We start from the raw sequence: 284279 nt of genomic DNA, 5'->3' as shown, positions 1-284279 counted from the left end.
TGCCATTCCCCAGCCTCACACCCTCTCCTCGCCCCTGCCCCCTTCACAGTCCTCTCTTTCGGGCCTAGCAGCTTAGCTGCAGACAATGCTGAGGCAATTAACAGAGCCCTTTGAGGACTTGTCACTAGAAAGCTCTTTAACTCGGCCACCTGAGATGGGGCCCCAGGCATGTGACGGGGGGGGGGGGGGGGGGGGGGGCAGCTGCGTGGGTGGGGAGCAGAGGCGAAGCAGAGAAACAGGGTCGGGAGGCCTACATTGCAGGGACAAATAGATGATATGGACACAGCAGCGGTCATTGTTTTCACTGTTTGTGGGTTGTCTCTTGCTAGAATTTGGCTGTGCGGATTTGCTGCAGAACCGAGAGCCGAGAGGCAAGATATTAACCAAACCTGCTGACTACATGGACTGTCACACAAAAAATGCCTCTTTAGGATGTAGGCCCCTTAGAGAGGGGACACTGTGTGTGTTAAGGGTGGAGTGGAGTGGGAGGTAGCATGTCCTTAAATCTTCCTACCCCCACACTGTGCTTCTTTTGGGGCTCGGGAGCTGGCAGGGAAGGAGCTACACAGGGACGGAGAGGATGAGGAGAGAAGAGGAACCTGGGTCTCCAGGCCTGTCTCTGCTGTCTCTGCCTTCATGGCGTCTCACACAACAATCATTGTCTGTAGCCAGGGCAGGCAGGGGCAGCAGAGGCCCGGATGCTGATGTGGATCCTGGCTCCAGCTGTGTATAATGTGTGTTTGTGCGCTGGTGGGGCTGGCCCTCCTGGCCCTGGAGGGCCCTTCCTAATATAAGACTGGCAGTTGTCTCTCAAAATTCCTGTAGGTTTTGAACCAGCCCAGGCTTCGGGCCTTCCAGTTCCTCTGACCACCACTAGAGGGCAGCAGCCAACACAGCCAGGCCCAGAGAATGTCAGCTGTCCATACACGCACCCTCCAGCCTTTAAAAAAATTTTTTTTAATTGATTTTTCTTTTGCAGAGAGGAAGAGAGAATTAGAAACATCGATGAAAGAGAAACACAAATCAGCTACCTCCTGCATGCCCCTTACTGGGGATGTGTCCTTGATCGGAATTGAACCTGGGACCCTTGAGTCTGCAGGCCAATGCTTTATCTACTGGGCCAAATCGGTTAGGGCCCATGCAGCCTTTTCATCCCCATATCTCTGACCTTCCCTGCCCCTGGGGATGCACTGGCCCCAGCCACGAAGGCCACTGGGACCACAGAACCAACTAACTTGACTGTCTGTCCCAGGCCTTGGGAGCAATGAAGGTGTACGTGTGTGTGAGTGTGAGAATGTGAGTTAGTGAAGATGCTGGAGAGGACCAAAGGTGAGGGGAGGTGGCCAAAGACAGAACATGGAGGCATGCTCATAAGCTCTTACAAGTATAAAGGTAGAGGGAGAAGGAGAGCCAGGTACCAAGCTGTCTGTAGGGAGATAAAGCAGGACCCAGCGCACTGGTCAAATGGCTTGGAGGCAGAATTACCCAGACAGCAAAGGCAAGTAGCTTTAAGAGACCAGAGGAAACCACATGGCTCACTAGGGGTTTATGTGGAAGATACATCATATAGGCATGATTGATTATTAACTATTTCCAGCCCCTTGTCCCTCCCTGGAGGGTGGGGGTTGCGGTTGAAAGTTCCAAGCTTCTAGTCATGGCTTGGTCTTTCCCATGACCAGATCCCATCTGAAGCTATCCAGGAGCCCACTGATAGTCCTTCGTTAGAATAAAAGATGCTCCTATCACCCAGGAAATTCCAAGGGTTTTAGGAGTGCTGCATGAGACACTGCTATCACTTCCACCAGTGAGGAAATCACAAGCGTTTTGGGAGTTCTGTGTCAGAAACTAGGGGGCAGAGACCAAATATCCTATCTATTAAAAGAGTAATATTGCCGAAATCGGTTTGGCTCAGTGGATAGAGCATCGGCCTGCGGACTGAAAGGTCCCAGGTTGGATTCCGGTCAAGGGCATGTACCTTCGTTGCGGGCACATCCGCAGTAGGGGGTGTGCAAGAGGTAGCTGATCAATGATTCTCTCTCATCGATGTTTCTAACTCTCTATCCCTCTCTCTTCCTCTCTGTAAAAAATCAATAAAATATATTTTAGTAAATAAATAAATTAATTAATTAAATAAGCGTAATATGCAAATTGACCATCACTCTAACACACAAGATGGCTGTCCTCATGTGGTCAAAGATGGCTGCCCCCATATGGACGCAAGATGGCCAGCAGGGGAGGGCTGTTGGGAGGGACCAGGCTAGCAAAGGAGGGCAGTTGGGGGTGAACAAGCCTGCAGGGGAGAACAATTAGAGCTTGTCTCTCAAAATTCCTATAGGTTTTTAGATGAAGCGCTATGGTCTTGATGGATATTAATTCGATGGTGTAGATCATTTTGTGGATGGGGTAGCTGGGGCCAAGGAAGGTTTAGGATGATGCTCTAACCAACTGAGCCACCCAGCCAGGGTTTACCTTATGTATTTTTTTTTATCATGGTAAATGATAAATGAAGTGTACCATTTTAAGTGTACAGTTTGGTGGCATTAAATACATTCACACTTGTGGCACCATCGTCTCCAGAACTTTTCATCTTCCCATTAAACACTAACTCCTCGTAGCCCTCTCCCCCGCCCCAGCCACCATTTTACTTTCTGTCTCTGTGAATTTGTTCACTCTAGATACCTCAAGGGAGTGGAATCATGCAATATCTGTCCTCTCGTGTCTGGTTTATTTCGCCTAGCATAATGTCTTCAAGGTTCGTCCATGTTGTATCAGGTGTCATAATCGCAGGTCTTTTTAAGGCTGAGTAATATCTCATAGTATTTACTCACCACAGTTTGCTTATCCATTCATCTGTTGACGGACATGTGCGTTGTTTCCACCCTTTGACTAATGTGAATAACGCTGTTATGAACATGGGTGTACAAATACCTCGTTGAATCCCTGCTTTCAATACTTGTTGGTATACCTAGGAGGGGAGTTGCTGTAATTCTATGTTTAATTTTTTAAAGGTTATGTACTTATTTTTATGCATGGAAAATACTATTCGGAGACGAGAAGCATGCCATATACGTACTGTTTTTGCATGCCTGTCTCGGCCACTAGAGGGGGGACTTCTTGACAAAGGCTGCCCGGGCTCCTCGGGCCGCTTCAGTAACTCGCAGAGTTAATGTAGTTAATGTCGTAAATGCATTCAGCGCCTAGTGGGCGCCTGGCATAGCCTGCACTGGGCAAGTTGTAGGAGATACAGAGGTGCAGACTGTACCCCAAAGGAACTCAGCCAGAGAGAGATTTAGGCTCAAGGATGACGGACCAAAGGCGCCCTGACTCCTGCCTGAACGGCTTTCCAAATTTATGCCGGGACCGGTTTGGCTCAATGGATAGAGCGTCGGCTTGGGGACTGAAGGGTCCTGGGTTCGATTCCGGTCAAGGGCATGTACCTTGGTTGCGGGCAGATCCCCAGTTGGGGGTGTGCAAGAGGCAGCTGATCGATGACTCTCTCTCATCGATGTTTCTCACTCTCTATCTCTCTCCCTTCCTCTCTGTACAAAATCAATAAAATATATTTAAAAAAAAAAACAAAAAAAAACAAATTTATAACCTGAGCCAAGGTAAACCTATCCACGAAACGATCTACGTTATCGAATCAATATCCATCAAGACCACAGCGCCTTAAAAAAAAAAAAAAAAAAAAAAAAAAAAAAAAAAAAAAAAAAAAAGAAAGAAAGAAAGAAAGAAAGAAAGAAAGAAAGAAAAGAACAGCATCTCGCCCAGCACAGCGCCTGGGGAAAAAGGCATTCAACAGTGCTGCCCCCGTTAATCTGCGGGGCAAGAAAAAGCCTGGAGAAAACCTGCCTGGAGGCTTCTGGACCGGTGTTGCTGGGCTGGCGGGTGGGGGGAGAGGTGAGGTCAGGGGGCCCTCCCCTGCCCTGCACCCCTCTCCAGGCTGGCGCGGGAGTGCACCGGGAGGGGCCGAAAGTGGGCCTTCCGAGCCCGTCTACCGGCGCCGCATCCCCGCCGCTCGGGACCGTCCCGCTTGCCCGGGGGTTGCATCACCGTCCTCGGTGCAGGCCCGGGAGCCTGGCGACCCGCCGGCGTGCACCGCGCGGGGCAGCTGCAGTTGGCCCTCCGGCCCGGCGGGCGGCGCTGCTCCAGACCCGGCCGGGGCGGCGCTCGGGCCCGGCTCCTCTCGGCGGCGGCGGCGCACGGCGGTCCTGCCGTCCGCGGGGCGGGGACGCGGTAGCGGTGGCGGCGGCTGCCTGTAGTCCGAGCCCGAGCGCGCAGGCCCCTCCCGGCGGTCGGGGGCCGGGCGGGGCGGGGGCGCCATGTGGTTCATGTACGTGCTGAGCTGGCTGTCGCTCTTCATCCAGGTGTCCTTCATCACGCTGGCCGTCGGTGAGAGCGTGAGAGCGCGCGACCCCAGCCCGCGGGGCCCCCTCCGTCCCTCCCTCCTTCCCCGGCGGCGGCGCTCGCGGGGGCCGCCCCGCTGGGGCGCCGGAGCTCCCGGAGACCCCCGCCTGGTGCTCCCGGGCCTCGCGCCCCTCCTCCGGCCCCGCCTGGCCCTGCCCCTCCCGCTGACCCCGGCCGCCCGCCGACTGCGGGTCCTCCCCGGTGTCACCGCCGCCCGCCCGCGGCGCCGGGAGTGGCTCTCAGCGCCCCGCGGCGCCCCGCCTGCCGCCGCCGCGCCCACCCGCCCTTTCGCCTGCGGGCTCGGCCTTCGAACTTTTTACTCTTTTTAACTTTGACCCGCTAACCCCCTTCTGGCTGGTTCCTACTGTGGATCTCAGCAGAGATCTCACCTCCTCCGGGAAGCCCGCCGTGGGATTTGATGCCCCTCCGTTCCCTACAATAGCACTTGTCACCCTGGAATCCTCGGATTCCCCTCCTCCCCCTGACCCCCACGCTCACCTCTAGCTGGGTCCGAAAGGGACATTGTCTTTGCTGCATTCGCAGCACTCAGCCGCCCAGCACCTGGCCCATATGAAGTGCCCGGCAGATATTGACTGAATGAGCGGAGGAAATGCCTCTGTATGGGGTCAGAGGTTAGCAGAGTGCCGAAGCATCTGATACAAGTTTTTTCCACTTTTGCGAAGTCTCTGCTTCGTTGCCCTGATGAAGAAGTTTTACTTCTTCAGACTTTGCAGGGCAGCGCATGGGTTGTTGGGTTTGTTCCTGGACTTCTGGAGTCCATGCGGGGTCACGGGGACCCAGCTGCAGGGAAAGGGGTGACGGTGATGGCGGGAGTGACCCTGGCTAATGTTCTCTCCGCTTGATCCTCTTCTTGTCCACCCTCCCTACCCTCCTAAGCGGCCGGACTCTATTACCTGGCGGAACTGATAGAAGAGTACACAGTGGCCACCAGCAGGATCATAAAATACATGATCTGGGTAAGTGGCCTCTTCCCCCAGGTTCACCCACTAGCTTCACCCTCACCTATCGCCCTGCCTCAAAAAGAAGAAGGGGGGACAGTGGGGCATGGATGATGAGACTTGATCCCTGCTGTTTCCTGAGGCTGCCACCCCTGTATCTTGCCCTGTTTTTTTTGGGCGGGGGGGGGGGGGGGGGGGGGGGGGGCGCGGCGGTCCTGCTCTCCTGGGCCCAGGTCTTTGCCTCCTTACCCAAGTCGCATTGCTTCACTGCAGACCCCATTCTCTGTCTCTGAAGGTGGCAGCTGAGTGCTCATTCTCTGTGGACAGGACCGTGGCTTTGCCTTGGCTCGGCTCTCTTCCACTGTCCCTAGCCCCTCGCTCTGCTCACAGCATTCAGAACGGAGAGGACCCTTAAGGACAGTTTTGAATACTTGCTCATTGCCCTCTTTCTCGTTGGATCGAGGGATTAGTCCTAAGAGGGAGATACCTTCCCTGGCCCGGGCCCTGCCCTCCCCAGGTCTCACGGAAAGTTTCTCTTTCTGAAGGCACAAAGCCTTGATGTCAAAGACGCAGGAGTGACTGCTGGTGGATAGAATCCTGTCAGCTGCAGGAACTCGGGGGGGTGGGGCGGGGCGGGGGGAGCACATGTGGACGGGAGCCCAGTGCCTCTCAGGTGTCAGCAGCCACTTCCACTCTGAGCCTGGCCTGAGGTGGGGAGTTAGTGGCTCTGGGTTCAGAGGTCCCCCTCATGGACGTAGGTACAGGAATTTGACTTCCATTTAACCAACTGTCCTTTGGTGAGCACTGGCAGCTAAGTGCTTCAGAACAGCGTTTTCATACTGCACGTATGATTCATTATTGGGTTGTGTGACCAGTTCATTTGGTCATAATTTAGCCTAAAAGGTGGACTAGAAAAGACTAGAATTGAACTTTGAACTTGGATCGTGTGTGTGTGTGTGTGTGTGTTTGGGGGTCAGTGTAAACGTTTTCTTACTGTGGGTTGCCGTCGAACACTTTGAGAATGGCATTGAAAGATGCTTACCTTTTAAAGATGCCACCTGAGAGGCGAGGTGGGGAGATCAGACCTGTGACTGAAATGAGGTGAGACTGAAGCATGAACCTAGCGTTGCCCCAAGCGGGCCGGGGGCTAATGAGTCCAGGAAGACTGCCTGGAGGAGGCTCCCTGCACTGTGTGCCTCTGGTTGTTTCAGTTCTCCACGGCTGTGCTGATTGGCCTCTACGTCTTTGAGCGCTTCCCCACCTGCATGATTGGCGTGGGCCTCTTCACCAACCTCGTCTACTTTGGCCTCCTCCAGACCTTCCCCTTCATCATGCTGACCTCGCCCAACTTCATCCTGTCGTGCGGTGAGAGGGGGCAGAGTTGAGGAGGCAACTGAGGTAGTTGGCTGTGCCCAGCCAGCTCATGGCACTGAAGGGGTTCTAGAGAGCAGAGGCAGAGCGCGAAGTCCTCCACACGTGTGGGAAGCCTAGAGCCCACCTGACTCCAGAGACTAGAATTTGGCGGGAGTGGGGGCGGGGGTGCTCAGACAGGGATGGCTTTTGCAGGGAGGTAAGTCTGAAGAAGGCTTGGGAAGAGAGAAAAGTGGGCTTGCTGAGTACTTGGAGCCCCTAAGAAACTACTTGTTCAGGGAAAGTTCAGCAGGTGGGCAGCTCCCCATCCGGTCCGCTGGCCCAGCATTAGGACTGTAGTTTCATGGGGCTGGGGGCGCCCTGCCGACGGCCTTGGGGTTGATGCATGTGTTGGGAGGACCCTGGCCTTCCGGCCTTTTCTTGCCTTTGCCCTGACCCTAGAGCACATGTGTCAAACACAAGGCCCGCGGGCCAAATCCGTCCCGCCAGGCCTTGCAATGTGGCCCGCACCGCGCTGTCATCACTGCACTCCGCTGCGTTTCCATCACAATGACAGTTTATGACTGTTCAGTAAACCATTCGGCCCGCGATTTAGGCTGGATTTTAGATTTTGGCCCCTTCTCTGATTGAGTTCGACACCCCTACCCTAGAGAGTCATTTCCCCTCTCTGGGCCTTAGCCTCTCTTTCTGTCAAAAGCTGATGTGTGGACTCAGTTGGCATAAGCAGATACTTAGAGCTATTTGTAGGTATTCACAGAAAAGCTCTGGGAAGTTTTTGGTTACCAGCATTGCCCTTTCTCCCAGTAATCATTATGGGTCATCCTAGCCTTCGGTCAGGACATCAGGTGGAATTGGGGATTTTATAGAACTACTTTTCTGTTTCTGTGGGAGAACCTGGGGAGAATATTATCCACAAGGAGGGCAGTGTGAAAGCTAGACCTGGTTCCTTCTCCGCGTGCCTTTGGTATGATTTTGCCGAAGGCTTTTGGGTGGGGAACTCTTCCCTGGAGACCAGGCCCTTTTGCGTCCTCCACCACAACCCTCCACTCCTGCCCTGCGGAGCAGGCCGCCCTTCAGGCGCCTTAGTTTTCCTGAAAGGTTTTGTGGGCATAAGGCACCATCCTGCCTCTCAGCATCTCCTAGCGCTCCAGTGCTTAGGCAGGGTGGTGGCGCAGTGTCTGCCTTGGAAGGGAGAGGCAAGGGAGGAGAGGAGATGTGCCTGTTGGCTGAGAGGTGTCTGTGACAGGTGCGCATGGGGGTGCTTTGTTCTGATGCCTGCCCTTTGCCAGGCTGGGGTCAGGCCAGGGTGCCTGTCTTGAGCAGCCTGTCTCCAGGATCTGCTCTTTCTCTCCATCCCCCAATAAATTCGGCTGCACACTAAGGAGATTTGTGGGGCCCAGAACATAGGAGTTTAGACCAGTGGGCCTCACCTTGGGGCAGGTTAAGGAAAGACCCTGTCCACCAGAATGTTGAGGAACCCTCAGACTGCACCCCCAACGTGTCTAGCAAACTGTGCCCTTTTATTCTTGAGGAGTGCTCTTCATTTGAGGCGTCCTGTCTGCTGCCGAGTTTGGAGTGGATCTCCTGGGAGGATGTGACCTCACACCCGTGCCTTCCTCCTCCCGCTGCCCACAGGAGAGCCCTGGAGGACTCACCGAAAGCCGGCTTAATGGTCCTGGGGCTTTGGAGGATGCGGCCCCGACGTCTCTTTTTCATAACATCCCCAGGGCTTCCCCTGCCTCCTGATTTTACTCAGATGCCCTCTGCAGGGGGCGGGTGGGGGCCAACTCGCCCATTTTAACAAACGGAGAGCTGAGTCTGTGAGTCGGGTGTAAAGTTAGGACTAAAGCTCAGGGCTCCCAGCTCCCAGAGCCTTTTGAAAGTGAAAAGTCCGGCTTCTATGCTATTCCCCGCAGACTAACAGACTCTCCATTCCCTCAACAGGACTAGTGGTGGTGAATCATTACCTAGCATTTCAGTTTTTTGCGGAGGAATATTATCCTTTCTCAGAGGTAAGAAGCGTTTAGTACATCACACTCTCAACAGGGCCAGAAGGATAAAGGGGACTTGCGTGATTTGCTTAGTGAACCGAGCTATGATTTGAAACTGAGCCTATTGAGGGATAACTCTTTGTTTAAAACTTAGTGTAGATGGTTTTAGAAAGCGGTGTGGAGGAGGAACAGGGACCCCTTCGGCTGAGATGGGGAGACACGGCTGTCCCCTAGTGAGTCCTCTGGGTCTCCCAGGCTCCCCGCCTAACGCCCGGAGGCCAGGAAAGGAGGGTGGAGGGGCCTCGTGTGATGCAGGTTTCACAGGTCCGGTGGGCTGCAGCCCCAAACCCTGGTTCCCCCCAGTGCCTGCCCAGGCCTTCTGCCCTCCGGCTTTTCCATGCCCTCCCGCTGCCGTCCGGACCCCTGGGGGAGAACAGAGCGCTTCTTTGGGGCATGGGGGTCAGAGAAGTTCCCATCCCAGCGACCAGTGATTGGGGATTGTGGCTGCATGAGTCCTCCTCAGCCCGCACCTCTCCCCACTGACCTACCTCCATGTGAGAGGATGCCCTCTCTCTGCTTCCCAGGCCCTGGCCCCCTGCAGAGACCAGGTGTGGGGGCTTCTGTGCAGCCTTGACCACCTCTCTCAGATACAGCACCTCCGGGGGCGCCCTCTTCTCAGTGTCTCTCGTTGCTAGGTCCTGGCCTATTTCACTTTCTGTCTGTGGATAATCCCGTTTGCGTTCTTCGTGTCCCTGTCGGCCGGGGAGAACGTCCTGCCCTCCACCGTGCAGCCAGGAGGTGAGCAGGCTGTGTGCGGGGTCTCGGTGGGAGGCCAGCAAGGCCCCAGGCGGCTGGGGGAGCCGGAGCCCAGCCCTGGGACCGAGACGCTCGGTTTCCGGTGGGGAGGGCTGTGCTCCCTTCCAGACACACACACTCACCCCCCTGCCCGTGTCTCCGCAGATGACGTGGTCTCCAATTACTTCACCAAAGGCAAGCGGGGCAAACGCTTAGGGATCCTGGTTGTCTTCTCCTTCATCAAAGAGGCCATTCTGCCCAGTCGTCAGAAGATGTACTGACGCCCCCGGGGAGGGGATGTTGGGGCGAGATCAGGAGAGCCGGGCCCCCGGGCCTCTCTGTGAGCCTGGAAGGTTCCATCCCCCAGCCCTGGCCTGACTTCCTGCAAGTCTCCCCAGAGCCTCCATCCCCGCCTTCCTCAGGACGCTCAGCTGGGCTCAGACCTGATGCTGCTAGAGGCGGTGACCTCAGAGGCACCAGGGCAGGGGCGGAGCCTGCGTGGCGGAGGCCACGGCCCACCTGCCTGTGTACAAGCTGAGCTCCGTGGCCCGCCCACCCTTCCACGCTGGGTCAGGAGGCGCTGGCTCCGTCGAGGTGGGCAGGGCAGGGGCCTTGAGGCTGGAGAGCAGGCAGGGATAGGGTCTTTGGGCAGATGGATGGCCCATGGGGCCGGGCCATGGCTTGGCAATTCCCAGGAAATAGTTTCTGCTGTTGAACTGTGATTCCTGTCCAAGTCTGATACAGTTTGAATAAAGATTCTAGGTGGTACTGTTGCCTTAATCCCCTGAAGGTTCTTCATCTTCCTTTCTTCCTGTTGACCTTCTGCCCCGGCCTGGACGGGCTGTTCCGAGGCAGGGGTTCCTGTTCTGGGACTGGCCTTGCTTTCCGAAGGGACTGTTCTTTGTCCCTAAGTGGGAAGGGGCAGAAGGAAGAGCTGAGCCTGGTCAGGGGGTGGGGAGTGGCAGGTGGATGCAGCCTTTCTTATGCTCCCCCACCACCGTCTTTTCTTCTATCTCTTCTTTCCCTAAGGCTCCATGACTGTCAAGTGGGGCGGGGGGTGTGCAGAGAGCGAGCGAGCAGTTTGGGACTGGGTTAGATTTTCAGAGCAACATCTACAATGCCCTATTTATAAGTCTTCCCCTGGAGAAAAGGAGTGGTTTCTGGCAGAATTCTATGTCAGGCTCAAGGAGAAACAAAACTCGACTGCCAGCAGTCCGGGCCACAGCCTGTTTTTTCAGAAATAGGCCTAGTGGAGGAAGCCGTGCGTCGCTGAGAGCACACGGGCCTGGCCCTCTTGTCTGTGTGCTCGGCCCCTGCGGAGATGGCTCAGGCTTCTGAGAAGGCAGGCGAGGTCCCAGGCACAGACCAGCATCTGTTAACCTTGCACTCCAACTACAGTGCCTTGCAGACCCTTGGCAGTACATCCCGGAATGAAGTCCCCACGAGAGCCGTTCCTGGCCATGTCTTATACCTCACAGCCAGGGTAGCAGGTGCAGCGATGGGCTGCACACGTAGTATCTCTAAGTCCCTGTGCTGCACATCTTTCCTCCACATCCCGCCTCAGGTCCCACTGTAGCCCTTCACTTCCTTGGCTCTTGCGTCTCCTGTTCTCTCTCAACAATACCAGCCTTCCCCCTGCCCTGGAAGGAGCAGCAAGCACAGCCGGGTCTTCTCTCAGTGGGAATTGGATCGCCAGGCCCCTTCATCCTATGCAGACCGGGGGGGCCAAGGTAGACACGGCGCCAACATCATACTCACTGCTGGGCCACAGCTGGCCCTGCTCACCCTCACTGTCCTCTTTGTTCCTCACCCTGAGGACATGGCTCCGCCTCCTCCATTCGCTCCACACTCCGTGCTCTTGCGGGGTTGCCAGTGGTCTCCTTGTGCAAATCCATTGAGCCCTTCTCACCCCTCACTGGGTCTCTGCAGCATCCGACAGGGCTGACCACCCCCAGCTCCTTGAGCCGCACTTCTCTGGCCGTTTCTCCTCCTACCTCTGTGGCTTCTTCCGGTGTCCTATGCAGGCTTCTCCACTCGCCCCTGCAGTGGGGTTTCTCAGGGTCCTGTCCTGGGCTCCCAGGAGGAGCCCGTCCACGCTCATGGCTTTGCCTCTTTGCCAAGGAAGTGAGAGTTGACTTCCAGCCCCAGCACCCCTCCTGGGCTTCTGAACCGGTTCTGCCGCCTTTGGGTGCACACGCTCCTCTCGCAGCCCAGGGGGCACCTGCCGTCCTCTGCGAACCTGCCTCTTTTGGGTACCTGCTGTCGCCCCAGGATCACTCAGGAGCCAAAACAGAAACCTGCTTTTTATCCCCGCTTTCTCCTTTGGCCCCCCGCATCCAATCTCTGAAAACTGTCAAATTTGCCTCCTTAATATCTCTTGATTAGAGCCACTCCCATTGTCATCAACTTTCACCTGGGTTATTGTGACAGCCGCCTCCTGCTTCTCCGTCCCACAGCTAGAGTTGTCTTTCTAAAATGCATAGTAGATCAAGTCACTTCCTGGCCTGCAGCCTCCCATGGCTCCCCTCTGCCTTCAGGACAAAATCCAGACCCTCGGCATGGCTGTGAAACACGCGGTATCCTGCTTCCCACTCGCCTCTCTGGCCCCATCGCTTGCCATCTTGCACTCTGGGTCCTGGCCTCCTGTATCCAGAGATGCCACTTTGATTCCCCTTCCCTTCACCAGGGCGTCTTTGTTAGTTCTCAACCTAAGATTTAATGTCGTCCAAGGAGCTTTTAAAGTCCCCTCCCCCGGCCCACTCCAGCACACCACACACATCACTGTGGGCATACTTGCCCATGTACTTGGTCTATCTCCTTACTAGACTGTAAGCTCCTTGAGGGCAGGGACTGTCGTTCAGTTTTTGTATCAACAGCGCCTTGCTTGGTGCCTGGCACATAGAAAGCACTCAATAAATGTTTGTTTAATGAATGATTTGTGGTGATGTGTACAGCGGATAGCAGGGGGTGCAGGCTAGCTTCCTGGAGGAAGTACAAGTGTGTCCATATGTCCATAGTCTCAAACTAAAGCCATGGGTCCTTCTTCCCCCACACATGCCCCTATGCCCCCCTGCCCTGCGGACACCACAGTGGCAGGGAAGCCATGGGCAGGGTGACAGTTAGCCATCTTCCACCGCCTTCTGGCTCTGGAGGTGAAGTGTGAGGCCTGGGTCCGTAGCAGAAGGACTTAGTCTGAAGAGGAGGCAGGTTTCCCAGTGGTTCCTCTGCCTGTCCCCGGTGCGCTGTTTGGAGGGAGGGAGGTGCAAAGCGGACACCAGAATGTTCCTTTCACAATGCCGGCACTTAGGATACAGACTGACCCCCACTCTGAGCTCTGGGCTGCTGCCCTAATTTGAATCTCTTGGGTGGGTCCCCAAGGATCTGGGCTTTTGTTGGGGGGGTAGTGGGAAGCCCGTGGGTCTCTTTGCCTTGTTCCCTGTCCGCAACATAAATGACCACACCTCAGCCCTCACTAGGCTGCCTCAGCTCGAGAGGCTACCAAAATAAGTTTATGGGGGGAAGGGGGTGTTTAGGGGCAGGGCAGAATGGGGAGCCCTTGGTGGGCTTGCACTGTTGCCACGAAGGTGTCATCAAACGTTTCACGTAAGCTCATGGCCAGAGTGTCGGTCCAGAAGGTGTTGTCGCCCATGTGCCGCTTCCGGTCCAGGTCCCTGATGCTGACCGAGTGGAAGCCCTGGGGCACCTTCATCCTGCACGGCCGCGCCTGCGGGTACAGCTCCCGGACTATCACCTCCAGGGGCAGCTGGGGCACGGGGGCCACCTGCTTGCCAGCCACCGTGCGCAGCTGCGCTCCACCTTGCCCGTCAGACCTGATCTTGACGAACCTGCGGAAGTCGTGCTCGTGGCTGGGGTCTGGATGCACACCCATGCGGATGACCTGCGGGGAGCCGAGCTGGGCGGTGGGGGATCTGGCCGGGTTGTTGCTAATGTTCCACGGCTTGTGCTGCCTCACTATGGGCTGCTTATAGAGGGGCCTGGGTGTCAGCAGGGGCCGCAGGTTGGGCTGTGGTATCTGCTGCAGGTGTTCTGGGGAGAGGTGGAAGCGTCTGGGCAGCTTGGGGATCTTGGAGACGGGGAGGGCCCAGGCACGGGCGTGGGGCTCTTGCTTGATGTTGTGGGTCAGAGGTTGGTCTCGAGGCAGTAGCTTGCGATGGAACCACTTCTTGAAATCAGCTTGACTCAGGATCCGTTGTTCTCTCTGCAATGTCAGAGGCATAAGATAGCGGAGGAGGGCTGCTCCCTCTATGCTTCTGTGGAAGGAGAGCCTGTGGCGATAGCCCTTGGATCCTCGGGTGTGATTGGTCAGACAACGTCCTACCTTAGTCTGATGGGAGCCCTGAGTCTGATGGGAGAATCCCCTGCCTCATGGGAGCCCTTGTTCTGACGGAGAGACAACTATTGCCCCAAGGGAGCCCCTGGGCTGAGGGGCTCCAACCTGACGGAGACCCAGCCTCCACCCTCAGGGAGGTCTTCAGCTGGAGGGGGAAGACGTGGTCTCTGCCCTACAGAAAACCTTGCATCTCGAGGGAGGATCCCATATTGGTAATGATGACACATCGTGCCCTAAGAGTCTCTGGTTTGATGGGAGAGAAAGGTTTATGAGAAGTGTAAGCTGCATCCTTGACCCTGGGTGGAGAAAGCAGAGAGGTTGGGAAGGCCTGGAGCTGGGTGGCGCCAATCTGAGCAGGCTTCTTGGAAGGACTTGGCTGGCCTTGAGCAGTCCTGTAGGGGGACACAGCTGGCTCTCCAGGCTGGGTCGGAATCACTTGGTCTGGCCATCTGTTTGTGCTTCCACTACAGTTGACCTTCAGCTCATCACAGAACTGTCCCCTACCTGCCCCCTGTCTCCTAGTTCACTTCCCAGGCTGTTGCTAAGCTCTCAGGTGGTTTGGAGATTGACCCAGCACTGGAGGTAGGTTCTGCGTAGGCTGAGCCTCTCATGATAATTCCATCAGCCTTGCCCCAGAGCTAGGTCAGTCAGCACATGGCTTTCCTTTAGCTTGAGGGATTGGAACGAGAGTGGACATAGGATCCAACTGAGGTCAGTAAGAGATAGGGGAGATCTGCAAGGGCCTGTGGGAAAGTTTAGAGCCACAGGAACAGATGCGCTTTGCCTATTCTGGACACAGGCGACTGTGAGGACTGAGAGGAGGGAGGGCTGAGAAAACGAGAGAAGTGTGGCCAGAACAGAGCTGGAGCCCTAGATTTGCCAGCTCCCAAGCCCTCCCCACTCTGGATCCAATTAGGGTTCCCAGCGTCTTTCTGGGTTTTTTTGGCTCTTGCATCCTATGTAATTATACCTGCTTACAATCCCTTAGTGACTCCCCTCTTCCTCAGCCATTGACCTGGGCCCCTGCCAAATCTCTAGCTTGTCACATCGAACCCCTGACTGTACTGAATTTGTACTTCTTGGCATACACACTTCTATGTGCCTCCCGCAACACAGGGCTGTCTGTTCCTTCAGCCTGGTCAGCCCTTCCCTCCTTCCTCATATGGCCAACTGCTACCCATCGTTAAAGACTCCTCTTAAGTATTATCCTTCTGGCACCTCCTGAGCCCCTTCTCCTCTGTGGGAATACAGCCCATCTCCTCCACTAAACTCTAAGCTCCTTGAGGGAGAAGACCACCTCTCATTGGTCTGTGGAGCCTCAGAGTCTAACAGGTGCCTCGCAGAGAGTATGCTGGAAGGTTGTTTATTTTTAATCTTCAACCCAGGATATTTTTTCCATTGATTTTGAGAGAGAGTGGAAGGGAGGGAGGAGGGGGAGAGAGAGACAGAGAGAGAGAGACATCTATTGATTGCCTTCCACATGGGCCCCTACTGGGTCTGGAGAGCCTGCAACCGAGGTATATGCCCTTGACTGGGAAGCGAACCGAGATCCTTCAGTCTGCAGGCCAATGCTCTAACCACTGAGGAACCAGTCAGGGCAAGATGGGTCTTTTTAACCAGTGCACTTCCCAATAAGGCAAGGACCTGGGTCTCATTAGATATTCTCCTCCTCACCAGAAGGGGGCACTGCACTAGGGAACAGGGCTTCATAAATGCTAATTTAAGCTGCTTTAGCTTTCTAACACAAGACAAGACTTTTGACCTAAAGAAGTGGCTTCTCAGGGTAGAATTTTAGGCAGAGGACGGGGGAAGGAGGCTATCTGGATGGGACTGCTTCTCGTCACTAACGGCACAGGCGGATCCTGCCTCTGCTCACATGCCTAGGCAGCCCTGCCTTACTTGATACTCAGTCTGGTAGTCCTGCTCCATGAGGGCCAGCTGGCCTTTGAGCCTCTTCAGCTTCCCCATCTCACAGGCAAAGTCCTTCTTGTCCCGTTTCCACATGGCATCCTTCAGGAACCTGGTGCCAAGGTGAGGAGGTGTCATCCTCAGTGACTGGCTGCTGCTGAGGGCCAGGGATGGGGGGAGGGAGGGGATAGGAGGGGCTGCCAGAGATGAGATGAGCAACATGCTGCACCCCCACTGACCAAGGCCCCTCTGGCTAACTACTTCCTGTGAGGTGAGAGGCAAGTGTCCGAGGGACCGATCACTATCCTCCTGAAGAGGAGCCAGGGGCAGGAAGGCAGTGCTAAACCACAGGGATGGGAAAGCCCCTGGAAATGATATCCTGGGAAGGGGCCAACTCCTAAGACTTCTCCCCCAGCCCCTGGCTTCCCAGACCCTCAGGGGCGGGGAGAGGGAAGGGGTGGCAGGCGGGGGGGGGGGGGGGGGGGGCGGTTCTCACTCACCGGGCACAGACGCGGTGGTTCCATATTTTGCAGTAGTCGATGGGCTTGCAGCCTATGGCGTCGCAGGCGTGGACATCGGCGCCGTTCTTCACCAGGACCTTCACACAGCTCAGCAGGCCCTCCTGCGCGGCCAGGTGCAGCGGCGTGGAGCCATTGCGTGTCTTACTGCGGGGGCCCGCCCAGGGGTGGAGGGCGGTCAGGAAGGACAAAGAGCATCTACCCGTCATGTTGGCGGGCAAACCGGCTTCCAGGCCTGCTCTGCCACCAGCCCACTGGGTGACCCTGGCATGTCCCTTCTCTGCCCTCAGCTGGAGGAGGAGGATTTGGACTTAGTTGCGGGGGTGTGGACAGGGCAGAACTGCTGGGAGGAGAGCTGGGTCTGCTGGACCTCAGAGACCCCTGACCTCGTCCTCGGAAATCAACCAGCCCTCCTGCCTCTTTCCACAAGCCTATGCACCCAGGGCCCTGCCTCCTCCTCCTCCTCTGACCTTGCCGCGCTCTTTCCTAGCACGGGGCCTTTGCACACGATGTTCACTCTGCCTGGGACACTTCCCTCTGGCTCTTTGCATGGCTGGCTCACCATCTTCCGGTGGGAATTTAAAGGTCACCACTTTAGAGGCGACGGCCCCTTCCAAAGAGCCTCTCCTGCCCCTTTCACTTCCCTCCCCACCCCCTGTTTGTTCTCTTCATACTCGGTCATTTTCTTCATTCATGCTGTGCCCCTTTACTGTCTGCTCCTGCCCTGGAGGCTGTCAGCTTCAGGAGGGCAGGGAGCATTCGGGGCGCTCCCTGCGGTGTCCCTCGCCTCCGGCATGGTACTCAGCACGGAGTCCGTGCTGTGGGAGCGAACAGTCTCCTGTCTGCCACCCATGCACTTCCCATGCATTTTCTCAAGTACCACAGAGTGACAGGCACTGGCATCCTCCCAGATTTCAGCTGAAGACACGGAGGCAGTAAATAGCTCCCAAACGTAAACACACGTGGATCTCTTAAAGCTTCCAAAGCCCGGGCCACGCCCCAAACTAATTAAGTTACAACCTGGAGATGGCACGCAGGCACTGGGCTTTGTGAAGCTGCCCACGTGACCCCAATGTCCTGGAGAGCACTGAGGTTTAGGGTGGAGTGATTTGCTTGGGGTCTCGATGTTTGCTAGCAGGTGGCAAAGCCGGGAGGTGAACTAGGTCTGACCTCTCCCGGAGCCGCCCAATTTTCTAACTGGTTCACCCTGTGGGCTTCACATGGGACCCGATTCTTGTCCCTCCGCAGCCCCTCTGCCTGTCCCGCATGGATCTGCCCGGCCTCCAAGCGGGCGTAGGCTGGACTCACCTGTTGAGGGATGCCCCGTGCTCAAGCAGATAGTGAATGCACGGGAGGACCACGTTCTTGTTTTCCTTGTGGATGACGAGGTGTAGTGGTGTCTGGCCATTTCTGGTGCGCAGGTCCACGGGAAACTCGTACTCCTCTACCAAGACCTGCAGGCACTCTAGCTGGCCTTTTTGGGCTGCAAAGTGGATGGCAGTGAAACCCTGTGGCGGCCAGAGGAGGGCAGGAGGGGGCTGAGCAGGATGGGGGTCCCAGGGTCCCAAACCGAACCAAGATAGCAGTTCCTTGGGTTTCCCCTACCCCGCTTCCCTCTGACCCCTCCCTTCCCCTCCTCCCCTGCCCAGGAGTCACTCACACCCCTTTCCCACACGAGTATGTGTGCTCACTCTTCCTGGTTGCCCCCAAATGGCCCTCCCACCGTGGGGAGGTGAAGTAGGACGAGCTAGCCAGAAAAGGACACCCGTGGGTGCCCTCTGCCCGGTGAGCACTGTGTGAGGAGCTCCCGGTGGAGGGGAGGATCCTTACCTTGTGATCGGAGACGATTCCCTTAAGGTCCTGATTCAGAGAGAACCGCAGCCATTCCAGGTTGCCCAAGGCGGCCGCGAACCACTCGCAATAGCTGCCATCCGGCCTCTCCTTTCTGAACGCAGAGCTGCTCCTGGAGACACTCCCCGCCGGCTTTACGGAGGCGCGTGGGGTGGGCGGGGGCTGCGCGCTCCTGCTCTCCCAGCCCCCGCCCACGGAGTAGCACCGCGGAGGCTCCTCGCTCCTGCGGGCGAGCGGAGACGCGAACTCGTGCTGCGGGCGGGACGGGGGCGGGGCCGAGCCCGGGCGCCCGGGAGGGCCCTGGCCTGGGCCCAACTCGGCACCCCCGCTGTCCGCGCCCCCTCGTCCTGGAAACTGGGCATTTAACGCACCCACCGAAGACCAAGAGACCATAGCCTCTGTTTCTGATTGTAACACGAATGAGTGCGGATTGAGAAAAAAAAAAAAGTAAAAATACAGAAAAAGACAAGGAAGAATGCAGAACCACAATCCCACCACTCGCAGAAATCGCGGTCTGTTATGGTACGTTAGGTCACTTAGTGTTACATTATGAGCTAACGTCGACCGACACTCCCCTTAACAAACTCACGTTGTGACGTGACCGTGGCCGTGGCTCAATGTCGGGAGGGATGCGCTGTCCTTTCCCACGCTCCGCAGGGAGCAGCATGGCTCCTCTCTGGCTGCTTTCCTCCCATTGATTCCTGGAAGTCGAGCTACTGGGCGACAGGGAGTGAACATTTTATTAGCTATTGATGTGTTTCCAAACTGCCCCTAGCAAGGTGTTACACATCAGTGGGGTGGCAAGTTACTTTGGGCAAGTTACGTGACTACTGTATCTCAGTTTCTGCATCAGCAAAAGGGGGTAATGGAACCCAATTCACAAGGAGGGAAGAAATGCAGCAATCAGAGTAGGCTGGCTGAGCAATTTGCTTATTTTAAAAATATATTTTATTGATTTTTTTACAGAGAGGAAGAGAGAGGGATAGAGAGTTAGAAACATCGATGAATGAGAATCATCGATCAGCTGCCTCTTGCACACCCCCTACTGAGGATGTGCCCGCAACCAAGGCACATGCCCTTGACCGGAATTGAACCCGAGACCTTTCAGTCCACAGGCCAACGCTCTATCCACTGAGCCAAGCCTGTTTCGACAGCAATTTATTATTATTAAAAGGAACTATTCCAACCAGCATGGATATCATGATTTTAAATAAATGTTCACTAATTTGTTAGTGGCAACAGTGTTCTAATTTGACTCTTGGTTTGCCAGCAAGGGATAAACAATTGATTATCAGTGTTTTTCTCTTCTGGGACTTAATGCACCTCTTTTATTTCTTGGAGGGACTTAATGTATCTTTTATTGACTTATAAAACTTATTAACATAGTAACTCTTTATATATTTTGTTGTCATCAGTATTTTTCCTCAGTTTGCCTTTTAACTTTTTACAATATGCAGTAGTCAATCAGTGTTGTTACAAACAATCTATATTCTCACCCCATTCTCAATTAAAAACGGGCCAAGGACCTGAATAGACATTTCTCTAAAGAAGATATATATGTGGCCAATAAGCATACGAAAAGAAGCTCAAAGTTGATCAGAAGGGAAATAAAAATAAAAACCACAGTGAGCCATGTCACACCCACCAGGATGGCTATCATGCAAAGCACAGATAATAAGTGTTGTGCAGGGTGTGGAGAAATTGGAACCCTGGTTCACTACTGGTGGGAATGTAAAATGGGGTAGCTATTTCAGAGGTGCATGTGCAATCTGACAGCCCCTCAAAACATTACACATGAAGTCCCCATCAGACACCCAGTCATTTTGGACACCCAAGTGGGGCACCAAGAGAAATGAAGGCAAATGTCCACACAAAGACTTGTCCATGAGTGTTCATAGCAGCATTATTTATTATAGTCAGAAGTGGAAACAATCACATGTCTATAAACTGATATATGGATAAACAAAAGGCAGTATATCCGTGCTATGGAATATTATTTGGCAATAAAAAGAAATGAAGTACTGAAACATGCAACAACATGGATGAACCTTGAAAATATTATGTTAAGTGAAAGAAGCCAGTCACAAAAGACCACTTATTGTGTGATCCCACTTAAATATATTAATAATTATACTGATTTCAGAGAGGAAGAGAGGAGAGAGAGAAACATCAGTGATGAGAGACAATCATTGATCTGCTGCCTCCTGCATGCCCCACACCGAGGATCAAGCGCACAATCTGGGCATGTGCTCTGACTAGAAATCGTACTGTGACCTGCTGGATCATAGGTCAACACTGAACCGCTGAGCAACACTGGCCCGACTGTATGATCCCATTTATATGAAGTGTTCAGAAGAGGCAAAGCCTAGGGCTTGGAAAGGGGCAGAACAGGGGTTTAAGGGGTTGGCTGGTAGTACAGGATTTCTTTTTGAAGCAATGGAAATGTTCTAAAATTGATTGTGGGGGTGGTTGCACAACTCTGTGAATATACTAGAAGTTGTTGCATTGTACAGTTAAAAAACTGGTAAATAGTAGAGTATGTAAGTTAAATCTCAACAAAACTGTTATTAAGTGAAAACAACCCTATGCCTTGTGGATACCCAAAAGCTTTCCCTACATGGCTGTTGTCATGGGAATGGGACTTTCATCCCCAGGGTCTTGTTCACATCAGATCCAAGAATTCTGGCTGGCCCCACACCACAAGGACCCTTCATGGAACTCGGCCCTTTTCTGAAGTTCTACCCCTCCCATCCTCCTTGCCTCTTAGAAGTGTTCATAGCTTCCTTGTCAATGGGGTGGAGGAGTCAGGAGGGATGGTGTCATAGAAGGGCAGGCAGCTTTCAAAGCAACATCCAGTATCCTGGATGCGCTTCACCCATTTTTTAAAGTATATTTTATTGATATTTTTTTTTTACAGAGAGGAAGGGGGAGGGATAGAGAGTTAGAAACATCAATGAGAGAGAAACATTGATCAGCTGTCTGCTGCACACCTCCCACTGGGGATGTGCCTGCAACTATGGTACATGCCCTTGACTGGAATCAAACCTGGGACCTTTCAGTCCATAGGCAGACACTCTGTCTACTGAGCCAAACTGGTTAGGGCTCTTTTCATTTCTAATTGGGGCCTTCTCCTCAGCCTTTCACACCCCTCCCCATGTCACTCAGGCTCTCTCCAGCCGCTCCCCATCCCCTCCTGTCACCGATTTCTTCCTTAGCATCTCTCAGACAGAGCTGGTTAGAGTCACACAAACCTTTTGTGGCCACCCTCCACCCAAGGAATACATAAAGATATCTCTTACAAAGAGAAATATCTTCCAAAGGGAAATTCTGTCGTGGGCTGTAAAAGACACTCATTGTGGCTAGGGTTTCCTGTTTGTTTTTAAAGTGGAGAGGATAACTTAACAAAACTCCTGTAGCTTGAACCATTATCAATGCTTTGCCAATCTTGTTCTCACATAAGACAAAACTCTTCGTCTCAATTACTTTTCATTAGGGGCTTTTAAAATACAAATACATACAAATGCTCCTATCAGAACAAAACATAGAATCCAGGCTTGACAATCCAGTTCTTTCCCAGCACTAGGAAGCCAGGTGGCGCGGTTGGCTCAGGTGTATGGAACCTTGAGGAGGGGAGGGGGAGGGGGGCGGGGCGGAGGAGGAGGCGGAGGGCAGGTGTCCCGGGAGGGAGCGGAGGGCGGGGCTAGAAGGCGGTGTCGGACGCGGCGTCCTGGGGCGCCCCCTCGCGGGAGTAGAACTCCTCGATCACGCTCTGCGGGATGCGCTTCAGCATCTCCTTGGGGAAGATGCGCAGCAGCTTCCAGCCCAGGTCCAGCGACTCGAACACCGAGCGGTTCTCATAGGGGCCTAGAGACCGAGCACCACGAGTGTCAGGGTGTGAGTGTGTGTGAGTGTGTGTGTGAGTGTGTGTGTGTGTGTGTGTGTGTGTGTGTGTGTGTGTGTGTCGGGGTCAGGGGGTGACCGCCCCACGCGCCGCCTCACCCTGGTTGATGAAATTCTTCTCGAACTTCTGCAGGAACTCCAGGAAGAGCAGGTCCTCGGGCGTGAGCGCCTCCTCCCCCACCACCGCCTTCATGGCCTGCACGTCCTTGCCGATGGCGTAGCAGGCGTACTGGGGAGGGGGGCGCGGGCGGCGGTCAGCGGGCTCAGCGCCCAACCCTGGGTCCTCCGGGTGGCCGGGCTGGGGGGCCGCTTTCGGGGAGGGGTGTTGCCAGGAGAAAAGCTCGGGGTCTTTCTAGATCGGCCTCAGACCCTCAGCATCTGAGGCCAGCCCCGCCTCCTCCTCCCCAACCTCCCAACCTCCCCAAACTCCCCGGGGTCCGCTGCTTCCTACCAGCTGGTTGGAGACGTCACCATGGTCCTTTCTTGTCATGCCCTCCCCAATGGCGGACTTCATCAGCCGCGACAGGGAAGGGAGCACGTTGATGGGCGGGTAGATCTGGGGGAGCAGAAGGTGTGGCAGAAGGCAAGGTCCAGACTATCCCCTCCTTCCCACTCTGCTGCTCCCCCACCACCCATGGTGGTCTGGGTCCCCCTCCATCCTACAGAGAAGCGGGTTACACGCCCGCCCCCATCTCTCAGACTCCAGGGCTGGGTGTGTAGGTGTCTGCATGAGCAGGGGGAGCTGACAGGATAACCGTGAGAAAAGCCTCACCATTTCAAAAAGTGTGATGGTTGGACGAGACCAGGTTGAAGCTTACGTTAGTAGCTACCCAGAAAGAACCTGCCCAGCCGAAACCGGTTTGGCTCAATGGATAGAGCATCGGACTGCCGACTGAAAGGTCCCAGGTTCGATTCCGGGGCATGTACATTGGTTGCGGGTACATCCCCAGTGGGGGGCGTGCCGGAGGCAGCTGATCGATGATTCTCTCTCATCAATGTTTCTAACTCTCTATCCCTCTCCCTTCCTCTCTGTAAAAAATCAATAAAATGTATTTAAGAAAAGAAAAGAAAGAACCTGCCCAGCAAAGAGGAAAAAGTCATGGGGGTTGCCTTGACCACATATTCTAACCCAGTGGTCGGCAAACTGAGGCTCACGAACCACATGCGGCTCTGGAGCTGCGGGGTGCCGCTTTGTTGATAATGAGTTTGCCAACCCCTGTTCTAACCCATCGGCACATTATTTACCATCTACCGGTGCCGGTTACCCATTGTTTTCTGTTCGGAAAAGGAAGAGAGATGGTATTTCTTTAATATCTGCTGTCTGCCAGGTACTTAGTTTTACAATGTATTTTATCTTCCAAAGTGCAACCGTGTGATAAGTATAGTGATTCCCGTGTTAGAGGAGAGGAACCGAGGATCAGCGGGATGGAGTGTTTTCTCAGGTTCCCAGGGCCAGGTCACCTGGATTCTACCCAGACCTGCCCTCTGTGCCTGAGCCAGGTCTTGGGGGGGGGGGGGGGGGCGCCCTCCTGTATGGGGCTAGCCATGCGGGCTCCTCCTAATCCACGGAGACCTGAGGCCCAGAGGGGGCGGAGAGAGCAGGAGGCTGGTGGCAGGGGACAGTACCTGTCTGTTATGGAGCTGTCTGTCCACATAGATCTGCCCCTCGGTGATGAAGCCCGTCAGGTCTGGGATCGGGTGGGTGATATCTACGAGGAAATTCACCGGCCTCAGTGGAGATGGGGACCAAGTCTCCACCCCCTCAGGGCCATCTGAGTCCTTTAAGGAATAGACGGTATGTGTGTGTGTGTGTGTGTGTGTGTGTGTGTGCAAGGAGAGGACAGTGTCTACCCTATGGAGGAACAGAACTCCTGCACATCTGGGCAAGGAAGCTCGGGCCCTTTAAGCGGAGGTGGGGAGGGAGGGCAGGGGCCTGCGGAGGGCAGTGGGCAGGGAGGAGGCTCACCGTCGTTGGGCATGGTGAGGATGGGGATCTGAGTGATGGACCCGCCCCGGCCGGACACACGGCCCGCCCGCTCATAGATGGTGGCCAGGTCTGTGTACATGTACCCGGGGAAGCCACGGCGCCCGGGCACCTCCTCTCTGGCAGCGGAGACCTGCAACACCCACGGGCACGGGGGGAAGGGCGGGGAGGCTGAGACAGGGAAAGGCGGACGGAGGCTCGGTGACTATGGGAAATGGATGGGGTGAGGGTGGGGCAGGCCTGGGTGGGCGAGCCCCGGGGTGCAGGGGCTGGGATGGACCTGACGCCCCTCACCAGCCACCTCACCTCCCGCAAGGCCTCGGCGTAGGAGCTCATGTCCGTGAGGATGACCAGCACGTGCTTCTCACACTGGTAGGCGAGGAACTCCGCGGCCGTCAGAGCCAGGCGAGGGGTGATGATCCTCTCGATGCTGCAGACGCGGTCAGGGTTAGAGTGGCTGTGCTCTGAGCGGCTCCAGCACCGACTGGGAAGGGGCTGGGGAGCTGGGGCTGTGCAGAGCAGCAGGGGCGTGGGCATGACCAGTCCCTCCCAGCCCCCAGGGCTGTGGCTCCAGGGAGCGGGCACTCCACCAGGACCCCCACTCTTGGCCCATGGCCCACGGTGGGAAAGGAACAGAGGCTGGGGCAGGCGGGGTGCTGGGTGAGAGTGGGGCAGGGAGGCCTCTTCCCCTGGGGCACCCGCCCGGGGTCAGCAGGAGCCCTGTCCCTGCTGTCCTCGAGGCCCTTCCCTCACTGGCCCCCCATGTTCCCGAGCACTCAGTGTGACTGCTGAGCCCTGGCCACCCCTTCCCACCCAGCAGTCCTGAGTCCCCGGGGCGGGAGGGCAGGCTGGTGGCTGTGGGTCCCTCCTTTGGTGATGCCATTCCGGCCTCCAGAAGTCTGTCCCGTGGTTTTGGGAGAACTCTCAATACCCAGGACGGTTTATTAGAATTATGGTGTTTTTTTTTTCCATCCACTTGACCCCCCTCCCCTTTAAACTCACATGTTCTAAACTTTAAAATAGCAGGGGTTTTTTTTGTTTTGTTTTTTTTTAAACAAATGGTTTAGAGCTGTGGTCGGCAAACTGCGGCTCGCGAGCCACATGCGGCTCTTTGGCCCCGTGAGTGTGGCTCTTCCACAAAATGCCACGGCCTGGGCGAGTCTATTTTGAAGAAGCGGCGTTAGAAGAAGTTTACGTTTAAAAAATTCGACTCTCAAAAGAAATTTCAATCGTCATGCTGTTGATATTTGGCTCTGTGGACTCATGAGTTTGCCGAGCACTGGTGTAGGGAAACATCTCGTCAGTGGTGCCGTATGGGAAGGATGAGGAGCCCTGACGTGGGTGGGGCCGTGGTTGGCCGCAGGCGGTGGGAGGAGCAGAGGGGCTGCGGGCCCCAGGCAGGGTGGTGGTCCAGCTCCCTCTGCCTCTTCCAGAGCGATTCCTACCCCTGACCAGCCTCAGTTTCCCCCTCTGCACAGCAAGGGCCTGTTCTCCCAGCCCCGGCCCCTGGCTGTAGCTCTGGGAAACCCCGGAGCCCCTGGACCCTGGGTCCTGGAAGGGGACGAGGCCTGCTGCCTCAGGGGAGGACTCACGTGGGGTCGTTGGCCAAGTTCAGGAAGAGGCAGACGTTCCCCATGCTCCCGTTCTGCTCGAAGTCGGACTTGAAGAACCTGGCCGTCTCCATGTTCACCTGGACACACAACAGGGAGGGCTGGGGCGGGCCCTGCGGCCTGAGGGAGGGCCAGGCCCCTCCCATCTCTTCTCGGAGAAGCCTGGGGACTGACTGTCTAACCGTCACAGGGGTGGCCCTGGGGCTGGGAGGGCAGAGCTGGATCGCTGCCCAGTCCTGGGCAGGGTCTCCTCAGACCCCAGACTTCTCCAGGGTGAGCTCTGCTCAGTGCCATCCCGCCTTCTGGGCCACCTGCTTCCCTTGAATTTCCCGTCCACCCCCCCCCCCCCCCACCTCCAGGCCTTTGCATCTGCCTCCCCAAGCTGTCCTGTCTCCCCACATACCCCTGTGGACTCACCTTATAGCCGCCATGGCCTTTGGGGTGCCCTGAGGGACACATGGCCCTCGTCCCCGAGCCCACCGCACCCCTCCAGTGAGCGGGAGGGTCTTGCCTCTCCCACCTGCAGGCCCACCTGGGGAGCTGGGGCTGTGCAGAGCAGCAGGGGCGTGGGCATGACCAGTCCCTCCCAGCCCCCAGGGCTGTGGCTCCAGGGAGTGGGCACTCCACCAGGACCCCCACTCTTGCCTCTCCCACCTGCAGGCCCAGACGCTGGCAGCTTCTCTCCGAGAAGGAGTGTGGCGCCCCCCCCCCCCCCCCCCCGGGCAGATCGGGCCATGCCGGGGCCCAGGGAGACAAGGCTGCCCGCCCACAGCTTCCAGAGCTCGCCACCTGCCCGCCCTCTCACCCCCATGGCTGCAAAGACGATGGCAAAGTTGTCGTCGTGGTAATCCATCACGGCCTTGGATTTCTTCACCAGCCCGGCCTGGCGGCAGATCTGGGCGGCGATCTGGGGGAGTGAGGAGGGGAGGCGGGGGGTTAGGAGGAAGGACAGCAGGGCCCTCCGCTCAGAGGCCATTGGGGAGGGAGGACGGGGCAGTCCCTAGTCTGCCCCCTGCCAGGACGTCAGGGGGAGGGACCCGCAGAGATGAAAGGGCTACCCAGGCCCTCCAGCTCCGCCCCTGGGAGACACTGCCTGGTCTGCAGCTGCTAAGGGGCTGAGGGTGGCCGTCAAGAGGAGCAGGCGGAGTGACAGTGCCAGAGAGCAAGGCCCGCAGCCTGGGTGTGGGGCAGCTGGGCCTTCAGAACTCCTGTGCCTCCCCCAGAAGTCCCCACCCGCCTGCTGGGGGGTACCTGGGCACAGAATTGCCCGGACAGAGGGGTGAGCAACTAGCAGCCACACAGACCAGACGTGTGTGTGAGGTGGAGGACAGGGGTGCTGTGCCCTCTGGCCTCTCAGAGGGTTTGAGGGTGAGCTGGGGCACAGCCGGGAGTGGGGGGGGGGGCAGGGGAGGAGCATCTGGCACCCTGTCACCCCCGCTGCCACTCTTGGTGGCAGAGGCGGGGCAGGAACCTGCTCAGGGGGCTCCGGGAGGGCCGTGGGGCTGGCAGGAGACGGGTTCACTCGGTGCTCGGAGGAAAGCCCGTGACAAGCCCAGTGGGCAGAGCTGACAGCTGAGCGGGGCTGTCGCCACAGGGCTGGCTACCCAGGGGCTCTCTCCTGAGCCGGTGACACCCCACTCACTGGGGCAGAGGTTTGCAGACCTGCTTGGGGACGATGAGGAGCCCTGCAGACCTGGGTTGCCAGAGGACCGTCCCAGTCTGTACGCTGAGGACCCCCGCTCAGCGCACCCTCCCGCTCACCTGCGATCGCTCGCCTCTGCCCTGTCCCTTGTCCTTGGAAGTGCCTGGGGGCTCCCACATGCCCTACCTCGTTGTGGGGGAGCCCGGCTGCGGAGAAGATGGGGATCTTCTGGCCGCGGGCAATGCTGTTCATGACGTCGATGGGCGAGATGCCCGTCTGAATCATCTCCTCCGGGTAGATGCGGTCGTAGGGGTTGATGGGCTGGCCTGGGAGACGGCAGCCAGGGACCTGTGCTTAAGGGTCCAAGTCCCCCCTTGCGCTCCCCAACCCTCCTCCACCTCCAGAGCAGCCCTGTGGACAGCATTCTCTGCCTGATGGGAATGGGCTCTCGGGCACCACCTCCTAGTGGAGCTACTGAGCCGTGAAATGTGGTTTTGTTTTCATTTTATTGAGTTTGTTAAGTAGCCCCATGTCCAGTGCCCCCTCGGACAGTGCTGCCTGGGACACTGGAAGCCACCAGGGGGCGGGAGCTCGGCTGAGGGCCCCGTGGCCAGGGCCAGGGCCTCCTCCAGACTGACAGGTGCCGTGCAGGGTTCGGAGGACCTGCGGGTGGGCTCAGAGGCCTCCTGTTTGAGGGGATTTGTGTTCTGTGCTCTGCCTCCCACGAGCCAGCCAAGAGGCCTGCTATCATATGCTCAGTGAATTGATGGGGAAGGGTCAGAGGACTCAGGTCAGCCTCCCTGTGAGAGGGGGAGAGCCTGGGAGGGGCCGAGTCTGCCTGTGCAGGCTGCCCAGCCAGCTCTCCGGGGGGGACAGGGAGCTGGAAGGCAGGAGCGTGGTGGTCTGGGGGCACCTGTGGAACCCTGCACAGTGATGATGGCATCCTACGGATGGATGTGGAGTGCTGATGGCAGCACTTCCGGGTGAGAGCCCTGGGGGGCCCGAGGGCCTTTGCTGCTCTCCTGTCACTCACAATTGGCCTTGAGTCTGATCCACCCCAGAGGTGAGCCCTGGCCTGTGTTTGGTGCAGAACCTCCAAGGACAAGGAGGTGGTGACTGGGCTTGGGGAAGGGGGTTGAGGGCTGGATCCCAAAAGCCTATAGGCTCTCCAGTCACTCACCATTGATGTCGAGGAAGTCCTCCGCCATGACCATCGGCCCCCTGTCGATGGGTTTGCCGGAGCCATTGAACACGCGGCCTGGGCGGGGACGGGGGGATTGGAGAATGTCAGGGCCAGCCCTGGGTCTCTCACTGCTGCCCACCTCCCACACCACCACCTCCTCCCACCTGCCCCCCTCATGCCAAATGCTCTGTCTCCTCCCTGCTCAATCCTCGGTGACCCCCAGAGAGCTGGCTATGGTGACTGTCTCCTTAGGAGTCTTCCTTTCTTCCCTGGAAACCTTCATAGGCAAGGCCTTGGCCCAGAACAACCCCTCTCATGGGGTGATTTGGGGGGGGGGGGGCCTGGGAAGAGGAGGGGACCAGGTAGAGCAGATCTTGGGAGAAAACTTGGGGATGTGCAGTCCATTCAGGCTGACCCCATATAGACAGCTGCCAGCTGTGCCTCTAGTCTACTGAGGCTGCCTTCCTCATCCACGGAACACCTGCTGCAGTCAGGCCCCGAGCTGGGGGCGAGGGTCACAGAGCGAAGAAGACGTGACCTGACCTCAGAGAGTTCACAGGTGAGACAGACATGTACACAGGCGTGACAATGTGTGTGCTCAATGCTTGGTAGAGATGTCGGATGGCAGGACAGACGAACATACCCACCCTGTCCCACCCCCACCCCTACCCCCACCCCTTCCCCCATCCCCACCCCTCACCCAGCATGTCCTCTGACACCGGAGACCGGAGGATGTCCCCCGTGAACTCGCAGGTGGTCTTCTGAGCATCAATGCCAGAGGTCCCTTCAAACACCTATGGGACAAGAGGCCAGCGACTCCAATGAGGGGCTTGCACGAGAGAAGGGGCCTCCATTCTCCCATGTGTGCCCAGCGCTGAGCAAGGCACTCTCCGGAAAATGGGACACTTCCTGCCTAGAGCTTGTCAGATAATGTGGGAACTTTGTGGGTGTATTCACTTATTCAGCCAGCCAGCGTCTCATCGACACCACCTACCTGAACAATGGCCTTGCTCCCAGACACTTCAAGCACCTGCCCGCTCCTCTGAGTCCCGTCTGGGAGGGTGAAGTTGACGATCTCCGCATACTGGGCGAACTGGCAGGAAGGGAGAGCAGCCCAAAGCAACACTAAGACCAGAGGTGCAGTTCCTGTCCCCTCCCCAGCCCTCCTTGGTCCAGTCCCGAGCTTCTGTCCCCCCTCTTGTGCTCAGACACTGTTGGAAACACACTTGAGGGGCCGGAAGTGGCAAGGTTGAATTCTTTCCCGCAGGCAGGATACCTGAATGGGTAGAAGCACCAGCTTTAGAGTTGGAAGACTGGAGTTAGAATTGAAGCTCTGATGCTTAGAGGCTGTGCGTCTTGGGAAGTTATATAATCTCTCTGAGCCTTACTTTTGTCACCTTTAAGATGGGGATAATAATAATAATAATAATAATAGCTCCTTCACAGGGCTGCTATGGGGAAGAGATAACATATGTAAAGCCATTAATTGATGTACACTCAGCACCTCATAACAGCTCAATACAATTTAGTAGCCATGATGGCTGTTTAGGTCTGTGGGATAGTCCAGTTTCGGCTGGAGACTAACAGAACACACTGCACACTCCAGAAGCCAGGTTCCCATCTTACCCATGTCTAGAGGAAGCTGCGAGCTGGGTCAGGGAAGCTGGGCTGGGCCCTGCCACACTGACACTGGTCCTCAGCTCTCATCAGCACCGAGAGAGCTCAATCCCGTACCTACACTTTCCTCCCAACGGAAATGCTGGAGAGAATCATCCATAGCATTGTCTAGGCTCCCTCAACTGGCTTCCCCGATTGCTGACTTCCTTCAGGGAGTAAGTTATAACCTTAAGCCACTAAAAATAAGTGGTAAAAAGACAACACCCTCCATACAAACATTCTAATATTCTGGAAAATCAAAGTACTTTTCTAAATACTCCTTGGACATTAGAGGAAAGAAAACAAATGACAGGTGAAATAGAAAAGACTAAAAAGCATCACTTCGGGTCATGACCCATAGGACACATCAAGCTGCACCATGCTTTCTGATCATAACCAGAGGAGGACAGAAATCAGGAACAAGACGGACACACGTCATACTCTGGGGGAACTTAAAGGCATTCTAAATATAGAAGAATTAGAAAACATTCAGTACTGAACAATAATGAAAAACTACATATCAACATATATGTGATGCATGTAAAGCTTTATGCTTATATTTAAAAAGATAAAAGGTTGAGGAAACTAAAAAGAAAAAAGAACAGCGTTAAAACTCCAAGAATGTAGAAGAAATAATAAAAGGGCAGAAATCATTAAAAGAGAAAAACATATAATAGAGAAGGTCAACAAAGCCAATTGGTCCTTTGAAAGCCCAATGAAATAGATCTCTGGCAACATTGACTTAAAAAAAAAAAGTAGGTATAAATAAATAATTCTTGGAACAAAAAAGTCAAAAGAAGCTATACTAATTAATAATACTGAAAAGGTAACAAAAGGGATTATGAACAACTTTATGCAATATATTTCAGAACTTAGATGAAGTGAATAAGGTCTTAACAAAATACAACTCAAATCAAAACCAATTAAAAACAAAATGGAAAGTCAGAATATTCCTATAACCATTAAAATATTAAATAGTTCAAAATTTTTCCACGAAGTAAACACCATCCCAGGTCATTTTACCAGAGAGTTCTAAGAACTAAGGAACAAATAGTTTGAAACTCATTCAAGCTTTTCAAAAGACTGGAAGAAAGATATGATCTTTAATTCATTTTATGAGGCAAGCACAACCTTGTTGCTAAAATAAGAATTGTGGGGAAATTATAGGCAATCTTACTCCTGAACATAGAGACCAAAATCCTAAACAAACCTTTAGCAAACAATGTTCAGCAATGTGTGTGTGTGTGTGTGTGTGTGTATCTATATATATACAAGTTACAAGTAAATCAAATAATAAAAAAATTTAAAAGCAAATACGAAAACAAACACAAGTAAAATAATAAACACCAAGTTGGGATTATTCTAGGAATTCAAAATTAGTCTAATTTTATAAAGTCTATTCATGCAATTTCTTTATTAGTGGATAAAAAGGTTTTAAAAACTAATGGTCATCTCAAACAATTTTTAAAAAGTTTTTAAAAAAACAACCAAACCCTCAAAACTATCCATGATTAAAAACGAAAGACAAGAACAGAGGTTGGGAGGTCAGATATATGGTGATGAAAGGAAACTAGGCTTTGGGTGGTGAGCACACAATGCAACAACTAAGGATGCATCACAGAGCTGTACACCTGACATATAATGTGTTAACCAATGTTGCCCCCAATGAATTTAATTTTTTAAAATGTAAGAACAGAACTACTCTATAAAAAAAAGAATAAAAAGGAAATTCCTTAACCCCTAAAAATATCCCCCAAATTGAAAATATTATCCTCAATGGTATAATATATAAACATCCCTTTTAAAATTAGGAGCAAGACAACAATGCCTGCTGTCATCATCTGTTCAGTGTGCACGGGAGGAACTAGACAAAGTAATAAGATGAACAGAAAATAAAGATTAGAAGGAAACAAAATGGCAAAGTGAAAGCTCCCCAAATCCTAAACCAATAAAGAGCATAGCCCTCCAAACGCGGTAGACCAATTTCTTCTATAGATGCAGAAATGGTAAATTGTTACTCAGTAAATTAATCCGTGTATCAAATAAATTACAAGTAGGGTTTATTCCAAGAATGTAAGCCTAAGTCAATCAACCTTAGGGAATTTGCCAACAATTGACAACATAATAATAATGATAATAGGGAGTTTGCCAACCTAAGTGAGAAGAAAAACTCCAGAGGCTTAGTTAAATAGAAATTTAAAAGGTGTTTGACAAAGTTCGGCAGCTGTTTCTAATACAATTTTATGTAAAACAGGAGCGGGAGGCAACTCTTTGAACACTAGACTGTTTACCAAACCAACATCAACATCCCGGTAAACGGTGAAATGCTAAACATCTTCATTTCCAGTAAAATCAGTAACACAGTGATACAGAGCCACATGTATCACTGTTGTTACTTAATTTTGTGGGATTTTTTTGGGGGGGGGCGGGGGGAAACTCCAAACAACCAAACCAAACCAAACAAAAAGAAAAAGAAAAAAAGTATGCCAAAACCATAAATGGAAAATGTTCTTTTTCTCTTTTTTTTCTTAAAAAAAGTCAAAGTCTCTCTGGAAATGTTCCAGATTGCAGGAGACTAAACAAACATAATAACATAATGATCAACATTATGGAGATCATTATGTCATAATTTCCTTTACATGCACATGATATTATAGAGCTAGAAAAACCCAGGCTGTAGTCAAAACAAAAACAAAACGACAAACCCCCGAATTAATAAGAGAATTTGGCTGAATACAAAATAAACATATAAAAATCACATTTTCTTCCTTTTCTAGCAACAAGCAGAAGAGGAAATGAAAAAAAAAAAAAAGCATTCCATCCACAATAGGGCCAAAACTCATAAAATACAGGAAATAAATTTAACAAGAAAGATAGGAGAACAATAATAAAATTTTATAGGACATAAAACAAGCCCTGAGAAAATGGAGAACAACATTGTTTTTCAAGACAGAATGATTTACCATCATAAAAATATAAATCCTTTCAAGAGTATTCCCAAATTAAATGCATTCCCAAAAGCTTCTTGTTTCTCCTGGAATTTAAAATGACCTTAAAATTCATATAAAGACGTCTGAGAATATCCAAAAACAGTTATAGAAAAGATCAGGGGTAGAGGACTTGCCTTAGGGGTGAGTGTTGTGTGAGCAGACAAATGGATAAGTGGGACAAACTAGAGAATCCGGAGACAGAAGCCAGGTTTTAGGGACTAAACAGTATGTTAGTTCACCAGGGGGAAATACTTTATTGAACCAATGGTGCTAACATAACCAGGTATCTACAGTACTTAGAAAACGCCCACATTAGAAACACAAATACATACCAGGCATGTAAAATTTTTATACATAAAGCTAAGACAAACAAGCAAAAGTCCTGGAAGAGCTTTTCTTCTTCCCTTTCTTTCTGAATAAATCCAGTTAAAAGCAGGATGAGAGAGATGGCTTTAAGACAAGACAATGAAAAACTGGAAATATTAACATTTTTCCTTTCCATTTGGTAAAGATGCCATACACAGGAAGCAAAGAGTTACCCCGGACTCAAGCCACACCGCTCACAGAGTGAAATCTAAGCAGATAAAAAGATGCTCGTCTCCCCTCGTCCTCCGGGAAAGCCACAGAAAAGCAAGCCAGGACTCATTTCCATCTACTTGACAGACAAGATTAAACCAGAGAACACAACGAGGGCGGGCAAGGGTGCTGAGAAGGGAGTCCTCTCTTACAGAATTGGTAGGGATGTGAGTTACCTGAATCTTGCTGGGATAAACCCCAAACTGTCAATGTCTATTTAAAAATAAATATATACATTGAGCCAGCAATTCATTTCAGGGCATCTCTCCTAGAGCAGCCATACATACACCCGTATAAAGAGGGTATATATTGTTGTACTATCTGGAATAGCAAAACCCGGAAACACATTGACTGTCTGTGAATAAGTCACAGGACATCCACACTGTCCCTGCTATGCTGCTAGAAAAAAGAATGAGTAAAATGTGCATCCATATGAGGAAATATGCCTACTGTGCCTCTAGGTATATGAAATTAAATGCATTCCCAAAAGATTCTTGTTTCTCCTGGAATTTAAAATGATCACCAATATAAACTGCTGACATGCCTATCTTTGCCAATATAGAGCAGGATGTTTATGTGGGTTATTTCAATAGGTTGGGGGCAGATAGTTGAAGTTTGTGTGTCTTTTCTTTGTTTCACTAAATCCAAGGAGCATTTAAAAAATTTTTTTTAAATGAAATAAAAAATGTGGAACATGTTCAAATGGTTCACCATCATTACTATCATAGCATCCCCTGCTCTTCACAAATCAGTGACCTTAATGGCCAGGCGGGGCGGAGGGCTTCATTTGCCAACCGGGTGTGAGCAGCTCTAGGTCCACTCCCCCAGGGCAACCCCTGCTGGGGTTGAACCCGAGGCAGGAGGGTAGGCAGCACTGACAGTCACCGAGGGAAGCTCTGGCTTGGGTCCCTCCTCGACCTGCGAAGAAGATGCCTGGACGGCGACCTGATTCTCCTCAAAACCACCCCCAGACCCTTTGGAGTGGGGGTTTTGGGGAGGAGGCTTGGCCCACGAGGAATGCTCAGAGGTCCGCGGGGCGGCTAACTCCCAGCCGTCTTTGCCTTCTCAGCCACAAGAGGGAGCCCGAGAGCAAGGGCTGTGAGGCCTGGGACGCAGGTGAAATGAGTCCTGGTTCTATTCCCTCTGCGGCTGTCTGAACCTGCCGCGGGCCTCTTGGCGGAGCTGAAGGTGGACCGCTCACCCCCGGAGGGAAATTGCTGGACGGAGCATAGGCCGGAGCGGGCCCAAAGGAAATCAGACAATGGGCCCAATAGAAATCAGGCAGCAGGGTGATTCAAAACAAAACAAAACAAAACAAAACAAAACAAACAACATCCTTTTAATGTGGGTTTGTGCGGGCGAGCCGAGGGTGGGAGGAAAGGAGAGTGAAGACGGGGTGGCCCAGTGTGTGTCCCTGAAAAATGAAATCAGAGAAAAGGAACTTTAAAGGGCAGAGAGACCATAGTCACACAGTAGGAAGAACTGTCAGAACGTCACACCGAGGAATGGGACTGCAGCCTGGGATCCTTCAGGAGGTGAATGCCGGGCTCGGGGAGTTCCTGTGTAGATACCCATTTGTAGGGCGTGGTGGGCACAGCCACTGAGTTCGGAGCAGAATTCCATGGAGGAGCAATGAGCTTTTAACGGGAGGAGCGCGTTTCCCAGCCACCCGCTGAGCAAGCCTGATTCCCTCAACTCTCACTGTCCTTACTAAGAGCATTGCCGGGAGTGGGGACAGTACAGGACAGCCCATCTCCTCTGCTGGGGATTCAACCGGGTTCTCAGCCAGCCTCTCAAGCACAGGGCAGCTGCTGTACACACTCGGAGGGTCAGGAAAAGACTGGCAGGAGCGGGCACCTCGGAAAATCAGATGAAACTGTGGGAAACTACCCAGAAAATTCACAGGGACATGAATGCATACCTTCACACGTTTGCATGCAAGTTCAAGGCCCTAATTCCCTGGGCATAGAACCTCTGGTCTACACAAAATTCTTCCCCCAGTATTTTTCTGAGGTTGGAAGCAGGAAGTTAATTGCCTGTGTGATTCGATGCGGACAGGAGGTGGCGCTGTCGAGGAGGAATTGTCGCATTTTGCCCAAGCAACTCCAGAAACAGGGAAAGGGGGTGCATAAAGTGAGACAGTGATGTAGGGGTGCATAAAGGTGCCTTCTGAACTCATAAAACAAAAACTACCGATTCCTCTCCTTCCCCTCGCAAGCCCGGGGTCCATCACTCAGCTATCCTTTCTTTAAGAGTTCCAGATGTAGGCGATCAAAATAGAACCAGAGGTCTGGGGAGCTGATTCCAGTTTCCTAGTCCGGCCCATTTCACATTGAGAAAACGGGTGTCTGCCTAGGTACTGACTCTTCATATGGCAGCGGGTCCTGCAGACGGACAGGTAGGGTAGGGAGTGGGGTGGAGGTGGGCGGAGGCAGGAGATGGCACCAATGCTGAGGCAGGCATATGAGCACATCTGCCCTCCAGCAAGAGCTATTGCTGGCTGTTCTCAAAGAGATCAATAATTATACATTTACCCGATGGATCCTCACAGCAGCACTATGGCCACGTGATAGATGAGGAAACTGGGACTTGCAATCCTAGTTCTGTCAATTGGGAGTGGAGCCCAATATTCTGTATTTTTTTTCTTTTTAAAAAAATATATTTTATTGGTCTTTTACAGAGAGGAAGAGAAAGGGATAGAGAGTTAGAAACATTGATGAGAGAGAACCATCGATCAGCTGCCTCCTGAACACCCCCCACTGGGAATGTGCCCGCAACCAAGGTACATGCCCTTGACTGGAATTGAACCTTGAACCTTTCAGTTTGCAGACCGACGCTCTATCCACTGAGCCAAACTGGTTTCGGCCCAATATTTTGTATTTCTAACAAGTTTCCAGTTGGTACGGATGCTACTAATCTAGAATTAACAGGTGACTAGCAGTGGGGTGAGATGGAGCTGGGATTAAAAGTCACTGTGTCAGACTGCTTGGCCCCAGTGCTCACATACTTAACTGCTCCACACACTGCCTCCCAGGGCATCCTCAACATGACTGGGTCAAACAGTAATGTCCACTGATGTGGGATCTGTTTTCCAGAAATGAGTGGGTCTGATTTATTTAGTATAGTTGGCTCAGGTTTTTTGGGGAATACTTTTATTGATTTCAGAGAGGGAGAGAGAGAGAGATTTCCTACTGGGGATCAAGCCCACAACCTGGGCATGTGTCCTTGACTGGAATCAAACCTGGGACCCTTCAGCCTGCAGTCTGACACTCCGTCCACTGAGTTAAACCAGATAGGGCTGGCTCAGGTTTTGACAGGTCCATATTTAGTCATGCTAATACTTATTTATTCATTCATCTCACCCACTTATTCACCCTCCCTTTGAACACACTAGGTCCCTTTGAACACGATGGGTGTTCCACAAAAGTGCAGTGAGGGGCCCTGGAGCTCAGGGTTGGTAAAGCGCCATCCATGCCCAATAGGAGGGCACCGTGGGGGGGAGTGGACAGGGAGGTAACATGTTGCTGGCTGGTGACCAGATGCCCCAATAGGCGGGATGCTGACAATGAGGTGGTGCACAAAGCTGAGGGAGTTCCATGTGGCCATTCTGACTATGAGGAAAGAGGCTCAATGGCCTAGACTCCCCAGCTCATTGGTGATAGAAGCAGGTCCTCCAATGCCTCCACCCCCCAGAAAGACAGGAAGGGGAAACCTGGAGAGCTGGGGAAGAAGATGTGGGCGTGAGTGACAGGGGGTAGCTAGGGGCAGGGCAATTTAGAAGAAATTCTGCAAATCCTGCCCAGGGGTCAGGGGCTCCTGGGGTTTGGCCTCGGTGCCTGCGAACAGGCGGAAGTCTTACCTTGACCTGGTCCAGCACCACCAGGGGCCCATTGACACTGCACACGGTCCTGTAGGCTGGGGGAGGAGTGGGGGAGGATGTCACATCTCAACACACACACACACACTCACACACTCACACACACACACTCACACACTCACATACACACTCACACACACACACTCACATACACACACACACTCACATACACACTCACACACACACACACTAACATACACACACACTCACACACACACACACTGACACACTCACATACACACACACACACTCACACACACACACTCACACACTCACACACTCACACACACACACTCACACACTCACACACACACACTCACACACTCACACACACACACTCACATACACACTCACACACACACACACTCACACACACACTCACACACACACTCACACACACACTCACACACTCACACACACACACTCACACACACACACACTCACACACTCACACACACACACTCACACACTCACATACACACTCACACACACACACACTCACACACACTCACATACACACTCACACACTCACACACACACTCACACACTCACATACACACTCACACACACACACACACTCACACACACACACACTCACACACACACACACTCACACACACACACTCACACACACACTCACACACACACACACTCACACACACACACACACACACACTCACACACACACACTCACACACACACACACACACACAGGCGTCTTTGGCCTTCCCCCCCCTCCCTGGCCTGGGCCATCAGGGTCATTAGCTGTGACAGAGCCAGCCACCATTGCTGTAAGGGTCATGCCCCTGCCTGCAGGGCTCCGCCGCCTCGGACACCTGCAGGAGGCTGGGGGAGGGCCGGGGCCAGGGCAGAGGCCCCTAGGAGTCCTCCCCTCCCCAGCCACACAGAGGCCTTTCTCACCCCCTCTGTCCTCTCTGACCCTCAGTGTTTTCCCAAAGCTCCCAGCCCCCAGCCGTGGCCATGGCCCTCCCCTGCCCTCGCCAGGACCACACTTCTCTGTCACCCCACGCTGACTGAATACTGTGGGGAGGGGTGCGGGCACCAGTGAGAGAAACCAGCCCGCACCCCTGCTCTGCCACAAGGCCCTGCCAGGGAGGCGGGCTCCCAGGTCCCCCAGGGGCCCGAGGGGGAAGAGAGAAAGCGACAAGGAAGGAGGAAGCAGCCCAGCAGTGGCGGCAGTGAGTCACAAAGGGGGAAATGAGCTGCACTTGCAGAGAGCGATTGGGTTACACTTCACAAACACTTCCTCGCTGCTGCCCTGCCGGGGCCCCAGGAGCAGCAGCCAGGCCGGGCAGCAGGAAGCCTGCTTTGGCTCCTGGAGGGGCTGGCTGAGGGGCCCTGGGGCCCTCGCTCACTCAGACCCCTGGGTACCGAGACCTTCGCTGGCGTCCTTATAAAGCCCGAGACAGCCAGGATGCAGGAGGTTGGCAGGCAGGATGGGCAGGGTGTGTGAGGTCGCTGGGTCACTCACAGGCTGGAAGGACAGCCCCAGGGCTAGTGGTCCACACACCCTTTTATTTATTTATTTATTTATTAATTAAAATATATATTTTATTGATTTTTTTACAGAGAGGAAGGAAGAGGGATAGAGAGAAAACATCGACGAGAGAGAAACATCGATCAGCTGCATCCTGCATGCCGCCCACTGGGGATGTGCCCGCAGCAACCAAGGTACATGCCCTTGACTGGAATTGAACCCAGGACCCTTCAGTCCGAGGCCGACGCTCTATCCACTGAGCCACACCGGTTAGGGCCACACATCCTTTTAGCAGACGGAACACGGGGCCCCTGTCACTCAGCTCGCAGGTGGCAGAGGGGGGGGGGGAGTTGCCATCCTTCTTCTCAGACACATTGCCTTATGCTTGTAGGCCAGCCTGGCACCAAGGGTGGGAAGCCAAAGGGCCCCCGCTCACGCCCCCTGGTGGTCAGACTCCTTACTTTTGTTGGATATGAGTTACTTTCACTGAGACTCCACTGGGTGAGGGTGTTTTTGCCCAGATAACTGCGAGGTTTTCCTGGGTTTAGACAACTAGGAAGCTTAAGGACAGGAGGAGGGCGCCACAGGTGAGTCCCTCTTGGGCTTGGGCCTGGTGCAGAGTGGCACTGAGGCAGGGTGCTGACCCAGAGGAGCGGGGCGGGGCGCCTCCTCCATCGGCCTTCCTGAGACGCGGTAGCCTCTCCTCCAGCTGCCGGCGCACCCCCTACCTCTCCATTGTCCGAGCTGACACTTCGGGTTGCACTTCGGGCTGCAGGCTGGCGGAGCCCCGCCCTGACCCTGTCTCCCCACCGCCATCCCCGTCAAAGGCTCAGCAGGGGCTCCGGCAGCCTGCTAATGAGGGCAGCCCAGCCTCACACCTGCAGAGGCAGGAGGGGGCGGAGGCGGGCGCCCAGGCGTGAGGCCGGGGTGGGGGCAAGCCCGGGGCAGCAGGTCCCTCACCTCCTCCCTGATCCTGCTGGAGGGATTAGGGGCGGGGGGCAGGGGCTGGAAGCCCAGGGTTCTTAGAATCAGCCCTGGACCCTGCCGGGTGGAACTCTCGGTACAACCTCTCTGACCTTGCAGTTGAGGAAACTGAGGCAGCCAGCGGCGTGGCACTCAAGCCCCTGGGCGGCCTGACCTGGTTCCGCCCCTCCAGCCAGGCCACCAGCCTGGCCATCATCACTTTTTATTTTATTTTTTTTAATATATTTTATTGATTTTTTTTTTTTTTTTTTTTACAGAGAGGAAGAGAGAGGGATAGAGAGTTGGAAACATCGATGAGAGAGCAACATCGATCAGCTGCCTCTTGCACACACACACACACACACACCCCACCGGGATGTGCCCGCAACCAAGGTGCATGCCCTTGACTGGAATTGAATCCGGACCCTTCAGTCCGCAGGCCGACGCTCTATCCACTGAGCCACACCGGTTTCGGCAAAGCCATCATCACTTTTGCTCATGCTGTGCCCCCACCCCTCACCTATCAGCCTAGCAACCTGTGCCCCACACCACCAGGTAAAGCTCCCTGCCACCTCCTCCCCTGGAGAACAGCTCTAGCCTTGGGGGTGGCAAAGGGATCCCTTCTCACCTGGAGTGGACATTGTTGGGGTCCACTCCTCACCCCAACGCCACCCCCCCCCCTTCTTTCTGGCTCATTCCCTCTCCCCCAGCCACTGACGCGCCTCAGGCCACCTCCTCCTCTGGGATCCTCCTGGATTCACCCCCCCCCCCCTTTGGCCCCGGGAGCCCTGGGGCTGGGAGCCAGCTGCCCTCCTCTTGTGCTCCGGTCTCCACACCAAGTTCTCCTGGGAGAGCTTACAGGCCCGGGGAGAAGGCCAGACTTGGAGGAGGAGTCCGGCCCAGCTCAGGAGGGCAGCAGCTCTGGGGTCGGTGCCTGTTCGTGCCCCTCCCCGCAGGGAGAACCCCTCAGGCCCTGAGGAGGAAAGCAGGGAACTGGTGAAGCTGCAGGTGCAGGGCACATAGGGAACCCTGCCTGCCTGGGGGTGGGGGCTGGCCCAGGATGTGCCCTGTGAGGACACTGGTGGTGGCCTTGGCCATCGCAATGACATCTCTCCCGGCACTGACCCTGGCCTCTGGGTCGGCTGTTGTGTGTGAACACCCTTGTCCGAGTGGGGTCCACACAGAGCAGCACATTTGCAAACCTGGGGCTGGGGAGGCGGGGAGGGGGGAGGTTGCTGTCACCCCTGGATTCCAACCTGGGTCAGACTTGACCCAGGGCTTGTTGACTATAAACAAGGGAGGGATCTGACTAGAGGTGGAGGTGGGGGCGGGGGTGCAGCCTGCAGGGTTCCTGGGCGGGTACATTCCAGGGAGACGGAAAGCAAAGCATGTCGGTCCAGACTCCAGAGCCCACCGCCCACTCAGGACCCCAGTGTCCCCGCAGCCCTCCCATTCCCACAGGGAGGAGGGATGACGGGAGAAGGGACTGCACCAGGCTGAGCGGACTCCTCTCAGGTCTCCGGGCCTGGGCTCTGGACCCAAGTGGGGCCCAGTCACTGCATCTTTCTGGGCCTTGAGGACCCCTCTGCCATGGAGGAGGATTGGGGCCTCCATCCTCTCTGCACCCACGCCGGGCAGAGCTGGCAGGGCATCTGGACAACCTCACACCACTCCTCTCACTTGCTCCTCAGCGGGATGTGCACCACCCTCAGGGCCTGCTGGGGCCTAAGGAGGTGCCTCACACCCCCGGGACTCCTCTCGGGCCTTGGGGCTCAGCTCCCAAACACAGATCAGGCTCTTAGCAGCCTCTCGCCACTCCTCCCCCATCAGGTGTAACTGTAGAGGAGGGAGGGGCGGCTGCGCTAGACCAGCTACTCCCAAACACACCCTCCTCGCGGCCTCTGGCTCTGCTCAGCTGGTGCTGGCCAGGCCGGTTTCCTCCAGTGGGCAGTGGGCCGGGCTGCTGAGAATTCTAGACTAAGCCGGGCGGGGAGAGTGACCTTGGACTAGGAGAGATGGCGGGAGCAAAGGGCTCCCTTTGGTCCTCAGGGCCTCGCCAGAGGACCAAAGCTCGGGCCACCTCTGCAGGGCAGGCCTGAGCTCGGGCCACCTCTGCAGGGCAGGCCCTCTGCAGCCTGCAAAGATGCCCTCTGGCCCTCACACCTGTGCCAGGCGCTCCCCCTCCCCCGCTGCGCGCACACACACATGTGGGCAGCCCCTGATCACGCCTCCCGTGTCCTCCCCGTGAGCATGCACGCTGGAGCGTCTACACTCCCACATACACACCCTCACCCTGAGTGTACAAGTTGCACACACAGCATCTCCCTTACCCACTCTGTCCACAATGACATAGATACCCACATTGCTTCACTCTGATCACACACACACACACACACTCAGGCTGTCACACACCTTCACACATATCCTTACACGAGTGAAGATGGGAACACGCAGGCATGTGCCTTGCCTGGTTATGCACACAGACAGCACCCCAGCACGCACACATGGCACACACCCATTGATGTGACACACACAGTGTCACATAGGTCCCATCCAGAGGATGCACACCAGCTCTGCATTGTTATACATCCCCCCAACCCCCAAGTTCACTCGGCCACACGTTTCCTCATGCTGGGCCTTAATATATATCCTAAACACACACATTCACACACACACACACACACACACACACACACTCTCAGGGGCAGTTGGTGCTGTCTCTGGACTTGGGGTTCCCATGCAGGTCCATAGTGAGGACAGGGAGCTTCCTGCACAGACTCCCCCGCCCTCTCCTCTGGAGCAACCTGGGCTTGGACCCCCCTCCCTCCACCTGCAGAGGTGGCTCCTGTGCAGGCAGCTCATGGGATCACTCCACCGGACTGAAAGCCCCTGGGTCACCCGCCCTCTGGTTCTCCTCTCCCTGAGGCTAAAAAGCAGCCCCTGAGCACCAACAGCCCCCCCACGCCCACCCACTGGGGGCCGTACTCACTGACACGGGGGTGAGTGATGTAGTTTCGAGTGACCGCCTGCACGTGCTGGTGAGCTGCGCCCAGGTCGCCACCACTGCTGGGGAGCCCCCCGGGCCTCCTGTCCACCTCCGTGGCCATGGCGGGTGTGGGGCTGGAGCAGAGTGTCCGAGCTGCTGACGCAGGTCCAGCACTCCAGACCCAGCCAGAGCTGGAGAGAGCCGACTAGCCCGTCCTCTGTGGCTACCCCTCCCCTCTCTCCTCCCCCTGGTCAACTGTAAACAGGGAAACTCGGTTTCCTGGAGCAATTCCAGGTCTGGGAGGTGCCCTAAGCCACCTGAAGGAGGATGGGGGAGGGGGGCACAGGGGTCTGGCTGGCCTCTCTCCCCTCTTGTGGTTTCTCCACCCCAACCTGAAGCCCATGTGAACTCATTTCTCTCCCCCCCATCCCCCCTCCAGCTTGGAACTTCAGGTGCTCTTACAGCCCACACCCCTCACCACCTCTCTTCCCCTCAATCTTCGCCTCACCGTTCCCGCCAGCAACCCGCTGTCACGCTGCACCCCTTTCCCTGACCATACTGGGTACCGCTTCCCCTGCGCAACTTCACTACCATCCTTTTCTGAACACCGAGGGAGGGTCATTCCTGGATCAGCTCCAGTACCGCCTCCTACAGAAAGCCTCCCCTGGATCCTCCAGCACACCCGTCACCACACGTCTGGTCTCTTTCCTGTGTCAGGGGACCAAAGTTCTGCCACCCCAAAGCTGCCTTTGCGATTTTGGGGATTGATGTTAAACTGGTTATTAAGAAACAAAAGACTCAGAAAGCACCTTTGCCCCTCTCCCCGTTCCTGCCTTCGAGATCAGAAGGGAAACCAGCTTCAGGAATGACCCTCAGCACCACCACCTGAGCATCACTTACTGAGGCCCCAGAGGAGCCTGCTGATGAGACCTCACCCCCTCACCAGGCCCCTTGGTTTCTGGGTTGCCCAGCCCAAATCTACCTCCGGGTGCTCCGCTCTTCCCCCATTACCTGCAGATCACCGGTTTTTACTTTTAAAGTCTAATACTCCACTGCCCCCTTTTCTCCTTTGTCCAAAATGACACATATATCCAGTATTGCCACGCTGTCTTTGGAAGAGTCATATTTTTATGAATTCTAGGTGTGCACATATTAAAATTCCGTTTTCTCCTGTTCATCTCTGGCCATGCGGTTACTAGCCCAGCTAGAAGAACTCAGAAGGTGGGAGAAAACCTGTTATTATTATTTGTTTTTAGCCCCCACACCCCTTGGAAAAGTTCTCTTTGGCTGCCGTCCCTGGTCTGGGAACCCCAGAGTTGAGCGTGTCTCCCCTCCATCAGACTTGGGTTCCTTATGCCTTTGTATCTCCTACTCTTGACAGCTCCCTGAGAACCAAAACGGGCCTCTCTCCGTCTGCTCACAGAACCTGCCTCACTTCTGATGTTCCACTGCGCAGCTGGCCTCGCCTGCAGCAAGTACAAACGGAGGAGCGTATTCTGGGCGGGGAGGCTGAGCGAATTGTGCTTCCCCCCGGGTCAGTGTGGTGCCACACAAGTCTGCTGGGCAAGGGCAGGGTGGACACTGGCTGGTGGCTGGACCTGCTCAACCCCAGCTCCTCCCCAGTCACCCATAGGTCTCATTCCAGACTGAGGATTCCCCTCCCAGCACCCCATTCTGGGTGACTCAGGGCAGCCAGTTTGAAACCAAATACCGGTATGTGTTTTCCAGAGCAGACTGGAGCAGACTGTTTCTCCCTACAGAGTCCCAGTCTTACCCCCGCAGCTCCCAGGCCTAAGGACCCAGGTTAGGGTCCCTCTCTCGCCAATTCCCATTCTTTCCCAGAACTCTCTTAGGCTGCGGCAGGGATGGGGTGACCAGGTAGGGCTAGCAGGGGCGCTTTTGGTGGTGCCAGACAATTCCTATTGCTGATGTCAGTGGTGGCCCATGAATCGTACATGAGGGATGCAATGACGTGGTACGGTGCATGCATGGTACCCACCTCCATTTTCTGGGTTTGGTGGTTACCATAGTTACGGAAGGACCGGAAGGATGATGCAACAACCATTGAGAGAAACTGAGTGAAGGGTACGAGGAGTTTTTTTTATACTATCTTTGCAACTTCCTCTACATCTACAATTATTACAAAATAAAGTTAAATGAAAGTATTTAAAAACACTCATATTGCTGTGTCTGTCATGGGTGAGCCTTCCAAAGCAGGTGGGGTTCTTTGGTACCCTCTCTCAGACTCTCTGGATCCACCCTTTTAAAGGAGTTAGCATCTCCTCCCTCAGGTATTTTTATGTTTGAAAGAGGAGTTTGCAAAGGGCAGTGCTGAACCCGGAAAAGTGTGGATGCCTGGGAGTTCCCGGAGTGGGGGTCTCCCTGGGAGTGGGTGCCAGGCAGCCGGATCCCCCATGACCGCGGACAGGGCCCCAGTTTCTGCCCCTCCCGTGAGAGATTCCCCCCCCCCCACCTCCACCTTAGCCAAGAGAGGGATGAAGGGGGTGGCGGGCAGGTGCTGGGGGACTCTGTTTCCCTTTGTCACGGTTTTCCTTTTATTTCAGTGAGAGCACACACGCTGGCCGCACTCACACACAGGCTTCGTGGCCGGCTGTCCGGTCCGGGTCCAGAGTCTCTGGCGGGGAAGGAGGAGGGCGGGCGGGGCAGGAGGTGCGGCTGCCCACCAGCCCTGGCCCGGGAGGCGGTGGTGCGGGACTCGGGGACACAGTGTCACCGGGGTGGGGGGCTTAGGCGCTGGCTTTCCTGGCGCCGCGGGGGCTGCCGCCTCCCCGCTCCGGCCGGCTGTGGGGCGGGCTGTGGGGCCGGCTGTGGGGCGGGCTGTAGGGCCGGCCGTGGGGCGGGCTGTAGGGCTCGAAGGCCGAGGAGCCCAGGTCGCAGCGGGCGGGCAGGTCCAGGATGGGGGCGGCGGCGAAGCAGAGCGCGGGCGGGAGCGGCGCCCCGGAGGCCGGGCCCGGCGCGGGGAGGCGCGGGGAGCAGTTCCTGGGGGCTCCGGAGGCGGCGCCCCGGGGGCCGGCCAGGCCCAGCAGGCAGGGCGGCAGCGCCAGGAGGCCAGGGGCGCGGGGCGCGGCCAGCAGGCGGCCCCGCTCCAGCAGCCGCAGGACGCTGGAGGTGGCGAAGGCTTCGGAGGACGCCCGCTGCTCCAGGTCTCTGCTCTGGTCCTTCTTCTGTTTGGTGCGGCGGTTCTGGAACCAGACCTTCACCTTGTGGGGTGGGTGCCAGGAAGGGGGAGGGGTCAGGCAAGGCGGGGGGTGGGGGGGAGGTGGGAGAAAAGGAGAAGGGTGCAGGGGTATGGGAATGGGGAGGGGGGGGCAGCAGGGGTGGAGTGAGAGGGAAAGAAGAGCATTCAGGGTGTCATTAAGGTCTTCCCCCAACCAGCCTGCTCTGGGTGAATGGATAAGGGCCCCCGGCCCCCAAATCATCGGTCCCCCTTCCCTGCTCAGCTGACTGAGGCCTAGGATGGAGGAATGGGTTGGCAGATGGAGGGTGGAGTTTAGAGGCAAAAATGAAGTTTCCCTTCTTGGTCCAACATAACTTTCACTCTTAGCCAAGGTCATGGTTTCCGCTATTGATGTGCTAGTATTTCCCTACTTGAGATCCAGGCCATTATCCTACTGCCTGTTATACTCCACATGCAGATTCCTGGCTGGTGTGGTTCAGTGAATTGGGTGTCGTCCTGTGCACCTGAAGGGTTGCCGGTTCGATTCCCAGTCAGGGCATATGCCCAGGCTGCAGGCTCCATCCCTGGTAGAGGGCGTGTGCAGGAGGCAGCCGATCCGTTCTTCACTCTCACATTGATGTTTCTTTCTCTCTCTCCCTCTCACTTCCTCTCTGTAAAAATCAAATTTAAAAAAAAAATCTTTTTAGCCCTAACCAGTTTGGCTCAGGGGATAGAGCGTCAGCCTGCAGACTGAAGGGTCCCAGATTCGATTCAGGTCAAGGGGATGTATCTTGTTTGCAGGCACATCTCCAGAAGGGGGTGTGCAGGAGGCAGTTAATTGATGTTTCTCTCTCATCAATGTTTCTCTCTATCCCTCTCCCTTCATCTCTGGAAAAAAAATCAATAAAATATATTTAAAAATTTAAAAAATATTTTTATTGATTTCAGAGAGGAAGGAAGAGGGAGCAATTTCAATGATTGGTCTGCTGCCACCTGTATGCCCACGAATGGGGATTGAGCCTGCAACCCAGGCCCTGACTGGTAATCGAACCATGACCTCCTGGTTCTTAGGTCTATGCTCTACCCCTGAGCTACACCAAAGAGGCAATAAATATCTTTAAAAAAATAAAAATAAACTGCACATGTACAGACCCAGCTCAGACCCACTCCCCCACACAGGGACCTCTCCCCACCTTCCCCAGCTCAGGCCCTCCCCTCTCTCTCACCCCTCTCGCCTGGACTGTGGCAGCATCTCTCCAGCAGGGCCTCCAGCTCTGGCCAGCCAGGAGAGCTAGCTGGGGAGCCTAACGCACTCCTGACCTCAGACCGATCCACCTGAATGGGGGTGGCTGGGACCTGAAACCCTGTGATCCCCAGGTAGGAGAACCGCCATTTAAGGATCTACTGCCTCACAGCCAAGCCTCGGCACTTGCAGGTCTGGGAGCAAGACACTGGAAGGCGCTGGCTCATGGCTTGCCAAGGCTCTGACCTGCACGTGTGTGGGCCCCCAGCCCGCTCTCATTCTGCAAACAGCTCCCGATGGCCACTCATGGGCCGAGGCTTCTGAATATTGACTGTGCGGTCTGCCCCGGGGAAGACTGATGTGGGCAGAGCCCAGGCAGGGGCCAGGGGCCAGAAGTGGGGTTGGCAGGGAATTCTGGAATCTTGGACACCTGAGGTGTGGTCTAGAAGGTGGGCACAGAGTCCTGGTGGTGGGCAGACCCCTTGGCCTTGCAGAATCCTCACCCCAGGGAGGGGCATGGCCAGAGGAGAGCCAAAGTGGGCCCTCTAAGAGGTGGGGCTAGGGCAGGGGCTGGCTGCTCAGTCTACAGACGGTCCCACCTCTCTGGTGTGGGCACCTCTCTGGCGTGGGCTCTGACATGGCCTCTGAAGTGAGCTTCTAACCCAACCTGACCACCTCCTGTCTGAACCCATCACAGCCCCCTCTGGCCTTATAACCTATAAAGGCTGGGCTTCTCAACACGACACCAAGTGGACTGGATTGAGTTTCGAAAACCAAAAGTGACCAGAGAGTTACAGGGTCTACTTGGGACTGCTTGCTTTATTCGTTCACTCACACATTCATTCAGCCAGTACGTGTTGAGTGCCTGCTATGTGCCAGGCACTGTTTCAGGCTAGGGAACTGGCAGCGAACAAAGCAGAGCGAATCCTGCTGTGGGGACAGGGCGGTGTAGAGGGGAGACTGAAGCTAGACAACAAATGAAAACATGATGTTCAGGTGGCAATAGTGCTTTGAACAGCATCTCTCAAATTCCTGGAAGGGAAGAATTACTCTTTAAAATTTTCTATTATAGTTTGGCTCAGTGGATAAAGCATCAGCCTGCGGACTGAAGGGTCCCGGGTTTGATTCCGGTCAAGGGCGTATGCCTGGGTTTCAGGCTTGATCCCCATTGGGAGGCAGCCAGGTAATGATTCTCTCTCATCATAGGTGTTTCTATCTCTCTTTCCCTCTCCCTTCCTCTCTGAAATCAATAAAGATATACTTTTAAATAAATAAATAAAATTTTCTAATTTGTCTTGGACCAATTCTTTTGTAAAATACAATTATAGTGAATTACTAGAACAGTTGCATATAATATCCAAATGCTCTCCATGCCTGGTCAGATGACAGTGCAAGGCTGGCAGCAGCCCCAGGACCACACTTTGGGGGGCACTACTTTGGAGACAGGTGGCAGGATGAGGGGGGAAGACACAGGGGAGGTGACATTTTTTGTTTGTTTTGTTAATTTTCACCTGAGGATATTTTTCCATTGATTTTTAGAGAGAGTGGAAGAGAATAGGAGAGACAGAGAGAGAAAGGTCAGTGTGAGAGAGATATATTGATTGGTTGCCTCTGCCCTGACCAGAGCTGGGGATCCAGGCTGCAACCGAAGTATGTGCCTTTGGCCGGAATCGAACCCAGGACCCTTTAGTTCACAGTCAATACTCTGTCCACTGAGCCAAACTGGCTAGGGTGGGAGATGATTTTTATTAATGGATTGGCAAATACAGCTTCTCCGAAGAGGTGACATTTGAAGGAGATATCAGTAAGGAAAGGCAGGGGAGATATGACCATGGCTGGCGAAGGAAGTGAGTGGAAAGACGAAAACCCTTTTATCTTTGTCAATCCCAAAGTCAGTTGTTCCATGAAGCAGTCCCACCAGATGCTTGGGGCCTGGGACTCTGTATGTTGAGCATACTCCCCCACCCATCTTAGCTTCTCTGCCTGGCCAGTACCTACTGTCTTAGGACTCAAGCCAGGCACCACGCCAAGCACCTGGAGCCTCGGTTTCTCATCTTTAAAATGCGGACAAAAACACCTGGGCTGTTGCAGGGATCAAATAAGGAACTCGAAGCAGAGGGCTTGGCCTCATTAATATTTCCCACTGATTTTTAGAGAGAGTGGAAGGGATGGAGAGAGAGAAACACCGGTTTGAGAGAGACACACAGATTGGTTGCCTCCCACACACATTGGACCCAGCCCGGGGATGAAACCTGCAATTGACTTTGGTTTGACTGGAATCAAACTTGAGATCCTCTAGTCCTCCAGCTGACACTCTATCCACTGAACCAGACCAGCGAGGGCAGCGGCGTATATTATTTTAAGCTCTGCGGGGTGATTCTAATGCTGCACACAGTGGAGGTGGGTGCTGAAGCTGCGAAGGTGGGAGTGAAAAGACCTGCCTGCCTGCTTCCCACCATCAATCCCGCGGTCCCTAAGCGCTTTTCATAAGGCTCAGGAACAAGGGACAAACTGAGTGAGGGCCTCTGAACTAGCCCTCCCCCTCTCCCGCCTCCAGGAAGCCTCCAATTTCACCTCTTCCCAGGATTAAATCCCAAGTTACTAGTTCTTTAGGGCTCAGTTCAGCTGCACTCTCCCAGGGGCACAGGTGCCATTCTGAAGCGCAGTGCACTTCCGGGGGCATTGCCCTCCCCTTGTCTCCCAGGCCTGCTGTGGTCTCCCTGGGGCTGCCACCTTGCTTCCTCTCTCTCTGTAACTCAGGGAATGCTTGGTAGCTTCACCCTTGACCTTATGGGACTTCGCTGTGACCAGGGCTGCACATCAGGGGCGGGGTGTGGTTTCCACTTGGCTGCCAAGACTGGGGACACAATTTCTGGAAAGTCATCCATCACCTTCTTCAGGCTCATGCATGGTCCGTGTTAAATTCCAAGACTCATTGTGTGGGATGCCTGGGTCCAGGGCATGTGGGAAGTGACATTAATATTTAAGAGACTCTTCCTGTGACTGTGGGCACGTACTTCATCTGAGATGAATGGCACCTGTGCATCTGAGTGGCCCTGGTTTCTGTAACCTGCACCAGGAAGATACCACCTGTTCTGCTCTTCTGGAGAAGCTGTCTGGGGCAGAGGCTGTGGGCACAGGGCTGAGGACAATTGCTGGAGGGCCAGGGCCACTCTTATCCAAGCTGGGTGGTGATCATGTCAGTATTGGGACTTGGCAGTGTGTCAGCCTGGTCCCTTGTCCTGAAAAATCCACCGGGATAGCCGAGCGAGGGGAATCCTGGAGCCAGCACCTCGCCTCCCTTTCCTCCATGGCAACATCTTCTTTTGTTTCCTGCCCTGACCCTGGTACTCTGGCCATTCATTCATACAACACATAAACAGCAAGCATCTCATATATGCCTGAAAGGCCAGAATCAATAAAACTCTATCTTTACCCACTTGGGTCTCAGACACCAGCAGTGGGAGAGACGGACAGGGCGGCAATGACGTGGTATTTTGGTAGAGCAGCGAATGATATGGTGAAGAAGACCCGGAGGTCAGGCAGACTGGATTCAATTCTGGTTCTTCCCTTAATCAGTGGGATGACATGGGACAAGTTACCTAACCTCTCTGTGCCTTGGTATCCCCACTGGCACATTCTTGTCCTTGGGAAATGCATATGGTTGGTACACACACAAGTACCACACACACACACACTTTACAGGTCAAGCCATGTGGGAAAGGTCTCTTGGGAGAAAGTGAAGATGCCTTAAGGAACGCTTTGACTTTCAAAGTCAGAAATGCAGTGTGTACGGGGGCAGGGCAGGGGAAGGATGAGGACTGAGAGGAGCTACTGCCCTGGACATCTGAAATGTTCTGGGAGGGCAAAGTTTCAAGGTAGGGTTTGGGGGCAAAATTAGGTGAAGCAGAGGATAATTAGGGCAAAGAGGAGGGACAGGTATTGGGGGTGACTCTGTGCCTAGACTTCCGGGTTTAAGGGTGTCCCCGGAGGTCCCACAGGAACATTGGCTGGGCCCATTCACTGAAGCTCCCTCTGTGATCACAGCCTGGCTTTCAGTTCCAGCTGGAGGGAGGGCCCAGCTGGAGGGAGGGCCCAGCTGGAGGGAGGGCCCAGCGAGAGGGAGGGCCCAGCTGGAAGCAATGAGGGCCTTCTGCTGGGTTGTTTGAGACTCTACAGAGGCCTCTGGAGGAAAACCAGCCCAGGTGGAGAGGACTGACCAATGTCTGCTGAACATCAGCCCAGGGCCAGCCCGCCCCATCCTCCCTGCCTTTTCCTCATCTCTCTCTGCCCCTCTCAGGGTTTGCCCCAGGAGGACAGGGAAGCCCAGGAGCAGCTTACTGCCCATAGGAGGGTGACTGGACAGCATTCTGTTAGGGTAACTGGAGGAGCTGGAGGAATTCCTGTGAGGGAGGGGGTGCAATCCAGACTTAACCACAGCACCCGGGGAGCCCAGAGCAGGACAGCAGCCAGCAGCACAGGGAGAGGCCTCACCCACCCTCCGCAGCCTTCCTCAGAAAGCGCACCCCTCCAGCCCACAGGCTTCCCACTCCTCTCCCTCCTCTCTTCTCTCTATAAATTCCGCTTTGGCCTTGTTTGCAATACATCTGTGGACTGATCTCCCTGGTGTATGAGATTTCACTACGCGAGCCGTAGCTAAATGGAGGATCTCCGAGTCCCTCTCCGACACGCTCCCAGTTTACAGGCGGCATGAAGACGCCACGCAGCTTCTCCCGACCCAGCTCTGGGACTTACTGGTTGTATGACTCCGGGTATAAGCTTTCCTTATCTGCAAAACGGGATAATACTGCCTGGCTGGCGTGGCTCAGTGGCTGAGTGTCGACCTATGAACCAGGAGGTCAGGATTCCTAGTCAGGGCACATGCCCAGGTTGTGGGCTCGATCCCCAGTGGGAAGTGTGCAGGAGGCAGCCAATCAATGATTCTCTCTCATCACTGATGTTTCTATTTCTCTCTTCCTCTCCCTTCCTCTCTGAAATAAATAAAAATATGTTTAAAAAAATAAAAAAGGATAATACTGGTAGCTTTATCAAAGGGTTGTGAAAGGGATTCGTGAACTAACATATCCAGAACTGTAACCACACAGAAACCTTATTTTCTTTAATTTGGTCTTTTATTTTGATGTTTTTCCTTTGCCTCAAACTCGCCTCACCTAGCGCCCTCACTCCCCCTCCTCCCTCTGCCTTGCTTAATCATTAAGCCCTCAGCACAGTGAGGTCTGGTCAGCATCCAGGAACAAGGTCCTGGGTCTATCGACTCCTGAGTCAGAGTTTTCAAACTAAACAAACAATCTTGGCCTCAGTTGTGCTTTAGCTCAGGACCCAGGAAAGTGGAAAGATCCACATAACAAATCCTTGTGACATTGGACAGAACAACTCCAAGGCTGCCATGAGGACCAGACGCAATGATCAATTACCCCTACCTAGCACCAGCTATCAGTGGAGACACCACCCTAACTCTGTTGTCATCATGACAACTGTATTTCCCACCCCCAGAAGCCATCAGAGAGCCAGGCCTTGGAACACAAGCTACCTGTGACTTTGGGCATGACCCCTCTCCTTAACCAACCCTTATTTTCTACGCTGAAAAAACAAACAAAGAAGCCATAAAAAAACACAACCCTACCTCACCACCATCAACCAAAGACCCATATCCAAGCACTTAGAACAGGGCTTTGACACAAGGAAGTACTAAGTATGATTAGTATTGTTGTTGCTGTCACGACATGGCTCTATCACCAGCTTGAAATGCCCCCATCCTCACAGGATAGGGGCTCAGTCTACAAAAGCCTTGCCTTTGGATTGAGCTCATTATTATTGAAATGCTATTCTTTGGTGAAGGGGGTATTCAGACCCCTCTCTCTAACACAAGAATCTGAGCCACACTGGGATGAAGGGAAGGTGACAGAGGGTAGGAAAAGGCCCCGAATGGGGAATTGAGGTCCCAACTGTGTAAAATCTTCTCTCTCTTCAAACCCAACTCTTCACCATTCCTTTCTGTGAGCTTCTCTCACTTGCCAACATCCCCCCTAAGCCATTCCCTGCATTAAGAGTGTCCCTCCCCCCAGGTTTCTCCCCATTCCATCCAAATTGCCTGATGTATCCTGAAGGTCCCCCCCCCCCCCCCCCCCCCCCCCTTGGCCTATGCCAGTTCTCTCTTGTCAGCACTGAAATTATTTTCTCTGGTTTACCTGTAACTTTATTTTTTTAAAAAAATATTTTCATAGATTTTTTTTACAGAGAGGAAGGGAGAGAGATAGAAACATCAATTAGAGAGAGTCATGGATCAGCTGCCTCTTGCACACCCCCTACTGGGGATATGCCCGCAACCAAGGGTCTAGTAATAATTAATGTCGTTTTTAAACATTCGTTTAAAATCTTGCTTGGCGTTGACTTGTATTGACATAACCTTCAAACACGTGGTATCTACAGAACGTGTGAAGTGCAATTAACAAGTTTTGCTTGAAAAAGTTTGTGTTTGGTTTGGTTTTTGTTGCAAAACTAGGGCTAAGAAGATGGCGGATGAAGAGCATATTCGGCACTGCATGCTTTACAAGTTCCAATTAGGAAGAAAAGTAAGTGAGGCTGCAAAAAACATCTGTAATGCTCTTGGTCAAGATGCAGTTAGCGCCAGAAAATGCCAGCGTTGGTTTGAGAAATTTCGCGAGGGAAATTTTTCGTTAGATGACAAGAGTGGTCGAGGCCGTGTGTCCAATTTTGATCAAGAAGCTCTTCAAGCTCTTTTGGTGCAAAATCCTCAAATTACCCAACAAGAGCTTGCGACAACTTTAAATTGTTCACAAAAAACAATTTCCAATCAATTGCGTGCACTTGGCAAAGTCCAAAAGTTTGGAAAATGGGTTCCTCATGAGTTGACCGACAACAACCGTAATCAAAGAGTCACAATTTGCAGTTCGCTCCTCTCTCGTCAAAACCGTTTGCCATTTTTAGAGCAAATTGTTACCGGAGATGAAGAATGGGTGCTGTATGTTAATTTGAAAAGGCGGCCTCAATGGTTGGACAAAAATGAGGCTCCGCAGCCCACGCCAAAACCTGACTTGCATGCGAAAAAAGTGATGTTGTGTGTTTGGTGGAATTTTAAAGGAATTCTTCATTATGAACTTTTACCATCTAACCAAACCATTACAAGTGCAGTGTATAGTGCCCAATTGGAAAGGTTAGCCCAAGTTTTAAGAGAAAAAGAACCCGCGCTGATTAATCGGAAGGGCATAATTCTTCACCACGATAACGCACGACCGCATACTGCAAGAATCACTGCTGAAAAACTGTGCCAGTTGGAATGGGAAGTTCTCCCTCAACCTGCATATTCTCCTGATATTGCCCCTTCCGATTACCATTTGTTTCGTTCTTTGCAAAACTTTCTTCTTGGAAAAAAATTTAATAATGAAGAATGCCTCAAAAATGCATTGACCGAATTTTTTGCATCAAAATCACAAGAATTTTACAACAGAGGGATTAAAATGCTTCCTGAGTGTTGGGCACAAGTAGTAGAAAACAATGGCAACTATATTGTTGATTAAATTTTGTTGTATTGTTTAAATAAATTCGATTTAAAAAAGTATTAGAAAACGACATTAATTATTACTAGACCTAACACATGCCCCTGACTGGAATCGAACCTGGGACCCTTTGGTCCACAGGCAGACGCTCTATCCACTGAGCCAAACTGGTTTTGGCTACCTGTAACTTTAATGCATGTCTGAACTCCAAAAGTTGGCTCTCACACTGGAGGAGTTCCCAGGCTGCCAGGGCAGGGGTGCAGTGGCCCCGATACCTTCTTACCTGGGTCTCCGAGAGGTTCAGCTGGCAGGCCAGCTCAGTGCGCTCCCGGCCCACCACGTACTGGCAGCGCTGGAATTCCATCTCCAGGCGGTACAGCTGCTCGGCTGTGAAGGATGTGCGGGTCCGCTTGGGCCGGTCCAGGTCCAGGCCTTTGGGTAGGACGATTTCCCGGATGGCCCCTTTGGCATCTGCAGGAACAGTGCAAGGAGACAGGTTAGTTCACTAGTTAATGAGTTAGGCCACTAACAAGCATCTTAATGACAGGGGAACTCCTCGGGTTGAGCCTGACTCCCTGGCCTCTGACAGTGGCTTACCCTCTCTGGACCCAACTTCCTTAGTCACCCAAGGCAGTACGTTGTATCTAATGTTTTCATTTATTTTAGAGAGAGAAGAAGAGAGGGAGAAGTAAACATCAATGAGAGAGAAACATCGATCAACTGCCTCCTGCATGCCCCCTACTGGAGAATAAGCCCACAAGCTGGGCATGTGCCCTGACCAGGAATCGAACTGACAATCAGGTGTACTTTCATAGCATGGACAGAAAGAACACTCTGACTCAGGCAGGATTCTGTTCCATCACACAGAGTGAGGAACAAATGGAAAGAGAGAGCAAGTCTTCGAGTGCAGAGGAGAAGATGGGTCAGCATTGGGTCTGATCAATCAAGTAAGGCTGCTGACGGGGGTGTCCAGGGCCAGGTCCTGGGCCCTGTGTGTGTGCACATGGGTGAGCACTCCGCACAGACGCTCCTGGGGTCCATCAGGGGCAGCTGCTGTGACATAGAGGGCAGCCTGGGGAGCTGGGGTCCCCAGGAGGAGCCCAAGGACCCCTGCTTCTACACCAAGCTGTGGTGCCTTGCAGACAGAGGCTGCTGCCACTCCCCGGGTACCTAGTTCTGAGTAGCAGGTCCACCCTCCCAGGCCTTTCATGTGCGGGTCTCCAATATTCTGGAGCCTGCTTAGGAGAGGCTGAGAACCCTGTAGCCACCCTCACCAGATGGTCCCCCTTAAAGAGCTCAGTAACTGCAAAAATGTCTTCCACAAAGGTCAAAAACTTTTTTTTTTGGGGGGGGTTGTATATATATATACATCATGTTTAACTAAAGGGACAAAGCTGATCTATGTCTGAACCATACACATGGATGGCTTGAAATCCAGTCGTGCACTGCTGGTGGGAATGCAGACTGGTGCAACCACTGTGGAGAACAGTATGGAGCTTCCTCAAATACTGAAAATGGAACTCCCATTTGACTCAGTAATCCCACTCCTAGGAATATATCCTAAGAAACTAGAAACACCAATCAAAAAGGATATATGCACCCCTATGTTCATAGCAGCACAATCTACAATAGCTAGGATTTGGAAACAGCTTAGTTGCCAGTCAGCAGATGATTGGATTAAAAAACTATGATACATCTACACAATGGAATACTATGCTGCCATAAAAAAGAAGGAATTCTTATCATCTGCAGTAACCTGGATGGAATTGGAGAACATCATGCTGAGTGAAATAAGCCAGTCAATGAAAGAAAAACACCACATGATCTCACTCATTTATGGATAATAAGGAACATTAAAAACTGATGAACAAAAAGATAAATATAGTTATTAGAAAGTTTTATGTTGAACATCAGAGTATGGAATATGCAGCATTGTATTCTGTAGAATTTACCAAACTACTCCCAACACATAATGTTGATAACAATAAAGCTAAGCTAATAGAAACTTACCATTTCCTGGGAAGGTTAATGTCAAAGGGAAAACTGACCATCCAGGCAGCTCAATCAAGCTCAGGCAGCCCTTGCCCGGGTCAAGACACCCTGCACAGCTGCAGGAGCACCGCCCTCTGTGTGTATGTGTGGGGTGGGGGGGGTGGCGTCCCTGCTTATGTTTTGGTCACCATATCAGCTGACACGATGCTTGCTCTGAACCAGGCTCTGCTTTAAGCACTTTAACCCTTCCAATATCTCAGTGAAGTTGGAACAAGTTTTATCCCCGCTTTACAGACGGGCAAATAAACAAATTTTAAGTAACTGACCCAAGGTCACGCTGACATTGTTCAGTAAGTTCTAGAAATACCCTTATTTCACTTTATGAGTACCCTCTTTTAGCAAGCCTTGATGATTCAATCCACAGGTCATATGAAGAGGACTGTGGTCACGGGGAAACATGGAACCTTCTGGATGAGATCATGGTTGCCCTGGAAGACACAGGAAAGGACCCGCATCGGGATGTGTGGCTGGCAGGAGGCTCCCTTTAGAACCGCTGCTCTAGAGGCCGGGCCCGAGGCCTCCCCCCCCCCCCCCCCACTCCCACGCCCCCTCCTCACCATAGGGTTTGTGAGACTGGCTCCTCCTGGCTCCTGCCAGGGCCAGCTTTTCCCTCCAGGACGTGCCTTAGCCCCCTGGGTTCTGACTCACAAATCCTATCGTGGAGCTCAGAGGCTCTCTAGCGCCTTTGGGCTCACAGTCAGCCCTCAGGGAGAAGGCGAGTGTGGGTGGGGAGACAGTCACTGCTGCAGAGGTCGCCCTCCTCCCACCACTGGCAGGACTTGCTCAGGGGTGCTGGGCAGAGCATGACGGAAAAAATCATAGATTCATGTGCTCCAAGGGATATATAAAGATGTCTGCTGCAGCATGGTTCAAAATATTAAAAATTTGAAAGCATCCTCAATCTTCCCCACAAGGCACATGATTAAACAAATTATGGTAATTTGTAATATAAAATGCCATGCAATTAAAAAGAATAAGGCAATGTCTATATTAACTGATATGAAGTGAAAGGAAGTTATTGAATACTTATAGTACTCTACTATTTATTTACAACTATCTATATTCAACCATTCAACATATATTTCATAAGCACCTACTATGAACCAAATACTATTATAGGGTCGGGGTATATAAAAATGAGCAGAATACACAAGGTCCATGTTCCCATAGGCCTTGTACTGGGGAGAAAGACATAATAAAATTTTAAAACTAATATGTAAGGTAATGATAAATGCTGGGAAGACAATAAAACAAGATAGAATGATATTACTGACCCTCTCCAAATATTCAAAACTCAATCACCATAGTGCATATGTATGTTTGTGCGTGTACATATGAAGATGTGTGTGTATGTGTGTGTGTTTGCTATTTTAGCGAGGATGGTCAGAGAAAGCCATTCATTACAGTCAAGTTAGTGGGTAAATCATGAATGCTGCTCACCAGTGCTTCCAACTCCTTCCTGGCACATGATAGGGCTGCACTGATTTTCTGAAATGACATATGACCATATGACTTGTTTTAGCCTGGAGAAAAGGACGCGGGTACTTTAAAAGCTGGCTGGTCACCTGCCACATCCCCTCCCCTTACTGTGATGGCCCTTGAAGCAGGGGCCAACATGGAGCTCCATCAGCCTGGGTTTCTGGGCACCAAGATGAGCCCTTGTTCACTTGTGATGGCCTCATCTTAGGAGAGAGAAATACAATTGTATTTTGTTAAACATCTGAGACTTTGGGTCGTCTCTACAGCAAAATCTCTCCCATCCTTAGTGACACAGCCTCCTTCCCAGAATCATTCCTTCTCTGGGTAGTTTGAGGGTAGCACCAGGAAGTAGGAAAAGCTTTAATTCCAGAGCCTCTTTGCAGGTAGGTGCTTGTTAGGGTGACATGCACGAGTCTAAATGGAATGAGTCCTGCGTTTTGCTGCCCTTCAGCTTCTTAAAGAGAGTTGGGCCCTAGGGTACCCAGGAGGACGATTATGTCTAAGGAGCTTTTGCTCTGGGAGAGGTGATGACCCTTGCCTGATGACCCCAGTTAGCTAATGCTCCTGACCTCCAGGACCAAATAATACGCCCTTCTAGAACTCTCTGAGCGATCACCGCAAAGCCCTACCTGACTTCATCTCCTATCACCCACAAAGGTCCTTTGCTTGACAATCTGTTAATGTGATGATTTTTAAAGCATGACAAGGTCCTTCCAGATTTAATTTGCAAATATAATGTAATTACTATAAAAATCCCTTATGAAAAACTCATTCTCAAGTTTACTGGAAAATTTGAAAATGAAAGAATAGTTAAGAAAAAGTGTTCAAGAATGAGGAGAAAATACTTGCTTGTCACAAAGCAAAATAGACAACAAATCTAGAGCTACTAAAATGGTATGATGCTGGCACAGGAGTTGTGAGCCAAATCAATGCATAAATGAGGATTAGGCTTATTATAAATTTCAAATTAATTGGAGGCAAGACAGAACTATTAAAGATGTGGCTTTTGGCTCAGTGAATAGTGTGATGGCCTGCAGACTGAAGGGTCCCAGGTTCGATTCCAGTCAAGGGCATGTACTTTGGTTGTGGGCATATCCCCAGGGTGTGCATGAGGCAGCTGATCGATGTTTCTAACTCTCTAACCCCTCTCCCTTCCTCTCTGTAAAAAAATCAATAAAATATATATTTTTTAAAAAAGATGTGGCTTTTGGACAATTAGCTGATTATCTGGAATAAAGTAATGGTATCACACTACGTACAAAAATAAACACAAGATGGCTTAACAATTTAAATGGAAAATATAAAGCTCTAAAGATTGAAAAACACCTTAAAATAATTTTTCAGAAGGAAAGCCAGTGACAGTTCTGAGTGCCTAGAAATAAAGGCTTCTGCAGGGTGAGAGGCAGTTAAAAAACAAATGATAGCTTGGGATAAAATATTAATAATGCATGCATAACAGAGTCTTAATGTCTAAAACACACACAGTCTCTATAGACAAACGAGTCAAGCCAAACAGCCCAGTCGGAAACTGAGCAAATTACATGGTGGGTTATTTAGAGAAGAGAAATGCAAGCAGCTAATACATATAAAACATACTCAAGCTCAGAAGGAACTGGAGAAAATGAAAGCTAAAACAGCAATGAGATACAATTTTTTTTCAGATGCCATACCAGGCTGAGAAAATGGTGCTGGCAAAGGTGAGGGAAAATATTGTTTCTTTCAAGCTCTGTTATTAAGAATACAATTTAACACAATATGAGGGGTTTTTTTTGGAGGGCAACTTCACAATGCCTAACCCAACTGAAAAATGCATACATTCCTTTTCCTAGAAATTTTATAGAGGTTTTTACCCCCAGGGAAATATTAGTATAAAGATAAATCCACTGTTTGTAGCATAGTGAGAGAGAGAGAGAGAGAGAGAGAGAGAGAGAGAAAGGAAAAAACTAGATGTTTATCAGTTGGAATATGTGGATAAAGTCACAGTATAATCATGCCTTTGCTATTATGTAGACATTAACAAGAAATATTAACAAGACATTAACCTCTCCATGTTGACCCAGCTACAAAGCATGTATAAACCATTTTTTACAAAGAACAAAAAAGTAAAACTAATAATTGTGTCTGTGTGTTTTGTGTGTGTATGTGTGTGTGCAGCCACACATGCAAGCACGCTTTTACCTACACAGGGTTAAGTCTGGTAGGACAAAACCTCTCTCTTCCATTTGTTTTGGAGAGTGGAAACCAGTCAGAGGGTTAAGATTTATCCCTTCTTACTTTGTGTACTTCTTTATTATTAGGTTTGTTGCAAAGACTAACAAAAAAATTAAACAAAAATTCTAAGATATAGATACATAATATTATATGAAATATCTAATATGTTTATTTTTGGTTGGAGAATCCTTTCTAATTGAGAATTAAAATGTAGAAGCCCAAAAAGAAATGACTACTAGATGTGATTACAGTTTAAATTTTAATTCAGAAAAAAACTCATGGCAGTTTTAAAGAAGATAAAAAATTCATAGCAAAGATTACAACTATAAGAAAACAATGAGCAAACCAATACAGAAATGGCAAGGTTCATGAATTTAAAAATTCACAGAATAGGAAATAAAAATGAAAAGTAAGTATATTAAAATTACTTAACCTAATTTAAATTACTAATTTAACTTTTAAATTACTAATTTAACTTCATGCTAATAAAAATAAGATTTTTTTTTCACATGAAAAGATTTTACTCTAAAAACTTGAGTATATCCTGGGATGGGAAGATGTGGAGAAATGGCACATTTATACACAATTGCTGGGAATATAAATTAGCACATTTTTGGCATTTGGAAATATCTATCACATTTTTAAGCATCTATACTTGGATTTCAAAATTTCACTTCTAGGAATTTATCCTGTAATTATATTCATATCAGATAAATTTGAAATTATACTTATTGAAAACATTTTATTTTGAGAAAGTTTATTTTGAGAAAGTTTAAACATAATTAGAGAGAACAGTATAATGAGCCCTGATGTACATTTCCTCTGATGTCAACAACTATAAACTCAGAAACAATCCTATTTCTTTTATAGCCCATAATTTTAAGCAAATCCCAGACATGTCATCTAAATAATTTTTCTACATATCTCTTAAAAATAAGATTCCTTTAAAAATAAAAAAAACACAATACTATTTCCACAACCCCAAAATTAACAATTCCTTAATAGAAATGGCCCACAGATCTTCACATTTTTCAGACTGTTTCATAAATGAGACTTTTAACAACCTTCTGTTCAAATAGGGATACGATGTTCACTGAACCATTGTTTGGAATAGTGAAAGAGTAGGACCAACCTAAATACACATCAACAGGGAACTGTTTAAATAAATTATATCTGCATAATAAAATACTGCCCAGGTATTTTAGAAAATGAGACAATTCTATATGGAAAGATTTTTACAAATGTTTATTAAATTAAAAAAAAGCACTTTGCAAAAAAGAAATCCCACTTTTGTAACATATATTTTCATATATTTTTTCAGTTACTCTGGAAAATTGGGAGGTTACATTTTGGAAGTGGAATGTATTATATGGGGATAATAAAGAATTTTCAACTTACATGATAGAGCAAAGCAACATGGATTGATTTTGTAATTAGAAAGTTACTTTAAACTTCAGGAAACAAAAGACATCAGAAACAAAATTAAAAGACAGATTATAAACTAAAAAAACAAACAAAACTGAAACATACATTGAAAGCAATGAGCTACAATCCATAACACAGAGTTTCTGCAAATCATTAAAGACAGGGATATCTGAAATTAAAACTGGTCAAAGGAAATGAATTAATAAATAATGGCAGAAGAAATACAAGTGGCAATAAACATGAAAAGAAAATAAAGAAACAATTAATAATCAAATAAATAAAAATTAAAATGCCAGCAAGGCACTACTTATTACCTATAATATTGATAAAGGTTATATATATATATATATCTTCAATGTGGGGAGAGGGCAAAGGTAGGGTTATAAATTGCTAAGCATTTTTTCTTGAAGAACAATTTGACAATAGCTATCAAGATATAAAGGGTAAACTGAGGTGGTCAGATTTGGAGATACAAACACTATTTGTGGGGGGTACCATCTGTGGGGGTACCATTATCTTCCAACAGAACTTCTCTGACAGATACACCTATACAGGTAGAAATTACCACAAAAGAAATTTATTTATTGCAGCAGAGTATATAATAGCAACAGATAAGAAAAAAGATACATGTCTATCAACATGGTATGGGTTCCATAACATACATTATGGTCTAGCCAATCTATGTAAATGCAATACTATACATATGTAAAAAAAAAAAAGAGTAATAACTTATTTACATCCCAAGATATACTGGTAAGTGAAAATAGTAAGGTGCAGAAAAATATAGAGATGTTACTATATGAGTAAAAAAATAAAAGCAAGGGAAAAGATTATAGCAGTGACAAGCATGATCATCACAATTATTTGAAAGGACGTATTAGAACAAAAGGACACATTAGACCACCTTCCAGCCAAGTGAGAACCTGATGAGGATGGGGCTGGGAAGATTCTTCACTGTGTGCTTAAACCAACAACTTTTGGTCACATGGATCACTATTTTAAAATGAAAGGAAACACGTTTTTATTTAAAAACAAACCAAACCCCGAATATTTCAAGCAGTAATTCCACTGCTAGAAATTACTCCCTGGCAATAGTCAAAGTGGGCAAAATATCCACAGTGTTTATATTTGGGGAAAACAACGGGAACATCCATCCACCGGAGGCTGGGAGAATTTCGCTTTCCCGGCCCAAGGAAGCACGTGGAAGGGTTGAGCCTGAAAAGGGAACCCCTGCGGGTCAAATTCTTTAGGAAGGTAAACTGCGAAAACAGATTCCACTTTCGCTAATGTTTGTGTATGAAAATGGGGAAATCGCCTGGAGGAGCACCCCTAAAACTGGAACAGGGGAGATGCTATATCTAAGGAGCCTTCTCCCGCCTTTGAAATCCTCTCTGGGTCTGTGAAGTGTCCCTGCCTCCAAGGTTGGGTCCTCTGTCCTCCCTCCGCCCTGACTCCCGACTCCTCAGCTCCCGGTGGACGCAGGGGCAGCGGCAGCAGTAAAATTCAGAACACACCCTGGCCTTCACTACCCGGTAGTTTCAAGTTCCCGCGAAGGATTAGTGTGGACTCGGTGGGGGGGTTCACGCAGGTTTACTTGGTTTCTGCTCTCACTGCGCTGGCGGCTTTGCGGGTGGAGCCGCACACTAAGCAGCCAGAGAGCCTCCGTGAGGCTGGCTACGGACAGACAATGCCCTTCCTGGGACTGCGCTCCCGACCTTCCCCTCCAGCCCCTGGGCCAGGGCGGCCTCTCCGGCCCTGGTCCCAGTAAAAGAACCACATTCGAGGCTTTTCAGGTTTTGTGTTCTATAGTCCCCAAAATGGAGGATTGCAGGAAATTCCAAAAATATGGCGTTATCACCTTTATATTTTAACAATCATTCTGTGTTCTGGCATCATCATTTCATATTAGGAACGAACGACACTTTAAATATATATTTTATTGATTTTTTTATAGAGAGAAAGGGAGGATAGCGAGTTAGAAACATTGATGAGAGACAAGCATCAATTAGCTGCCTGCTGTACACCTCCCACTGGGGATGTGCCCGCAACCAAGGTACGTGCCCTTGACAGGAATTGAACCTGGGACCTTTCAGTCCGCAGGTCTACGCTCTATCTGCTGAGCCAAACCGGTTAGGGCTAGGAGCAACCTATTTTGATATAAAAAAATAAGGAGGTCATCTTAGAACAGATGTTCCTCTGGGGGAGGCCTTCTCTTTAGTGAAATATAAGATGCTGCTGGCAATGCCTCCTTTCATTCCTTAGACAAATATTTACTGAGCGCCTACTGTGTGCTAGGCTCACGTCTGAGCTATTTCATGGGGACTCCACAAGGCCCTGCTTGCAAATCAGTCTCTGGATTGGTAAGCCACCGCAGGCTGGTCCAGCACAGAGTGTGTACTGGCTAATGTTTGTGGAATGAATCCAGAGCCAGCTATCAAGCAAAGGGGAGAGCGTTGGAGAGGTGATTGGAGGGTCCCTCCCCATCCTCACCCTCCCTCCCACGCTTTCAGCCCTGGCTGTTCTGGGTCCCACTGCCCCTGGGCTTAGTAAGCCAGAGGGGTCCTGAGGCCACCACGTCTTTCAGCAGTGTCCTAGGGTACCCTGGTTCCCCCACTCCCTCCAACCTCTTTCTCAAATGTGGGGGAAGGCAGTCAAGCGCAGAGACCACCCAGGAACCCAGGGATTCCTGGGCAGGACCACCAAGCCGCAGTGTCCTCTCTCAGAGCTTCTCAAACCGAGGTCAGAACTCTCTGACTGCCGCTGTTCCAACATTCTCGCCTGCCCCTGCCCCACGGCGGCCTCTCAGACATGGCTGGAAACTTTTGTGGGAACTTGAGGGTCTGTTGAATCAAGTGATGAAGGCTTAGATCTGGATGTGTTGAGTTAGTATAGGGCTGGGGTGTTGATCTGTGAGTGCCTTGGGTGGGGCCTGGATGAGGCTGGTTGACCTATTTGGAAATGTCTTTTGTGTGAAGTGTATCTTTGGGCATGTGGAGGTATTATTGATATGAGAAAATGCTAAGTAACTGATTTACTATCTGAAAAGGGATTTACTATCAGGGAAAGGGAGGGAGGAAGAGACTGAACATAAACTGTGCACCTATAAATGAGGACAATGGGGGATGGGGAGGGGGCGGAGGGTGGGGTGGGAACCTGGTGGAGGGGGGAAGAAATGAGGAACCTTTGTAACAATATGAACAATAAAGATTGATTAAAAAAAAAAAAAAGAACTCTCTGAGACACACTGCCGTGCCCTGCAGGCTTCCCCAAGCCAGCCTTCATTTTACATCAGGCGAACAGGACATTGAAGGAAAATTCACACCCTTCCCATGCCCCCACCTACTGAAAACACAAGTCAGGGAATTTGGCAGACAGAGTGGGGAGCAGGGTGCTAAGGCCCCAGGCCCCAGGAAAGGGCAATTGGAGAAAGGACATGGAGCCACTCAGACCCTCAGACACCTGCTCTCCCTACAGGTGAGGAGCAGAGGGTGAACATTCACATTTGCTTGTCAGCTGAGGCCCAGGGACACATGTGGCCTGGGTCCCTTCCAGTCCCAAGTGCTCACTGTCTCAACTGTGGAAAGACTCAGGCTTCCCCGCCAGCCAGGTCACTGGTAAGCTCCAATCCTGTAGGGGTTTGTGTGTGGGTATGTGTGTGTGTGTGTGTGTGTGTGTGTGTGTGTGAGAGAGAGAGAGAGAGAATGAAAATGTTCTGTTTACACAGACAATACATTTGGTTGCTGATCTGCTTATGCGTGTGTGTGTGTGTGTGTGTGTGTGTGTGTCAGGAGGGGAGGGGTTACAACAGCATGTATATAAAGGGGGAAAATAAAGACCAAAATGACAGAGCCCGGCATAGTTCCTCCATGAAAATGTGAGCCCTTCTGCCAAAAACAAAGCAAAAGGAAAAACATAACCAACAAAACAAAGTAATCCCAGGAAAATAAAAAAGAAATCTAACTCTCAAAATCCCCAAAATAAAAATAAAAACCCAAAGTGTAGTCTCTGCACGAACCATTTAAACATTTCAGCCGCTGCCCGGGGCGCTGGTCCGGGCTCCTCTCCTCTATAGACAGACTCAGGCCTTGAGGCTGTGGTCCTGCGACCCGCCTAGGACAGAAGCTCCTCCACTGGCGATTGGTACCACGGTGCCTGCCTTCCGGTTCTCAAAACGCCCGCCGGGTGTGCCCTTATTGGGACTGCTTCCACCCTTGTGAGCCCCCTAGGTACAGTGGCTGTTGTGAGTCCAAGCACAAAGTGAGGGGACGCTGGGCAAGCTTAGCACAGATTTGGCTGCGGAGGGAGTCTGTTCCCGCAGGTCACAGGCGTCCTCAGCAGTGTCTGTAGCATCCAAGGTCCTGCCGTTTTTTTGCCATTCTGCTGTCTCTCAATGTTCCATTGTGTGTGTGTTTCTGGAGCTCGGATCCAGCCCTGTCCCCGGAGTCTCAGTGGGGCCGGGCCCCATTAAATTCAACGCCCCCTCCCCCCACATTCACATCCACAGAGGGAGCTGCCCAGGCGCAGCCTGGCCTTCCTGCGCCTCCAGTCCCCAGCCAGAGCTGAGCGCTTCCATCTGGCTCCCCAGGAGAGCAGTTGGGCTAGTGGGTGGCAGTGTTGGGGGTGCGGTGGCTGGCAGACACTCACTCAGTCCAGGGGTCCAGCAGTTTTCCTGTCCTCCTCCTCCCAGGTGCCGAGCCAGGCGGGGAGCACCTCAGGTCTCGGCAGAGGGAGCGCTCTTAGGGTGGCCTCTGAGTCCCACCCCATGGGGCCAAGGCCGCAGCACAAAGCTGGGGGGGGGGTGCAGCCGGCAGAAATGGTTTTGGGGACTTAAGGGGTCGCTTGGGTGAATAGAGACGGACACCGGCATTGTTTCGGTGACGCTGGCACTTGGCCATTCCAGGCTCTATCCGGCGGGGATTGATCTGGGAATCGCGTGGGCGCGTCTGATGCCAGCCTAGATTGTGAGGTTGCAGGGAGTTTGGGTGAGACCTTGCTCCACTCCTTGTGAGTTGCGGGGATCCCGGGTCCACCGAAAAGGCCTTTGCACCGCGGCTGCCCTTGGCGATTAAGGCCACGCAGGAGGCGGTCGTTCCTCCTTGCTGTCTCCAGCCCAGGGTTGACACGCCCTTAGCAAATATGAAACAAAAGATCCCCATCCCTATCCCTCACCAGACAGGGGGGCCGTTCACGCAGAGGTGTGGGGGGCTGTAAGATCCCCGGGGAAGCCTAGCTGTGTCCGCAGTGGGTGTGCACACGCCCGTTATCCCAGCAGCCTTGTTTGTCCCTTCTGAGGCACACAGCGGCCTCCATTTTGAGGCGGGAAAGCAGGAAGATCCCTCTCCCAGTTCCCTGACCCGCTTTCCCCTGAGGCAGCCAGAAGCTGGAGTGATTGGCTGAGCGAGGGTCCCTGGAGGGGTTGGGGTGAGGGCTGCAAGTGTGGTCTGCAAGGAGTCCGGATCCTCTTTACATCAGCCCGTTCTAGACCCCTTGGCTGCTCACCTCCAAACACCGTTGCGCCTGGGCACAAAGGAGACGCTGCCCCCAACAGAGGGTGCTTTGGGGGGAGCCTCTAAGGAAGGAACCCCATTCCCAGAAGCAGTTTGTGGGTCATCTCCCAGCTTCCCATGTTTCATTCAGTGGAACGTTTCTGCAGATTCTGCTGCGTGCTTGCAGTTTTATGGGCATCACTCCGACCCTTAGCACAGCCCTTCCAGGAAAGAGCTATGAGTTTCTTTGTACACCTGAGGAAACTGAGGCATGAAGGGGCAAAGAGACTGGTTCAAGTTCAAAAGGCGGTAAGGCTAGTATTACAAACCAACTTCTCTTAATTCCAGCACCCTCTCCTACTCCCCTGTGTCATGGGACGGCCCCCAAAGATTTGCTACTTTGAGATGGGGACTTTCAGGGGAGCAAGTGCAGAGTGGAGAAGAGGGAGAAAGAAGGGAAAGCCAAGAGCAAATGGGATCTTTCCCAGAATTCGCAGCCACCGGCATCCTGAAGGCTATGATGGCAAATGCCTCCATCTACCTTTTTTATTTTTGATTTTTGTTTCCTCCAGAGATAGTTAGGAGGTGTCCTCAGAGGTCAAGGGCAAAATGTACCCTCTGCTTAGAGCATACGGAGGGACATTCCTCTTGGGGCTAAGACACTGCTGACTTCCCGCACTAATGCTGAGCCTTTTACTTGTCAGAGCCTCTGCTCAGGAGCCCAGGAGGGCCTGGAGTGACGCAGGTGACCCTGGCTGGGAGGGATTAGTGGTAGGTGACCTCCGGAGTATCTCAGGCCTATAATAACCTCCCTGTCACCACACGGGAAAGGACAGAGGGATTTATGAGGGCCCTGTGTACCTTTTATTTCTTTTAGGCGTGTAAACACACATTCAACGGCATATTTCCATTCTATTGTGCAAATGTAATGGCATCCCTGTATGTGCATGCAGGCATTTATAAAAGTACACCTCCTGCCCATGCTCACAAGCTCATCTCTGCCTGGATGTGGGTTATTCCTGGCTTGGGTGTCTTGCACCCCACAGAAGTCACAATGATCCAGGCAGAAGGAAATGCCCACCCGTAGATGGGGTGTGAGGTGGTGAGTGTCACAGGCGCTTGAGGGCCTTAATAGGAGAGTATGGGTTTAGCAGACCGATTTCTCCGATTCTGTAAATCCTGCAGATTTATTTAATGGAACTCCAAGCTGGGGCCCTAAGGCCTTGCACCCAGGACAGCCCCCAGTCTGTGGAATGACATCCATCTCATCTAATCCCCGGTGTCCAGTAGGCCCATACACCTGCTGGAATTCCTGCTGGATGGAAACTCCACCCATGCCCTGTCCTGTAACTCCCGCCCGCCCCTAGAAAGGCACTGGGTACCCCATCTTTAAGTGATCACACCTGAAACCAGGAGTGTTTCCCAAGATCAGGATCCTTTCACACTGGACTGTCTTCATACTCTACTCTAGCCCTGCCCCCCATTCCCAGAGCCACGCAAACCCAGCAGCTATGTGTGTGTGTTGTGTATGTGTGTGTGTGTGTGGGGGGGTCGACTAGGCCCAGGTGTCCCAGTCTGTGTGTGGATAACACAGTTCAGATCAGATAAAACCAGGATCCTGGCCCTGGAGCGACCTCTAGCTAGAAACAGGTTCGTTCCCCTTCCCGGGGTGGGATGGTGTGCGCAGGAAAGAAGGGTCTGGACAAAGGCAGCTGAGAAGGAAGCCAGGGGAACCGTTACCCACAAATGGCCTCTTCTGGGCTCTGGGTTTTGGGCCCCGGGGGTTCGGAGATGCTGGGGAAAACAGAACTCAGGCTCGGATGGAGCCTGGAAACGGACTAAGAGCAAGACGCCAGAATTCCCTTTCTCCCCTCGTCTCTCTGGGCGAGGCCCGGATCCGGCGAAAGCTGGGCCTAGAGTTTCGCTTGAGGCGGGCTCGGCGGGTCAGAAGGCAGGGAGAAGGCGAGGGAGAGCTGGGTGCCCGGGTGCAGTCCAGGGGCGCTTTCAGGAAGAGTGCCGAGAAGGCAAGGCGAGCTCGGCGGGGAGAAATGGCCCGAAAGAAGAGAGGAGAGAGAAGGGCGAGGGAGAAAGGGACAGATCGGGCGGAGAAGGCCTCACCCACAGCGGCTGGGCCCGGGCGCCCTGAGGAAGTGGGGACCAAGAAAACATAGCACAGGATAGCATAGGCGGGCAGGCGCTGGTAGGGCCTCTCCTGAGAGCGACTGGAGCGGTCTGCGAAGCTGGGAGCGGGGAACAAGGCTGGGCGATAGGCCGGGCAGCTCCCCAGCCTCCGAGCAGAGCCCGGGCCTATCCCCGCCCCGCGGATCTGGGCTCTGATCGCCCCCAGCCCTGACCCCGCTGAGCTGGGACGCTGCTCTCTGCACCTGCACCTGCAGCGAGGAGTGCGGGGCGGAGTCCCGGCCTCCACCTCTCTCTGTCATCACATAGCCGCTTTGTCCCTTGCACTCCTATCCATGTCCAGCGCACCAGACACTCAGAATAACATTGACTGACTGACTGACTGACTGACTGTATGGATTGGGAGGTGGGGCCGGCGGGAGGATCGGAGACCCCAGTCGAGGTAGGGTGGGGTCCAGGGGCCCAGGGCCGCGAGCTGTCCCCTTACCTCGCACCAGGATGCGGCGGCAGTGGTCTGTCTCCCCGACCCCGGGCTGCCCGTCGCAGTCGGCGCCGCTCTCTCTGGACCCCGCGGGGCTGGAGGTCCTGGCGATGCTCTCCGGGCTGCGGCCGCTCCGGGCCTCTGCTCCGCCGCGGTCCGCGCTGCGCTCGCCGCGGGGATCCCGGCGCGCGGGGCCCCGGTTGCGCTCCGCGCCCCCATCGCCCATGCCGGCCGCCGCCGCCGCCGCCGCCGCCGCCACCGCTCAGCGGAGCTGGGCTGGCCCTGCCCGGGCTCCCGGCCCCCGCGGGCCCCGCCCCGACCCCGCCTCCTCCCTGGCCCCGCCCCCGAGCCCCGCCCCTTTCCCCTGATTGGGCCCCGCCCCGCCCCCGCCGAGTCCCCGTCCCCTTTCCCTGATTGGGGCCCTGGCGGGTCCCTGGCTCCCCAGGCTCGCAGAGGAGCAGCGCGAGCGGGCGGGGGAGCCCGGGCGCTGGGGGCCCATTCCTCCACCCCCGTCTATCCTACTCCAGGCCCCAGAAGGGGGCTGGGGCGGCCTCAGAGGACTAAGGAAAGACCCACATCTTCTGGATTCATCACCTCCCTCCCCCAACCGCCAGCCTCCGTCCCTTCTCACTCCCCCCTCCCCAGGGATGCACTTTGGATCAACGACCAAAATGCTCCGGGAGGCGACTCCGAGGAGACTTAGCGGAAAATTGGAGGTTGGCCGGATCGGGCGCTTGGCGGGCTAGGGTGAGGGTTATGGAGGGGCGGGGGGCTCAGGCTGAGGTTTCCCGCTCCATCCCTGCCCCCAGATTCAAACCTCCAGCTACACTCTGGAACTCAGAGGGAAGGGCGCTCCCGAGAGAGAAGGCTGAGGATGTAGTGAAGGAGCCAGAGAGCGTGAGGCCAGGGGACCGACGGCACGACCCACACTCGCCAGGGGAAAGGAAACGAACGTGCAGACACAAAACCGGGTCCAGGAGCTGAGCCGAGGGGGCTGAATGAGGCCACGACTGGGGTAGTAAACGCCAGTTCTCCTGCGGCTCTGAGGCATCCACACCGGGGACTGGACCCCCAGAGAGGGATAGAACGTGGGTATTCCGTGTGTCACCCCCTATTCGTTGACACTCCCTCCTCGACCCCAGTCCTCCGTCCCAGGTCTGGGCTGGGCTGGGTTGGGGAGGGGCAAGGGCCACGAGGCCCGCGGCTGGAGGCCGGCCTGGCAGCCGTGGGTGTCCCTGGGCGTTGCTGGCCGTCTGAGGCCTCCAGGCCCCCAGCACTTTCTGAGGAGTCGGTGCTCCCTGAGTTTCGCTTCTTGGACAGAGCCAAGAGAGGCCAGGTCGGGATTTCCCTTCCTTTGACTTGGAAGGGGCTTAGAAGAAAGGTGGAGAGAGTCCAGCAAAGATGTGCGTATGCAGGGGGATCTATGGCTTTCCCCCCTAAAAAGCTGTAATAGCAGACGCTTTTTGGTGTTAGGGTGGGCGATGCTTCCGGAGAGTCTGATTGACATGGGGCAGTGGATGTGTGGCTGCATGTGTTGCTGGTGCACCTTCCATGACTCTGATGAGCCCGAGAGCAGGTATATGAGCGTGAGAGCGTTAGTGCCTTGGTGTTTGCCCAGTGTGCCTGTGAACAGCCGAGTGTATGTGTCCAATCTCAACTGTCTCCAGCCTGAGGTAGGTGGGAGAACACCAATCATTTAACTGAGTAACTGCCTCAGTGCTGGGTTTGGGACTGGGGAAAGGGGACAGTCAGGAGGTAGGGGAGGAGGCCAGCTGCTCTGTATTAACAGAAAGGAAGGAAGACAGGTGGAAGGAAGGAAGGAAGGAAGGAAGGAAGGAAGGAAGGAAGGAAGGAAGGAAGGAAAGAAGGAAGGACGGAAAGAAGGAAAGAAGGAAAGAAGGAAGGAAGGAAACTTGCCTACAAGGTAATTTGGGAGTGGGAGGGGAGCAGCAATATTTTGCCCAGGGTTCGGGGTCATGGTGTGTGTTCTGGGTGGGGTGGCGGGAGGCACTGAAGGGCCTGGGAGAAAACAGGTTCATAGTTACAGGAGGGCTCTTAATCCCTCCTGGGGAGGATGAGCCCTGCACAGGGTCCCATGGAGCCTGGCCCCTTAACGAGCAACTAAATTCCTCAGCGACCCCCACCTGAGCCAGTGCCCCCTCCCTCGGGCCCACACCAGGCACCTGATCTAGCCTGTCATCTTCACTCGCACTTCAGTCATTCTCTTCTCTGGCTCTTTCAAGTTTATTTGTTATCCAAGCATTGTCTAGAATAGAAACATTCGAAGCAGAAAATAGGCCCTTGAACCTTCGCAGCCCCCAAGCCTGTTCCTCTTACCACAAGCGAGGCCCGGGGGTTTCTGTTCAAAGAAAAAAGAACCCTGCGGGGTCTTGTTTTCACACATTAAAATTGTCATTTTACGAATGGTGTCATTCTGTGTGGCAAGTCAGGTCTCCGTCCTGGTGTCCTCTTCTGAGGTCTATGGCTGGGCTTTCCGGTACATGTGCTCACTGTGAGCTGCCTGGCCAGTGAGGAGAGATGAGTGGCCTCCCTGAAGAGCTGGGGGAGGTGGGGTGTCTTCCGTTCACTGGCTAGAGAGGAGCCAGCCTGGGAGGAGGAGGCAGGAGCTAGGCCACCCTGGCAGTGCATTCCAGGAGGTGGTCTGGGTTTGGAGAGCCTGGATAGGCTGCTACCCTCTCAACTCAGCCAGAGCCTGGTTTGGGGAGGAGATATACCCAACCCCTCTCCCTGTGCTCCCCCCGCCCCCAACACACACACCATTTTCAGTCTCCCTACAGAGATGCCTTGAGTTCCTCACTGGATCCCTGTGCACTGTCACGGACGTAGGGATCCATTTCCTAGGCCAGGGGCTATGAAATCCAGGACTCCTGCTGGCTGCCTACTCCCACACAGCCCAGGGAGAATGTGAAAAAAGAAGAAAAAAAGGGGGGGGGGGAAAGAGGCTGGAAGAAAGGGGACAACTGGAACTCCCAAGTGTCAATAGGGGCTGGCTGGCAGCCCCCTACCTGAGGGTTTCCCTTCCTTCCTGTCCTCTCCCTGGTCTCTCAGCCTCCACCGCTTGTTCTCCTTTCTCAGCCTGTGCACCTCCCAGCACATTCCCAGAGCCAGAGGCTCAGAGGTCTGAGTTCCTCTGCCCTATCTCACCCTCTTGTTTGACAATAAGGCAGGGAACCCAGTTGACTGGGCTGGGGTGGCAGGAGCAGGAGATGGGGGATCCCGCCAGTCCTCCTAGCTGGCACTTACCCTTTCTGGTGTCCAATTGTCTCCAGTTTGACTCGTGCTCTCTGGGCCAGGCAACTCCCACCTTGACTCTGGCCTTAGACTAGAAGACTCAAAGGAGGAGGCAAGGGAGTTCTCAGCACCTGCTACATGTTAGATCACTCATGGAACTTAGAAAAACTTACTATTGCTCAGCGGCAGACAAATGGCTTCAGATCTGGTTCCCAGTAGGCCCCCTGTATTTAAAAGGCTTCCAGGAAACCACTAAATTGGGCCAAGCATATGGAAAGCAGGCATTGCAGGGTGAAAGGCAGGAGCAAGTGTCAGAAGTGGTCAGTAAGTGGTGATGTAAGGAATGAGAAATAGTAGTTTTAGCCAGGACTTTGGAGGTAGGATGGGGGAGGGGGAAGCCAGCAGTGGTGGGAACTGGAAGGTGGAGAGGGGGTCAATTTGGGGATGGGAGGGTCAGAGAAGGTAAATAGGCCTGGCAAGGACCCAACTAGACCCAACCCCCAGGTGTTTCACCAGATCTGGCAGTCCTCAACACACAGGATTCAGGATTCTCCTGGGGAAAGACACCTAGGGGTGGGACCAGACCAGAGGTCAAGTCAACAGCCAGCTCAGCTTGGGAATGGGTGTCCCCAGGTTCCAAGACAGAGCTGAAACTCCCAATTTGGTGATCTTCTCTTCCCATCTGCTTTCCTCCAGATTCTCCCCAAGGCTTTCTGGATGTCCTACTCCTCTTCCCAGGCAGTTCCTTGTGAATCTTCCTTCCTCAGATGCTTTTGCCACCTCATCCTTCTCCTCCGCCTCCTTTCCTGGCCACCCCTTCCCTGCGCTCTCTCCCCCTCCTGGCCCTTAGGCAGTCTCCCTCCATCCCCTCTCCCCAGCTTCTCTCTCCTCTTTTTCCTGGTTCATATCCCACATCCCTCTTCTCACAGCTCTCTCCCTACGGAGGAGTGCCCTCTTTTACTTGTCTATCTTCACCCTCCTTTACTTGTCTTTCTTTGGAAATTACCACCCAATCCAGATGTGCTATTTAAACCGAGGAATGGATGCTGCAGATGCAACAGAACTATCTAAAAAACCTCCTTTTTTAGAAAAATCCATTCACTCCTACCACGTTCTGATGTTATGTATATCATTGCCTAAACGGATTTATTTTCTAGCAAGGGCTGTGTGGGTAACTGCCTGAGGCTGTGCTGCACTCAGACTGTCATGAAATAGCCCCGGCCAGCTGAGAAAGTTAGGAGGTTACCCAGATACAAGGGTGGGGAGAGCCTGGAGGAATCCTCCTGTCCCTGAAAAGGGACTTCTGAAACGGAAGGGCGAGACGCTGTGAGGCAGCGGTGGTGGGTGACTGTCAGCCTAGGAGGTGATGCTGGTAAATCTAGATCCTCGCTTAGGAAGCCTATCCCCTCACCTCACCCGATGTCGCCAGAAATCTGTATCTACTGGGAAGGATTCTCCAGGAGCGGATGCATGCATGGCTGGAATATTTCTCACCCAACAACTATTTATTGACCTACTACTGTATGCCAGGCACAGTGCAGGCACCGGGGAGGGGAGGGGACAGTTGTGAACCAAATAGACCTAAATCAGTGGTAGAGTCTAAATCTCAGGAGCAGGTAGCTTTCCCTCAGACAATGACACCCGATGTGGGGTCCAGGCTGGGGACTCTGAGGTGGGTGTCTCAGGGCCACTCCACCTTGAGGCTCACAGGTGCCAGTTGGTGACTAAATGGCTGGAAAACCACCGCTCAAAATAACTCCCCTAAAAACAGTGCTTTTGGTCCTGGCCAGGTAGCTGGGTTGGCCAGAACCTGGTGCGGACACACCAAGGTTGCAGGTCTCATCCTGGGCAGGGCACATACAGACATCAACCAGCGAGTGCATGAATCAGTGGAACGACACATCAACGTCTTTCTCTCTCCCTCTTTCTCTCTAAAATCTATCAACACTTAAAAATTAAGAGCAGTGCTTTTGCACAGCCTCAGCGGCCCTGTAATAAAAAAAGGGCCAAGAAGGGGAACCACCCGCTGAAACTGGTTTGGCTCAGTGGATAGAGCCTCGTTCTGTGGACTGAAAAGTCCCAGGTTCAATTCAGGTTCCTGTCAAAGACATGTACCTTGGTTGCAGGCACATCCTCAGTGGAGAGTGTGCAGGAGGCAGCTGGTTGATGTTTCTTTCTCATCGATGTTTCTAGCTCTCTATCCCTCTCCCTTCCCCTCTGTAAAAAAAAAAAAAATCAAAAAAAGTCAATAAAATATATATTTTTTTAAGAAGAAGGGGAACCACAGTACCTCATGTTGTTAGCTGACAAAACAAAACTATAAACAAAAACCCTAAACAAATATGCAGACCCATGCTGTGTGTGTGTGTGTGTGTGTGTGTGTGATTTAGTTTGTAAGTGCCTATGGTGTGCACTAATTTCATTTACTTTAAAAACTATTTTAATTTTTTTAAAGGAAAACGTTTATCTGGGCGGGGGGTGGGGGGAATGCTAAACAAGGAGTACAGAATGAGGTGTCTGCCCAGACCCTCAGTCCCATCCTCAGGCGCCTGGGTTCTTGCCCCTTCCCACATACATTTCACCTCCCCACCCGCCTTAAAGGTAGGAGTGAAGTCGCTGCCTCTGTTCTCTGTTCTCAGCCCGACCTTCTTTTGCCTTCACCAGTGCCTTGGTCTTTGGCTTTCCCCTTCCTCGCCCTCATTGCACTGCCCGCTGCCACAGGCGTCGACAGCTCAGTATGTTACCCGAGATTTTGCTTGTTGTCAGGGAAAGCAAGAAAGGAACGAATGTTTGCAACTTGAGCTGTTCGTTTGGGTCGGAGGGCGCGGGAGGCCGTGTGAGCGAGGGGGGGGGTGTGGCGGGCGGCCCCGGCCTGGGCACCGGCTAGCCTGGCGCTCGGAGGCCGCAGTCTGTCAGGCAGGGCGGGCGGGCGGAGCGCGGCGGCAGCGGGGTCAGCGGGAATTAGCGGCCGGGCTGCGGCCAGGGATCCCTCTGGGCGAGTTGGAGACGGATTATCAGGTTCAAAAGCAGGTCAGGGGGGTCTAAACCCAGAGGCCACGTCCGCGGGCGAGGTCAAGGTCCTGGGGGAGGTGGGCTCGGAGCTGGGCTCGGAAGCCGTGGCGGGGGGGGGGGGGGGGGGTTGGGGGGCGGGGTGCTTGTGGTCGCAGAGAGGCTGCACCCGAACCCCCAGCTCCCGGCGCCGGGAGGGGCCTGGCAGGCCCCGCAGCGAAGGCCGGCCCGGCGGCGGACCGGGACGCAGCATCTGGGCCGGGCCGCGGGGAGAGGAGCCCTGAGGCCGGTCCCAGACAATTTCGATGAATGAAGAGCAGACGTGTCTGCGCTCCGGCACCCGCACCCGTATCTGCAGAACGGGGTTTACCTACTTTTCTTTGAGATTTTAATCCCGTTTCCTTTTCTTCAATAAACATTTTGATTTATTTCTGGCAAGGTAGAACATTTCTTAGGCAAATACATAGTTCAACAAACGGCACCGAGCCGAGCGAGGCATCTCTGGCCCAGAGCCCGTCTCTCTCCCTCCCCACGGCCTTCCCTCCCCGGCGGAACAGGAACAACCGCGGGGTCACCCCCCTGCACCCTCTGAGCCCCGTGTGTGTGTGTGTGTGTGTGTGTGTGTGTGTGTGTGTGTGTGTGTGTGTGTGTGTGTGTAGGAGGAGAGCGAGAGGGGCCTCTCAGCGACCCAGCGCTTCCCCGAAAGCAGGGAGTTGGGGGTGCCTGAGCCCTGACTTGATTTTTTTAGGGAGAATGTGTCGCCTGCTACTTGAACCATCTCTCTTAGCCCCGTCCCCTCCACTTCCCATACTCCTGGAGAGCAAACCTGGGCGGACTGCGAAGTGCGAGGCGGGAGCCCCACTCGGAAATCCTGCCCTCGGAGGGTGGCCCCAGCCCCCCAATACACAGAGGGGCCCCCGGAGAGGCGCTGGGAGCGCTCAGCGGCCCCGGGTGGAGGTGCCCGCCCTGGTCGCCCAGGGCCCCCACCTCCGCCCTTCCCGCCCCCGGACCCGCGGTGCCCTCCCCAGCCCCACCTGTTGCCTTCCCGCCCCGGGGGCGGACTGGGGCCGCTGCGGAGCCCGGCCCGGGTGCCCAGGAGGACCCGCCCGAAGAGCCCGCTCTCAGGGGCGAAGCGGGCAGATCCTGGGGTGATGGTGGGGGAGGCTGGGCTGGAGGTGGCGGAGCTGCGGGCGGGGTGCGGGGTGGGGGGAGGAAAGCGGGGTGAAGACGGCAGAAAGGGCAGGGAGAGGGGAGGAGGCCGGCGAGGGGGAAGGAGCCGGGCAAGCTGGGCCTCAGGTGAGAACGGGGTGGGGTGGTAAGAAGTGTGTATGCGGGGGGGGGGGGGGGGGGAGGGGGGGGAGTGGGGAGGGCGGCGCCGGAAATCGGAGGCCGCGCGTGGCCCTAACAAAGCGCAGCCGGGCCTCCGGGGCGGAGAGGGATCTGCCTTTCCCCGATTCCTCTCCATCCCTTTCACGCAGCCCGCAGGCCGGCTGCTCTCGGCGGGGACCGGGGACCGGAGGCCGCTCAAAGGAAAGCCAGGGGGCGGGGACCGGCCGCCTGAGAAGTCCCAGCCGCGCAAACAGCCAGCTTTCAGCTCCTCCAGGCCGAGCTGGCACCGGCACCAAGTGGGAGAGACGTGGGCGAAGGTTCCCTCTCCAGCCTCTCAACCTCCCAACCCCCACCCAGGCTGCAGGTTTGTTCGGAGAGACCCTGGGAATCCCATTCCGGATCCCTAGTCCCCACCAGCCGGTCAAGGTGCCCGAATCCCTTCATTGGAAGTGCATTCCTCTGGCTGAAAACATCTCTTCTCTCAGCTTTATATGAACAATGCTGAAACTCCTTTCAAGCTCTGCACCCTGCCCATAGGTTAGAATAACGATAATGGATTTGAAAGGGAAAAACAAAAGAACCATCCAATACTCAAGCTTAAATTCATGACTCTCTCTCCTTAAAAAAATAAAAAGTGACTCCTTTCCCCCCCGCGCCCCTCCCCCCCGCATGATTTATATGATTTTAGTCATGGTAGCCAGGCAGTTTTGTATTCAGCCTTTTCTATTTTGAGGTCTGACCTATATATTTGCCATGTGTTATGGTCCTTAGTAGCATACATTTCAATAGCTGAGTAATATTCTATAATGTCACTGGGCAATTTTCTTAACCATTCAATTGTTCGATATCCCCACCTGTCTAGTTTTTAAGCCTGAAACCAATACTCGAAATAAAATGGTCAAATATATAACTCTTTTGGGGAGGATTATTTCTCAGCCCCGAGTCGACAAGATAGGTCCATTTTCACGTTTTCATTGCTCTTAACATATATTGCCGAACTGCTTTCCAAAGCAGTTTGCACAGGCATTTACTTTTGAGCCATTATATGCTGGGTACAGTCCTGCCCTCAGGCCTTAAAGTTTCCTCCCACACCTACTTCCCCTCCCCTCCCTACCCTCCCCTCCCTTGCTGTGACTGGTGGGGGGCAAGACATACTCCTCAGAGTGGTAAGACCTCTAGGGAGAGGGAAGATCTGGCCATTGGAGCACTAGGGTTTGGGGTGGGGGGAGGCTGGGAGTTCCTTCTCCTGCCTGGAGAAACACAGTAAGGCTCCACAGTGGAAGTGACCCGGACAGTTGGGTACAAACTGAGGAAGGGTCATAGGCGCCTTGTCCTGCACAGGCTGGGCAGCTGAGAACTTCGTTGGTTTGGAGACACCAGTGGCTTCTACTTGGCTAGTGTTGAGTGTGTGTGTGTGTGTGTGTGTGTGTGAGGGGGGGGATTCTGGGAAGGTGAGACTCTTACCCTCCCATCCAAGAGAACTGAAAAAGACAACCGCACCTTTGCACCGTATTCGTTGTATTAATAGAGGCATACTTACACAATCATTATTGTTTAAATTTGTGTTTTGTTGAAAGAAAGCTTACATTTTCTTATTTAATAATATCAATTGTTCTGTCCTGGGTGGGTAACTCAGTGAGCGAGCTAGGGTGTTGTCACATAATGAAGGTATCGGATTCATCCCTGGTCAGGACACATATAAGAAGCAACCCATGAATGGGTAAATAAGTGGAACAACAAATTGATGTTTTTCCCTCTTCAAATCAGTCAATAAATTTAAAAAAAATCAATTGTTCTGTAAGAAACAGTTCCTTCTCTTATAATAATATGTATCTTAAACCATAAAAGCAACCCATGTTATTTCCATCATAAGTTTGTATTCATGCATTATATGGTTAATTAACAAATTTGTTCAAAAATTAACAAATCTGCAAAATAATCAGACTAGAAGTGTATACAGGTCCTTCTTTTTAATCCTCCCTTTGGAGTAGCATGGCTAATAGTTACAATTAAGCATATGGAACTATGTCTTTTGCAACAACTATTTATACTATCCCTGCTACTCTGCAAATTGCTATTGAAAACACTTGACATTCTCCAAGTAGACCATGGCATTCTTCTATGTCAGTGGATGTAGCTCTATCTCATTTTTAATAGTTGTCTAGATAACATCAAATGGATGTTCCACTATGTTTTCCTTTATTTTAAAATTACATAAATAGTATTTGAATGTATTTTATTTATATCATAAAATAATTTAAACAATGCCAAAATGTAAAGATAAAACAAGGAACAATGTGGGTTTATCTGACAACCCCTCTCTTCATGTTCGTCTCTACTTTTATCACACCCCATTCCTCAGAAGTGTGAGGTGAGAAGTTTGGCCACAGCATTGTTAGTCTAGCCAGCTCTCCAATCTGTAAACAAATTGCTTCATTTAGTCTCTTTAGTTCATACATTCCCATTCTCCCCCCCCTCCCCAACCCAATAAAGAATCACTGGATTGTGTTTACAGTGTATATCTTTGCTGTTACGTAGTCTCACAAAATATGCACTGTTTTGTGTGCGTGTGTTAATTATTCATGTACATTGGGTTTTATATTTCATTTTGTTTTTTTTACATTCTTTTAGAAAACTATTTGAAAATTATTTCAAATTTATGGAAAGGTTGCAAGAATAGTACAAACAATTTCAGTATGGACATTTTTAGCTGCATTTGCTTTATCATTCTATGTATTTATAAGATTACTATTGAAGGATTTGTAAATTAGTGACATACACCATGCTCCTTTATGCTTAAAAACTTGAGTGTGTGCTTTTAAGAATGTAGACCTTCACCTACAAGACTATAGGGCAATTATCAAAATCAGGAAATTTAAAATTGATATAGTGGTATTATAGAATCTTCAGGTCTTATTCAAAATTTGCCCGTTGTCCCAATAATGTTCTTTATGTTATATTTTTCCTGGTCTAGGACCCAATCCAGTGATTTTCAACCCTTTTAAGCTCATGGTGCACATAAACTAATTACTAAAATTCTGAAGCACATTAAAAAATATTTTTGAAGACCTGACAAAAAATAGGTATGATTTTGATTCCTTCACACCAGATTGCTATTGCTGTTGTCATTTTTTAAATTTGACAATCTAAGAGAAAAGAGGTCAGGGCCCCTGACTAAATAGTAAGGTATTGCATGTTTTAAAAATTCTTGTGGCACTCGGTTGAAAATCACTAATCCAATACTATTCATTTTATTTTATTGCATTTAGTTTTTAAGTTCTTATTAATCTCCTTTAGCTGGAAACAGTTCGACTTTTCTTTGCCTCTTATAACATAGTCATTTTTGAAGAATATGAGCAGGTACTTTATATACATAATAGTTTCTTGTATTATATTACAGAAAAGTCATCAAATATAAAGAACTCGCCCTACTGCATAACTTGCTGAGGTTATTTCATTATTTTGTACTTCCAATAAACAAGTTGGGGCAGAGGGGGGGTGTGGATACAGAAAACTGGTGTGCACTCACAATCACAATCACAATACAGTTATCAAAATCATAAGATTTACATTCTTGCCATCCAGTAGTTACACCTCATTAAATTTTGTCAATTGTCCTGACAATATCCCTGTAGCAAAAGGGCTCAGTTGAGTTATGTATTGCATTGAGTTGACATTGTCTCTTTTGACTCCTTCGATCTGGAAGAGTTCCAGCCTTTTCTTGACTCCATGGCCAGTTAGTCTATAGCATGTCCATCAGTCTGAGCCTATCTGATGATTCCTCATGATTCAATCCAGATTATACATCTTTGGCAGGAACATCACTGAAGTGATGCTAAATTCTTCTCATTGTAACCGATTAGGTGGGGCATGATTCTGATTTATCCCATTACTGTGAAGCGAACTTGAATCATTTCAGCAAAGTGGTGTCTGCTGTTTCTCCCTGTCAAGTAATTATTTTCCCCTTCGTTATTAATAAAAATTTGGGGGAGGAATTTTGAGACTATGAGCATATCCTGTTATTCATCAAATTCTCTATGCATTGTTTATATCAATGCATGCAATGGGTTGTATCCAATGTGTTACTTGATACTGTCATTATTTACTTGGCAAATTGTTCCAACTGTAGTCAGTGAGAGTCCCTTAAAGCTGGCATTTATGTCATTTTTTGGGTAACAGCTTTATTGAGATATAATTCATTTATAATACAATTCACCTATTTAAAGTACACAACTCAGTAGTTCATAATATATTCACAGAGTTATGCAACCACTCCTACAGTCAATTTTAGAACATTTTCATCATTCCGAAAAGAAACCTTATAATCATTAGCTGTCTACTTCCAATCCTTCCATGCCCTCAGGCCCTAAGCAAATATTAATCTACTTTCTGTCTCTATAGCTTTGCCTATTATGGACATTTCATATAAATTTATCCACACTGTAGTATATAGCAGTACTTCCCTCCTTCTTAATGTTGGATAATATTCCATTGTATGAACATACCACATTCGGTTTATCCATTCACCAGTTGGTGGACATATAGGTTGTTTCCATTCTTTGGCTAACTTGCCTAAACACTGCCAGTTTGCTGTCCAGAATGACTGCTGCGGTCCACACGCCCTAGCAGTGCAGACCAATTTTCTGTATCCACACACTCCCTCTGCCCCAACTTTGTGTTTCCTATTCTTTGGTTTTAGCCAATTACTATGTGTCAAGGGCTCTGTTGTTTTACTTACCATATCCCTGATTACCAATGACCTTCAGTATCTCCCCAAGTGCTTGTGGCTTTTCGGCCCCTCTGGATTTTGCTACCTGCTAGTGCTATATTTTCTTAAACCTAAGATGGATCTGACTGTCCACATTGTTCTCTAACTTCCCCCCTCACTGAAGATGTTCTGAATCACTCTTTTCAGGCCAGGCTGCCGGGATGGAGCAAAGCCATTGGACCTCATGGGATTGGAGTCTGTGGGTGCAGAGTGGCTGATCTGAGGTCTGAGCAGAGACTCTGAAGGTCCGTGTGTGGAAGCCCCACAACCTCATCTCATCACAGCTCCATGGAGTCTAATGTGCTTCCTGAACAGTTCTTTTTATCAGGGCTGGTGCTGGGCACTGGTAAATGCTAAGATGACTGACTCACTTTATCACAGGCAGGGATCCTGTGGTGGTGGGGGCAGTGTGGGGAGGACAGAGATGTACAGACAGGCAATTATGATGCAATAATAAAAGTGCTGATATGGATTAATGAACATTTATTAAGCACTTACTTGTGTGCTCATCAGCTCCATACTGACCCAATAAGGTGGAGCCTGCCACTCTCATTTAGTAGAGGGGGAAGTAAAGGCTCAGACAGGTCCGATAACTTGCCCAAAGCCACACAGTAAATGGTGAGACTGGAATTCTTTGTCTCAGGGCTAAGCTAGTTTCTTTGACAACCGCTCCCCACAAGCAAGCGTGTAACTACTCTGTCCCTGTCCCGGGCCAGGGTGGGGAGTGCGAGCTAATGCCAAGTCTCTGTCTTTCCGATAATTTCAGCGGGAGGCTGGGCTTCTTTTCTCTCCTCCTCCAGGCGCCTTCAGACCTGTGCCAGCCTGCCCTCCAGCTCCTGAAGCGGCCTCGTGCTGCCCTCTGCTGGTCGCGATCGTACAGCGACCACCAGGCTGGGCCTTCTGGTGCATGCCAGGGGCCTTCACCAGGAGCCCAGGGTCAAGGGTAGGGGTTGGGTGAGGCTGGTGGAATATCTCCAACTCAGTCCAGGACGGAGAAGTTGGGCGCGTGTCTTATTTCTCTCCCTAACCAAGTATCTCTGGAGGAGGCGGGATGAGGGACCTTTAGGGCTGAGAGTTCAGAACCAACGGGAAGTCCTATATTCATCCTGAAGTTCGGTCTGAGTACTGAGGACAGAGGATGATGGGAACACCCATCCTGACGCAGCGAACATGGGCAGCCCCCACCCCCGGCTGCCCTGTGGTCTGACACACAGCCCGCCTCCTCTTAGTGACTAGAGCTTATTTCGAATGTCTGACAGGGGAGGCAGACATAGAAGCAAATGGCACAGGACGATGTGCAGAAGAATCACTGTGGTACCAGGAGGGTCAAGGGTCTCCAAGAGGTTGCACCTGAGCAAAAGGCTTGGCAGGACCTATAGGTACCCACTGACTGGACTCTCAGGACTGAACCTGCCAGGGCTTGTGTGTTTCATAATCACCAGCTGGTGAAAGAAAGGCTCCTCCACTCTGTCTGGGTCCTGAGGACCAAGCCTGGTCGTCTGTGTCAGCTCCTTGGGGACAACGCCCCCAGTTGTCCGCCTTCCATGAAGCCATCTCTCTGTTGAAAGAACCTGGCAACTTTATACATTTACTGAGTCTCATGAGCCCTGGCCTAGAGACTGAGGGACAGAGATGGGATTACTAGGACCACTAGCTGCCTTCATGAGGGGTCTGGAGCCCTGGAAGACCAGGATTCCATTATAACGATCACACAGCCCTGCATTTCAAGGACCAAATTCACACACACAGTAAAAAACGTTACTCTAAGCCAGTGTTTCCCAAACTTCTCTCATGACGAGAATCACCTGGTGGGGTTGTTAAACTACAGATTCCTGAATCCCAACTAAGAAGTGCTAAACTAGAATTTTGGGGAACATATAGGTAAAATTGTAAGTATACAACTCCACCAGGTGAATCTCATGAGAGAAGTTTGGGAAATACTGCTTAGTCTAAGCAGCAGCCAGTCCCTCTACGCCCAGCCTGAGGAAATGGCGCCATCTATGGGTCACCGAAGGAGAGAGCATGGTGTCACCGTGATATCAGCTGGGCACTCAGGAATGGATTCCATGCTCTTCCTGCTGATGAATGAGAAGGGAACCTGATCTTTGTTTATTGACCAGGTGTTTGAAAGTAACACAAACGATGGGTGGACCAATATGTGAGCCTGGTTGTGCATTGGGGAGGGGAAAGACGAAGCTTGCAGATGTGTGTCTTACAGAAGCAGTGCTAAAGGCTCCCTTTCTAGAATAAGACAAACAGGGTGGTGGGCGTGGGGTATGTGCTCACGTGGAGAAAGGCAGTGGGTCACAAGGTGGGGACAAGTTTAGGGCTGGATGCAATCCAACGTAGCTTAGGAAGTCAAATCTGTTGGTATCTATTCATAATGTAACAAATACATTTTATTTATTAATACCAAACACTGGTTTACCAGGTGTCAAACATTCTCCTAAGCATTTCAAAACCCTCATTAATCCTCACAACAATCCTGTTCGGTAGAGATTTAGCCCCATTTTGTATGTAAGGAACTGAAGCACAGGGAGGTTAAGTAACTTGCCCAAGGCCACACAGCATGGGGACACCAAGCAGTCTGACTGCAGAGCCTGGGTCTGAACCACTGCAGTCCTGCTTCTCTGACATCTGCTCTCAACATCTCCACATCCTTCTAAAGTGCACTACACGTACTGCCTCCCCGCCCCCCCTATAAATTAAATATATTTCAATGAGATTTTATTACGTTTTAATTTCTTTATTAAGGTATCACATATTTGTTCTCATCCCCCCATTTCCGTCCCTCCCCACATATGCCCCTACCCCCATGACCACTGGTTAGGCTTATATGCACACACACAAGTCTTTTGGTTGATCTCTCCCCCTTACCCCCACCCTCCCCTACCTTCCCTCTGAAGTTTGACAGTCTGATCGATGCTTCCCTGTCTCCTGGTCTGTTTTTGTTCATCAGTTATGTTCATGTTCTGCCTTTTAAAATGGAGTGTGAGGGATATAAAATAAGCATTTATTGATGGTTTTGATGAAAGCGTTCATCACCTCAGCCACACTAACAGTGATGGGTTCAGGGCCTCAGCTGCCAGCTCATTCAGGGCTCTGGAGCCTGCTTTCAGTAGACTTTACCCCACAGGGCATGGAAAGCTCTGGAAGCATTGTAAGCAGGGAAGAGAAAAGGTCTGACTTAGGCTGTAGAAACTGCTTTACTAATAGGTCTTCTCCAAGGATAACAGGCACGGGGACCTGGCAATGACTGTGAGGCCCGAGTCCCCACAGCTGTGGTCTGGCTGGCTGTGGGCACTGGTTCAGAGGGACTAGTGAGAGGGGAGGACAGAGGCTTGGGAGACCCAGGAGAGTTGGGGTCAGATACTTCTCTCCCACCCTGTTCTCTGCCCCCGGTGCCTCCCCAGGTGACTGTCCTGTCACAGTGCTGCAGACAGTGCCGCCTGTCTTGCCCAGCCACTGGCCTTTGCTCCTGCTCCATCTCACTTCACCGGGAGAAGAGCTGCATACTAGGTGAGTGGGAATGGGGGACTCTGGTGATTCCGCACAATGGAGACACCATATTCTACCTGTGTTACCTGGCACTCCTGGCTGGAGGTATAGGATGGGCTGTGCCTGATGGGTCAGATCCAGCTGGTCAGGGCTGGAGAGGATCTCACCTCCTAGTCCTTCTAGAGAGCACAGAGCCCCAGGCAAATAGTCCTGCTGGTTTCTGCAGCAATTTTGGGATGGGAACTCTGATGTGGGATGTGGGGGGGGGGGGGGGGGGGGGTGGGGAAGGATCAAGGCCCAGGGGAACAGGAAAGGAGGGGGAGTCTGGTCAGGCACTGCCTCTTTCCCCTCCTCCCTTAAGGCATGGTCCTCCCTTGGGGTGCCGTCTGGACACAGCTTTCCTTTCTTGGCCACATTCTGTTTGGCGGTCGTCTTTCTCTGTGTAGCTATAGGAAGTCCACTGGGGACGATGTAGGTGCTGTGCTTAAGCATCTTAGCAGCTTCCATTCTAGCCCTGGGTCCAGGTAGGGACCTGGAAGAAGAGGAAGGCAGGAGTTTGAGAGTGCAGAGAGGGGAAGGTTGTGAGAAGGGTGAGGTGGCTGACCTCAAGAAGGATCTAGTGGCTGCTGAAGGTAAATTAGGAGGAAAGACTCTTCCATGGGTTTTCCTGAGAGCTCAGGCCTTGTCTCTGTTGTGGGTGCAGAGCCCTGGTTGGGGGATGGGTGGGGACAGTCTGATGGGAAAGGATGAGCTCCATCGTCAGGTGCTTCGGTCTCCTGGCAATGTATTCTTCCAGCAGATGGAGAGGTCAGTCCAGTCCCCCATCCCATAACCATAGCAACAGTTTGCTGGCCTTGACCAGCAGGGGTTCCCACAGGCAGAGGGCTAGATGAGATGACCTGTAGGTTCTTCCTAGAATGATCATCTTTCTTCTCTCTCATTTTGTTGTGTGCAGCATGACTCTGAAACACGTCGGGCCTCCAAGAGTGAGGAGGAAGTGCACTTATTTGGCAGAAAGATTTGAGCTGCCATCTTGGTGGAAAGCTTCTTCAGAAAAATTTCATGACCTTCAGAGTTTCTGCAAGAAACCTTTTTATTCACTCTCGGTATTAAACCCCACTCTTTGCTAGACCCTCCCTGTGGTGAGCATGAAAATGCACCAGTCAGATCTCCAACTCCAGGCAGTGTAACTGACAGAGGTCTTCAGCTGCTCCCTCTGGAATCCATCAGCTCCTTGGTGCTGAGGCCACGCTCCTCACAATTGCTCCCAGGCCAAGGCAGAGTGAGGTGAGGATACTGAGGCAGGATACCATGGGGATGCCTGGCAGATGTGAGATTCCTTTGATGGGTCACTGGCTCCAGAACTTCCCATTGGTTTTGTGCAACACTCTGTAGATCACCATCAACCTGAGATGCTTTCACCGAACCCTCCCTCCTTTTCCCTTAACTGGGGTCAGCCTTGCATCACAGTCTGATGGCTCCCAGCCCCTTCTGGCTTCTTCCAGATTTTTGAATATTTGTGGATTTTTAAAAATTTTTTTATTTTATTTTTTTAAAATATATTTTTTATTGATTTATTACAGAGAGGAAGGGAGAGGGATAGAGAGCTAGAAACATCGATGAGAGAGAAACATCAACCAGCTGCCTCCTGCACACCCCCCACCGGGGATGCGCCCGCAACCAATGTACATGCCCTTGACCGGAATCGAACCTGGGACCTTTCAGTCCGCAGACCGATGCTCTACCACTGAGCCAAACCGCTTAGGCTAAAATTTTTTATTTTATTTTTTGCTTTATTCTGGGTTGCAGTGAAGTTCCTGGGTGACAGTCCTTTCTGATTTAGCTGTTATTGTTGGTGAGGTGCCCAGTCTTGGGCTAACTATTCTCTACAGTTGAGATAATACCTTCCTGAGAGCTCTGCCGGGTTCCCTGTGAAGTATGAGCTTTTCCAGTCTGGCCAGCAAGGACAGCCCCATTATCGGCTTTGTATGTGTGTCAGCCACTGATCCTCCTACTCTTTTAGTGTCCTCTCCCCAGTCTCACGTGCTTCCCTCACACACATGCACCATCTGTACTCTGCTGGGTCCTTGAGGGACCCTCTGCACCTCTCTGGAGTTTGTGTTTGTACAGCTCTCTCCTCTCAGGGCCTCTGCCCTCCTCCTTCCACCTGCCTCAGGCTCCCTGGACTCTCAGCTCCGTTTCCCTTTGCCATAGAAACTCTCAAGATAGTAAGTTGGGGCAGTGATATGGCTCACCTCACTTGCTTCTTTCATTTCACACGGTGGCCAGTGTCTGAAAGACCATTGTTCCCAGAATGTTCCCTCCACCACCACCACCTACCACCCCACCCTACCCCACCCCACCCCAGGGAGTAAACATGGTTCCTGTTACTCCATCTTGGAGTCTTTATTTCATCACTTTAGTTTTAAATTACTAGGCCAAAGCAAATTAAAGAAACTTTTTTTGGGTGGTGGTGGTGGTGGTGGTGGTGTGTGTACATGTCCTTGAGACACCACTAGAGGAGTCCCAGTGCAGCTCAGGAGGTTTGGGCCCAGCCCACTCTCTGGTTCTCATTACTAAGGCATCATTCATTCCCACACCAACTTCACATAGTTGGTATTGCAGCCGTGTGACCTGTCTTGTTCTGTGGTCCCACTGTGGAGTCCTCAGGGACATAGTCTCTCTGCCTAGTGGGGTGGCATCTTGGCCTTGGGATATGGGTTTCTGAGTAGTCACTCCCAGTTTCCATGTTTTCCATTAAGACATGTTTGCCCCAAGGGTTCAGGTATTGCTGTCAGAAGGCAACCCTTGGCCCCAGGAGCACTTGCTGGTGCAGAACAATCTTTATTATGGTTCTAACTGGGAGGGCATAGGACCTGAGCAGCACCAGGGCTGTGGAGCCCATGGGACACGAGGAAGCCAGGCTGGGCCATGATTGGTGCATACCTGCTGGGCTCCCAGCTCAGTCACCACTCAGCACCCAGACCTTGGGGGCCTGTCAAGCTGTACTACGAGTATTTATTTATTTTTTAAAAGAAAACCATAACTTGAGACTAATCCTGAGAAAATAATTAGATAAATTCAGAATTGGGAATATTGTACAAACAACTGGCCTGGACTTTCCAAAATGTCAATGGCATGAAAGATAAAAAGGTGTGTGTGTGTGTGTGTGTGTGTGTGTGTGTGTGTGTGGATGATGGTGGTGGAGGAGGTGAGGCTGTTCTATGGTATAGAATACTCTGGAGTCATGCCAATCAAAGGAAATGCACAAATGTTCATTGGATCTTAGAGTCAGGAGCCGCCCGGACCCAGTATAAGGGACTTATTTTCAGTTTAGATATTGTATTCACATGACATTTCTTGGGTGTGGTAGTGGTATGATTATGGAGGAGAATGTCCTTGCTTTCAGAAGATAAATGCTGAAGTATCCAATCATCTACTATGCTGCAATTTACTTTCATACGGCAAGGAAAACGTTTTGTTCCTTGAAGAGATGCTGCTGTGTTCCCCATCCGTCTCTCCTGTGGTCAAACGTGGGGCCTTTGTGGTCCTGGAGGTTCTTGCTCCAGGGGAAGTACCCAGGAACTAGGGGGTTTCCTGCCAGATCATCTACTCCAGAGAAGGTGACCACCAGCCACACCCAGAAAATGGGGCCATGCCCATATCAGGGCCTTGTGGCTGTGTGGGGCAGCCGGGGAAGAGGAACAGTTTATTCTCCTTGGGACATGAGTGTTGATTTTCCAGAGCAAAGTGTAAGAAATGCTACCTGACAATATTAGTATTCTCATCCCTCAATGTATTTTTCAGTCTTAAACACAAAATTAGCTTAAGAACTTAATTTTGGCCAAAACCGGTTTGGCTCAGTGGATAGAGCGTCGGCCTGCAGACTGAAAGGTCCTAGGTTCGATTCCAGTCAAGGGCATGTACCTTGGTTACGGTCACATTCCCGGATGTGCAAGAGGCAGCTGGTCGATGTTTCTCTCTCATCGATGTTTCTAACTCTCTATTCCTCTCTTCCTCTCTATAAAAACTCAATAAAATATATTTTAAAAAAACACCCCAAAACCCTTAATTTTGTTTCTAATGTATGAGCTTTTTTTCCTAATCAAATTATCAGTAACTTCTACTTTAATGAAAAACACCAAGTTCAGCTCTGGCCAGGTGGCTCAGTTGATTGGAGCATCATTCCGTGCACGGAAAGGTTTCAGGTTTTTCAGGTTCAATCCCCGGTCAGGGGTGTTGTGAGGCTTTTAAAAAACAACGTTACAATCATAATAATGTAACTTTCTTCTCTCACAACCATAGGTGAGATCAAACTGTGTGTCAGCAAAAAGTGAGCCTTGTTGCAGTCTAAGGTTCGGAGTTTTGGCACCTATCAAGTGCCAAATGTTTTTATTCAGCCAAGACACTGAATCCTTAAGTGAAAACAACAACAACAAAAAGAACAAAAACACCCGCCCGCATTTAAATCTGGCTGCATTCTGTAGATTCTTTTGAACTAAAAAAATCTGATGTCACAATACATAATTCAAAAGTAGTTTTAGAGATTAACCTGGCTCAGTCAAGTAAAATTCTTGTGCCCCTTCCCCCAATTTGTCTAATTTTTGGACGTACAATAAGTTTTCATGGGTTCTGATTGAGTTTTAGAAATGCTAATTCAGTACGTTCACTATGGATATCAAATTTTACTGAGAAAATCAATGGAGCGAATTGGCTTTTAGAATTGATTTTTAACATGTTCATTATGGGGTGGAAGTGCCCTGTTCTCAAAAGGGTGGGTGGGCCTCTCCTTCCATCACCATTTCCCCTGCACCCTCTTCCGCCTCCCCCCACCACTTCCCCTCTGGTGATTATTCTGTGATTTAACGTTTGAAAAGATATTTGAGAAGTGTCTTGGGAGCACAGGTAAGATTTAGACCAGCCATTTTCAACAACTGTGCTGCTGCAAGGATTTTTCAAACATACAATACCTGACTATTCATTCAGGGGCACTGACCTCTTTTCGAAGCTTTAGTCATTTTTTTATTTTTATTTGACAATCTAAGCCAAAATAGGTCAGTGACCCTGACTGAAGAGTCAGGTATTGCATTAAATTTTTTTTTTAATTTATTGATTGATTTTAGAGAGGGAGAGAAGAAATAATAATTTAATTAATACCTGATAGAAGTCTAATTTCAAAGCTGTTTTTAAAATGCACAATAATCCTAGAGGTGCCTGCAGTTGATTAGTTACTCAAATTCCTGAAATTGCTTTGATCAGTTGGTGTGTATCGAGAAGTAGCATATACCCCAACTGTGGCAGGGTCAGGAATTTATTTGTTTTGGAATTATGCTTTTAGAATAATAATTTCCATTAGCAGTGGAAGTACAAAACTGACTTTGTAATTATTCAGAGTGTGTGTACATTTTTTGGGGGAATGCAAGGTATCCCCCCAAAATGTATGCATACTTTAGCAGCTGATGATGCTCTCCATTGCTTCACCTATAAAATGAATATTTAAAAATTTTAAATTATTGCTTGAGGAAATAATTGTATTAGATATTTTAATTCCTTCAATAACAATTTTTAAAAATGTATAGTAAAATATACACAAAAATTACTATCTTAGCTATTTTCAGCTCATTGACATTGAGTTACATTCATTTTGTTGTGCAACCACCACCACCATTCATATTCAGAAGTATTTTTGTCTTAGAAACTGAAACTCTATGCCCATTAAACTTCTCCTTTTTTCTCCTCCCAACCCCTGATAACAACCATTATGCTTTCAATTTCTGTGAATTTTACCACTCTACACACCTCATATACACTGAGTGGCCAGGTTATTATGACCACCCCATCAGTACTTCATTGGGCCACCTTTTGCCTTCAATACTGCGGCGATTCTTCTTGGCATTGACTCCATGAGATGTTGAAAGGTGATGCGAGGAATCTGACACCATGCCTGATGAATAGCACTGTCCAGTTCTGTGAGAATTGATGGTTGTGGAACCAGCTGCCCGATGGCTCTTTTAACTTCGTCCCACAAATGCTCAATTGGATTGAGATCTGGTGATGGTGGGGGCCACCTAAGCAAGGTAAAGTCTCCCTCGTGTTCTTGAAACCACTCCTGCACAATATGAGCACCGTGGCCTGGCTCATTGTCTTGTTGGAAGAAGCCATCTCCATTGGGATACACCATCAACATGATAGGATGAACTTGATCAGCAACGATACTTAGGTATGTTGTGCTATTCAGACATTGTTCCACATGAATTAAAGGACCCAAATCACACCAGGAAAACATTTTAAATTTTTTTAACACTGCCCCCACCAGCTTAAAGGATTGTACTAATAAATGTGGGGTGCATGCTTACATGATGTTTCCGCCAAATTCTCGCTCTGCCATCTGCATGATGCAACTGGAAATGTGATTCATCGAACCACATGACTTTTTTCCAATCCTTGTGTTCCTGTGCAAATTGGAGATATTTTATCTTGGTAACTGCAGACAGCAAAGGTGTTTGAACAGGTCTTTGGCTTCCATATCCTATACAATATGGGATTATATGTGTACAGCTAATTTGCCTACAAATGTCAGGTGGTCATAATAATCTGGCCACTCAGTGTATATGGAATCATACAGTACTGTCCTTTTATGACTTACATCACTTAGAACGATGTTCTCAAGATTTATCAAAATTATCTTCATTCTTAAGGCTGAATAATATTCCATTGTTTGTACATATCACATTTTGCTTATCCATTCCTTTACATACATTTTATGAATGACCATGGCCAGTGGGGAAACAGAAAATGAAATTGGACTTCCTTTTCTTTCATGACAGCAGTGATTTTTGGTCACTCCTGGTCTAGCCCCAACTTCTTCCTCTGTTTGGAAGTTATGGCATCTCCGGAGTGTCCAGGAGAACTGCCCACATCTCTGGTTACAAAGCATGGTTGAGCACTTGTCTCCTGCTCCGTCCTTCCTCCTTCCCGGCCTTCAGGGCAGGGCCCGGTGGAGCACCAGAGGGCTGCGAGGGAGAGGTGCTCGTGCTCAGTGGATACCAGCGGATGGAAAATAGCATGTGACACACTCTTTCTCTGCAAGTGGGAAATGAAACTCTGTATGGGACTTTTCCACCCATTGCCTCTGAAGTCCCCCAGGACCCACAGCCCAGGATTCTGGTTGCTTCGTGTTTAACTTCCTCCTGCTGGATCAGCCTTCTGTCCAGTGATCAGTAGACTACCTATTTGAAGCTTCCATGTCTATCACGCGAGTAAATGCTCCCCTACCTCATTCCCCTTCTTCTACTGGGTGCCGGCATGTTGAAGCTCTGGATCCTTTCCTGGGACCACTGAGCGGGCACGTGAATGTGCCATTAATGGCTCATGCCACCAACCAGCAAAGATTTGGGAAAAGTAAACTTTTTGGCAGAGAAGGGAGGGGCCAGATGCTCCCAAGTTGTGTTGTGTCTCAGCTTCTCTCTCAAATGCCTCAGGAGGAGACCTGGGCCCCAAGGGTTCCTTCTAACACAATCTTGTGTAACTTGGATTCTTTCCCTAACCCGGGGCCCTGAATTGTAAATGTCGTTGTGAATCTAGGGCCAGGAGCCAGGAGCAGAAGGGCTGAGTTGAATCCAGGGTTAGACTGGGTGCCAAGCATGAGAGTCCAGGAGCAGAGCATTCTAACCATTGAACCAAGGCTCTGCAGCTAGATAGCAGCCTGTAGAAAACGGGTATAGTTATAACTGTGCAGAGACAGGCAGTGAGTTAGCGTGAGGCCTTCAGTTTGTGCGATTAGCTAAAGTCAAAGGTTAGAACAGATAGAAGTCCTGGAAGCTACAGACAGAATGTGGGTGGAGAGGAAACGAAAGAGGATGAATCCTACCATCCTTGTGACCCAGCTTCCTTCTCAGCACTCCACACCACACTCCACAAAGTGTGGTGTGGAGTTTCCTTATTCAGAGAAGCGGCTCCAGTCTGAGGCTAGGCAGCCAGAGAGAGAGCGGGGAGGGCCTGTAAGAACAATGGGCTAGCCAGATAAGGCTGAGCAGGGAGGTTAGATCCTCTCAATTATCCCCTGAACATGTAGAACCACCCCCCCCCACACACACACACTCCCCACTCATTTAGCTTCCAACTCCAGTCCCTGACACCACTTTGCCATCTGGCTTCACTTGCTCAGCTTCAACAAGGCTGGGCTAGCTTTCTAGTCCTATGGCCAGAATTGTTTTGCACTTTGGGTAAGGTGTCAATCATCCTTCATTCATGCCTTTGCTGTGGTAATGAATGAGGATTTCCGAAGGCAGTGGGAAGAAGCAGTAACTTCTGGAAGACAGATCCTAGTCCACAGACTTTAGGTTTCAGACTTGAGAAATAATCAGCCATCAGTTCTTCCATTCATTTGTTTTTCAAGGACCCATAATCAATGGATGGGTACATCCATCCACCCACCTATTCATCCATTCCATCCATTCATCCATGTAATTATCTGGACTGACTTCCTTTTCTTTTTCCTACACTCTTTCCCTTCTTTTCTTCCTTCATCTCTTTCCTACCTTCCAAGAAATATATGTTTAGAATCTGTTATGTATGAGGTTTCTCAGATTTGGCAGACTTCTTCAAAAGATGAGAAGCTTCCATTTGATAAAGAAATACTGTATCATCTAAGATGCCTTAATAATTATAATATTTTATCACAATGGTTTTCTTTTAAAAATATATTTTGTTGATTTTTTAACAGAGAGAAAGGGAGAGGGATAGAGAGTTAGAAACACTGATGAGAGAGAAATGTCGATAAGCTGCCAAAACCGGTTTGGCTCAATGGTAGAGCGTCGGTCTGCGGACTGAAAGGTCCCGGGTTTGATTCCAGTCAAGGGCATGTACGTTGGCTGTGGGCACATCCCCTACATGCCCTTGATCAGAATCGAACCCGGGACCTTGCAGTCCACAGGCCGACGCTCTATTAACTGAGCCGAACCAGTTAGGGCCACAATGGTTTTCTCTTTCTTTCTTTCTTTCTTTCTTTCTTTCTTTCTTTCTTTCTTTCTTTCTTTCTTTCTTTCTTTCTTCCTTCCTTCCTTCCTTCCTTCCTTCCTTCCTTCCTTCCTTCCTTCCTTCCTTCCTTTCTTTCTTTCTTTTTTTAAATTCTTTATTGATTAAGGTATCACATATTTGTCCTCAACCCCCCATTCATGTCCCAACCCCCTAGTGTCCTTGACCACTGGTTAAGCTCATATGTACGCACATAACTCCTTTGGTTGATCTCTCCCTTTTATCCCACCCTCCCTTTGAGGTCCAACAGTCTGACATAGCTCCTTATCTCTGGGTCTGTTCTTTTCATCAGTCTATGTTGTTCACTATTTCCCCTAGATGAGTGAGATCATGTCCTACTGGAAATATACTTACAAGGATTAAAAATGAGACAAGCAATAATCGTTATGCTAAAAGGCATATAAATCAGTCTGTAGTGAGTTTCTTTCTAGGTCAACAGTTCTTTTGAGACCCAATTTCAGTGTCAAACAGTTCCTTATGTGTACATATTAGCAACGATATTTCAGTTCTGGATAGTGGAAAAATGATGGTAATGCAGGTCCAGCCCTCTCTGCTTTGGTCCTGGGCATCCCACAATGGTTTTCTTATTGGTCTCTGCTTCCAGGATTTTCACACCTTAATCTATGTTTCTCACCACTATCAGAGTAATTGTTTTACAATGTTCTCATCCTTGTCTCTCTCTCCTGCCTGAAGTCATTGGCTCCATATCACCCTAAGTCAGAGTCCAAGCTTCTTAACATAATCCATATGGATCTTCATGACCTGACCCTAGGTGTCTCTTTAGCCCCGCACCCTCTCTGCTCCTGTCATATACTTTACACACTTTACTGTCATAAGCTTACAGTTGGCCTGACATTCCATGCTGTCTTATGCCCCTATATTTTTAAATATGTCAGTCCCTCTACCTGGAACTTTTTACCTTTACTCCATTCTCTGTACTTCCTTTCAATCATGCATATGCTTCTATTGTTATAATCATTACCCTGTATTGTAAATTATTTGCTTGGGTCTGTCTTTCCTTTCAGTCTGTGAAGTGCTTGAGTGCAAATACTCTGAGTTACTCATCTTTGTGGCTCAGCCCTAGTACAGTGCCTGGTACTTAGAAGGCAGTCAATATGCATTTGTGGGATGAATGGGCGGGTGGATAAATGATGGATGAGGGGGATTAAAGAAGTAGGATAGCCTTGGGACAAGATGGTTAAGGTATCCAAGTAACAGACTCTCCCCCCCCCCCACACCCCCCCAAAAAAGAAGGAGACAAATAACCTCTTTCTGGAAGTTCAGACCTTTGAGGAAAGCCCGAAAATGTGACATAGACCAGGCAAGGTTTCTAAGTCAGGAATGGGGAACTTGGGGATTACCTGGTGATCCTTTGTGGGACTCACTTCCCTTTTCTTCCAGATAAAAGTTCCTTGGTGAGAGAGCTGGCCAGAAGCACCTGTTTGCAGGGGTAAGAGTGCAGGATGAAGGCTGCAGAGAGTGAGATCCCCGATGCTCACTTCTCTGTAGATAAACAGAACATCTCCCTCTGGCCCCGAGGCAAGCACCAGTCCCTACTCAGAACCCGCTCAATGCTCTCTGCCTAAACCCGAGTTTGCTGGCCCTACAACAAATGTCTTCTCTTCCAACAGAGCCTCCTCCCAAGATGGATTCGTCTCCAGTTCTGAGGAAACTTTGCACAGTTCGTGCTGCCTTCATCATCCTGACACTGGTCCTTCTCACCTCTGTCGTGCTGCAGGCTGTTCTCTGTAAGTCCTCTGGCTTCATCATGTGGCCAGCTCCTTCTCCAGGGCCAGTCAGCTTCCACAACATCCAGCCCTCTCTTTCCTGCTCTCCAGTGGTCTCTCCTGCCTGTGGCTTTTTCATTTGCCTCGTTTCATTTGCCTCTTTCCTTGTGCATTCACATGGTCCTCAATAAAATGAACTGCTGCTCTTTCTTTCCCAATTCCTGGGAGATTTTTCTGAATGGGATCAGCACTTGCATGCTTGTGCTCAAAGATATACTCTTTGTTCTAAGGAAACATTCACCTATTTCTTTTTCTTTTCTTTTCACTATATATTTCTTCTTCTTTTTTTTTTTTTTTTTTTTTTTTTTTTTTACTATATTTTATTGATTTTTTACAGAGAGGAAGAGAGAAGGATAGAGAGTTAGAAACATTGATGAGAGAGAAACATCGATCAGCTGCCTCCTGCACTCCCCCTACTGGGGATGTGCCCACAACCAAGGTACATGCCCTTGACTGGAATTGAACCCAAGACCTTTCAGTCTGCAGGCCGACGCTCTATCCACTGAGCCAAACCGGTTTCGGCTCTTTTCACTATATATTTCTTTATTGATTTCAGAGAGGTAGGGAGAGGGATAGAGGTAGAAACATCAATGATGAGAGATTGAGCCCACAATCAGAGCATGTGCCCTTGGCCGGAATCAAACTTGGGACCCCTCAGTCTACAGACCAATGCTCTATCCACTGAGCAAAACCAGCCAGTGCAATTCATCTATTTCTTTATCCCATGTCATTTTTCTCCTCCCTCTCTGAGCTCTATGTCCCTTCGATCCAGAGAGAGCTTTGTGGGAAGTCCCAACAGTGAGTAAGATGTTTCCGACTCCACAAGAGATGGAATCCCAACTGTATACTCAACCCCAGATGACTAGAAGGATAACTTGACCAGGAAGTCAACAAATCTCCAGGATTCTTCCCCTCCCAAGAACCCCTTTGGGCTCTCTTCATTCTCCTGTTCCCATGAAGATCATGTCAAGGGAGCCTTCCTACTTCTTCATTGGATGTGTGGCTTATCTTTCTTCTTCTGCCAGCTGAGGCCCATGGCTTTTGCAGCTGGCAGAGCCTTTCTCTTTCACCAGCAAGCAGAGGAAGGGGACATCTGTCTTCTCCTTTTGTGGCTTTGGGACATATTTTATCTTAGACTTGGAGCCTCTGAGCAGAGTCTCTTCTGCTTGGAGGCCTCTTGGCTTACTTTTGTGAGGTTTTAAAAGAAATATATTTTATTAGTTTCAGGAAGGAAGGGAGAGAGAGAGAGAGATGGAAACATCAGTGATGAGAGAGAATCATTAATCAGCTGCCTCCTGCACACCCCACACTGGGGATTGCACTCACAACCTGGGCATATGCCCTTACCAGGAATCGAATTGTGACCTCCTGGTTCATAGGCCGATGCTCAGCCGCTGAGCTACACTGGCCAGGCACTCTTGGTTTACTTTTGGTCTCCTCTCTGGCACCAAACCTCTGACCTAATCAGAGTGTGACAATGGGAAGGATAAAGAGAAGTGGGTAAATGGTTTCATAATTCTCTCTTTCTGTTTTCTCTGGAGAAGTCACTTCCAAGTTAGAAGTGTGCATGGCTGGCTCTTCTCATGGTCACAAAGAGCCTGTGGACAGATGTGGGAGGGGTGGAGCTGCCCTCGCTGATGGCCATTGCAGGAGTCTTTGGAAGGAGAGGCTGGGAATCAAGTGATAGGGCACAGAGGCTTGTAGGGAGGGGGCCAAAGGCGTAGTTGAGGGCACCACATTACCAAATGTGCTCTGAACACTTAAAGAAAATTTAGAACTGGGTTATAATTCCTGGTTCTGTCGCCTGTGAGATCTTCTAATAGAGAGCCCATGTTTATCAATCTTTGCATTACTCACAGCTACCACAGTTCCTGGCACATGGTAGGTGCCATCAGTTGTTTGTTAAGTAACTAGATTAGGAATGAACGTAGGATAAACAACAGCCCCTTGGGTTGGGTCCTTGGGAAACTCTAGCCCATCTCTTCCCTTCCTTTTATCACTCTGGTAACAGCGCCCCCCCCCCCCCCCCCCATCCCTAGGAATCCCTTTGACTGACCTCTTGACTTTCTCAAATCCAGATCCCTGGTTTATGGGCACACTATCAGATGTAAAGACCAATGCCCAGTTACTGAAAGGTCGTGTGGACAACATCAGCACCCTGAGTTCTGAAATTAAGAGGAATAGAGTTGGCGTGAAGGCAACTGGCATTCAGGTCCAGATGGTGAATGCTAGCCTGGATCATGTGCGTTCTCAGATCCGGAGGCTGGAAACTGGTGTGAGGGCAGCCAATACACAGATCCAGATGTTAACAACAAGTTGGGAGGAAGTCGACAGTTTAAATGCCCAGATCCCAGAATTAAAAAGAGATTTGGATAAAGCCAGCACATTAAATGTAAAGGTTCGAGGACTCCAGAGCAGTTTGGAGAACATCAGCAAGTTACTCAAAAAGCAAAGTAAGTGACTGAGAAAATAATATTGCAAGCTGATCTGTGGCCCATGGGACCTTGCTGGTCTCAAGCCTGAGGCCATTGGGGCTGGTGTGTGTGGACAGAAGCAGAAGAGGAGCAGGATAGACATGGCTGCAAAGCTAAGAAGAGAGGGCTCAGCATTGGGGTTGGGGAGGACTTAGGGGCTTTTCAGGAGAAAAGGAACCAGGACCAACTTGGGCTTCCACACAAAGGCACAGAAGATGGCATTCGGGAGTCTCTGTCCCAGCCCAAACCCAGCTATTTTCCATTATGTTTCTTACCTAGAGCTCAGGGTCTCAGCCACTTGATGGCCAATGGAGAATTGCTTCTATCTCGTGAGAAACATTCTCTCTCACTTGCCTTCTCTGAGCCCAGAGACTTTACTAACCTCAGTCAGACTTTTAGGATCTGAAGGATTGACCCCAAATACCTAAACAAGGACTAAAGGATCCTAGAGCCCAGCCCCATTCATTGCTATCTCTGGAATCCAATTTAAGTGTCCCCACCTAGCCAGCACCCAGAGAAATAGGAACACCAGTGTTCACCTCTCACCCTGTTCTCCAGATGACATTCTACAGATGGTTTCTCAAGGCTGGAAGTACTTCAAAGAGAACTTCTATTACTTTTCTCATGTCCCAAAGACCTGGTACAGCGCCCAGCAGTTCTGCAAGTCCAGGAATTCAGACCTGACCTCAGTGACCTCAGACAGTGAGCAGGTGAGTGTTGTTTCTACTAGAGGTATATTAGTAGCTGTGTTAGGTAGGATGGGCAAGATTATGCTGCCATGACAAAAATCCCCAAATATCAGTGACCTAACAATGAAGAATTACTTCTCACACTACATGTCCAACAAGGGCCTACAAGAGGTTTTGCTCATTGTGATTACTCAAGGAGACTTCATCTCACGTATGTTTCTACAATTGCTGAGGCAGGAAAAGGAAACATGACAAATTGTGTATTGGCTTTGCCTGGAATTAACACATCTCTACTCACATTTTCATTGTAAAGCAAATTATGTAATACTCCTAGCTTCAAAAAGGGTAGGAAGGAACCATCTTTCTGGATGCCCAGAAGACAGAAATATTTGTAAACAGCATTATTGACACCACAGAACCCAAGAAGTCTTCTACCTGGTGAGGCAGGAAATCGAACCCCTTCCATTTGGAAGGTGTGGTAGTAGTGTAGATAAGAGTATGGTCCTGGGGTCAGAGTCTAGAGTCCCAATCTTGCCTCTAACTAGTCTCAGATGAAACACAAGTAATAATAGTACTTGCCTCAAACAAACAACAATACTCAAGTAAATGCATATAAATGTTTAGTACCTTGTACATATGAAGTGCTCACTAAATTTAGGTATCATTATATGGGCCAGTCTCCTAGGGTCCCTATTCTGGAGTTCAGTTGATTCTTTCTTGTGCTCTAGCACCAGCTTCCTGAGGGTCAGAAAGGCCTGAGTCCTGAGTCTGTTAGTTGCAGGGCAAAGACAAACAATTAGGAAGATGGACTCTGGGCTCTGAGCAGAGACAGGAAGAAGCTTGAGAAAGGTCAGTATGCAGGTGTCTGTGGGTTCAGGGGCTGTCACTGAGGACAGGAGAAGAATACCCAGTGTCAGGTGCTCTAACTCCGAGTGATAGCGGCATCTCTTCTCATTCTGTCTTCCCTACAGGAGTTTCTGTACAAGACAGCAGGCGGGATTTTCTTCTGGATTGGCCTGACCAAAGCAGGGAGTGAAGGGGAATGGTACTGGGTGGATAACACTCCATTCAACAAGGTCCAGAGTATGAAGTAAGGCCCCCAGAACCCTCCTTCCCAGCCTGACTTTTGTTTGAATCAGGGCCAGGGCAGAAGCCTGGGAGAATATTCCCTCTGACTATAGCGTTTGTGATTCTTCCCTGTCCACTGGTGCCTAGAGCATTGAACCAAAATCCAGCTCACTTCTGTCACTAATTGACTGTGGGGGTGGGACATATCTTTGGCCTCTCTGTACCCTCTGGGGTTTGGCAGCATGGCTGTCCAGCCAGCTTTGGCAGGGGGCCTGGCCTACATCTAGGTGTCCTAGTGTGGTTTGTGTGGAGTTATGAGAGAGGTGGGCCGGTTCAATCCTAATCTGAGATGATAGCAGGCTTAGAGATTGACAGCTCACTCATTCCCTTCCTCTCAGGCCTGGGTGCAAAAACTTGTGACATTATCACCTGGGACCAACTCTTGGATTGAAGTTACTCCTTTCTTCATTGGAAATACATTTTTCTTTTTTTTTTTTTTTTTTTTGACAGGTTCTGGAGTCCAGGTGAGCCCAACAATCTTGGGAACAATGAACACTGTGTCAATTTAAAGATGTCCTCACTTCAGTCATGGAATGATGCCTCCTGTGACCATCAGCTCCTTTTCATCTGTAAACGTCACTATATTCCATCTGAACAATGACAGACTGGCCCCCACGCTGGCACTTTGAGCCTCAGTGCTTTTCCAGACTCAAGGAAGTGCCATTCATCCTCCACACTCCAAGGTGACTTTGCACCTTAACTTTCCTTGCTTCAAAAGTGTCCCATATGCACCTGGAGTCCATCTGCCTTGGCTGGAAGTTTTCAACTCCATAGAAGCAGGTGGACTGGAAAGATATTGAGTTGAAATGGGAAGGGTTGGTGGAGAAGATTTAGAAATTCAAACTGCCTTATTGGATGGATCGGGACCTTTAATTCGGGGCATACCCTGGGGTTTTGCCAAGATCTGGGTGCCGCTGAATTTGGAGTGTTGCTGCTTCTTCCTGGCTGAGCTAGGTACTGTGTGTGTCCACCTGCACACCTAGTTATTTTTTGAAAAAAGTATTATGCCTGCAATAGGGTGACAAGACTTGAGGGAGGTCAGAGTAGAGGCAGAGAGAGCCATTGAAAGATAATTGAGTCCCTTCAGAGAAGACTCAGCTTCATCACATGAAAGCTGCTTCAGATGCTCACCCAATTCGTCTGCTACTGATACCCAGCAGTTTTCCAATAATTCCCAAAATTCCCTGCGTAGATGGCCGTGTTCTTTGGGAAGACTCTGCTGTTGGGGATCCTGTCCATGCCATGGCCCCATCATCCTCTTCACCGGCAACCTCTGCGGTCTGAACCCCTTCTTCCCTGGGACAGGTTCAACTGGTTCAGATCAGGGGTTGACATGGAGACATGTTTCTTTTAGAACTGGACCAGCATCGGGTGGTCCTTTCTGTCCCCCTCACTCAGTAAACTCCGAGGCTCTCTGCTCACCTCATGTCCTGCACCTCCTCTTTCTTCTGCATTTCCTGGCTTCACATGCAAAGGAAGTGGCCCTCAGTACCTGAAGAGTTCACCTCCAAGCTTCAATAGAATAAAATGCTGCCTGGGTAACGGCCTCTCTCTGTGTGCATGTTTCATTCCTGGGTGTACAGGTGAATGTGCAGAAAAGGCCATCTGCTTTGCTAGACGTGAAGTTCTAGGATGTCCTCAGGAACCAGTGAAGGTTCAGAATTACCAAGGAGTAGAGCTATCCCACAGAATAAGACCAATGCTTATCCCTGGTTTTATCAAAGTGAAGGGGAGTGAGGTCTCCAGTGTCTGTTTCTTTAAAACAATATGTTTTTATTGTTGTGTTGTGTTGTTTGTTTATTTGTTTGGTTTTTTTTTTTTTTTTTTTTTTTTTTTTTAGAGAAAGAGGATGAGAGAGGGAGAGAGAGAAACATTGATTGGGTACCTCCTGGGAATTGAGTCTGCAGCCTGGGTATGTGCCTTGACCAGGAATCGAACCAGTAACCTTTTGGTGCACAGGACAGCCCTTAACCAACTAAGCCACACCGGCCAGGGTGGTCTGCAGTGTCTTGACTTTCTTGGTGGTCTTTCCTCTCAGATGTTCACTGGAACGTCTTCTATTCTCTGGTTTTACTCTCAAGGGGAAAACTCCTCAAGTTTCCTGTTCTTCCCAGAACCCCATTCACAGGAATTGGGTTCCAATCTCAGCCCAGTGGCTGAGGCAGGAATCAGGCAGCACCAGCAGGAGGGGAGGAGAGTGGAAGCAGGAAGGAGAACAGAGTCCTACAGGGGCAAGGGTGGGGGGCTTATTTCTTCAATGAAATGGGCTATCTTCCAGGCCATAAACTTCTTGTTATGACCTCACATGGTATAATATAAGGGCACAAATCCCCTTTATGAGAATACCACCCTCATGTCCTCATCGCCTCCCAGAGGCCCCACTTCCTAATGCTACCAAATAGATGGTTAGGATTTCAGCATATGAATTTGGAGGGAACACAAACAGACCATTGCAGTCACTGTGTGAGCCCACACTTAAGGATGATTGCGTATCTAAGAAATGATATGTAATCTTTCTGTATGGGAGATTTATCTGTTTGTATATTAATTCAAAAATTTATTTATATATATGAATTCATAGATTTTGTACTTTGGGTTATAATCCAATAATACTATATTTATACTTAAAAATATATATTTTATTGATTTTTTACAGAGAGGAAGGGAGAGGGAGAGAGAGTTAGAAACATCGATGAGAGAGAAACACTGATCAGCTGCCTCCTACACACTCCCCACTAGGGATGTGCCCGCAACCAAGGTACATGCCCTTGACCGGCATCGAACCTGGGATCTTCCAGTCCGCAGGCCAACGTTCTATCCATTGAGCCAAACCAGCTAGGGCAATACTATACATATTTTCTTGCTCAAGTCCTTCCAGCTTTGGGAGCTTCTTTCATTCGGCTCCTGTGTCCTTTTGATATATTTGTATCATTAAAAAAAAACACACAACAAAAAACAAAACAAAAAACACACAAAAAAAACCCACATCTCTTTACTTTCTGACTGTGTAAGATACCCCAGGATCATTTTGTAGATTTCCTGCTCCAGTCCTAAAATCAGACATTTCTTCAAAACATCCTGGCTTTTTTGTTTGTTTGTGTGTGTGTGTGTTTTTTGTTTGTTTGTTTGTTTTTTGAGAATGTTACTAGAAACCAAAATGTGGATGCTGCTTCTCCTTGGCTGAGAGATCTAGGTAATGCAGGCATGGGCATCTAACTGGCTTTGGAAAAGATCATTACACGTGCATTATGGTGACAGGATTTGAAGGAGGCAAGAATAGAGGCAGGGAGAACTAAAGTTAGAAGACTAATTGGGTTTCAGTGGGTGAGATGGTGGCCTGCAAGGAGGCCTGTGATGGGAGAGTTTATGATAAAGGCTGCAAACAAACAGCAGTAGAGATATACAGGGTGTGGTCAGGAAAGGCCCAGAGCACAAGAGCCTCTGTCCCTGAGGAATTGGGGAGCAATACTCTCCTGGCACAAGGATGTGTTCACCAACCAGAAAACTCCTTGAAAGCTCCTCAGATCGCTCTCATTGTTTGTGAGCTTTTATAACTCAGTCTCAAGGCCCCTTCTACCTGGAGGTGGGGTGGGATGGGTTGGGGTGGGATTGGAGAGGTAGGAGCTTGCTCTTTCTGGGACTACCTCCCACCGTGAAGCTATCTAAGGGTTCACCCCTAGTCACCTTAGTAGCATGAACTCAAGGGTAGTTGAAAAGGGCTTGCTCTGAATAACAAAAACACTCGTATTACTTAGGAAATGTCATGGGCTTTAGGAGCTCTGATGCATGAACTGGGACAGAATCCACTATATGTTTCATTCTACCACAGACCGTTACCTGCCATGCCAGCTGTGAGGCCCTGAGTGGACAGTGAGGCCCTGAAAGGGTCTAGGGCTAAGATTAAGTCAGCCATGGGTCACAAGGAATTTTTTTTCTGCAAAGCTGGGAAGGAGCTGAAACAAGTTTGGTTCAGTGGATAGAGCATCAGCCTATGAACTGAAGGGTCCCAGGTTCGATTCCTGTCAAGGGCATGTACCTTGGTTGCAGGCACAACCCCTGTGGGAGGTGTGCAGGAGGCGGCTGATCAATGTTTCTCTCTCATCAATGTTTCTAGCTCTCTATCGCTCTCCCTTCCTCTCTGTAAAAAAAAAAAAAAAAAAAAAAAAAGTTGTGAAGGAACCTCTAATCTCCTCCTAAATTGTGGTGAAAGTGTTTGATTTGGGGGCAGAGGCTAGTGTTTGGGGGCTACGCTGGAGAACAGATGCTGGGGTGATGGGCCTAAGGAGAGGGTGAGGACTGGTGTGGACTGGGAAGAGGAAGAGGATAGGGCCTGGGCAGACTGGTGCCTAGGTGTCCTGGGGGGAGGGGCCTTACTGGGGTACTTCTGCAGAGTCAGTGGGAGGGGAGAAGGAGGAGGGCAGAGTTTAGGTGTGGTCAGGAGCATAAAAATCCAGGGTATCTCAGTTTCCTTCCCATCACCACGACTGGCCCACAACACAAGCCTCAGGGGCTGAGGCGGGGAGCAGCACTGGAGGAGGAAGGAAGCAGAGATGAATGCTGCCAAGGCCCACTTCCGCAGAGACAACCAATCTGTCGCCCTGCACCCCCACGGTGAGGACACTAGGGGCTCAGCTGTCCTCAGTCAGGCACTGGCTTGCTTGTCGCCCAGCCCTCTGCCATTTTCTCAGCCCCCTCTTGGCAGCCCAGAGCTCTCTATGCTCATCGCTATGTCAGCCTCCAGAACAAACAGGCAATGGCAGAAGGTGGGCCGGGAGAGGACAGATAGGCAGGGCACCCTCCAGTCTCTGCATAAAATCCCCAGACCTTTATTTAAGGATGGCAACCTGGCAAGAGAGAGCGTGAACTTAAGAGTTCCGAGGGACCTGGTTTTGAATTCCATCTCTGTATCCCATGAGGTTCAGGGATCAGCTCTCAGACTCCGTGGCACAGCCCTTCTTAGGACACAGACAGAGGGTTTCCAGGACTGACCCATGTCCGTTTGTGGAGGAGGCAGCAGCCCCAAAGACCTGTGAGTCTTGTCTCTGGTCAGGATTCATGGGCAAGACTCTGGGACTCTGAGGTCAGGATTCTTGCTCTCTCCTTCCCATCCTGCCTCCCTTCATCCTTCCCTCTTTTTTCATTCAAATCACACTTCTGTTGCCCTCCCTGCCCAGGCTAGGTCTGTACCCTGTACACCTTCTCCAGCCTTTGTGTTTCTACCAGGCTTCATTCCCCTTCTCCGTGATAAGTGCAGGTGTTCTCATCCCCATCAGACAGGCCAGGAGACAGCCTGAGGGGCTAACTCTGCCCAGCCCGCACTCTTCTCCTGGACACTGGTGTCTCCCCCACAGGCCTGGACTCCTCGGCAGTGGCTCCAGCAGCCCCCAAGATGTCAAGGCCTGTTCTGGCCGGCCTGGTATTTATGGTCCTGATCATTGTCATCTCTTTTACGGCTCTCTTTTACGGTAAGTTCCTAGGTAATCGGAACCCCACAGACACTCTCTTTACTGGAAAGAAGCCACTGACCAAGAGGGGCCTCCAAAAAGCAGAGGCCCAAGAGCAGAAGCTCTGAGGGGTACTGGGTGCCACCTGACTGGGGGAGGGGGTAACCTGTTCTCAAGCTCAATGCTAAATGCTAAAGGATTGTGCTGACCCAGGAATGGGGTGCCTCAGTTCTACAGAAACCAAGACCTGCACCAGAGTCCTATGCCTACTCACAAGAGTTTCTTGGAGACAACATTACCTGGCAGTTACCTGTGGAACCTGACAGTGAGTAGCCACAGTGGTACGGATGGGTGGGAGGGAGCTGGGGCATCTGAGTACCAGACCCTAGGATGGGCCTCTCCCCTAACACTTTCTGCCCTTGAATTAGTATCACTATCACCGAAAGGCATGATTTATTTTTTTTTAGAGAACAGCTTTATTGCGGTATAATTGACACATAAGAAAATACCCATATTTAAAATGTACAATCTAAGAACTTTTGACATATGTATATATTCATAAACCATCACCACAATCAAGATAATGAACATATTCATTATCCTCCTCCCAAATTTACTTGTGCAATTTGCCATCGTTCCCTATCTCCTCTTCCCTTCATCCCCAGGTGACCACAGATCTACTTGCTGTAATATAGATCACTTGGCTTTTTCTAGAGTTTCATATAAAATGGATCCTGTAATGTGTACTCTTTTTTTGAGTACTCTTTATCGGTCATGTTATTTGCAAATATTTTCTCTGAGTCCATGGCTTATCTTTTCATTCTCTTAACAAGATTTGAATTTTGATGATGTATAATTTATAGATTTCTTTCTTTTATGGGTGTGCTTTTGGTCTCATATCTGAAAAATCTTTGCCTATGCCAGGGTCACAAAGACGTCCTGGGTGTTTTCTTCTGGAAATGTTATAGTTTTGGGTTTTACATGTAGGCCTATGATTAATTTTGAGTTAATTTTTGTATATGAGATTCATTCATTCATTTGTTGAAACAATTATCCTTTCTCCACAAATTGCCTTTGTATCTTCATTGAAATCGATTGTTCATACATGTATGGGTGTATTTCTGGAACATAATATTTTCTATGCTGCTCCATTGATTTAAAATGGAACAGAATCAGCCTGGCCTGCGCCCTTTTGCAGTCTGGGACTCCTTGGGAGATGACCGACTGATGGCTTAGGACTGCTCCGGCCTGGGGAGTGGGCTAAGCCATCAGTCGGACACCCTTAGCTCTGCTGCAGAGGCAGGAGAGGCTCCCACCACTGCCCCTCACTCACCAGCTGCCGGGCTTCTGGCTGAGCAGCTTTCCCGCTGTGGGAGTGCACTGACCTAGGCAACTCCTGTGTTGAGTGTTTGCCCCCTGGTGATCAGTGCACTTCACAGCCATCGGTCGTTCCAGTTTTTGGTCTATTTGCATATTACCCTTTTATTATATAGAATTTGTCTATTAATATGACTCTTGATAGCAGCTAGTTTACTATGGCAAGTATTTTAATCTTTCTGCCTTACAGTTCACTTGGGATAGACCTTTATTTCATTTTTTTGGCTCATATTTTCAGGTGGCCCCTCCCCAGGGTCTCGGTGGCTGCAGGGAGCAGTAGGTTGCTTGAGGAGCACACAGGGCTGTGTCACTGACATTCCCCTTGGAAAATTCAAGAACACTCTGGTTGGCTCCATATAACTAATGTTTCCCTATGTAATGGGCCTCTTTGGCTGCCTTCTCCATCTCCTCCCTCCAGATCCCTACCACTTTGGGGTGGCAGAGTTACGAAAGACCCTCAAGATGTTTAAAGACCACGTGGAGAACTCCAGCACCTGGACCACGGAGATCCAGATGTTGATGTGCAGAGTGGACAATGTCAGTTCTCAGATCCAGATGCTGCTCGGTGGTCATCTGAAAAATGCCAGTGCTGACATCCAGATGGTAAAAGGCGTTCAAAAAGAAGCCAGTACCTTGACCTTCCAGGCCCAGATGTTAAAAAGTTCCTTGGACAGGGCCAATGCTGAGATCCAGAGACAAAAGGGAGATCTGGAAAAGGCAAATGCTTTAAATTCCCAGGCCCAGAGTTTCTTAAAAACCAGTTTAGAAAACACCAGCTTTGAGCTCAACGTGTTAAGCAGAGGCTTAGAAAATACCAACAGTGAAATGCAGGTGTTGAAGGCAGGATTGGAAATGGCAAATGCCCAGGCCCAATTGGCAAACAATAGTTTAAAGGATGCTAATGCTCAGATCCTGGTTTTAAGAGGCAATCTGGATAGTGTCAATCATTTAAGGGACCAGAATCAGGTTTTAAGTGATAGTTTGAAAAGAATCAATGCTGAGATTCAGAAGCTAAAGGGAAGCCTGCAAAATGCAAGTGACTTAAACTCCCAGACTCAGACCCTTATAAAAGGCAGTTTAAACAACACTACTGCTGAGATCCAGTCATTAAGAGGTCATTTGGAAAGGGCTGGCAATGAGATTCACTTGTTAAAAAGTGATGTGGAAACAGCCACCACCCAGACCCAAATAGCAAACGGTCGCCTAGAGCAGATCAATGCTCAGATCCAAGGAATGAAAACACAACTGGAAAACACCAATGCCTTACATTCCAATATTCAGGTGTTAAGCCATCAGTTGGAAAATGCCAGCAGAGAGATACAGATCCTGAAACAAGGAATGAAGGATGCTGCGACCTTACAGTCCAAGACCCGGATGCTAGAGAGCAATCTGCAGAAGGCCAATGCCGAGGTTCAGAGGTTAAAAGGGGAGCTAGAGAGCACTAAAGCACTAACTGCGAAAGTCCAGGAGCAGCAGAGTAGCCTGGAGACCCTCCAGGCAGCCTTTGCTTCGCAGGAGCAGCTACATAAATCCCAAAGTAAGTGGGAGGGAGGGGTTGGCCTGGGGAAGGTACAGTCTCTTGGGAGGGTTGAGTCTCTTGTCCCTTTGGCCTTTTGCTTACTTCACCAGGCATCCCTCTGAGAAGAAGCATGGGTACTTTAAAGGGGCCAAATCCAACCAAATAGGGTTCATGTGCCCAGGCAGTGGTGGAAGTGGCATAGGCAGCAGAGTCCCTGCATTCAAGTTGCTTATCATCTGGGTAGACTGATACTTGGGGAGGGGAGGGACTATATAATGACGGTGTGTGGAAAGACAGCGGGTGCTAGTGGGGCCAGACAGCTGTATTTCTGACGTCCTGCTATCACTAACTCTGATCAAGTTGCTTACCTTCCATTTTCTCATCTGCAAAGTGGGGACAATAATATTCGCCTCACAGGGAGGATTAAATGAGTTTACTTACACATATAAAGCGTTTAACACAGTATTCAGCATTCCTGCATTCATCTGATAAAAAAAAAAATTGAGGCCCTATTATGTATCAGGGGCATAAAGATGAATAAGGTGTGATGTTGGCCCTGGACGCTCACAGGCTGGTAGAGGAGCCTTGTATGAAAGGCATGCAGAGAGGCGGAGAGGCGTTAAGAGTGTTATGTGAGAGCAGGTCTAGGAACAGGGGGTGGGCAAGAGGAAAAGAAGGGAAAGAAATCTTCTGGGGGCCGATGCCCCCTGGTGTAGAGAAGGGATCTTTCAGGGGGCCCGGGGAGGAAATCTTTCAGAGGAGAAAAGATCAAAAGATGTTTTGTTGAGAAGATGACCCTTGAACTTAGTCCTGGAAAACTAGTAGGTGTTTGACAAACAAATAGGGTAAGAAAGTAGCAGGTTCCCAGGCATGGACATGTGAAGCCACGAGTGTTCAGGAAACTTCAAGCAGCTTGTCTGACTGGACTGTGGCCAAGAGGGCAGTTGATGAGGTACAGGCTGAAAGGATGGTAGGCGGGGGGCAGAATGGTGCTATCAAATTATTTTAAATGCAACCACAGCATGAATTTCATTTTACCTTGTGACCCAGTATAATTATGTGTCACACACACACACACACACACACACACACACACCACAACAAAACTTTTACTATACAAATGCACCATGATATTTCATAGTTTATTCTTTTTTAAAAAATATATATATTTTATTGATTTTTTTACAAAGAGGAAGGGAGAGGGATAGAGAGTTAGAAACATTAATGATCAGTTGCCTCCTGCATACCTCCTACTGAGGATGTGCCCGCAACCAAGGTATATGCCCTTGACCAGAATTGATCCAGGGACCTTTCAGTCCAGTCCGAAGGCCGACGCTCTATCCACTGAGCCAAGCCAGTTAGGGCTCATAGTTTATTCTTAAAAAACAAAAAACACCTTGATACAACCCACTATTGGGTGGTAACTGTAGTTTGAAAGACACTGTGCTGGAAAGGTAGGCACACCTGGAGAGAGACTGGCTAGATGTGGAAGGCCTCTGAGCTTGGCTTTCATTCTTCGGGGAAATGAGTATCTACTGAAGGGCTTCAAGGAGCTGACTAGAGAGGTGTTCTGCTGAGATGGGGGATAAAACAGAAGAGCAGCAAGATTTGGAGATGCTTAGTCAGAGATCCTCGGGATGTGACCTGCAGGCTATTTGGAGTGTAGGAGAGAGGTCCTGGATGCAGGAATAGATGTGGGAGCCCTGGAATGTTGGTTCTGGTTATGGCAATGGGAGTGAAGGAGGGGGTTTGCATGAGATAAAATGCTTTATGAAAAGAAGGCTGAGGGTGGAAACAGGAAACCAGCCTTCAGGTGCCACAAGGGAAAGAGATATTTTTGGTTTTTTGAATATACTTTTATTGATTTTAGAGAGAGGAAGGGAGAGGGAGAGAAAGATTGAAACATCAATGATGGGAGAGAATCATTGATTGGTTGCCTCTTGCATGCCCCACACTGGGGATCAGGCCTGCAACCCAGGCATGTGCCCCAACCAGGAATTGAACCATGACTTCCTGGTTCATAGGTTGATGCTCAACCACTGAGCCACGCTGGCTGGGCATGAATGTAGAATAAAAGAATAAATGGATGAATAGGGAGTCTGTGTGGCACCATTTCGAAGAGCTGTAGGTGTAGATGATGTTAAGGAGCAGAGTGCCATGGCAGGGAGGGACAAAGGAGCTGAGAGACTCAGAGTTTGTGCTCAGGGAGGAGCTAATTAAAATTGTGAAGTCAGGCAGACCAGGTGATGACAAGATCCCAGGTATGGTCCTGGGTGTGGGGAGCTGAAGTGGATGGAGATGAAGTCAAGGAAATGAGTGATGCCATGGGGTGGCTGAAAAATCTTATAGGGATTTGGCAGGGAATTGAGATGCAGAGGACTGTCAGGTGATAGCAATGAGTTGGGAAACAGGGTAGTATACCCAGAAAGCAGGAGTCCACAAAGCTGCCTGAGGATTCCTGGAGTGAGATGTTCCTGGCTGCACTGCCCTCACATAGCGGGTAGTAGGCTGGGGGTGCAGCCTCCAGGGCCTTGCATGACAAAAAGCATTGCCTGGTCTTGTGATACCCAGTGGTCCGTCCCTGGAGAGGTCAGGAAGCCAGCTCTCAGATATCCACAGCCAGCCCCTGGTTCTCTCTCACCCCCAACCTTTGCTTCAGATGAACTTCTCCAGTTGATCCTGCAAGGCTGGAAGGTCTACGGCAGCAACATGTATTACTTTTCTCATGCCAAGAAGTCTTGGCAGGAGGCTGAGGAGTCCTGTGTGTCCCATGGAGCCCACTTGGCCTCCGTGACTTCTGCAGAGGAGAAGGTCAGCGCTTGGGGTTCGGGATGGTGCTGATGGGGTGGATATGGGATAAGGGCCATGGATACTTTGACTTTGCCCCTCTCAGAGCAGTTGTGGCAGAAACTTTCGTGTCACCTCATCAGTTAGGGAGCAAATATTTATTGAGTCCCAGTGACCATCTTGCACTGAAGGTTAAAGCACTAACAGCAAACCCCAAAGTCCTCATTGAATGAGGGCCACATCCAGAGGCCCACAGATGTCAGCAGCGAGGAAAGGGAGGTGGCACCAGGTGACTGCCCTTAAAGTGTTGGAAACATCCTTCCCTCCCATCCCCTCATTTAGCCCCTCAGCCTCCTCTCTGGTTGTCAATCTTGATTTTAACATCAGTTAATCCAATGGCTACGGAGGGTCCATGAACAAGTGCAAGGCCAGGTGCACAATACGAGTTTGAGGACCACCAAAGGCATTGTAATTTTGGTGGCTCATTTGCCTAAGGTACTTAGAATTTACTAGGGTTTTTGACAAAGTAGGTTTGGCATAATTCATTTTATAGAACTCCCATCCCTGCGTTATCCTGAGACTGCTCTTGTATGTCTGTCAAAGGACATGCTATTTTGTAAAACAAAACTTCTTAATAAACCATGGCCAGGTCTCTAGGACTCTCTCTCTCTCTCTCTCTCTCTCTCTCTCTCTCTCTCTCTCTCTCTCTCTCTCTCTCTCTTTCTCTTTGTCTCTGTCTCTCATAGCCCAGTCTCGTTGTCTCAGTAAAGCCACACTCCTCATTAAGTCAACATGGGAGAAGCTGAATTTCCCTTGAGGGGACCTGGCTGCTGCCCTAGACCCTGGATAAACCATGGAAGGTGCAGGGAGGGACCCGGCTCCTTCAGAGGAGTGGGCTGCATGCCCTGAAACCAGGAAGCGGAGCCCTGGACTCCTCTTCTCCATGGCTGGGGGAACCAGCTCCTCACTTGGGGTCAAGCAACACTGCCCACTTCCCTTTCTTTACAGGCCTATCTGACAGAGTTCACACAGTCCAGCTACTACTGGATTGGCCTCACTGACAGGCACAGGGAGGGCTCTTGGCGCTGGATTGATGGGACACCATTCAATGATGCCAGCAGCAAAGCGTGAGTCCAGTCACTGTCTGGTGTTGTCCCAGGTACTGTCTTGGGCGGGCCTGCTTAGTGATTCCCTGTCCTGTGTGTGTATACCTGCCCATTGAGTGTTAGTGTTATATGTGCAACATGTTAATGATATGTATTTGATGTGTGTATGGTATATGTGATGTGTATATGCAGTGTGTGTGTGTGTGATTTTTTATGATGTGTGTGTGTGTACAGTATGTGTTTATGACTCTGTGTGATGTATGGGTGATAAGTTTGTGCTTGTGTGATGTGCATGATGTGTGTGATGTCTATGGTGTGTGTGTGTACACATATTTGCCTGAACCCCTCCTCATGGTCTTGGGGTTGGCAGGCAGCCCATAAGAAGACCTTCCTGTTTATTTGTTTCGCCTGTCTACACTCCACATAGGCCTGGTCCCCCATCACACGGTATCTGAATGTGAAATCCGAGGAGGGGGCTCATAGCTTCAGACACCCCTTCTCTCTCGATCCTCAGTAACTAAGGACAACCTCAGCAGAGCACCCAGATGCTGAGTCTGGGCCCAGCTTTGTTCCCATCCTGGGGCCAGCAGGGAATTAGGGACCCATGTCACTTCAGCTGCTTATGCCACAGTGGAGGCAGTGGTGTGTGTGTGGGGGGGGGGGGGGGGGGGGCTTCTTTCATCTAGCCTTCTTCTTTCCAGGTTTTGGTTCCCTAATCAGCCAGACAACTGGCAACACAGGGATGGGCAGGACGAAGATTGTGTTCATCTTCAGCAGAACTGGAATGACAACAACTGCAATGCCCTCCATCAGTGGATCTGCAAGAAGCCCATCAGTCAGGGTGTGGCCTGAAGTAAGCCAGAGCTGAGGGCTCACTGCCCCTGCCGGCTCTGGACCCTTTCCACCATGATGTCCTGTGGAGCCTCGGAACCCATCTTGTTCTCCTGGGCCTTCCATTTGGCCTTTGTGTTTCCTGCCCTGTCCTTTTATTTAACCCGTCCAACACGTTTACCTCGCAGGGCTCTGTGGGGTGAACAGCTCCTCGAGGCAAGAGCCTTGCTGTGCTTCTGTATCTGCCTCAGCAACCAGTGCAGGCCTGTCAGACAGCAGGTCTTCAATAAACACTTGTGGACAAACAGAAGCTTTGTGCTTGTCTCTGCGACAGTCGCCACACTCCCTTCTCCCGGGGTTGGTTCTCCTTCCTCAGTGTCCCTTCTCCTGAAACAAGCCATGGCCATCGCACGTGTTCCCTGCATTTCCTTTGCTGCAGATGGGCCAGGGCTGGATTTTTCCAGGCCTTTAAACCACTCCTAAACCTCTCTCTCCTGTGGCTGGTCTCGTCTTGTCTTCAGACTGTTACTCTCTCTGGCTTTGGCCTCATCTTGTGACCCCATTCATCCTTCCTGGGACTACTCAGCTTTCTGCCAGCTCAGTTTAGAATAAGAATTTCGGAGCGGTTCTTTGCCCTGCCACGTGGTGTCCCCCCCACCCTCTGCATGCAGAGGGAACATTGACATTTCTGGAGTGCTTTCACTGCATAGCTCTCTTCCCTTTGTACTCCTTCCCAAATTCAAGCACTCTGTCTCCCCATACCCCCATTTTTCTCTCTCCAGCTTAATGAGACTGTCATGCACCTGTGTGGCCTTCTTCCTTGCACTGTGGTCTGAAAAGAGTGTTAAGGAAGAAACCCTGGGGTGTTATGGGCTCACCTGGTCTGCTTCCCCATCCAGGAGCTCAAATCACAGTTTTGCTCTGTTGTCTAATGTCTGAAAATAATTGTTTCGTGTATTGTGTCCAGTTTTTTACTTGCTTACAGCAAAGGGCTGGTCCAGTTACTCCATTTTGATCAGAAATGGAAATATGTTTATCTTTTATGATATCTACGGTTGAATCAGACTTCAATCTGTGTGAATTCATATTTTCTTTTTGGCTTTTTCTTTTATGGATTCTTAGTTTTTTTTATTTTTATTAATCTTAGAGACTTTTCCTCCATCCCAGGATTGAAATAAAATTTTGCTGTATTTCTTCTACTACTTTTATATAGCTTTATTTTTTACATTTACATTACTAAGCCATCTGGAATTTTCTCAACTATCATTAAATGATAACATACTCTTTTTCACTCACTCAAAAAGCCAACTTTTTCAAATACAAAATCACAAGTTCGTTTCTGAAGTCTTGATTGCATTCCAATGAATTAATTCCCCTTTCCTTTACGGGAAACATGTTGTTGTGATTATTGTAGTTTTATAATATGTTTGGTTATCTAGCAGGGCAGGTCTCCTTTAAGTTTTTCAAAAGTTTTTAGATCTTAATGGGACAAACGTGGTGATTGGTGGGTTTATTGAAGGGCATGAAGTGGCTAGCTGCATTTCTTCATCAGAGTATCCCTGCATTTCTGATTTCAGTTCCTCCAAGTGAGTCAGGATAGTAAGAATCTAGGGAGATTCCTTGACAAGTGGAATAAGGGAAACCGAGACAATATAATTAAGGCAAAAAATCTGAGCAATTTACATCCAGCTAATGAATCACAAGGTTTTATCTTTCCTAACCAAGGGCACTAAGGAGCAAATGGTTTACATATTCCATACCTCCCAGAGACAAAACAGCCTCAGTCTGATCCCTCTTCAATAATGTTCTTGATGACGTTCTTTAAAAATGAAACTAATCAGAAAATTCCCCCACACCTCACTATACACACATTTTGATGAATCAACAGATTGAAGGACATATCTGAAAAGCCAATGACTATTTGTTAAGAATAAGAATTTCTGAGTCTCCTCTGAGACCTCCCCCGGGAATCTGGCCAAAGAAAGATAAGATGCCTCAAGACAAAGGATCCATGGCGTGCTTTCTCGCAAGAGCACCCCACTCCTTGTATCTCTGCTGTTTGCTCCTAAACTCCAAGGGACCCCACAAGACTTGCAACCAGGGGAGCAGCGGTCAGTAGCAGCTTGACCTGAACTACCGTATTTTTCGGACCATAAGACGCTCCGGACCATAAGACGCACCAGTTTTTAGAGAAGGGAAATGAAGAAAAAAAGATTCTGAAACAAATAGTGTCCTAAAATATTTTATGTGCATTAAAATCCAACATCACAGTCATAAACACATGTAATCAACCCTGTAAAGTAAACAGCAGCATTTAGAACCATTTTAGAGCCGGGCAAGCACACAGAGACCACACAGAACCAGGCAAGTAAAAAAACTTTTTTTTTTTAAGTATATGTGTAGGCTATATTTGGACCATAAGACGCAGGGACTTTTTCCCCCCACTTCTGGGGGGAAAAAAGTGCGTCTTATGGTCCGAAAAATACTGTAATCCCCTAAATCGGTCTCTAAGGCCCCCTTTTCTCTGACTTTTCCTCTCCTGCTGCTTCTTCTACCTTAAGCCTTCCCTTTATTTCACTGTCCCCAGCTTTACAAAACATACTCTCAAGAGCCACCTGGACCATGCTATGAAATCTTTCGTGCACAAAGTCAAGAACCCACACACGACTAAAGCCCTAGGCAGACCCACCCCAGGCCCAGACCCCATCCAGTACCATAAGGGTAACATACTCCTCAGAAAGAAATTCTTCAGTATTTGGCCTGGGAAATAGAAGCTGAGTGGCGAGCAGCCTATAGGCCCAGAGGGCAAAGGGGGCCGGGCAGCTCACAGTTTGATATACAGAGGCCCCTGAAGCTCCCTGCTTCAGTCTGGCTGTGCAAACCTCTCTGGATATAAACCACCCTTCTGCAATACAGGCAGTGGGGTGCTGCCTGGTTACTGAAGGTGGAGGAGGAGATGAGTAAGCCAGTTCTTCTGTTTTCAGTCTGCCCTGCACCCCTGCCTTCTGAGGTGACAGGTACTTCTGAATTCACCGAGTTGTCCTGATTTTTATTCACTACCCCTATCCAGACACTACTACTGTGGTAGAGTTCCATTTTCTCAGTTTTGCTGAGTCAGCTACCAGTCCTCCATTCACTCCCAGCTTCCAAATTTTGTTGAAATGCCTTGTTTCCTATTGATTCTTCCTCTCCCATTCTCTTTGTCATCCTGTGTTTTTCTCATTTTGATTTCTTCACTGTCATTATAGTAGAGTTTTGGAGAAAAACAGACATGAATGTGTGCATTTTTATTCTTAGGATTTTCCTGGCTTATACACAATAAAACAGCAGCCAGTGTTAAATAATACGTCCTGCTTCTTTTGGTCTTGTATATGCTCACTTTTTATAAAAAAGTTCCATAGGCATATTTATTACATTAGGCTTGTGATTGTTATTATTTAGATGTTCTGTATCCTCATTTATAATTTGCCTGTCAATTTCTCTAAGAGGATTAAAAAAAACAAAACTCTTGCATGTGTAACATTAATCTATCTGTATCATTTTATCACAGTCTTGTATTTATAAAGTTTTTGATTTACATATTTCAGAGTTCCTTTGTTTTATGTCTAAGGATTCATAACCTCTAAATCTACTTGAAGAATTTTGCTTTTTATCAATATTCATTCAATCAAGGAATATTTATTGTGCCTTTACTATGTACCAAGTACTTTTCTAGGTTTTTGGGATTCAACAGTGAAACAAACAAAGTCCCAGCCCCCATGTAGTTGGCATTCTAGTAGGAGGCAGGGATACCCAGCCCCTCACAGTCACAGCAAGGAGTCCTGTGGAGCTTGAAACCTGAGGAAGGTGACATTCTGGAGTAGCAGGCCGCTCTGCATCATCAGTCCAGCCGACCATAGCCTGTGGTCCAAGGGTAATGGGACAGGGACAAATAAACATGAAGGGTTCTCTCCCGCTCACTCCAGAGTCAGTTCTCAGGCCTGGGCTGGCCCTGTCTCTCTGCCCAGGGAGGTTCTGAAAGCGGCAATTTCCCCAAGAGGGAGTCAGAATGGCAGAGGAACCAAGTTGTCTGCAGACTGAGTGGAGCCATCTGAGGAGCCAGAGTGAAGCCCTCAGCTATCCTGGGGGGAAGTGGCCATTTCTCACCCTGGAGGGCCTGCCCCACCCTGTCTCTGCTGTGGAAACCCTGTACAGCTGCCCCTTGTGGTGTTGTTGTGTTGGTGGCAGTAGCAGTCTGTGACAGACAACTGTCATCACATGGGCTGTGCTGTTGGCACCTTGATGTCCACAGCCTTTTCTCCCGGAGCCATGGTTTCCAGTCTTTCCTGGAAACAAGGACCCAACCTGATGAAGGCTGGGTTCTCACACTGTGACTTAGGGGACAGCCTGACTCTGGCAGAGGGGGAAGAAGCATAGACTTCTTTGCTGTCATGAAATGACCTCCCAGGCCTGTTTTCTGGGGGCAGGGGACAACTTCTCAGTCAGAGTGAACACATTCTGGAAGATGTCTCAGCATTTTGCGGATGAGGAAAGGCACTTGTTTAGAGGAAAATGTGCCCATGTCATAGTCAGCAACTCTGAGTGTCCTCTACTAACACTTGCTCCCACACACTGTACCCAGATTTAGGCCTGGGCCTTGGCCCAGTCCCCCCAGTGTGCCTGCCAGAAAGACCCTCTCCCTTTGTATCGTCCTCACTTAGAAGGGCCAGTAATAAATCGCTCTAACTCTATCTGCTGCCAGCAATTCCTGCAGCTCAAAGCCAACCAATCCCATGGTCAATGAAGGACCCAGGAAAAATCACAGAAGAGTAAGGATGCCTGGGTTGCTCTTGGGAAGGGTGATTTAGGATAGAAAAGGGACCAGCAGGACAAGGGTCTTCACAGCGCAAATTTGCCTCTTAGCTCCCCCTATCTTTCCCAAAGCAGCCTGCACCCTACTGCTTCTTGACTCTCCCCTAAGCCCTGCTTTTGTTGTAATCTTAACCTTCTTATATCTGACAGGCATTTCCCATTCCCAGCTGTATCCGTCCCAGGGCTGGATTCCAGGCCCTCTTCAAGGTGGCCCCAATGAGCCTTTCTTCATATCTCAGCTACCAGGCCATGGGAATTGAGCCCTGTGCTTCAGCATCCTCTCAGCCAGCTCCGATGGCAGCTTTTGCACTGGTGCTCAGAACACCCCTCTGCACGAGCCCTTGGGATTTATCTGTACAATGGCTGAATTTCTGGACGTTCTTCCGGCTCATAAATCATCTCTGCTGCTATCGCCATCACTCACAGGACAGTAGGAATTACATGAATCAGGAGAGAGTGGGGGTTATAGACCCAGGTTCTGTGGTCAGACTGGTCCAATCCCAGCTTTGCCCCTTTCTAGCTGGGAAAACCAATTACTTGGCTTTTGTGCCTCAGTTGTTCTTCTGTGAAAATATTGGAGTACCTCCCCCTTGAGGCTGTTGTGTGGATTAAGAAAGTTCTTGCAGCCGAAACCGGTTTGGCTCAGTGGACAGAGCGTTGGCCTGCTGACTGAAAGGTCCCAGGTGCGATTCCGGTCAGGGGCATGTATCTTGGTTGCAGGTACATCCCCAGTAAGGGGTGTGCAGGAGGCAGCTGGTCAATGGTTCTCTCTCATTGATGTTTCTAGCTCTCTAACCCTATCCCTTCCTCTCTGTAAAAAATCAATAAAATATATTTTTTAAAAAGAAAGTTCTTGTGTACAGGTTTACAATGGTGCATACATGGCACATGGGTCCTTCTGTGCAACATCAGCTGCTATTGTTATGCCAGTGGCCTAATGAACCCCTCACTACAACTCTGAGGAAGATTCCATTAAAATCTCCACTTCACAGGTGGCAAGATGAGCCTCGAGTTTGAATGGCTTGTCCAGAGCTCCTCTGACCCCCTGTGCTACGGCAGCTCTTCCACCTGACCCTGGGGTCCTGTTTGAGTCTCAGCTGTCTGTGAGGCCCCACAGCCCCTGCGGCTCTAAGCTTCCACCTACCCCTGCGTGAAGGCTGCCGGCATCTTTCTGCACCTGTCCTGGGGACAAAGCCCGTGGGCCTGTTTTTCTTCTCTCCTCGTCTGACCCACTGTTAACCCTGCCGGTGACGTGGCCAACATTAACCCCAGCTCCTGCCCAGTGGAGGAGGATGAGCCTCAAAGGAAGTGAATGTGGGGCATGTGTCACAGACCCTGCTTCTCTCTCGAGACTCTGCTTGCCAATGGACAAAGTCAACTGGAAGCGCGGGGGGGGGGGGGGGGGGGGGAACTGACTTAGGGAGGGAGGCCACTCAGACCTCCAGGAAAAGGAACTACATGGAGGCAGCAAGTCTAAGTTCTAGGCTTGGCTGTGCCACTGACCAGCAGCATGACCTTGGCTTGTCATTCAACTTCTCTGGCATCCATTTTCTCATCTATACAATGGGACTTAAGTCTGATTCCCAGGGATATAGTGAGATAAAATAGTACATACCGTGTGGTAAATAATATGTAATTAACTAGAGGCCCAATGCATGAAATTTGTGCACGAGTAGGCCTTGGCCTTCCTTCCCCCGGCTGCTGGCACCGCTTCCCTCAGGAACCCGGGACCTGGGCTTCCCTCTCACACCGGGACCAGGACTTCCCTCGAAGCCCTGGCTTCATCTGGAAGGTCGTTCAGAAGAATGTCCGGTCTAATTAGCATATTATGCTTTTATTATTATAGATAATAATACAAATTTATGTGATTATGAGTAACCTTGCCAAGTTAATTTGGACAGGAATTCTGGGCAATGTAGACATGTCTCTTTGAAGTTTTTGATCCCTTTAAAAATGTCTTTTTTTTTTTTGTATTCTCTTACTAACGTTACTTTTTAGCAGCACTGAGCTAAGGAGATTAAAGGAATTGTGTCTGCACCCCGGTCTGGTTGGGATGATGGCGGGCTGCCGAGAGCACCAGGATGGCAGATGTGGGAGAGGGTGCTCCTCTCCATGGAGCCTCAGGACAATGAACAGGCAGACTGATGAGGTGAAAATGCTGGGCATGAGATGGAGCAAGGAGCAATGTCTGTGTCTCAGGGTGGAAGGTAAGACGGATTGTCTCTCTCAGCCCCCATCCTCCCTCCCCTATTCCAGGCTGCCCTTTCTCATTGCTCCATTTCCCAAGAGCCCCATGTACCCAGGCTTCTGGAGGGCAATTAAGGTGATCTCATTAGGAACACTTGTGCGAGCTTCCTAGCGTGGAAGTGAGGCAGAGCACACCTCCCTGGCCTTTTGCCTATTTCCTGGGGGCAAGCCCAGAGGTGGGGACTGTCTCTGCACAGGGTTCAGAGAGTCCCCCCTGCCCAGCGTTGGGGGACTGAGTGGCAGCTACAGGAGCAATGGCTCCTTGCTCCTTGGTCTATAGGTTTGGTGGTGTGTGTTTTTGAACTCAGAGCTCCCCCTTTTCCTTCAATCCTCCCAAAGCTCGTATAAGCACCTAAATCCCTGAACTAACTCCTTGGCCTCTACCTGGTACGCCTAGAAGAGTTTCTGACCCTGCTGTGAACCTTGACTGCGGTGAATGGCCTGGGACTTTGTTGCTTCAAGATTTGATCCCTGCCGGGCACCAGCTCCATTTTTGGAGATGACAACCAGGAGCAGTGATGGAGGAGCATGCCTGGGGAAGAATCTAAGTCCCTCAGTGACCATGAGGGGCAGAGATGCACTGCTGATCCATGCCTTTCACGCTGTTAGAGAAAGGAGAAATAAACTCTTTGTTTGTTAGACCATTGCACTATTGGGAGATGGCCAGTTATCGGCACTAAGTCCCTATCAGGTGTAACAACTTAGCTCAGACTGCGCTCCCTCTGAACAGGTGGTTCAATGAAGAACTCTAACAGCCAAGAGGCCAGAAAGTTCCAGTTGGAGTTGAGGAAGGGGAGCAAATATCCTATATAATAAAACCTATATGCTAATTGTCCCCTTGGGGAGGGGCAGTTGTTCCACTGTGAGTTCAACAGGGAAACCAGTTTGACTGCTTGATTTGATGTGGACTGACCACCAGGGGGCGACGCAGCACTGGCAGGGGGCATGAGCTGGGGCCCCATCTCCGCAGGCCACCCGAGGGACCCCACCCTTGCATGAATTCATGGATCAGGCCTCTAGTGAAAGAATAAGGTTCTTACACTGGGTTCCTGCTACACACCAGCTAGTCCACGCCCACGCAAGGGTTTGGCGATAAAAACAGAACAATGTCAATAAAGTCCTTTGTGATCCTCAAGGAAAGTTAAGTAAATGGGTCAACTATCTCCATTTTCGGCTCCATTCCCACACATTTGGCTCCTGTTGCCTTCTATTTGCTTCGAAATGAACTTAGAGCAAACAAAAATATATTAAAAAATATAAATATGTATTAAAACATATTTCTTAAAGAGAGAGGGAAGTTACAAATAAGAAAGGGGGAAACTAGGGAGAAACCTGAGGTGTTGGATTGGAGTTGGAAATACCAATATATAATAGTATGAAATGCTTTTTAAAACATGCCTATCCATCTAAATATACAGAGAGAAATATATAGTTTCCGGAGAGTGGGACATGGCCTGCCCGCAGGGGAGGGGGTTATGGGGGCAGGTGGTCCAGGCCCCGCCCCCGCCCAGCAGGTGACCCAGGCCCCGCCCCCGGCCCGGCAGGTGGCCCAGGCCCCGCCCCCGCGCCCGGGGCCTCGTGCGGCCCCAGGTGCCCGCAGTGAGAGGATAAGAGGCCCCGGGGGCCCCCAGCCCAGGGCGCAGCCATGGATCTCGTGCCCGGCTTGCTGGTCACCCCGAAGGCCGAGGTGCTGGAGGACCTGCTGCAGGAGCAGTTCGGGCCTCTGCCGCAGCTGGCCGCAATCTGCCGCCTCAAGCGGCTGCCCTCAGGCGGCTACTCGTCCACCGAGGACCTGCAGCTGGTGCTGGAGCGGCGGCGCGTGGCCAACGCCAAGGAGCGCGAGAGGGTGAGCGCCTGCCCCGCGGGTCCCCGAGGCCACCCGGGCTCGGCCGCCCCACAGACCGCCCGGGGACAGGAGTGACTTTCTCCCCTGTCCTCGCCCCCGTCCCCGCTATCCAGCTCCCACCACCTGGCCAGGCCCCCGGGCACCCATTCGCTGGCCCTCCGTGCCTTCCCCCCCCCCCCCCCCCACCAGGAGCGTGGGCCTCCCGAGGGCCGGCTGTGCCCTGGCCTGGGCGCAGGACAGTGGCCTTGTTACCCTCCACCCCGGTCCAGCTGCTCACTCGCCGCCGCTGAGATGGCACCTCACGTGCCTACCCACGTGGACTTGTGCTCACACGCCTGCGGGGCTGAGGAGGCCCGTGGCAACTTCAGAAATGTCTCCCCTTGGCAGGTGCTTTTAAAGGTTTAAATCTCACAACCGAGTGCGCTGGTGGGCGCTTGGGGCGTGCAGGGTTCTCGCCACCCCTTTCCCGACCTCTGCGTCTCTGTCTCCAAGCACAAACGGGGTGAGTGGAGCCTAACGGAAGTTACTCTTTAAACAAACAAACAAACAAACAAACAAACACAAACAAAAACTGTCTCCCCTTCCCCCCAAGTCCAGTGTGCACCAGACTCCCGGTCAACCCCCTGCCAAAGCAGAGAAAGTGCCCATTCCCCAGTCAGGCGGGCTTCGCGCTCAATCACCAACCCGACTGGTCCTGTGGGCCGCAGTAGGAGCGGCATCTAGTGGTAGCTTTGGGTATTTGTGATTAAACTCGGCCCCCAAACTTGTCAGATCAGTTGCAGTCTGTAGGTTGGGTTGCAGCAGAAGAGGATCCTAGGGAGGGAAGGGTGAATGGGGGAAGAGGCAGGGCGCGCATTTAAGCTGGGCCTTGAGGAAGAAGTTCTGTTGAGGCCTGTTCCTGGGCACCCTGACGCCGAGGTGCTGGAGGACCTGCTGTGGCAGCAGTTGGGGCCACTGCCCAGCTGGCCGCCATCTGCACCTTAGAAACGTAGCCCCCGTGAATCACTAGGAGCTTTGCCTGGGAAAGAGTGTGCAGAGAAAGGACCAAGGAAGAGTAAAAGACTTAAAGGAAAACTGGGAAACTTGCAAGAGTGGAGAAGCATGATTTTACCAGACAAACTCTTCATGAAAATAACCCTGTGATCTGCTGTAATGATGTGGCCCTCGAACAAGATTTGGATCCAGTATTTTGCATTTTGTGTGGGCCTTCTCACCAAGAAGGAATGGCTTTCTGTGGAGAATTTGTCCAGGCATATTCATTGCATCAGTATAAAGAATAAAGGTGATTAGTTTTAAAATCCACTATTTTATTCTTTATAATGATGCAATGAATATGCCTGGAAAATATAGAAATGATTATATAGGGAACAGAAAACACACATAGCACAAACATGATGTCTATGAACCACCATTCTCTGTGTACATGCTCTCAGTCTTTTTCTAGTTATATGTGTATATACAGTGTCCAAACAATGTATACACACTTTAATTGATAGCTCAATTTTGAAAATGAAATGCATTTTAATAAACACTGCCTTTGAAGTTATTCAAAGTGTAAGTATACATTTTTGAGGGACACCCTATATATAATTTTCTGTAAGTTGTGACAGTCTAGTATACATATTGAAGATATATTTGTATTTTTTTCACTTAGCATTATCAAAAGCATTTCCTCATATCCCTAAGCATGCTTTCAAAGAGCAACTTTTAATGGCATGGACTGACCTAGAAATGGACCATAACTTATCCAGTCTCCTACTGTGGGACATGTGTGTCCTTTGCAACTTACTATGGTACATAAATCTATGCCCATGCCTGCTCATTACTGTAGAATAAAATGCTAGATGTGGAATTACTGGGATACATACAGTCTCAACTTTTGATACAAGTTGTCCAATTGTTTTCTAGAGAAGTTACCATTTTTTTAATCCCCCTTTACAAGATGTAGGATCATTCCCTTTTCCACCCTCAGTACTGGGTATAATGAACAAACCAAAACAAAAATGTTACCAGCATGGCACATGAAAAATGGCACCTATTTCTATTATAATTTGTAGTTCTTTGATTTTTAAAGTTCAATATTTCATGTTTCCTGGTTATGTTATTCTGTGTTGAATGAGCTGACTATGTCCTTAGTCAGCTTTGATGTGGTGTGGGAGTGGCTTGCTATGTGAGTACATTGGCTTTATGGTATGGTAGGAGCCAGGTCTTTCAAGGCCTATGTCCCCCAGAGGGATATTGTCACATTTTTGGGCTTTGGAGCTGAGGAATTAGACCCTCGAGATTTGGGGGGTGGGAGGGAGGCATCTCATTCTACCTTTTGAGTCTCACCAACATGCAGACTCTCTGGACTCTTAACATTTAACTCTAAGTCATCAATTCAGCTAGGCAAGAAGTTGAAGAGTTATAACAAAAAAAAAGCTACAAGGTATGTGTTTTTCATTTTGCAGATAAGCAAACCAAGTGTTGGTGATATGAAGTATCCTAATACTCTTGTAAAGCGAAATGGTAGAGCTGGGCTTTCAATCCAGTTTTATGTGCTCAGAGCTTTTAGCCACTGCCCCTACTGCCTCTACGTAGTTGTGTTCTCAGAGGAACAGAAAGGGATCCGGTGAACATAGACACTCCTTCTCACCTGTCCACCCGCAGTGCTGAGTTTATGTCACTTCCTTGCCAGGGACTACTGTCGGTGGAGTGGTGCCTCTGTGGCCTGTGCCTGTTTAGATGCCTCACCCAGACAAGAGAGCTGTGGACATGAGTCTTCAAAGCCCCCTTCTGTGTGTGTGTTTTTGTTGTTGTTTTTTTTTTTTTTTTTTTTTTTTGGGGGGGGAGATGTCTGTACAAATTAGCTTCTCTGTCCTCACTGTGCTGCTTTTGTTTTCCAGATAAAAAATCTCAACCGTGGGTTTTCCAAACTGAAGGCACTGGTGCCATTTCTTCCTCAAAGCAGGAAGCCCAGCAAAGTTGATATTCTTAAAGGTGCAACTGAATACATACGAGTCCTCAGTGATGTTTTGGAAAGAGCCAAAGACTCGGAGGTAAAGGTTTAGGAAGGTAGAGCAATGAGATCTGTCATTTATTGAGCCCTTGTATGTGCCAGGCAATTTATGTATACATTCCAGTTAGCTTATAACAACCCTCTGAGTTATTTGTGGTCCTCATTTGACAGAGGAAGAACACAAAATACAGCTAACGGCCACAAGTTTATGAAATGTCAGGAGCAGGGATTGAGTGTGTAAGTCTGGGTAAGACATGGAGCCAAGTTCCTGACCATCTATATACCTTCTGTCACTGCCCAGGGCCCTGAGCTCCTAAATGCTGAGTCTTGCATAGGACCTGGACAGCTGGGTCATGACAGGAGGCTCCCATAAACCCACCCTGTGGTGGTGGCTTCTCTTCAGCAAGAAAAACATCAGCCCTAGCTGGTTTGGCTCAGTGGAGAGTCAGCTTGCAGACTGAAGGGTCCCAGGCTCGATTCCGGTCAAGGGCATATGCCTGGGTTGCAGGTTCGATCCCTAGTAGGGGTGTGCAGGAGGCAGCCGTTCTATGATTTCATCATTGGTGTTTCAATTTCTTTTTCTCCCTTTCCCTTCCTCTCTCTGAAATCAATAAAAACATATTAAAAAAAGAAAAAAGAAAAGCATCAGACAGGACCCAGGAAGGAAGAGGCATTTCTATCCCAAAGGAGTCTCCCTTAGGAGAGGTCTTCCCTAAGGGATAATCCTGCTGGAGAGCACAGCCATAGTCTGCTGATACCAATCAAATGAACCTTCTTTGCAATCCGTGAGGCACCATAACGTCACCACTGTTCTCAGAATGCATGGCTCAGAAGTGTCCATTAGGCAGGGGAAGATAAGGGTTGGTTTTATGGACTCATTCCATGGAGAGGCAAATCTTGAAAGCCTGAGAATGGATTAGTCTTCGGAGGAGGTAAACTATGAAGAGAGGACCCTCCCACCCCCCACAGATTTCATGTATTGGGCCTCTTGTTCTTAGAAGAAAAGCTGTTAGAGCCAGCAAAGGTCTTTTCCAAGTAGCAGAGGGACCATGTTTAGGGACAGAAGAGAAGGACAGATGCTAGAAGAGAAACAAACGTGCTAGAAACTTAGGGCAGAAATAGCCAGGTGCATAATTGTACTTTTTTGAGGCCACCCCCCCCCCCCCTTATCTTCTAGTCCTTCTTACGTGATGGCCGGAAGGACACATTCTACAGTGTGGGAATGACTGGCTAAATTGGATAGCTGGGTTTAGCACGGCCATAGTTTGCAGATATACAAGTGGCTGCCTTCATGTGTGTACGTGCATGTGTGTGTGTGTGTTTATTGTGTAACAGAAGTGCTTAGTTTTGTGCTGTTTTCATTAAAGTATAGGACCTATTCCACGTAGCTATAATATTTTAAGTGTAGTGGCCCATTACACAACATTTTTAGGTTATAGATAAACAAAATACAGTCCACTGAGCAATGATTTTTCTTTCCACAACTTAAGAATCGCCCTTATAACTTAAACGAAACATTATCCATTACCATTTTGAAATATATTGATTTAAATCTTCAAAGTCTGACTGTCATAGCATTTGACAACTAAATATGATTTCTAGAAACAAAACCCCGGTCATCAGAACTATATAAACCATACTTCTGAACCACATATATCCATGGCTAAAGAGCACTTGGGAAACAGCACTCAACATGCTCGCTGTGATGTGGGCTTGAAGAATGAGGAGGAAGGGCCCTGGGCAGCTGGTGGCAGTGGTGGATCAGCATGCACTTGTCGCCAGAGCATGATGTCTGCAACTGGAGTTACTCCCCAGCCAGGAGTATGGTAAAGTCTTTCTTCTTAAATATAGATGTAAAAAAAAAAAAAAAAATTCAAAATGCTTCCCTTGAGGTGTGTGGTATTTTTTTTATGATGAACCATTATTGAAACAAGATCATTTTGTGAAAGCACCTAGGTTGGGAGATGGAGTTTGCTATTGATAGTTGGGAAGATCTATTATTATGTTCCCAAGTTAACTGCTAAGCAGCCCTAGGGGAAGCCAACTCCTCCAGAACCACTTATCATAGACCTAAACTTATTTTTTTTATGACCCTAATTAATATATCAAAAGGTTTTCTGGACTCTGAGGTCTCTAGAAAAAGAAATAAGTATTAGATTGCCATACATAAAGCTGCATGGTCATAGCATATACAAGCATGTACACACACACACTCAAGTGTGCACACACATACAGTTAAAAAATTGGCCTTGTTATAAGGAAGCATTTTTTAAGGAATAACAAAGGAGTTTATTGTAACAGCCCTTATTACTCTGCCAAGCTAAGAAGCCACTCAAATAGCCTGCTTCTCCAAGTTTAGAAAATGGACTTCTGGTCCTTGCTGTGTCTCAGTGTTACACAAATGAGATCCCTTACTCCATCCAATGACATGATTGCTGTTGGAATATGAAAGACTTCTGGGTATCTAGAACTAAATGTACCAAGCAAGTTGCTTAGTCTGATATAAGGGGAAAAGGGCTGCGGAATCACAAGTGATGGTTAGTGATGGGAGGCTGTTTTGAATAGCAGTTGAGTGCAGGTTTTAGAGATAGAATGCCGAGGTTCAAACCCTGATTCTACCACTTGCTAGTTGTGTGACCTTGGGTGAGCTACTGACTCTGAATCTCCCCAGTCCTCAGTTTGCTCATCTGTAGAATGGGAAGGATAATTATACCTATCCTGTATGTAAGATAACTGTGAGGTTCAAATGGCATCATGTCAGTGATGTGTCTAGCACAGTACCTGGCATGTCAATGTTCAATTGGGCATACATTATTAAGTCTGCTTGATGCAACAGCAGCAATCACATTGATTGGTGAGGAATCAACAATGAGCCACAGGAACTTTAGCTCTGTTTGTAGCAAGTGTTCATCATGTGCTTCTCACCAATGCTCCACTCAGGCTTGAGGCCTTACAGGCTTCCTGCTGACTGGCTGGCCTTGGTTACCATTTCTGATTTGATTACTCTTTTCTAAGTACTCCATTTGTGCACATGCTTCGTCTAGATTTTCAACTACTGGGCCATTTGAGACATAAACCTTCCCTTGCCAGTCAACCCTTAGGAGACAGAATTCCTGTTGCTACTACATGAGCTGACAGCAAATGACTGAGAATGAAAGAAAAGAATGTAGATATGACCTGAACTGAAACTTGAACCTGGCTATCTAATAACTGTAATGCTTCCATAAGTGTAAGTTTTAATATGTACTAGATAGTAAGGCTAGAATCTTACTTGCATTTAATCCCCACTGATGCTGATGAGGTGGGCATCAACATGCCATTCTCATGGTGAGCTAACAGACTGTTCATTTCTGCCAGTCCTGTTGGGCCTCTTAGCAGAGCAAGCCTATGTTGGTGACACCAGCAGCAAGGATGTAGAGGAGACCCATGTCTTCTAAGGATAAGTGATCCTGGAGATAGGCCATTTCTAGTAAATTGATTTAAAGTAGGAATTAACTTTTTCTAGTAGGAAACAAAAGTTCTGATTGAAAATTTCCTTTAAAAACGGAATAAAACACTTTGTTTTTAGTCTTTTAGCTAACCAAGTTTAATTGGAAGAGTTTGCTAATCCTATATAATAAAAGCCTAATATGCTAAGTGTCCAGTTGTCTGGTCATCCATTCAACCAATCAAAGCATATGCTAATGATATGCTAAGGCCACTCAACCACTTGCTATGATGTGCACTGACCACCAGAGGGCAGCTCCTGGTTGAGCATCTGCCCCCTGGTGGTCAGTGCACTCCCACAGCTGGAGTGCTGCTCAGCCAGAAGCCGGGCTCATGGCTGGGGAGCAGTGGTGGGAGAGGCCATGGCAGGAGCTAGGAGTAGTGAGCCAAGCAGTAAGGGGCAAGCAGAGGGGCAGTTAGGTACTGAATTGCAAGAGGGATGTCTGACTGCCAGTTTAGGCCCCATCAGGCCTAAACCGGCAGTTGGACATCCCTTGAGGGATCCCAGATTGCAAGAGGGCACTGGTTGGGCTTAGGAACCCTCCCACCCCCCACAAATATCATGTATCGGACCTCTTGTTCTTAGGATAAACAAAGAATAAATTTTGGATTTTTAATAGATGCATATAACTTCTGTCTAGTGTGCTTTCTAAGGCCTGAATATAGAGAGTTCTTTTTTGCAGAAGTGTTCTAGGATTTCATCAGGTTTGTCAAGGGTTTCTTATTCTTTGATGTTCAAATCATTTTTAGAAGTAAAAAGATTTATTCTGAAACAATAATCCACTTTTAGAAAACTTGCAAGAACGGTACAAAGAATGTTTTTCCTGACCCATTTAAAAGTACGTTGCCAACCCCATGTCCCATTTACCCCGTCTTGCCCTGGGAGAGGATTTGAGGAGTGGACTCCTGATGCTGGCAGAGATGGTCATATTTTGGGATTTGGGGATGTGTCTGAACAGGCTGTGCAAGATCAGCAACATTCCTGAGAGGCAAAGTTCCAAACGAAGGACATAAGATCTGCTGATGGTGGGAATGGAGATTAATTTCTCAGGCGAGGGTAGGTTCACTTAGGGGACTGAATCAGCAAGTATGTGTGTAGATAGAGAGGGCTATGGGCCAGGTGAAGCCACAGCATCTGGCCGGAGTGGGGTAGGGATTCATGTCAAGGTCTAAACGAGGCTCATTTAGAATTGGACTTGCAGATGTAGGATTTTGCTGCTTGGGGATTGGGCATTGCTGGGTGGCAAGATGTTGAATAAACCACCATTGTTTACTCCATGGGTCATGCGTGGCTTTGATGTGGGCATTTCACATTACACAAGACTCTGAATTTTGTTCAGAGTGGTCTGTGACTCTGGGGAGGTTGTGTCCCTGTGCAAAGGCCACCTTCAGTGTTGGGTGAGATGCCAGTTGTGCTGGTTTAGAGGAGCTCTGGAAAGAGATATAGGGATAAACATGGTGTCTAGGATAAGGCCCGGATGTGTCTCCACCACACACTTCTAAGTCTTGGCCAGTCCTGGCAGCAGAACTGGGAAAGTTTCTGGGAGAAGGAAACCTGTGTGGGTGGTAGATTTCTACTACTTCCTCTGCAGTCTGTGGTAATTTCCGAGTAAAGCAATCACTGCAGACATTTCTTTTAATGGCATTTTAAGCTCTGAAATGAGTTGGGATTAATTTATAATCACTCAGGGAAAGCATCTATCTTCTGTCTTCCCTCTCACATTTCCCCCAGGTAGTGGCTGAGTGTTTTAGCGACAACCCTAACCATAGCAGTGGGGTGGGCCTAGGCTTTTCCTTGGGAAGCACTTTTGTCTGCCTCGCCTCTATATTCACAAGTAGCCTAGGGGCCATTTTCTGATAAGATTAGCCAACAGAGAATTTAAAAAACTGAACTTCCTTTTTGATGGGGTGGGTGTTCTCTGGTTTGTGGGTCCTCACCACCCCTTATTACTTCACCAGTTCAGGCATTTAACTTTGCAGCCCAGACCAAGGAAGGGCACTGAGGTTCAGAGGGAATGCTGTGCCAGTGGTTGCATTTGGCTCTAGGAGGCTGTTGTGTCTTCTGAACCTTGGGCACTGAGGGGTTGGTACTGGGATGATGCGGAATCTGGTCATCCTCTCTGGAACATTGGAAGGGTGAGAGCTGGGACATGCAGGACGAGCTCCATCTGACTCTGGAGTGATTCAGGTGGAGGATTCCTGAGGCCACAGCCACTCAGGAAGAGATCCAACCAGCACCCAAGGAAGAATTTTAAAGCCAAATCTGATTAAGATCTTTAAAAAAGTTAGAGGATAGACACATTTCTATTTCTTTGCAAAAATAAGAGAGGGAGTTTGTTGGAACTCTAATTTTTCTATGAGAACAAAAGGTCGAATCAATCATGGAAATGGGTTTTTGTATGTTGTGTGTGCATGCATGTGTATGTGTGTGAAGTGTGTTTGGCAAGAACTCTACCTGGTTTGTGCTCCTAACCCCATCAGTGAGCATAATTTGAGAAGACCAATACTTTCTTTTTTATTTCTCTGACGTATAATGGCCCTTGATCTATTCTGGATAACCCAGGGTTAGGATAAGGGGGAAAGGTGGAAGGACACATTGACCTCTCTCAAGGACTAGCTTAGGCGGACTGAGCATTTGGTTTTCTGCTAACCCAAAGCACTGTCTGTCCAAGGAAGGCCAGCCTCTACCTTTGAGGGAAATTTCCATCCAATTCTTGCCATTCTCTATTGCTGCCACCCATCCCAACCCCAAGCCTTGATGAGTGGCTGGAGGGAAAGGTACATTGGATAATATGTCAAATTATCCAGCGACACACCCAACAACAGGAGTACACCTGCCTTATTAAGGGAATTGGGCAGCAAGCTGGGTTTCTGTTCCTCAGACCACACTCTTCTTGATCCTGTAACACATTGACTTAGATGAGGCCAACAGGCTTTACTTTTTAAATAAAATTTAAGTTTTTATATTCTGATACTTAAACATTGCCTTTTTGGAGTTTTCCAGGAAACTCTTAAGAAAAAAACAAAGACAATGATATATAATATACTAGACCATAGGCAGGTAAAATTAAACCACGTTTTGACCCTTCAAGTAAGAGACATGAATTTGTCTCTTAGATTTAAAACCTCCTAGATATATAAAAACGTTTAAAATAAAAGGTGTAAAGTTAAATTTGAACTCAAGAAAATAAAGCTTGATCACATGTATAGTGAAAAGGCTTAATCAAGGTCAGGGGGGAAAAAGTTATTGATACTTATGTTGTGCCAGACACTGTTCCTGGAAGATTGTACCTCGTAGCCTATTAAGTTTTGTAACCAACTTGTGACGTACAGACGATTATATCCATTTTACATGTCAGGAAACTAAGGGACGGAAGTTTAAGTAAGCTGCCCGATATTCAGTGAGTCAGTGGGATGTGGGAAATAGTGTTAAATCCTTTACCTGCCTTTCATTCTAACAAAACTCACTCTGGAAATGTGAATGAGGGGGGACCAGGAAATAAAGAACTTTAACCTAAGTTAAAGCATTTGGTATTTTATTATCCACAATGACACACATCTAGGTTCCAATGTACAAACTGCCTGACCATCATTTGAGTGAGTTTTTGTTTTTAGCCATGCATTTGTTTTTTCTTCAAGTTGAGATTTCCGAAATTCGAGAAGATACAAAATGATCTTTGTAAAACCGCTGATGGAAATATTCTAAAATGCTTTCAAATATTTTTTTTCTTGACACAACTGAGTTAAATTATCATGGGATAGATAACATTGTGTATTCTGTTGTTCCTTGTTCTACTATTGGCATGTTTAGAGGTTTATATATGGTCTTTATTACAAGTTTTAATGGCTCATTAAATTGGACAGTTTTCTAATGAACAGATATTTGTTTTCAGGTTTTTGTTCTCATAAACGTGGCAAATAACCAAATGTGTTTTACTCTTTCTGTATTTTTTTTTAAAGGATCGATTCCCAGAAGTAGAACTCCTGAGCCACGGTAGGTACAACCTATGACTTGATGCAAGGTGCTAATTAATAATACTGTCATCTGTAAGAGTGCTGAATTCATAGCCTTGCCAACAGTGGGGTCTATTAAAATGATAGAATTTTAGCAGGTAAAAATGATGTCTTTAATTCAAACTTCTTTGGTTACTAATTAAATGAACAAGTTTCTAGCTGAAGCCGGTTTGGCTCAGTGGTAGAGTGTTGGTCTGCGGACTGAAAGGTCCCAGGTTCGATTCCGGCCGAGGGCATGTACATTGGTTGCGGGCACATCCCCAGTAGGGGGTGCGCAAGAGGCAGCTGGTCAATGTTTCTCTCTCATTGATGTTTCTAGCTCTCTATCTCTCTCCCTTTCTCTCTGTGAAAAATCAATAAAATATATTTAAAAAAATAAAAAATAAATGAACCAGTTTCTAGACATTTCTTTTGTGACCTGTCTGTTCCTGTCTTCAACATTTACAGTAAACTCTCATCTGTGTTTCAGGTTCCAAATATGGAAAGTGAAAAAAACTGGTGCAGGCCTATATTCTGCAGACAAATAAATTCAATTTTGGAGTCTTTAAAGTTTGTTGTTGTTTTTGTTTTGTTTTGTTTGTTTGTGTGTATGTGTGTGTGTGTGTGTGTGTGTGTGTGATAATTCAAAGTTTACAATTACCCTGTAAATGGCCTTCCTTGTTACAAATCTACTCAACTGTACTTTCTCTTTAATTTCATGCTTTGAAAAAAAAGGCTGTAGGGCTGTCAGCCTTCATTCTTATTCTCCAACCCCTCCAGTGGTCTCTTTCCTCATCTCTCAGATCCTACACCTAATATCTTTCATTCCATCTGTTTTCATTACCTGAGAAATAAGTAACTGATCCCTTTCCTGGGAAAATTAGCCTTTAAGAAGAATACAAATTAAAGCTTGCAGAATGTGGAGTTGTAACTATTAGCCAATGGGAATGAGAATCTTCTGGGTTATCTCAATACCTAGCCAAGGCCGCATGGCACCTTTGTGCAAGTTGGACAGCCATGCACCTTGAGCACAGAGGTAGTCTTCATTTTTATAACACTTCCTCGAAAAGACATAGCACTTAAAGTAGCTGGGTTCTGTCCTCCATATTTTCCTATGTTAGCTTTCCTCACAACTGTCCTAATAGGTAGCCATGATTATCCCTGTTTGACTGATGAGGAAACTGAGGCACAAAACATGTATTAGCTAGCTTGGACTGCTGTAAAAATACCATAGCTTGTGTGGCTTAAACAAATTTATTTCTCAAAGTTCTGGAGACTGGGAAAGCTAAGATCAAGGACTAGGAGGTTTGGTTTCTGGATAGCAGACAGCTGCCTTCTCTCTGTGGCTTCCCATAGTAGAGAGTTAGTGTGAGTAAGCTCTAGTCTGTTCTTCTTATAAGGACACTGATTCTATTGGATTAAGGTCCCACCCTTAGAACCTTATTTAACCTTAAAGGTTTCCAAGTAGTCACATTGGGGTTTAGGGCTTCAACATATGAATTTGGCAGGGAGTGGCAGGGGGTGGGGGAGGGAGAGACACACAATTCAGTCCATAGCATTCTGCCCCTAACTGCCCAAACTCATGTTCTTACAACATGCAAAATGCATTCATTCCTTTGTAACAGTCTTAACACGTTCTGGCATCAACTCAAGAGTCTGAAGTCCAAAATCTTATCTAAGTATATCACTGTGGGTATGACTCTGGGTATGATTCACCCAGGGGCAAAACTCCTCTCCAGCTGTGGCCCTGGGAAAGCAGACAAGCTATGTGTTTCCAAATGCAATGGTGAATAGGCATGGGATAGGCATTCCCATTCCAAAAGGGGAATAGGAAAGAATAAAGGATGGTGGGTCCCACGAAGGCCTCAAAACTAGCAAGGCAAGTTCCATTAGAACTTATGACTTCACAACAATCCTCTTGGCTTAATATCCCACCTTCCAGGAGACCTGGGTTGGCAGCATCATTCCCCTCTTATTCCCATGCCAGCCCCCATCATCCCCTCCCCCCAACACAGCTCTCTGCAGTGATGGCTCTGCCCTCTGAAACCTGGAGGAGATAAACTTGCCTCCTGGGCCTGTGGTCAGAGCGGCAACCCTGATTTCTGAATTGCCTCCTTGAAGAGTAGTGCATGTACAATTTACAACCAGATAATTCTATGGTCTGGTCCTGTAGAATCCAGGAAGTCCAACACCTATCTTCATCCTGTCCTGTTTTCTCTGTCCCCTATAGTTCAAACTGACAGTGTCTTAGCTGGTACAATCCCATCTCTATTCCTGGCCTCTTAAGATGGCTGAGAGGGGGGTCTTCAGGAGATCTAGACTTAGAATTTATCATTGTTCTTGCTCTGAAAGCACTGTCCCACATTTCCTGTCTTTTTTTTTTTTTTTTTAATTGATTTCAGAGAGGGAGGGAGACGGGGAGAGAGAAACATCAACAATGAGAAAGAATCATTGATCAGCTGACTCCTACACATCCCACACTGGGGACAGAGCCTGAAACCTGGGCATGTGAACTGACCTGGAATAGAACTATGACCTTCTGGTTCATAGGTTGATGCTCAACCATTGAATGACACTGGCTGGGCCCCATCTCCTGTCTTAAATTAGATTCCCCTAAAAGTAGACCAGGATTTATAGACTACTTGAGGAAAGGAAACATCAACAGGGGTGTGGGAAAGTGATGCTGGAAAGGAAGCAGCCTATGAAAGATGCATGACTGAGCAGGTTACTGCTATGGGCAGCTGCCCTGCCTCTATGAAGTCACATGCCCCAGATGTGTCCTTCCAACACCTCAGATCATGGACCTAGGCCCTTTATCCATGGACTCCTGATGGTCATTGGTTGAGAGCTGACCCCTCAGGGGTCCTCAAACTTTTTAAAGTGGGGGCCAGATCACGGTCCCTCAGAGAGCTGGAGGGCTGGACTATACGAACTACTAATTCCTACTGTAACACCTCGGCTGCGCTCACTGCCCAAAAAACCTGGCGGGCCGGATCAGACTCCTCTGCGGGCCGCATGTGGCCCGTGGGCCGTAGTTTGAAGACGCCTGCCCTAGAGTGTCAGTTCCTTCAGCACACCCTGGGGAAAGCTGTAGATAAGTATGGCTGGGCTGGCGAGTGCTAAGACAATCTATTAGTTATCTACTTCTGTGTAACAAATTACCACAAACTTAGCAACTTAACACATTTATTTTCTCAATTTCTATGGGGCAGGACTTGAGCCTGAGCATGGTTTGGTTGGATCCTCTCCTTCAAGGTCTCTTTCAAGCAGAAATCAAAGTGGCAGTCTGGGCTGGGGTCTCAGCTGAAAGCTTGGCTGGGGAAGGATCTAGCCAGATGTCACCCTCAGTTCCTTGACACTTAAGTTTTCCTAACATGGTTATTTGCCTAAAGCATTCAAGCCAAGAAAGCAATCAAGAGAGTCAGCTAGCAAGGTCAAGAATCTTCTGTAACACAGTCACAAGTGACATCCACCCCCTTTGCTGTATTCTTTTAGTTGGGAGCAAGTCACAGGCCCCACTAGCCCCTAAGGGAAGGGAATTACACAGGGCATGAACACCAAGAGACGGGAACACTGTGGGTGTCTATTATATTGCCATCTTCTCTCTTTAACAAATTATTGCTGGCTGGAAAGTTTTGTAAAGAGATTAGGAATAATTTTATTGCAAATGAGTCAGAAAATCTGATTTTAAACTGGTCACTGGGGGCTAGCCAAATGTGGTTTTTCTGGGTCTGACATGCAGTCTCTGATGCTGCCCTGCCCCTAGTTAAAAGCCAAGCAGTGAGGTCCTAACCGGTTTAGCTCAGTGGATAGAGCGTCGGCCTGCAGATTCAAGGGTCCCAGGTTCGATTCTGGGCAAGGGCATGTACCTTGGTTGCGGGCACATCCCCAGTAGAAAGTGTGCAGGAGGCAGCTGATTGATGTTTCTCTCTCATCAAGGTTTCTAACTCTCTATCCCTCTCCCTTCCTCTCTGCAAAAAATCAATAAAATAAATTAAAAAAAAAAAAAAAAAAGCCAAGCAGTGGGGACTCCAAGTACCAGGGATCTTCCTAGCACAGTCTGTGGAGCCAACTATAGTGATAGTTTCTTTCACTGGATTTCAAAGTGAGTTCGGACTTGAATGAGAGAGAACTTCAGAACATTAGCTAAAACTTCATCTAGGCAATTAATATGGAAATTAATATAACAATAAAGTCTTGTTTTCTGCCTGGCTCTTAAACGATTTCTGAAGGCACCGGATGGTGCTACTCTTCCCAGCACTCATAAATTGTATCCAGATGGCATCTGGGAGAAGCTGGGGGGATATTTATATTTTATTTTTTAGACTCTATTGGCTAGAGGAGCAGAATAACTTTTTGGGGAAAGGAGAATATTTTGGCCTTATCAACTTTATTGGTGTCTTGAACTAGTTTGGCTTTTAAAAATCAGTATTTTGCCAGGACCGGTTTGGCTCAGTGGATAGAGCGTTGGCCTATGGACTGAAGGGTCCTGGGTTCCATTCCGGTCAAGGGCATGTACCTTGGTTGCGGGCACATCCCCAGTGGGGGGTGTGCAAGAGGCAGCTGGTCGATGTTTCTCTCTCATCGATGTTTCTAACTCTCTGTCCCTCTCAATTCCTCTGTGTAAAATCAATAAAATATATTTAAAAAAATAAAAATAAAAATCAGTATTTTGTCTCTTCCAAGAGGCCATGTGCGAGATAGTGATTAGGGCTCATAAACTCTGAAGCCATAGTACTTGAGTTTGAATCCTGGCTCAGCCACCCACTAGTTATGCAACCTTGGGCAAGTTACCTATCATCTTGTGCCTCAGTCTCTTCATCTATAAAATGGGGCAATAAGAGTACCACCCTCAGAAGAGTAAATGAATAAAAATGCATGTAAAGCCCTGAGAACAGTGGCAGGAGCCAACAAGAGTTTGCTATTATTAGTTTGAAAATGAAATTACACACCAGGAAAATGGATTTTTTGAGTGATGGAAATTTATGAAACCTGCTATTTGTGGACTAAACAAAAATTCCCTATCCTGTTTCCCCCAAAATAAGACAGTGTCTTATATTACTTTTTGCTCCCAAAGATGCAGTAGGTCTTATTTTCAGGGGATGTCTTATTTTTCCATGAAGAAGAATATGGTACACATTTATTGTTAAATGAAAATAAAGGAAATCTATTACCTGTATATGGTATGGTAGTACGGTAGTTGTCAACACAAACCAGACAAACTGAGAATCCTACAGTATCAAGAATTTACTTTTATTCAATGACAATCATGTCATCATCTTCTGGAACATCATCATAATAATCCAATTCCTGAATTTCCTGGTGAATTTCTTGTGACTCCATTTCTTTCAGAATCAGTGGACCAAATCTCTCATGTTTAGCCTGGGGTGGGGGGGGGGACTTATTTTCAGGGGATGCCTTATATTTCACTCAAAAGGAAACCTGTAAGTAGGTCTTATTTTCGGGGAAACACAGTACTCTGTTTTTTGGGTTTTATTTCCTGAAAAGGGCCCACCATACCTGTGATTTGGGGGCTCTGGTGAAGGGGTTCCTGACTCCCCAGATATTATCAGTCCATAACAATGCACAGCTAACTAAAATGTGTCAATAAATACATCTCTTCCTGGTTCTGGCCAGACAGATTTCGGGTCCTGGTGGGCGAGTTGCTTGTAATTCGAGCAGATTTTGACATGAGAATGGGGAGAAAGCTTGTGGACTTAGTGATTCTGAAGATGAAATGAGAATGAGTGAGCAGCTCTGAGAGGAAAAGGAGTAGAGACCTGGGGATGGAGGAATTGGAGGAGCTAGAGCAGAAAGACACAATTTACTCTGGTATCTGAAATGGAATGCCTGCCAGTTGTTCTAGGGTTGCTGTGCCAGTCTCTCTCTCTCTCTCTCTCTCTCTCTCTCTCTCTCTCTCTCTCTCTCTCTCTCTCTCTCTCTCTCTCTCTCTCTCTCTCTCAGTAGGAGCTTGCATATAGTGTTAGTATGCAAAGGAATCACTAGGGATGCTTGGCACTAATACCGATTCCTGGGCTCCCCTCCAGCGATTCTGACTCTGCTGCAGCACTTTGGTGGAGTCTGGTGGTGTTTATGGGGGTGTCTAGGACTGTGGTATCCCTGAACCTAGAAGGAGCAGAGGGACCTTGTTGGGGGCAATGACCACGGGCTTTTCTGGAAGTTGAATTTGCCCTGAAATCACATTTTTAGAAACACTTGCAGTGAATGTTGATTTAGGGGAGCTTTGGGGAGCTGGTGGCGATGATTGGGGTCTAAAGTCCCAAGCTGCCACTTGATGTCCCTACTTTCTGCCAGGAGCACTAGAAACGAGAGCCGCCTTTTACGTGCTGTCATTTTACAGAGGAAGGCCCAGAGAGGCTCAGTGACTTTATGGAAGTCACACAGCTAGTTAATGGCAGGCTTGAGACTGTGACCAAGTATTCTGGTTCTCCACCCAGTTCCCCACTCACTAAGTACCTGTTTTCTCTGGGGTGGGGAGGGGAGCAGGGGAGAAGAGGAGGCAGTGAGAACTGGAGGAAGCTGGACCCATAGCCTGAGAGGGTAGGGCAACAATTTTGTTCTCTTCAGACTTGGGATAGGGATAATTTCGGCTTGCGATTCAAATGGCCAGACAATCACTATTCCGATCATCAGTAGTGCTGCCTTCTAAAGGCGAGATGTCCCTCCTAGACAAGAAACAGGCCAAGAGTAAGACTGTTTTCTTTTTTTGCTAAATCCCAAGGAGGTATGCTCTGAGGGAGCTCTCGTTTCAGATTTTCTTCCTGGTAACAAAATCCTCGTCTTGGCTCTTGGCTGTTGGGGCAGTTGGTGGTGTGGGTGTGGACGTGGGCAGAGGCTCGGCGGCGGGGCTGCGGCAGCGCGGGCGGGGGCGCTGCGGGTGGGGGCGGGCACTGCAGCACCGCAGCCCGGCGGCCCGGCGGGCCCGCTGGAGGGGGCGCTGTGGGCACCGCCGAGCGTCCTTTTGTCAGCGCGCTGCGCCGCCGGAGAGCTCGCATTTCCTCCCAGCCGCGTGCGGGGGAAAGGGATTTCATTCTGGCGGCGGGGCCGTGCGGGGCGAGCGGGAACGAGCGCCTTTTGTCAGGGAGCGGCAGCCTCTGCGGTGGGCAGTCCCCGGGGACCAAAGCTGCATTGCCGGTGGGACTCCAGGCGGCGGCTCTGACGGTGCGGGGCTGCGGGATGGCGAGAAAACGCTGCTCTGCACACTAGCCGGGCGCGTTGATTAAGCAGATCCAAAAGGAAAAAAAAAAAAAAAAATCAACGAAACAAAACAAGAACAACAGCCTTCGGTGGAAGCCCAGAGATGGATGCAAAGCCGTGCAGAAGGTAAGCCCGCCTCTGGGATGGGCGCCGCGGCTCGCCGGGGGTTGGTGATGCTCATGGAACCTGAGCCCCTGCAGCATCCTTCCGCCCGGACTGGTCCAGCCCGGCGGGCGGGCGGGCGGGCCGGGAGTGCGTCTGGGTTTTGTGCCTAAAGGTGTCTGTCTGCTGCTGATGTAACATCCGAGGCTCTTTGGAAGCGGGGCTGCCTGGCGCTGGCCCCTGCGCGGGGCTGTCGGACCTGCGGGTCCGGGGCGCAGCGCCTGACAGGTGGGGCTTTCTTCCCCGCAGGGCGGGCGGGTGCCAGCCTCGCAGGGCCGGTCGCCCCTCCTTCCCCCTCCCGCTCGGCCACTACCCTCCCCGGGTAGCCTTGTCGGAGGGGCCTGGGCGCCTCACTCCTCAGCTTCGGGGAGCAGGTGGGGCGCCGGCAGCCGCTTGCATTAGGAGCAGGGGGGCTGGCAAGTGAGTGGGTGCCAGCGGGCTTGGATTTTTATGCGCCTCCGGGAGGTCTTGGCAGTCTGTTCATCTCTTAGCTTCCATCTTCCCTCGCCTCTCCTCCCTCCTGCACCCTAGTGGAGGCCACCCTGGGTCCGGATGGCGGGGCCCAGCGTCTGCTTGTTTTGAAATCTCTACCAAAGCCAGCCGGGTGCTGGGGGAAGGCAGGGAGGGGCAGACTGCTTTAGGATGCTGATCAGGCGCTGGGGTGTAGCCTATTGTCTTGCCTTGACTCACCCTTCGTTTTTTTCTCTAATCACACCCCCCCCACACACACACACCCCTAAATGGAAGGGGAAGAGAAAGAAAAAGCACCAGCCCACACCCTATCAAACTCTTTTTTTTAAAATTGTCATTTATCTGTGACCCATGATTATTACCCGTCTGTTTCTTTACACCCACTCTTGCCTCCTGTAGCAGTGTGTCATCTAAAATTCAACTGACTCAGAGGAGCCTTATACAATATAAAGATCAGAAATCAGATCTCAGTTTCCAAAACGCACACTTTGTGTTCTGTGAGTAACCTTAAAGGAGGGGAGCAAATGATAGGAGGGGCAGGCTCCCCTCCTTCAGCTTTGGCAGGAGGGTCCGATATTTACCTTGGGCAGGGAGGGGTGTCCTCGGGAATGGGGTTTGAAGATGATGCTTCATTGCTAAGGGGAAAGTCGTTGGTCCACATTTGAAGTGAAAGTACTTTCAATGAATAAGACCAGAGAAGGTGACTGCAGTTTCAGCCTTGTAGCCGTCTGCCCGCTAGCAAGTGAATACTAAACATTAGTGATTTTTAGAAAGGGGGTTAGACCATTTCATGTGCTCACTGTATCATGTTGCACCTTCCTTCCGAGACGTGACCAGACATTTCTCATTGCCTGTGGACCTGGATCTCCCCCAAAGCCCCACCCCAAAAGGGCGCAGTGATGACAAACTTTTCGGTATTAGTATGCTGTCAGTGCATCTTGGAGCACCACTAACAATACATCATTCTCTGATCCAAAATCCATAACGTTTCTGTAGCAAGCCCTGTGTTCTTTCTTCTCCACCAAATTGCTCGGCCCCTTGAGAAATGTACTTGTCACAAATACACTGCACGACGTGGCCTGAAAGGACACACCACGTTTAGTTTCTAGGCTGGGCTGAATTTGCTTTAAATTTATAATGCTGGAATTAGCAAACTTCTGCTGTTCTCTTGAGTTTACAGGTGATAAATGTGTTTTTTTGTGGAACAAGGTAGGTCATAAATATATTTACCAGGCTTTGGTAAATATATTTATGACCTACCTTGTTCCACAAGGGATTTAAGACAGTTTATAGGAATTTATAAAACATAAACTAAGAAGTACATGGGAAAGAAAAACAGGAAACCAAGGGCAGAGACATAAAATGGTGTTAAGAATGAGATGAATACAAAAGCACAAACATAAGACCCTCTACACCTTCATGAGGGGGAACAAATCCAACTGTCCGTTTTGCAGTAGCTGATGCATAAAGGGAAATTGACCAGCCCATGACTTGTGTTTTATTTATTTTTTGACCCATTCACTCACTTGTTCACTCAACAAACATTCCACGTTCTGTAAGACACAGACATGGTCTCTGCCCTGATGGCACTTACAGGCGAATGCAAGAAAGAGACATTCAAGATAAATCTCTCCAATAAATATGCAATTACAGATTGTGTTAAGAGCTGTGCAGCAAAAATACAAACACAAAACATCACATGTCCAGAACATAAAAACACAAAATAACAACCTTTTTGTCAAATATGATACAGTGTTTGGAATGATCTTTAACCATGTCTTTGCCTTCAGCTGTGTTTTATAGTGTCCCTCCATGTGAGCTCATGGTACCACACCACGGTTCTGAGGATATATGGCATTTGAGGGATCTGAAGATATATGGCATTTGAGGGATCTGAGGATATATGGCATTTGAGGGATCTGTGTCTTCTCAAAAACTAGTAGTTTCATTTCAATGATAGTCTTCCATAATGAATAATAAAAATGTGTTCTGGGTCATCTTGACAGCCAGCCCCAAACCAATGCTGGGCCTGACCCTCGGTATCTTCCCATGTGAGCCAGGTCCCAGCATGGATGAGGAGGGGAATGGACACAGGGCATGTGGAGAGAGAGGTGAGCCTGCGTAGGCTTGCCAAACTCAAAAGAACTGCACTGGCAAGGAAAACAGCTCTCATGCCAGATCCGCCCGCATATGGACAGTGTCTCAGCAATTTATTAGCAGCAGGTGTTGTAGTAAAAAAATGAAAAAGTTACTGCTGATGGTTTCAGCACTAATTGGATTAGATTTCTACTTAATGCAGAGTGAGGAACCCTCTAATAATCCAAAGCAAGGATTTAGACAATGGTTAAGTGGAGCCAGACTGCCTGACTTCAGATCCACTTCTCTACTTACTGGCTGTGAGACTTCCGGTGAGTTAGTCAACCTCTCTGTTCCTTAGTTTCTTCTTATGATAATATGTGGATAAATATGTGGCATTGGTTTTATATGATACTGTGAGGATTAGAGGTATTACATGTGAAAGGTGTGGAGCATATAGTAAGGTTCAACAAATGTTAGAGATGATTACTATTTTTTTTTTTAGTATGACTCATTTATGTAGTCACTCCAGGATAATTTTGATATTTTCCTCTTACATTAGATACATGTTTGATGTTACTAATATTGTTTTGCATAACATGCTTATGTGTTGTCTGCATTTAGATTGCTGAAGTCAAAATCCAGAAATGATAACATGTACTAAGTTAACCTGAGGCTACCTCTTTCTATTGTTAAACCCCAAATGGTGTTGCAGTGAATTCATTTTATTAATCTGACATTTTTAAAGTTTGATAGTTATATTTATTTACGTACATCTTTGTTTTTCCACTTTAGCTATGTAAAAGCTATAAAGTATAAGTATTTAGAACTGTCCTTATGAGTGTAATATTTAAGTTACATTTTAATAAAAGTTAATTAAGGTAAGTCTTGGCCCATGAGAAATTTTTTTCTTTCAAAAGGGATTTCTTTGCAGTTTTTTTTTTTTCATTTTGAACTGTGTACCAGGCCATAACCAAGATTCTTGGAATAGAAATTTGAATATCTATTGTAGAAGAGAAACTTCAGCCCCAATAATTGACTCCATGTACCTTGACTGCCATAGCTGTACCCTGAAAAGATTTTAAGGCAGTAATACCCAAACTTGCTTCTGTCTTCAGCAAGATAAACTACCCATGAAAGGTTAGCCAATCTTATGAAATGAGGAGGAAAGAAAAGTCTGTTCTCTGAGTAGTACAATGTTTAGCTGTATGGATTAAAACATGTTCATTGATTTTATTCAAATCTATTAAAAATTTTCATTATGTCACAGTGATCTATGATTATAAGATATATGTTAGTCTCTCATTATAATAATGTTTTTGGTAGATTTTAATATATACCTATCATAGACATAAACATTAGATCTCAGAGGACAGTTCTAACTGAAAGGCATTCATGTTACCAGCCCAGAGGTTCTACCTTGGAAAGCACCAAGCTTGACTTCGAGACACCGAAACCCAGATTCTGGATGTGGTCCTGTCATTCACTCACCATGAGACTGTGGGCCAATCAGGAGCTCTTAGCCATTGTTTTCATATGTAACCTGGCTTATTTATAACTTCCCCACCTACCTCAGATATAGAAGTGGAAACTTGAAAAGTAACACATGCTTATTCAGTACGATGTATTAGCCCAGCCTGCGTGGCTTAGTGGTTGAGGGTTGACCTATGAACCAGGAGGTGATGGTTCAATTCCTGGCCAGGGCATATGCCCAGGTTGCCGGCTGGATCCCCAGTGTGGGGCATGCAGGAGGCAGCTGATCAGTGATTCTCATTATTGATGTTTCTATCTCCTTCATTCCTCTCTGAAATAAAAATATATTAAAAAAAAATTGATTGCCCAGGACTGATGGGTTTTCTGGGATCAGGGACTTGCAGTACTAAAACCAGGCAAAGCAAGATTAAGATAGATCCATTCTACTTTCAGATCCATTTCTGATTACCCCAACAGTTGCAGCTAAAAATAAAGATACATGAATACAGGGCAAGAATTATGGGCCCAGATTCTTTAAGGACTCTCTGGAAGATATGGTACAGATGGTGCCAACCAACATCAGCCAGCCCACCATTCAACAAGGATCCCCCCTGGGTGGTAGCAAGGATGCTCTCCCAGTTGAGTCCTAGACTATTCCTCAGGCTCACTGCACCAGGCCTGGCTGGGTTGTGGCATGATTGGTGGGGACAGGAAGGGGGAGGGCTCTAGGAACTCTATCAGCACCTCCTCTTTGAGTGTCTGGACCCCCAATCTGAACATGTGCTAAGGGAGCCCCCAGGAACCTAGGGCTTTAACATAGCCAGCTTCAAGTCACGTCATTTCTGATTACCCCAACAGTTGCAGCTAAAAAGAAAGATATATGAGTACATAAATAAACATCACTTGCACAGCAGTAAACATTCCTAATGTATTTGATAGGACGCAGGACCTCACCCCAGTAGTCCAGGCAGGACCGAGAAGCCAGGGAATTTAGGATGTGGTTTCCAGAAAACCAGTTTCAGGGATCTGGGATATATCTGGTGTGGTCTTTTCTAGGCCCAGCCTTGAAGTGGCTGGAAAAACTTACCAAAACAAGTAGCAAATCCCTTCTGGGAGTGGCAGCTCTAAGGACTATTTGACACACTGCAGCCCATCCACACACACACATAGTGACTGGAGCTGGTGTGAGGACTTGGAATCTTTGTTCTATCATACCCAACAGAGGAGGGGAACAGGATGAGGAGACTAAAAAAAATGACATCCACCCCCAATACCAGACATGAGGGGAAACTTCCCTGACCAATTTAGAGAAGAAGCCACTGGCTCCATTATGCTGGCCACAGTGATTCCAATTCTAGCAGGTTCCATGGGCCCAGAGACTTGGGTGCCTATGCTGATGAGGCCGCCCGCTGTCCTGTCCGGGCCAGTTTCCCTGGGTTTCTGTTTCTCACAGCCAGGCTACTGCTGGCTGGAAATCCAGATTGTTCCAGAGTCTCCCCCTTCTTGTCTGACATGGAGCCCGACCTCCCTCCATCCATCCACAGCGACCCTTCCTAAACAAACACGGAATCTCCTCATTCCTCTACCCTCAGGATAAAGCCCACACTCCTTACCTACCTCTACTGCCCACATCATCCTTTCTCTCACTCTACCCGCTAGGTGGACTGAACCACCATCTTTCTGGACATTACCCTCCCTCCCCTCCCCTTCCCCCAGTTAGCCTCCACACCATTCACAGGCTCTTTTCTTCACCTTATACTCCTTCCTCCCGCTTCTTGTTGGCCAGTTGGTCCTTCGAAAGCGCTCACCAAATAGACAGACTGCTGGCAAGCCTAATTAAGATTTAAAAAAATTTAACAACACTGGAAAGGATATGTGGGACAAAGGAAAGGGGAGAAGAAGAAATTTGAAATCTTGAGAACACTATGCATTGTTGTGTCCTCACATATGTGAAAATCTTGAGCAAATGGACAGTTTTCACAGAAAAGCTGAACTGCCAATATTTACTCCAGAAATCAAACGCCATATTCCTGGGATGGGAGAATCGATGTTGCAAAGACGTCGTCGACTCCTCACGGATTCTGCCGTGGGGACGGCTGCCTTCCTGGTGACCGGGAGTGATGCAGCTCTGTTCCCATGTTCATGGTCCTTTGATCACGTTCTGTGGCGCTTTGAAAGGGTGGTTAAGTGCTGGTGCTGAGTTGTGAATCAGTTTAAGGAAGGGAAAGTCGATACACGTGCACCTGAATGTCATTTGTAAATTGTTTTTCTCAGGAACAAATGAAGTTATTAAACTTTGAAATGCGTGGGGCCTGAAGGAAGACAGGATTTCATTTGACAACGGACATGATTTCCCACCCGTATGATTTTACTGAGTATGAATGTCATCATGTTTGCTGTGTTGGCTCAGCATGGAGCCCCTATAACAATTTCTTGACATTTGCCTTTAAAAATCTGTGGTGAGAAGACAGCAGAAAAGTGAGGGCGGGTTCGGTTCTTTCCTCCTTTGCTTGTGTCAGATGGCAGAGCATCCGTACTGATTATCTGAGAACTTATTCTCCTTTCCTCTTAGCACATCTCTCTTAGAGCCTTCCCACACCCTCATTTGTGTCCTAAATTAGCCACATCTGTTACCATAGTTATGCAGTATCCTGCTTAACCCATTCCATGCTGTTCCAACAGTCCTGTGCAGGAGACTCCCTTTCTCGTATTTCATAAAACATACCGTTATTTTTCTTTATTCATCTGTTCCCATGCAAAGTGCATATTTACTAAATCAAATAGGACTTAGAGCTGCTAACAAAAAGCAGCAATTCCTGCCCACCCCAAATCCTTTAGCCACAGGCAAACCACTTTTTGCTGTTTTCTATTCTGCTAGAGTTCTCTCTGTATCTCAAATAATATGCAGATGCTACTGCTGTTATGAATTTATCAGCTTCGATCATCACTAAGTGATTTTATGCCATGAGAGACAAGGATGTAGCTTATTTACACTTCACATCTCCTCACTGCCTTCCATCCTTGCTCTTCCAGACAATGCGTTTATTAAAACCAGATTTCCATCCCATGGACTGTTGATTGGGCCATTTCACTCTCAGCTCTGTAAGATAGGCTATTACCACCACCTCTCCTTGCCCGCTTCCTCCTTTCCTCTAGCTAGCTGAACGTTTACCTTTGCATTATCAACATTGATAAAACATTCATTCTATTCCATGGTTACAGTAGGTTTCCATGATCTGTCTATAAAGTAATTCTAAAAGCTGAAAACTCTGAAAGTGTTCATTATCTGACAGGGTTGAAATTGTTTATTGCACAATAACAGGTTAGTATTTAATATCCTTCTCAGGGCTCCACTGTCCCATCCCTTGGGCCAGTACATGAAAAAGGCTCCCAGGGTGAAGTCCTAAGGTTTCTGTTTCGCTGGGGGCTCCAGCACCATCTTAGCTGTTCTAGATCACCTTCACAGCCTGCAGCTTCTCTAAGAAGACCCATCCAGTGGTCAAGTTGGTAAGCTCAGAACCAGCAGCAAATGCACAGACTATTTTCATATACAGAGGTAAGGACAGCTGAGTCCTTGGCTATGGACCACTGCATGTGGAGGGAGTGGGAACGGTCTACTGCTGCATATAGAGACCTGCAATGTGTGCCCCTGTGTTCAGTCTCCTTATTTCCTATCCTCCATGATACCTGCCATCCCTGAGGCTGGGACATCTTTAGGGCTCTGCCAGACACATCACCTGCCTCCTTGGCTCCAGCATCCTCTGCCTGAAATCTAGGCTTCAAACATTAGTTTCAAACATTAGTCACCAGCTCCTCATCTGCTTTTTGTCCTCCAGAAACTTCTTGAAATCTCCTCTAGTAATAAATGACTTCAATTTGTTATTGTGGGATAATATACTGAGTGGCCAGATTATTATGATCTCTGAACGCATAATAATCTGGCCATTCAGTGTATATCCTATATAATAAAAGGCTAATATCCAATTGTCCCCTCGACCAGGAGTTTGACCAGCAGACAGGCCAGCCAACAGCATTAATTTTCAATGAAGTAATGCATGGTAGTGATAAAACGAACTATTGACATGGCCATGATTTCAGTTCAAACTCTCATGAAGTTCCCTTTTCTTTGTTATGAAAATGCCTTCCACTAGCTGCAGTACTATCAACTCAGTCCAATATCTTCTCCCAGCTAGAGAAGTCCAGAAACATTGAAACCTTCTACCCTACTCAGAGATGATGGACTTCTATAATAGTTTACATACAAATCTGATAAGCTCAGTTGTGTCTTTTCAGAGACTCCAGAAAAGTGGAAGTGACAAGTTAGAGAGTTTGGCTAACAGTCTAAAAGAGGTTGGGATAAAAATGAGGATTGAGGGAAGATGACGATGCTCCTCTAGGGACCTGGGTCACAGTGACTGCCCAGGTGCTATGGAAGATCATAGGGCAGAGCTGCCAATACTTGATTTACCCAGAAAGTAAGGGCCTCCCAGGGAAAGCAAGGGAGCTAACAGAGCGGGGAGGGCTGCTGGCTTTCTTTACCTGCATGAGAAGGAGGGATCTGAGGGTGCCAAAGGCTCTTTGTTCCGAAAGTAAATCTGCACAAGAAATTTCCTTTGCCTCCATGTTTCCATCTAATTTGGAGACCATTGCTTCATTTTTTAGCAATCATCATCAAGACTGAAACAGTTTTTGGGATCCTGCTATGTATAGCTTAACTCCGTTAAAGTCACAGGCTGTAAAACCGTTGTCAGCTTTGAAGCCTGAACTTGTTATATTTAGTTCTGAACTGGAGATCTACCAACATTAAGGATGTCAAAGAATTTATTTATTTATTTATTTATTTATTTATTTATTTATCTTTATTACTGAAAGTATCACAGATGTCCTCCCTTCCCCCCCTCCCCCCATTGACTCCTTCTACCCTGCACACCAGGCCTTCAGCACACTATTGTCTGTGTCCATGGGCTATGCATATATGCAGACAAGTTCCCCAATTAATATCTCCCAAAGTCTTTTTTTTAAAGTCTATTATATTTATGGATGAAATGATATAATATCTAGAATTTACCTCAAAATTGTCACTTTCATAGGGGTATAAGTAGGGTTAGAGGTGAATTAAGATAAGTCCATAAGCTGATAATTATTGAGTTGGGAATTATTATCTATCACCGAAACTGGCACCTTTTAGGTGCAAGGAGGTGCCATTAGCAATTACATTGGAATGAGAAGCATAACCCGGGCTCTCTCGGGCAAACTGCAGTCTACCAGAAGCTGGGTGGTGGATGCCAAGGGTATATTCCAGTGTGCTGTCTAACTTTGTATACTTTCAAATTTTTCCATAATTAAAAATTTTCTCCTGTTTTTGTTCTGTTTACAGTTTTATTAAAACTGGAGCTTTTCCTCTTAACCATGATGTTAAACATTAGTCAGCTTCAAACCCCAAACAAAAATAGCCGGAGAATATTGTCAAAGGACACATCTGTTAGGTTGATTTATAATAACAGGACAAAAACTCATAGTTCTTGCAACTGGGACACCCAGGAAGCAATACTTAATTAAGTTGACAATGTTATAAAGCAGATCTATAGCTGTAGTTAGGCAATGAAACCTTGTTTTATTGTTGTGAATTGGGCTCATCAGGATTCTACAGAAAGATGGAGTCTGCTGGGAAATGAGGAGCAGGCCGAGAAAGGGAGGCTTCTGTTTGCATGGCAGCCCCCCATGCTGATCTGAAATTACCTGTGTGTCCTCCTCTTTGAAGTTCCCACTTCCATTTAGTCAGAAGTGGAGGACAAGGTCTCCTTTCCCCTGTGGTCATTCCCATGGTCCGTCAGCACACAGTTTAGTGAGGCTTTTGTTGCCCTGCTTGTGAGGTGGTGCGGGGGAGGCTCTTGGACAAGGCAGCAAAGTGGGCTCTGCCTTTCAGAGTGTCACTCATTTTGATTCTGCCAATCAGAGGGCTCAGGTGGCTGTGGATTTGGAGTAAGGTCCTTGTGCTCTATTCAAGGAGGGGCTGAGATGGATGTAGGCCCAGCTCCCAGGTGGCATCTTAGAAGGAGCCTGGGGTCACCAGACAATGTACTGCCTCATACGGGGTCCTTCCAGGTGAGAAGGCATCAGAAACTAGGTTTTAAAAGATGACTTATTCATATGCTGTTCATGTTACTGGTCTATTTACTATTGTATTCCCCCAGCATTATACAGAGGTCATTTTTTAATAACCTCGTGGAAGAACTATTCAGTGACCACAGCTGGAGCTGGGCCCTCTGCACAGAGACTTAGGGGTAGGTCTAAAAGGTTATTTTAAAATTTATTTATTGGTGTTTTATGTAAGTCAAGAGATAGTATACATATAGTAAAACTCACCTTCCTTAGATGTATACATCTATGAATTTTGGCAAATAAATACAGTCATATAACCTCCACCACAATCAAGATAGAAAATAGTTCCCTCATGCCCCCTCTGTTCATACACAACCCCTGAAAACTGCCCATCTGTTTTGGTCTAGCCTTTTCTAGAATGTCATATAAATGGGATCCTATAGTATAGTCTTTTGTATCTGATTTCTTTCACTTTGCATAATATTTTTAAGATTCATCCATGTTGTTACGATACTAATAGTTCATTTATTTTGATTGCTGAATAATATTCTTTTGGATGGCTGTACCATAATTTGTTTAGCCATTCACACATTAAAAGGACGTTTGAGTTATTTCCACTTTTCAAAATATATATATTTTATTGAATTTTTATATAAAGGAATGGAGAAGGACAGAGAATTAGAAACATCGATGAGAGAGAAACATCGACCAGCTGCCTCCTGCCACTGGGAATGTGCCCGCGATCAATGAACATGCCCCTGACCGGAATCAAACCTGGGACCTCTCAGTCAGTCTGCAGACCAACGCTCTATCCACTGAGCCAAACCGGTTTCGACAAGTTATTGCCACTTTTAACAATATTAATAAAGGTACTGTGTATATTGACATGCAAGCTTTTGTGTAAACACAAGTTTGTAATTCTCTGTCCTATGTATGCTTAACTTTGTAAGAAACTGTCAAAGGTTTCCAAAATGACTGTATGCATCATTTTGCATTCCCACCAGCCATGTATGGGAGTTGTAATTCCTCTGCATTCAATATTGCTTGTGTGTGTGTGTGTTTACTTTAACCATTATGATAGGTGTGGGGTAGTATCTCATTGTGGTTTTAATTTGCATTTCCCCAATGATCAATGACACTGAGCATCGTTTCATGTGTTTGAATGTCACGTATCTCTCCTTTGGTTGTTTCTTGTCTTTTAAATGTTAGCGAGGCTCTGCCATGCTCAGGCAAACAGGGGAAGCATGTTTTTTTTAGTTTCAAAGGGGGGAAAAAAGCATAGCAGAGGGTGGGCAGGGGGAGCAGAATGAGGGGACATGGGGAGAGCTGACCAAGAGGATGTCGGGAGGGCGAAGTCAGGCGCTAGGTATCTGATCCTTCCCTCCTGCACAGGCTGCTTCTGAAGTTCTTCTCTGGAGGGTTTTGTGGTTTGTATTATGAGAGGCTGCTCCTTAGGGACAGAGGGAGGAACAGAGGAAGACAGCTGTAATATTGATTCCATTATTTTTTATTTGCTTACTCCAAATTCTGGTCTTTATATTAATACTTTCAGTTTAGTAATATCTCTCTCAAATAGATAAATTTGGCCCAGAGAGCAGCCCTACTGTTGATTTTGGGGTTTGTGTGTGAAAGGGAGGTTACATCCTATCTAATGAAGAGGGAATATGCTAATTGACCTTCATACCCTCACTAAAATGGCAGCACCCACAGCCAATAAGGAGGAAGTATGCTAATTGACTGCCACACCCTTAAATATGGCAGCACCCACAGACACAAGATAATGGTGCCCAGTCCCCTCAGCCCCACCAAGGCAACAAGCGCGCAGCATGGCTGGGCCTGCCCCAAAGTGGGTCTGGCTGCTCCATGCCTGCCTCCAGAGTCCCCCAGTCCCCGCAGCCCCCCAGCCACCCAGGGCTGCCCGAGGCACAGGTAACCAGGGTGGGCTGAGGATTGCACTGCTGGCAGTGGCAGCAGCAGAGATGTGATGGGGGTGTCATCTTCCCCTGATCGCCAGGTATGGCTAAAACCCAGAAGTGACTCAAGTGTGGATGAGGAAAATGTGGTATGTGCATACAATGGAATATTATTCAGGATTAGAAAGTAAGTTCTGACATATGCTACAGCCTGAATGAGCCTTGAGGGCATGCACTAAGTGAAATAATCCAGTCACAGAAAGACAAATACTCTATGATTCCTCTTAACATAAGGTACTTAGAGTAGTCAAGTTCATAGAGACAAAGTAGAATGGTGGTTGCCAGGGGCTGGAGTGGGTGCACCTGGAATCACTGTTTAATGGGATAGAGCACATGTGTCAAACACAAGGCCCGCGGGCCAAATCCGTCCCGCCAGGCCTTGCAATGTGGCCTGCACCGCGCTGTCATCACTGCACTCCGCTGCGTTTCCATCACAATGACAGTTTATGACTGTTCAGTAAACCATTCGGCCCGCGATTTAGGCTGGATTTTAGATTTTGGCCCCTTCTCTGATTGAGTTCGACACCCCTAGGATAGAGTTTCAGTTTTACCAGGTGAAAAGAGTTATGGAGATGGATGGTGCTGATGGGTTGTAGAGCATTATGAATGAATTTAATCTCACTGGCCTGTACACATAGAAAGGGTTAAGGTGATAAATTTCATGTTATGTGTGCTTTACAATAATGATAACTTTTTAAAATGTGATTTGATGTATGTTCTCAATGATGAGCACTGTATCACAGCGGTAGGTAAGTTTGTAAGATTTGTGTATGCATATCAGTCAGTTAGTCAGTCAACAAGTGTTTACTGACCACCCTCTATGAGCAGCTACTGTTCCAGGTGCTGGGGATGCCCTGGTAAGGAGAGAAAGATACTGAACATACAAACACACAGACAGTGCCAGGCACTGGTACTTGTTATGCAAAAGGTAAATTCAGATAACAAGAGCGGGAGTGAGCAGAGGAGGCTGCTTTGCCAGAGTGGCCAGGGAAGTCTCCTTTGGGGACGTGACATACAGCTGACACAGGTGGGTTGGTGGGACTGGGTCAGAGACTGAGGTAGTGCTGGCTGATTTCAAGCATTTCATTACGCTATTGGAAACAACACCATTGGCTGAGAGTAGGGATGAGGAGGGTGTGGGGGAGATTTGAAGAGAGATGAGAAGGTGGGAACTGATCTTCTTAAAGAGTCTACACCAAGGAAGGTCAGGTTGCCTGGTAATGGTAAGAAAGGTGTACAGGGAGTTCTGAAATAAGTCCTGTCCACACAGTTGTGTGCAGGGGTCAACTGCTCAGATGCACACGTGGAGCAAGGTCATGTAACATTTAACCAAAGGTGGGGCTCTGTGAGGTGAAAACAATGGAGAGGAGAGGGACAGAGGAGTCAGAAGTGTTTTGCAAGGGAATGTTACCCAGCTGGACTAGCTAATTTAGTCTAGACAAGGAGGGGTGTGAAGAGTGAGGTTTGGGAGTAAATAGTGAAAAAGTTAACTGAGGGTCTAGGAGGCATTGGAGATTTGCCTCTGGAGGGGTGGTATCAGAATAGGTAGGCTGGAAGGGGATGGTCCAAGAATAGGGTGTGAAATCCAGATGTTGGAGGTAGTGATCTTATTGGTGACATCAAGATCTAGGATATATGACCACAGGATTGGGTGGCTGGGACTGGGATGAATGGAGAGATGATTGGTGTTAGAAGCCAAGAAATTGTGAGGCTGGGTGTTGCATGGGTGCCTGTGTGGTGTGTATTTGAAGTCATCGGGAATGAGGAAGGTAACGATAGAGAGGAAGATGATGGAGTTATCAGTGCATGACGGGAGACACCAGGAGAGTGGTAGAGGACAGCCACAAGGGGAGGGGGCTGATGGGAAGTCTATTTTAGATGTGAGCTCCCAAGACAATGAGGTTTTTGAAGCAGTGGAAATGGAGGTGGGTATAGAGCACAAAGAGGGTGACTACACTGCACTCAGGCCCTGAGTATGTGGGTTGTGTTGTAAGAGAACAGTGAGCTCAGGGGAGAGCCAGGCTTTAGATTTTTTATTTTTTGGATCACAGAAATGGGCTTTATGCAGCAGAATTAGGGGACGCTGCGAAGAATCATGTGATTGTTCAATGACATTGGTTTCCAAGCTGCAAGGAAGGTAACCAAGAAGCGTTATTGACTTTGGGCTCATTCAAAATTCACTTAAGGCAATTAACAGTATGTGGTGTTGTTTACCAAAGTACTAGTCTCACAAGAGACCCAGCAGTTCTTGTGAACTGTGAGAAGGAAAACCTTCCTCTCTGGAGATATCTTGTGTTTTCATGTCGTTAGAAGTCCTGCATTACCGCCAGCCATAAATCCCATGGAGGAGACAGAAGGCTTCTGTCCTTCCTTATCATCTTGATGTGGCTCTTCGATGACCCCCTTGTCGAGTCTTGCTCTGCTGATGGTGACCTTTAACATAATAACTGCTTACAGGAATAGTGAGGGTTGATGGAGAAGATGCACTTTCTCATAAGTCATGGCTCCTGCATTAGAACAGAACATTTCTGGAGAAATGAAGCATGTGATGGGAAAGCATGGGATTTCTCAAACACCTGGCCACAAAAAGCTCCCTGTATTACCTGGCAATCCTAAGGTGTTGACTTTCTCACTCTCCAAATTAACTAATCCAGTCTCTCGTTCTTTAAATCTTCTCTCCCACCCCCATCCACCTTGCTATGTGCCTTGGATTTCATTGAGAAACAGAAGCAATGAGCAGAGTAGCACTGCCTCTATCAGGGGCCATCCTTTGGGCTTCAGACCCCCTTCCTGTTCATCTGCTCAAAACCAACACTCCAGCAACTGGTCTCCTTTTTGCAGCCCCTTCCTCCTCCTCCTCCTCCTCCTCCTCCTCCTCCTCCTCCTCCTCCTCCTCTCTTCTTCTTCTTCTTCTTCTTCTTCTTCTTCTTCTTCTTCTTCTTCTTCTTCTTCTCTCTCTCTCTCTCTCTCTCTCTCTCTCTCTCTCTCTCTCTCTCTCTCTCTCTCAACATTCCCATTGGCATTCAGGCATGCTCCAGTATCCCCTACCTATGCCTCTCGGATTCTCAGATAGTAACCCATTTCTCTCTTATTCTCTCAGCAAAACTCCTTGCCTTTGTTCACTGTCCCACTTCCTTTCCCCCACTGTCATCTCTATGCTACTGAGACTGCTCTTGTCAAAGTTATTGGTGATCTCTATGTTGCCAAATCTGACGGCCCCTTTCCTGTTCTTATCTTACTTAACCCATCAGCGGTTCTTATCTTACTTAACCCATTTAACATGGCGGACCACTTCTTTTGTTGTTTGGCTTCTGGGACCCTTCACTCTCCTGGTTTTTCCTTTGCTTCACTGGATGTTCCTTCTCTTCCTCTGTGGGGGTTCCCTTTTCCCTACCAGACCTCTTAAGTGTGGGAGAGTCTTATTATTCCACCTGGGCACCCAACTCCCTACAGGAGTTCATTCAGGCTTTAGCTTTAACTTCGTGTATATCCTGAGGAGTATAAAGTCTCTGTCTCTCCAGAACCTTAGCTCAATGCTTCTCACACTTTAACATGCATACAGATCAAATGGGGACCTTGTTAAAATGCAGATTCTGGTTCCATTGGTCTGGGGTGGGGTCTAAGATTCTGCATTTCCTTCAAGCTCCTAGGTGATGCTGATACTGCTGGTCTTGGTATCTTACTCTGAGTAGTGCTGAGTGGTCAGCCTGCAGATGTGTATGCACAACTGTCTTCTTGACATTGCCACATGGATGTCTACAGGCATCTCAGACCAAACTTATAATGACCCTATTAGAATTCTTAACTTCTTTCTTCAAACCCACTTTTCTTTGCATTACATCATCCTCCCGGTTACGCATGCCAAAAATCTTGAAATTGTCTTTGGTTTCCCTTTCCTTTCCTTTCCTTCCCTTTCCAATCCATCAGCAAATTCTATTGGCTCAGTCCTCCCATATATATTCCAAATCTTTCTAATTGGCTCCATAAAGATAGTAGTAGCAGACATTTACTGAGTTCTTCCTACGTGTCAGAGTGTGTTAATGTTTACTATAGATTGAATGTTTATATCTCCCGAGAATTGGTATGTTGAAGCCTATCCCCATTGTGATGGCATTTGGAATTAGTGGCGTCTAAAAGAGACAGCAGAGAGCTCCCTTGCCTCCTCCCCATGTGAGGACACAGTGAGAAGATGGCTGTCTAGGAATGGGCCCTCACCAGCCACTGACTCTGTCAGCTCCTTGATCTTGAATTTTCAGCTGCCAGAATTGTGGGGAATAAATTTCTGTTGTTTATAAGCCAGAAATGGTATTTTGTTATTAAGCTAATTAAGACAACAATATGCATTTGTATGTTTATGTATTTAAAGTCTAAATATTATGTTAACCCTGTAAGACACATGCTATGATTAATTTAATTTTTTGGATTACAAAGGTAGACACATAGTAGGCAATAAACAAATCTTTGTGGATTGAGTAAACAAATTTTATAACTTATAACCCTGTGTAGCTTATGTCTTTAAAAAATCTAATTCATTATTTTGGTTATTTTTTTCTTTGTTTTAACTATAATAGTCAATAGTGTATGGATATACAGAGAATTATGGAGACAGTATCTTATTTTAAAGTTTCTATGACCTTGCTAAGCACAAATTAGCTGCAAATGTCCACAGGGTGTGCGTGTCACAGAATTTATAGTCTCTTTGGCTTCCTCAAACCATCTTTGGCAGGGTTACAAGCACCTAAAACATTAAAATTATTTATGTCTGATAATTACAATATTGTGATGTACCCTATAAAGACATTGGGTCTAGTGTGTCCTTGCAAAAAGCAGGAACACTTTTCTCATGACGTCACTGCATTTTCTGTAACTTGTGGGATATAGTGAGATAATGACAGTTAAGCTCCAAGATATATTCCTTTCCTAAGCTTCCTTTGTGTGTGTGTCAGTTTTGAAAGCAGTAGTATTGTGCTGGTGTTGGACATCACACTTACAAGCAGCTGGGGTTCAGGAAAATGGATGCAACCTACATGGCCAGGGAGCCGGATGCTAGTTCAGATACAGAGACATCCGAAGGAACTTGGTTTGTTTAGGTTAAGAAGAGCAGGTGAAGCCATTAGTTTGCTGTGCCGTTTATTTTAAAGGAAATCGTTGGTAACCTTGTTTATAAAATGAGGACAGCTTTTGTGATGTGAACAATTGGTTGGTTTTATAAGTGTGAGTGTCTCTGAAGGATGGGAAGGGGTGACGCACATTCACTATTGTCCTCCTGATTCCCATTGCAGCCTCCTCTCTTGTAAGAAGCGGTCCTCTCCTCTAGGACTTCCAATATGCCGAGGCAAACGCCGCACCAAACACTGCACTGTGTTCCTTTCTCTAGTTCGCTTCAAAGAATTACCCTAGGAAGTAAGATTTTATATAGAAATGAACTCCCAAAAGCTCAAAAGGAGCCCTAAGCGTTAGCAAGGCCCTTTCTGTTTTTGTTTCTGAGGAGCAGGTGTCAGATGTCACCTGTGGGAGACATCCCCCCTGGGATCCCAGCATGTCCAAGCGGAGGGAGCGGAGGGATCTTCCAGTCCAGCCCAGAGTTTCAGAGATCAGGCCAACTGAGCCGAGAGAAGACAAGACACCGGCCCAGGGTGGGGCCCAGAATCACTGGCAAACCCCGAGTTCCTGAAAAGCTGCTCTTCGGGGCATTTCTTTCTAAATGCCAACGTCTTCATTGTTTAATGTCAGAGTTTTCAGGATATCATTTGATGTCATGAGGGGAAAAAAGACAGGAGGAAAAGTTCCTTACGAGAATCTAAAATATGATGAGGAAGATAGGTGGGGCTGAGGCAGGCACCCTAGATGGCCTGGCTCCATGTTCATCCTTAATTTTCATTCCTGGATTCAGGGGAAGAATTGCAATTTAAACTTCGTCACAATGTTACATAGCATATTAGCTTCCTAGGGCTGCCTTAACAAAATATGACAGATGGAAATTTATTCCCTGAAATGCATAGAAATAGGAATGGATTCTCTCACAGCTCTGGAGGCTAGACGTCTGAAATCAGGTGTGGGCAGGGCTGTGCTTGCTCTGCAGGCTCTAGGGAAGAATCCCACATGGCCTCGTCCTGTCTTCCGGTGGGGCCAGCAATCCTTGGTTGTTTTTGGCTCATAGCTGAACCACTCCAGCCTCTGCCCCTGTAGTCACATGGCCTTCTCGTCCATGTCTGTGTGTCCTCTGTGTCTATGTTCAAATCTTCGCCTCCTTATTAGGACCACCACCAATGGATTTAGGGCCCATCCCAACCCACCTATGACTTTGTCTTAACTTTCTGCAAAGACCATATTTCTAAATAAGGACACAGTCATAGGGTCCAGTTGGACATGAATTTCAGGGAGACATAATTCAGTGCAGTATTTAAAGTTGTAATGATTTTATGTTTTAACTTTTGCTAAGAATTTATACTTGTACATGCTAGGAAGGTATATTGTTTCCTGGGAACCCAAGAGAGAGAGGAGAGAGAGAGAGAGAGAGAGAGAGAGAGAGAGAGAGAGAGAGAGAGAGAGAGAGAGGTGATTCCCAAATTATATCTGGCAGAACACAATTCTCAAGAAATGTAAAATGAAATAAAAGTTTACATAGAATTTGGGAGACTCTGTATCTACCCTTCTCTCAAAGCATCACCAAGCATCTAGGATACTAAAGGTTGGGAAAGGCCCTTGTAACAAGAACCTGTACTTGCTCTACCAATTCCAAAGTTTATTGGACAGGAAACACTCCATATTGATTAAGGATTGCCTCCAACTTCACAAAACAGACACCCAATCACAGTGGTTTATTTCCCTCACCTAGAAAGTTCAGAGGTCAGCAGTCTGGGGTTGGCACAACAGCTCATGATGGCACCAACATGCCAGACTCCTTTTGTCTCTCTGCTCGCCCATGCTTAGCTGGTCGAGTCTGTTCTCTTGAAAGACCAGCTACTTCCCTTCCAATATCCCAAATTCCTTCTAAACAGAGAGAAGAAGGAGGACATGGTGAGAGAGAATTTCTATCAGGAAATTAGACTTTCCCAGAAATTCCCAAAAGATTTCTCTTGCACATTCTAAGGCTGTATCAGATGGTTGCGTCTAACCGCAGGGAAGGCTGAAAAATGCAGGGTTGTTTTCTGTTGTTGTTGGGCGTGTATTTTGGACAAAAGAGAGGTTCTGTTAGGAAGGTAGAAGGGAAGGCGAATCTTGCCTAGGTGTCGGCAGTGACTGCCACACACACAATTGCTGGTAGCATTAGTGACCAGGAGAACACCCTTGTTAAAAACGTGTTCCCATCGTCCTTCATAACAGTGCTTCCTAGACAACGGCAGGTTTTTAGCATCAGCCTCCAAGTTTAATCCTGCCAAACACTTGAGCTCAGTACAACTCAAGCAGTTCGAGTGTCCATACTTGTAGGGCACCATGCTACACTAAGTGCCTTTAAGTGATTTAATGGCTTGATGTGTGTTTGCACTCCCAAGCTAATTTCATTTGCTTTAATGTGCTTTAATGGAGTTTGGAGCTTTCTTTTCCTCACCACCAATTCCCTAACTACAGAGTTGCCCCATTTAAAGTAATACACTCGGAATGCATTGTAGAGGCATCACTGCTTCTTCTGGCCAACTTTTCAAGCCATGAAAAGGCAGAGGCTCCCACCTTCTCAGAGACCATGGATGCTGCCTGAGTGGCTCAGGAGACCTTGTCAGTCACGGGGATCTGCAAGGGTCACTGCTATGGCCACACGTTCTAATCAGCAGGAGGGCCAAGGTGCGTGCCTCCATTCCCAGGGAGGACCTGCAATGAGGAAACTATTGAAGGAGAAGGAGCCAACCAGGTCTCCCTCTCCTTTGGTTCTCCCTCTTTAACTTTGCTTCGTCAGGGAGAGCACACAGGCCAGGGGAAGGGAGGTTAGTTTGTGCAGCGTGATACTATATAGCTAGTCTGACGAATGCAGCACACAATAACCTCAAAGATAGGGAGATGAATGACAGATTCCAGAAAAGGCCCCCCCCCCCTTTTTTTTTTTTAAAGGTTCCTTTTGATCTCTGCGTGAGTACGTGACACCTCTAATCTCACCGCTGGAGATGGGGGAGGAGGAGGAAGGGACCCACAAGAAGGCAATCAAGTCATTACACCTGAGGCATGTCCTTCAAAGTGAGAGCCCAGAGGCCTGTGGGAAAAACAACCACGGAGATTGTGCTGTTCTTCATTCTCAGCCATGAATATAAGCTCTTTCCTTAGTTCCGGGTGGAGGTAACCAATCTAGGATGTCAAAACATCTGTGGTTGTTTTTTTTCTATCAGCAAAACATGTCAAGATTTTTTTAAACCATTAAAATCTTATGCATTTATAATTTTCCAAAGAAGCATAGGCCACAGTGGCCTCACATGCAAAGGCAGCAGCTGAAAGGAGAAAATGACTTTGCACCATTTTGACAGCTGACCTACTGTACACAACAAAGTTGAATTTCAAGCTGTAATCCCCCTTAGTGCGAAGGAAATGCTTTGTTGATCACTGACTAATGTTTCAGAAAGGTCAGTATGAAAATTGTAAATGGTTCCCAACCCACTGAACCATGAAGAGACAGTGTCCCTGGAATACAAAACGTGTTTAGAGACCTCCCGGAGAGCGGTGCTGACGCCAGAACATCATGGGTCCAGCGGGCCTTACAAAGCAGGTACACCTGTGTCTGCCTTTCTTGGACCTGACTGGGCCATTAGGCTGGCTGTGAACCAATGAAAAAGCAGTGCCTCTCTAGCCCAGGCCAATCGGCTTTCAGACTAGAGAGTTTAACTCCTATTTACGGTAAAACAAGAGGGCCAGTGCACAAAATTTATGTGGGGTAGGAGGGTCCCTCAGCCCGGCCTGCACCCTCTCACAATCCGAGACCAGTCAGGGGATGTCTGACTGCTGGATGTCTGGCTGCTAGCTGGGGCCTTCCTTTGCTCTGTGCCACCCCCTGGTGGTCAGCGCATGTCATAGCGAGAGATTGAACTCCCAGTCTCCTGGTTGAACTCACGAGGGGACACTTTGCATACTAGTCTTCTATATATATAGATGACTCTGAGTCCTAATGGCTCAGCTCACAAAGGACTTGACAGCCTTTGGTCGGAGGCCAGAGCCAGCAGGTGTCCAGGACAGGCTCAGGGGCAGAGGGTGGGGTGGAGGAGGGGAGCAGCTCAGCATCATGGACAAATCTAAAGAAAATGTCATTTCAGGACTGGTTAAGACTACGATTCCACCTGGAACTGTCTAAAATGTGTTCTGGTGACTCAACAATTTCCTTCTCAGTATTCGTTACCTGCAAATAGTGGCCAGGCTCAGCAGGTCTTGTGCCCTTCGAATTACTCCAGAAACTGTCCAGGTTTCCTTCACAAGCACAAAAGCTTGTCTCCAGCCATAAACCGGTTCTGAATCTGAAGCAGAAGCAATTGCAGGCAACCAGTGTCCCTCGCCCTGTGTCCAGACCACTGAATTATATGCAAAAGAGTGAGCAGCCCCAGCCACCAGCCCCTGAGGCCAAGGGGGCTCAGTGAGTATCTCAGGGCCACAGCTAATACACTAATAAGCCTGAATTAGAATCCTGATCATCCCCACTGGCCAGCAATGCCACCATGGACAGGAAAAGGAAATGGCTACAAAACAGAAAAATGAAGAATCAAAAACTAGGCAATGAACTTTGGAAGATTTTGAAATTGGTCGCTCTCTGGGCACAGGAAAGTTTGGAAATGTGTACCTGGTGAGGGAAAAACAGAGTAAGTTCATCCTGGCTCTGAAAGCCTTATTCAAAGCCCAGCTGGAGAAACCAGGTGTGGAGCCTCAGATAAGAAGAGAAGTAAAAACACAGCCCCAAACATTCTCATGCTGTACGGTGATTTCCAGGATGCCACCAGAGTGTGCCTATGTAATTTTGGAATACGCACCTCTCGGAACTGTCTGTAGAGAACTTCAGAAACTGTCTAGGTTTGCTGAGCAGAGAACTGCTACTTATGTCACAGAATTGACAACTGCCCTGTCATACTGCAACTCAAAGAGAGTTATTCATAGAGACATCAAGCCAGAGAATCTGCTCCTTGGATCATCTGGAGAGCTTAAGATTGCAGATTTTGGGTGGTCTGTGCATGTCCCATCCTCCAGGAGAGCCACCCTCTGTGGCACCCTGGACCTGCCCCCAGAGATGATTGAAGGCAAGAAGGTAGGTCTCTGGAGCCTAGGAGTTCTTTGCTATGAATTTTTAGTTGGGAAGCCTCCTTTTGAGGCAAGCGCATACCACGACACCTACAAAAGAATATCTCGGGTTAAATTCACATCCCCTGACTTTGTACCAGAGAGGGCGAGGAACCTGACTTCAAGACTGTTGATGCATACCCCCAACCAAAGGCTGACCCTGAAAGAAGTCCTGGAACACCCCTGGATCACAGCAAATTCCTCAAAACCATCAAGTAGCCCAAAATCCAAAGCATCAACCGGTAAGCAGGCTTAAGACTCTTGCAGGGGGAGAGCCTCTGAGCCAGGGCTGCTGTGTCAGAAACACACTCCTGACAGAATCTTACTACCCACTGCCTGCTCTGATCTGCAGCGCTATGGAAAAGCATGGAAATTTCCACTTCAATAAACGTGACACTGAAGCACAAGTAGCCACGAGAATCGTGCTGTGCGGTAACCTCCCAGGTACCTGTGGGTGTGTAACTTACGGGGTGGCCACACCTGGTAAAGTTGTCAGAATGAACATGTGATTCTTTGAAATGTTAAAATAAAGAGATGTGCATAGACAACAGCAGCAATAACAACAACAAATAAAATAAAGTGTTTAGAAAGCATAAGGAAAAGGATAATGCAGTAAAAGACGAGTTTCTCTTGCCCAGGTGACTGTGCTGTGGCATGAATGGGAAAACAAGGTGGCATGATGGGAAAACATGTGGCTGAAGGGAGATCACATGGCTTAGAACTGTGGATTTTAATCTCCAGACTGCTCCCTTGTTTGAATTCATTGTTGGACTCCTAGTTTCTGGAGTTGTCTTTAAGTCTTTGCTAAGTCTTTGTTGTCTTTAAGCACTTAGCCCAGTGCCTCTAGTCTTTAAATGCTATGAGATGAGTAAAGGCATCTGGAAAGCAATGATGCCCAAGTAAATCCATCCAAAAACATTTGGCTAAAATGCCAACCCCACAGCCCCAGGGTGTGCTCAATAGTGTGAAGTCCAGTCGGGGGACAGTTGCTGATTGTGGATGAGACCTGGCTCTCTAAGATTACTGGGAAATCCCAGAGGCCAGGGGGGCTCAGTGAGAATCCCAGGGCCTCAGCTAATCCACTACCAAATACATAGGTGACCCTGTGTTTTGGCTCCCAGGCCAGTGAGTTCCCAGCTCTTCTGGGAGATGGCAGTCAGACTGCCTGAATTAGAATCCTGATCATCCCTACTGCCCAGCAACGTGACCATAAACACATCTCTTTTCCTTTCTTGCTCAGTTTCCTCACCCTGAGGTACCTGCCTCGTTAAAGGTATGGTGGGAATTAAAGGAACGAACGCCTAAAGTAAGTGCCTGGCCCCATGAATTATTATAATTCTTCCATGTTAGCAGCTGCCAGCTCAATAACTAGGAATGCTTTCCATATTTGCATCTTCTTTGAGGCCCGGAGTGAGAAAGTAGCTGAGCAGGATGCGAGGTGCTGAGATGGGCAAGAATCATCAGAGAGGCTTACCCTGATGAATAATTCCACTACCCACTGAGCAGTGCGAGAGTGCTCAGAGGACAGGCCTATTAATTCAGCTTGAGAGATCAGAAAGCCTCACACAGGCGCTGACATCTGAGCAGGGCTTTGCAAAGCAACTTGAAACACTCCTGCTTGATTTGGTTCCTTCTTGGGAGAATCCTTTTGAGCACAAAAGCTCTGTGTGTGTGTGTTTTTGGTTAATTTATTAGGCGCTACTTTATAAGTGATAATCACTGTTGCAGGCTCACTAGCTCCTTATTATTTGACGTCTGTGAAGGAGATATTTATCATTGACAACTCTGCCCCACCATTTACATAACTTGTAGGTTTTTAAAAAATTGTTTCCTGGTGAATTTAGATGAAAATGGTCCTTGTTTTGGCAGTGGTCTGCAGGGAGAGATATTTATGTAATATATACAATCAATCTGGTTCTCTTACTCACAGCTACAGGGGCTGGGCTCAATTTATCTTCTCTCTGCAGGGCTTTTTGTTGTCCTTGGATACTCACCTCACATATGTCCCTGAGAATGTGCAACTGATTAATCATAAAAATGGTGCCGTTCCCTGGAGTGACGGGACATTAGAGCAGAGCATCTGCTGTGCTTTCTCATGAGGGAGGGGCCGGCCGTCTTCCAGGCGGCATAGACAGCTGCCCTCCCTGGGGGAAGGGGTTCTGAGGCTGTGGTCTGGCTGTGGAAGGGGATCTGGCCCCCAGCACATGGCACTTCCCTGCTTTGTGCAGGGACATTATAAACCGGTGTTAACCTCAGAGATGTGGCCTGTGTCCCCGCCCTTTTGTGCCTAAGTACCATTTCCATACACATTAAGACCTCCCCAAAGTGCAAATTTGCTCCGTCTCTAGTTCTGTATTTTGAGGAATTGTCTGGAAAAGGAACGCAGGCATAACAAACAAAAGAAAATCCAAACCTATAGCAAGGATGGGGTTGAATAATTCACCTTGAAATCTTAGGTTCCGTTCCATGAACTGATCCAAAGCTTGAAAGAAGAGGACCAGAGGGCACATAAAGTCACCACCAAGTTCCATTTTATTTTTTGTCTCCTGAGCATCCCCATACTCATGCACTTTTTCCATCTGTCTTGTGCTCTGGTGTGCCATGGTGTCCACGCCCCATCACCCCACCTGGATGTGTACAAGGGCTCTAATTGGTCTCCCCATGCCCACCTTTGCCCCACCCCCTGCTCTGTTGTTCACGCTGAAGCCAGTGTGGGCTTTCAATATGCAAATTGGACCTTGCTATCCTCCTTTAAAGAATTGATTATTGCTTCCCATTGTTATCAGAAAAAAAGGCAAAAGTCCTCTCTGCCCACTCAGCTTCAGCCACACTGGACTTCTTTCTGCTCCTTACACCCGCCAAGTGCTTTTCAGCCTCAGGGCCTTTGCACTAGCTGCTCCTCTGCCCCAACTGCTCTTTCTTGTCACTAATAGCTCACCCTAAGTATTGCTTCTTCAAAGGGCATCCCCCTTCTCTCTCTCTCTCTCTCTCTCTCTCTCTCTCTCTCTCTCTCTCTTTCTATATATATATATATATATATATATATATATATATATATCTATCTATCTATCTATCTATCTATCTATCTATCTATCTATCTCCAGGATCCATAATGTCCAAAACTACCAAAGGGATGACTGAACATCAGGCAAATTGCTAGCAGGCTCGGGTGGGCGGGGACTGGCAAGCGGGCTGAACTGCTGACCTCTCAGAGAGAGAGAGAAGCGGGTTCTGATCTGTAGTCTCTTTGGCAGCTGCTTATCAGCCCTTGCCTCTCTTTCTCCAGGCCTCACCAGCCACCACACCTCTCTCTCTCCAAGAGGTCAGCAGTTTAGCCCAGTCGCCAGCATCCCAGGGCGGCTGCTAATCAGCCCTGTCTCTCTGATCAGGCCCAGAGATAGGCCCAGAGACACTGAATGGCATAGAAACTGACCAATCAGAATCAAATTTTGGTGAATTGAGAAGAGCCAGTGGGTGCCTAGGATGTGGAACTATTGACATTGACTGGCTTAGAAACCAATCAATCAAAACTCAATCTGGGTGAACTGCTAAGGCAGAATCTAAGGTGGGGGCTGAGAAGGGGTTTTAAGGGCAACAGCTGTTTGGTGTAAGGTGTAAGAAAGAGGTTCCATTTTTTAATGACCAGTTTGGCAGTATAGTGCATATGGCTGGCTATCAGTCCAGATATAAGGATTTTGTATTTTGTCTGCCAAGAGCATCTCCTCCTGCTGAAAAAGGATTCCCCCCTCCCTTGCATTTAAGCAATCCTATCCTATATAATCTATCTATACTAATAAAAGAGTAATATGCTAATTAGACCAGATCAACTGGCCATTTTCTGGATGTCTGACTTCCTTCCAGACAAAGCTATGGTGGTGGGAGTCAATGCAGAGCAGTTAGGGGTGTTCAGGCCATCAGGGGAGGGCAGTTTGGGGCGAGATCAGGCTAATAGGGGGTTAAGGGCAATCAGGCCAGCAGGGGAGGGCAGTTGGGGGCAACCAGGCAGTAGGGGAAGGCTGTTGGGGATGAGATCAGGTTGGCAGGGGAGGGAAGTTGAGGGTGAGAATTAAAAGAGAACAACCACTACACTTACACTTAAAAATAGGTAAGATGGCATGTATATGTATTTTACCACAATAAAAAATATTGAAAACAATAAAAAAAAATGGACTCTAAACAAATGAATAAAAAATGTGGTTGACGTATTCACCATTTGGCAACCCACATGGTAATAATTATTTCAAGTAAGAAACCTCATTGGATGCTAAAACTATTGGGCAAATCTAGGCTGAGAAACAGGGTGTTTTGCACGGTCAGCAGGGGAGGGCAGTTAGGGGCGATCAGGCAGGCAGGCAGACAGACAGAGGCAGTTAGGGGTAATCAGGCAGGCAGGTAAGTGGTTAGGAGCCAGCGTCCCAGTAGGACATCCCCCAAGGGGTCCCCGATTGTAGAGAGTGCAGGTTGGGCTGAGGGACTCCCTGAACTATATATATATATATTCACTCATAATATACACAAAAAAATACATCTAAACACACATATATAATTTATTATGAATTGTTTGAGGGTAAAGTGCAGACATGATGTTGTCTATTTACTCCTAAATATTTCAGTGTGTTTTCTAAAAGCAAAAGCATTCTCTTACATAACCAAATACAATGATTGTAACTAGGCAATTTACATTGGTACAATCCAATTACCTAATCTACTTCCTTCAAATTTTGCCAGTTGTTCCACTAATATTCTCTATAGCAAAATAAAATAAAAATTTTCTGGTCCATTTTATTTTGTCCAGGATCATGTCTCTTTGGATTCTTTCAGTCTGGAACAACTCTTTCTTTAACTTTCGTAACCTTGACATAAGGATCTAGGCCAGTTGTTTGGCTGCATGTTCTTCAATTAGATTTGTCTGATGTGATCTCATGATGAGGCTCAGATGGTGCATTCTTGGCAGGCACACCAGAGGGGTGATGCTTGTTCTCCTTCAGCATCCTCTCAGGAGGCCCACATGGATTTGACTTGGTAAAGGTGGTATCTGTGAAGTTCATGTTTATCTCTTGCAGTTACTAAGTATCTTGTGGGAATACACTCTGAGACCATGCAAAACACCCTGTTTCTCAGCCTAGATTTGCCCAATAGTTTTAGCATCCAATGAGGTTTCTTACTTGAAATAATTATTACCATGTGGGTTGCCAAATGGTGAATACGTCAACCACATTTTTTATTCATTTGTTTAGAGTTCATTTTTTTTTTATTGTTTTCAATATTTTTTATTGTGGTAAAATACATATACATGCCATCTTACCCATTTTTAAGTGTAAGTGTAGTGGTTGTTCTCTTTTAATTCTCTTCATCGCTCTTACCACTCTGAATTTTTAAAAGTATGCGATGTATTATCCATCTAGAATGTGCATCCCAAGAAAATGGGATCCTTACCTGCCTTGTTCACTGCTCTATCTCCCCTGGTGCCTGGGACACATAGAAGACTCTCATTTCATAAAGGTTTGATGCATGTAGTGGCTGAGTGGATGGACACCACCCACCACTGTTTGGCTCCCACGTGTCACCCCCTCTGGCCTCTCTGATTCCTCATGCTTTCCATGTTCTGGTGTGCCACTGGCCCTGTGTACATGCTGGTGCCCAGCCTGGGAGACTTCCTCCTCCCTGCTACACTGTTGACACTCTTCCCCACAGTGTCAGCTCAAGTATTACTTCCTCAAGAAAGCTGTCTCTGAGCTGCTTTTCCAAGAGGCCAAATTCTCCAGCTACAGGCATACACTATTTATTGATTGTGCTTTGTTTGCTTCATTGCATTTCACAGATGTTGCCTTTTTTTTTTTTTTTTTTTTTTTTTTTTTTTTTACAAACTGAAGGCATGACTTTCCATCAGCAAAAAGATTACAACTCCCTTTATAGCGATAATCACTTGATCGGAAGGTTCTGAACCCATCGTATCTTTGGGGCCTGCCTGTGTAGGTGTTCCTAGCACAGTTGTGTCTCTCCCTCAAGGCAATGACCGCAATTGCAGGTACAATAGTTTTTTTCCGATTACTGGTCAAGGCCTGTTCCCTGCACCAAATCGTAACTTCTATGCCTGTGGGATGTTGCCTGGTTTTGCTCATTATTCCACTTTCTACATACTGTTTGCTGAATGTTTTTTTTTCCTTCAGTTGAACCGCTGGCAACGTCTTACAACAGCATTCATTTCTTTTCTCCAAGTGTTCCATTTCGATGAAGTTGACTGACTGAGCAGCTCAGCCATTTAGATCAGTGTTGGGTACAAAAGTATCCTCAGTGTGCTTTTAGCTTCACAAAATGGTTAACAATGCTATTAAATTTTTCTTTAGCCTTTCCTTCCCTCAGATATTTACTCAGGGTCTTATAAAGGTCAAATGCATTTTGTTTGGAATGTTCAGTCCAAATGCCTTCATTTTCAATGTTGAATGATTTGCAAGCAGATAATATTGTGACCCTAAATGGCCCAAGTAAGCTCATTTTGATTTATTAAAAATATCCACGTGCAAGTGAGGTGCTTGTATTATGTTTCTGAGGTATTTAGCTAAGTTTCTTATCTAAAAAAAAAATAAACTCAGAATAATTTCTTGCTTCATTTGAAATACTTATACCAACTCCTTGCCTTAGAATAGCTGATAAACTGTAAGGAAAAATGACTATTCTGGAATTCACTCCCCAAAATATACCAGGAATTCTGAGAAGGGAGTATTTAAAGACATAGTCTCAATTTGCCTGGCAAATTAAAACCTGGGTTTGAAAGGCATTGTCCCCTTCTTAACAGCTGTGTTGTCTTTGCCACGTTGGGGTATGACTGTAAGTAAGCTACAGCCATGGCTTCGGGAGGCCTCTACTCCTGCTTTTCTATTTGTTTATTTATTTGTGTGTTTGTTTTTAACCAGATTAATTTAAAAGTAACACTGACAAATCTTTCAGAATTTTACAAACTTATTTGTAAATCAAAATTTGAGATTTTACACACTTAATGGGAAGTTTTTAAATATGGTTTATGCATTTTGCTCCTGCTACATGTCCATTGGGTTTTTTTGGGACCCTGTCCTACATCTTTCTTACTCAGAGACTTAGGCCGATGGAGTTGCCATCACCTGCAAATTGCTAGTGGCAGTAGCGTGGGTTGGATCTAAAATGCTGTCTCCTGGATGAACTCCTGCTCATATTTCACTGGTCACATGACAGTGCTGAACTGAAGAGGGTGGGAAATTACCCTCCTCCTCTATCGCCAAACGTGGAGAGGAAGCAGGTACCTCCTGGGGAAGAGCGGCAGGCGTCCGACAGGTTTGAGAGCTTGCCTCCCAGAGGAGCTGCCCTCCTAGTTAATACATTTGCCCTCACTAAACACTGTCCTTTCTCCTTGATTCTCCCAAAGCACCACTAACACACGGCTCTTCTGCATGTCAGACTTTTAATCAGAGGATTAGGCAAACAGAAGGTATTTATGGTATGGTGCCAGGAACCACTTTTAAATTCAATGTCAGACGTCAGTGATTCTCAGAATGGATTGGCCGTTCTCCATCGCTGGGCAGTGCTCACTGGCTGCTTCTTTGGCCTCTGTTCTCTGCTGTGCTCTCCCTTGCCCCAGTGCTGCTGCCTGTCCTTGCACCTCCCACCTTCCCCACTTCTGATTTTTTTGTTACTTCTCTGCAGGGCAACGTATCCCTTTGTCTCACCATCTTCTTCCGCATCCAGGGTTGGGGGGGGGGGGTAGCGGGGGGAGAGGCGAGTAAAAGGAAGACGTGTTTCATTTACTCTACTCACAGTGTTTCTGAAACACATGTGTAAGTTATTTTCCACTCTGACCAGTTCTCTAACTCCAGCTACTAGCTGGGCATCCTGTGTCATTGGACACTATCTAGCAGTTTGAGTCAGATCCTGTAAGTTAAGGGCTCGGTCCTGCAAGGCTGCTCCACCTCAGATGCCATTGGCAAGTATGGGCTTTCCACATCTTAGCGGGAAGGCTGCTCAATTCCCGGAGGGGACAGAGCCTGAGCCAGGGGCCAGGCGGAGGGGAGCAATCAGGCCTCACTTTACAGCTGGTGCGTGAGGAAGACCAGTGCCTGCGTCAATCACTATTGGTGCCTCTCCTTTCAACCTCCTAAGTGTTGTGATGAGCAAATGTTTCTTCACCATTCTGGCTCCGGTCTGGTTGTCAGTCTTCAATCCTGGAGCGCTTATGAGTTATGACCTGATTTTGTGTGTGAGCTTACATTGGCTTGTGGTGAAAAGTTGAAGGAGGAGGAGTTGGTTATAAATGGCTGGCCAGACTCTACCCTAAACTAGGATTTCTTATAATATTTGTAATCATTTAAAACATTCTTGTCATTCCGTACTGGATTTTGGCTTTTATTTATAAATAAGTCTCCCAAGTAGTGTTTAATTTTTAAAAAAATATATTTTATTGTGTGTTTTTTTGTTTTGTTTTGTTTTGTTTTGTTTTGTTTTTTACAGAGAGGAAGGGAGAGAGATAGTTAGAAACATCGATGAGAGAGAAACATCAATCGGCTGCCTCCTGCACACACCCTAATGGAAATGTGCCCGCAACGAAGGTACATGCCCTTGACTGGAATCGAATCCAGGACCTTTTAGTTTGCAGGCCGATGCTCTACCCACTGAGCCAAATCGGTTTGAGCTTAATTTTTTTTTTAAATAAACAAGCTACAGAACAACTGGAGGCCTCATAGTACCCTGATCTTTGGAACCAGAGGAGCCCAGGTCCAGTACTGAGCACTGCCATTTATTAGCCGTGTGTACCTGAGCAAGTTACTCAGACTCTCTGGGTCTCAGTTTCCTTTTCTGTAAAATGGGGATAATAGCTTTCACTCCAAAGGGTGGGAGTGAGCGTCAGAGACAATCTGCAGTGTGTCTGCCGGACTTGCTCCCTCTGGCCTCACATGGAGGTGAGAAGCTGAATCATATTCTGAAGAATTCTTGGGGCGATGGAATCTGAATCAAATGTTTCAAAACAGTATCAAGCCTGAAGGATCCTTTTTTATAATAAGAATGGTCTGGCTCTCTCCTGAATTGTGCTTTAATGAGCATCCTGGGTGGACTAATGATTCTGTCTCCCTCCAAGCTGAGATTTAAGTATCCATTCAACTTTTTTTTTTTTTTTAGCAGGAGTGGGAAGAAATAGATTCTCGTTGTGTCCAAAATAAGGAAAGAATAAGATTTTCTGAACGAGACAGCTTTTTGAAAGGCATGTGGAAAGTTCTAACAGTTATATAATAACCCAATAACTGAGCTCAGTACACAGCACCTATATGGTTTAGAAATTTCAACGGAATGTGGTGGCAGACTTCAGGGGTCTGCCATTCCCACACCATGAAACCTAGAGGGGCATTTTGCAAACATACACAGAAATCGTAGGTCAGCACAGTCAAGGAGCCACCAGAAGGTTTCTGTCTACTCAATGGGAGCAGGGCCAGCTTAAACGGTATCATAAAGTGAGGAGTTGTGTGTGGAAACCTGAGTTAACGCGTGCTGTTTCTATGGAAACCTGGTTAACTGATCCTGCATTTCTGTGTAAACTGGAGTTCACTGTGCCAGGGCTCAGCGCTGCCTGATGGCAGGTGCTCCCGACATCTGCCCAGCTGGCCACCTCGAACCCAGCTGCAACCAGCTACTGCCCTTGCGAGTCTCTCTCATGCCTTCATGCCTGTCCAGTTCTCCTTCTCCCGACACAGCCTTTCCTTAGGGATGGGATGGAAGTCATTATCATCTAGCGACTGTTCTCAGCCTCCCTGCTCCCCTGGCAGGTGAAGAAGGCGGGTTTTGTGCACACAGCTCCCTCCCTTGCCAAGTTGTACCCCGGTGGTGGGGGGAGGGAGAAGGAGGACCAGGACTAGTCAGGCCTGTTCTGGCTTCTGGGATGAAATGAGGGTGCGGGGGGCGGGGAGATAGAGACAGGGTTTGAGAGGAGAGATGGGCAGGTTGGGGTATAGGAAAGACAAATTGAATGAACTTTTAAATTTGCACAATAAAGTTGAGGCTGTCGGGGAAAGAGTGAGGCGAAGGGGGATGAGGGAAGTAGGAATAAAGCAAAGCTGGCTGGGACAGAGGAGATTTTTTTTTTTTGGGGGGGGGGGGAAGGTTGAGGCTTGAGGAAAAGGCACGTAGGGGCTGTGTATGCGGGTGCAATGGATCAGAAAGGAAAAGGCGGGTTTTCAAAAGCATGGATGGAAACTATTCTTCATGGTGTTTGAGAAATTCCAGCAAAAGGTTTGAACTATTTAGACTTTGTGTCGCGTAAATTAGGTCCCCGGGATTGTGAGTGACATAACCTCCAGGACAGACCCAGGTGTGTGACAGAGTTTTGCTGTGTGATTCCATGGTCAGATTAAAGTCTAGGACTACTGGCTAAGAGGTCATTTTCTCTTTCAGCCAATCATTATGCACATCGCTCAGGATTTAATGCGGAGGGCACTCTTAATTCCCCCATTTTTCTGTTCAGCTTCCCTGGGCTGACAAAATCAATACCATCATTCATAATAATAACAATAATAATTGTGACAGTCGAATAAATCACCCTTCAACTAATACTCCGAGTTCTAGAGATAGACATCTTAAAATCCTTTCTCATAATCACATCACAATGGTGAGCACGTTTTGTAGGGAACTTCACTGTGTCTAGAATAAGAATTTATTCGTCCACGAAAACTCAGCAGACCCTCCTCAGTCCTGCTATGTGCAAGCTGCTCTTCCAGGGCTGAGGTGGATCGAGAGATGAGTCCGACCTGGATCCCCTGGGCCCTTGGTTTGAAAGGACAGATGAAACAGGTGACTGCATAGGTACCTTTGAAAGGGTTACTGACACAACGTGGGCTCGGGGAGTTCACAGGATCAAGGACATGGATTGTCTTGTGTTTGTTTGTTTGTTTGTTTGTTTGTTTCTTAGTGAGACTGTCTTTATCAGGCATCGTCTCAGGGCCCTTTAACTTGCTCCCATGTCCGGCTTTCACAGAGCATCAGATCTTTAAAGACCCTGGGTATCCTCTCTCCTCTCCTGCCAGCAGCTAGTTTACTCCTCTGTCTTTCCCAGTTTCCTTTCCATCTCAGATGGCGGTGATATTGAGGTTCTCCTCTCTCCTTATCCCACACCTTGTTCTACCCCCGATTCTCCAAATAGCCCCACCCATCGGGAGCATTTTACCCCTGCCCTTTACCCCCAAAGTCTTCCCTGGCCTCTATACCCCTACCCACATCCCCCACCACCACCATTCCATTGGTGGAGGCGAAGGGGCTGACTCTCCCGTTTGGAGGAAGGTGAGGGTGGATGTCTTAGAGGAAAAGGTGCTGGTCTGGCTTTGGGTGGTCAATCCTACTTCCCTCAGCCATTCCCAGTAACGTGGATCAGTCACTCGGCACTTGTCCCAGCCCCTGGCCAGTTGTCCTCTCCTTTTTCATGTGGATGAGCTGGTTTTTTTATGGATCTGTTCATGCAGCCTGTGCACCTGCCCCCTGGTTGGCTTCTGTCGATGGAACCCCACTTCACTGGACACACTAGCGATTCTGTGAAAGGGCCTTCAGCGTCCCTGGTGGGGAAGAGATGGCAGGCCCCGTCAGGAGGAGTGGGCAGAAGGCACTGCTGAGGCCCGGCCCAGGCTTTCCAATTCTGGAGCTGAGAACAGACTGGTTTCCTTGACAACAGAGACAGAGTCTGCTCATCTGCTCCCGGGGAGGGAGCTGTGTGTGCCTGCGGAAAGCACAGGGACTTGGGGGCGAGAAACACGATCCTTTCTTTATCAGAGCAGCAACCCATTTCTGAAAACTCGCCAGCCTTTCTGTGTTATTAGCAACATTGAAAGCTTCCCAGGTGGCACAGGGGCATCGGTTATGTAACCTGCATGCTGGGAACCCAGGGGCAGCGTCTGCCTTCCCTTTCCACCTCATTGCCTCTGACCCTGGATGTTTCTGACCAGACCTGCAACACCTCTTTGACAACATGTTGTAAGATGTCAGTCAGATGCATGCTCACCCCTAGCACTCCCGAAGGCTGAACGGAAGGCATCTCTTCGTCTGTCAGCGAGCAGTGGCTCGTGCGCCCAGGCTGCTGGAAGGAGATGAAAATCGGCACCTGACCCCCTGATGTTGTTGGCTCAGGCCTGCACTTGTCAGATGGCGTCTTCAGGAAAGGCTTTGGGATCCAAACCCTCCTCCTCGATGCAAATCAGTGGACTCCAGGCTGGAAGCCGGTCCATGTGCTTTGCCCACCAGCCCTGATTTCAAGGCAGCAGGTCTGAGCCGTGACTTGGTGTTTAATTCATGCGCTGTACAGCCCTTTCCTTCCCATGCATTATTAAAGCCTCCTTATAGAGCAGCCCACCGATCAGATGGGATCACCAGGGAGAAGACGTGCCAGGAGTGATTTCCCGTCTCCTGCAAGAAGCAACATCTGCTGCTGCAAATGCCCAGAAAAAAGATTCTGCAAAATTGCAGCCTATTGTATTACCTAATAAAGATGGCCCCTAGACCAGGAGCTTATAAAAGCAGCTAATTTGCATGTGTGTCTATGTCAGTGCATGGAATTCTTGCATGCTAGGTGAGAGATTGGAAATTGTCTGTGGGACTCATTGCCAAGAGTGACTGTGATGAGACGGGAATTAAGAAGCAGGCGAAGGCGCATTCAGACACGTATGAACAGACAAATGGAGGCCAGAACCCGCTACCTTCCAAGAGACGTTTCAGTGACTCTGTTGTCTTGTAAAGATCATGGCAGTGTGGCTCACATCGAGCTCCTGCATGCCCCTCCCCAGTCACCGGGGATAAAACCCTCATGAGTTCCTTTGTTTATCTCCCCAGAAGAAAGCTACTGACTCCCCCCAGGCAAACATTGGGCTCCTTTAGAGAGGCTTCTAGGCTGAGTTCTTTGTTCAGAGGCAACCTCCCTGCTCCCAGGACCTTGACTCTCTGACTCTGGCTGACAAAGGATCCTCCTCTCCATCCCCAACTCCCACAGCCCTGAGGACCATTTTTAAAATATCTATTTTTATTGATTTCAGAGGGGAAGGGAAAGGGAGAGGGAGAGACAGATAGAAATATCAATGATGAGAGAGAATCCCGGATGGACAGCCTCCTGCATGCCCCACACTGAGGATTGAGCCGGGAACCTGAGCATGTGCCCTTGACCGGAATTGAACCCGGGACCCTTCAGTCCACAGTCTGGTGCTGTATCCACTGAGCCAAACCAGCTAGAGCCCTGAGGGCCATTTGAGGACAGCTGTGGAGCAGGTGGGTCCAGGGGCTGAGTTTCCCACATGGACCTGTTCAAATCACAGACTCACTGTCAGTCAAAGGGCACCTCTGACTTGGAAGGAATTTCAGAGGCTGCCTGGTCCTATCCTGTGTTTCCCTTCTGGGAAATGGAAGCCCAGAGAGGGTCAGTGGCTTGCTGTCCGTCACACAGTGAGTTAGCTCAAGACTCAGCTAGCTGGCCTCTGGAGTCTGCCCAGCTCTTTCCCATGGATGCCCTCTGAGGGCCCTGATGTTTCAGTATGGTGTGTGGTTCAAGTATTTCTAGGGATCAGGAAAGCTTCCTGTCTCATACATATAGGATCTGGATTGGTCCAGATACACATGACATTCCAATGATTCTCAATTAGAAAGAAATTCCTTGAGGAATTAGCATTGTGTGAGGTGCTTCTGTGTGGAACTGGATTCTTGTAGACGGGCTTTAGGTAGGAGTGTCGCTGGCTACATCCAGGGCTGGTTTTGATTGGTTGACAGTATGGCTTTCCAAACTGTAAAGATCCATAGGATGCATACATATTTTTCTACTGCTTCTTGGTTTGGTTACAAAACACTAGTTTTGTTCTAGCGTCTACAGAGTCATGGCTAGGCTGTCACCTGCTGCCTGTGCCCTTTAATCCTCTGAACCCATTGAAAGGGGAGGGGAGGGTTGAAAATATGGCCACAAACATCAACTTGGGGCATTGGGTTCAACAGAAGACCAGCAGTTTTGTTTTGCCCGTGGTGCCTTAAAAACGAAGGGGGAAAATGCCCCAAAGAATCCCCCGTCAGTGTCTTCTGGCACAGAGCCTGTTGCCGGTTGAGCACCAGGTTTGGTTGAGGGAAACTTAAGGTTGGATGACATGACATCTACTTCTTATAATGGTAAGGTGACCAGATTTTAACATTGGTAAAAAGGGACACCATTGACTGGGGGGGTGGGGGAGGTTCTTGATTAAAAATTTGGTCTATATGGAGCAACAAAAAAATTCATGGAATGCAAAAACAGTATTGTAATATATATTCTAAAATTTTAACATAAGTACAATTTACAAATATAATAAATAAATAAAAATTATGTATAGTTGTAAGTGTAACTTTCAAGGTCAGCACTAGACTTTTTGCCGCCACTATAAAATATAAATAATATGAGTACTGTCTGCTAAATTCAAGAAAATTTATGTATTTATGAAATAAATAAGTAAATTACTTACCTAAATTATCTGAATAGCTGATTTGTAATGCCATCAGTTGTTTAACTAGCTTACTAGCATGCAGTACGATGTGTATCGTCTGAGAGACAGTTACAAAATGTTTTTGTTGTTGCAAATCCCCAAAAATGCCATTGTTCATTAAGTCCAAACAATGGTGGTCGAATTCTAACAACTGATCAACAATTCGAACTTTGATAAGCAGTTCTTGATAATCAGATCTCAACAATTATTTGTTATTATTAAAGTTTAACATTATAAAATTAACAAAAATAATATAAAACTCATATCCTGGCTAAATAGCCACATGGCCGCTGAAAACCGTATATTCCCTTCCCATTCTCCTGCCATTCCCTAGCTTGTCATGCATTCTTTCAAAAAATGGGACTTTTTTTAAACACCGAGGCACACGGGACAAATTGCTAAAAATCGGGACTGTCCCGCCAAAAGCGGGATGTCTGGTCACCTTATAATGGGCGTCACCAGGGAAGATGTCCGGGCTGCCTGATGTGACATGCGGGCTGGCCAAGGACCAGGTGCTGCCTGAGGAAGCAGTGACCCAGGGGAACAGCAGAAAGCCAGCAGAGCTCAAGGCACAGCTCCGTAAGGGTCTCGGGCTTTTCCTTTCCCTAGAGGCCCCTCCATAACTCCAGCAAGAGCTTGTGAAGCCACGCCTATCAAATGAGTCTGTTAGAAGGGCCTTGAGAAGTCATCTCATTGCACTTCGTCTCATTGTACTCAATTCTCACTGAGTGCTGCCTATTTTTCTAGAGGCCAGGGAGACAGTGATGAGCAAGGACAGACAGGACCTTTCTCTTTTAGAACTTCCAGTCTACTTCTTGTGGTTTTTTTGGCTTTTAAAGTAACATTTTTAAATAAAGTTAACATGTGCATATATAGGAAACTGAAAAACACAAGCAAAGAACAAAGCCGTCCATAATCATAAGCAGTTTACAGTCTGATGTGTTCTCCTAAGTCCTGTGTATCTACACAACTAAGCTTCCATTTTTATGTAATTAAGATGGTACACATCATGAATATTTACCATTTCAAAGTACCAAAGCTATGACTATTTCGATAACCAAGAATACCCTACATCAACTCAATCTGGAAGAAAATGTAATCCTGCCTTACCTGGTGACAAAAATTTCATAAAGGACAAAAATAGCAACAGACTTCAAGATAAAAGATATTTCACAAAGTTACAATTAAAATACTGCGTTCCCGCTGAAACCGGTTTGGCTTAGTGGTAGAGCATCGGTCTGCGGACTGAAAGGTTCCAGGTTCGATTCCGGTCAAGGCCATGTGTCTTGGTTGTGGGCACATCCCCGGTAGGGGGTGTGCAAGAGGCAACTGGTCGATGTTTTTCTCTCTCATCGACGTTTCTAGCTCTCTATCTCTCTCCCTTCCTCTCTGTAAAAAAATCAATAAAATATATTTAAAAATAAAATAAAATACAATACAATACTGTGTTCCCTTAATATTCCATTAAAAATAAGACCCAAAGCAAGAGTACACAAAGTATAATGCTTCATATTGTGGTGATAACCACTGATGTGCGAGCATCTCTTTAGACTGCTATAGGAATATGTTAAGTACTTCAGTCAAAACTTGCCACCTTGCTAATATTTTAAAGTATAAATCATAATTCTCCAGCCTACTTCTTGTGGTTTTTACCATTTTGAGGAAGAAGGTTCCACACAATGAGCTTTTCCCCACTCACTCTCAGTCCTTCCTGTCATTTTTTGTTCTTGGCTCCATGTCAACCTTTTGCTCAGTCTCCTCCTTTCCCCCCAGAGAAGCAGCCTGAGGCTGTAGTGGTGTGCACGGTGCGAGCCGGTCCCCCCGGGTTGTCCTAGGCAGAACTTTAGGTAAGCAGGTGTTCCCATCCCTTCCCACTCTGGTGCCCCATCAGCCTCTGAGTACCCCTTTCCCCCACTCCCAGGTGTCCAGGGCCCCCTGGACAATAAACTAAGGCAGCTGCATCCTCACAGTGCATCTCCCGAATTCTCCATGATCTCTTTGTCTCCCCAGCCCTTCAGCCCCTGTTGTCCGCAAAACTCCAGGAAAAAAGCTATGTCCTTAGGTCACGCTGAGGTAGGCAGGCTTAACACATATCTCATCAACTCTCCCAGGAGTGCTGGCCCTGAAACAGAAGACCTATTAGCCAAGGGAACCTCTCAATGGTCAAACTTCAGGCTCAGAGGAGTGGGGTGAGGGTGTGGAGGCAGCCTAGTGAGATGGCGGCAGAGCGGCCCCAGCCCCTACTCTGCACCTGTGGCTTGGTTGGCCTTGCTTTCCAGGCTCACACACACTCAGGCACTTTGCCCCACTGACCTGCTTTTTCTTACAAGTGCTGTGTGGGCATATATGTGTGCACATCTGTCCATGTCTTCTTGTTAGGTCACTGTTTCACTTATGTGCACCTGTGTAACTAATCTCGGCCCCTTGGCCCTGCTGGAGGGCCTGAGGTGGTGCTGTGCTACACATCCCCATCGTCCCAGGGGAGTCACCCCATGCTCCCACCACTCCGTTCACACAGGGTGGGAGAGACGAGGTGCTGCATATATGCTCTCCCAGGGCTGAAACTTGGGAAAGAAATAGGATTCATTTTCTTGACACCATCTTCCACCAGCTACAAATTGTTAACAATTGCCTGCGGGACTCTTGAGACATGATGAAGTGTTAATTAGCAGAAGCACTGTGTGTTTAAAATACACGGCGTGTTTAAATATGAAATGAAACCAACTTTGCAGAGTTGAGAAACCATCTGGCCCCAAAATCTGAGGAGTTGCATTTGTGGAGTATTTTAAGAGATGTTTAACTGCTTCTAGAAATGGCAATTCGGTGTCACTTTTATTTCCTTAGATGCAGAAACTGAGGCACCGAAGCAGGCAGTGACCTAGTTATGGTCACCGCCTGAGCTACTGTACGTGGTGTACCTCCACCTCCCAGAGAGAAGGTTTAAATAGCTCCCCACGCCCAGCGGGCATGCTTAGCCGATGAAAGGATTGTGTTTCTGTGACTGTGGTTGTTCTTTAGAAGTCATATATTTCAAACTTGTTGATCCCAATGACTTGCAACTCTTTTGGCTTAAAAGTGCAAGGCACTTTCTGTAGAGATGAGGAGGGCAGAGCCAGGAAACCCGGTCCAGTCACTGACAACCAGGTATCCGTGTGTCCTTCTTTGGACAAAACACATACCCCCTTGGTCTCAGAAAGAAGGCGTGGATATCATCCTAGCACAGGGGCCAGGGTCACTGTGGGAGCTGGAACCTGGGCCTCTCTGGCAGGAGCTGGGGCAATGGAGGAGATGCCCAGTGTCTCCCTACATCTTGGGCCAGTGCCTCCTGTTGCCCCCAATGCAGCAGGAAACCAGCGCGATGAGTCCTGCAGGGGGCGGCAGGGAAGACTGAGGAATGGGTAGGCTGAGAGCAGCTCAGGCCAGGCTGTCTTTCAAGGACCTTGTGACCCTGACAGTGGAAGAAAGCGAGATGCTGCATGTGTCCTTGCCAATGGGAAAATCAGGCCAACATGGCCAGAGTGGTCTTTAATGAGGCTCTGCTGCTCCCACCATGAGAAACAAACATTCCCAAGGTGCACCTGCCCTTTTCTGCACCGGGCTGGCCTCTGTGCAGGGAAGACAGGCAAGCCTGCGGGATGGTGTTTGTGGGTGAGGAGATGGTACAAGAAGGGGGAGGATGAGAAAGAGGAGACAGGACAGAGGGCTTCACCCGTGACCAGAGGAGGTTAATGTCTGTGTAAGGATGCTTTTCATCATATAGGAATTCACAACAGGGCAGTGTCCCTCGCAGGCTTCCCTAGAATGTTTAATGTGTTTTTACATAAAGTGTCTTCAATCAACACCTGTTCAACTGGGTGGGTTCGAGATCCCCCCACCTCAGGTGCCAACTCCTGAAGGAGGGGAAGTGGTGTTAGTAGTCACACTCTGTCCTCAGCTCAAAACAGCTCTTCTCACACAGGCAGGCTTTTATCAGCCACAGAATTGGAGGTGCTAATGGACCCTCCTTCCCTGAGCTTCAGGCTCTTTATCTGTAAAGTGAGGGGCTTGGGTGTGCTTCCAAGGGCCTTTCCAGCTCTGCCACACGGGGATCCTCCCCAGACCCTGGCAGCCAGGTGCAGGAAATGGCCCTTCAAGCCATGCCAGGAGACAGCATGCAAGGCATAGAAGAGACAGTTACTGGGCCATGTACTAAGTCAGTGGTCGGCAAAGTCATTACTCAACAGAGCCAAATATCAACAGCACAATGATTGAAATTTATTTTGAGAGCCAAAAATACATATATATTTTTTATTTCGCAGCTGTTCTCTCTCTCTCTCTCTCTCTCTCTCTCTCTCTCTCTCTCTCTCTCTCTCTCTTTCTTTTAACTTTTTCCCCCTTATTTTTTTTTATTAAATTATTATCTGTGTACATATCTTACCATCACCCCCCCCCCCCAATACATACCCTCCCTCCCCAGAGTTTTGTGTCCATTGGTTGTACTTATATGCATGTATACAAGTCCTTCGGTTGATCTCTTATCTCCCCCAGAGAGCCAAATTTTTTAAACTTAAACTTCTTCTAATGCCACTTGTTCAAAATAGACTCACCCAGGCTGTGGTATTTTGTGGAAGAGCCACACTCAAGGGGCCAAAGAGCCGCATGTGGCTCACGAGCCACAGTTTGCCAACCACGGTACTAGGAGGTCCCTTCTGAGCAAGATACGTTGGCATCAAGGATGGACTTAAGTAACCAGAAGCTCTTTGTAATAACTCCATGCCTTGCATTCCTTGACTATGAATGGGGCCATGTATGTAAACCACAGCAACATCTTCTTTAAGCCCATTTTCTCTGCCACCCGCCGACCTCACACTTCATATCACTGCTCCTCTCTCAACACAAGGTTTTAAAAACCCACCACCGTTCTTGAAGGTCGCATCCTTTTTCCCTTTTCCCATCTCCCTTCCCTGTCAATTCTGCATTATGAAGCCACAAAAAACCAATGCGGCAGGTTCTTCTCGGAGTTCAGGTAGGGAGAGGCCTGTGGGGAGGGGAAGCTGGGGTCACTCATGCTTTTGGTTCTGACTCACATACAGAGATGAGTAATAGAAGAAGAAAAAAAAAAAGGGCCAGTTTGGTGACAAACAAGAGGTCCTGGAACTGAGAAGAGGGTGTGAGTTGGCCGCTGGAGAATGAAAAGACCTTGACCAGAGGACAAGAAGTCTGGCCTGAGGCAGGTCACGTGTGGAATTGGGGGCTGGTGTGGGGGTGGGAAGGGCGGTCCTGTCTGTCTGGGGTGGGCATTTCAGTGCCAGTTTGAGAGCTTCACAGCCAAGGTGACTTTATCCTGTTGTCTGGAAAGAAATGGCATGGTGCCACAGCCCCTCCCCAAGCCCATGGCTCTCACTGGAAATCCATCCCCATGTTCTTTCCGACTGAGTGCAGAGAGGACTCAGGCTCTCAGCAGGCAGCGCCACCCGTGCATTGGAGTGGGTACAAATACAAAGCCCGGTGACCTTGGCTGCAGACAAGAAGTCGTGGGTGCTCTTGTGAAGCGTTTTAGAAATTAACCATGTGTGCGGACTGGATTGGAGGAGGGGCGCTGAGGAAAGAAATCAGTGGGAAAACGAATGCAGTGAGGACTCAGGCCAAGGAACATCAGTGCCTTCTTCTGCTCATTCCTACATTGGCTTTAGTGGATCAGCGTTAAAAGCTTTAAAAAAAACAAAAAAAAAAAACAACACCAGACTCTCCCACCCTCATTCTGGGGCACTTATGCCAGCGGCCTCTCCCGTCTTGTCTACCAAACCGAGCTTCTCAGACCCCAGGCACGTAAGAGCCCAGGCTACATGAGAGGCGCATCTTGTCTTCTCTCTGGAACAAGTGTCTTTCATCCCAATAAAACACTGGAGCAAAAAATACTGTTTTATACGCCTCTATCCAATTCATTTAACTCAGGAAACTGGGATTCCGACACCAACATTTTTATTAGTTCTGGGCCAGGGATGAAGGAGTCTGTGTTTCGGTGCGTTTTCCCTCCATTTCTTCGTTGACCCTGTTACAGGGAGGTGAGCAGGAGCAGTCAGAGGCCATTAGCAGTGCCCCAGCGAGTGGCTGCTCAGTTCAGCAGCATCGACTGAGTCCAGGGACACCCGCCACCGGAGGCCAGTGATTGGCATTCACTCTTCATCCCGCAGCGGAGAGCTGGGCTCCTCCCTGTCACAGTGGCCCAGCCGGGTGGCTGATTAGATCTGCAACGTTCGAACCTTTGTTCCAGGGTCTCCTTTCTCATCATGGAGCTGCTGCTGCTGACAATATGCTCTAAAACTCTTGCTACCAGCAGCAGCAGCAGCAGCCAGGAGTTTTTGAGAAATGCAGACCCTCAGGCCTCACCACAAACCTGCTGAGCCAGAACCTGCAGGTTAGTGCAGTCCTCAGGTGATTTGTATGCACATTAAGGTTAACCTGAGAGGATTCTGGGGGCCAGATTATATTCCCTCAGAATCCTCAGAGATACTCTTTCTCTCTCCATTGTACAGATGAAGAAACTGAGGTCTAGGGAAATTAATAGAATTTAGGGCCTACCTGGGTAATTTAGGATGATTTCATCTTGAGATTCTTTTCTTAATTACATTGGTCAAGATCCATTTTCCAAATAAGGTCTCAGGTTCTGGGAGTTAAGAGCTGGACTTTTTATTGTTTGTTTGTTTGTTTGTTTGTTTGTTTTTTGAGGAGCCATCATTCTGTTGCTGGTGAAATGGCACCAGGTGTTAAACCTCAGTTCACCAACCTCAGAACTTGAGTTCTGGCTAAGAAAAAATCAGAGATAAAACTCAAACTATAAGAGAAAGTTTATTCTGAAAGCCACAGAGGTAGAAGTGAGCCGTAAAAGAAATAGGAACAAGTTATAGAGGCAACAATTTTGGACCTTGAGGTGGGGGGGGGGGGGGAGGAAAAGGGAGAGAGGGAGAGAGGGAGAGAGAGAAAGTGTGGGCATGCTCAGAAAAAAGAGAGGGAGCATTGGAGAGGTCCTGTCTTAAGGACTTTTATCTGGAGGTCTCAGGGAGGACCTCAATAGAATAGTCATCAGCTTTCCAGGTGTGCCCCCTCAGGGTCGTGGTCTCTACGGATGGCCACAGCACAGGATCATTAGTCCGTGCAGCTGGTCCTGAGGGCAGGCATGGCATTGCTCTGGTTTTGCTGCTTCTCTGCACCTGGAGCTGAAACACAGCTGAGGCCTGGATGTCATCTCCAGGGGCTAATGCTTAAGGGAGTGGTCATGCAGAGACTTGTAGTTTTGCCTGTTGCTAGGCACCCAGGCTGTCTGCCTTGGTGACCCTCTGCCCATGCCTATCTAACAACCTACAACCGTTCACCACTACAGACTCTCTTGGAACATTCCCAGACAGTGTTCTTTTCAGACACTCGCCAGTGCCCTCCCTCAGCTGGTCCAGCTCGGTGTTGTGATTTAGCCAGACTGCTGGAAGCTGCCACATAACCAAGCATAGTTGATGCCTCCTCTATGACAAACATTGTCCGGTGTTTTCCTGGATGAATCCATTTGATTGCAACCACTCCGTGGGGTTGCTCCTCCCACTTTACTGATGAGGAAACAGGTATGAGTGGTTCAGTGACTTACCTAAGGCCTCACAGCAGAAGCAAACCTGGGATATAAACCAGGGAGTCGGTACCGAAACCTGTGCTTCTGGAATCATGGAGGGTTTAAAAGGTGGAGAAGATGGCAGCAGAGTCCTTTATCCACTTCCCAGGGATGCGGGCATAAAGAAGGCCTAGGTGTCTTGTCCCAATCTCACAGCGTTCTCTTAAGTTGCAAGCTTGACTGACAAGAAGGGCCAGAAGCCCTTCCCCAGGCACAAACATGTCAGCTGGCTGGGCACAACCTTCTGTTCCCATAATTAATGACCAGGTCAGGGGAGTTCAGGGAATTAGCTGGAAAAGCCTGGAGCCCAGCCCAGGCATTTTCACTAGAGAGGCAATTAGTGCTGTGACCAGCACTGGAAGCTCCAGATTCCCTGCTCAGATGGGAAAAAAAATAAAATAATAATAATAATAAAGAACCCACCATTTAAAACTGCATATCAGCCAAAAATCTACCTGTGTCTTTAATACCGAAAGTTAGCAGCAAACATAACCGGCCTAATTTTATTAAAGTCAGTTTTGCAGATTCATTGGCATTCCCTTGAGAACATTTAATGAGGCAGTCAGCCCAGCTGTACACTTGCTGGTCAAATGGAATTCAGACTGTGATTTGTAAAGAGCAATTGTTAGTGTCAACAGACCACATGAAGAATGATTTAATAATAGCACCTAACATTTATTGAGCCCTTATTAGTATTTATCAGGCCTGCGCCTTTGTACATTACCTCACCATCCTTGGAGGAAGGACTTTTTCTCCATTGTACAGATGAAGAAACTGAGGTCTGGAGAAATTAAACAACTTGCCCAATGTCACACAGCTAGAAATATGCAGAGCTAGAATTCCATCCTGGGCCCTTACTAGTCTCCAGAGCTTAGATTCTTAAGATACAGTATACTATGAGGGAGCCAACTCCCTGGGCCCTTACTGTAATGAGATAGCTTTGGACTCCTACAGAGTTATTTACCACCACCAGCTCTGCCCTCTATGATAGTTCTTAATTTTCCCTTTGCTTGCCTCAAATCTCTCTCTCCTGACATTGGAAAAATGCAGGGCAGATCCAAATGGCAAATATGGGATTGTTCTTAGAAGGGGGATGTAAGGGATGGGAACTAGCATTTGGTAAGCACTTGCTATGTGCTAGTCTTGGAGAATACGTCTTGTCATGGTTTTCATCAACTAGGCGAATCAGAAATCCAGGTAGTGTATCCGTGACCATTTTCACCTCAGCATGTTGTCTTTTATCCTAGTCTGCTCTTGCCTTAGGAGATTGTGCTCATGAGTGAAACCTTTTGAAAGTTGGCCACATCAGTCTGCCTTGCTTTTTTAGATCTCAGGACACTGTACCTAGAAGAAGCAGGACTATCAGCCAGCAAACCTTGTCTGCTGATAAGCCCTAGAGCCAGGGTGTCAAGAGACCCTCCTAAAGCCCATGGCCTGTTTCTCCTGTCTCATCCCTCGGCCTTCTGGCTCATTGGATGCCTTATACCTTCCCTACCCTATGAAAGGAAGTCCCAAAGTTGGTGACACTCACTTCTAATTTGCGTTCCCATACTTCATTCATTCTAAGGCACACATTCCTCCCCCATTCCCCAGATGTCAACATCTCTGAAAATGGGATATGTCTTCCAATTAATGATGATTTATAATTATATACTTGGCAGTAGTTTTCCTTTTTTAGTGTCAACGTGAGAAATACCCAAACCTGTAGAGAATTTTTATAACTTTAGTTGAGCCAAACTGATGACAGGTGCTAAAGAACAAGATCTCAAATGCTCTGGAGAATAAGTTTTACAGCTTCTTTATGCATTTGAAATTAAGAAGGAGATGCATGGAAGATTGGAGAAAGCAAGGATTACAGGATAGTTAAGATTATGTGATCTCTTGAGGGCTAATACCCCTTAAAGGGGATTGCTTCTGATATTTCAAGGATGTGTTAACCCAGGTGTGTAAGAATAATGGGCAGGGCTGACTTAAAACTTTCACTAAAGAAGGTATCATCCCAAGGCATGACCACCCACCATGACCTGTCAAGTTAGGATTTATGATCATATTCCCCTGTAACATTACTTTCCATAGAATCCCTCTTTTTTGGTCCAGATTAGTAATATCCTATATAATAAAAGCCTAATATGCTAACGTCCAGTTGACTGGTCGGCCATTTAACCAGTCAAAGCATAATATGCTAATGATATGCTAAGCTCGCTCAACTGCTCACTATGATATGCACTAACCACCAGGGGATAAATGCCCTGACCTGTAGGTTAGCTTGCTGCTGGGGGCTGGCTGATCGGGACTGAGCTAGATAGGCCAGACATGTCCAAGAGCCCTCCACAGTCCCTCTCTGGCCCCAGTCGTGCGCCAGTGTGGTCTCTTGGCCTGGCCTGTGCCAGCCTGCAATCTGGGACCTCTCAGGGGATGTCAGAGAGCTTGTTTTTGGCTGAATCCCATAGCCAGGCCAAGGGACCCCACTGGTGCACGAATTCGTGCACCAAGCCTCTAGTTTAAAATAATGTTTTATCTATCAATCAGTACATTTTAGATTTGAAGAAATACAGTGATGCCAATGTTTACTTTCATTTTTCCCCTCACTATCAACTCAATAGTTGAGCTGACATCTCTCTGAATTCACTTCTGAGACCTTTGCTCCCCTGTGTGATTAGCCTCCCACATGATTTCTTCAAGCAGAAGATGCCCGGAACAGGGCTGACTGATAGCCCTCAAATTGTTACCATGATGGTTACTTTTATTCTCTCATTTCTAAATGGAGTTTTATGGAATCTCAGGAAGTTATTAAGCAGAGGGTCATATTTTAATATATGTGGGTTCACATAAGTATTTATATCCTTAAGTCTGATGTTACTAGACCAATTTCCCCACTATCTTGAAATGAGTTTGATTGAACTTCATTCAGTTTTCTATAAAAGGAACACCCACTTTATAACCTGGATGTGAAATCCAGCTGGTTTCCAGGATAGCTGTCCTTTTAAATCTCTGATCTTAAGTGGACTGATTATTGAGGTAATTACTATGGTCAGCTTAGGGCACACATTGCCCGGAGGTATTAAAAGTTACCATTCATTGTGTGTGGACCACATTTGATTTCCAGAAGTCATGTGTATCCTGATCACCTTTCGCTAGAAGCTATTTTCCCTGGAGGTTGTATTTTAGGGGACTTGATTTCATTTAATTTAAGAATAAAGGAAAAGAAAAACAATTAGAACTGTCTTGAAGAAAGATAAATGATCTGAAAGATTCAAAAAAGCACTTACCTCTTATAATAATCTGCTTTAGGAACCAGAAGAAAAATGTCAAAAAACTATTTGGTATCCTTAATAAAGTTAAAACTATTTGGTATCCTTAATACATGGCTTCTAAGAAATAGGAGTGGGGGGGGGGAGAAAAAAAGAAATAGGAGGGCAGACATAGAAAAGAATAGACTAAGATACAAAAAAAAAAGTCTGAGATGGAAATGGAAATACAATAAAGAAAGTATGCAAGAGATAAAATATTCAATATTATAATTAAAATCCACATTATTTTTGCCAAGTTAAAATGAGTGAAGTTGGAAATAACATTGACCAGCTGTCAGAATGCAAGGAACTTGTCAATAATATAACTAATGAGAGGACTAGAAACCAATATAATGTGGTATGTCAAGTATATATATATTTTTAATGAGAGGAAAAAATGAAAATAGTAGGGAACAGAGATTCAACATGTAGATAAACTGGTGATCCTGAAGGAGACCCTGGAATAAGTGGAATGGTAAAAACAGCCATAGAGTTACTAGAAGACTATCTTAAGCTAAAGAAAAGGTGTGAATATGTTTTCAGGACAGGCTACCTGCTGTAACAACTTCAGAATCTTCCATCTGCGGGCTGCCTTCGGCCACACCCAGCTCCTTCCATTTGGTGGCTGCATCAACCCAAGGGTCCCAGTGTTTGCACTGAATCCTCTGTATCCAGCAGGGAGGCAAAAAAGGAGGAAGTGTGGAGAAGGCACCTCTGCTGTCAATCATCTCGCTACAAGTGACACACATCACTTCTGCTTACAATCCCTTGGCTTACATTCCACGTGACCCTATCCTGATGGAAGGGGGACTGGGAAATGTGGGTGCCCAGGAGGAACAGGAAGTGGGTTTGGTGAACCCATGGCATTGTCCCTGACACATGGATATGCAATCTTGCATACAGATACAGAGAGATTGAAATAGTTCTTTCCTTAATATCTTCATGGTAAAAATCCACGCCATACAACATCATAGAAGGATCACAGAGAGGAGTGGAAAGTAGAATAACATGCTTCCCATCTTTTCCATCTTGTTCCTGACACTCTGTGACAGTCTGAGCCTCACGTGTCAGGCTGTTGGGGTGTCTCCATACAGAGGTTCCAGAGGCCAGCAGAGTTCCCATGTGAGCTTTTAGACGCCATTGCCCTTTAACGTATTTTCCCCGGTTCCCACCTTCCCTTCTTCCTGGGCCTACTGACTTGCCTCCCTTCTCTCCCCCCAGTCAGCAAGTTCCAGGGCTCATTGGAGTTGTAAATTTTTAGTTTTCTCAATTTGGAGAGGGGAGGAATGGCCTCAGATCCCTCTCCAGTCCAAGATGCAAGGTGTTCTTCCAATTTTCTCATATTCCCATTTAGTGAGAAAAAAAAAAAAATCTCCCAACAAAACAAATAAAAACAACAAAACAACTTTAAGCTTACGTTGCTAAAAGAGCCTTTATTTCTACCTCTGCGTCCTAGGATGTGGCTTATCTTATTAGATATATAAATCCATGTCATCCAATAGCTGTTTCCTGACTTTGTTGGCTAGGGATGGGGATGGGGACAAGGGTAGTTCTGCCACATGATTCAGAGATTATACTGTGATGACGTATGCTCACAGTTTAGGCCCCAAAGCAGAATCAACTGTTTTATGTTTGAACTTGACCAAGGTGAAACTTACCAAAATGTAGCTCCATTGGTTGTAGGTATAGTCTGCCTGAAGGAAAGAGGTAGATATGGTAAGATAACCCTTAAAAGTATCTGTGACTAGCTAGATTCTAGGACAGCCTGAGGAGTGCACCAGTGGATCAGAGAACCTGTCAGTTCAATTAGACAGCCTTTTGGATGAGCTTTTATCCACATCGGCTGACCTTTTCACTGAAGGGACTGAGTATTTGATGACTGAGCCCAGCCATCCTGCTAGTTCAGCACTGTCTCTGCATCACCAGGACTTCCTGAATCCCTCTTTCTTTCCCCTTCATTGAAGGCATGAAGTCTGCATGGTTTTATGATTGGTGGTAGAAGTATCTGACCAGGGGGCTGAAGCTTAATGCTGGGGCCTTAGATTGAGAGCTCCCTGGAACCCACCATTCATGAGCCTCCACTGAAGGACTATCTCCTCACCCTCCCTGCCCCAATATTGTAATGATCTATGAGCTCCTCCTGCCCCAACTCCATCGTGGGCCTTTTGAGAGCAGATATTGTGAATTACATCCTTTCGTGTCCCTGTGCCAGAAACAGGAACCAGATTTCTTATTTAAGGAGCTGGCTAAATCCTTGGAGCTTCTTCCAGGACTATGGTGTCTGGGCCTTGGGCTCTTGGCCATTTACTGATTTCCATTCGCCATCTCCCATCTGCCTTCCATGGAAACCTCCACGATTTCCATCTGCTCACCTTCATTTGGACGAGGGGAGGAAAGTGTGGTGACGTAAAAAGAGAAAACAGGTTCTGGAACCAGGTTGGATCATACCAGACCCTGCCCTTCGCTAGTTCTGTGGCCCTGATCAAATCACCTAATTTCCTGGAGCCTCACTTTCCTCCCCTGAAAACCAGGATGATGGGCCCTTCACTGCAGCATAGATGGGAAGGGCCCAGCTCAGCAACAACACTTATTTGGGTTTAGCAGCCTAAATTTCATTGATTAAGTAATATCTTCATTAAGAGTCTAACTCAGGACCCAAGGTTTCTGGTCTCTTGTTCTAAAAAACATTGAGCAGTTTCATTTATTTTCAGTTTCCTATATTGTGTTGAACTTAACAGTTAAGATATATATATATATATATATATATATATATATATATATATATATATCTGAAAATGAATGTGAGAGGGCTTCTGAAATGAATGTATTCAATGCTTGTTGGAAATATATATATTTTTTTTCACCTTAACATATTGTGGGGCTCTCAGCAGGCAGGGGCCAAATCTCCTTTCTTTCTGGAATCTTCCTTCTCATGCTCAATTCCAGTAGATACTCAGCAGATGATTGTACTTGGCCTGCGAGAGGGAAGGAGCTGATTCCAAGTGGCGAGAAGGAATGCTGGGGCTATAATTCCTGGAGAACAGAAGAATGGGGGGAAATTGCCTACCAACCATTAGGTTTGGGGCCCTTTGCTAAAAGCCTATTAAAATCCACTGGCCTTCAACAGCGAAGTGTGCATCTGAGATGCTCAGAAACCAGTGCTCCTTGGGCTTGCAGCAGCAGTCAGGGGGTTAAAGGATTCTTCCAGCCAAGGGCGTTTCCAGATATGGCCAGAGGGAGGCTTGACCCTCTCTCTCCTTCTCCCTTTCTTCTTTCAAATTAGTTCTGTCCTACATGGTTACAGCAGTGAATACCTAGTGTAGAACTTGGAAAAAGCCAGAAGTGTGTGAAGAAGCTGATGATAAGCTTCACGCATAATCCCACCCCCAGAGGTTCGAGCTTTCTCTTTATCTGAGCAGAGCAGGCAGGGCGTGGTTCAGTCCTTTATTCAACAGTCTTCATTTAGGCTGCAAGGTTGAAGCAGCGAGGCCAAGACCAGCTCCTCCCTCCGGTTAGGAAGTGTCACTCAGGGACTGGTGAGTTTGGGCTCTGACTTCCAGAGAAAAGCTTGGGGCAAACTCTGTGCTGCCCTTGTCTGGAGCTCACAAGGGGACTGGGGACTAGGGCTTTCAGAGGCTGGCATCACCACCGGGGTGGATGCCCAGGGCAGTGGTGGGAGCAGCTGGGAAATGACAACTTGGTGCATAGTCCCACATGGGACTCAGGCTGCTGGGTGATAGCCTGTCTGCTTCTACCCGGGCACCTCTGGCTGATGTGGCAGGAGACAGGTGCTCGCCTTTCCTTGGGTTTTAACAAAAAGTCAGGCATCTTGGGCATCTGTTATTCCCCTCCTAGACCTTCTGTTTCTTTTATAGCTACAAGGAATGACCCATAGAAATGCACTGTCATACTCCAGTGATTCCACATACCTGGTCTTCAGAGGGACAGGGAAGAAAATGACCTGTGACAGGGCCGTCTTTCATGATTTGCAATCCTCAGCTGCTCTCTGAGGATGGTGAATCTCAAACAGGATCCTTGCTGAGTAGGGTCAAGAGTGTGAAGAAGCAAACTGGAGAGGCTGAGAGGAAGCTCCAGGGCTCCTCTGAGCAAAGAGCAGAGAGTCCTGGGGCAGGGACAGGGGAAGGCTGTTGGAGGGAAGAGGGGAGATAGACAGATAAAGGGCCGGGCTGAACTGGGTAGAGTCAAGGGGGTTGTGGTGCATGATATTGGTATATCATAATATCTTGTCTCCCCATAATCAATGTTATACTGTGGCGTTGGACTTGGTAGTTTGAGCATTGTAATCAATTGCTGGAATTTTGCTTCAAAATAGGCAAGAAGAATAGGTCACATAAGAAAAGAATGCTTTGTTTTGGAGGAGCTGATTTAGGCACTAGGGCACCTGCCGTGCAGCCTCCACTAACACTCAGCACCTTACCCTGAAACGGGCTGCCATGAGCCCCCCTTGGGCCTCGCTCACCTCTGGGACCCCAGGGCCTGGCTGTGCTGCTTTGCTGAACCAGCCTAGCTTCTCCCAGTTCACTGGTAGTTGGGTTTTAGTTCCACCTCCATTTATTTGGGACTGACCTGGCACCAGGTCCTACGGCAACACGGGGAATAGAGAAATGCTGAAGGCACAGGACTTGCCCACTGGGAGCTCCTGGTAGTAGGTTGTTTCTGTTGGACTGTAGGTGGAATGAAGAGGGAGTGTCGATGACCTGAGAGCCTAAGGGAAGGGGGTATGGGGGGAAGACTCTGGGAGAGAGCAATGGAGCTGAAGGGAGAGGCAAAGAGGAGAGGGCTCCAGGTGATCAGCCTGGACCACCCACAAGGTGGGAACCAGCCTGGTGCCTTCCAGGTCCTGGGAATCGCCCTGGAGAACCAGTGACAGGCTGGGAGGCTGCGGGCGGGCACTGACAGGCCCACGGAGCTTGGTGTACGGCTAAGAGCTTAGACCTCATTTTATAGGGTGGCAGTTCTCAAGAGGAAGGGAGTGGCCAGAGCAAGAGCCACAGCCCCTAGTCCCACTGTCAGAATTGGGGATGGGGGAGGGAGGAGAAGTGTAGGTGGACCATGTGTTTGGTTTGAAAAGGTGAAAAGGTAAAGGATCACTGCCCCTAGTGATGGGGGCCCCTGCTGAGTGTTTAATAGGGCAGTGACAGGCATGGACTCTCTTTGCATATTTAGAGCAGCCACTCTGGCTACCGGTTGGATGGGGGTACAAGAGAGGAAAGACTGGGTAGAGACCATGAAAGGATGGAGGGATGTGGGCTTGGTTCAGGATGTGGTGCTCTGGATGGGGAGATACTTAGGACATAAATCCAGAGAACTTAGTGACAGTGGGTGTGCGCAGGGTGAGAAGAGGGGAGAGTCAAAGGCTGCTTTCAGGGATCCTTGGTGGGTGGCTAGCTGGGTGAGGGGCAGAGAGGAGGAGCTGGCTGGGGAAGGGAGGCTGCAGGATGGTCTATCTGGGTGAAGGAGGGTCAGTGGCCACCCATCCAAAGGGCTGCCTGGTGCAGGGTTGGTCACAGGTCAATTTCAAGGTAGCTGTGGGGCATCCAGGTGGGCACAAGCCCCGAAGCACCTGTGACTTGTCCAGGTTTACAGTCTAGTGGTCAGCCCCTTAGAATTGGAATCTCATATCCTAACTCTTTCATGTCCAGCACAGCGTGACTGCACACTGAGGGCAAGCAGCCCAGGAGCTTGCCTTCCAGGAGGGGTCAGGTGCCCTGGGGGTGGATGCTGCTGTTCTCACTGCATGGGGTGCCCTCCCCTTGCTTCTCAGCTCTGCCCACATGGCCTGGGTGGCTGGAAGCTGGGGCAAGCTAGGCTCGGGAAGCACATGCTGGGGAAACCAAAGGCTAAATGGGTGGCGATGCTGGCCTTGAGGGTCGACAGGTCAGAGTCCCCAGAAGCTCACTTAGGATAACAGCCCTGCCCGCGATGCTGGACCCTCCTGAGCAGCCCTGGCATCAAGCTCTTTCTCTTCCCTTTTCCCTATTAAGACTTGCTGATCCAGTGCCTGTCCTGCCACTGCTCAGCCTGACCCTGAGATCAGAGATTTGACAGTTTGGGTACCACAGGGGAGTGTTTTACAAATAACACATTTGCCTATAATAACTCTCAGGGATGTTTTCATTTTCATCAGGGGAAAACCCATCGGCCAAGGAATGAAGCTCTCATAGTGGAACTTCAACACTGGGGAGATTGGGATGGGAACTTTTGTGTACAGTGTGTACTTATCTGAGGGTCAGATGTCTGTCTTCTTGCATGAATGGTATAAATCACTTCAGCAGACATAGAAATAGCTCAGACTCTAAAAAGTAAAACCTTAGCAGGTTAAGGGACAACCTCACTTCTGTGGAAAGGGCTACCTGGGGAAGGGAAGGAAGACAACTTACCTGGCTGCAGGATTGTTCCTGAGGGAGGGTCAATGGCCACCCATCCAAAGAATAGCATCCAGAGGTATGTCAGCAACCCCTCCCTGGAGCCAGCCAGCCTGGAAGGGAGGGCTGCCATGTTGGTGGGCATTGAACAGAAGCAGCATTAAGCCATGGCCGTGACCCTGTTCTAACCAAACACAAAACCAATGGAAGGTTTTCTGGCCACTGACATGCAGAACATAGGAAATAGCTTTTGGAGGTCTCTATCTAGAGTCCCTAACTAGAGGCCTGAGCATCTAGGTACAGCCCTGGGTGCCCCGGTGTCCTGGACTCCCTCAGGCACAGCGTACCTACCAAGATGAATTCTCCGTGCCCCTCATTGGTGAGACAAGTCTTTCCAAGTGCTCTGCTCTGGGCAGCGCCAGGTCAGGGGAGCTGATCTGGTTACTGAGGCAGGACAGGCAGGGCCATGGTGGAGTGAGAGTGAGGTCAGGGCTGAGACAAGCATCTATGGGTCTGAACAACAAGTGAAAATGGACAACTGTCATTTGTCTTAAAAATATTTTTTCTGCCCTAACTAGTTTGGCTCAGTGGATAGAGCGTTGGCCTGCGGACTGAAGGGTCTCAAGTTCAATTCTGGTCAAGGGCATATACCTCAGTTGCGGGCACATCCCCAGTAGGGGGTGTGCAGGAGGCAGCTGATCGATGTTTCTCTCTCATTGATGTTTCTAACTCTATCCCTCTCCCTTCCTCTCTGTAAAAAAATCAATAAAATATATTTTTTCTATGATTAACTGTTTGAAGACCTTGATCCCCAGGATTTTTGGGGTAGAAAGTTGCCCCTGTTTGTAAGGTATTAACAACTTTACACCTGTCCTTTAGTAGTTCTTTAGAACCTGTTTCCCGGGTGTTAGCTGGGGGCCCTTGGTCTCTTTGCACTCGGGATTGAATTGCCTTGAATCCACCAGTTCCTGTCCTGGGCAACACCATACCCCTCCCACGTGCCTGGGGTGTGATATTCTTCAGGCTTCTTCTGTCTATTGGGCTCACCTTGCACTCTCTCCACTGGGCCTCCCTGGCTAACCCTCAGCAAAGGGATTTTTCATTTCCTCTCTCTCAAGGGAATTTTGACCTCAGTTATAAGGACAATGAAGCTTTCTTTAGCTTTTTATGGCCATAATTTGCTTTTAAAACAAAAATCCATTTCAAGTTCATTTTAAAGAATTTCCCAGCAGTCCTTAAAACAAACCCACACCTAATGGTGCTGCGAAAGCAGGCACAAGAGTCATATGTGTCATCTCTGTGTGTTCCAGTTTCCACCCAGACGTCTGAAATCCTGTAGATGTGGACAGCATCGCTGAGAGCTGAGCAGGGCGGACAGGCTGACTGCTGAGAAGACGCAGCCTGGGCCAAGGCTGGTCCCGCCTCCCTGGTAATTGGGTAATTAGTCAGTGGCTTTTGGTGGTGATGAGGGCGGGACTCACTCTTAGCTGGGGGCTATCTGACCAGCCTGAGCTTCCAGACACTCAGGTCCTTGTGTGAACTCCCCCAATCCTGCTCACTCAAGAGCTACCATGGAATCTGATGGACCTTAGAGGTCACTAGGCCAACCTCCAGCCAGGGCAGAAGCCCCTCTATAGCGTCCAGAGTCACCAAGAAGGCAGCCGACCCCATCATCCCATCACTGAGCAACTCCTGCTGGTGGGAAGTGCTCCCTCTCGCCCTCAGCTGGAACCTGCCTGCCTGCAGCAGCCACTGGCTTTTCTAGTTCTGGCTCCTGAGGCTGCAAGGAATCAGCCTAAATCTCTTCCTCCTGGCAGCCCAGCAGGTGCCTGGGACATTGGAGTGGAAGAGTGCAGATCTGGAGCCAGAGGCAGGCCTGGTTGAAACCCAGGCTCCACCGTTACCTCTGTGATCTTGGGCAAGTTAGTTAACCTCTCTGACTCAGTTTCTTTACCTTTGAAACTGGGACAATGACGTCTGTCTCATAGAGTGGCTCTGGGAATGAAAATAAATCATGACTAGAAGTGGCCTGGTGCCTTTTTGACACCAGTTCTCTGACACTCACTGGGCATCCCACAAAGCCACTCAGTTCTCACACACCAAGGTAACTGCACAGCTAAAGGGCAAGGCTGCCCACGAGATGGCCCCTGCTTCAGAGGCCACCCACACTTCTGACTAGGATGTAAATTTGGGGGTGTCCATGTATCCCCTTTAGTTTCTAGAATGCAGTAGAACAATTACAGAATTCACCGAAGGCACTGTGATTCTGATGACAGTTTTTGTATAAGGGGTCCAGCTCAGGAACAGCGAATGGAAGCGAGGCACAAGGGCAGGCTCTGTGGCTTGGCAATGTGGTGCAGAGCCTTGTACCCTCTCCTTGTGGAATCCGGTGTCTCACCAGCCCAGCCCAGCCATGTGCTCACCAACCAGGAAGCCTGTGTCCAGAGATTTTTAATGGGGGGTGGGGTCAATATTGGGGAAGGGGGCTTTATCAGGCATAATGGTTTAAATTGTTTGCCACTTGGTTGAATTCAACCTCCAGCTCCCTCCCGCTCCCTCCCTCCCTGTGTGGTTGGGGATGAAGTTGCAACACTCCGATAAAGGGTTTGATTTTTTCCTGGTGGCCAGTCCCTCCCTTGAAACTAAGGGCCCCTATAAGTCACCACATGAGCATAGACTCAGGTTTGGTGAAAGGGGCTCATTATGAATAACAGAAGACGTTCCCAGTGTCTTTGGACATTTCAGAAGTCCACAGGGTTTTGAAGCTCTGTCCCAGAAACTGGGGCAAACACCAAATATACTGCCTGTACAACAAATGCTGGTTTCTCCGATCTTCAGCATCCTGCTCACTCTTCCCTCTGATCTCCAGGTGAACATGACCCCTTGTCTGGTCAGAGAACTAGGCATCCTCATCAGTCTTTTCTTTGTGCTCTTTTTTTTGTTCACATAGCTCAAGATTGAATTATTTTTAGACTAAAACATGTAATTACAGTTTATTTAGTGTGCACCCGTTTACACTCAAATCACAGCCTCTCATTTCCCGAGTTCTTAATGCTATGGTGTGATATAGTCTCCGAATGAATGCTTAATTCCACTCGCTGTGCACCAGAACTATTTAAAGTATGTGTTTCATATACATTAACCAGTCTAATCCCCACACAACATAAAAGCTGCAGCCACGTAGTTGCAATCCCCGTTTTATCTATGGGGAAACAAGCACAAGGAGGTGAGGCCATTTGCCCAAGATCACACAGCTGATAACCGGCACAGCTGGAATCCGAACTCCAGAGTCCAGGCTTTTAACCACTAAGCCGCTGGGCACACAACTCTGATCACCAAGGAAGCATTGTGAGAAGGGGAGAGAAGGGAGGAGCATAAGAGGATACCTCTCGTTCACTAAGCCAAAGGGTTTGAGCAGGCCCTGTTGTCATGGTGAGAGTCAGCGCTTCCATTTCCTACCCCACACCCACCAGAGAACCCCTGGACTGAGCTCTGAAGGGGAAGGCAGGCCTGGGGGCAGGGTGGTGTGGGCCATTGTGCTTGGTGCTTCCGGAAGCGGAGTGCTACTCCAGAGCGTCTCAGACCCATGCCTGGGGACTGCAGCCACTCCAAAGGGGAGCCCAGAGAATCAGCCTTTCCTGCCAGCATGGAAAGGACCCAGGCCAGGAAGTGCTGGTCCAAATCCTAGTCCCAGAGAAACAGAGTTCAGGTGGTTCTGCAGCTGGTGGGACCTGCAATCATAGGAGCCAGAGGTCTCTAGGTTCACATCCAATGCACCTACTGGTGGGGCAGTTGCTTGTTGCCATTTTTAAAAAAGGATCTGAGGCTGTGAAAGGCCCAATGAGTATTAAAAGGGCTTGGTGCAGTGGGTGATGCCTCTGGAAGAATTTTGATCTGCAGCGCCGTCTGCCCAGAAGAATTGAGTGGTGACTGCCTGTCTGCGTGGCTCTGATGCGTTCCAATTCTGTCTGACCTTGCAGTGACCTCTTATGCCCCAAGTTCCAGGGATGAGGCTAAGGGGAAAGATTCTTAACTCACCCCACCACCTGGGATTGGCTTGAACCCACAAGACAACTGTCAGTAGGTCATCTGTGTTCTTTGCAGATGTTTCTCTTCGGGCCTTTGGCTTGAGGGAGGGGCTCTGGGATCAGGCTGGAGGGAGATGCAGGAAGGTCTCTTGCTCCAGGAACCCTGCATCCTCCGTCCTTCACAGAGGCCAGGGCAAGCCAACGCTGTGCAGAAAGGCATTCCCGCCTTTCCACGTTCCTCCCCTCTTTTCAGTTTTCTTTTATGAATTTCCCGCCAACATTGTTTAGGAGGCGTCTCAGGGGCTTGACGTTTTAGATGCGGTACTAATTCCCTGTAAATAGCCTTCCTCTGTGTAAGGTGGGCATCACAGAAACCCTCGCCCCCACTGCCTACTTCAACCAGAGGGTGGCCATGCAAGGCTGGTGGGTTAGTCAGGGAGAGGTGGTGGACCCCTGGGCGGGTGCCTTATCTTCCCTTAGGCCAGTGATGCGCCCCCTAAAAACGGGCCCTTGTAGGCGTGCCCCGCCCTCTAGCCTCCTGGGAATCGCTGTATCCCGCTGTGAATTCTGCTTTAGGACAGGCTTACCCCGACTGGGAGCTCCAACCTGCCCGCCCCTCCTCCCTTCGCCGCAGGGCTCCAGGGGCGGAGAGTGAACCCACAGGACCATGAGTGAGGAGCCGGCGCCCGAGGCCGCCTCCCCGCCGCCCCCGCAGGGGCAGCACTACTTTGACCGCTTCTCCGAGGACGACCCCGAGTACCTGCGCCTTCGCAACCGCGCGGCCGGCCTGCGGCAGGACTTCAACCTGATGGAGCAGAAGAAGCGCGTGACCATGATCCTGCAGAGCCCGGTGAGTGACCATGACCCTGCAGAGCCCGGTGAGTGACCATGACCCTGCAGAGCCCGGTGAGTGACCATGACCCTGCAGAGCCCAGTGAGTGGGGCCTGACCCGAGCCGCCCTGCGGAGGGTCCAGGCTGTGGCGCTGATGCGGCTGGGTCAGTGGTCAGCAAACTGCGTTCCGCTCTGTTGACTAATGAGTTTGCCGACCGCTGGTCTGGGCGAACCTGAAAGATAATTCCTTTTTCACTCGCCCAGGGTCCTAGCAAGTTCAAGCTGAGCTAGACAAAACCTGATTTTATGGGCAGGTGGTTTGGTTCGGTGAATCGGAGAGACAAGAGCCCCACCTCAGTTTGCAGGGCCCCTTCTGAGCCTCAGTTTCCAGTCTTCCTTCCCCACCAAAAGCTGTTAACAATGAACAAATGTGCGTAAACTGGAGGCCAGCAGAGGGCGCCGCGTGGAAGACTTGGGACTCCCCTCCCTGAACACCAGAAAGGACTCACTATTGGGGCAAAAGGCTGACAGGCCTGGGGCAGGGGTGAAGAGAGCCAGGAGAAGGGCCAGGCAGTGAGGGGATTATTATTGAGAATTCAGGGGATTATGGGACAGGGGCCCCGGAAGGGAGAGCAAGTCAGGATCATCCCACCAAAAGCTCTGGAGGAGGTCAGTTGGTATCTGCCTAGCATAGACCCAGCTCATCCTTGAGGCTAAGACATAATGTGGGCCTAATGGACCACTGAAGTGGGACGGGGGCAGGAAGAGCATGGGAGTCTGAGGGCAGTAGAGCTGAGGGGTCCTTGCATGATCCCAAGGGCTGGGAAGCTCAGAGATGGAGCTGGTAATGATATCTCCAGGTGCTTGCCAGGATGGGCTCTGCCTCAGCCCCCACTGCTCTGGGGAGCCAGGGCATTACATGGGCCACGTGGGACCCCAGCTGAGAGCACGCAGTGAATGCTCAGGCCTCATAGAGGAGCACCGAGGGATGGGCCTGAGGTCTTGGTGACAGGTGACACTGTGCTGGGGAGCCTGAGGGAATATGGCAGGTGCTAAAAGCATAGGAGAAGTGTTGTAGTGACTCAAGGGAGAACCCGGTGGAAAACCCCCGCAGTGTGACTAGGGTGGCAGGTGTGGGAGGAGAAGGAGCCATTTCTAGCCTGAGAGGATGGGACTCTGTTCTCAGGCAGGAGATGGGGATGGGAGGAGCTCAGGCTGCTTCCCTCCTTTTATAGCTTCACCAACACGAGTGTTCCCTGCTGCCACCTGGTGGACAGACATGCCTTGTTCATAGCCGGAGGGTTCTGAAAAGCCAGGCTTAGAGTACTGTAGGGGGAAACCGGAAGTGGAGAACTCAGAAGTCATCAAATCCTTCTGAAACCGAGAGGATTTGATGATTCAAAAAATCCACAGGCATCGCTAGCGGAAGATGGGCATGCTTTTTCATTCGGTTCTGCTTTTTAAAATGTCTCAGTTACTAAAGTGAAGTCCTGCCAACCTTGACTGTCACTTAGACACAGGAAGTTACCTGGAATCCGGAGTACTGCCCCCAGGTCTAAGTGAGCAGGATCCATTCTCAGCATCTCCTTGTTGCTCTCCCCAAGAGCAGTTTGGGGGGCGGGGGGGGGGGGGGGTCCTAAGTCCCAGGGAAATTGCCCGATGTTTTCTGGGGCCCAAAAATCTCAAGTGTGGCCCTGGCCTTGCTGACCTGGGGTGGGGTGGGCACATGGAAGAGGTTCCTTGGCCTCCTGCCTGAGATGCACTGGGGGGATCAGCGCCTCTGGGCCTGCCTTTAGTCTTTCAGGGAGGAGCTGGAAGGCCTCATCCAGGAGCAGATGAAGAAGGGGAACAATTCCTCCAACATCTGGGCCCTGCGGCAGATCGCGGACTTCATGGCCAGCACCTCCCACGCAGTCTTCCCAACATCTTCCATGAGTATGTGGGGAGCAGGGGAGCTGCCAGGAGCAGCGGGCTGGGGAAGTGGGATGAGGATGAGAGAAAGGAGCAGCAAGAAGCAGCTTGGTTGCCAGGCTACGGGGTGAGTGCGGCAGTTGCATTAGTAGGCCTGGGGGAGCTGAGCAGCAGCCAGAGAGGTACCTGGCTCTGCTTCTGATGCTGCTGTGATTTAAAGACCCACAGGAGAATTATCCCTGATGGCCAGAAATAGGAGGGGGGTTGTAGTGACTCAAGGAAGAATGTGGTTCTAGTTCTTCTGAGGGGAGGGGGTGTGATAATACGATGTCTCTTCTCTGAGAGGCAGGGCAGCCTATATAAGGGCCTCCCCCCATCCCACCTCATCAGTGGATTAGCATGAAGGGAAGAGCTTTGCATTTCAGGGCTCCTTACATGGCCCCTGCTTGAAGGCCCAGGAGTGGAGAGTAGAGAGCGAGGATTCTGCTCCCTGAGAACTTTAGCTCTGCATACAGAACCAAAGGAAAATCTTTCTATGCTAGCAGCTTCCCCTGACTCAGGCTGCTCTTCCCTAATCCCATGGAACCACTCCCTTGGAGATGGAGTGGGAGGATGGGAGGAGGCCATTGAGCACGGTGTCTCCAGGCCCTAAGGGAAAGGCCAATCTGACTCGATATACCAGGGCCAGCAGCAGCCAGGGCTGGGCATGAATCCATCTTCCTGGGCTCTGAAACAAACATCAAAAAATACTTCCCCTCAAGATGAATACATGATTATGGTGGAAAATTGGGAAATATTTAAGAAAGAGGAATTGCTGTCCTGTGTTTTTACAACAAGGAAACTACTATTTTATACACACACACACACACACACACACACACACACACACATATATATATATATACTAGTGGCCCAGTGCACAAAAATTCGTGCACAGGGGCATAAGGGGGGGGGTGGCTGGCGGGTGGGGGTGTCCCTCAGCCTATCCTGGCACCCTCTCCAATCTGGGACCCCTCGGGGGATGTCTGACTGCAGGTTTAGGCCCAATCCCTGTGGACATCTCTCTCGCAATCCAGGACTGCTGGCTTCTAACCGCTCACCTGCCTGCCTACCGGGCTGCCCCCCCGCTTGCTGGCCTACTCACCCCCAACTGGCCTCCCCTGCTGGCCTGATCACCCCTAACCACCTCTGCCTCAGCCCCGCCTCTATTGCTTTGTCTGGAAAGTCTCCCAGTCGAATTAGCATATTACCCTTTTTTAAAAAATATATTTTATTGATTTTTTACAGAGAGGAAGAGAAAGGGATAGAGAGCTAGAAATATCGATGAAAGAGTCATCGATCAGCTGCCTCTTGCACACCTCCTACTGGGGATGTGCCCGCAACCAAGGTACATGCTCTTGACTGGAATCGAACCCGGGACCTTTCAGTCCGCAAGCCGACTCTCTATCCACTGAGCCAAACCAGCCTCGGCAGCATATTATCCTTTTATTATTATAGATATCCTTTCAGCCTTTTCTCTTAACATATATAGAATATGCAAACAAAAAATGGAATCACATTAACCATACACATTTAATAGCCTTAACATGCCTTGACTAATTTTCACATAATAAATTATGGTTCTATAATATAATTTTGAGTAGATGAATGCTATTTTATGGTGTGGCTAAATATGACATAGTTTAGTCAGTTTCCCATTTTTTGAATGTTTAAGTTGTTTCCAACTTTTTGCTATTATGAGCACTAATGCAACATACAACCTTGTAAATAAATCTGATTACATCTTTGATTCTTTTCTTAAGATAAAGCACTAGGAGTTGGGTTGCTAGATTGAAGTATATGCATGTTTTATAGACTTTAATGCATAATGCTAAATTACCCTGGAGAAAGATGGAACCAATTTTCATTCCCTGAAGCCATGCACTAGAGCAGTGTTTTTCAACCTTTTTTGGGCAAAGGCACACTTGTTTCATGAAAAAAATCACGAGGCACACCACCATTAGAAAATGTTAAAAAATTTAACTCTGTGCCTATATTGACTATATATAAAGTAATTCTCTTGAATAGGAATCAAACAAACACAAAGAAAATATTTTATAATTACTTTATTATGAAATATTAAGTAAACAAAATAGTGAAAAATTACAAAATTCTTGTCTTGTCTGCACCTACGGCACACCAGGCAACATCTCGCGGCACACTAGTGTGCCGCGGAACAGCGGTTGAAAAACGCTGCACTAGAGTGCCCATTTACTCCACTCTGATCCACAGTGTGTATTACCATGTGTTTCATCCTCATGATTTGACAGATGATGGAAAATCCTTTATTTGTGTTTTAATGTGCAACTACTAACGACGTTGGGTGTATTTTCATACTCTTATTGAACATGATTTTCCTTTTGTAGTAAATTAATTGTCACATCCTTTGCCAATTTTATACTCATGTATTCTTTTCTTACAGATTTTCAAATCTTTATAAAGTAAGACTATTTCTCTATTATCTGCCAAACACATTGCAGGTTTTTTTCCAGTGTCTTGCTTGCCTTTTAATTTCGTTTAAGATGTTTCTGTCCTGTTGAGCACTTTAATTTCCACGTAGTTGAATCCATTGTTATTTTCCTTAGTTTTCTGCTTTTGATTGCATGCTTAGAACACCTTCCTATGGTTTATCATTTAGTAAAATTAATTACTCATTTGCCAATTTTTTTCACCTATTTGTATCAGTTGATTCTTTAAAATAATTTTAGAAGTAATTGTCAAGTCTCCCCTTCATCTCAAAATTTTCTCTTGGGATGTTGATTAAATACTTTAAATGGGTAGATTAAATTGGTGGAGAATTTTTAAACTTATAATTTTATGTTGGAATGTAAGCTCCACAGGGGGAAAAGTACTAGTATTTGGATGTCTTATTTCCTGATATGTCCTGGAACATAGGGTCCTGACTTAGGTACATTTCTAAACATAATAGGTGCGTGAAAAAATATTTGCAAGGCTCAGCCAGTATTGCTCAGTGGTTGAGCATTGACCTATGCATCAAGAGGTCACCAGTTTGGTACATGCTGAGGTTGCAGGCTCTATTCATAGTAGGGAGCATGTAGGAGGCAGTCAATTGATGTTTCTCTCTCATCAATGTTTCTTTCTTTCTTTCTTTTTAAATATATTCTATTGATTTTTTACAGAGAGGAAGGGAGAGAGAGAGAGAAAGCTAGAAACATCGATGAAAGAAACATCGACCAGCTGCCTCTTGCACACCCCCTACCAGGGATGTGCCCACAACCAATATACATGCCCTTGACCGGAATCGAACCTGGGACCTTTCAGTCCTCAGACCGACGCTCTATCACTGAGCCAAACCGGTTTCAGCTCTCATCAATGTTTCTATCTCTCTCTCCTTTCCTCTCTCTCTCAAATCAATTTTAAAAACCCTTAAAAATATTTGCATGAATGAATTTTATTTTATTATTTTTTTTAATATATCTTATTGATTTTATACAGAGAGGAAAGGAGAGAGATAGGGAGTTAGAAACATTGATGAGAGAGAGTCATTGATCAGCTGCCTCTTGCACAACCCCTACTGGGGATATGCCCGCAACCAAGGTACATGCTCTTGACCGGAATTGAACCCGGGACCTTTCAGTCCCCAAGCCGACCAGTTTCAGCTGCATGAATGAATTTTAAATTTTGTCATAGATTATATATGCCTTCTATCTATTTACTTTATCTTTAATGTGCATCAAAAATGTTTAGGAATTATTTTCATATAGTTGCTATTAATTTTTTGTTAAGTTTATCCTGACAATTTTATGTAACTGTTATTTCAAAAGATCCTCCATTTAATTTTCTTTCTGTTTTTTGCTATATCCAGAGGAATAATTGTAGAATATATATATATATATATATTAAACTAGCCCCTTGTCAAATTCTTAAATTTTAGTATCATCTCATTCAATTTTTGGGTTTTGTATATAGAAAAATCATATAATTTGTAAGTAAAGGTTGTTTTGCATCCTTCATTCCAACATCTACTCTTTGGTTGATATTTCCAGTTTTTTCATTGCATCTGTTAGAGTTCTCAGAAGATGTTCAGTAATAGGTTAGAGAGTAATAATTCTGGTCTTGTTTCAGACTTTAATGGAAATTCTTTTACCACAAGAGCTTGAGATGGTTGTTCTTTATTATGTTCAGGAAATATATTTTTATTCCGGTTTGTTCAGGTTTTTTCTCAGCAATGGATGTAGAGTTTTATACATTGTGAGCATTTATTGATTTTCCTTTCCTTGAACTATGGATGAGATGAATTATATTAATAGATTTCTGTATATTGAACTTCTTTTTTATTCCTAAAATAAATCATACCTGGTCTTGATATATTCTTTTAAAAAGACTCTTCTGGATTGATTCGTTGGACTTTTATCAAGGATTTTTGCATCCATATTCATGCATGAGATTAGTCAGCAGTTCACTTTTTGGGCAATCTTTATTTTCTTTGACCTAATAGAGATAGGAAGTTTTATTTTTTGAATAGTTATTATTCTCTTGGAAAGCCATCTAATCTGAAATATTTTTACTAATTTTTTATTTCTATTTAATCTGTGGTTTTAAAAAAATCTATTTGGTTGGTTCTTGAGTAGATTTTGATCTTATATTTTGTATAAAATAATCCATTTTGTAAAGCTTTTCAAAATTATTAGCGTGATTTACAACATTATTTTTATCATTTAAACTTTCTGCTGTGAATAAGATGACTCCCATTCTTATTCCTTGTGCTGTGAATTAACACTTTCTCTTTATTGGCCAATCCATATATTGGTTTATTCATAGATCTTCTCACATAAGCCAATTCTTAAATTTTATATTGGTTCTACTAATTTTCTTGTTCCCAGTTTATTGCTTTTGTTTTTATGTAACTCTTTTCCATAATTTTCTTTTAGCTTATTTTGTTGTTTATATTTTTTCTAGAGAAGAATAAAATGGATGATTTATTTTCATATTTAATCCAATAATAAAGATATTTAAGGCTATGAATTCTTTTTTTTTTAGTATAAGTTTGGTCTTATCTCATGAATTTTGGCACATTGTATTTTCTTTATTGCTAATTTCTAGGTAGAAGATTACTATTATAATTTTATTTTTATTCAAAGAGCTCTCTAGAAGTGTATTTTCTCATTTTCAGATGGTTGAATTTGCATTCTTTTAAAGATTTGATAATGTCTAGTTATATTACATTATGTTTAGAAAATGTGGCCTATTTAATGTCTGTATTGGGGATTTATTGAGATTTTATTTGTGGTCTAATAATATGATTTAAAAATGATATATGGGCCCTGACCAGTGTGTCTCAGTGAATAGAGCATTGGACTGTGGACTGAAAGGTCTCGGGTTCAATTCCAGTCGAAGGCATGTACCTTGGTTGCAGACTCGATCCCTAATAGGGGGCATGCAGGAGGCAGCTGATTGATATTTCTCTCTCATCAATGTAACTCTCTAGCTTCTCCCTTCCTTTCTGTAAAAAGTGAATAAAAATATTTTTTTTAAATGATATATGTGTATAGACTCATCTCTAGGGCATAGTATTTAATCTATATCTTCACTTATTGTTTTTAATTTTGTAATAAATGAGAGTTGTGTTGCCTTTCACTATATTTGAATTTTGTTCATTGCTATTTGTTTTTCTGATAGCTTTTGCTTTGGACATCTTGATGAAATGTTATTGAAGGCACAAGTGTTCTTTATAGCTATAGCCTCATTTTGGATTAAACCTTTATATGTAAAATGATTTACAAAATAGTCCTCTGTCCAAAAGATTTGTTTTCCCTTGGCTTGTACTTTCAAAATAATAGTATGACCTCTCTTTAATTCTTGTTTATATTTGCCTGGCATACTTCTAATGATTCTTTTCTTTTAACCAGTTTTATGCTACTTTATTTTTGTGTTTGTTTTTTGTAGACCTCCTATGACATTGTCTTCTGGCATCTATTGCTATAGTAGAGAAATCTGAAACAACCTATTTTTTTGTTCTTTTGTAGGCAACTAGAATTTTTTTCAAGATGTATGTGGATTTCCCCCTTATCTTGGTATTCCAGAAATGTTGTCAGGAAGCATATAATTGTAGGCTGCTTCTTCTTCTTTTTCTTAGTCCTCACCAGAGGATATTGTTTCCATTGATTTATGGAGAGAGTGGAAGAGAGGGAGGAGGAGGAGAGAGAGAAACATCAGTGTGAAAGAAACACATTGACTGGTTGCCTTCCGCACATACCCCTACAGCAGCTGGGGAGCCTGCTTCTGAGGTATGTGCCCTGGACTGGGAATGGAACCAAAGATCCTTTGGTCCATGGACCAGTGCTCTAACCACTGAACAAACTGGCCAGGGCTAAGCTTTTTTTTTTTATTGACTCCAACCCCTTCCCAAATACAGTAAATCTGTATATACATATGTTGTTTTCTAGTCCAGAAGTTTTTTTTTTTTCTATTAGATCAGTACTGATTATCTGTATGCTAGCTCTCTGATATTTGTCTGCTATATCCATCATATTTTCTCTCATCATTTTCATGTCTCTGTCCTTATACCCTTCCATTTGAAAGAGAAACAGGGCTGGCCAGCATTCTTTTTTTTTATTTTATTTTTTAAATATTTTTATTGATTTTTTACAGAGAGGAAGGGAGAGAGATAAAGAGCTAGAAACGTCGATGAGAGAGAAACATCGACCAGCTGCCTCTTGCACACCCCCTACCGGGGATGTGCCCGCAACCAATGTACATGCCCTTGACTGGAATCGAACCCGGGACCCCTCAGTCCGAAGGCCGATGCTCTACCACTGAGCCAAACCGGTTTAGGCATTCTTCTTGTCTGTCAGGAAGTCAATTGGATGACTGGAGACTTGATTAGTGTGCATCCAGGTGTCTGAGTCAGGGAATGCAAAGAAGGGGAATCGCAGTCAGGAATTCAAGCTCAGAGAGGTTGTTCTTTGTCCCACTCCGTTTGCCTTAGAAGCTCTTTCCTTCCTTCCTTCCTTCCTTCCTTCCTTCCTTCCTTCCTTTCTTTCCTTCCTTTCTTTTTCTTTATTTTTTAATGCAATAGTATATCTTTTAGTCTTAGCTTTCAGGAGGTTTGGTGGGTTTTGCATCTTTTTCTATATTTTCTTAAGTAATTTGAATAAATGGCTCCACTAGATGTGAGTCATAACCTGGTGCGCAGCCACCCTAACTTTTGTGAAGCTAGTCAGAATAAGCATTCTTTTTATGAAGACCCTGGAAGCAGAAGATGGGGACTCGTGTGGAGCCCTCTCTTCCCCTCTCCTGCCCTCTAGACTGTGGGTAGAATAGTCTTCACAGACGGGCGTTGGGGGAGCCTCTGGTACAGGATGTGGAGGATGCAATAGGGTGTGTTAAAACCCGTTCTGGCCTGAGCCTCAGTGGGACGCCATCGTTATTGTAAGAGGAGGATCCAAAGAACTCTGGATCTGAAAGCCTTCCCCAAAGCAGGGGCCCCTCCCCCACTCTCCTGGCTTTGTCTGGGGCCTTACATATTTGGTATGCCTCTGTTCTTGCTGCTTGGGTGGAGCAAATAGGCAATTTCTTATCAGGGTGATGCACAGAGAGGAGGAAGGGGTCCCAGACTGGTCCATTGAATTAGAAATCGTTGACAGGGGCGTTTTTTTAAATTGTTCTTCTTGCCTGTTGAACTGGATCTTTGGACCACTTCTGTCCCTGCCAGCTACTGGACACATGCCCTGGAGGTATGCCACCCTTTTGAGTGCATTTTTCTGACATGGGTATCCGAGGCTTGCCGTGCTTGCTTTATGTTGGGCCAATAGAACCTAGTCCACTCTCATCTTCACACACCATCTCATTATTTCAACCAATAGCAGATTTTTCCAAGACATAGATCACACTGTGGAGTAGCGAGGCTTCTAGAGATGGCGGAAGTTCCCAAAGAGCATTTTAATCCATTAAACTTTTTAATGGGATGCTGGGAGAGGCAGCATCAGGAGGCCCCCAGCCAGATGTTATTTTAAGTCGGAACGCTTTCCTATTGATTCTCTTATTGGTTCCTGGACACTGACAAATCGGAATGCTGGGGCTCAGACACTCTCTTTGCCTTCTGGAGGCCTGTAGGCAGCCGTCATCATGGCTAATGAGACAGGCGGGACGTCAAGTCCTAGACCCTGTGGGTGCCCTGAGGACAAGACTATCAGACCCTCTAGGTCCATTTCCAAGTCCCTTTCACAGCCCCTCAAGTTCCCAAGAGAAACCATGAAGAACCAAAAGACACATCTAGAGGGGAGCGGATAAGGCCTACTAAGGCCTGAAGCCCTTCAGACAAACACAGCCACACTGACTTCCGGAAGGTTATGATTTGTCAGAAAAAGTTGAGGAATTAGTTTCCTGGATGACTTTGCTGTTCTAGTTGCCGTGTTTCCAAATCAGAGAAAAAGTTATATTGCATAGTATAATTAAAATAGTATAATAATAGCAAGTCTAATGATTAGTAACTTCTTCATGAGAACTAACTAATGAAATATACCCATCTTTGAACTCTGAAACTTATTCTTGCTTTTATTTAATGCCCATCTTTAGGATTTAGGATAAGCTTGTCTTTCTGAGAACCCTTCATTCTGTGACCTTAAGCAATACCATTCTTACCCAAGTAAGCAGAGGGCTTTGGGATTTTCTCACCGGGGTAAAGGTGAAAGAATGTTGAATTCCCTGCCTGTTGAAGTATCTCGTGCAGTTGGAGTGCCAGTGAGAATTTGCAAAGGACTAGGGCTAGGAAGGAGGGGCAGATGGGCGCCCTGACCCTGAGAGCTACGGTGTCCTTATCCTCTTCCCGTGCAGACTTCTCCACGATGACGCCCATCAATGACCTCCACACAGCCGACCCCTTGAACCTGGCCAAGGGGGAGCGACTCATGCGGTGCAAGATCAGCAGTGTCTACCGACTCCTGGACCTGTATGGCTGGGCCCAGCTGAGTGACACCTACGTCACGGTGAGAAGAGCATCTTAGAGGGAATTGGGGCACTGTGTGTGGCCCCCACAAAATCCAGAGGGAGAACTTCTGACTGTTGGCATGGACATGGCATTGCTGGTGAGCCCTTACAAGGGTTCTGACCACTGTGGTCACTGAAATAACCTGGCCAATGCACATGTCTCTGGATGAGGAGCTAGGAACTCCTGGAGCCTACTTCTAGGGCTACCCTTGACCATCAAGAGAATCTTCTTGTAGCTCCATTTCTTTAGTTCCAAATAAAGACCAAGATCTCTCATGGTTCGAGGTGAGGGTGGGGATATAAAGATTCTTGAGAGGAAGATTTGGGGATAGAAAATTCAGGGAAAGAGGGGATTCAAGCAGAATGTCATTGGAAATTACCTGCTCCCTTCTTGCTGCTGAGAACATGTTTCTTTCCTCCAGATGAGAGTCAGCAAGGAGCAGGACCACTTCCTCATTAGCCCTAAGGGAGTTTCCTGCAATGAAGTCACAGCATCCAGCCTGGTGAGTACGGTCCAGCGTTTCACTGCTTATTCCTATTGAAATGACAGCTCCTACAGTGATAGGTAATCTCCAGATTATCCACCGCTGCCCTGTCCCTTGTTGAGCTTACGATCTGGTGGGACAAGAAGACACATGGGCTTCAAAACAAATGGAGTGCCCAGAGCATGATGCCACCACGAGACCAAATGTGCAGGCAGCAAGTGCAGTAGGAGGAAGAGATGGGCCTGGTCCTCTGAGCCTGGGGTTGTACCACAAAGGCTATGGGTGGAAAGGCCTTTCTGCATGGGAGATACATTACAGTGGCAGCCAATGCTTTGTCCCAAAGCAATGCAAGACCCGGCTAGTGCCGGTGCCATTAGAGACAGCTTCTGGACCTCATTCAGCTCTGCTCCTTTATATGTGGTAGGAAGAAACTTTCAGAAGCTGATTTTAAGCAAGAAGGATTTCTGGGTGTGAGAAGGAAAGCAGGAGAAAGGACTGTAGAAGCAGAAAATGGCCCATATTTCTTAGATACGTGAGCTGTTGCACCTGGGGGAGGAGCATGCCACTCAGGTGCTGCCAGGCTTGAGACACTCAGATGTTGAGTCCAGGTCTCCGTTCAAAGAGCACAGACAAAGTCACCGAATTCCTGGGCAGGGATGGGCCTCAGGGTCTGCCAACATCACCTAACAGGCGGGAAAGAGCCCTGGTGCCCAGACAGGGTAAGTGACTTGCACAGGGCCACCCAAGGAGGCCATGGGAGAGTCAGACAGGGAGCATGAATACAAGGACGGCACAGGTTCTGTCTTTAAGGCATTCATGATTGAGTCAGGAGATGAGGGGAGGCAATCAGTGATTAAACTCCAACTGAACAGTGCCCTGAGACGAAGGAAGCTTGGGGAGCCTAGGGAAGAGGCACCGGCTCACTGGGTGCTGTAGGAGGTAGAGGTGGCGAAGGAGAACTTCTGGGTTGAAATGGTGATGAAGGAGTCCTCAGGAGCTCACTATGGATTAGCAGCTTCAGACCAGGGCAGCAGGGAAGGGCTGGGCAGAGGGGATCCTGACCTCAGCAGGAGGGCATCATGCACCAAGCCCCAAAGGCACACATCATCCGAGTGCACTTGGAGGACAGGTGAGTGGCTGAGTCTGGCTCCCATAGTTAATGTCTGGAGGTAAGGCAGGGGAGGTGATAGGAACTCGATGATAAATGGCACTGTGGGCCTCTTATGGCACTTCCACTTTATTCTGCTGGACATGCAGGACCTCTCAAGCATTGTCAGCAGGCGAGTGATGCAATCAGGTTTCCATTGTATACATTGCCCTCTGGCAACTGTGTGGAGGCAAACTGACATCACGACAACCTGTGAGGGCTGTGACAATCTGCCAGGAAGGAAATGTTGGTCCAGCAGCCTTAGTGGGCCTGGCAAACAGCTGGATTGGGGGTGTGGGATTGAGTTTGAGCTGGGGCATATTCAGGAAAGAAGTCGGTTGGCATTTGGTTATCCTAGCTCCGAAGAACTATGGCTGAGAGACACAGGTTTGAGAGTCGTGGGCATGAGATGTTCAGGGTGAGTGTGTAGACTTAGTGCTATTGTGTGTGGTTGTACAGCTCCTGCACTACACAAGAGGGTGTGGCTGGTGAGAGAGGGAAAGGGTGAAAAGCAACCTGTGCGCCACTGGGCTTGTGTTTCAGATTTGCTCAAGGGAAGCCATCCACACACCAAGACCTGTGCCCCTGGTGCTGTCCTCAAGAGGGGGCTGTTCTCATTTGGACAAAGGCACTATATGGGATAGTGGCTATTATATTAGGCTGTAGATTCTTTTCTTTAAATCCTCACCTGAGGATATGTTTTTATTGAGGTTAGAGAGAGAGAAAAAAAACATTAACCTGTTAACTGAGCGTGACCTATAAATACGTCAAACATAAACACTATCGGGAACGGGTAGGACATATGAATACGTCCTTGAAATATATGTTGTGCCCTGAGAGGGACGGTATATATTTTTTGTAATCTTTATAATTGCTTGTAAAATTTATAATTTTTTATATTTTATTGATATTTTACAGAGAGGAAGAGAGAGGGATAGAGAGTTAGAAACATCGATGAGAGAGAATCATCCATCAGCTGCCTCTTGCACACCCCCTACTGGGGATGCGCCCGCAACCAAGGTACATGCCTCTGACTGGAATCGAACCTGGGACCTTTCAGTCTGCAGGCGACGCTCTATCCACTGAGCCAAACCAGTTTTGGCTATAATTTTTAATTTGATGTTTCCATTTTTTTGTTGGTATTCTTTTCTATTTGTTTGTAATTTTGTATTTTCCTTTGTGCTTTATATATAAATAAACAAAAAATATATATATTTCATTTATTTTAATTAAGTATAAATAAAAATAATAATAATATAAAATTACGTCCACTGGGCATGACGTACTGACACGTCCTAGTGAAAGAGTATGCACCAGTTGTACGTTGCATAATTAAAAAGGGAACTCCCCTGTTAACAGGTTACTTGGTTGTCTCTCATATATGCCCCAATCAGGGATCAAAGCCACAACCTAAGTATGTGCCCTGACTGGGAATCAACCCCACAACCTTTTGGGGTATAGGATGACGCTCCAATCAACTGAGTCATCTGGCCAAGGAAAGGCTATAGAGATTCTTAAAGTGACAACAGATCATACATCCAAGGCAGATATAAGGATTGCATGAGATCAGAGGGAACTCTGAGCAAGCCACATCTCTGAGGAAATGGGGGAGCTGGCTGAAAGGAGGTACCTGAGATGGGAGTGTGGCTGCCACTTCCAGCAGTCAGACCACTCTGAAGTCATGTTCATTCTGTAGAACTCGCTTAAAATAGAATTTTGTAAGAGGGGATTGTTGAACATCCTTCCAATGGTTCTGCTTAAACAAATGATGTTAATAGCCTGTCCCTTCCCCCCACGAGTCTGTCCCTTCCTTTGGTACCACCTTGTCTGCTGGGCCTTTTGGAATGGGGAAGGTGGAACTTCCCACTGTGCTGCATTCAGAATGTCATGGTGGTACAATTTCAAGGGCCAAAGCTGTTGTGATTTTTAGAAACTCTAGCTTGTTAATAATGCCAGGGCACACCTGTTGTCAATGAGTTAGGCTATCCCAGCTGCAGGGAGATTGCACCCTGGGGACCCGAGGGCGTGTTCAGTAAGAGGGGGTTTAAGAGGGGACTCATTTCAGGATTTGTGTTTGTGTCAGGTGATTTGGGGAGTGTTCTGAGAAGGAAGTGTTGCCTTAGCTAGTATACTGTCAGATGCAGGGGCGAGTCTGTGAGGCAGGGAAGGGTGGGGGGTTATAGGAGGAATGAAGGAGGTTGAAACTGCTATTGGTAAAGAAGCTCCAGGGTCTCCAGGAGGGAGATGTCAGTCATTTTGTGCTTCTGCAGTGTTGTTTTTGTCTGTGCTTAGACATGAATAAGGAGCAGTCTTTTGTCTTGCTGTGTCACAGTCAAAAGTGACCTTCTCTGATGGTGAAGTTCTGTGAGATTGTTTAGGTTAAGCAGGGGACACCACAGCCTAACTGTGTGCCAGGCCAGCCAGAGCCATCAGCAGTTGTGCACTCGTCTCCCCCCCACCCCCCGCACCTCCTCCCACACACTCTCACATGTGAGCCAGTGGTTTTGAACCATGACACCTACTAGCCCCTTGGAATTAAAAGCAGATTATAAAGCTAATGACTAGTTTCTACTTGTCCTTTAAGACCTAGCTTTTGGGTGATTGGTAAATGGTTGTTTATTATGTTACTAGAGGCCTGTTGCACGAAATTTGTGCAAGAGTAGGCCTTTGCAACCCCAGCTTCATCTGGAATGTTGTCTGGACGGTCGTTCTGTAGTTTGGCCATTCGGTTGGTTTGCATATTACACTTTTATTATTATAGATTCTCTTTATCTTTGTATATGATTTTTTTTAAATTCAAAAGAAAAAGTAAGCAAAAAAATACAGATGTATTATAGAATTATACATTCGAACTTATACAATTTTATTAACCAATGTTAATAAAAAATTTAAAATTTTTTCAAAAGAAAAGGTGCGGATGAGATGTTACTCTCCTGGGAAGGCATCTCTGATTACCCCATTCTGCCAGGATCAAAGATTCCTCCATCTGCTTTTAGAGAATTCTCTGGATTACTCTAGTCCAGCACCTTGCTACTCGAAGTGTGGTCTGTGGACCAGCAGCCCTAGTATCACTCGGTCGCTTGTTAAAGGAGGTGCTCAGCCCCATCCTGGGCCTGCAGAGTCAGAATCAGCATTTTGACAGGATCTCTGGGTGATTCTGGTGCACAGTGAAGTTTGAGAAACTCTGCTCTAGTGTTTCTTATACTGAATTACATCCCCCAATAGCCTGGGCAGTCACTGGGGCCAGGAGCTGGGTCTCTTCCCCCATCACCAAGCACAGCATCGCTCAGATGTGGTGGATGGATGACCACGAGTGGGTAGCCATGTGTTGGCTTATCTCTGGGGAGGGAAATGAGGGGCCTGTGGCTGTAAGTCTCTCTTCTTCCCCGGCCCAGATCAAGGTGAACATCCTGGGAGAGGTGGTGGAGAAGGGCAGCAGCTGCTTCCCGGTGGACACCACGGGCTTCTGTCTGCACTCGGCCATCTACGCAGCCAGACCCGATGTGCGCTGCATCATCCACCTGCACACGCCGGCCACGGCCGCGGTGAGTGTCGGCTCTCCAGCCAGCATTCCGCTCCCTGAGGCCGGCAGCAGACCCAGGGGACCGGCTTCTCTGAGATGCCCCCTGAGTTAAGACACAAGACCCCCAAGATAGTAACAATCCCATCATTTACTCTGGAAAGATGTTCTGGAACACACACCAAAGTAAGGACAAGGACCACCCAATGTGGGGCTCCTAATCCTCTCCATCTAATTACAGAAGTCTTGGTTTGGAAAAAGAAGGTTAATATGTGTGGTGTCTGTCCCACTGCACCCCCCAACCCTGCCACTTACGCAAACCGGCACCACACATCAGGTGATGCCACCTCTTCAGTCTCTCTATTCAGGGCAGTCCTATTGGCCTGACCCCCACTCCAGGCTCTGGTGAGGAGAGATCTCAATAGAAGATAAGATGTGGGAGCCTGGACTTACCCACTTTTCATAGCCCAGGTGGGCTGAGATCTGGGGATGGGGGCAAGGAAATGGGAGAAAGTAGTATGAAGACACTTCCCCTGCCCCTCCCCCACCCTCTCTCTGCCCAAGGAGCAGGTTGTTCCCTCAGGGTCTCTGGGTAATTTCTCCACGTATGCGTGGAAAGACAGCAGGCAAGCAGTTTGGGTTGTCTCAACCTTTACCCATCATGCCCAGCCCCCAGGCCTCACACCTTAGGGCAGAGCAGGCTTGTTATTGGCCCGTGGTTTTTGGTTTTTGGTTTTCTCAGCAAAACCCACTCATTTTGAGCAGAGGCCTTCCAGAATTTGGACCAAGACTGGATGATATGCTTGTGCCAAGTGTGCCAAGCCTGGGCTTCCTCCTGGGGCAAAATGAGTGAAGGAGACCAAGAGGCTCTTCAATCCTCTTGCTTTTGGTTAAAGGCAGAGTGTGGAGCATGGGGTGCTATAGGGTTTTGACCTGTCCCTTGGCACTCTTACTGCCTCGTTGCTAGTAAAAAGCGGCTTTACAATGGGCCTCTCTGTTAGTGAGGAGCTGTGGCTGTTTCTGCACTGACCTCAAGGCTGAGGGTCTCCACCATCCCACCCCAGGGGACCCTGGGCCCTGCTTTACTCCAGCCTGCTGCCAACTCCGCCACCCCCTGCCTCTTCCCAGAGTCCTCAGACAAAACCAATGCAGGGGGCTGGCAGCGGTAATGGCTCTCTTGGGTGCATTCTTTGCAGCAGTTTTAGAATGCAATATGTTGATGTGTTTGCTATGAACATTGTGATAGAAAGATGTTAGAGGAAGCAGCCAGAAAGCAAGACCCCAGCCAGGTGGAGAGTCAAAGGGTCCCCAACCCATCCCCAGAGTAGAGTTGACTGTGCCACTCTGAGGGAAGGCGCTGGGGGAGCTACAGGCGCTAACCTTGTGTTGTCTCCCTGAAGGTGTCAGCCATGAAGTCGGGCCTCCTGCCTGTCTCCCACAATGCTCTGCTGGTGGGGGACACGGCCTATTATGACTTCAACGGTGAAATGGAGCAAGAAGCGGATCGGATCAACCTGCAGAAGTGCCTTGGACCCACCTGCAAGGTTTGGCTCAGCTGTTCCGGGAAGATGTTGGGGAAGATTGTCAAAATCTGATGTTACAAGTGACACATGTTTATTGGATGATGTTTAAAAATTATACATAAAAATGAAATAAAATTCTCTCTATTGCACTACCCTGAGAATTCTCTCTATTGCACCAACAGTGAGATGGCCTGGGTTCTACTTCCCATTCTGCCCCTAACTAGCTGGGAAACTTTTCATTTTTTTAGACTTCTATTCCTCTCTCACAAAGTCAGTGGGTTAGGTTAGATGATCACTATGGCCTCACTTATAAAACTGTAGGATCTTATGCTGAAACCAGTTTGGCTCAGTGGTAGAACGTCGGCCTGCAGACTAAAAGGTCCGGGTTCGATTCCGGTCAAGGGTATGTTCCTTGGTTGTGGGCACATCCCCAGTAGGGGGCGTGCAAGAGGCAGCTGATCGATGATTCTCTCTCATCGATGTTTCTAACTCTCTATCCCTCTCTCTTCCTGTCTGTAAAAAAATCAATATAATAATAATAATAATAATAATAATAATAAAAAGAACTGTAAGATCTTAGAGCTGCCCAGGTCTCACTGAGTTTATGAAGAGGAAAGCCAATGTCCAGAGAGGTCACATGACTGGCCATCAGGGACTCAGGTTTCCCACCTGTTTCTGCAGAGCTACCTCTTAGAGAGCTACCACTTTGGGTTTTGACTCCCAGGTTGACTAACTTATAGGGTTAGAAGTTGCTTTTGAGGTTGAATCCTCATATTGGACATCAAATAATTTCATTTACTTTAACACAAATACTAGTTCTTAGACTTCTAAGCTCTGCAAGGCCTAAAACCCCAAAGAGATTTTGCCCAAAGATATTGACCAAATTACTTAGTCTCAGTATTAAAAAAAACATGTTTCTTAGGGTGATTGTTTAGGGTTAAAATCACCAGTGATTTTACATTTGGATGTTTGTGTAGGGAGAAGGAACAAGAAATTGCAGCCGTGAGTGCTCCGGAATTGATGTGGAAATTGATCTGAATAAAATGAAACTCTCTCCCTCTTAACTAGAAGGCTTAAAGTTTTAATTGGCAATTTGCTCCTCTACAGATCCTGGTGCTAAGAAACCATGGCGTGGTTGCTCTCGGTGACACTGTGGAGGAGGCGTTTTACAAGATCTTCCACCTGCAGGCTGCATGTGAGATACAGGTGAGCACGTCCTCTGGGGAGCGGCTCTGACAATGGCCTGTGGGCAAAGGCCACCCCTCACCCCGCCCTTAGCTGTGATTCAGGGAGTTTGTGAGCCTAAAGGGCCATCTAAAAGCCTGGCCCTTTGCTTTGCTTTGGCAGCACCTTATCGTCTAAGTTTCACACTTAGAAGCAATTTTATAGCTTAAAAAAAAAAAAAAAGTATCACCATTGTCTAACAACCAACACCCAACTCTTGGGGGTCATTGTCCAGAATGGAGAGCTGCCTGTGCTCATCATTGGGACAGATAGAAGTTCTTACTATTCTCATATATTGCCGATAGGGGCGTAATCACAAGGAACAACAACAGCCTGTAATTACTGGAATCGAGAGTCTAGGTCAGTGGTCGGCAAACTCGTTAGTCAACAGAGTGGCAAACCATGACTCACGAGCCACCGTTTGTTGACCACTGTCCTAGGATATACCTGTTACATCGGACTATACCCAGTAGACACCACACATATAGGTTTTCTTTTCTCTCTTCCCTCTCCTCTCCTCCCCTCCCCTTCTCTTTTCTTCTCTTCCCATTCCTTCCTTCTCTTATTCTCTTTTCTTCTTTTCTCTCTTTCCTTGTTCTCTCCCTCCCTCCCTCCTTCCTTTTGAGGGGGCTTGTTTGCAAAGACTATGAACACAGTGGAGTGTAGGACAAAGTGGAATGCTGACATGGCAGGCTAAGCACCAGGGAACCCCTAAAGGGATGTGCAGGGAGCCCATAATGAAGTTCTTCTAACCAGTGAGAGATGAGGTGGAGGGGGGCTGGTTGTCAGTGGTTAGGGGACCCCTAGAGGAGTTGGTGAAGAAGCAGTAGGAAAACAGACACACATCCTATGGCTTTATCAGATCAGTGGTGCTGGATCAGCAGCTCCTTTAAGTGTGTTAAGACATGAGGGGTGTGTGGGGGGACTTTGCACAGCTAACTGAACTCCATCCTCCCCAGCTCCGGGCTGTGTGCCTTTGGGTTGGGGACTCGCCCTCTGTGAGCCTCTGTTTCCTCAACTGCAGGTGGGGGGCCAATAGAGGCCTTGTGAGGACAGCCTTTCAGACAAAGGAGGGGTGTTGCTGATGGCATTTGGGGGACTCTATTGACAGCAGAGGAATCTTGCTGCTCCAGGATGAGTAAATTCTCTGTAGGGCCCTTTTGGTGTCCTGTCGGCCCTCTCGTGGCTGGTCTGGGCAGAGCAGCACCTGGGAAGAAGGCCTGCCTTTCTCATGGAAGTTCCAGAGGCCTCGCTAGTGAAAGGAATAGTGGTTCCTTTCTCAGTGATTTGTAAAGGAATATGCTGAAGGGATAGCTGTTAAGACACTGATGAAGAGGTGTTAGAGGAGGTGGTATGAGATTAGTATTTCCCCCCCAACCCACTCCCCCCCCCCCAAAAAAAAGAAACAAACAACAAAATCTAACAGTGGTCAGAACAGAAGAAGGTGGAATATAACTCAGGGCCAAAGCAGTGCTTTCTGATGTGGTGGCCTCCCTGCCCCCTCACTGGAGACACTGGCCCTGAGCTCTGACCCTTGACGGGTGCAGGAACCCAGCGGAACCTCTGATATGGCCACTTTCCCTACTCCACACCCGAGTTCATTAAGAGTTCCCTACCTTCCTTCTGAAGGTAGAGGCTGCCATGAGGAACAGTTCTTACCTCTTTGCAAAGACAACAGCCCTAAGAATGAATGGAGAGAGATGTTCATGTTAACCACGCCCTCCCCCCCTGGTGAAGGGTGTCTCTTCCATGCCCCAGGCCCTCAGAAATGGGCACTGTGCAATTTAGCCAAAGGCAGGATGGCACTGTCGGCAGCTCACTGGCTGCTTCTCTTGGCTCTGCCAGCTGTCACTTTCTTTCCAGTCAAGACTGGTCTGATGTGACCTTGTTTTCGTGCATCAGGCGATGGAGGCAGATAACCTTGGAAAAGCTCCAGTGGCTTCTTTTCACTGATGGGGCGGGAGGGCTTCTAGGGGGAGAAATGAAGTTGGAAGGTGTGGAAGGGAGCCCGGCAAGGTGAGCCCAGGGGTTTAAGGCATGGAAGATCCCAGGTACTGGCAATTTGCAGATGCTGTTGGGATCCCAGCGTCTGGCTCGGTCATTTCTGGTTAAACAGCCAGCATGGAAATTCTCTTTCCATTGTGGGTCTAGTTTTCTCCTTCAATGACTTTGGCAAAAAAGCAACGGTGATTGTGGTCATTTTAGTGGTTCAAGACTTAGGGCCTATTTTGTTCTATTGGGACAGCATTTTCTTTGCTCCCCGTTAGTTTGAGGTTCCAGGAAACTGGGTCATCCCCAGCTGAGAGAAGCAGCTCCCTCCTGCTTACAGGCAGTGGGAAGAAGCTCAGGCAGTTCTCCATCTGCTACCCATCGCTATGGAAACCAATGGAGGATGCGAGAGGTGGGAGGAGGCAGCTCTTGCAAGAATGTGGGCAGTTCTCTCTTCCTCTATGAGTGACAAGTACCCAGGGGATATTGCTTCTCAGCCTTCCATGCTAAAACCTCCTACTTTGTCATAAATACTTACATTGCATTCCATATGTACCAGATGTTATTCTAAGTGCTTTACAAATATCACCTTCAATAAACCTCATGAGACAGGTAGTACTATTTGCATTTTATAGATGAAAAAACGGAGGCACAGAGAGGGCAAATCACTGCCCACAGTTACACAGTAAGTAAGTGGCAGAGTCAGGATTCAAACCCAGGCAGCCTGGGGCCTGAGTCTGTGTTCTTAAACACTCTCCTGCCTTGCACCACCTCTCAGGGCAGTAAGGAGGGGACCTCTCTTCAGGGAGCTGGCACCTGGGCAAGATGGGGTCTGGGAGGAACCAGGTAAATTGATCAGCCAGGTGCAATGCACCACCTGTGAGGGCTCCTTCCATGTACTGAGCCTGAGTGCTGGGCATGAGGGACTTGAGAACTAGCAAACATGGCTGCAAAGGGTGGAACTGGGACCAATAGATTTCAGCTCACTGTAGCCTGTGTCAACTTACTGTGACCCTCTAACACTTGGCGGGGAAGCTGTGTAATAGATGTTTCCCAAGCATGGAGCTGGCCTCCTTCTCGGGAAATCAGACAGTGCCTCTTACTGTTGGTGGAGGATGGGATAAATGACCTGTAAGGTTTCTATCTTCCCAGGGTTAAAAATAGAGCCTTCCACTGGACACACGTCTTGGATAAAAAGGGCGTGGAAAATTAATGGCATCTCCTTAGGAAGGTGGCCTGGTTGACTGCCAAGAAATCTCATTTGTCACACCGGTGAATGTAACACTCCAGGGCATGTCTGGATCCTCATGGGATCATAGACCTGTGTTCATCAGCAAGCTGTTTCCTTTCATTTTCAGTAAAAAAAAAAAAAAAAAAAAAAAAAGAAAAGAAAAGAAAGAAAAGTAATCGTCACCAAAATTGAAACTCTGAAGGTTTATATAGTAGGAGCTGTGCCTTTGTAATAAGCAGGCTTACACGGAATAGCAAATATTAATTAGAATGCTAGTGTATTAATACACAACACGAAACTCTTGGCTCGGCTACTTTCTGTAGCTGAACTTGCCCAAATCAGAACCAATTATATCCGAGTGGCAGATATGAGGAGTAAACAGAATGCACTATGACTTAGAAATGACTTAGAAATAAGGGAATCAGATCGATAATGTGTTTTAGGATCATCCTAAAAGCGCCTGCTGTATACACATACACCTCTTGCTCTGATACTCAAAGTCTGCTGCCTGTGACCACCTGTATCGTCCCCTCCCCACGGAGCCTTGACAGTGGGACAAACACTCTGAGGCCGCCGGTGAACGCTGAGGCCCCCTGCACAGTGCCTGGCTGTGCACGGTCAGCATTCCCTCATCTCCTCTGGGTTTTCTTGACTGGCTGATCCCATCATGGATGACCCATTCTTCCTTCTAGCTGCACTCATATTTCATGGCCTGGAAGCCAGCAAATATCTCTCAAGGGAGATATTTGAAATGCACAGAAAAATGCAGAGAATGATATAATAGCATATACCTTCTATCCACCACTCAGATTTACAAATATTAACAGCCTTTTTGCTTCAGATCTTTTCCTCTTAAGGTACGGTGAAATAAAATATCACAGACAAGACTTTATGTCATCATTAGAGCCCTTTTTAACCCCATGCTCCCACTTTCCCCAGAAATCATCACAGTCTGGAGTTGGTCTGTAAACCAGGTCACTCCATTTTCTATACTGTTTTATACTTAAGGGTTTAGCACTTGCTATGTCCTCTATAATCTCTAAGAAGTGGCATTAAGAAAGGATCTTCTAATAGCTCTTTCCCTGGAATGGGGGCAGGCCCAACAAATTTGATGAAATTTCCTCTGGGAGGAAAAAAAACAAATACAGCTCAGCCTCCCAGCCCATTTCTGATCCTGATCTTCCCTTATCCCCACTCTTGGTTACACACATGAGCTTAGGTAAGTGCGCAGAGGTGTGTGTGTGTGTGTGTGTGTGTGTGTGTGTGTGTATGTGTGTGTGCACACACACACACGATTGAGGGCCCTCTGCTCTTTGCCTCAGGTGTCCGCTCTGTCCAGCGCGGGGGGCGTGGAGAACCTCATCCTCCTGGAGCAGGAGAAGCACCGCCCCCATGAGGTGGGCTCCGTGCAGTGGGCAGGGAGCACCTTCGGGCCCATGCAGAAGAGCCGGCTGGGGGAACATGAGTTCGAGGCCCTCATGAGGATGCTGGACAACTTGGTGAGTCTCCTGCCATGGTCCTCTGAGGCCAGTCTTAGCCCCAGGGCCAGTGAAGAGTGTAATTTATTTTTTGTTAGAAAGCTTCCATAGGGAAAAGAGATCACTTTTCTGAATTAACCAATAAACTCAGTGTAATTCCTTTAAAAACAGAATGTGTAAGAATTTAGCAAAATGGTTATTTAGAATAACCAAATTCAGAATATCTAGGAAAATCCTATAAAAAAATAAATTAGGGATACTCGTCCCAGCACATGGTAAAGTGTAACTAAACAGAGAAGCAGTAGTGCAGAATGGCCAGGCAAGTCAGTGCGGCAGCTTCGAGAATCCAGAAGTAGATCCCAAGCATACGAGCGTTTAACATTGGGCAAGCAGGTATCTCAGAAAGCAGAGGGAAAACCTAAACTGCTAGCCACTTGGAGAAGAAAACTTAGGGATTGCTACCACCTTCCTTTCAACAAGACGAATGCCCGATTTATCAAAAATTAAAACATAAAAAACTCCTACAGGTATTAAAAAACAGATTAATATTTGTGATGCTCTTGTACTGAGCAGACTTTGTCAAGCATGGCAGGAAAATCTGAAGTCATGAGGACAAGTACTGACTATTATAATTACATTAAAATTAAAAATTTGCATTTTTTAAACCACTCCCCCCAGAGCTACAAGACAAACTACGGAGTAAATATCTGCAACACCAGTGATGGTCGATGCACTGTAAAGAGTTAATACAAATCAGTGTGAAAAAGAAAAAACATCTCAATAGAAAAATGAAGCAAGAACACAAACAATTTACAAAGGAAGAGATTTGAGAGGCCATTAAATGTAATTGAAATCATCCAGTTTTACTAGTAATGCAAAAAAGAGCAAAACAGAGTTAGAGAAGACAGGCAGAGCTAAGAATTGCTCCGTCGGCCACCAAGGTTCCCGGATTTTCGTTCTCACTGAGCGGCACTCATTCTGCCTTCATGGGACATGGTCTTGTTTGGAAGACAGGAATGTCCCATAGTCAGATTCCGGGGTTCTAAGAGAGAAATGGTTAAGGAGCCTTACAGCTGAGGAAGAGAGGGCTGATGGTCAGAATCCGCTGGGAAACTTAAAAATCCTGTAGCCGGGATGGGAACACATCCAACGAGACGGGCAGAGCTGAGGTGGGCCCAGCACCAGCATTTTTAAAGCTCCCACGTGGTTCCAAAATGCAGCCAGGCTTGGGGCCCACTGCAGCGGCCACAGAGTTGGAGCTGTGTTTAAGTAAGGAGTCCTGTCACGCTCACAAGGTTCCAGGAGTTTTCTCAGTCCTGATCAGAGGACTCACGGGGGTGGAGGAAGGAAGCTGTTGAAGCACCAAGAAAGGACCAATTCCGAGACCCACCAGAGAAGCAGCGAGGTCCAGGCTGTGCTGTGGAGACTTAGGTTTAAACCCGGTCATTAGATAGAAGGGGGTGAAGTGCCTCGGGGGAGGGGGTGTGGGTAGGCACGCAGGTGTATGCAGACCATTTTCCCCACATGAGGTGGTTCTCTTTTGGTCCTTTCTAGGGCTACAGAACAGGCTACACATACCGCCACCCCTTCGTTCAAGAGAAAACCAAACACAAAAGTGAGGTGGAGATTCCGGCCACGGTCACAGCCTTCGTGTTCGAGGAGGATGGCACTCCGGTGCCCGCCCTGCGGCAGCACGCCCAGAAGCAGCAAAAGGAGAAGACCCGCTGGCTCAACACGCCCAACACCTACCTGCGGGTCAACGTGGCTGACGAGGTCCAGAGGAGCATGGGCACCCCCCGGCCCAAGACCACAGTAAGGCGGGCAGAGGGAGGCCTGCTGGGGGAGGCGGGTGCGGGGGGAGGGCCTGGTTAGGTTTATGGGCTTTGCAGCTTTAAAGTAGGGGAACAGAACAGGTCTCCCCTGGGCACATGTTAGTACAAGCCCCCCTTAGGGTTTCCCATTGGGAGCAGTTGTTCATGCCCACGAGCCTCTGACCACCTGTTTCTTGCACCTCTGCACTGAGTTTTGGGGTCCAGAGTATGGCTGGACCAGGTCACCCCCAGCAGCACAAAAGCGAGGAGCAATTCATTTTTGCTTCTTGCTCCCACATAAAGAAGGGAATTCTGGGAAGTTCCAGGATGAGCATCCAACATTTGAAGTGCACATCTGATGCAAACCCATTAGGTGGGTGGGGTACTCATTTCTATTACGTTGTCCTCCCCACCACACCACATCCTCTTTTTTAAAATATATATATTTTATTGATTTTTTACAGAGAGGAAGAGAGAGGGAGAGAGAGTTAGAAACATCCTACGAGAAAGAAACATTAATCAGCTGCCTCCTGCACACCCCCTGCTGGGGATGTGCCCACAACCAAGGTACATGCCCTTGACCGGAATCGAACCTGGGACCCTTGAGTCCGCAGATCAACTCTCTATCCACTGAGCCAAAATGGTCAGGGCCACATCCTAACTCTTAATTTGATTTTTCATTAACATTAAAGTAGCTGGCAGCCAAATAGAATAGCTTTTCATTAAAAAAAAGAAAAGAAAGAAAGAGGAAGCCCTGCAAATTAACATGGAGTCATCTAATGCGCAAGCTCCAATGGCCACCTGTCTGTCAGCGCTGGTTACCAAGGGGCTGACCCCTACTCTCACATGTTCTTTATGGCTCTTGACGTGGGGCCTTCTTTGCCCTCCTCCTCTGGGAGACAGTCATCACAGAGGGGAGATAACATGTATTCATAGGCTTGCTGGCCTTCCTTGTAGGCCGGTCGGCCCAGATCCCATGGGGCGGACCCTCGGGGAGGGCACGTGAGCCTTATTCTTTGCTCACCCGCCCCGGCCTTGTGTGTGTTCAGTGGATGAAGGCTGACGAGGTGGAGAAATCCAGCAGCGGCATGCCAATACGGATCGAAAACCCAAACCAATTTGTGCCTCTCTATACCGACCCCCAAGAAGTGCTGGACATGCGGAACAAGGTAGGGTGCTAGCTAGTTGTCTCTCCATCTCTTCTCCCTCAAGAGTGGGGGTGGGGTGCGGATGCTCCTGACTTACCAATGCCGCTCATGCCTCTCACAGGGAAGAAACTGCTGCTTGTTGGCTCTGTCCCAGGCACTGAGCCAAGTGCTGTACTTTGGCTGCCCTGCTGGACCCTCAGGCATTAGATGTGTCTAAGAGATCTGCCCACAAATTTAATTTTTATCAAGTTTATACTATTTATGCTGTCATCCTTTTGGCCAAGATTTCAAAACCCTTGACATTGATTTCCCCACCTTTGCATTACAGTTCACTTGCATTCCTAATGGCACTTTAAGAACTGCAGTTGTGGCTGACCATCTCCAGTAGGTCAGATACAATCTCACATCTGTGTCTCAGTGTGTGGGCGAGGCCTCTCAGCAGTGCTTGTCTAAAATGCAGATTCCTGGGTCACCCCCCCACCCCACCCCCAAGAGATTCAGATCCTGTAGGTGTGGGCTGGCCCCAGGATTCTGCATTTTAAACAAATCCCTTAGGGGCTTCATAGGAACATTAGAATTTGAGAATCTCTCTCCAGAGTTGAATATGGCTCCTTTTCCTCTTCACTTCCTACAGTTACCCTCTCCGAGTCAATGAGCCGGGTGTTGTAGCTAACCTGCTGAAACAGACAAGGAGACTGTCAGGGTGGACAGGCTGTGTTAGAAATAGGGATTCAGGCTCCCACACAGCTAGAAGATCTGTTTAGACCTAACACCACTGGACACTGGACGCCATATGCCCTGGGGATGCCCCTCCCAAACCCTCCAGCCTGACTGCACCCTGAGCTTCTCTCCCCCTCCCTCTCCACACAGATTCGAGAACAAAACCGACAAGATGTGAAGTCGGCAGGGCCCCAGTCCCAGCTCCTGGCGAGCGTCATCGCCGACAAGAGCAGAAGCCCGGTACAGCAGAGGCAGCCCCTGTCTGGAGGGGAGACTCGTTTGCCTTCTGAGCCTTCGGTTCCCAGGGCTGGGCAGCAGGACCTCTGAGTCCTCATGCCCACTCCCCTGGGATCTTGGGTGCTGGTGCGCTTGCTGCCAAACAGATGCTGTGAGGACCAGGGACAGTGTGTGCCCCACCCTGTGGGCCTTGGGTAGGGCAGCACCTGCCCGGCCTGCTGACGTCCATGCTTCCCCCATGGAGCTCCGCTCTGCCCTCTATCAGTACCTTGCAAAGTGGGGATCACAGAAAGGTGGCTGGCAGCTCCCAGGCCTGCCTGCCCTGAGCTTTTCTGGCTTCTGCATGGATAGGGCATCGTGAGAGTGTAGCTTTGGGACGATGCTCATGTGCTCTCAGAGGGGAGGCGTGTACAGACGGACCAGGGCTCCTACAGAAGGCAGGGGGCAGGAAGTTGCTCACACACCCACGTAGAGTGAGAAAGTAGAAAGTGGTCGTTTCCGTGCTTGAGGTAGAACAGTGTTTGTCTAGTGCTTAGCAAAAGGGGTGAAGGTCAGAATTTTGGCTCGTGTTGGAAATCATCGCTGCTCTCTGCAAACTAGCGGTGGGCACGGAGTCTTCCTTAGCAGGAAGAAAGGGGGAAATACAGGCATCATTCCTCCCTGCTGAGCAGACAGGCCAGGCAATGATTTCTGACCAGGCTGCAGTCTGTAAGGGGGGTGCCCATTGGCAAAAAATGGGAAAGTTATGTCATCATAGCATCTCTATCCCTCCTCCCCCCTCAACTCAGCCAAGATGAGAAACACCAAATGTGCCACAGGGTCGAGGATAGAAATATTGCATGACACTGCAGGGAGGTGAGAGTTTAAGACAATGAGCAACATTGTGAAAAACGCTGCCATTTATATGAAGTCCCTCTTCTTGGAATCCTGGCCTGGCCTCTCTTTGAACCTCATGATTCCATAAGAGTGGCCAGAGCCGCCCTCTGTTGGAAGGAGCTCATGAGAATGATGGCCTGTCGTGCATGGTGCAGGCCAGCTAGCTGCTCAGGACTCCCCTCCCCTGGGCTTTCCTTCCTTTGGTTCCTCTGCGTCCCAGCATTGCAGTCACGAAGGCCAAGGTGAGGATGCTGGATTAAGAGAAAGGAGCGTGGAGCCTGGACTTCAGTCCCTGTCCTGAGCTAGTGGGGTCAAAGGGTTCCAGAAGCTTACACAAGCTTACCCAGCTGGTGAGCTCCCCAGAGCAAGGGGCTCCCCAGAGGTGGCGAAGCAGTGCTTTTGCCAATGTCCCCACAGGGACCTCAGTACAGGCCGTTGAAGATGTGAGACTCAGGACCTTGGTCCCCCGGTCCTTTATGACTGTGTGCAAACCAGGACCAACACTTTGGACCGAGAACGCTGAAGCCGCTGTGTGTTTCACTGCTGTGTGCTGCCACTTGTGCTGCGTTGCGGGGGGGTGGGGGGGGGGGGGGGAGTGGGGAGGGCAGGAAGGTGGGAACAGCTGGCATGAAGTGGGTTGGGCCAAGCTTTGCTTGCTGGATTTGGCTGACTGACTTTGGGCCGCTGACTGTACTTGCATAGGGATGGCTTGCAAGCGTCCACAGGAACGATTGCAATAAAGGCGTGTCTTCCTTCTGCTTGGGAGCATCCTTTGCTTTTATTTCCTGGGAAGAGGGTGGATCCCCTGCATTCGTCTAGGCAGCGACAAAGAATCTGGGTCTGGGGGTGAGGTAGCTGTAGGGAGGAGTGAACAAGTCCTACCCTGAGGTCCGGTGCTGTTTCCAAGGAGCTGCATGCCACGCTGCCCCTAGCCAGACCACTGGCAGCCACAGGAGTCTGGAAGGAAGCTGAGGCCCGGGCCCCGGCCCCGGCGTTCAGAGAGCAACACACTCTGTGGTTAACTTTCAGTCTACAGACAGCCAGCTGATGGCCCAGGGCAACACGGACACCAAAGATGAGTCAGAAGAGACGGTGCCCAACCCCTTCAGCCAACTCACTGACCAGGAGCTGGAGGAATACAAGAAAGAGGTGGAGAGGAAGAAACTAGAACTGGAAGGTAAAAAGCCCAGTGCTTCAGGCTCTTCCAGGCGGAGGGGAAGGGAGAGCTTGGGGAAGCCCGGAGAGGGAGCAGAGCAACTGGCAGCCCTGGAACCCAGGCCTTACCCCACCCCTATCCTCCACCCCCACAGGGCCCTGGGCTCAATCTAGCCTCTGGTTTCATTTTCAATCCTCACTTGATTCTCTCTCTTTCTTCTCATCATATCCTCAACTTGATCTGTCTGCCCAATCACCAAATAATATTCTTATTAGCATTACTATTAATCACAATAATGACCCTCATTGTTCAATGCCTAACAGTTACACAATGTCTTCAGGACTTCATCTGACCCTCTCAGCTGGGTGGAGAGAGAGAATCCTTGCAGAATGCTTAGAATAGTAGTGCCTGTGGATATGGCATAGATCTATAACCACCAGATAAATGTTAGCTATAATAGATCATTATAACGGTGGCAATTGTCAATTCTCTTTCAGATCTGGCATTAACTTTTTAGGCAATCAGAACTCTCCAATAGCTGACTTCTTTCTGTCTTTCTCTCACTCCTTCCCACCCACCCCCAGAATCTTTAGTTAAGCCCAACTCTCTCTGTTGACTCCCAGATAGATGTCCACTCTCATGCTAGTTTGTATGCCCTTGTTCATGCCCTTGTCCCTTCCTGGCAGGCTGCCCTTCCAGGCCAGCCTGATCCAAAGTTATCTACACTTCAAGCTCCATCTCAAACTCCCTCCTGCTAGGAAGCCTGCTCTGCCTCTCCCCACCCCCCACCATGAGCTGTCCCTCTTCTCTGCTTCAGTGGCTCTTGGGATCTGAAACCCAGAACTCAAGTCTTGGTTTTGTCCACCAGCTAAGCTTTCATTCCCTCGGGCACAGTCTTCCTCCATGGTCCCCCTCCCCACCCTGCGTCAGACATCTTCCCAGGAGCCAAGCAAGCACCAGAAAGACCTCGCTGGCTTGCTCAGAGTTCTAATGTGCCAACTGAAAAAGAAGGTGGAAAAATATGGTGCTTTATAACCCTAGGCATTGTTTGCACTGAACTTGTAAATTCAATAAATAAAAATGAGCTACATGGCACCCAGTCATGGTGGGAACTCTGGCAGCTTGCTTTCTATGCCAGGGGCAACATAGTCAATAGGTGGGTATGCTTTGATGGAGGAAGCAGAACATGACTGACTCCCCCCAGGATGTAGCAGAAATAAAAGGCTAGGAGAGCAGCGAACTCCAGCCGAGAGAAATGAGGACCAAGTAGAAGAAAGCCATTTTTAAAACATTCTCTCTCTCTATCTCTATCTCTACTTCTATCTCCATTTCTCCATCTTTCCTCTGCTTGATCCCTATCCTGAGATGGTTTCTGTATTTTCAGGAGAGAAGGAAACCACTGCAGAGGAGCCTGGCTCACCTGTAAAGTCTGCACCTGCGACTCCAGCACAGAGTCCAGTAAAGTCAGAGACAAAGAGCCCTGTGGTCTCTCCCTCCAAGTCTTTAGACGGTGAGTCAGCTGAGTAGCAGGAGGGAGGGAAGTGCATCTACAGACGGAGAAGGGGATCTGCATGGAAGGTGGGGCAGGCATGCACACTACAGGCACCTGCCTTCCAACAGGTGTTGCCTTACTACCCGGAAAGCTTTCCCCTCTGCCATTTCTAGGGAATCTGAAATAGGGGTTACTAACGCAAGCTTGCTCCATTCACAAGCTGTGACTGTACAGCTTCCAGTTTAAGCAATAGTGAATCAAGTTCATGCCTGACTCAGCCTTCCCACTTCTAACTCAGACTGGGTTGGCAATGGGCCTCTCTAGATGCACCAGCCCAGGGCTCAGACCTTCATATGTCCAGGTATCCTCTAGGGATCTTGTGAAAATGAAGATCCTGGTGCAGCAAAGCTGGGGTGGGCCCTGAGACTCTGCATTTTCAAGGAGCTCCTAGGTGAGGCTGATGAGGTCATTTTCAACCTTGACTGCACTTAGGAATCACGGGAGTTATGGGGAACTTGAACGTTCCTGATGCCTGCCTGGGTCCCAATCTAGGTTCTGAGTTAAATAGTTTGGGGGTGGGAAGGAGGGAAGCCTGGGATATGAAGGTCCCCGAGGTGAATCTAATGTGTAGCCCAGGTCGAGAACCACTTCCCTAGCTACTAGTTTAGAGAAGTGAGCTCTAGGCCCAACTCCAATGCTAACTAATAATAATTCAACTATTAATTTTAGAAAATCAGATCATCTCTGTGCCTCAGTCTCCTTGTCTGTCAAATGGGACTACTATTTTCCTTTTCTAAGGTTCTCATATATAAGGGAATTTGCAGACATGATTTACATGTAACATTTAATTGTGGTTAACTAAATATGATTAATAATATATATGACAGATAATAATAGTATTATTATCTGTCATATATATTATGACAATACCATCTAGGCTATCAAAATGTCTTTAATGAGCTCCCGGAATCACACCTGGGCATGCACACTCTTCCCGGAACCCCCAGAATCCTCTCCACAGAGGGCTGGACCTCCATGCAGGGAGTAGCAGCTTGGTGGCCAACTGGAATCTGCCCCCTCCCAGGTAGAATGTCCACATTATGGAAGCTGCTAGAATGTCCCAACCCCTTAGCACCCTCTATAGGCAGATTGCTGCCCAAGTGTAGGCCCAGGGTTGCCAGAGGAAACCCATCTGCTTGAGGCCAGAGTCCCAAGTGGATGTCCCCCAACTGTTTGTGTTCGTTGTGTCTCCATCGTGGTGTTGTCAACCTGTCTCCACCATGTCTTCCTTTCTCTCCCCATGTGTGCCTTCATCAAAGGAGTTTCCTCCGATTCTGAATACTTGTCTCTATAGTAAGTATAGAGAGACTGCTTACTAACTCACCCCACACTTGCAATGGGGGAGGGAGGACTTTTTCAAAATAAATCTATTCCCACTCCCCACCTTCCCATCCCACCCCCCCCCCTTTTTTTTTTTTTTGGCAACTCACAACCTGCCTTTGGGAGGTTTCTGGGCTGGGCTATAAAATTCATGATCAATTTCATATGTCCTCTGCATAAACAAGACTTCCCTGAAGGATATACATACGTAGGACACATATGCAAAAACACACACCTCTACTTATACAGAACATGCCACCCAGAAAAAAAAAAAAAACAGCCCCCACAGTGAATGGGCAGTGGTGTCAGCTCATGGCCATTCCATGTAACAGATAGGGTGCTTTTGGCCCTCAGAAGTACGTCTATGTTCCTGTTCTGGATGCATGGCACCTCTAAGGAGTCATGGCCTCTTTTGGGGTTATGGGCCAGAGTCTGCATGACTCTAGGGACTCTTAGGGATACATAGAGCACCTGGGCTTGATTTCTATCTTCAGCATCCCTCAGCGCATGCATGCCTTCTGTCTTTGTCTCTTTCCATGTGCTTGTAGGCTATATGTGTTTCCATCAGGGTAGTCAAAATTTATACATTTTGGCTCTGGCCTCCCCAACTTATAAAAGCAGATGCTGCTAGGCTTTTTCAAGTCTTCGGCAAGAGGCTGGCTCAATGGCACCTTCTCTACATTGTGTTGGTTACTGCAAGCCACAGGACCAGCCCAGTAGTAGTGTGGAAAGGGACCACACTCAAGTGTGGGCTCTTAAAAAAAGATAAATGGCAGGCAAGTGTAGAATGAATATATTGGCAGTAGATTTAGAGGAGGGCAAGATCATTGTCAAATGTTAAGAGGGGCCTTAGCTTGACCTTGGGATGATGTATCTTTGACTGGAGGACAGGAGTAGAGTGGTGTATCCAGGGGGTGTGGTTAGAAAGCTGGGGAAGTGAACATCCTGGGAGAGATATAAGAAGATCAAGAGACAATGAGTGGTTGGAAGCTGAGGGATGGTTAGAAATCAGGTGTGAGAGATGGAATTCCAAACACACTCAGGACCTCCTATAGAAGCACTTCTTTCCCTCCTCCATCCTCTCCAAGCCTTTCAGCCCTTTGTCTCCGCATTCACAGGGGTCTGGATGTGGACCTTGGCTTCCAAGTTGAGTCTTATTCCAAATTACCCACTCTCTGGATCTCCCTTCCCCATCCCTGCTCCCTGGAGACACCATCCTTGGACTGAGCCTCCAGTTTTCAGCCTCTGCTGCACTCCACCCACCCTCACATCTGCCTCCTACTCCTCAAGCTCTAAGTATCATACCCAAGAGAGAAACCCATTGATTGTTGTTAGGGGATCTTAGAAGACAAGCTCTTATCTGCCCCTCCTTCTTGGGGCTCTTCCCAGCCTGGTCCTCAATTCACTGAAGACCAATTGAGAGCTCTGTGTAGTTCCAGCCTTAACTCTTTGGAGATGTTAACAGAAGAGGAGTCTAGGGTCTCAAAGCTGGTCCTTGATACTTTCCCAGTAAGTGCTTATTTCTGGAGCCCTGACTTGTCATACCTTTTCTTGGCCAACCAAACTCTCCAATGGTCTCTGTCTCTTGTAGCTAAGGGACTGCGGACCTCAATTTGGAGCCTGGCTCTTCCAAGGCCCACTGTGCCTCCACTAGCCCCCCTTTCATTTACTGTTCCTCCCCTAAACAATTGATAATGTGGGAGCTCTGAGATCCTGATGGGTGCACTTGGCATGGCCTCATTTTCTGGAGAGTGAGAAGTTTGAGTGCCACTCTCCTAATGCAAGACACAGACCAGGGGCTGAGGCTATAGATGAGGTGGACAGTAAGGTGGGTATGGGTGAAGGGCATCGATGAAGGGCACTGTTAGGATGAGGGTACCCATCTACCATGGAAGGAAAGCACATGTGGACAGAAAGTGGGAATCCCTCTTTTTCATAGTTATGCTCATGGAGCTGGAAGGCAAGTATCAAAGTCATCTGAGAGGGTCAGGCTTGAGAAACATGTCCTAATGGATCATCAAAAAAAGTGGACTATAGCAAGAAACTGGATTGAAGTTACAGAACCATGGGAGGACGTGAGCCCAGGAGGAGGAGTGGGGACAGGGAACTAGATACAGGAGACAAAGACCAGCACTCAGGGCTGCTGTTTGTGCACATGGCTTGGTCCAAATCAGCTTAGAAGTCTCAGGCTAGAACAGAGAAGAAAGAAGATGAGGTACAGTGCTGGCTTGGTTAGAATAAAATCTTTCACACATTCATTTGTTAGCTCATGCATTTGACCATTCATTGGTTCCACATTTTTTGAGTACCTTCTATGAGCTAGTTACATAGATAATTTAGACACCACCTTGCCCTAATTTATTTCACTTGTGAGGGGGATATAGACATAAAAAAGGAAGTGTGGTTGTTTTACAGTGTCTATAGTGGAAGTTTATATAGTGAGGGAAGAAAAGAGAAAGTGATCAATTCTACTTGGAAATAGGGAGGGATCAGGAAAGACTTGAAGGAAGAGCTAACACTCAAGTTGATTCACTGTATGGGGTGAAGGTTGGGGGCACCAACCAAGGAGAGAGAAGGTCCTCATAGTCAGAGGGAAACAAGGCCAGGATGACAGAGAGGGTCAAGGGACCAGAGATTAATAAGGCCGAGTAGCAGGTGAAGTGAGGAGAGTGGACGGGGAGAAGGTTGTGTCTGCTGGTTTGCTGCCAGGTAACTTCTGAGAACTGCCTCTCTTTTAGTAGCAAAGACCTTGGCCATCAGCTCCCATTGCTACTGTCCAACCCACTTTCAGTCATCATATAACTACCGAGTTCCCCAATGCTCTTGACTCCAATATTCCCTACTTCCCTCCTGCCATGGTCTTGTAATTTTCCCTCATGCCTCTCCATCAAGACATTTCAGAGCCTCAATGGAAGCAGGGTAGAATGAGAGTGGGAGGGAGGAGAAAGGGTCGCAGGAGAGTTTTGTTTATGAGGTCTGAGCAGTTCTGGCCTAGAAGATGGTGCCAATCCTAACAGGCTCCCTCCAGGCAGGTTAAAGAACTGGGGTGCAGAGTGGGGCAATAGCTGCTCGACTGGGCCATTGGTTAATCCTTATCTTAGAAACACAGGGTTCATGTCACTCAGGAATTCCATCCTCCTTCTGTTTACAGGTCCCCAGTCTCTTAGCTACTAAAAGTTCCTCCCTTGTGTAGGAAATAAAATGGGTATGAAAAAATATAATTTCCATATATTTACTGGTGAAACTGCACCAGTTACAATTCTTAGATGCCTCCACTGAGTTGTACAGGACACTACTCTCCCTGCTCCTGTAGCCTCTGTCCTTGCCTGTGTCTGTTTCCTCTGTCTGTGCCTAGAAAGGCCCCTAGCAGGACCATATTTGGACACCATTCCCTGTTTGCATTTGTCAACAACAGCCCAGAGTCACTGACCTGACAAGGGCTTGTTCCCATGGCAGGCCGTGTGGAAAGGGTGCAGGCTTGGATGAGAGCCCTGCCTACCATCTTCTCCTACAACATCAGCCTGCTCTTTCAGTGCTCTCGACTTACTTTGTAGAATTGCCTAGAAGAGGTTCTGGAAACCCTAGGTGGAAGCTCTCACCTGGATAACATCTTATGGGTCATGTCTTTTGATCTTTTTCCAGAAGGTGCTAAGGAGACAGAAACAAGCAAAGCCACCACAGAGCCCGAAACAACGCAGCCAGAAGGGGTGGTGGTCAACGGGAGGGAGGACGAGCAGACCGCAGAGGAAATTCTCAGCAAAGGCTTGAGCCAGATGACCACCAATGCTGACACGGAAGTCGACACCTCTAAGGACAAAACTGAGTCAGTCACCAGCGGCCCTATGTCCCCAGAGGGCTCACCTTCCAAATCTCCCTCAAAGAAGAAAAAGAAATTCCGAACCCCATCCTTCCTGAAAAAGAGCAAAAAGAAGGAGAAAGTGGAGTCCTGATTCATAGCACCCTGGGGCTCCCATCTGCATCCTCTCTCCCACCTTCCCTTCTCCCATCTCCACCCCTGGAAGCGCAGGGCCAAGGAGGGATAGAGTAGGACCCTGGACCACACTCTGATGGGGAACATAGAGATTGCCCGGCCAACCCCTCATTTACAATTGCCCCAGAGAAATCAGGTGACTTTCCCAAGGACACACAGCTAGTTGGTGGCAGAGCCTGCACTAGAATTCAGGTCTCCTGGCTCCCAGTCCAGTGCTCTTTCCACTACCCAACACTGCCTAGTTGTGGGCTGCCTTTGTGAGGGTGCTGCCCACTGAGCTGAACCTCGGGCAAGAGGGCAAGAGTGGGCCACAAGCCCTCACTGGCTCAGACTAAAAATCAGGTCAAGGCTTCCCCTGAACAAGGTCCTTTTCCTCATGGGAACCCAATCTCCTACTGACGGAGCGACCCTATGAAAAAGAGAAGAGTGGTCTCTCTGCTCTTTCTCATAGGGCCCTTGCCTTGCTGCTCACAGTAACCAGACCAACTGACCTGTCCCCTCCACCAGAAGTTAATCTTTGTTCCCACGGACTGATGACTTAGCTTGTGCTTCCCCAGCCACTAACCTTGAGCTTTCTTCATGGAACCTCCTGAATTATGGATGGAAGTGTTGTAAAAGTTGGCAGACACAGGGCAAGCCAAGCTATCCATGGAATGGGAGATAAGTTAATCAATGTAAGATGCCAGGAGTTCAACCCATTCAAATTGTGTATCTCAGGAGCTTCCAAAGAAAAACCAAATTTGGGTTAGAAAACAGTTGTCTCATGCTCAGGGCAGACATTTAGGGAACTGTAGGTCCTCTGTTGGCTTTGGGTTATATGAGGATGATAAAAAATGCTATCCCTTTCTAGCTTTGCATGACACATGGAGCTCTACCCACCTCACTCTGCCCAGCAGTGGGGTGTCCTCTGACTTTCCCTCAAACCTAGAAGCGCTGGTTCATGGACTAGAACTAGCCTCTTACCCTAGGCACCTTGGCCTTGAGTCATTTGGATTTCTACTCAGTCACTCTGGTGATGAGCCTTTCAGGATTAATCAGAGAGGCTTAGGTGTCCTTGGCCCTGTCACTATGTCCACCCTGGAGCCTGGTAATGGCCACAGCTTTTGTTTTAAATGCTAACACTGTCTTTTCATATTCTTCCATGGGGTATTGATTAGTGAGCACTGTTGGCTCCTTAAAAAATAGACAATCCATTCTCTTTAAAGCACAGTGTCTTCAAAGGATATTTTCCCTCTTTGTCCTGATTATTTTAAAAGTATTTTTGAAAGTTCTTAATCATAGTTTTCCATGTTTGAGCACTTACTGTATATAGAGACACTGTGCAGGCTTTATATACATTACATCCTTTAACCCTCATGTAATATGGGTAAGATTAGTCCCATTTTATGGGAAAGGAAATGGAGCCCCCCAAAAGAAAAAAGAAAAATGACATGTTCCAGGTGTCTTGGCTAGAAAGATTCAGAGTCTGGACTTAAATTCAAGTCAGCCTGAGTCCAGAGCCTTTGCTCTTAACAGCCATGACGATAAAATCTCTAATCCCCAGGGTTGGTGGTTTTGGTCCAGGCCCCATTTTTGTGACTGGTCTCTACTGCATAATGTTAGTATTGGAAACAAAGGCAGGAAATAACCTGTGTTCACCCTCACCTGTGCATATTAAGTTCCTGGTTGTGGCCAGGCCAGTGTGGACCTCTGACAAAGGAGATACAGGGGATTTCTGGTTGGGGCAGGAAATACCATTCATAGTAGGGCTATTTCTTGAGAAAAAAAGAAAACTGACATGACTAAGGAAAACCCAATGCTGTGTCTCTCCAATGCAGATTCCCAACTGCTACCCTCGTTCTCTTCCCCTGAGACCTCTATGCCCTCCTCCCTCATTCTACTTTCTGATTGGGTCTTGTGATGGACAACCCAATGATCAGGGGCACTGATGCCTCAGAAAAGTCTGTGATATAGGAAATGCCTTTAAAAGCCAATCCTTTGATGCCTTCTTTATAAAAGTAGACTTCACATTCATTCATTGGTCCCTTCACAATGTTTGTTAAGCACCCACTAAATGTCAGGCATTATACTGACTTGAAAGAAAACAATCATTGTGACTAGAATAATAAGTGGCAAGCAATGTTAAAAGGACACAACCATTGATGCTTTTTATGTTTGAGTGGCTGTAGCTCAGAGATATGTTGATTGACTCCGTATTCAACAGATTCTCTTTATTCCCTTGACAACAGGAAGGCCTCATTCAGATGACTATGCCAGAGCTTATTGGAATTTGGGCATTGTCCTTGGACTTTATGCCATGGGTCAACCTCATATTTATGCATTTGCCCATTCCTTGTGCATTAAAAAAACACACACACATATGAGCTTGGATTATGGGCCAGGCCTGAGGGCACCTCATAAGTAAAGGAGACACATAGACAAGTTACAAACAGGCAAGGGTGCAGAGGTGGCATTAGGAAGCAATGATTTATTGTCCTCTGGGCCAGAGAAACCTTCCTGAGAGGAATGATAGTTGAGTTAGATTTTTAAAACTAAGAGGAATTTCCTAGGGGACAAAAGGGTAGGCAGGCCATTCCAGGATGAGGGAAGGGGATATGTAAAAGCCCAGAAGCATAAAACTCCATGATGTACGCATTGAGCACAAGCTGTAAGGTGGGAGGCAGGGATGGGGTGTTCGTTTCATAGGTGGACAGAATCATAAATTGTAGGAAGTATGGAGGAACTAGACTCTATCATATAAGCGGTTTGGAGCCACTCAGGACTTCTAATCAGGGTAGTCATAATCAGCCCAGGATTTTAGGAAACCTTTGGTGGCTGAGTGGAGAATAGACTTAAAGAGGAGTTGGCTGGAGGCACAGACAATCTTCTTATAAAGGGGCCTTTCTGAACATCACTACTAAACCATGTTAGGTGACCTGCCTCACACATTTTCCCTTTGAGCAAAAAGTGAGCTTCCAGCACAGAATTCATTTCCATCAAGTGATTTGGATAAGGCATCTTAAGAAAGATTTTCGACAAAAAGAGGGAAATCCTATATAATAAAAGCCTAATATGCAAATCGACTGAATGGAGTACAATTGGTGGAATGATTGGTTGCTATGATGCACACTGACAACTAGGGTGCAGGTGCTCAATGCAGGAGCTACCCCCAACCTGCAGGTCCCAGGCCAGCCAAGGTGGGTGCCAGAGGGCTGCCTTATCTATAGTCCCACTGGTCTCTCTGCATGGCAGCAGGCAGCAGCAGGGCAATCGGAAAGTGGGGTCGGCTGGCGAGCAGGCTGACACGGCCACCCCCACTCCCCCAATCACCCCACTGGTCACTTCCCACAGAGGGAAGCAGCCAGCAGCGGCAGCAAGGGGAGCAGTGCTGGTGAGCAAGTGGTGCCAGGCCGGCCAAGGCAGGTGCCAGTGGGCGGGGGGGCCCAATTGTCCCTCCAGTCACCCACAGATTGTCCCTGATCACTGGCCAAGCCTAGGGACCGTACCAGTGCACAATTTTGTGCACCAGGCCTCTAGTATTCAAATAATTAACTCAGTTTCCAGTTCTATTTTGGCTTGTGTAGAGTTGCTCTTCCCTTGTCTGTATTGGATGTGGTGTGCTTAGCTCCAGGCCTAAGGCTGTGCACTGAATGCTGTTGAAGAAGATGTTCAGTTCAAACAGAACCAAAGGCGTTTAGGGTAACAGGTGGGGACGTTGTCTTTGGCTCTGGTTAAAAGCTGGCTGAAAACTTGGACCAGAATCTGTTTGGAGAAAATGTATGTACAGAGAGCTCAGAGTCAGTAGGTAATAGTTCATTTCGAGCTGGATATGCTGCAGAAAAGGAATGAGACGAGGGAACCAGTCTGCTGTGCTGTGGCCTGCTTAGCTGGGAAGTGGAGAGATTTTGAGGCTGTTTCCATGGAAAGATGGGCAGGAGGGGGAGGAGAGCAGAGGGAGGGGTGATACAGAGTGACAAGTGTAGTCCCAGCCACATTCCGTGCACGGTGGCTGGCACCCAGCAGTGCTGTGGGAAAAACATTCACACCTGGTGGCCTTTCCTCAAACTACAAAAAGTGCAGCCAAGATATAACCACAGCCCAGATCTGGGCTCCAGAGGAGCCCCTTGGCCTGTAGGTGGCCCAAGGACCTGTCCTACTTCAGCCAGGCTATACACAGATAGAATAACCTTCCTCGACCCTCCTGTAACAGAAGCAGGGTTCCTCTGCAAACAGATGTTACTCTTGAAGGACTTGGTGTGTTGGATGAACCCCATTGGAAAGCATTATACCACTGACGTGCATATAACCTGGGCCTGGAGGCCTGCTTCTTGTGTCTAATACTGGATCACTCATTCCCGAATATGGCAATATAGTCTCTCAGCTGATGGCTACCACTTTTACCAGCACAGGGCGGGGGTTACTGCTAGAAAGCCACTTCTCTGATTACATGGACTTGAAAGAACCATTTGCCCAGGAGCACAATTCACTTTGGAAAGTCTTAAAGATGAAAAAGAAGTGTGGGGTTTTCCAGGCAGATACACATAGGGATAGATGGACACATGACCCACATGTTTGCCATCTTCTGCACAAGTGTGACGTGGATGTCCCAGTTCCAGGTCGAGAGTTGTTCCGTTTCTGACTATTGGACAAGTGAGAAAACGCATAGCACCTGTTTCTTTCACACGGGTCCGCACAGCCCATGAGCTGGCTGGCACAGCTGCAGCTGGCTTTGAGCGTAGAGGAGATGGAGCCCAAGCAAACTGAGACAACAGAACTCAAAGAGCCTGAGAAGAAATGGGAGAGGAGATAAAGCCGTGCTCTGCACACCCACAGAAAGGACAAGGGCACCTCACAACTCAAAACCTGCTGGGACATCTTACTGCCAGTGTCCCCCATCTGTCCCAAAAGGGATAATGTAATGTGAGATGAAGTTAGAGGCCTTGAACTAACTCTAATAAAATGTGCTCTTTGGTTATTTATCTGCACGGGTCCACTCACGCTACAAATACAGAAAGCATACACTGTAGAGCGTTTATTTACAAATGTCCTGTTAACCAACCTACATCCACATATATATCTCCAGAAAGAAGAGCCCACATGTACAGCCCTGTCACCAAGGCATACCCAACCCCCCTGAGCCTCTCCCAGTGAGAGACCACCCTGAGCCAGGAGTCAGCTTGGGGGTTTGGGGTAGGGAGTCCTTCTTCAGTGGAGAAAGCTTCTCTCATCATTGTTATCAAAACAGGCTTCTCTTTTTAGGAACAGTTAGAAAGAACCCCCAGTTGGGGGAAAAATACAAAGGTAATGGTTCTTACTGATTCATACTTAGGAGGAATCAGGTTTTGTCAAAATGATGATTGGTGCCATTTTCCTTTTGATGCTCCCAAAAGTTGGATCATGGCTTTGAGAAATTGGGGCCTAAAGATGGAAAAAATGGTCTCTGTTACTGACCTAGAAAGGGATTGAGGGGCATCCAGAGCCAGAGCCTCAGTGTGAGAAAGTCCTCCTGGCTCCTGGCTCCTGGCTTACCGTTTCCTTTCCCAAGAGGCAGTGTGAGGCCAGCTGGCGCGTGTAAAGAAAATGTTGAGAGGGTTTAGGTGGTGGGGAGGGGGGAGAGGGGGTAACAAAAAGAACCCTAACCCCTTCTCCCCTCCAGCAAATCACCTCGTATAATGTGTAGAAGCTCAAAGGCCACATCTTGCCTTTCAAAGTGGATCAGACAGAGGACTACAGTTGGGCCATCAGCGGAGGGGCCACATTTAAATACAACAAAGCCCTTACAAAAAGGGAAATATATTTTGGGGACCCCCCCGCCCCATTTCAACTCCACCTCATGCCTCTTGGGCCTGCTTTGTGAGCGATTGTTTGATGTCGGTGATTGGCTCCGCCTTCAAATTCCCCGGATCTGTGCTGCAGCTGCCCAGTCCTGTGGGCGTAATGGTCACCCTCCCCCGGCAGCAGGGACAGGGAGGGCCTGGGCTGGCCTGGCCGGCGCGTGGGGTCTGGATAGAGAGTGCAGTGTTCTCTAGAGCTGTGGATGGTTTTGTGTTCTCTAGAGCTGTGGATGGTTTTGTTTTCTCTAGAGCTGTGGGTGGTTTGGGGTTCTCTGAAGCTGTGGATGGTTTTGGTGAAATGTCTGTGTCTGACAATCGTCTCCCGCGTGCATACATTGTGAGTGTTTAGCTCGTCCTCGTATTGTGACGTTTCCAATAGGGTTCCATGAAAATGCCCTTCCTGCTACTGAAATGCCAGCCCCGGCCACGCAGCAGCTCCGCGGATGGGTTTGCCTTTCTCTGCGCTAACACTTTTTGAGCCACTGATGTGCAGATTGATGATGAGTTTCTTGGGCTTTTATTTTGCAATTTTATATATATATATATATATAACACACATATATAATATATATTTATGGGTTGGTTTTGTATCGTCTTCTGTTTGAATCTCTGAGCACCAAAGCTGCCCTTGGATTTTCAAGAGAATGCCCCAAAGCCACTTCCGCCCCCGCCATCCCCACCCCCGCTCTGGTGTTTGTGGTGCCGGGTGGTGCCTCTGCCCGCGGACTTCTGTATGTGCGTGCTGTTATTTCACCCACAGATATGACCCGAGTAAATCTACCTTGCTTGGCTTCCCGTGTGTGACCCGTCTCTGTCGGCCATGAGTTCCGCCAGCTCCCAGGGCAGCAGAAACCAGAAAGGGGGTCCCTTTATGGAAACATCCAACCCATACCTTTATCCTTGAAACCATTCCTCGCACATGGAAAGCTCAACATGTGAATTGAGTTCGGGGCGGGGGAGGGGGGGGGGGCGGAGGGGGGGGGCGGGAGAAGCAACAGAATGCTCCAGACCCCTGAGAAGGTCAGGCACGTGGGTTTGCAAACAGCTCTGTGAAGGAGGAGCATTTAGATGGGGGCGATGAAGAGGGGAGGAGTTGCAAAAATATACATGCAGATGGTGCCAAGGGGAAGCAGCATGGGCAGACTGGGGGGCAGGGGTTGGAAAGAAAAGGGGTGTCAGGCCATAATCAGGGACCTGGGAGAGCCCTCTAGGGGTTCTCTCTCGCCCAGAAAGGAGATCCTGGGGAGAGAAAAAAGAAGAAAGAGCCCATTTTGCCCCTCTCAGCTCTTCACAAATGAAGAGCCCAGGACTTCTTGTGGGTCCACACATATAGGTCAGGCATTGGTGTCTTATACACAGCACTTCATTTCAATCCGCTGAAACCCTACGGTGGTCCTATCATTACCACCCGCTTTACAGTTAAGGCTCTTAGGAGGTTAATGTGTGGTGATGCCCAAATTCAAACCCAAATCTTCCAGATAACCGAGCCCCTTACTCTTTCCACCCTTCCCACTCACTGCTCCACAGGCTTAGTCCCAACATCACTCCAGCCCACTGCTTCCAGGTGACCTGTTCTCTACACTCAGAGACCCTGCACCCAGGGACCCTGAAGCTCCCTGGCTCCTGTGGGCCTAACAGCAAGGAGCCCAGGCCCTCCCCTGCCCCAAAGCCATGTCTTTTCTCTCCTGAAGTCGTGGAGAAAACTGCCTGTAAACAGCACTTCTCAGCTCTGCAATCTCACAGCTGTGTTCACTGATCAGGCCAACGACCAGGCAGAGTGCTGACACCCTTTGTAAAGCTCGCTGCTGCGGAAGGTGGCGATGTAAACATGGGAGCAGGGTGCCCTCTGCCTGCCAGAAACGCTGAGAAATTTCTTCCCAGTATGTAGCGTAGAGGAGACCAGCTCCCACTTGGACACTCAGAGCCAGCTGGCAGCGGTGGGTGGGCTGCGGTGCAGGGGTCAGGGACACTGGGGAAATGTGGTGGACACCTATCCTGGCCTCAAGAGCAAGGTGCCAGGATTCACGCTGCAGGAACCCTACTGCCACTACCAAGGATTTCCACCAGGAGGCGACATTTCCCTTCTCTACTTCCACTTTGCAGAAACAGTCCCAAGCAGCCCTGGTTCTATTTTATGGCCCCAGCAGTGCTGTCATGCACCTTCCTCTCTTTTTTTTCACTAGCAATGCGATCAAGGATGAGCAGTGAGCCCCTTACTCCTCCGAGACCAGGAACCTACCCAAATGCCTTAACACTTATATCAGCATGCCCTACCTGGTTTCCAGAGTCCCTATATCTTTGGGCAACCTGCCCCAGGGCCAGCCTGTAGGGATCTGATTCCCCGGCCAAGAGGTCATATGTGATAGTGAGCAGGGTCCCAGGGCTCTGGATCCATGCTGCTTGGGCTGACTTCTAGTCCAGTTTTGTGCCCTTGGGTAAGTCACTTAACATCTCCGAGATACAGTTTCCTCTGCTGTAAAATAAGGAAGTAATCAATAATCAGGGGAAAATCAGAACTTGGGGGACTAATTTTTTATTATTTAAGACTTTTGAATTGTACATTGGGGAGGACACCATACAAATTTTCACTGCTTCAGATGTCAATTCTTAAAACGAATGCTTAACATATAACCAAACATACACACAGACACACTCACACACATCAACACACACAGAACCACATGCATCCCCAGACACAGTCACACTCATGCACTCTCAGCATCAGTCTAAAATAAAAACTTAAAATTTATTATCCTTTTTCCAGAGTTTGACCTGTCCAAAAGATCCTGTCCCCAGAGCAAGCACAGGAGTCTCCCTCTAGAGGGGCGTCTTTGCCTTGTACAATCTCAGCCTGCAGAAAAGGGTGCCCTGACCAAGATAACTGCCTAAACCTTTGGGGGTCCAGGACCAGAGTATACTTGGAAACTCACAAACTATATCTCTAAACACTGACATGTTTTAAATCAAGTTAAATGTTTTAAGTATATTCTATCCTCCTACCTTTACAAATATCTCTCTATATAAAAGCCTAATATGCTAAGTATCCAACCAATCGACTATTCGCTATGATGCACAGTGACCACCAGGGGGCAGACGGTCCAACCGATAGTTTAGCTTGCTGCTTGGGGTCCTAGAGCCAACCTCCCATGGTTCCTCTCCAGCCTCTAAAATATTTCTAATTAATTTTCTTTCAATGTGCATGAATTCATGCACCAGGCTTCTAGTATGTATATAAGGAGGTGGAAGGCCAGGCTCAAATTTAGAATTCTCAGTCTCACTGAAGTTCCAAAGATGAGAGTGGCAGTGTCAGGAGAGCTGATCCCAGGGCTCTAACCACTAGCCTGAGTCCTATGACTCTTCTCTTCCCGATTCGAGATCCATCACTGCCACAGGTAGCTTTGTGTTCACCTGCATGGACAGCAATCATGTCCACGCTCTGTCCATCCCCCTGATACAAACAGTTGTCCTTGCGCCACTCAGGTTCCTTGGGAATATCAACTCCACAAAGAGGCTGTACAGATACTAGAAGCAGGAGGGGGCTGTTTGGGCAGGGCATCCTGGGGTCCTGGGTAGCCAGAGAGTGGGGCATCACCAGTTGGGCATGTCCCCTTGGCCCTGCTAACTCCATCCCCGTGGAGGGTGTGGCCAGAGAAAGGGTCAGAGCAGGACCCTCTGTGGTGCAGGGCCCAGGGCTGTATTGCTGTCCTTAGTCCAAAGGAGGAGCTGGAAAGCAGTGGCTCCCTTCTGTGAAGTTCCCGAGTACAATAACTAAGAAATAAATGCTCACAATGGCTTTGGGTGGGACATGTTTTGTTTTAAACAGGAGAGACAAACACTCAACACGATCTGGTCCTGGATGGCTGGTTGGTTTGCCAAGTTAATGGGGGCAGAAAGAAACCAAAGCCTCCTCTTGCCTTCTCTGAGATCTAAACACCGGAGGAGCCTTTCAGTGATACTGAATGGAGCGGGACATGGAACCCACGCACGGTGTTAATATCTTAATGGTGAGCCATATCTAGTCTATCACCCTCACTCTTGGCCACTGAAACATGATAATTCAGACAAGAAACTGGCCTGTTGGTTAGTTCACCGTCCATCCTGCTCCCCGCCCCCGGTTGTAGGGCCAGAAAACTGACTATCAGATCACCCAAAAGTGATCTGGCTGAAGAGGACAGCTTATTCCCCACAGATTGCACTGTTAGGTGGCCACTTCCTGGTGACACGAAGGGAAGTACCATCTCCCAAGCACTGAGGCTGCTCCAGGGAGAATACCACAGGCTCTAACCCCAGCCTCAGCATCACAAGTCTTGTTAGTGTCACTCCTGACTGTAGCATTTGCTGACCTGGCCTCTAGTACTGGGCCGGTAGCCTTATTGTATTGTCTGTAAATACCACCCATGAACCACAACTGAGCTCAGGGCACAGACGTGATCAAGTCTCTTAATGTTTCCCATCCCTTTTTCGGTCTACCTAGGACCATGTTGGCAGAAAGGCCAGCATTCTGTTCTTCAGGCCTCTGCCAGCTGTCTCTAGAATTGTCCCAGCCCCTAGGGAAGGATGAGGCTGAACCCAGCATTCAAGCACTAGGAAGACAGGCTTGAATCCACTTCTGCTGTTGTGACTTTACTGAGCCTCAGGGTGGCTGTGAAACAGCTCCCACACAATCCCATGGACGCCTGACCACAGCTGCAGAGGTGTTCTGACACTGGCCCAATCCCTGCAGAGATCGAGGGCTCCCCAAGGCAGCCCAGCCCATGTAATGTAGGTTCAGATACCTCTCAAATAACTCAGAGCGGTAGAATATCGGAGCTGGGAGAAGCCCCTAAGGTCTCATAGTTTACTGCCCTTCCCTCATTCTACAGATGAGGAAACTGAGGCACGGACAATCAGCTTGCCCAAGGTCACATGGCTACTCAGTGATGGGAGATCCAGAAGGTGCCAAGGGTAAAGACTCTCTCCAGAACAATGCACATATACACAAAACCTTGCATATATGCTCCCAGGTAAAGAACACACCTGTATTTAGTGCCCCTAAATGTTGGTCTGTGTTGAACATATCAGGTGATTAGCCTGCAGAGATGTGGCTCTGGAGCCAGACTACTTGGGTCCAAGTCCCAGCTCTTTCATTTACTATCTGTGTGGTTATTAATGTCCTCACTTGTCAACTGGAGATAATAATGGTGCCACCTCATAGGCTGTTGTGAATATTAAATGAGTGGTTTTGTTGAAATCTCCTAGGACTCAGCAGGACATGTAGTAAGTGCTCTCTGTAAGTATTCACTGTTGTCATTTCATCACCAAGTGAACCCCTAAATGAAGAACAACAGTGTCAACAATATGTTTTTTAAAATATTTTTAAATTCCATGAAGAATGTTTGACTTCATCTATTCAAGTTTGCAATTCAAGACCCTAATAGCAATCACAAATGACTTTTGAATAAACATATGTTTTTTATTATTATTATTGATTTCAGAGAGGAAGGGAGAGGGAGAAACATCAATAATGAGAGAGGATCATCAATTGGCTTTCTCCTGCATGCCCTCCACTGGGATCGAGCCAGAAATGTGGACTTGTGCCCTCACCAGGAATTGAACCTCAACCTCCTGGTTCATAGGTCAATATTCAACCACTAAGCCACATAGGCTGGGCATGACTTACTTTTGAAGAAATCTTGCTTCATGTCCTAAATTATCACTAACTATTAGGTCTAGTAATAATTAATGTCGTTTTCTAATACTTTTTTTTAAAATCGAATTTATTTAAACAATACAACAAAATTTAATCAACAATATAGTTGCCGTTGTTTTCTACTACTTGTGCCCAATGCTCAGGAAGCATTTTAATCCCTCTGTTGTAAAATTCTTGTGATTTTGATGCAAAAAATTCGGTCAATGCATTTTTGAGGCATTCTTCATTATTCAATTTTTTTCCAAGAAGAAAGTTTTGCAAAGAATGAAACAAATGGTAATCGGAAGGGGCAATATCAGGAGAATATGCAGGTTGAGGGAGAACTTCCCATTCCAACTGGCGCAGTTTTTCAGCAGTGATTCTTGCAGTATGTGGTCGTGCGTTATCGTGGTGAAGAATTACGCCCTTCCGATTAATCAGCGCGGGTTCTTTTTCTCTTAAAGCTTGGGCTAACCTTTCCAATTGGGCACTATACACTGCACTTGTAATGGTTTGGTTAGATGGTAAAAGTTCATAATGAAGAATTCCTTTAAAATTCCACCAAACACACAACATCACTTTGTTCGCATGCAAGTCAGGTTTTGGCGTGGGCTGCGGAGCCTCATTTTTGTCCAACCATTGAGGCCGCCTTTTCAAATTAACATACAGCACCCATTTTTCATCTCTTGTAACAATTTGCTCTAAAAACAGCAAACGGTTTTGACGAGAGAGGAGCGAACTGCAAATTGTGACTCTGATTACGGTTGTTGTCGGTCAACTCATGAGGAACCCATTTTCCAAACTTTTGGACTTTGCCAAGTGCACGCAATTGATTGGAAATTATTTTTTGTGAACAATTTAAAGTTGTAGCAAGCTCTTGTTGGGTAATTTGAGGATTTTGCACCAAAAGAGCTTGAAGAGCTTCTTGATCAAAATTGGACACACGGCCTCGACCACTCTTGTCATCTAACGAAAAATTTCCCTAGCGAAATTTCTCAAACCAACGCTGGCATTTTCTGGCGCTAACTGCATCTTGACCAAGAGCACTACAGATGTTTTTTGCAGCCTCACTTGCTTTTCTTCCTAATTGGAACTCGTAAAGCATGCAGTGCCGAATATGCTCTTCATTCGCCATCTTCTTAGCCCTAGTTTTGCAACAAAAACCAAACCAAACACAAACTTTTTCAAGCAAAACTTGTTAATTGCACTTCACACGTTCTGTAGATACCACGTGTTTGAAGGTTATGTCAATACAAGTCAACGCCAAGCAAGATTTTAAACGAATGTTTAAAAACGACATTAATTATTACTAGACCCGTACATAGACTATTCACTAGGCAGCAGTTGCTTTTACAGAAAGTTGGACAAAAATGTTAAAAAGAGCACAGGCATCTGAGTCCCAGGTGAGTTGGGTAAGACCTGTCACCCAGGTTGGGGGAAGCAGCCCACCCATCCCAAGCTCACTGTACTGACCAGCGGCCTATAGGGGGCGCCCTACCACACATGGATCCAGTTCCTTCATTCACATTCTTGCTTGAGAGAGACTGCTCATTCCCATGGATCACACCACTTGTTTCACATGACTTACATGTATACCTTTTGGATCTGGCCCGAACAGAGTCTTCAGCATCACCTGCTGGATTCCAGGACACCATCCTATGGCCCCATGGCCCCTCACCTACTCTTCACCTATCCTTCAATACTCAGAGCAAATGTGTACTGCTATGCTTCACCACCCAAAGCAGGGGCCTCCCCATCCTCCATTCCCTGTATCTGCAGCATCCAGCACTGTGCCCAGGGAACCTGTGTGGAGGGAAGAGGATCTGAGAACTCGGGTGCTTAGAGGTGCGCCTTTCCCATTGCAGGGGGTGCGATGGGCCCTGGAGACAGTTCTCCTAGCTGGTTATTTGCAGGCGTTCAGCTGAGAACTAATGCCCAGGTGCTGTGGAATCTGGATGTCACTAACTTAAAGATTGTTAATGATACAATCAACCATCTTTTCAATGACAAAAGCGGAAAAGTCATTTCGCATCCCACCCCCAATTTTTTCCACTTTCAGATAATGTGTCTCAAGCCCTGGGAAGGGGGAGGAAGCAACACACAGCATACTAATACTTTTCAATTAGCTTCCCGCTTTGACGATTGCTTTGCCACAACTGGTTAAGGCTACAATGGGTTGGCTTTCATTGACTAAAGGGTTCAGAAGCCATACGGAGGGTTTTGAAAGGAACAACTCGTTTTAATCTAGGACGTTCTGGGCTGTTCCTCCCACATAAGCCACTGGACATCTGACTCAATCTTGCACCAGCACCAGCAGCAGGGAGGCTGGACCCTCAGATACAACAGCCTGTGGTCTGGGATGGAAGGCAGGAGGGCAGCCCGAGGCCGAAGGCGGGGCCTGAAACCCCCCTTCACCACCGTGCGGTGTGGAACTTTTCCAGACACTTCTCCACACTGTGCCTCATTAGGTTTTCTCCTCAGCCTGTCAGCCCTGGCTTTCACATAGCAGCAGCATCTCAGCTTCCTAGCAAAGCCAATCTTTCTCCCCAGGCCCTGGCTTTCTCATCAGCACAATGGGCTTCATTGCAGGACCTGCCTCTTGGATAAGGCAGCTCTTGCATAATACCTGGTACCAGCAAGTGCTTCATAAAAATGACTATTTATCATTATTATTATTAATTATTATTTATCATTATTTTTCTCATGAAACCAAGATTCCGGTGAAGGAATCTGCCTAAAAAACCACTACCTTGACAGGACAGAGGCCATCTCCTGGCTCCAGTGAGCCCAGGCTCTTTCCCAGTGAGCTAAGATGTCCTGCCATGGGGACAGCCACCTGGGTCCTTCTCCACCAGAAGGGCGTAATTAATGCTTTTGGTAGATTCCAGATGCTTAGATGAAAGGAAGTTCAGACATGTCATTACCCAGCATTTTTGTCTTATCGCTGCCTTGAAGTTTGTTATGATGAAAGAACATGATGGTTTCCCTATATCTAGTCCAGGGGGCCAGCCGTTGGGTCCTGGCTGCACCATGGCTCTTGCTGGTCCCAGGCCTCCCCTTTCTTTGAGAGCGAAATACATGGAATACGTGATAAATGAGAGATAGAGTTTCAAATTCAGTGAAGGGCAGTGTGGAAGGCAGGTGCTCCTGAAATCCTTCCATCACACTTCGTGAGTTTTCATCCTCAACTCATGAGTTCAGACTTGAAGGCGGGTATTGGAGGATAGGAACACTCATCTGCATCAAAGAGCACAGGTGTGTTTTCCATACCTCAGCGTCCCCACTGTCTCAGGCTCCCAGCTATCCTGGGAGGTTGGGAAAAGCAGGTGGCAATACAATGTTCCCATAATGCTCACCTTCGTCCTATCATTCGGGCCTCCCTGGCCTGCACCAATGGCCTGTTCCCCCCCCAGTTGCCACTATGACCCAACCAGGCCCACAGTGACACAGAATCAGGAGCCCAGGGTCATGGGTCCTTCTCTTGTTATGGCAGAGCAAGAATGAGGGACTCACCCTTTGAGAATGACATCATGTTTTGGGCTGAGACGTGCTGTCTTTTTTTAAAAATTGAGACCACAGGCCTCTGTGGGTAAGAACAGGCTGTCAGGTCATGCTGGCCCTTTGGGGTTTATTTTTAAAGCCACAAGAACAAATCTGATTCACATCTTTAATCATTCAGCCTTCCCCATAATTGTGAAGGAGGAGAAATTTTCTTGAGGCCTCTACTTCCCCCTCCTCTCTCTCTTCCTTCCCCGATGTCATAAACTGCAACTTCCTTCTGAAAGCAATAGCCCATGACCAGCCCGAGTGGCTCAGTGGTTGAGTGTTAACTTATGAACCAGGAGGTCACAGTTTGATTCCTGGTCAGGGCCCATGCCCAGGAGGCGGCCTCAATCCCCATTGTGGGGCATGCAGGAGTCAGCTGATCAATGATTCCCTCCTATCACTGATGTTTCTATCTCTCTCTCTCCCTCTCTAAAATCAATAAAAATAAATTTTTAAAAAAGCAATAGCCCACGCCTTTGTGTTATCTGGTGTCACCCCTCCCATGGGCCTTTGCACTATTAAAGAACAAAGTAATGAGAAGAGCATAGGAAGACGAAGCCATTTGTACCAAAGAAGGCGATTTGGGGGACTGGGAGGGCTTCCAGTTAGCCTTCCACCAACTCTGCTCAGAACTGCTAGGGACCGTGGGCTTTCACGCCCGGAGCCCCATCTGCTCGCTGTGGGTGGTGAACAGGCCACTGCTCTCAGGGATGGTATGACCTTGTCTCTCCAAGAGAAGATGAGTGTGTTAGAGAGGACTGAACATGGGCTAAAGCCAGGAGGAGCCTGGGCTCCGTGAAGTCCCCCAGAGCAGGTCCTGAGGAGACAGGAGACCATCAACAGACTTCAAGCTGGACTTCTGGCCAGGAGATGCAAGTGGGGGAAACTTAAAGGAATTTACCTGCATGATAAATTAAGGTTGATGTTCAGGAAGGTGTTTAACTTGCATGTAAGTGATTCCTTCAAACACTTAATAATTATAATGATAATTTTCTTGTCTGTGACCCCTTTCTTCACTATCCCAAATAGGACATAGTTCTTTGAAATAGCATCACACTTTAAGAAACATACACATATAGAAAAATAGGTCTTATCATTGCTTCAGGGCAGCCAGGAAAAGGTATCACCGCATAGAGAGGCAGCCACGAGAGCTGTAAGCAAAGGTGCTAGGAGAAATTAATCAGTTTTTTAAAATATAGTTTACTGATTTTTTACAGAGAGGAAGGGAGAAGGGGAGAGACTTAGAAACATTGATGAGAGAGAAACATCAATCAGCTGACTCCTGCACACCCACTACTGGGAATGTGCCTGCAACCAAGGTACATGCCCTTGATCAGAATCAAACTCAGGACCCTTGAGTCCGCAGGCTGACGCTCTATCCACTAAGCCAAATCAGTTAGGCTTCATTTTTATTTTAAGAGTTCACACAGTTTCAAACATCAAATTAACTAAAGTATTTATAACAACACATGATTCCCGGTTCCACGTCCCCCATTCCACATGCTTGCCTTCCAAAAGCCTCTTCTGTCAACTGCTGTTTTCCTGCGTTTATTTATCTCCATGTTTCTGAATAACAAGTATTTGCTGCTATATTTTACTTCATCCATTTTAGATGCTGTCTACTGGCTTCCTCTGATGGTAGATGAGGATCCTAGATTTCTTTCGCCACCATCCCATGCCTGTTTCCTGTCCACTGCACCTCCCAATGGAGTTAGCTTACAGTTCTTAGACCGATATTTGCTGTTGACATGATATGCCTACACAAATATTATTCATAGCTGAGCCTTGTAGTGCCCTGAGATTATGTTTCCTTTCTTAATTTCTGTTTTATCTGTAGATAATAATCATCTCAATTTTTTTTTTAGGGGGTTCTTAATTGCTAATTTACCCCACAACTTCCAAAACAGAACATTTTTCTACTAGGTCAAAAAACATCAAGCAATGTAATTGTTCTTTTTTTGCTGTTGAAACCATCCTATTGATACATGAAGACCTGCTTTCTCATATCGGGGCTGGCCGCTCTCTAGACCTGCTGCACAGCTGTTTCCTAAGACTGACTGTTAAGGGTGCCTGTCTTCTTTGGAAAGGTGCTTTTGCTGGCTTTTTCTGAGAACTGTGGCCAAGGCACCTTCTCTCCCCAGCATCCCAAACACCCTTCTCCCACTCCCTATGATGGCAATCCTTTCACCTAGCATGTGGCCTGGTGGTTTAGTTGTCTCCAACTCTCCCTTTAAATGGAGTTTACACCTTTGCTTCTCATTCTCCTTGCTGCTTTTGGATAAATGCCAGGAGAAAAGAAGGGGAAAGGTAGCTTTAAGCAACCAGCTTTAAACAAGACCCTTTTCAGGCCTGTTGCACAACTTCATATTTACCACTCTGGTTAGTCTTCCATTTATATCTCATGTATTGCTCATTCTGATTTTTTTTTTTTCTTTTTTCTTCTTGTTGCTGCTAGTTTTTCCTCAAGAAGTGTGCCTAAGAGGTAAACTTTCTATTAGTCTGGGTCCACCGAAAAGTGGATTTTAAGATAGAGTTAAATGTTCCTGAATAAGGAAAACTGGAGAAGAAGTTGGGTAAGGCCTGGAGAGCTATCAAACCATGATGCAGTTTGAACCTTAAGTGATGGAGGGAGGGAGAGAAGGTTGGTTAGAAATGTTCCAGACTGCCATTTAGTCAACAAATAGGTTTAGCAGAGATATTGGAGAGTTCCCTGTCTTACAGAAACAGATCTGTCTTCATATCTCTGCTACATTCAGTCATTGGCTGACAAATGTGTCGATGGATTTTAGGCACAAAAGCGGGGTTCACGTCAGTTATACTTCCCGTAATCAGAGATGTACAAGATGCATTCTTGTGACAGACACACTTTCTTTGCTTTGCATTCATGAAAACATTTTATTTCAGCCTGATATTTGATTGATAGTTTAGCAAGATATAGAATTCTAGATTCAAAATAATTTTCCCTTAGAATTTTGAAGGAATTGGATCAATTGTCTTCTAGAATCCAGTAGTTGATGGTGCCAATCTGACTTGGATTTTTTAAAAATGTCACTTCCCCCCCTGCCTTCTTTCACCCTCTCTCATTCTCCCTCTCTCCATTCCTCTTTCTCTGTTTTAGGATATACCCAATCCTCAGTGTGTAGAAATATGTTAAAGATGTGTTTGGCTGTTAGTGCTATGTGAACTTCTTAAATCTGAAAATCATGCTTTCCTTAGAATCCTCAAAAAGTTTTCATATTATTTGTTTGATCCCTTTTCTCTGTTTTTTTCCTCTGGAACTTCAATTATATAACTCACTTTCCAGACTGATCCTTTAAGGCTTTTTATCTTTTTCCCTCCCAGTTTCCCTTTTTTTTACTTATGTCCTGGGAAATTTCTTTGTCTTTATCTTCCAGCTAGTTTATTAAGTTTTTTCTAATTAATTTTCTGATTGTTCTTTGGTAATAGCATCCAGCTCTTTTTTTTTTTTTAACCTACACCCATACAATATCTCAAAAATTCTGAGGATAGTTATTAGAGAGGTATTTTTTTAAAATATGTCTTTTATTGATTTTTAAAGAGAGAGGAAGGGAGAGGGATAGAGAGATAGAAACATCATTAATTGGCTGCCTTCTGTATGCACTCTACTGAAGATTGAGTCTGCCACCTTGGCATGTGCACTGACCAGGAATTGAACCAGTGACCTCTTGTTTCCTGGGTCAATGCTCACCTTCAAAGGAAACAGGTAACTCAGTGAAGAGAGTTGTTTGTTTTTATATTTAATTCTCTTCACTGGGTTACCTGTTGCGTTTGAAATGATGTGTTCTATTTGTATATCTTTGTCATTTCATGCTCAGATGTTTGTCTTCTACCTGATGATTTTCACCTCCTACTTAATAATGGGGAATGGTGTTGATTTTTCTCTGGAGCTGTATGGGTTTCCTTGCTTATGTAGAGGTGTGTTATTTTTCTCCCTTGGTGTCTCCTAGGAATAGATATGCTACCTGGATGCTCTGTAGTGTTGGCTGGCTTAGCTGCAGACTCACTGGATTAGCATGTACATTGTCAGACTTTAAGCTGGGACTCCCCTAATGATCAGTGGAGGGCTTTACTCTAAAGTGTGGGGGCCCACCTTGGCAGTTCTATGTGGCCCCTGGAAGTAAGTTCAATGGTTTTAGAGAAGAGGCATATCGTTTGTAGCCTGAAGGAAAATGCTGGGCTTCCTACAATCTATTGTATTTCTTGGCAGTCGAGCTGAAAAGGGGAAGATAGAAGGGACCACTTTGAAATAACCCTTTCACATTGGGACTCTCCTTCTTATCCCTGTCCTCCGTCATACCTGCCAGCTATGGCCTCTTCCTGGAGCCTCTCTGGGATTTCTCATGGACATTGGCTTTCTCTTTTGCTGCTGTTTCCTCCTGCATATTCTGGGATGCTTTGCTTCACTCCATTTACATTCTCTTTTTATCTATAAGAAACTTATCAAACCTCTCTCCTACCAATGGTCCCTTGCTCACTTTCTTTTACAATATAAATTTACTCTTTGACCACCATCTAAATATCTAGTTTACTTCTTCTATCATTCAAATGCTTATAATCCTTATCAGATCTTCTAGTCCATTGGTCCTACTAACTTTTCACTCCTCCTCATGTTCTTATTTTGTGTCTTACCTGGTATAAATGTCATGATCTAATGCTAAAAACCCTTAAAATTCCCTTACCCTCTATCTCTTCACATTGTTCACCTGGAAAAATCCAAAACCTAGTTAAATTCAATTCTCTGCTTACTTTACCTAAACCAGATTTAGGCTGGATATAAACAGAAAACCTTGCTGACTTAGGTTACATTTATCATTTTGATTCTTTTACATTTGTTGAAGTGTGTTCAACAGTCCAGATTATGTATCTTGACGAACGTTCCCTGTCATTCAAAAAGAATGTGTATTTTGTTGATGCCAGATGGAGTTTCCTATCAATGTCAATTAGATCAAATTGGGTGTTTGTGTTGATCAGGTCTTAGACTGTCAGTGATTTTCTGCTCATTTTTTCCATCAGTAACTGAGAGGGGCATGTTCAAGTCTCCAACTATAATTGTGGATTTGTCCATTTCTCCTTTCAGGGTTCAAGTTTCTTGTCATATCCTTTGAAATTCTGTTGTTAGGTTGCACATACATCGGGGATTGTTATGTCTTCGTGGTGAATTGACCTTTTATCGTTATGTAATGTTTCCCTTTATTGTCCCTACTTATATTCTTTACTCTGAATTCTTTGGTACTAATATAGTCACAGGTTTTCTTTTGATTAGCATTTGCCTGGTATTATCTTTTTCCATCCTTTTACTTTTATCTCATCTATATGTTCACATTAAAAGTGGACTTCCTGTGGACAGCCATCTGACAAAATCTGCTTTTTAGTAGAGGTTGTTTAGACTACTTATATCTAATTTAATTATTGGTATGGTTAGGGTTAACGTGGCCATCTTGACAGTTGTTTCCTGTTTGTCCCGTCTGTTCTTTGTTCCTTTCCCCCCCATCTTTTCCTGTCTGCTTTGAGATTGAATATTTGAATGATTTAATTGTATCTCCACTATTGGCTTATTAGTTATATACATCTTTTTAATAAATATTTAATGATTGTCCTATTGTTTGCAATGTATGCTTTTAATTCATTGCACTCTACCTCTAAGTAATATTGTGCCACTGTGTGAATGGCATGGCGCCTTACAACAGTGTACATCCAATTCCTTCCTCTTACCCTGGTGCTATTTTTGTCCTACATTTTACTCTTACATATTTTGTAAACCCCACAATACAGAGGTCAGCAAACTATAACTCTCGGGTCAGCCACACATTTTTGTAAACAACATTTTATTGGAACACAGCCACGCCCCCTTGTTTACATGCTTTCCGTGGCTACTTTCTGCTGCCATGGCAGAGCTCAGTAGTTACAACCTAGACCAAAGAGCCCACAAACCTAAAATATGTAACATCTAGCCCTTTAGCAAAACACTAGCTGACCCCTGCTCTAGAAAACTACCTTTTAGAGCAATTAAGAAGAATAACTTTAGCTTCCTTCTTAGCATTTCTGGAGCTTTTTGTTTCTGTTTTATAGGTCATAGTTTCTGTCCGGTATCACATTCTAACTGAAGAACTTTCTAACATTTCTACTGATCTGTTGGCAATGAATCTCTCAGCTGTTGTTTTTCTGAAAAAGTTTTTACTTTGAAAGACATTTTCACTGGTAGAATTCTGAATAAACAGCTTTTTTCTTTCAGTATTTTAAAAAATATTTTTAAATAATCATTTATTTATTTCCCAAGACCACTCCATTTACATTTTTTTCCAATTGTTTAAATTAAATTTATTGTGGTGACATTGGTTAATAAAATTAGACAGGTTTCAAGTTTACATTTCTATTATACATGATCTGTATGTTGCAGTGTGTGTTTAATACCCAAAGTCAAATCTTTTTCTGTCCCAATGTATTTGACTCCCTTTACCCTTTATTACATCTTCCACCTCCTTCCCTCTGGTAACCACCATAGTGTTGTCTGTGTGTATAAGTTTGTTTGTTTGTTTGTTTGTTTGTTTTTCTGGTTTGTTCATTTGTTGCTCTTTCTTAATACACACTTTCTTCCTTTGGTTCTAGATACCATTCTCCTATTGTTCTCCCCCACTATTGGCTGTAAAATCTTACACAATCTGGCCCCTCATTACCGATCTGACCCATATGCGACCACACTTAATTGTGTGATTACTTGATTAATCCATTTGTCAGCTATTGCCATAACAATGCTTGCTGTGACTTACAACCACAGTAATTTATTTCTGCATTCAAGTCTATAAAGTGGCTATGGTTTGGCAAGGGTCAGCTGGGCCTGGTGGGACTGCAGGCTTCTGGTTGGGTTCAGGATTGCTCCATGTGTTTCTTGTTCACTCTGCTATAGTCACACTGGCCTCCCTGCTCTTTCTCAACATGTCAAGAGTGCTTCCCCCTTATGGCCTTTGCATGTCTATGCCTTCTGACTTGAGCATTTTTCTCTCAAGTATCTGCCTGGCTCACTTCCTCACCTTCTTTGACTTGGTTGACAATGGATTGATTCAGAGGTGTGTGTATGAGTGTGTGTGTGTGTCGCTAATCTTAATGCTTGGTTTATATATTTGTTGTCCAGCAATAATTAGCTACTTACTTATTGGATTGTGCCTATGTTGACAGTCCTATCTTCAATCTTATAAATTCTTTAGGGTTTATCTTATACCAAAAAAAAGTGCCTTAAGCCACCAAATTGGATTTGGATGAAAATTAATGTAAGCAGAATTTATTACTCTGCCAAATCCAGAGTAGACATTTCTAGTTGGTCAATGCTTTAAATTAAGATACATTTACCTGCAAAATAGAATGAGATGAGAACTTAAGTTCCAAATTAGTGCAACTTATCCATGTGCCATTGCTGGTGCTAGATTTTTAGCCTCAAACAGCAACCTCTGCTCCCCTCTAAACTTTTCCAGGTACACTACACAACAGAGACCTATATTTGTACATTTTACTTTTTCATAATGGATAGATTTAATTGCCATTTATAAAAATGAAGACAGGTCTAATAAGCTTCCTTTGAACTTTTCTAATCCTCTCAGATTCTATTCCTGTACACCAGTCAAGTTGGCAAGCAAATAATTGAAATACTTTTTGATTCCAGAAGAGGGCGCCTTCATTGTGTTCATTCTTCTCTGGGAAGTGCATTCCGGGAGCCCAGGGGAACTTAGGTTTGAGAAACATTAGCCTGGGATTTCTGGTTATCATATTTCCCCCAACAGGCACCTGTTTGACTGGCATTTCCTGGCACGCACCCATCTTTGCATATTTCTTTTTTGATTGAATTTGGCTTGAAGGGAGGTTTCAGTTATTCATTACCTCACGCCATCAGGTAAGTTCAGATTTCCTTAGCTTGGAAACCAACCTGAACAGCGTGTTGAAAATAAACATGATCATGAGTAACTCTACATGGGTATTGCTGTTATACTAATAGGGTGTTAATTAGTAAAGCACGCTTACCTTTTGTTACTGCCAACCTAAACAAGCTGGCCTTGGTTTTGGCTGTGGTCCCTACAACTGCACCTCAAAGTGATTTGCAAACATTAATTAAATACTTCAGTGCACATCCAAGAAGTTGGTATCATCAAGCCCTCTTCCAAGTGGTGGAAAACAGATGCCCTAAGCCAGTCTATAACTTACCTCAGGTTAGCACCCAGGTGCACCCTTTTCCCCAGATCTCTCTAGCAAGTTTTCATCTTTCAGTGGACAAGAAAGTTCCTTTGCCAGCTACTATAGCATCAGAATTTTCCAGGATGGTGCCGATGTACTGAGCCCTGCCCTCTTGACCTAGTGATACATTATAACCTGTCAGTTCCTATCTGCTGAATTCTGTTTCAGAAAATGTAGTCTTTGAGAGAGTGGTTCACAACATTTGATGCCCAGACTTAGCCTGGGCATTTTGCAGTAACTACTACACTATAAGGCCATTCTTTCCAGCATCTAATGCCTCTTTGAAAAGGGAGGCTTGGTCTTTTTATCCTAATGGGGCATGGTTCTGGCCCTTAGAGCTTTGTGCTCAGACCTGGGAAATGCCCACACTCTGTGAAAACTATAGGGCTCCTTTTCTGAACCATCTATTCTCAGAGAACAAATAGCACAGGGGGTCCCAAACCAAGGAGTTTCCCCATGCATTCCCTGATGGTGTGCCCAAGGCCACCTGTTTATGCTCTGCCCTGCCTGGGGTGCCGTGACTGACAGGCAGGTTTGGCCAGTTTCGTACAGAAGGGGGTGAAACCACCTCCCATGCCCAGAGGACAGCCTGGCTTCGGGGAGCAGCACTTCCGTTCTGTCTACCGGGACATGGAACACATGCTGTCGATGCAAACCTGGAGGCCGCAACACGCCCTGGCTTCCAGATGTGATGTCAGGCTGACCTGTCCAGCTGTGGCAGGCATCTGAGAGCAAGCTACTCATTCCACTCTGCTGAGTTCACAGAATCTTCCCAGAAGAGGTTTCACACCAGGTGAATCGCATGACCTCAGGACGTGGTTAGCTAGGTAGAGCTCACACCTGGCTCCTTCCCCAGGAAAGTGCCCCGTGAGGACCCCTCTACCTTTAGTTTGTGAAGCAAGGGCAAGTCTCAGGGGAACCCTGACCTCCAGCCTGACCCTCAGCAAGGGCCGCCTACCTGGGGAGAGAATTCACCTTCATGGGAAGCCACATGCCTCCTGTTAGCTTCCTTTCACCTGCTCTCATTCTTTCCTTACTTTCTTAAGGCAGAGCAGAACCCTTCATGAGCTTCACCACCAGACTCCAGCTAATGTGGGATTAGAGCAGGGGTCTTCAAACTTCTCTCATTATGAGAATCACCTGGTGGAGTTGTTAAAACACAGATTCCCGGATCCCAACTATAAGAAGTGCTATCAGGAATCTGTGTTTTAACACCTCCACCAGGTGATTCTCATAATGAGAGAAGTTTGAAGACCCCTGGATTAGAGCGTTTAGCTGATGCAGCTCAGGTGTGTAAATATGCTTTAAGGGTTTGGAGAGCCTTGGAAGATACCCTGGATGGGTTTCCTGAGTCATCAGCAGGACATGCAGGTAGGGAAGGATTCTTGGGTCCTTCCCACCTCTGGATGCCTGAGCCTTGTTGAAGATGTGAGGTAGCTGGCACACTCTGTGAGTGTCTACGTAGGCAGGGGCTGGACTGGAGTGTACAGTTTGAATGACTGAGTGAACTCATTGTGGAGGCCATTGGACACCAGCTCAAGGGCCAGATACCTTCTTCCACACAAATTAGGAGTTTTGGTGACATTGTATCACCTGACTGACCCCATAACTCTTTCTGGAGCTAAGGGTTCTTCTGTGAGTGTTAGTTATGCACAGGGTTGGAATGTGTTTCATTCATTCTGCTACTGTGTGTTGGACCAACATGAAGAAAGAGGAAAGAGACAGAGAAGTAGGAAAGGAAAAGAGAGGCTTCTGGAATTTGGTTAAGCAGAATGTTGAAATCTTGAGCTTCGCAATCTCACGATGGCAGCAAATGGAAATAATGACGGATCCAGGGTCAGTCCCTGGGATAGACCCAGCTGTATGGATAGTGTGTATGAATTTATTATCAAATTTGCTGTATAACACAAAGCACAATGCAAATTGCCATGGAATGCTGGATTTAAAATGTTTTCAAATGCATGCTGTCAAAAATGCCAGGAAATCCTCTATAGGCCCCAAAGGAACAGGAGCAGGAGTCCAGGGAGGTGAGAAATCAAGTTATGGCGGCCCCAGGGCTTATGACAATTCCCTGTGACCTGGAACTTCATCTGTATGGCCACACGTAGGACATAATGTCCCCGGGCTGGAACATCGTGTTGGAGACCCAAATAAAAGAATGACTTCCAAGGGTCAAACCATCAGTTACAGAAAGAACCAGAAAACATTTTGATTCCACAAAAAAGAAGGCAGCAAGAACATAAGTCTGTCAGCCTTGGCTCAAGATAGAGGGAAAAGAACAAGAAAAAAAGGACTTTCTCTCCCCTAAGAATTTATAAATAAAAGTTGGCCTGAATACAGTTTGGGGCCTGAAATCACACTATCCATATGGTTGGTTTAAAGATCCTCAAGCCTCCCTAAGTAATGATATGCATAGTATTTGGGATGAAGTATATATAGAGGAATGCCTGCAACTTACTTTGCAGTGCATCCAAAAAATAAGATGGATTGATGGATGGATAGAGAGATGTATAGATTCAAAGACAAGCACAAAGTACATATAATAAAAAGTTAATAGTATAACCTAGGTAGGCATATGAAATCTTTATGATTTTGAATTTTCTCATTCATGAATGTGTTTTATATCCTCATTTCTTTAGGTTTTATTTAATGTCTTTCTATAAAATTTAATAATCTTCTCCATAGATATCTTACTTACCTTTTGGTTGGATTTATTCCCAAGGACTTCATATTTTTCAACTCTACTGTGAATATAACACAAGAATTTTTCAGGATATATAGTTTTCCACATTACCAGAATAATTTTTTTTGAGGTTTTGAACTTTCTCCCATAGGTCTGGCTGCAAACGTGTTTTGTCCATTTGACTATACCACTTTAAAAAGTGTAGTGTACACTAGTGTAGTAGACACTAGTCAGTGTCTACTGAGAATTGAAGAATCCATTTTCCAAGTATCCCTTTTATCATTGTAACTGGTATGTCCCAGACATTCTCAGCCCATGAGACAATATTTGTGTTGGCCCTCAAAATTAAAATGGTCTTCTGTCCCCAGGATGCTTTACTGCAGGAAGTTCAGGGTTTATCTGGCTGTCCTCCTTCCTCCAAGGACTTCCGAGGCTCAAGCAGCGATGACTATGTTTCACAGAGCTCTCCTGGGTGCTGATTGCTGCAGGCCCGTGTCTCGTTCCAGTCGGCTGATGCACAGGATCCTCCCACAGCGCACTGCTCACTGGCTGGTATTTCCCTGAATCTGTTTCTGCTCTTGCCTGAACCACTCTTTACCAAGTGTGAGGATACAGCCATCCTTAATTCCTTGGAGTAGTGGCTAAGCAAGGAACTCCAGTTTCAGATATTGTAGGATGTGGTACCGTGTTTCCCCGAAAAGAAGACATCCTCCAAAAATAAGACCTACTTATAGATTTCCTTCTGAGTGAAATATAATGCATCCCCCCGAAAATAAGGCCCCCCCCCTAGGCTAAACATGAGAGATTTGGTCCACTGATTCTGAAAGAAATGGAGTCACAAGAAATTCACTAGGAAATTCAGAAATTAGATTGTTATGATGATGTTTCAGAAGATGATGACATGATTGTCATTGAATAAATGAGTAAATTCTTGATACTGTAGGATTCACAGTTTGTCTGGTTTGTGTTGACAACTACCATACTACCGTACAGTATGCAGATAATAAATTTACATTATTTTCATTTAACAATAAATGTGTACCGTATTCTTCTTCATGGAAAAATAAGACATCCCCTGAAAATAAGACCTAGCGCATCTTTGGGAGCAAAAATAATATAAGACACTGTCTTATTTTCAGGGAAACAGGGTAGATGGGAGAGACAATGTAGAGAGTAGTGGACAACTGCCCCTAATGATGGCCCAGGCTCAGAATCACGCTTCTGTGTGGCAGAGGCAGCTTCTCTCCACCACAGTCCTGCACTTGAACCTTCAAGTTTAAACCAACTCTCACAAGAATCAGAGAGGAATGGGTTTTTTAATCTCTTCCCTCTGCGGTCTACTTCCCTATTCCTCATTTTCTTTCCAAGATGGTTGACAATAGAAAATTCTGTTCCCTTTAGGGAAAAATCTTATATCATATTAAAGGGTGTAGTCTTGTGCAGTGAGCCCTGAGCAGACAGTCATGTTAGAACACAATGATACAGGATAGGCATATTCTGAATTATTGGCTCTTCAATAATTCTGCATCAATATGATGGGTGTCATGGGAGACACTGCAGACTGGCTCACCCGACTCAGTTCCAACCTGTTCCCTAGCAGTTTTTACTGTCCCATGCCTGACCCTCAAAAGGAGTGGCTCTGGGCACAAACATTTGAAGGGAAGAGGCTAAAACTCTGAAGAAAGCTTCTGGTGGTGGAGTCTAGAAACATTCTAGCAAGTTAATCTAACTGGAGGAGAAAGGCATGAGAACTTCTCATTTATAGGTGGTTGGTCAGAATCAGAGGTAACAACCCGAACTTGTGATTGGCATCTGAAGTGAAAGCAGTCTTGAGGGGCTAAGCCCTTAACCTGTGGAATCTGCCATTATTTCCAGATAGAAAGTGTCAGAATTGAGTTGAATTTGTGGGAGACCTAGTCAGTGTCTACTGAGAATTGAAGAATCCCTTAGTGGTGTTGGAAAACATTCCAGAAATGGAAAGAACAACTAGATAGGAGATCATCAAGGACATAGAAGACTTGAAAATACTATTAACCAACTAGACTTAACAGACATGTATAGAACACATCACCCAACAGCAGCAGAATATAAACTCTTCTTAAATGCACATGGAACATTCTCTAGGATGAGCTATGTGTCTGGCCATAAAAAGCTCAACAAATTTAAAAGCATTAAAATCATATGAAGTATGTTCTCTGACCACAATGAAACTAAATTAGAAGTCAATAATAGAAGGAAACTTGTCCATGAGGTCTTGACATCCTCTTGCTTCCCAGCTGCATCTGCTACTGAGGTGAAGCTACCAGTTGTCAGGGTCACACTACCTTTATATTCCCTGTCCAAGGACTGGGCCTCTTTGGATCTGATGACCCTTTAGCCCACCTCCCTGAGCCACACTGGGAGCATATCCCTCTGTGAAACTGTCCTCAGGTCCACCCATCAAGATGCCTCAGAGCACTTCCATAAACACAGCACTTCCCAGGTACCATGTTGGAGGTAGGTCTTTCAACCTCCCAGGCTACACCTGGAGGTGCCCAGCCCCTGCTTTCTCAGAAAAAGATAGCTTTTCATGGAAGAATATAGAAATACTCGAGGCCCGATGCACAAAGATTCGTGCAAGAATGGGCCTTTCTTCCCCTGGCTGCCGGCAGCACCTTTGCTCTGGCCAGAGCTGCCTTTCAGCCTTTCCACACTTCCCAGAGGCCCAGAGCATCTGGGGGGTGCAGAATGCAAGCGTCCCGCACCATCTCAGGCACTCAGTGCCTGTGTATGCAAAATAACCTGTCATCTTTGTTGGGTTAATTTGCATACTCACTCCTGGTTGGCTGGTGGGCATCGCAAAGGTACGGTCAAGTTGCATCTTACTCTTTTATTAGTGTAGATTCTGTGAAGTATCTGAAGACATGGGGGTTGGAGAAGGCAATTTGTTATGGATCAATATTCTAAGAGATTATTCCCATTATTGGAAAGGGTTGAAAAGGACATCATCCATGGAGGGTAGGTAGAATCAGGAAAGAAAACAGAGTGATGTGGAAAGGACAGGAGTGAATGTTTTGTTGGCAAAGGAGACTGGACCATGGCAGGGAGAAGACTGATGAAGAAGCATCAAGGCTGTGGATAAGCAAGAGTAGCAGAGACCTGCTAAGGCTTGTGGGCCTTGGGCCTGGTGAGCAACATGAAGTCTTTGCTCAGAGTTGCAAGCAGCTTTCAGGGGATGGTCAGGCTGGTGCCCCAAAGAGATATACCTGGAGACCTTGTGCCAAGGGCACCAGTACCAGCCCCTGGGAATTGGGAGATGAAGTTCAGAAGCTACAAAGATGCTCACTTCCTAAGAGAATAAGCAACATTTCTGAAGACAAACTTCTAGGATATCACCCACTCATGGTTTTTCATAGAAACTGGTTTTAGATCTCCATCTTTCAACTGCAGAAGGAGCAGGAAGTCCACTTGAAAAGCCAGTGAGGGCATTGCCATGTGCAGGCAGTGGTGCAGCTCAATTCAAAGTAGTTCTATTAAGCATAGATGTCTCCAGGACTCCCTTATTCTCAGCATGATGTTATCACTGTGGACGCAGCCAAGATGACTCATGTGAATCCTCCCATAAAAATCCTTGATTAAATGTGCAAGTAAGTGAGTTGAGTTGTTATTCCTTTTATTTGTACACATTTATAAATTAGAAAAAGGCCTTGGTCAGATCATGTGTCCTGAGTTTTGATTCAGAAAAGACCAATACTTCAACACCCTGCTATATAAATGATGTAAGAACTGAGGCCCAGTCTCCAGGGTCTCACCCGAGTTAGGGCAGGAACAAGTGTAATCATGGATGCTATTGGCAGTGAGCATCATAAGTTCAAAGACAGTGAGCTGCACCTTGTCCAAAACCTATAAAAGTGAAAAACGTTCCTCCCAACCCCTAGGCCACTGGGCCAATACCCATTTGGCCTCTGAGGTCACTCAGTCTTGAACTGAAAATTTTTATGATGTCGACATAGGTACTCTGAGCAGAAGGAAACACAAAGAGCATGCTTTATGGATTTCTTTGAATATAATGGGAAGAAAATTAATAGGCTTCCGTGTCACAAAGTGTAGGTCTTTATCCCACCCCCACCACTGGGATTTGTGGGCCTACAGGTAAGTTCCTTAACCAACTTGCCTCCCACTTTGCCATCTTTAAAGGGGAATACTCAGACCTGCTTCACAGGTGTTGTGAAGATTAGAGAAGGCCTATTCAAGAATGTGTCCATGGCACGTTATTAAGCAAATGCTGTTCTTTTTTATTCCTTAGTGGGAGGAGGAGATGACACAAGCCAATTTAGGACCAGTAGAGGACTCTTCACACTGCCTAGGGACAGGCTGACCACCCTGGGCTCCTCTTACTCCTGGAATTATTTGGGTGGCCACTCCCAGGGCTTAATCTAAGTAGAATTTCATTACACAATAGAGCCTTCATCTTGAAAATATACCATTTGTTTCCCTCTCTCTCTCTGCCATCTCAGCCTCTCTCAGGAGCTGCCCAAATAAATGCATGAACTCCTCAGAAGGCTATCTTCATTGCTCCTCTGGCCGAAGCCACGCTCCGGCAGAAAGCAGGCCATATATCTTCTCTCTGTGGAAACTGTCACATCCTGGAACACAGCCTGCCTTCTCTGGGTCTGGGCCTTTCAGGTCCCAGGCTGACGTCATTTCTGTTCTCCTGAGGGCTCTGCACACACTGAATAGGGGTTCTGCAGTGAATCTCTACCCTGGGGGTTTTCAATGGCTATCGCGTGGGGAGCAAGACAGCGGATGTGTCCATGGCACCAGCTGTCTCTGATTATGTGGCCTGAGAACCCTTGGGTCGCCAACTCATGTGCTGAGTTGGCAGAAGTTCCTACAATCACCGAGTTCAGCCTCCACGTGGCATAAAGAGGAGCATTGTCCTGGCAACATAAGAGACGATTGGATGAATAAGGCTGGCATTGGCACAGCGTGTTATTACCTGACCTCAGTTGATTCTGTGCCCAAAAAACGAAATATAGGCAATTCATGGAATTCTTTCTCTCCTTCTTTCTCAATAATTAATTACACAACACAAGCTATACAAGCATGCTTGCTACCAGTGGTATTTGCAAATGGATGTCTTACAGACCAAATTTCACATTAACATTTTTTTTCTGTGTTGAAAGGCCATCACCAAATGTCTTATTCATTTCTTCCTTTTGCCAAGAGTTTATATCTGTCCTAGCCCACATGTCACAAATTAAAATATAGTGAAAATTGGCCCGTGAGTTCGGTTGGATATTACCTTAGTTCTTAGTGGGTCTGCCACTGCAGGCTCCATGTGTCCAACCCGAGCTGAGTCTGTAAAATAACTGATGACCCTTTACCTCGCCCAAGGTCAGCACCTTCTCTCTTTCCAAGTCTTCAGCACTGTCTCCATATTTAATCAACCATGTAGGTGTTATGCCAGCAGAGAATCCACCACCTACTTTATCAAGATCATTGGGGTAGACACCTATAACCTACTTCCCTTCCCTGTTTCCTGTCTGTGAACTTATTCCTAGATAGCCCCTTCTTTACCTCCAGACTCAAAGAGGATGAGGTGCCTGGACTGGGGCTCAAAGCCAACCCTCCAACTACTTTCCTGATTGATTGTTTGCCTCTTGCACCTGGGAGCATGGTTCACTAATCTACCCCTCTCTCGCTCCTGTGTTTTCCAACTCCCCCTCTCTACTGGCTCTTTCCCTTCACCCCATAAGAATGCTGAAGTCACTTCTACCTTAAAAAAAAAAATTGTGTACAGGATAACACCATCTAGCTGTTTTCCCAGCTTCCTCCTTTCCTTTGAAGTCAGATGTCCCTATACACCTATCGGAATGGCTAAAATAAAACAAAGTAACTCCATAAAATGCTGACAAGGATGCAGAGAAACTGGATGCATTGCTTATGGGAATGGAAAATGGTATAGCTACTTTAGAAAAACATTTGTCAGTTTCTTTAAAAATTAAACACGCAACGACTCGGCAATTACACTCCTGGGTATTTATCCCAGAGAAATGATTATTTATATTCATACAAAAATCATGTACACAAATATTTATAGCTGCTTTATTTGTAATAGCCCCAAACTGGAAACAACCCAGTTGTCTTTCAAATGATAAATGCTTAAACAAACTGGTACACCCTTTCCATGAAATACTTCTGCTACTGTCTGAATGTTTGTGTCCCCCCAAAATTTATATGTTAAAATCCTAATACCAAGAGGTGATGGGGATTAGCAGGTGGAGCCGTTAGGGGGTACTGAAACAATGAAGGTGAAACCCCATAAATGAGAGTGGGCCCTCACAAGAACACAACTGTGCTGTCATCCTGGCCTTAGACTTCAAGTCTCCAGAACTGTGGGAAATAAATTTCTCTCAGCTTTAAGCTATGCAGCCTGTGATATTCTGTTATAGCAGCACAAATTAACTACTCACCAGTATAAAAGGAATTATTAAAACAGATATATGCACCAACCTGTGTGAATCTCAAGGTATATATTATGCTAAGTGGGGGGAAAAAATCCCAAAAAGTTAAATACTAAATTATTCCATTTATATAACAGTCTTGAAATGGCACCATGACAGAAATGGAGAACAGACTAGTGGTTACCAGAGGCTAATGAGGGTGCTATGAAAAAGGAACAGGAAGGATCCTGTGGTGAAGGAAGTGTTCTATATCTTGACTGTCAATAACAATATCATGGCTGTGAACTTGCACTATAGTTTGGCCAAATGTCACCATTGAAGGAAATGGATAAAGGTACAGTGGATATTTCATCATTATATCTTACAACTGCATGTGAATCTATGATTATTTCCAAATAAACTGATTAACTGAAAAGGTTATTGCAGAAAAACGTTTGTCTTTTCTGCTCTAAATCACCTCAAGGAAAATGGTTTTGATTTGTTGATTAGAGAAGTGGATCTGATGAAATGTTAAGGAAACGGAATAACAGAGCAGAAGGAGAGAGAAAAATAGAGAGAAAAGCAGAAAAAAGGCTAGCAAGGGGTGAAGAGGCAGAAAATATGAAGAAAAACTGAAGATACTTCAATTTAGAGCACTTGCCATAAGAAATTGATGAGAAAGCAAAGTTTGGGCATAAGAAGAATTGTGTAGAGAGGATTTTAGAAGTATATTTATATGATGTGCTATGTGACCCTCTCTTTTGGGTCTAGAAGAAAACGTCAGTAAGACGTGCAGTACTTATCAATCTTTTGTGTGTGTGTGTGTATGTGGGGGTGGGGGGGTGGATTTGTATTTATTTGAATGCGGCATCATGACAATGGTATGCTAGGCAGCCTGGAATGTTCAAATCATATTTGGTGGCTTGACTGGGTTTTCACACTTTTGGTAAATTACCTCCCTAGAACTGTGACAAGAATCAGCTTTCACAATGACCATCCAGTTGTTATGCTTATAATGCAAGGGAGCAAAGGTTGGCCCAAAAGGAGCTGTACAATCCTCAGAAGGCCTCCTTCAAAACGAGAGAAAAAGTGGGGGCTATTCTGAAATCAGAATCAGAACCATGGAGGGATATGAAATTTTAGGGCCCAGATGTGTGAAATGGTAAACACCTTTGTGTGGTTTTATGTAAGCTAAGCTGATTGAATCTAAGAAAGTCAACCAAAAGAAAATAGGCTGGGGCCTGGCCGGTGTGGCTCAGAGACTGAGTGTTCACCTATGAACCAGGAGAATATGGTTTGATTCCCAGACAGGGCACATGCCCGGGTTGTGGGATCGATCCCCAGTGTAGTGTCTGCAGGAGGCAGCCAATCAATGACGTTTCTCTCTATCCCTCTCCCTTCCTCTCTGAAATCAATAAAAAATAGGACAGGCTGGGAATTAATGTTAGCTCATACTGGGCATTAGTATATAAAATACACAATTTCTGCAGATACTGTGATATTTTGTGGATGAGAAGGTCAATGGCAGGCATGACTGGACATGTTTGGAACCCCCGGCTGGCTGCTGGAGAGAAGAAGGTCATGGAGGGACCAGTGATCAAGCAGACCACATGCTGTCCCACACGTTCAGTCTGTGGTTAGACACTCCTCCAAACACTGCAGGCTGGAAGTAGAGGAGGTTAAGAGGGTGTGCAAGGCTCAGCCCTAATAATTACCTGTGGGCACACAGCCACAGAGACCAGCGTTGTGGCAGAATGCCTGCCCGCCCTAGAAAGGCTCTGGGGCAGAGTGGGGACGTGCTGGAATTCAGAGCTCCCTGCTGCCTGTCAAGGGGAAGGGAAGCATGGAGCGGGGGATGCGGTCAGCACCTAAGGACTTCGGCTACAGTTCATCCCAGGGCACAGCTGGGCGCTGTTAGGAAAGGCAGGAACAGCTGGCTCAGACAACGGAGGAACACTTAATGGTCAAGTTGAAGAGCAAACTTCAATTTTCCGAGAGAGCCTGACTTCTTCCTGTTGGGGAATCGAATTCAGAAGGTGGAAGAGGAAAGCACGGGAGTGAAGCACGGGGTTGGAGCCGGAAGCGGAAGTGGGATGCGGACCTGGCCCCAGTGAGGAGGCACAGTGATGCAGGGGTGACTCAGCCCGCTGAGGTCAGGTCCTGCCAAGACAGGTTTGGTGGGTGGGGCTGGCAGTGGTAGATTGCTTGGCATAGGAAAACAGGGAGGAAAAGATGTGGGGGGGGGGGAAGGGCGAGAAGGGCAGGACACTTGACATTTGAGCAGCTGCTGGAAGGAGAAAAGAGGTTTTAAGGACGGTTTTTAGGGAGCATTGCGGTGTTCCGTGTCCGCAATTAACCACCAGCAAATGCCGACAAGCTAGTTTATTGAGAAGGCCCGCTCATTGGGCTATAGATGCGAAGAGTTTTTATTCTTTTCTACAACTGCTTCCCAACTGTGTCACACTCCCCTCCCCATTAGGGAGCAGCTCTCCTAGCCCCACTTGTCAGCTCTCCAGAACTTTTTTAAAAAAACACACACACACACACACACACACTTTAAATGGTTAAAACAGTCTCACTCCGGTACTGGAAATTCCAGGGCAGGCTAAAGTTGTAGCAGCAGCTTAGAGTTGGGGGGTGAGCCGGGAGGGCTGGGGGGTGGAGCCCACCTCTCAAGTACCTCCCAACCCATCCCATTCTGAGCCCAAGCCCTGAGGGGAGACAGAGAAGAGGTCCCCCCTGCGGTTCCTCTGTGGTTGTTGCTGCTTTTCTAGGTAACCCTGGTAGGCCTGGTGACTTGAGGACCAGGCACCCAAATGCTGTCCTCTCCTGGCCCAGTAAGGCCTCCTTCTGCAAGTTCCCTGACGCATGTGGTCCTCCCCTAAGAGATGAGCCTGGGGTCCCCTTACCCAAAAGACTACTTCAACCCAGCCACCTTCTTTATTGTCTCCTGGCCTGTGGGAGACCCTCAGATCGTTGCTGAGCCAGATGGCAGGGGTGCAGCTGTCCTGCGGGCCCCTGTCCGGCAGCTCTGCCATCTCTCCAGGCTCCAGCAGATCTCAGAGAGGAAGAGTCACTAGGCACCGCCGTGTTCTCGCAGCTCACGCTCCTGTCTTGAGAAGTGCTCCCTGGGCCTCGCCAGCATGGCTGCCCTGGCTCTGCCTGGCACTGCATGTCCTGCCAACAGCACAAGGCTTCTGTTTCCTGTGCACTGAGGGGTTCCACATTCCTGGGTCCTTGTGGCTTCCTCGCTACTGAACATCTGGAAAAGGCTCCTCTTTTCAAATCAGGTCAGTCCTTCATCCTCTCCCACTCAGACGGGTCAAGTGTCTATTTCCTCTGCCCCAATCCCACCTCGTGAACATACATGTTTCTAGCATGTGTCTCATGACAGTGAAACAACACCTGCAAGTACCTAACTCTCCCACACCAGACTCTACATCCCTTGAAGTCAGGAATTGGCTTTCGGATTTCCCAATGTTGTGCCTACAATAGCGTCTGATTCGTGAAGAAGTCAGTAGTGCTTATTGATCAGCCTACAGATATGCAAGAGGGAGGGGACTAAACCTCGCGTCTTTCACAGTGAGGGGCGTGTGCAGGAGACCTTCAGTCTGGGGACGCCTGCCTCTCACACCTCACAGGCTCAGGGAGCGGAAGTGAGGCCAGCCTTTCTTCTCCCTGAAGTTAGCAAAGCCAAACACTGTCCTGCCGGATCCCATGATGAGAGCCCGGGTGGGTGGTTAAGTTCAGCTGAAAGGAAGGCCTGCCCAGGATTTCACTAGAGGAAGGGAGACAGGAAGGCAGTGCCCCGGGGCTTGGTGGCAGCAGCAGGACACTGAACAGGCTGGTCCTGGGTGTGATCTGGGCCTAGGTTCCTGGTCTCCTACCCCTGCCCCTACCCTTGTTGGCCAAGCCCCGCACCAATTCTATAATCTTCCAAATATCCTTCCACTAAAATAAAAATAAAAAAATAGCAGAGGGCTTCTCTTATCTATGAACAAGAGCCCTGCACACTTGTCAATAGATGCTAACTTAGGCCTGACTTTGAAAAAAATATATATGTACATGTATAAACATATAAATCTAACTTAAAATTACATATGTAGCCTAAATATATAGTCCTTTAAGTATATTTAATTTAAGATAATCAGTGGTAGAATAAAATGGTATCTAAAACTTACATATTACAAAATAAAAAAAGAGTAAATAAAAGTTGACCAATATACCAAAAGATAAGAAAAGAAGAGGAGTAATGCAATTTATCATACAATTTAAAAGTTAAATCAATGTTATCAGTTATCAGAATAGCTGCCTCTGGGCTGTACTCCCCATTTGAAACAAAAGGGTTCTCAGGATTTAAAAGGATCACACCAACCCTGCTGGAGTGTGGTAGACTGTTGGATTGGCTCTTCCAACTCCCACTCCATCCTCTTTCCAACATTTGCAAAACTAAAAATTACCTTTTTCAAAGGCCTACAAGATGAAGGTGCTGGGTGTAAATTAGGCTGGGCCAGAAAGCTGCGCTTGAGGAAGATGCATGCGAAGAAGGTGTGTTTGGTGGGTGGAGGTGAGGTGGAGGCCACTTGCCTGCTGCTGGTTGACAGGACACAAGTCTGAGCAGATGGGAGTATTGGCCACAGCCAGGGCATGTTCCTGTGTCTGATCACTTACTGGGCAAGGTGAGGTGTGGCTCAACAGCACTAGCTTCCTAGTTCCCATACAGTAACTTGGAATCAATAATCCAGTGAAGGCCTCCAATCTCTACTCCTCCAGCCACCCCCATCATTTCAATAAGCACGGAATTGCCTGCATTAAATCCCTTTCAACTTTAAACACATGAGGTGATTTCTATTTCCTCCACAGAAATCTGGTTAATGCACATTGTTTACAAAAAGGCAGGCCTAAATCAAAGTGACCCATTAAGCATTTTTTTTTCTTTCAAAAAGATGACAAAGACAGTACAAGTGAAAACAAAGCAAAAACTAAAGTGGAGACAGTGATTTAATATCAAACAAAGAATTTAAGAAGAAAACATTATATGGAATATTATATCAATACAAGGTGCAAATCACAAAGAAGCTATAAGTTCATGAATGTTTATGTTCTGCACAAAATAGCATCTAAATGTTAAAAATACCAGTCTTAGAAATCAAGAAGAAATTGAGAGAACTGTAATCTTATTGGTAACCTTTATCATTTCTTTCATGCACTTTGATGAATCAAGTGGCAAAGGAATTAAATAATGTAATCAACAAGTTTTTCAAGATTTATAGTCCACAAATACCTAATTAATTTAATAGTCCTTTAAAATGGCCATATGGCATTTATAAACTAAGTTAATATATTAGATCATATAAGAAATTTTCATAAACTCTTACATGCAAACTCTCTGATTATAACCTAGCACAACCAAGAATTAGTAAGAAAAATATTAAATAGTAAAATCCAAATCCCAGGAAATTAAGCAATATCCTTCTAAATAACTCCTGGGCAAGAAAGGAAATAAAACATGTAATTAAATAATGTTTTGAAAATAACAATAATAACACTAGGTTTCAAAACTTCTGACATGTGACAAAGTTATACTCAGAAAAAAGATCATATTCTAAAATGAAATCATTGTTATTTTTATAAAGGGGTAATAAAAACAAATGAATTAAGCATTTATCTGAAGAAGGAAAGTTCTTTAAATTTATTTTTTGTTTGTTTGCTTACTATGTTAGAAAAGTGTTTTCACCTCTTTACTCACCAGCCTCTATCCAACAGCCTTCACAGTTTGTATATACTTTTTTTTTTCAGCTTTATTGAAGTATAAGTGATAAATAAAAATTAAGGAGAAAAAAGTTTTAAACTGCTCTAGAGAATACAAACTGTAAAAGATTTCTGATATATAAAACTCAATTTATAAAATAAAACTAATATACCCCTGAATGCAAAAATAACAATAAAAATTACAAACCAATTTGTTTTATCAGATAATTCCTAAATAAAATATTAACAAATCTTTTTGAACAGTATATTTTTTAAAACATGCCACCCCGTGTCCAGATAAGGTTTATTCCAGTCTCCAGTGGGACAATCAGAAAAATAAATGTCTGGAAGGGAGATCCCCCTGTGTAAAGGAATTACACCAAACTCCATCTTTAAAATCAGTCTGTCGTCTTTTGGAATAAATTATTTTTCTGCTTTCTATAGCAGGATTCTTGAACTAATAGGAGAGTAGTTAGTATTAATGTTCTAAAACATATATTTAAAAGTTAAGGGTTTTGCCCTGACCAGTTTGGCTTAGTAGATGGAGCGTCAGCCTGCGGACTTAGGGCCCCAGGTTCAATTCTGGTCAAGGGCATGTACCTTGGTTATGGACACATCCCCAGTAGGGAGTGTGCAGGAGGCAACTGATCAATGTTTCTCTTTCATGGATATTTCTAACTTTCTATCCCTCTCCCCTCCTCTGTAAAAAAAAAAAATCAATAAAATATATTTTAAAGAAGAAAAAAAAATTTTTAAATAAAGTTAAGGATTTTACTATGCCTCAGCAACAACTAGTTTAAAACATCTGATGGAAAAGGTTCCAAATCATAGAGGTAGAGAAATTGTGAAATATCTAAGAATAAACTTCATATAAAATAAGCAGCAATTTGCCCAACTAGACGATACAAAATACAACAAAAAACAGTTAGATAAAGGATACAATAATTGGTCAAATGGTTAATGATTTGGGGGGAAAGATGGATACTTCACACTATAAATCAACATCATTACCAGATAGATTAAAGATGGGAATAAAAAAAGTGAAATTATAAAAATCCTTAAGGAAAAATTTTTAAAATCATTTTTATATATTTATTTTGAGTAGTGAAGTACTTTCTAATAATTATAACCAAGGACAGGAATTATAGAAAATTAGATCATTAAATTTTCATAATATAGAAATACGTGTAAAAAATTCTAAAATAAGATTAACAGGCAAACAACAATTGGAGGTGGAATATTTACAACTTGTAAAGGAAGCAAAGAGTTGATATTGTTAATATACATATACTCTTGTAAACTAATGGAAAAAAATGAATGGTCCAACAGAAAAATGAACAAAGGACATGAGCATACAACTCACAAAAGAATACAAACAAATGCTGATACTGAAGAATGGTCAAGATCAATGACCAGCACAATTCAGATTTCTGAAAAATGAGATGCTACTGTATACCTACCAATTTGATAAATACAATTTATTAATGGTAATAATAACTAGAATGAAAGAACATATGGGGAAACGAGTATGCGCAGGCTCTTCGAAGGACAATTTGGAAACAAATATAAAAAACCTAAATCATGTTTATACATTTTGATCCAGAAATTCTATATCTAGGGCCCATGTCTAGACATTTATATTAAGAATATACACTTTGGCTTCAGAAAAGGCTTTGACTTCAAAAATTACATTGTTAATGCAAAAACATCAGAAGCAATCTAAAACTACAATAGGGAGTGGATTAAATATACTAATATACACTGTATAACATAACCTTATACAACCATTAAAAACCATGTTTTAGAAGCATACTTAGTGACTTGGAAAGACTGCATTATATTGGTAAATTAGAAATCGATTTATTAAACAACATGTACCACATTTTAATTTTTGTAACAATATAATGAGATATATGTTAATAGTGGTTATCACTGGCTCATGACATTCCCATTTAATTTATATTATCTTTCATTGCTTTCTGTCTTTTCCAAAATTTCTTACAGAACTTTTATAATCTAAAAACCGCCCATAAATGCTAAAAACAAACAAACATAAAAACACTAGGTCACACCCAGAAGTGGCTAAAATCCTCTCTGCTGGGTTTGTACGCTGCCCAGGACAAAAGAGGCAATAGGAAACTGAAAATGGAGCTATTATTCTTGCATTAATTACTATTATTATGGAGACACAATTGCAGTCTGTCAGTTACCCAGTTCCTGTCATTATGTGAATCTAAGTCTTCAGGGAGTCTGTGCCCTCTGGTTTCTTTCATCAGCAAATCTCTGAGCAGTAGACAAACATCCCCTTCCGGGTGAATGAGAAATGGGGCAAAAAACATCTGACTTTCAGGTGGACAAACACAGCTTCGGAGAGAAAGGAGGATTTCCCATCCCAGTAGCGGAGTCCCTGGAGCTCAGCGATGGACATCATCTTAGGCAGCATCTGTCTCCCAGCGCTCTCCTGAGTCCCTGGCACCCTGTCCTGGTAGAGCTCTGTGCTTGAACCCAGGGCCAAGGAGTTCACTGTCTCTCATATTGGGCCTTTGTAACAGTCAGCAGGCCCCTCCTGACATCAAGGGGAAATTTGCATCCCTAGATTCCACTCACTGGCTTTGATGAGAGAAAAATAATTTAATTGTTCTGCTGCATCTTTGGTTCTGCTGCAGCTTTGGTTCTGCTGGAGTCATCATCAATTGTCTATCCTGCAGGAGAAATAGAAGCTGTCAATCACTCTGCATCTATAATAGCTCTATGTGACTTTTCTTCCTTCCTTCCTTCCTTCCTTCCTTCCTTCCTTCCTTCCTTCCTTCCTTTCTTTCTTCCTTTCTTTTTTTCTTTTGTCCTTTCTTTCTTCCCTCCTTTCTTTTTTAACAGCTTTATTGTAGTAGAATTCACATACCATAACTTTGCAACTCAATGCTTTTTAATAAATTTTACAAAGTTGTACAGCCATTATTACCATAACCTAATTTTAGAATATTCCCATTTAGAATGCCCCCCAACAAAACCCTGTACCCATTTACAGTCACAACCCCCACATACACACACTCTCCCATTCCTACCTGCCCCCTAGGTTTTCATTTTATCTTTTAAATATATTTTTATTGATTTCAGAGAGGAAAGGAGAGGGACAGAGAAACAGAAACATCAATGATGAAAATCATTTAACCACGAGCCACATAGGAAGGGCTAGGTTTCTATTTTATGCAGGGGCCTACAGCTAGGCTGTCTCTTGATCATCTTTGAGGCTAGCATTTCCTCCATACTTCAAACAAACAAACAAACAAAAGCAAACCATTTACAAACACTGTTTTCTGTTCCTCCCAGCCCAGTTCTAAAGAATCCAGGTTAGCCCAGCTTTAGAGATTACAGAGGGTTGAAGGTCAAGAAGATGGCATGTCCTTGCTGTGCCTGGCCGCTACCGGGCAAGGCCAATTGGCACCCATACATTTTGGAAGCATCTTTTAAACAAAGTGGCCAATATGCTCTTGAATGAGTTTTTTATGTGATTTAATTCCATTTACTAGGGATCATTAAAGCCTAGGAGAGGATGGGACCTATATTCATCTTTGAACACTGCAGATTGTTTTATTTTAGAAGAAGGAGGAGGAGGAAGAGGAGGAGGAAGAGGAGGAGGAGGAGGAGGGGAAGGGGAAGGGAAAGGGGAAGGGGAAGGGGAAGGGGAAGGGGAAGGGGAAGGGGAAGAGGAAGGGGAAGGGGAAGGGGAAGGGGAAGGGGAAGGGGAAGGGGAAGGGGAAGGAGAGAAAGAAGCCCTTGCTTCTCACTCACCTCCTCACATATGATACTTTGAGAATCACATCAGCCCTACATTGCACTGAATTGTGAGGGGTGCTGGTGTCTTGGGCAAAAGTCCTTTGAGTGGCAATTGAAGGCCAACGAAAGTCTTCCCGAGTCCTTGTCCAGGGCATTTGGGGAACTTTGTGAAAATGCAACAATTGGGGTGGGTCCTAACATGGAGACGCGGGACATAGCCAGTGTTTGCTTTTCCCCTTCTTTCAGGATCCGAGGCTTGTGTCCTGTTTGCCACGGAAGGAATTACTCTGTCCCAAAGAGTCATTAACCCCTTAACTTTCCTTAACTTTCCAAGGAACAGAAGTCTTGAAACTGAAAATACACCTGTAGCATATACATGGGCCATATCTTTCTAATTAATTCTGTCGCCCCACACCCAACTTTCATCACCCCACACACAACATTAACATCACCAACAAACCCCTTCATCAGCTATCCACGTTAGCCCACCACCACAGATGGTTTTGGTTATGATTTTTCATTCTTGTTCCACAAGTAAGCCTGCGGCCATTATGTTTAAACCAAACTAAAACATTCAAAGTCTCTTACCCTCCTAACTTGCTGAAAGATCTTACCCAAAATTGCCTTTACCCAACCCGATTCTCAGAAAACACTTCACCCTTCCCCCAGCCTGAAAGTACTATTTCTGGGTGAGCAGTGGAGGGGAGTGGGAGGAAAGACTCCAAGTGTAGGAATAAAGCCCAGGAACAGGTTTAAAATTCCTCTGGGGTTTACTTCTGAGCCAGTGTCGCCAGCCTCAAACCACCTCCCCTTCCTGCCTCTCTCTCACTCTGGTCTTAGCTGCTCAATTACTTTTTTTTTTTTACAAAAATAAAATAAAGAGCCTCCTGAAAGAATTGAAAAATAGGAAATGGGGGGGTCCAAAACTCTCAGGAAAACATGTAACACACTCAGACGGCCACTCCCCTGCTTCCCGCACCAGCCACTGCTCGCGGACACCCAGAGGCACCCTCTTTCCCAAGGAGATCAGAAAACTATTTCACACTCTTAATGTGAAGCCAGAGTCTGATTTTTTTTAACGCTCAGAAAAATAAAAATAACGACAATTTTACTGGTCCCCTCAGGGATTTTTAAACCATTGGAATCGTACTTTAAGGTCTTAGCTGGTAAGGCCATCTCTAGTAGGTGCCCACACACACACACACACACACACGTGTGACAGCACCTACCCACACACTCCCCACACATTTTCCTACTGTATCTTTTTTTATCATTTATAAGAATGAAGTGTGGGACTTTCAGTTGTGTATGTAGTAGCCTGGAAGTAGCTACTGCATCCAAATAAGTCAAAAGCTGCACAGATGGGAACTCTTCTTGGATCCATAGGAGAGAGGAGGACAGTGGGGGGGGGGGGCGCTGCACTGTTGCTGACAAACTGCTGGAGGCTCAGGGGGGACAACCCTGAGAGTTAAAACCTCCAAGGGGGCCCAGTCATGGGAGGGGGCACAATTTTGAAGATATACCTCCTCCAGGAGCTCAGCCGGGTTCTCAGAGTAAATCTTGGAGAAAGATACCCTTACACTTCCATCAGGGGGACATGGCCATTTTTTAATTAGCCAGAGAGCACTCTGTCCTTCCTAACAAACTGTCATCTGGGAAAACTAGTTAGTCAGTGTACCCTGGTGGAGCATAATCAGAGCCTAACTAACCTGGGAAGAGGGAACTAGGGAACTACTCAATTCCAGTCAGCTCTAGACATCCTCTCGCACCTCAGGGGAGAGAGAAGACAGTAAAGTAAAACACTTGTGGAGTTCACAGTCAGAGAGACGGGCTCACTAAAAAGTTGAGATCTAATCCTAAGACTGTGGCATGCCTCCCCCCACCCCCACCCCCACCCCCCACACACACACACCTCACCACCAGGCTGCCGAATGCCTGTGTACAGAGATTCCCTTTGCCCAGGACATCGTGTCCAGCTATCAGGGAAAATGGCCATGCATAGCGAAAGGCAAAAGTACGGTTCAAAGAGGCAGAACCAACGTTTGCCATCCTTAAGCTGCCTTTTTGGGATAGTGACTTGAAGCTGTTTATTAAGAAACAAAAGAGTCAGAATAAACCTTCGACTCTTCACCCCTTTCCTGCCCAGGAAATTCAGACAGAGAAATGTGCTTCAGAGACTCACCTCATTCCCTATGACATCATAGCCTCTTTAAACACATCAAACAACTTACGATATCTCAGGGTCTCCACTGTCAGGCGTGGGACTACTCTCCAAAGACATATCTAAAGATGCACATAAACTCAGGAAGCTTTTTAAAAAAGATTTTTAAATTGATTTTTTAAGAGAGAGAGGAAAGAAGAGAGAGAGGGAGAGACATTGATGTAAATGATCGGCTGCCTGCTGCACACACCCTCACCAGGGACTGAGCCTGCACCCTGGGCATGTGCCCTGACCCGGAATCCAATGGGCAACCCTTCGGAGCACAGGACGACACCCAACCAACTAAGCTGGCATTGGCCAAGGCAAACTCAGAAAGTTTTTAAGAAGCTCTCACTCTCTGTCCTCCGATTTGGAATTTTCAGATTTTCCTCTCCCCAGCTTGCTGAATCAGCTTGATCATAGGAAGGGAAATTATGAGCTTTATGCTTCCCTTTGGACTACTATGCTTGGGTGATGTTTGGAGACAAACTATTTGCAGATTTTAGACATTGGCTTAAAGTTTGGCAGAAGACCTCATCTTATTATATGTACATACACAAGCATAAATGTAATAAGCATATATGCATGTTTATAATTATATATACATATATGTGTATATGTACTTTCATTGGCAGAGATCAATAGCAGGAGAATTGTTTTCAAGCTGCACATTAAGACAGATCAACAGTTTGCAGTTGAAATAAGTGGCATTATTTGTGAAACAACAGAACAGGGTTGGGGAGAGAGTTTATCATGGATCTTACATACTGGGCACCAATGATATCTACAGGGCATCTCTAACATCAGCTCCCAAACTGAAAAGCGACTTTATGAATTTAAAGTGTTAACCACTTTTTTTTTTCTCTCTTAACACCAGATGGTCAGATTGACAGTCTAACGTGGAACTATTCCCTATTGGAGATTCTAATATTTCCTCCTTTCTTCTGTGGTGTTCAAAGCAGGATTTTGTTGTTGTTATTCAGTTGACCCTTACATGCTATTAAGCATGTTATCGCGGACATTTCAGAGAGCTTATAAAGAAGGCTGCATTTATCTATGCACCATTTATGGCATCACCCAGGTCGCCTACAGTTGAAATAGTTTTGTTTTTGCAATCGCCAAGGCAATAGTATCTATAACCCCAAAAGGACTGCAGAGCTGATATGAAACAGGGCAGAACTGTGTGGACTCTGTGTGATGTTGGAGGCCAGATTATTTTTACAACTATCTCAACTGAACAAAGACAGCCACAACTCTGAAAGAGCTTGTGGGGTTTGTGATGGCTTGCTGTTCGATGTTCGGGAAACACCTGAGCTACCGTGACAGCAAGGGTGTGACTGGTAGCATTTATTACCTCCGAGTAGTCACTTCTTTATCATCCAGTCCACGGCCACCCATTCAAATGCATAGAAGATGTAAGGAGGTGTGCAGACAGTGAGTTAGGTGTTTGTGCTCAGGCATTTACTTTTGAAGACTGTGCAAAATTCTAAAAGTAAAAAAGTTGACAAGGATAAATAGCATTGCACAGATCCATCTTGTCCTGAGGCCACACAGAAGGATATGACCACAGATATCTTGGATACACAAACCCTAAAAATGGAGCCTCAACAATGGAGGAGATTGGAAAAGGCTTCTTCATGTATGCCAGTTGGCCATTCATGACACGTTAGTCTGTTTAAAACATTGGGTCACACATAAGTCTGGTGCCACCAGAAATGAAATAAAAGAGAGTACTAAGGTGTAGTCATAGACCAGATGGAACAGGACAGAATGCAGTGAAGCTCTTTCAGAGAAGACAACTTTGATTCAAGCTCTACTATAAAAACCAATAGCCTACGGGTATCAAGACTTTCGGTTGAAAGTGACAGAATATAAAGAAGAAATAAGAACAGCCAGTGAGTATATTGAAGAAATGATCAACTTCTGCAAACTCTTTGAAAGAAATGTAAATTAAAAGTTGACAAAGGTGTGCCGAAACCGGTTTGGCTCAGTGGTAGAGCGTTGGTCTGCAGACTGGAAGGTCCCAGATTCTATTCTGGTCAAGGGCATGTACCTTGGTTGTGGGCACATCCCCGGTAGGGGGTATGCAAGAGGCAGCTGATGGATGATTCTCTCTCATCGATGTTTCTAACTCTCTATCCCTCTCTCTTCCTCTCTGTAAAAAATCAATAATATATATATATATTTTTAAAAAGTTGACAAAGGTGTAAAAGAGTGAACAGACTGCAGAGTGTGGGTAAGTTATAGAAAGTAATTATTCCTAAGTGTCAGGTGGCAGCACAACCTCCATGGCTGCCAAATTGTCATTTGGGTCACCCTTAATTACAAGCTACAGTTGTGTTCATGAAACCTAGTATTGCCCATGGTACGCAAAGCAGGCTTTAGAAGCCAGAGATGGCAAGACTGAGACTGGAGACACCCACAGGCATACCCATCAGAACCACCACGGACTGCTGGAAGTCCTCTGACCTTGACTTGACCCTCATTTTTTTTTTCTTCTTAAAAATCTCAGAAAGGCATAGAAACAATTCTAGAATAGATGAATATTTTTAAATTTTCAGTTTCTTTACTTGATGGTCCCTGTGCTATCACAAAGCCTATAACAACTATGGTGACTTCCCAGAATACATTGGTCTGGAGGATATTTTTCGGCTTCAGCTACATTACTCTGACTTAACTCACTAATATCCCAGGTTGCAAATCCCATTAGTTACCAACTGGATACGGATGGGTTTCTAGATCACATTTCAGTGTTGTACAGAACAAGAGAGCAGTTCCTGTGGACGCTGAGGTTCACACAGTTGTGGTCTGAAGCACGGGCGGAGCCCCAGATGGCAGCAATCTGTTATTTACAGCTGTGTGATTGAAACTAAACAGCCAGCCCCTAAAAGCTTTAATTACAGCGGTGATAATTTGTCTTTTCCTGCTTGTTTTCAGTAGGAGTAGGACAAAATCCCAGCTAATGAAGCAGACATTGTTTCACGAAGGTTTAAAATTTATACACCCAGCTTAGACTGGTATATTCAGCTGTCTATGCGACATCTTTGCTTAGATATCTATTCTTAAATTTAGCTTGGTCAAAATGGACCTTTTCCCTCCCCTCTGCCCTTCCCCTACCACCCACCCCCCCAAAAAAAAAACACACACAACAACAACCTGGTTCTTGTTCCTAAGTGACTACAACAATGCCTGATACATAATTGTCATTGTCTTCCCATGTCAGTAAATGGCATTTACAATCTCCCAGTGGCTCAGGTTAAAAATCTTCCTTACACATCCACCAGCTAATCCCCATCATCAAAATTTTTCCAAGCCAAAACCAGTTTGGCTCAGTGGATAGAGCATTGGCCTGTGGACTGAAAGGTCCCAGGTTCGATTCCGGTCAAGGACATGAACCTTGGTTGCGGGCACATCCCCAATAGGGGGTGTGCAAGATGCAGCTGATTAATGATTCTCATCGATGTTTCTAACTCTCTATCCCTCTCTCTTCTTCTCTGTAAAAAATCAATAAAATATATTTTTAAAAAAAAATTTTTTCCCCAAAATTCATGCCCTTCTCACCAACCCCACAAAATCACTTATTCCAAGGAACCATCTTCTTCTGCCTGCATTATTACAAGAGCTTCCTACCTGCCAGTCTCCCCAGCCTCTATGGGACACATAGCCCTAGATTTGTGCTAAATTAGAAGGCAGGCACTCAGGCAGTGGCTTTGGAAGTAGGCAAAGACAGGGGACAGACTAGGCCTGGGCTTTCCTGTCTGCTCTCTCTTGACAGCCACAGTGAGCCTT

At 47.6% G+C, this 284279-nt stretch overlaps 8 protein-coding genes, 2 long non-coding RNA genes and 1 pseudogene across 15 annotated transcripts; 6 read left to right on the top strand and 5 right to left on the bottom strand.

Annotated features, from left to right (window-relative positions):
* Positions 1-4073: 4073 nt before the first annotated feature.
* Positions 4074-12455, top strand: TEX261 (testis expressed 261). 2 transcript variants are annotated; one of them, XM_036435663.2, is made up of 6 exons: positions 4074-4392; positions 5305-5384; positions 6578-6731; positions 8682-8749; positions 9408-9526; positions 9689-12455. In XM_036435663.2, exons 1-6 carry the CDS (start codon positions 4323-4325, stop codon positions 9690-9692), a joined length of 495 nt encoding a protein of 164 aa, XP_036291556.1. In that variant the 5' UTR covers positions 4074-4322; the 3' UTR covers positions 9693-12455. The 2 variants fall into 2 exon arrangements, with proteins under 2 accessions (XP_036291556.1, XP_036291555.1); XM_036435662.2 differs by having other exon boundaries at positions 4187-4392; positions 9424-9526.
* Positions 11850-18544, bottom strand: ANKRD53 (ankyrin repeat domain 53). Its single transcript, XM_036436125.2, has 5 exons — positions 18131-18544; positions 17609-17808; positions 16283-16447; positions 15774-15894; positions 11850-13742 (listed from the first exon to the last, which is right to left on the bottom strand). The coding sequence occupies exons 1-5, from the start codon at positions 18542-18544 to the stop codon at positions 13053-13055; spliced, it is 1590 nt and encodes a 529-aa protein (XP_036292018.1). The 3' UTR covers positions 11850-13052.
* Positions 18545-21755: 3211 nt separating this feature from the next.
* ATP6V1B1 (ATPase H+ transporting V1 subunit B1) lies at positions 21756-43240 on the bottom strand. Of its 2 annotated transcripts, none has more exons than XM_036435659.2 (14): positions 43020-43240; positions 37552-37607; positions 29465-29563; positions 29171-29264; positions 28468-28545; positions 27474-27613; positions 26451-26552; positions 25628-25746; positions 24342-24465; positions 24018-24168; positions 23678-23760; positions 22503-22607; positions 22151-22280; positions 21756-22015 (listed from the first exon to the last, which is right to left on the bottom strand). In XM_036435659.2, exons 1-14 carry the CDS (start codon positions 43135-43137, stop codon positions 21852-21854), a joined length of 1563 nt encoding a protein of 520 aa, XP_036291552.1. In that variant the 5' UTR covers positions 43138-43240; the 3' UTR covers positions 21756-21851. The 2 variants fall into 2 exon arrangements, with proteins under 2 accessions (XP_036291552.1, XP_036291553.1); XM_036435660.2 differs by having other exon boundaries at positions 21758-22015; positions 25628-25725; positions 43020-43239.
* A 2431-nt stretch (positions 43241-45671) lies between these two features.
* VAX2 (ventral anterior homeobox 2) lies at positions 45672-70545 on the bottom strand. Of its 2 annotated transcripts, XM_036435658.2 has the most exons (4): positions 70255-70543; positions 55259-55446; positions 45883-46237; positions 45674-45834 (listed from the first exon to the last, which is right to left on the bottom strand). In XM_036435658.2, exons 1-4 carry the CDS (start codon positions 70472-70474, stop codon positions 45764-45766), a joined length of 834 nt encoding a protein of 277 aa, XP_036291551.1. In that variant the 5' UTR covers positions 70475-70543; the 3' UTR covers positions 45674-45763. The 2 variants fall into 2 exon arrangements, with proteins under 2 accessions (XP_036291549.1, XP_036291551.1); XM_036435656.2 differs by having other exon boundaries at positions 45672-46237; positions 70255-70545.
* On the bottom strand, positions 64371-65725 carry LOC118717508. The gene is made up of 2 exons (XR_004987508.1): positions 65384-65725; positions 64371-64888 (listed from the first exon to the last, which is right to left on the bottom strand). It is a non-coding gene; the product is annotated as an uncharacterized LOC118717508 (long non-coding RNA).
* A 25999-nt stretch (positions 70546-96544) lies between the features above and the next one.
* On the top strand, positions 96545-102110 carry CD207 (CD207 molecule). Of its 2 annotated transcripts, none has more exons than XM_036435655.1 (6): positions 96545-96679; positions 96772-96888; positions 99006-99380; positions 99960-100111; positions 101062-101180; positions 101669-102110. In XM_036435655.1, the coding sequence occupies exons 1-6, from the start codon at positions 96604-96606 to the stop codon at positions 101817-101819; spliced, it is 990 nt and encodes a 329-aa protein (XP_036291548.1). In that variant the 5' UTR covers positions 96545-96603; the 3' UTR covers positions 101820-102110. The 2 variants fall into 2 exon arrangements, with proteins under 2 accessions (XP_036291548.1, XP_036291547.1); XM_036435654.1 differs by having other exon boundaries at positions 99906-100111.
* Positions 102111-105649: 3539 nt separating this feature from the next.
* On the top strand, positions 105650-114583 carry CLEC4F (C-type lectin domain family 4 member F). 2 transcript variants are annotated; one of them, XM_045580883.1, is made up of 8 exons: positions 105659-105829; positions 106570-106695; positions 106892-106987; positions 108458-108642; positions 109321-109576; positions 112218-112369; positions 113354-113472; positions 114153-114583. In XM_045580883.1, the coding sequence occupies exons 1-8, from the start codon at positions 105769-105771 to the stop codon at positions 114301-114303; spliced, it is 1146 nt and encodes a 381-aa protein (XP_045436839.1). In that variant the 5' UTR covers positions 105659-105768; the 3' UTR covers positions 114304-114583. The 2 variants fall into 2 exon arrangements, with proteins under 2 accessions (XP_045436838.1, XP_045436839.1); XM_045580882.1 differs by having other exon boundaries at positions 105650-105829; positions 108458-109576.
* An 8442-nt stretch (positions 114584-123025) lies between these two features.
* Positions 123026-140947, top strand: FIGLA (folliculogenesis specific bHLH transcription factor). Its single transcript, XM_036436123.1, is given in 6 exon segments — positions 123026-123226; positions 126112-126264; positions 127827-128028; positions 128031-128050; positions 133671-133704; positions 140529-140947. Coding segments are annotated over 6 exon segments (1029 nt in total).
* ADD2 (adducin 2) lies at positions 140669-237914 on the top strand. The gene is made up of 16 exons (XM_036435649.2): positions 140669-141047; positions 196532-196650; positions 199884-200099; positions 201879-202017; positions 210829-210980; positions 211404-211484; positions 216009-216158; positions 217534-217677; positions 218764-218862; positions 223423-223599; positions 225133-225390; positions 226439-226558; positions 227408-227497; positions 229400-229547; positions 230911-231036; positions 236041-237914. Exons 3-16 carry the CDS (start codon positions 199917-199919, stop codon positions 236346-236348), a joined length of 2175 nt encoding a protein of 724 aa, XP_036291542.1. The 5' UTR covers positions 140669-141047; positions 196532-196650; positions 199884-199916; the 3' UTR covers positions 236349-237914.
* On the top strand, positions 162378-163965 carry LOC118717502 (annotated as a pseudogene).
* On the bottom strand, positions 178762-179398 carry LOC118717503. The gene is made up of 2 exons (XR_004987505.2): positions 179349-179398; positions 178762-179101 (listed from the first exon to the last, which is right to left on the bottom strand). It is a non-coding gene; the product is annotated as an uncharacterized LOC118717503 (long non-coding RNA).
* Positions 237915-284279: the final 46365 nt, after the last annotated feature.

The sequence above is a fragment of the Pipistrellus kuhlii genome, unplaced genomic scaffold (assembly GCF_014108245.1).
Source record: "Pipistrellus kuhlii isolate mPipKuh1 unplaced genomic scaffold, mPipKuh1.p scaffold_m20_p_13, whole genome shotgun sequence".
NCBI classification, from domain to species: Eukaryota; Metazoa; Chordata; class Mammalia; order Chiroptera; family Vespertilionidae; genus Pipistrellus; species Pipistrellus kuhlii.
Note: the sequence above shows the minus strand (reverse complement) of the source record. Positions and strands in the feature narration are given on the sequence as shown.

Bases quoted from the DNA above. Each gene is read 5' to 3' on its own strand.
- TEX261 (XM_036435662.2), top strand. From the start codon at position 4,323: ATGTGGTTCATGTACGTGCTGAGCTGGCTGTCGCTCTTCATCCAGGTG. The intron at 6,732-8,681 runs GTGAGAGGGGGC...TTCCCTCAACAG, and splicing joins CAACTTCATCCTGTCGTGCG to GACTAGTGGTGGTGAATCAT. The intron at 9,527-9,688 runs GTGAGCAGGCTG...GTGTCTCCGCAG, and splicing joins CTCCACCGTGCAGCCAGGAG to ATGACGTGGTCTCCAATTAC.
- ANKRD53 (XM_036436125.2), bottom strand. From the start codon at position 18,544: ATGGTCTCTTGGTCTTCGGTGGGTGCGTTAAATGCCCAGTTTCCAGGA. The intron at 17,809-18,130 runs GTAAGGATCCTC...TGGCCGCCACAG, and splicing joins GAATCGTCTCCGATCACAAG to GGTTTCACTGCCATCCACTT. The intron at 15,895-16,282 runs GTGAGTGAGAAC...CCTTGGCACCAG, and splicing joins AACCACCGCGTCTGTGCCCG to GTTCCTGAAGGATGCCATGT.
- ATP6V1B1 (XM_036435659.2), bottom strand. From the start codon at position 43,137: ATGGCCACGGAGGTGGACAGGAGGCCCGGGGGGCTCCCCAGCAGTGGT. The intron at 25,747-26,450 runs GTGAGAGGGCGG...GGCCCGCCCCAG, and splicing joins TCGTCTTTGCAGCCATGGGG to CCCTCCCTGTTGTGTGTCCA. The intron at 23,761-24,017 runs GTGAGCCTCCTC...ATTTCCTCGTAG, and splicing joins CCTCACCATGCCCAACGACG to ATATCACCCACCCGATCCCA.
- VAX2 (XM_036435656.2), bottom strand. From the start codon at position 70,474: ATGGGCGATGGGGGCGCGGAGCGCAACCGGGGCCCCGCGCGCCGGGAT. The intron at 55,447-70,254 runs GTAAGGGGACAG...CTGTTCCTGCAG, and splicing joins CCGCCGCATCCTGGTGCGAG to ATGCCAAAGGGGCCATCCGG. The intron at 46,238-55,258 runs GTAAGAAGGTAT...CCACCCCACAAG, and splicing joins TGAACCTCTCGGAGACCCAG to GTGAAGGTCTGGTTCCAGAA.
- CD207 (XM_036435654.1), top strand. From the start codon at position 96,604: ATGAAGGCTGCAGAGAGTGAGATCCCCGATGCTCACTTCTCTGTAGAT. The intron at 96,680-96,771 runs GCAAGCACCAGT...CTCTTCCAACAG, and splicing joins CATCTCCCTCTGGCCCCGAG to AGCCTCCTCCCAAGATGGAT. The intron at 101,181-101,668 runs GTAAGGCCCCCA...TTTTTTTGACAG, and splicing joins AACAAGGTCCAGAGTATGAA to GTTCTGGAGTCCAGGTGAGC.
- CLEC4F (XM_045580882.1), top strand. From the start codon at position 105,769: ATGAATGCTGCCAAGGCCCACTTCCGCAGAGACAACCAATCTGTCGCC. The intron at 106,988-108,457 runs GTGAGTAGCCAC...TCCTCCCTCCAG, and splicing joins GTTACCTGTGGAACCTGACA to ATCCCTACCACTTTGGGGTG. The intron at 112,370-113,353 runs GTCAGCGCTTGG...CTTTCTTTACAG, and splicing joins TGACTTCTGCAGAGGAGAAG to GCCTATCTGACAGAGTTCAC.
- ADD2 (XM_036435649.2), top strand. From the start codon at position 199,917: ATGAGTGAGGAGCCGGCGCCCGAGGCCGCCTCCCCGCCGCCCCCGCAG. The intron at 200,100-201,878 runs GTGAGTGACCAT...GCCTGCCTTTAG, and splicing joins CCATGATCCTGCAGAGCCCG to TCTTTCAGGGAGGAGCTGGA. The intron at 218,863-223,422 runs GTGAGCACGTCC...TCTTTGCCTCAG, and splicing joins AGGCTGCATGTGAGATACAG to GTGTCCGCTCTGTCCAGCGC.